This window comes from Tiliqua scincoides, chromosome 1 (genome assembly GCF_035046505.1).
Source record: "Tiliqua scincoides isolate rTilSci1 chromosome 1, rTilSci1.hap2, whole genome shotgun sequence".
Classification (NCBI taxonomy): domain Eukaryota; kingdom Metazoa; phylum Chordata; class Lepidosauria; order Squamata; family Scincidae; genus Tiliqua; species Tiliqua scincoides.
The window spans coordinates 46209753-46497498 of NC_089821.1; the positions used below are offsets into that span (position 1 = coordinate 46209753).

The 287746-nt window shown below is 42.8% G+C and overlaps 3 protein-coding genes and 1 pseudogene across 11 annotated transcripts; 3 read left to right on the plus strand and 1 right to left on the minus strand.

The window, feature by feature from the left end:
• The first annotated feature begins 71661 nt into the window (after positions 1-71661).
• On the plus strand, positions 71662-110534 carry DKK3 (dickkopf WNT signaling pathway inhibitor 3). Of its 5 annotated transcripts, none has more exons than XM_066639273.1 (8): positions 71662-71859; positions 73965-74195; positions 84015-84149; positions 85135-85218; positions 101392-101484; positions 104856-105000; positions 106161-106317; positions 106685-110534. In XM_066639273.1, the coding sequence occupies exons 1-8, from the start codon at positions 71677-71679 to the stop codon at positions 106914-106916; spliced, it is 1260 nt and encodes a 419-aa protein (XP_066495370.1). In that variant the 5' UTR covers positions 71662-71676; the 3' UTR covers positions 106917-110534. The 5 variants fall into 5 exon arrangements, with proteins under 5 accessions (XP_066495370.1, XP_066495388.1, XP_066495405.1 ...); XM_066639298.1 differs by lacking the exon at positions 71662-71859 and adding an exon at positions 71925-72043; XM_066639281.1 differs by lacking the exon at positions 71662-71859 and adding an exon at positions 73063-73124.
• Positions 109849-193122, minus strand: USP47 (ubiquitin specific peptidase 47). Of its 3 annotated transcripts, none has more exons than XM_066639250.1 (29): positions 192806-193122; positions 174811-174870; positions 168039-168242; positions 165111-165224; positions 161543-161681; positions 159544-159640; positions 155446-155591; positions 152697-152776; positions 150044-150193; positions 138725-138820; positions 138482-138634; positions 136736-136900; positions 134235-134366; positions 133286-133362; positions 132489-132544; positions 127086-127198; positions 125475-125579; positions 124516-124723; positions 124153-124268; positions 123849-123968; positions 122725-123505; positions 120625-120800; positions 117604-117684; positions 116060-116175; positions 115157-115275; positions 114161-114291; positions 113717-113764; positions 112810-112940; positions 109849-111296 (listed from the first exon to the last, which is right to left on the minus strand). In XM_066639250.1, the coding sequence occupies exons 1-29, from the start codon at positions 192842-192844 to the stop codon at positions 111122-111124; spliced, it is 4128 nt and encodes a 1375-aa protein (XP_066495347.1). In that variant the 5' UTR covers positions 192845-193122; the 3' UTR covers positions 109849-111121. The 3 variants fall into 3 exon arrangements, with proteins under 3 accessions (XP_066495347.1, XP_066495336.1, XP_066495358.1); XM_066639239.1 differs by having other exon boundaries at positions 136736-136903; XM_066639261.1 differs by lacking the exon at positions 174811-174870 and having other exon boundaries at positions 136736-136903; positions 192806-193120.
• Positions 193123-203650: 10528 nt separating this feature from the next.
• LOC136638128 (5S ribosomal RNA) lies at positions 203651-203769 on the plus strand (annotated as a pseudogene).
• Positions 203770-214371: 10602 nt separating this feature from the next.
• Positions 214372-219604, plus strand: LOC136660612 (uncharacterized). Of its 3 annotated transcripts, none has more exons than XM_066637918.1 (4): positions 214372-214457; positions 215103-215195; positions 216358-216477; positions 217947-219604. In XM_066637918.1, exons 3-4 carry the CDS (start codon positions 216376-216378, stop codon positions 219477-219479), a joined length of 1635 nt encoding a protein of 544 aa, XP_066494015.1. In that variant the 5' UTR covers positions 214372-214457; positions 215103-215195; positions 216358-216375; the 3' UTR covers positions 219480-219604. The 3 variants fall into 3 exon arrangements, with proteins under 3 accessions (XP_066494015.1, XP_066494023.1, XP_066494031.1); XM_066637926.1 differs by lacking the exon at positions 214372-214457 and adding an exon at positions 214538-214608; XM_066637934.1 differs by lacking the exons at positions 214372-214457; positions 215103-215195 and having other exon boundaries at positions 216272-216477.
• The last annotated feature ends 68142 nt before the right edge of the window (positions 219605-287746 follow it).

Here is a 287746-nt window from a genome sequence, read left to right on the forward strand (position 1 = left end):
TGATTCCCTGAATGCAAATTCTGTAATCATGTGGAAGGGAAAAGAGAGATAACAAACTCTTGCTCAGAATTTTCCTGTTCTTAACCCTGTTTGGTTATTGGTCTAACTGTGGACAGTGTCCATCGTTAGAAGGGGTAAGCCCTGCCCCCCAGAACCATCATGCTTTGTAACACCACCCCCACTGGATGTTCAAAATTACAAGGAGGATCACAGTCCTCTGCAGACAAACACAGTACTCAAGGAGAATGGGGTAGCAGGGTTATGGAGTTACTCTCATCTTCCAGTAACCATGGACTACTCTCTGCAGTTACAATAATATCTGCACAAGGCTCACATGTTCCAGTGATTTATATGTTCCCTGAACTAGTAACATCTGCTTTCTTGCTTTGGACTAATTTAGTTTTGTAAACAGCAATGACATTTAAGGACAATGTTTCCACTTAGTAACTTTAGCTGGATTCTGAAACAAGGTTGTTAGTTGTAATAATCTATATCTCTCTTTCATTGCAAACAATGCTGAGAAACAGGTGATAAAACTACCAACTATTCCTGGAATGTTTCATATTATCTTCCTAGAAATAGATTAGAGGCATTTGTACTCAATATCACTTTCAGTCACAAATATCTATTTTGTGAACACAAGAATCAAGGTTGTTCTGCCAAGACTGGTTGCATTAAACAACTCCCAGTGTCCAATATTAATTTTATCTCCACAAATGTACAAAGTAGCATCCAAAATACAGTCACATTTCCTATATAGCAGCCAGAAAACCAAATCAATACTGCTTCTGTCCTTAAGATTTTGTTAAACAGACCTAGACTATATCACCAGCAACAGAAAAATTAAAGACACAAAATGGATTCGTGTACACACTTGTCATGTTAAGCTGCATCTTTTCACTATACACATGAGAGCAATTTCTGCCCATACTATGAACCGATCCACATATCTACATATGTTTCTGGGTTTCCATTTATTTTGAACTTCTGAACGAAAGGCAGCTTGGGAGTGCAATGTTGAGGTGGAAAACTGGCAGACAGGAAAGGGTTAAGATGCACACATGCGTGTGCACATCAGTCTTCTGGCAGAGACTGAAGTCTGGGCAGCAGCTATAGATAATAAAATAATAGAGCATCTGGGGCAGGAGACTACACCTAATTAAGAGCATGTGGAATATGAGCCAGAAAGTGACTGAAAAGCACTGGGGGTAGTCTCAAACCAGGACTTCCAACAGTCAGTCTTCACATCTTACTTCCTGTACTAACCACAACCAAGCTCTTCAGGAAGCCAAGCAGAGTAAACATCCAAAAAGTAAGAACTTCCTGTAGGCTGCAATGCTGGGTGACCATTGTCAGCCTTTGGCTTGGCCAACTGGGGATGCATCGGGCCTTTTGTCTCCAAGTTCACTGGGCAGTTTGGGCAATAACACAGATTCCCTTGTCCAGTCTTTCCTCACCAACTTGAGTGCCCAATCCCCAGCTTGCCTCTGACTCATCTTCTGCCTCTGTTCTTCATTGGCATGATCTGGTACCCGTCCTTGACCTTCTTTCCTACATCTGGCCCTCCAATCCTTGCTGACCTACACAAATCAGACCACTCTATTGTGGCCTCTCTTAGTGGTTGGTCAAGTTATCTCAGTGACATATCAAAGGCATGTTTCTGCCTAAAGGAGCTTCCAGAGGGGGGGAGGGCAAGCTCTAGACCTCCTGACCTTGGAATTGATTTCAGGTGCTGTAACCTAACCTGATTTTTATCCCTTGTGGTGTGCATAGCATGCCACACTCACTCCCCCATTCACCAATAGAGCATCATTTTAAAAAATGGGTCCTGGTGCAAAAAGTTTGGGAACCTACTGGTCTAGGTGTTAAATTTTTCACCGTATGGGACATTTTCTATTGGCTTTGGTAGATTTTTTTTGTTCCTGATCCAAAGGAACTCACAACTTGGACTGTAAAACTGTAGTGACTGTAGACAATTATACTGTCTGAAACCATACTGACTTTTAACAAGCCTCCAAAGATTCCTTTTGCAGCACACACCCACAAAGACAAATGAAATATATAACTGAAAAGAGACTTAGAAAAAGGGCCAAGATTGGGAATTAACTGGTGACTGTTTACTACAAAGCTTCTGCTTGCCATATTGCATGAAGGAAAATATGACACAACCATGTCAAAAAGCAGGTATCTTGCCTAGCCACACTGTGAAGCGATATCGAACCATGTGGCCACATTTATAAACCACTGGGTTTTCATCCGGTTGTGTTTCCTGAGGTAAAATAAGTAATTGCCACCCAGTAGAATTGCTTCAAATAATCTTTCTCATTCTTGCCTGCAAATGCAGTAAGGAATTTAGTTTAGGAATTACAAAAACAAAGTTGTTTCTAAGAATAAATTGTTTTAAAATTCTGCCTGCTATCTGTCTAGCAGTTCTAGATAAAGACGCATTCATATATATGTGAAATGATTCACAAACAGGCTACGGAAATTTTTTATTTGTGTAAATTCTTCATCAGGCATCTGCAACCACAGATTGGGAGACACATGATGCTTCCTAGTAGTCTAAATATGTCACTCTGGCATACTAACCAAGTAGTCCTCCTTTAATGTGGCTTGGTCATAACAATGGGCACAGATAGATTGGTTTTTCTACAACTCACCTTGAAAAATGCTTTCAGTCATATCTATGTGCCATGATAGAGAAGCCTGTGTACTTGCTGTTGCCCTACTAAAAGATCTGTTCATACTTTACATCTGAAAATAAACAAACCATTACAGTAACTCCATGTGTCTCCACTTCCCTCTCCTCCCCAAAAGAAACTAGGGGCAGAATCCTAACCAGGTCTATGCAGAAGTAAGTCCTATTTTGTTCAATAGGGCTTACTCTCAGGAAAGTGTGGTTAGGATTGCAGCCTAGGTTTGTAAAGGTTTCCCTAAAAGTCTTACTTGGTGAAGGGTGAACACAAAATACTGTCATTAATAAAACCCTCACTGGTGTCATTACAGCTCTATAAACATGACAAATTCAACAACATTTGGATTAATGCCATCTAATTACCACTGGCAGTCTTTGCTGTAATTTATGATTACTAAAAATCTATCTGCAGCCACACTTGCAGGGCACTTTGCTCAAGCAGTTCTTAGCTCTCCTTTTCACAGGAAAGCAGGGCCGGCCCATCCATGACTGAGGCTGCAATCCTGTATACACTTTCCTGGGAGTAAACCTCATTGACTACAATGAAACTTGCTTCTGAGTAGACAGGCATAGGATTGGGCTCTGAGGTAGTCACCTCAGGCAGGTGATAGGCAGAAGAGTGGTGGGGGATACCCACCTCTGCCCATTCATTTGATGCCACTGCTCCTCCTCCTTCTGTTCCAAGACTGGAAAAGGAAGAAGGGGGAGGAGTGAAAGTGGAAGCCTGGAGAGGTGGGCTAGACCACCACTCTCCTATCTTTCACACCACTATCTTTCTTTTCCAATCCAGGAAGTGGGAACAGCAGAGGCTTGCATATTCCTAAGGAAGGAAGGAGTAGCATTTGGCATACTGCCCAAGACACCAGGAAGTCTTGGGTCAGCCCTGCCAGATGGGCCATACTCTTTTAAACATAAGAAAAAGTTTGTTAAAAGAAAAATACGCAATGTGCAAAACAGGAAAGAGAAGCTACCTGTGGTCAGAGGCAAAGCCAAAAGAAATCGAAAGCAATTTCTGACACATTCTTCGCACTATGAAATTCACTTACACAGGAAGAAGAAGCAGAATCTCTTCCACCACCAGGCAAAGGGATTGGCTCTGATCTCAAAAACAGGCATAGATCCTTCAAACCATCTTGACTTTTAAAGCTGGACCTGGACCTGCTACAACTTGGAACAATGAAAGTAGTTCCAGCCATTTTCATTAGCTGGTTCTTGGGGGAGGTCAGATGGAAGAGCTCAGCCACTAGGCAGGTGCAATTTGAATCCAGCAGAGTGCCAAAAAGGTAACTTGTTACCTATTGCTCTGAAGGGTAGAGGTGCTAGACATGATGACATGTTCTTATCTACCTTCTCGAGAAGCCATCTATAGGTGTTATCAGGCCCTCTGGTCTTGGCAGGGAGATGCGAGGTGTAATTAGTTCATTCAGGCCTGAGCCAGGCTGGTTCCATTTTAAACCCAGGTGATGGCTTTGACAAAGTGTGAAGGTTTCCCTTTCATGACAGCCTGCAATACTGAATTAAAGCACTATTACTGCCATTAATAGTGCACTTGGATTTAATGAATGTACAAATGATTTCAAGTAATCATCCTTTATTGCATTCTCATTTCAGGTCACAGAAATTAGCAAGGCCTCAAGTGCTTGCTTCTTGCAATTGTACCAGTCTCTGTTTTCCCCTGGATTATCCAGAGACTTTGCAACAAATAAATAGCTCTTAGTTAAACCCAGGAACGTCTCCTAATCCCACATTATAATATCAAGTATATCGCATAACCCCTTAATAGGCTAAGATAGCTGAACACTGCTCTTTTCATAGTCCTGCATTGCATCTTGCCTCTGTAAATATGTCAACAGAGTGACTGGCATACCTCTTTAATACTTGTGCTTACTAAGTTGCTATCTCATATTTCAGCATGGAATGAACAAGGATCCCACTCCATTAAAAAAGTTGTCCTGCAAAAGATAACCAAGTTTTTTGGAAATTGTGAGAGTAGCACAATTGCATTGTGTAACAGCATTCTATGCTAAAAACCAAGAATGGGAGCAAGTGTTTTCAGGGGGGAGGGGCAGGTTTTGTTGGTGTGGTGTTTTTTTTGTAACAGCTGAAATTAAGTTCTCTGGCAACTACCATATGGCTACATTCCCAGAGGAAGTTCTCTTGAGTAGGAATTTAGGATATTAGTTTGCTGAATTATCACTGTATTATTTACACTTCTGGAATCTATTAAAATATCCTTCAGGGGTTATTTCAAACTTAGCTCTAAGCCCAACTTGTTAAACTTTATGCTCTTAATGACCTGAACTTACTCCTTTCCTCATCTGTAGTTTAACTTCTGTAAACAAAGGATAATTCTTAGCCTATGTGTAGTATTACAACCGAGTTACAGCTGAAACCATTGTAAGGTTCCCATCAAGGAAAATACTGTTCAGTGGGCCCTAGGTAACTACAGGGGATCCGTTCTAGGACCCCCTGTGGATACCCAATTCCATAGATAATGAAAGCCATGGGAGGGCATCATAGCGCTGCAATTACTTACCTGGGGGCTGCATCCAGCCCTCTGGAGGTCACATGGAGGGCCTCCCATCCTCCTTAGAAAGTCTCCAAGATGCAGCCAAAAAGCACTTCTGGTTCATGCCAGTGACTTCCTGTCTCTTACAGGAGGTGAAGCCCTCCAGCTGTGGGTTTGACATCTGCTGATACTCAAATCTGCAGATGCTGAATCCACAGATAAGGAGGGCCAGCTGCACAACCAAAGTGTTGTTAAGAGCACAGTTCTCCTAAGCATGCTTGGAAGTACAACAAAGAGTCTTGTAGCATCGTGAAAAATCAATCAATTGAATTGAATCAATCAATTGAATTGAAATAATTGAATCAATTATTTCAACCTAAGCTTTTGTGGACTACCATCCACTTTATCAGTTCCGTGATATGAAATCCTTAGTGAGGAGGCATGTGCAAATATGAAGTAAACCTAATTAAGATAGGACTATTTGCCTTATTTTGGATAGAAAAGAGCCAAGTTCCACCTGATGCTGAAAGCTATTTGAGACAGAGCTCTTAGATGGTGAAAGAAACCATGCAACATTCCAATGACCACTCTAAAAGCATCTTGATCGTTGTTGAGTGAATTGCTGGGGAGCCATGGCAGAAAGAGGGTGAAGTATTCTATAGAAGCAAGTGGGTCAACTCCATCCACTTTGCCTCTGGATCATCCAAAGCTCTCACTAATGACTGAAGAGATTATATATAAGTTGGCCAACTACTGACCCGGCAAGCATGGATGTTCTTTTCCTGCTTCAAAGCAGCAGTCCAGGATGCAGTCATTCTTAGCACGTTTGCTCACTCAGCCTGCTATGGTAAACAACTAAGTCCTGCTTACAAGAGCAATGTGGGAGGTGAGTGGGTAGGCAAAGTAGTTAATAAAGACACAGGTTTAGCAGATACATATGTTCTTGGTGTCCTGGGGCATTTAAAAAGGTAGGCAGTATCTCTGGGATAACAGATGGCAATTGAGTTGTAGGTTTAAGAGCACACTGTTTTTATGTGGGATTACCACTGCCTAGATCAATGGTCACTTCTTCTCTATTTCACCTCAACTTTTCACTACATAAATAACTTCTGATGAATACTTGAGACATGCTTTTTCTGTCTTTGTGTCTTCCAAGAAGTCACAGAAAAATTATGGTGAAAATCATCTCATGGTCAAATGTACCATATTTGTACCTTTACTTGGGAACGAATTGGGTGTTAAGTGTTCTTCTCGATCACCTCTTTGCAACATGGAAGCCAGCAGTGTGGTGCAATCTGCCACTGCACACTGGATGTATGAATACTATGGCTTCATGCAGGGCCTTTCCACTGAATTGGCACAATCCTTTTCCAGTGGGATGCTGGAAACACATCCAAATCCAGTGGGATCCATGGGAAACACAAACAGCTAGGCACAAGCGGTCACACTATTCACAGTCCTAAAAAGGGTTAGCGCTGGTGCAGTGACTGCTGCTCTGATGCTAGCCATAGCAAATGTGCCATAAAGCACATTTGTGACAACTCAAGAGTAAGGGGCACTGGAAAGAAGATCCCACCAAAGCTGGACCTGCAGCTGTAGGTGCAGGTAAGTTCTGCACCAGGCAGTGCAGGGGTAGGTAGAGGGTAGAATGGAGGTTGTGAGGGGGTGTTTCAGGGTAGGGAGATGGTGGAGAGCAATGCAGGCCCAGAAGGGGGCAGGGATCGTGGAGGATGCATTTGCCATATCCTAACCTCTCTCCCTGAAAGTTCTACACAGGGCTACTTGGTCCAGCAATTTAGTTGGCATAGATCTGAGTGTCAGGCTGGGGGTCCCTTCAGCTCAATTTCCAGTACTGAATACAATATGGGCTCTGCAGCCCCACTTCACCAGCACTGAATAGGTTGTCTGCCTGGAAGTGAACTCTGATGACACTGCTCTTGGACTTCATGTGTTTCACCAAGGAAATCTGACAATGATTTCTTAAAGATGAAAATCTGTTATCTAATATGATGGTGTCTAATTGCCTAATTACCCTGATGGCCCAAAGTTGCCATGGGGTGAACTTTAAAAACACACACACACAAATGTCAGGAAAACTAAATATTTAATCAGAACTACTGTCCAGTTTTCAAAACACAGGTTCATTCATCTTACAAAATTGTTAAATTTCATCTGAACTTCTTTATCAAACATTAAATAAGGTTGTGCTTTTCTTTTATGATTACTAGAGTTACTTTTCCATTTACACTGCATGCTAAAGCAAACTTGGAATTTACCCAATGTAAGTAATAAATACTTTGATTCAATATGTACATTTCATTCTGAACTTAGGCAGATAACATTCACAGATTCTGTAAGCCAATTTATTAATTGGATGCCAATACATGTTGGCAACCTTCAGTCTCGAAAGACTATGGTATCGCACTCTGAATGGTGGTTCTGGAACAGCGTCTAGTGTGGCTGAAAAAGCCGATTCGGAAGTGACAATCCCTTCCACACTGGGAGCAAGTGCAGTCTGTCCCTGGTCTGTCTCCCTGGCTATGGTGTTCCTTCTTTGCCTCTTTGCCTCAGACTGTTGGCCAAGTGTCTCTTCAAACTGGGAAAGGCCATGCTGCACAGCCTGCCTCCAAGCGGGCCGCTCAGAGGCCAGGGTTTCCCACTTGTTGAGGTCCACTCCTAAGGCCTTCAGATCCCTCTTGCAGATGTCCTTGTATCGCAGCTGTGGTCTATCTGTAGGGCGCTTTCCTTGCATGAGTTCTCCATAGAGGAGATCCTTTGCGATCCAGCCATCATCCATTCTCACAACATGACCGAGCCAACGCAGGCGTCTCTGTTTCAGCAGTGCATACATGCTAGGGATTCCAGCTCATTCCAGGACTGTGTTGTTTGGAACTTTGTCCTGCCAGGTGATGCCGAGGATGCGTCAGAGGCAGCGCATGTGGAAAGCGCTCAGTTTCCTCTCCTGTTGTGAGCGAAGAGTCCATGACTCGCTGCAGTACAGAAGTGTACTCAGGACGCAAGCTCTGTAGACCTGGATCTTGGTATGTTCCGTCAGCTTCTTGTTGGACCAGACTCTCTTTGTGATTTATATAACATTCAAGACATTTGCCGTAACAAAATAGTTGTTTCTGAGTCATAAACATCATAAACAGGCAGGGATGTGTATATTATGAATCTATGACCATGCAATGCAGGCACAGAACTGGACAATGGGCACAGAATCTAAAGCATTCATTTTATTTTATTTTAAGCCTGTGTTTAGCCCTTCCATGCCTAGGCTTCTTGTTTGTTGTTTAAGTAAATAGCAGCTGCAAGAGACCTGCTTTAGATCAGGATGGTGATCTGAAGAGCCTTTAACACTTTACTTCCACCACAGCCCTTGTCTGGGTTGAAGCAGGCAGGTATCCACTATTGGAAAGTATCCAGGTTTCCTACACCTTTTACCCATCTATAGCCCAAAGCAAAAGGGATGGATCATGAAGATGAGACCCAGCTCACTTTATAATCTCATCAGAAATAGCCTGATTTGGTATAGGTCTAATGTCATTTGTAGACCTTTGGAATTCCTTGAACAAAGAAGTTGGTGTAATAAAAATGTACACAGTATATTCAGGAATAAATCTTGCCTGTAGGGAGCCAGATTAGAAAAGCTCAAGAAATATTTCTAAGCCAGCCAACACAAAAGTTTGACCCGTGCACAAGATTCCTGAAAAGCAGAACATTCCATAGGGATTTCTTCCACTACTGCAAGCATGTGAGAGTAGTGGCATCACTAGGGTTGTGTCACCCGGTGCAGGAGGCCAGCGCGTTACCCCCATGATGGACCTCCTCCCATGCAGTGGGCTGGGCAATATCCTGGGTGGTGGGCGTGGTGATGTTCCATTGCCCCACCCAGCTGGTTTTTTGGCTACATCTTTTGGTAGAACACAGATATTTTAACATGATTTTTTTCATTGCATTCTGCTGTAAATTATGCATCAAATGGTATATAACATGATAGTATTATTCCTATAAATTGCAATTTTAGTGATTTTGTCACTAGTGGTGTTACAACCCCCCTGAGTGTCACCTTATTAACAACTTATTGGTTCCATGCTGTACCATAATAACATCTCATTGACTCTTCAAACAATCAATCTCACTGATCCATTAAAGAAATGTACTTTTTTGTTACATAAGACAAGTTGCATCTTTGTTTTCGGTTTTTTTGGCCATAACTTTGGAGAGAATTGAGATATTTCACTCTGGTTTTTTTATTGCATTCTGCTGTAAATTACACATCAAATAGTATATAACATGATGGTATTATTCCTACAAACTGCAGCTCTAGCGATTTTGATCACTAGTGCACATCACCTCCCCTATGTGTGTAACCCAGTGCGGCCCACAACCCCCTAGCAATGTAACCCTAGCAACCCCCTAGCAATTGTGTGAGAGATTGACTTCAGGGCTCCTTAAGAAAGCCTGGATGGAAACAGGTGGAAATCTTCAGAGGACAGGGAAACATTTATATTTTATTGGTAAATCATTATTCAGAAAAATAAGAAATGGTGTTGAGCTTTTTCGAGTACTGCAGTGATTTTCAACCTTTTTCATCTCGCGGCACACTGGGAAAGCACTAAAATGGTCAAGGCACACAGCTTTTTGACAATTGACAAGGCACACTGTGCTGTCAATGGGGGCTCACATCCCCTAATGGTCCTATGGATAAATGACCCTCTCCCAAATTCCCGCGGCACACTTGGGGACCATTCGTGGCACACCAGTGTGCCATGGCACAGTGGTTGAAAATCACTGGAGTACTGGGACACACTACAATGAAGGTTTATGATGATATCAGTGTAGGACATTCCCAGAGAATGATGGCAAAGAATGATGGTTGTTAGCCTTTCATATATTTTTTTCCTTGTGACTCATGAACTGAACTCGAAACACTGGTAAACATCATTCTTCAACAGCACCACTGGATAAACAACTCCTTGATGTTGTCAGTTGGTGATACGGGCAGGGCAGACACTGCAGAAATGCAGTAATACTGCTGAAGCATAATGCCATAATATATGCCTGCTATTGAGTGAAGCAATTTCCTAAACTTCATATAGATTTAAGTACCTTACTGTATTTAGGCCATAAACAAGGACACACAGCTACATCATCCAAGCTACTATCACCCAGCTGTCTTCCACCAATCCAGATTCTACCTCACCCACCAGTGTGTCTGCAGACAGCTTGGTCTGGGAAGTGGCCCCAAGAAGGGTGGTTGCCACTTATTAGATAGTGGTTCACATTCATGAACAGGAGTGGCATCCTGTCAACCCACTGAAGGTTGCAGCCTTGCCTAAGCTTATGCTTGAATGGGAAACAGGAGGCTACTGTACTTGGATATAGTACCACTAACAAACTCAAGTGGTTGAGCACTTTAAGAGGGCCACCATAAAATAGATGATGGGTTCTATATACTGAAGGGGCTCTCTAGCCATGCAGAAGTTTGTGAATTGAAAGAAAATAAAAGTATTGCTCCTTAATTACCTGAGAGGACTAAGCAGAGTCAATGGCCCCAAAATGTTGAAGGTTTCAGTTGGAAAAACCATAGCAGAACAGGATGGAGTGGGGAGGAGGAAAAGGAATTGGCTTGTTTGAACCTTTAACAGCTTATAGTTTTTGGAAAGTAGGCATAAGGATTGGGAAAATGTAACATATTGTTGCATGTCTTACAGCCCAGTCCTATCCCTACTTAACTGGGAGTAAGCCTCATTGACACTAATGGGACTTCTGACTAGACATGCATAGGACTGGGCTGTCACTTGCCTATTTATAAAAACCAGTTCACAACAGTTAGCAAATGTACACACAAAGAAAGAATGGATCCTTTCAAATTCTGTGACTGAAAAATAGTGAGAGCTTCAATCTCACTTGAGAAACTAGAATTCGTTTTCTAACTTTGTTATCAGTTTCAAATTGAAACAGTCTTGAAAATCCAGATGTGTGTCTGTTTAGGAACAACGTGAGGAATTCAGATATGGTGGCCTTCCTAATGTTATTCTCCTATTGCAACAACAGCGTAGGAAAGAAGAGGTAGTCTTTTCAGATAAGAGCTATCTGGTAATCCCAGCTGTCTTCTGCTAATGATGTCATACCACCATGGAAATTTGTCAAGTCCTTGCGTTTCTTGGAAGATAAAGTCTCAGGGCTGGGTTTTTATGGGCATATCTTTCTGGGTGGAGTATTCTGTCTCCCACTTACTCCAATGTTGTTATATTTGGCTACACTGGAACAAGTCACAGGACATCCAAAACCCTATTGTTGATTTAGTCTTACTGCCAGTCCCATCTAAAGTTGACTTTAATTTTTTGCTAGTTCATATTCACAGATCAAGGGTCAATTGTCCAGACATGTTAATACATTTGTAGAGGGAAATGTAAGAAAAATTTCTCTTTAGTTTCATCATCTTGACAACTAGGAAACACCACCCTTTTGTGCATGCTAGTCTCTTCTAGACATACCCTCTGGTACAATTTCCACACATGGTCAAATAATATAATGATGGGTCCCCTTATGAGAAGAAAAGCAGGATAAAAAATCCAGTAAATAAAATCTCTCCCGCTTACTTCATCATTCTACTGTTCATTAATAATTATATGAAGGTTCCTCAGGCCATTCCAAATGGACAAAAAGGTCCAGCACCCTTTTGGCATTGTCACTAGGTAGGAAGCAGTAGTTGATATTTCAATTGGCTGGATTTTGACAGCCCACAAAAAAATGGATGGTAAGGCCTACCGGTCTCTCTTTATCCACCAATGCTTAATAATTTCCCAGAAGATAAGTGTTCAAGTTAAAGTAGTATTTGTTTTTTTGGCCCAATCCTAATGATGCACATTCCACCAACGTAAACTCCTTGATAACTGTCGCAAATGTGGCTAGGTCAGAGTGTGGGGTCCGGTCACCACCACAAACGGACAACCGATGAACTGGGAACTCCTGTCAGAAGAAGTAAGGTCGCTTGAGGGCGGGGCGGGGTGGGCAGAACAGGGTAGTGAGGAGAGCAGAGCAGATCCAGGAGGGGTGCGGGTTCGGAGACAGTGGCTCAAGCAGAATCCTAACCCCCTTCCCAGGACAAGTTGGCCCATTGCAGCTGCTGGGGGTTACCCCAGGAAAGGGAACTAATGTTCCTCTACCCCAAAGAGGCCTCTAGGAGCCAAAATTCCTCCACAGGATATAGTGGAAGCAATGTCGCATGGGGATTAGTTAGAATTGGGCAGTTAGACATGTATATAAATCAACAGATGGTTCATGTGGATTGCACAATATATCTTATGTAGTATGGCTGAGCCCTGACATTTTAGGTGGTGAGCACATATATCCTGGTACTGAGCCTTGGTTCAAATGAAGACCCTATCTACAGGGCAGCCAGCAGCTGATATTCTTGCTACAGCACAGGCTCACATGGTAGGCACACAAGACAGCTAGCTGTTAATGTTGTTATTGTCAGGGAAAGAGAAGGACAGGACATGCTTGATAATCCAGCAATAGATGCCAAGGCCTGCCTGCTCAACTATCAGTTTCCACTTGCCCCACCAACACTGCAGTGATTTGGGCATCAGATGGAAATGAGCTCAGGTCTCCTCAATCACGGCACAAAAGATAAAATTTTGACAAGTTCAGTTGGTTTTCACCCCTGCATGACAAGCTGGCAGGCTGAAATTTCCTCTTCCTAAAGGCATAGGAGTCCTTTTTGTACTGATCCTGTCACTCAAAAAGCAGCTAATTGGTGTTGCAGCTTACATAAGCCTTGTGTAAGAAAAAGTAAGGCACAGCCAATATTATTACTCTGAAGTGTCCAGATTTTGCTGCTATAGTCCATTTACGTGGTTAAAAAAAAGAGAGGAAAAGAGAGCTTATATGAGCCAATTTATAATGGAATGCGTATTGAAACAGGACTTTGGATCTTATGTAACACAACAAGGATGGGCTTCAAAAAACATCTTCCAGGAATCCTTAATGTAAGCCCAGAAAAGAAAAAGATCAGCTGCCAAAATAAATTAAAAGCCAGCACTCATTACAGTGTTCCTGGAAGTTTATATTTATACCTGTATGAATCAAAAGGAAAATCATGCTTCCCCCCCCCCAATGGACTTACTTTGCCAGCCATGACCTATTTTTTGTAACAGTTCTTGCCGAAAGCCCATAAAACGTATTGTCCTAAAAAAAAAAAAAGCCATCATCAAAACATGTGCTATTTATAGTGCCCATTCCTTAAGCTTTTTGCAATGTGTTTCCTGTTCAGACAGACCACTAGTCATCAGAAAGCATCACAAGCGGTACCCAGTCATTTCCTGATCTCTGACAGGCTGGATCTGATACCAATTATGCAGAGATGATTGCATTCAGAGGGTCACCTTTACAAACGGGTCTTAGCCTTCAAACATACTTCCTATCAGACCATTTGGGCAATTAGTTGTTGAGCTCAAGCCGTGGCTTTCCAAGTTACAAGAAAAGCATATTTCCTTTTAAACTTAAAAAGCAGTTTACAGTTTTTTCCTGCTTACATTCACTGGGTAGATGTATTTTGTTTGTTTGTTTAGTGTCACAGAAGAATACTTTAGCTCATCACATTTTGGCTCAGGCATACAAGGATTTTCCTTTTGGGAGCAATTCCTCCAGATAAATGAGATGTATTGTGGTTATGAATCATGGGAATCCAGACAGCCACTGAACATGTGACCCAGTGCTGTTACTGACTGGCCTCAATTGCACTTTGCTCATAGTGTGGATTTCACCATGGACCCAGATCACGGCTGGGTGTGCTGCTCTGCTACTACTACTAAGCTTCCAAAAGTGAGTTGGGCCAAAAGAGCAGCCAATCACAATGTAGGCCTGTGATGGAGTTTTCACATAATCTGTTCAATCCAAGTAGATACAACCCAGACAATATAACGGACCAGATACTTAGTACTTGTGAAAATTGGATGTGTTATTGTATAAAACAGACCTGTACAGTATTGATGACTAAAGAATGGGTTGTAGCAACATTTTTCAATTTAGTCAAACAATACTTTACCATATTTTTCACATTATTACAGTGAACCCTCGATTTAACAGACCAATAAGGAGAAAGTCTGTCAAAGCTGAATGCATTCCAGTCGATGGACAGCACATGCACGAAAGCAGAAATTGTCCATTGTTTCCAAAGTCCGTTAAATCAAGGTCCACTAAATCGATGGTTCACTGTATGTTTGCTCTGATTCACAGTCGGAAATGTTAAATAGAAAATGTGTAAATAGCCTGAGAAAGGCCCATGTGATGAAATTCTGGGTGAACTGTGAAAGTATCTCAAATAAACTGAAACTAATTTTGATCTCCAGTTCTGACAGTCACCCTGTATCCTGCCGTGGATGAATCTTCCTCCATCATGAGATGCAATTCATGATGAGGGGGAGGTGAAAGAAAGCATGTGAAATGTTATCTTGTTAAGGTGTTATATTTAAAACCTCTCTCAGAGCTATTGCTTTCTTTGTGGGTTTGCACATTCCTCTCCATAAGCAGAAATGAATAAATCATCAATGCTATAATCATTTACAACTTGCAGACTAAGGTCCTGCTCAGCAGAGAATATTTTAGTGTTGCAGCATTTAGATCAGCTTCCATCTATTTATACGTCCCACCTTTTTCAATCAGAGAACATACATCCCATGTAGAAGGATTGAGGTCCACCATGAATTGAATCTTCTAGTTTAAACTAATAGAAAAGATGTGTGCACTCTGTTCCATATATCAGCTCCCATATTACAAATAAAGTATATGGTTGAAGAAAACTGATGGCAATTCATATGGCATTCCTATGGTGTGTTCCCTTGCCATCAGGTATACTAAGCCAACAGCCACATCATGACAGTCTCAAAAACTTCTGTAAAAATTATCTTCTGTAAAAGCCTATTTTTAATGTTCCACATGCCAAAAAGTGGGGGGAAAGCTAACAGGACTTGGTCTGGGACAACACTTTCACCTCAAACTCTTGGCAGGTTCAGCTTCAGTTCCAGTGGTGTCCCTGAATCTCATGCCACTCACTTGGAGCAGGGGATTATATGACCACAATAGGCATGCAATTTGATACTGCACTCACAGATCGCTGGATTGGGGGACTGCCAACCATGTTGGGTTAGTCAAATTCTTAAAATACACTTGTTTCATTCAGAATATCTCTTACTAAGGGTGCAATCCTAACCCCTTATGTCAGTGCTGGAAAGCACTGACATAAGGGCAATGCAGCTCTGAGGTAAGGGAACAAACATTCCCTTACTTTGAGGAGTTCTCCGTGAGTGCCACCCAACTGCAGGATGCTGCACCGCTATGTCAGGGCTGGAAAGCACTGACATAAGGGGTTAGGATTGTTCCCTAAATTAGTGCCCATGGATATTACTCACACAAAAGCATACTTTAAATTGTATTAGAATCAGTGGAAAATTATTGAGACTTAAGACTGTATGTTTATACTTCGGGTGAGGGTGGGAAGGACTATTGAAATTCAACCACAGAAAACAAGCACGCATTATTCAGGATGTCTGCCAGTGCATGCAGTATTGACCAAATCTTGAACATGCTTAATAAAGGGTCACTCTGGTCATAAGCATTTAAAATGGAAATGAGGTATCTGATTTACTTCATAATCATGAAAGTAGTACAAGGGTGTAAAAGAGGCCTTTAGGATTTTCAGAGTAGTCACATTAACTAAGAAAAATATGCAGTCACAGAAATACTTTAAGGAACCTAGAAAATGACTGTTAGAAGCAGATAATTAGATTTAATAGGCATTTGTTAGACCTCAGGGTCCAACCAGGACAACGTGGGGCCTATTTTTTTCTCACACACACCCGCAAAAAAATACCAGCTTTATTGCTCACTGTCCATTATTCAAAAGCATAAGAAACAGAGACTCCAGTATCTACCAAACTGAGCAACAACTATTTCTCCTAGTCAAAAACAAACAAAATAAATCCTCTTCAGTCTTTAAAACGATCATAACAAAATACCTAAAACTTAAAAATGCTACTAAAATGATTATCAAGAATAAAGAATATGCTCGATAATCTTGTACGTGCAGAGTTCAAATTATCTTTTCTGTCAAGACAAGTTTTTCAACACTCAAAGTGAAAAGGTGACACACGTGAAAGGTGACACAGTCCACTCTTCCATTTTGAATTCCCATGCTCTGTTGCTTCAAGCACTCTTCTCCCTAACCCAGATCACTACTAGTATCAGAAACAGACTGAGGGAAGACAAAGTGCTTCAAGTGTTGGAGTGCAATGAGGAAAGGTGAGGGAAGGGTAGCAGTACACTATGGTCTACTGTGCCATGCAAATCGAACCACACTCCACCCAATTTTAGGTGTAAATGAGGCAGATATGCAAGGAACAAGCATGGCTGCCCTTCCATCATGTCTAATCCTTTGCCCAGGATCAGACTCAAATCTAAGCCAAACATTAGTCAATAAATTCACTGACCATATTCCTCTTGAAGGCACTTACAAAAGGGCAATCCCCTTGTTGTCAGTGAGCTGTACCAAAAGAGAACATAGCAACAGCACATAGATTCTAAACGGCAGCCAGAATGTGATGGAGGATATCAGACTGGAAAATGTTTGTCCTAGATTATCACTGGACTAACTTTTTGCCCACAACAGCAGTTCTCAATCTCCCCGCAAAACCCACCTTTTCCGTATAGTCATAGGCTTAGCCCTTTAATCCTCTCATTCTTATCATCATCACATTTTTAATATGTGTAACTACATTTTTCCATAATCATCCCTCCTTTGTTTTTACCATTCCGCCCTGATTTCCTCATTGTTTGAGAGTAAGCTCCTTGAGGGCGGGGACCTATCTGTTTTTGCATATGAAACTCTGTAAGATGCCATTGCACATAGATGGTGAAATAACAACAATAATAGTATGATGCAGACTGTAAAGCCAGCTGATTCAGGAAGATGCTTCCCATGAAAAACACACATGGGAATAATAGATTAGTATTCACCATAAATATAGGTTTTATTCACTGGTTATGTCACTTCTCATCACTGAGCTACCTCCTTCCAGCTTTCACTCGAAATTGCAATTGGACTCAGTAGCATCCATGGGACTGCCAACATTTTTCCAGGTCCTGCTCCTGTGCTTTTAAGAGCAGCCTGAAAGGCAACAATTAAACAGGTAATGTTTTTCCAAATTGTACCAGGAAAAACCTCACATGCTAATTTTCTGATGTTAAAAGTACAGAAGTGTCAGAAAACTAATTTTCAGTTCTGTGTACCCATCATAAGGACCAGAGATGCAAACATTAAGTTTCTTGTCAGGAGTTCTAAGTAGGTTCAGAATGCCATTCTGTTACAGTACTGAAGGATTCACACAATGACAAAATGTTCCCTCTTCCTTTGATCCTTTAAAAAGAAAGCACTCTTTGACTCCATTAGGGCAAGACAAGCACTGTTCCATGCCTGGGTTTCAGTTATACACAGAGCTGTATAAGGTTCAATCTTTTCTAAACTTTCCCTAAAAGAAATTTGGTGCTACACAGCAGCTGTTTACAGAGAAGGCTAATTCCCACTGATACCCACCTCCAGAGAAATTCTTCTGGGTGTGTTGCTATTACAGGCACAGAAACCACTTTCAAAGCTCCACACTACATTGCACCAGGGCCAAGTTTCAGAACTAGCAGCACTTGCTCTGGAAACTGTGAGGTAAGAAAGGGAGAAAAAAGGAAGCGCTGTGGCATTGTGTCTTGTTCTGGCCACTGAAACCATCAGCAGTTCCTATGCCTTAGGGAGAAAGGGGAAGAGTGCTCAAGGCAGACAGAAGAACCTCCAGGCAGGCATGTCTCATTTTGCAATTAAGCACTGTACAAGGGATGATTTCATCACTCAATTTGCCAGCTCCTGAGAGACATGCTTGTTGCTTTAACGGCACCATGCAGCAGGGTATTGTTAAGGAGGCATGATTCCTACTCTGGTACTGCAAGAAGGACACCTCTTCCTCTTTTTTTTCAAAACTCCCACACAAGGCCAGAAGTTATAGCAAAGCAAGAGCTGCAGACAACAGTTGTGGGAGGCCTGACACCATCTGTTTCCCCCTTCCTTCTCCTGGGGTGTGCCTCTTCTCCCTATCTCTCTTGCCCAGACCATGCCCTGATCTACCTATTTGCATGCCATACAGGTACTGCCCATCCAATGCTGCGGAGACTTCTCATCTCTATTTTCCTCCTCCTTTAGAGGAGGAGAGTGGTGGGGAGATGCTTTTGTAGACCATGTTTCCACCATTCTCTTACTACATTTGTTAAGCCAAAGCAGTGGTTTCCTAACTTACCATGTTCCCTGTGACCTTCTTTTGCAGTGGCCTTCCCAGCTCTCCCAGGTGCCATCATCTTGGATTGTGCAAGATGTCTTGCAATCCAAGGTGGTGGCACCTGGGACAGCTGAGAAAAAGACGCTGCCAGGGACATCCTGCAGTGCTCCTGTGAGTTTGCCACAGTGCTCTCAGGTTCCACAGTGTACAGTTTGGGAACCACTCAGCTAGAGCAGTGGTTCCCAAACAGTGGGTCCGTGGCCCACCAGTGGTTCCTGACCCAATTTTTGGTGGATCAAAAAACTGATAATTAGACTAGACTATGACTACAGACTGTGCATCAAGGTTAAACAATCTGTTACTTGGTGGAGGGGAGCACTATGGCCAAAGAACCTTTACAGCCACTGAGGCTTAATTGATTGGTAAAGCTTTTTGTTTTTTTAAAGTGGGTCCCAATGCTAAAAAGTTTAGGAATCACTGAGCTACAGTATATTTCCACACTTTTCTCCTCTAAAAGGAGGAAGAAAGTGGAGATGAAGGACTGAAGCCAGCTGCAGTGGTGGCAGGCAGGCAGTGCACACTGTGCAGGAGAAAGAATGAATAAACACCTTACAAGAGAAGTGGTGACTTGGGTGGTCACAAGCCTTGGTGCACAAGCCTTTGGCCACCCCTGTTCCCTTGTAAGCAGTATGACTTCCTGCTTTGCAAATGCTTTTCTGAATCACCTGTAGGTGCACAATGAAAGAATGGGAAAACGTAACTTTTGCTACTCAATAACTACTATTGCCATTATGAGAAGCATGTGAGCAAAGGCTCATTCATATACAGTGGGCTCTTGGTACCTGTCGGGGATCAGTTCCAGGACCCTCCTTGGATGCCAATTTCTGTGGATAATGAAATTCACGGAAAGCCCTCGAAGGATCTCCTGGAAGCTACTGGAAGGCACTTCTGGTTGCATGTGGAAGGTCATGTGAGGTTCTCCAGTGGGGGTCAGCACCCACATTGAGTCAAATCCACTGGTGCTGAACTTGCAGCTAAGGAGCGTCTTCTGTAATGCCATACTATAGCTTGGCATGGCTGGCTCATAGCAAACTGTAGTTTGCTGTTACATCTGGACAAGGGTGTAATGGTTAATTTAGAAGTGCAGAAAAATCTCATGGCAGCCCCCCACCCCCATAGTCACACTCCACTATGCAACAAAACTTCAAAATTTCTTTATAGGAGCATTTTCTTCTCGTGTCACATATCCCTGCATTGAAACTTATCCTTCATTTAAAGATCTCGCTCACTTCATTCCAAACTCTTGGAGGAGGATGCAGCAGTTTCAAGCAAAGGTATAAAAGCTGAAAAATGGAATTAAAAAATCAGATACATATTAAAAGGTATATTCCAGTGCCAGGCTCTGCATGTTTACTCAGAACAAATTTCCAGATTGTTGTAGAACTTATTCCCAGATAAATTTGCAAAGGATTGTAGTCTTAATGTAACATGAGCTACACAATGTTTCTCAGGCAGGCTTTGTGGAAAGTGATGGCCCAGTCTTTAAACACATGCCCCTAGGCAAATTTTTCAGTTTTTATCCTGCTGAGACTGATGCTTCTCAGCTAAAGTCCTTTGAAAAAAATTTCAAAAAAGGCAACTGAGGGCACCTGCTGATGATATCATTCTGCTGTAGCAGAAGTCCTGGAGCTCCACCTCGCCTCAGCTACACCTGTGAATCTGAACAAGCAAAGTACAATTTCAGCTTGCCCTGCAAATCAGAATTGCAAGACAGACTTGATCCTTATTTGCGGGGCAAGTGGACCCTATAGTTTGCTAGTATGAGTGGAATGGCAAGCTGTGGTTTGGTACAAACCAGACAAAGTGGACATTGTAAGCACAGGTCTTGCAACCCAGTTTTTGGTGAGTTGCAAAATTGACAAGCTGAAGGCACACAAGGAAAATGCATTGGGTCCAATGGAAACTGAAACAGAGCAGCACGTGCAGATTTACTCATGAGTAGGCAACTGTGCCACCATCCACTTTGGAGGGCATTATGAAGGGAACACAACATTACCAGAATGGTCCTGATCTGATGAATTCAGGCCCCAACCAACTACTGAGAATTTCCCCTCCCCCCCAAGCTGACAAGGAAAATGTATTGAGCCTTATGGAAAGCAAAACTGAGCCACACATGTGCATTTACTCATGAGTAGGTGAACACACCAAACCCTAACCCCCTTCCTGAGCCTGATTTGCTATAGAGCTGATGCAGGTTCAAGTTGACCCATGTTGATTTCTGGGGCTTACCCTGGGGCAAGGGAACAAATTTTTCTTTACCCCAAGGAGGCTTCAACATGCTAAGATTGTATATCTGTATATACATGCCTGTATATCCCCAGGGTATACAGCTGAGACCAAATTAGTTAGGATTGGGTTACCCATCGTGGATTGCTTTATTAGGATATGTGCTCTCCCTCCCCAGACTGCTAGGTGTGATATTCACATAGTTAGTTGGATGACAACTAATGCAAAGGAAATCTGAGGCTACTACTTCGAGAAAAGGGAATTTCAGGAGGTGCTTCAGTTCTGCAAATGAATTGTAGCTGCCAACATTTCTGCTTCAACACAATCCTTAGATGAATGGAGTGAAGGCCTGACTTCATTTGCATCTGGGCATCCCAAGAGTCAGAGAAGTCTGTCCAGATTTGCTGTACAGGTCAATGATCCTTTGCATGCCATGGATTCTGCTAATGTATCTAGTGCAACTTGGTAGGTAGGTAGTCAGTAGTGCAGTCATTAGAATAATTCATGTCTTCTCCATCTACAACACATGCTAAGACAAGACTGTTGGGACAGGCTGTCCTCCAAGATATGCGAGTAGGAAAGAGAACACTGAAGGTGCCAATCCACTCTGGGACTCGCTTGTAAAATAAAAGATTCTCATTTCTTACTCCTGTTCGAGTCTTCCATGGAATGGAAAACGTTTGACAAACACTCCTATTCCATTATCTTATTGATGTTGGATAAATAGTGGCTACAACTCTGCAGCTCAAGACGTTTGTATTTAAAACATTATTTTCTATTAGGTTTGGAAAACTGCCAAACTACAAGTGCCTCAGGTGGTCTTATGCTGGAAACAAAAAGGAGACTGGACATTTAAAACACACACACACACACAAAACCAACCCAAGTACTAATAAACACAAGATGAAATAATCGAAAGAGTTCTGCAAATCCTGGCTTATATTAACTGAGTTAGAAAGTGAGGCTTTGGATTGGTATGTGAGCTAATCATGTTGTAATTAAAGTATTCAACAATGCACCTTTTTGTTCAGTGTGCCAGCCCAAAGCCAAGATGTTGGCCTGGGAGAGGACAGACTACGTGGCCAGGGGAGACCTACATTTAGATATTAATGTACTTTGTTTCAGCTTTAAAGCTTAACCCTGCAACACAAAGAAAACAGTGAAAGGATCCTTTTAGACAATACTTCACATTTACATAGCACTTTCTGAGTATGCACATGTATTATCTTGATACATTATCCTTACTACAGCTACTACCCCTTAAGGAGAGTAAATATTATCTGTACTGCAATGGAGACTGATTATATCCAACTGATCCTATCCAACATTCCAACACCGGTGCAGTCACAATGCAGCCCCGAGGTAAGGGAACAAATACTCCCTTATCTTGAGGAGGCCTCTGTGACTGCCTCCCCACTACAGAATGCAGCGCATACCCCATTGGCATGGCTGCACTGCCACTGGAAAATTGGATAGGATTTGGCTCTGAGAGGGCAATGGCTTGCCAAAGGCCACTCACTGGGTTCAAGGCAGAGATGAGATTCGAATCAGGGAAATCCTGATTCAGCAGGCAGTCTTTTGTCACCTTCCTACACCAGCTCATGAATGACCCTCGACAAGACCTGGTTAGTACTTGGATGGGAGACTGCATGGGAATACCAGGTGCTGTAGGCTTATACCATAGTCTTTCGAGACTGAAGGTTGCCAACCAAGATAGGGTTGAATTTTTGCAATGTGTATTGCACGTGTTTTGCAACATTTTGCAATACTGCAACATTTTCCATTCCATGGAAGACTCGCACAGGAGTAAAAAATGAGAATCTTTCATTTTACAAGAGAGTTCCAGAGTGGATTGGCACATATTGGCATGTATTGCAATGTGTATTGCATATAGATTTGAATCAATTCACAAACCCAAATAGCTGATAAAACCTGGCAATTGTCTTTTAAATATTATAAGTGGGATATAAATTATAAAACAAATAAAGACTGTGGATGTGCAGCCATTTAGGAAGGAACTGCAGTGAACCAGCTTGGTGACAATAAAGATGTCTAGTATAAAAATATCCAGTGACGTGAGCAAAGTCCAGCATTATTCCACAAATGGAAAAAAAATGCTGAAATATTTGAAGTATGGTTCTCAAGTGGAATCCAATATAAGAGCCATGTTCTGGATGAGACAGAGTATAAGTAGCTTTAAGAGTAATTCCAAATAAAGGAAGTACAAGATCAGTAAATTTAGCAAGCTTATATTTAGCACCTCTTAGCGCAGCCAGGACTTCCCCTCCCCCACACTGAGTAAAAGCCACATCTCCTCTACCCAGAGCATCAAAACAGACTTTCATTTGTGGCTAATAAAAAACCATCACAAGAGAATTTCCTACTTTCTATGAAGGCATGTATTGTCATGAGCTTTAATGGAATATATTCACAGTCTGCATCCATGTACAGCTCTCTTGGTGGACATTAGGCATGATGTCTTAATGGAACTTCCCTGAGCAGGGACAGAGCACCAGATCCTGGCGATGAACTTTGTACCCTGCTTGAAGGCCACCAGGGGCATCTATCCTGACAGGCAACAGCCAGCATCATCTTTAGAGTTCCAGAGCCCTGCACTAGCCCACCCGAGGTTTACTGGCGGGGGGGGGGGGGTGTCACAGCTTCTGGGACAAAGTTCATCAGTACAGAAGAGAAGCTGCCATGCAAGTTCCTTTTCCCATCCAATTTCCAATCAAGATTTGTCCTAGTGTTCTTGTGACCATGCAGGGGCTTTCAGGGGTGGTGGTGCTGGTAGGTGGTGGTGGTGGTGGTGGTGGTCCCATTTGTAGAGAGGTATCCCAGATGTGTGACTCTCTTGCTATCTTAATGTGACTCTCTTGCTCAACTCATGCAACTGGAGAGAATGAATTCTGGCTTTCTATTCTCCAGATAAGCCAACTGGAAAGCTCTCTTTGACCAGACTGACAAGTAGCACTGACAAGTAGAATCACTGATACAAAGCAAGAACAGGCATAGGAATGGAGGTTTCACAGGACGGCCTTTAGAGAATGTGTGAGCCAGGGTGAGCCATTTGCATTTCGAGTATCAGTTGTGACAAGCAAATGAATCATGGCATACAAAGTCACTGAGCCAATCAAATAAAGAAAACCTGAGCCTTTCAACTTGAAGATTATGGGCAGCTATTACTAGATTTTTGCTCTGACAAAATCATTATTAGTAAAAGAAACAAAAGGAACCAGCAAAGTTATTGGCAGAAATAAGCACTGTAACATGAGGACAAACCAGTAGCGTTCCTATGTAACTAGGCCTGGAGGCAACTGCTGAAGGCATTTCAGTACTAGCAGCAACTTCTCTACACTAACACAGGTGGGTTCTAGCAACCCATTGACATCTGGCTAACAGCAACAGATATTTTAACGAAGTAGGTAAGACATTGAAGCTTACAGTCATCTGGGATTGGGTCACACAAACAGGATCCAAAAGTCTTTAACTGGGCTTCTGTGGCTGCCAGTACAACAGTAGGCTTCACGGGTCAACAGTGCAACCTGAAATTACCTGAGTTTCTCCTCTGAACCTTCCACGTCAGCTCTTCGCAGGGCCTTCATCATTCCTCCCAAGCTGTAACTTTGTCTTGGTTCTTCTGATTCTCTTCTTTTTACAACCTCTCTTCCATCCAGCAAGGCCTTTCCAGGTCAGAGTCACAGCAGGGGCCACTGGGAAATACAGTTCCTAGGCTCAGCAGGTAGAGCAGCCATTTTCAACCCCTGTGCCATGACACATTGGTGTGCCATGAGTGGACCACAGATGTGCCACAGGAATTTGGGAGGTTATTTATTAGTAGGGCCAATGGCATGTGTGAACCCCTTACCAGCAGCATAGTCTGCCTTGTCAATTGTCAAAAACCTAACCTGATGATGTGCCTTGACAATTTTAGTGCCTTGTCAATGTTCCTGAGATGAAAAAGGTTGAAAATCGCTATATTAGAATATCCCTTGATTGATTTATGATATAAAGCAACTATATAGAAGCAATTCCATTGGCCAGAATGCTGTTACTGGATTAATGTGAGCACCACTGCTGCTGGTTGAGAAGTTCTAGCCTTTTGTTTCGCCATCAGCAAGTTCTGATGGGATTTTCAACAGCAAGGCAGAAACAAGAAGGTGTTTGGCCACCGCATGTTTGAAAGATAGAATGGAAGCCGTAGTCTTCAACCTTTCCTAGTTGATACCACCGAGCAGTAGTTAGAGATGAATGGAAGACCCTGGTATCTAGCAACTATCTTCTTCTAAAGCTATGGGATAGGTGGGTGGATCAGGGCTGGCCCATCCGTGAGGCCAACTAAAGTTGTTGTCTCAGACAGCAAATTGGGAGGAGGGGTTCCCATCTATGTCCACTTACTTGCCTCCACTGCTCCTACTCCCTGGATTGGCAAAGGAAAAGTAGGACAGAGAGGAAGAGGAAGTGTGGAAGGGAGGAGAGTGCTGAGCTAGAACATTGGACAGTGGGAGGAGCAGAAGCAAGCCAGCTCACACTTCAGTAACTCTTGGGCTAGGCCTGAAGTAGATTGATGGTAGTGCAGATATATCATATAGCCAGTGGTATGAATAAATGATGTCACTGAAAGGTGTCCTAGCTAAGCAGGCAGGAAATCACTGTGCTTAACCATGTGATCAACTACTGTGAGCTCTGCATGCTGGGTGATAATGACTGGATGTCATACCTTAGATATGGCCAAAGCAGGCTGCAGAGGAATAATTGCAGAGCACAAGGTCAGAAGCAGAAGGCATAGCTGGAGCCTCAGAATGCCAGATGTGAGGGAGGGCACCAGAATGCAGGTCTCTTGTTGTCTTGTGTGCTCCCTAAGGCATCTAGTGGGCCAGTGTGAGATACTGGAGGCTGAACTAAAGGGGTTTTTGGTCTGATCCAGATGGACTTTTCTTATGAGACAGGCCAGGTTGAAGACTGGGTAAGTCAGGCAGGCTGAAGACCACTACAGAAGATTTAGTCAGGACTGAGGAAAGCAGGCCAGGAGCAGGGGAGGGGAGTCTGTTCTTACTTCCAGGGGCTGCTCAGGCCACTGGGGTGGCTTGGCAGCATGTTGTAATGCATAGGAATCAGCAGACTGCATTCAGGCTGCCTCAGCCTTTCAACCCTTGACAAAACCCTTTCTCCAGGATGCCATTGGGTCTAGAGGGGCCAGGGCATAGGATGGTGATGCAGGAACTAAGGCATCGGAGGCCTGGTTCAGCTCTTACACTGGCTATCAAGAATAGCAGTGATCACTTCCTATCAGAGCTGTTCTACAGAGCTGAATCCAGGATATCCTGACTCCTCTGACTAAGAGGGGTTCAATATGTGAGTGCATGTTGGTGTGTATGTGTGCTGCTGAGGTCATAGTGGAATAAAGCTGGCTGTGTGGGGATTTTTATCATGACATCGAAACCTTATGAGTTATAGTTTGACTACTTACGGTATAGTCATTTGAAACAGATGCCAATAAAAATTTTACAGGGTCCCACACTCCACAGCATTGTGTGATGACTAAAACCCTGTGTGCGTTTATTGCTAAAAATACTTTATTAACATATAAACTCAGAGGCAGCTACTGGAGCCTTTGTAAACCATCAGAGTTGTGTTTGTGCAAAGAGTAGGTAAGTAATAACACATGCTGCCTCACTTGCCCCGTTTGCTTGAGCAGCTCTCTGCGCTTGAAAGAAACAGTTTATTTAAGTCGCTTATAAAACAGCAACTTCCTTTGCTGTTAAAGACTTATCCAATAATTCCTTTGACTTAAAGAGATTTCCGATCAAGCCTTGATAGTCACTTAAGGCTTGTATATGCAACCAGTTCTCCACTTTTCTTAATCCTTACAATTGTACAACTTTGTTTTCATCTCTCATCAAGTATGTTTGAAGTTTGATTAAAGAGGAATTCTGTATCATTTAAAGTTGTAGGCTGGTATTTCACACATTTGTTTGCTGCCAGAGAACTGCTACTACTGTATCACAAGCCCAAGTAGCCCCCTAGCAAGGAGACTGATAGTTGGTTCTTGCACAAGTTGTTGATTTGTCCTTGACTCTTTCCACTCAGTCTTGAATGCAGGTGGGGAGTTCCGTTATGCCTCTGCGTCATCTGATCATTATCAATACAGAGATACCTCAGACTTATCTCACTTTAGAGAGGATGATGATTACTGCAGATCTATGCCTGAGGTCCTTTGAGTCTTTGGTCTTCTAACACTGTCTTATGTAAGAGTAAAGAGTAAAGGCTACTCTTGGGAAAGCTATTTTTGAAGAGAAACAATAACTTTGAGCACCTATGCTTGCAGAACAGGCCAGGTTGTATCTCTGGCATATCCAGGTGAGCTAGAAAAAGGCTTCTGTCTTGTCCTTAGGTGGCCCCTGCCAGTCAGTGTAGACAAAATTGACCTAGGTCAGCAATTTTCAACCTTTTTCATCTCTAGGTACACTTGACAAGACACTAAAATTGTCAAGGTACACCATCATTTTTTATTTTACAATTGACAAGCATACCACATCCCAGGAGGGGGGGGGGAGCTCTACAAATAAATTACCCCCTCTCCCCCCAAAAAATCCTGCAACACACCTGCAAATCATTCACAGCACACCAATGTGTCATGGCACACTTATTGAAAATCACTGACTTAGATAGATCAATGGTTTGATAGATCTATCTATCTAGAACCAGGTTGGCAACCTTCAGTCTCGAAAGACTATGGTATCGCGCTCTGAAAGGTGGTTCTGGAACAGCGTCTAGTGTGGCTGAAAAGGCCAATTCGGGAGTGACAATCCCTTCCACACTGGGAGCAAGTGCAGTCTGTCCCTGGTCTGTCTCCCTGGCTATGGGCCTTTCCTTTTTTGCCTCTTAGCCTCAGACTGTTGGCCAAGTGTCTCTTCAAACTGGGAAAGGCCATGCTGCACAGCCTGCCTCCAAGCGGACACACTTTTTAATTGTATAAGAATGGAGAACGTGCCATGTGGAAAGTTTTAAGTGTTTATAGCATAAAAGAAAGATGCGTCCTCAACATTTATTCAAAAATGCTTCCCACAGTACTAAAGAGAATATTTGATATTCCAACAATTTTTGACTGACTTTCAGCACAGTCCTAGGCATCTCACCTCAGAAGTAAGTTCCCTTGAATTCAGTGGGACTTACTGCCAGGTAAGTGTATATAGGTTTGCAACCTAAAGTTACCAGCTCTTGGTATGAAGGAGGCTGTTGTACCTGACAGGAAATCTTCTGAAAAGACTGAAGTAAAAACAGAGGATAGCATTTGATAAAGGAGTAGCAAGATTGGAGGAAATGACAGTTCACTGGTAACGATTACAGGGTCCTGGGACACACACCATGTCCTCCAGGAAAGGCTTGGCAGAAGGCATTACTGGTGATGAATTTTTAGAGCAGAATATTAAATAGGCTTGATAGATAAGAAAGGAAAGGCCCATTCCAGGTATAGGAAACAGACTGACAGGAAGCTTAAAGGTGAAGCTGGAAAAAAGCAGTAGAGGAGGTGAAGAGTGATATCTCCCTGTCACACGCACACTCTTCCATTGAATATACACAGTGAGAATGGAAATATAGGGTGTAATTGCCTTGTTTTTTGCAGAGGTCTGATCTGAGAGTGCATCCTGAGGCAAATTCAGCAAATTTGATGAACTAGTTTTGCTGAACTGTTGGAAGAATGAGCTGTGTGATGAATGGGTTGTTTCCATAATGTTCACCATGTGCAATACTTCTGTTATCTGGTATGCAGTGGGAAGTAGAACAAGGAGAGATTATTTCTATAGAAGCCTTTTGAGTGACAAGAGACAAAGATAGATAATATCCTTTAACAGTAGTGTAGAAGAGAAAATGTCAGTAGGGGCAACTTTTTACTTTGCATAACAAACTGCATAATAAACTGACATTCTACACAATATTTAAATTCTGCTCAGAATGCCCCCCAAGGTATATAATAATGGGAAAAAGCACAGTTACAGGAAGGTAACCTCTAACCTCTCTGACATAGAGTATTGCTCTGGGGTAGCATATCTCTCTCCCACAACCCGAGTTTCAATTAGATTAAAGTGCCTGTTTGTATACCCTTTCATCCCTCTGCAGTCTTCTGGCAATTGAGGACCCAATCCTATGCTTACCAGAGCCCAGGGCTGCAGTGGTGCCCAAATAGCTACCACTGCATCCAAAGGGAAAGCAGTGCAGGGTCTACTCAGGGTAAGGGAGCTTACATAAGGGAGCTTACGTCCCTTACCCAGTGTAAACCCCAGGTAGCCCTGATAAGAACATAAGAAGAGTCCCTCTGGATCAGGCCAAAGGTCCATCTAGTCCATTCCTGTATCTCACAGTGGCCTACCAGGTGTCTCAGGGAGCACACAAGACAATAGGAGACTTGCATCCTGGTGCCCTCCCATGCATCTGGCATTCTGGTATATAATGTTGCTAGGGAGCAACTACCTTTGATTTATAGTTTTGCCTGTGAATTGTAAATTTATTCAAAGAAATATTGTCAAATAATTCCAATTAACATTTAAGTAGCTGAGATTACAAATTGATTTTTTTTCTTTTGCAATATGATATTCAATAGCCTTGAATAATGCTAAGGAGATAATTAACTATATTACCTTCTATGGCCTAAAGGCCTGCTCCTTAGAAAACAAAAATGCAAAATTAGTTATACTTGTAGTGAATAGTGTTTTGTTGTTTTTTTTAAAGCATGCATCTATAATGTTTTTACATGCTGTGGCATATACCCCACCTTCCCCTAGTCCCAACGGGACAAATGAGTTGCAGAAGGACATCCTGGAATAAATGTAGGCATTGATTCAGCCACTGAGTTGCTTCTTTAATTGAAATAAGGATAAAGCCCACCCGGGCTACATCTAGGTCGCAGTCCTAACCCCTTATGTCAATACTTTCCAGCACTGGCATAGCGGTGCCAATGGACGTGTGCTACATCCTGCAGTTGGATGTCACTCACCGAGTCCCCCTCAAAGTAAGGGAATGTTTGTTCCCTTACCTCGGAGCTGCATTGCCCTTATGTCAGTGCTTGAAAGCACCAACATAAGGCATTAGGATTGCGCCCCTAAACATGCAGGTTCTGTCACCTTAGCTTGAATGCCCCAATGCTACAGAACTCAGGATTGCGAGTACTTGCTGAGGTTTGATGTCTTTCCATGCCCGTCAGGGTCCAGTTGGCCAAGTGGATCAAGAGGAAGGGGCTATTCTCCCCCTGCTTTGTGTCCAACCCCCAGGATCTCATCTCCTGGTTATCCTTCCGTTCTCTGCCCCCACCCACCTGCATGTCTCCTGCTTCCTCCCTTTCCTTCTCTGTTCACTTTCTCTTTCTTCCTCATTGATTCAGCCTTTCCCTTATTGCCTTCTCATTCTCTCACCCCTTTCCTGCCCTCCTGTCTCACTTGTTCCTCATGGAGATGTTCCCTCTTCTTTCTTCTTTTTCATTCTTTCTGTCACTGCTTTCCCTCACCCATTTGCCTCTTCTGCAGCTGCTTTTGAGGGCTTGTATCAGTTTCCAACTGCCATCATTTGCTATCGCAGCCGATGAGTGCCACAGAGGCTCGCAACAAGCCTCAAGCAGTGACAGCTTATCCCACACCACAGGGAGCCACGGTGTGTCACACATGCACAGAGGCAATTCAGATGTTATACCAGCAGAGCAAAGGCACCTTGTGATATATAAGGAAAATGTCTGTTTTATTTTATCTCTCAAATTACCAGATTTAGTAAACTCCATAGACGACTCTTAACAGTTTAGAACTTTTTGAGAGGCCGCAGCGTGATAGTGCTTGTAAATCGTACATTATGAAATGCAAGCTATTTCACAACAACATGTGCCTGCTAGAGGAAAGTCGCTTCAGCAGCAAATTCACATCTAAAAATGTATTCTGAATGTGTATATATTGATTTCACTGCTGTTGCAGAAGCAAGCTTCTATTGCATGTTACAGAGGTTCTGCTAAGGTTGAAGCCAGGCTTGGCCTTATGCTGTCCTTCCCAAAATCCTCCTGATATTAATCAACTCATGTTGAGAACATGAACTCATGTTGAGAACATGTTAGACAACTGCAGGAGAAATGCAGGGAACAACGACAGCCACTCTTTATAGCCTTCATAGATCTCACAAAGGCTTTCGACCTGGTCAGCAGAGACGGCCTCTTCAAGATTCTCCCCAAGATTGGATGTCCACCCAGGCTCCTCAGCATCATCAGATCTTTCCACAAGGACATGAAGGGCACTGTTGTCTTCGATGGCTCCACATCAGACCCTTTTGACATCCGAAGCGGAGTGAAGCAGGGCTGTGTTCTTGCACCAACCTTGTTTGGGATTTTCTTCGCTGTCCTGCTGAAGCAGGCCTTTGGAACTGCAACAGAAGGCATCTATCTCCGGACCAGATCAGACGGAAAGCTCTTCAACCTCTCCAGACTGAGAGCAAAATCCAAAGTCCAGCTGAAATGTCTGCGTGACTTCCTCTTTGCCGACGATGCAGCTGTCACTACCCACTCTGCCAAAGATCTCCAGCAGCTCATGGATCGTTTTAGCAAGGCCTGCCAAGATTTTGGACTGACAATCAGCCTGAAGAAAACACAGGTCATGGTTCAGGATGTGGACTCACCTCCCTGCATTACAATCTCTGAGCATGAACTGGAGGTTGTCCATGACTTTGTGTACCTTGGCTCAACGATCTCCGACACACATTCTCTCGATACCGAGCTAAACAAGCGCATCGGTAAAGCAGCTACCACGTTTTCCAGACTCACAAAGAGAGTCTGGTCCAACAAGAAGCTGACGGAACATACCAAGATCCAGGTCTACAGAGCTTGCGTCCTGAGTACACTTCTGTACTGCAGCGAGTCATGGACTCTTCGCTCACAACAGGAGAGGAAACTGAGCGCTTTCCACATGCGCTGCCTCCGACGCATCCTCGGCATCACCTGGCAGGACAAAGTTCCAAACAACACAGTCCTGGAACGTGCTGGAATCCCTAGCATGTATTCACTGCTGAAACAGAGACGCCTGCGTTGGCTTGGTCATGTCGTGAGAATGGATGATGGCCGGATCCCAAAGGATCTCCTCTATGGAGAACTCGTGCAAGGAAAGCGCCCTACAGGTAGACCACAGCTGCGATACAAGGACATCTGCAAGAGGGATCTGAAGGCCTTAGGGATGGACCTCAACAAGTGGGAAACCCTGGCCTCTGAGCGGCCCGCTTGGAGGCAGGCTGTGCAGCATGGCCTTTCCCAGTTTGAAGAGACACTTTGCCAACAGTCTGAGGCTAAGAGGCAAAGAAGGAAGGCCCATAGCCAGGGAGACAGACCAGGGACAGACTGCACTTGCTCCCGGTGTGGAAGGGATTGTCACTCCTGGATTGGCCTTTTCAGCCACACTAGACGCTGTGCCAGAACCACCTTTCAGAGCGCGATACCATAGTCTTTCGAGACTGAAGGTTGCCAATACAATACATGTTGAGAAATATGATGCAATTTTTTTTTCCAAAATAAGCAAAGAGTGCTAGATTGTAACAGGAAAATCATTTTTATGAAGAGGGTATGTAACTTTGGTCTTGATTCCCTCAGCTCCAATACAATTTATTCATTTATTACACACATAAGAACAGCTGCTTAGACCAAATAAAAAATGGTAACAGTTTGCCACAGAGATCAATGACAAATAAGTGACTGCAGCTGTCCTGAACACTTACCTGGGATTAAGCTCCACTGAATACAGTGGGATTTGCTTCTGAGTAGACTTGTCTAGAATTGCAGTGTGTGTCAACTCTTGGTTGACTGTTTATGGACCACACAGTTTTAACCTTTTTGTTTGTTTATTTTTCCATGTTTTTCATGTGTAATGCAAAAATCTATGATTAGCCACTTCACTGGTAAGTATTGCTTAAAATGTTATATTTCTTTGGCCTGATTTAAACTGTTTGGAAAGTACACTTCTCCATGTGGGCTTGTGTATGATCAACACCCTAGTGAAATCATGTTAGTACACCAGGCTGATATGCTCCTAAGGCTGTATTCCTGCTAATACGACATACATCAGGATATGCAACCCAGTTTGAACAAGGCACCCACCACATGTAACCTTGCACTGTTGAGTTTCTTTTATATTGATCAATGCTGTTTTGTATCCAAGGTTCAAACTTGGAATTGGAAATGGATCGCATAGCACAATATGAATATGACAATATAAATAGCACAATATGAATATGAACTTCACCAGCACAATATGAAACTAGCCAATGAAAGGTTTTATTGCCCGTCAAGCTTGTTGAAGGAAGACTTGTTCCTCCCTGTTTTGTGTTCACAGTAACCAGCCTTGGCTCAGTTACCAAACAAGTCCAACTAGCTAGTCTCTCTGAGTACTCATGAATAACCTGCCTGCTGTGTTTGTACTCTACATGCCTGGTGTTTTCCTCCAATGGTCCATTGGTTTGATTGAGAAACATCCAGGAGACAGCCAGAGTCTGCAACTCATCCTTAAACATGAGTGTGACAATCCTTGGGGCTTCCATATATAACTTTGAAAAAGTTAAGCATGCTTTCATGTATTTTCACTTACATAAATCCGAGGCTGTGTCTGAGTCAAACAGTATATTCTAAACTTTATAAGACTACTCTTGTGTAATGTTTCAAAACTGTGATGCTAAACAACATGACCACTTGTTTCTAGTAAGAAGTGGGCCACCTGGGAAGGGCTGAAGTTCAGGGTATGTGCTTTCTGGGTAGCAGGTCTCAGGCTCAGCCCTTCAGATCTCCAGGTGAGGCTGGAAAAGCTGCCTGTCTGAAGCCTTAGAGGGTCATTAGCATAGACAATCTTGAGCTAGCTGAACCAGTGGCCTGAGTCGTATAAAGACCGCTTCATGTGTTCAACTAGTCTGGATCACACATATCCTCCAGTAATGTGGTCACAACTGCTCCAGTTTCTCTGGTTTGGTCTCCTGTCTGATGGGGGAAATGGCAGAAGCTAGTGAGAAGCTGGAACAGTGGTGACCAGTTAGGTCATTCATGTTCAACCAAACTGTTGCAGAGCTCTTCAGTGAACACAAAGCAGGGTGTGAGGCTTATCTCTGTGGAGTTGAAGAAGCCAATGCAGGTGTCTCTTGAATGGGTTTGTCCAAAGTATGCGCCTGCCAGTGTATAAAGCCAACAATGGGTAAAATGAAGTTTATGTAAAATACCTATCAATAGGAATTGATAGGCAAATGACCAAAGGGTGCGTACAGATATGTGTTGGCCAAGTGATAGCTTAGTGTGGTGGATCACAGGAAGCTGCTTTCTTCTGTGTCAGACCACTGGTCAATGTAGCTCAGTATTGTCAATACTGAAAAGTAGTTGCAGTTGTATACAAGGTTGCAGATAGGATGCTTTCCCAGCCCTTCCTGGAAATGCCTATTCATGAGGTTGATGAGGCAGTCACCAGTCAGCAGAGTGGCAGGGGGTGCCTACTCTGCTGCTTTTCCTCTTCCCATTCCTCCTTACAAGGGTAATAGGGAACAGAATGGAAGCATGAAAGAGAGGAGAGTGGTAGGCTAGAGTATCTATGATGTTCTATCCCCACCACTTTTTGCACCTCCACACTTCCTTTTCCATTCCATTTCCATCTTTCTTTTTGAAGGCAACTGCTGGTGCACTCCCAGATAAGGGGAATGGCATTTGGTGTGCCACCTCAGATACCATGAGGTTTTGAATTGGCTCTGATGGCTGCAATTAATCTGGCACTGAGCTGTAGTCTCCCCCCACTTGGAGATATATGCATGTATCCATTTGCTAAAGTGATTGTTTTTGTCTTTTCAAAATGATGAGGAAAACCTTACTACCTTTCCACTCCTGATCAGAAAGCTGAGAATGTAGGGGGGGAAATGTCCCCACTCTGTGGAGCAAAACTGGTGCCCAGTTTCTCAAGCTGTTGTATGAACATCATGATAAGAACCACCTCGTAAATGTTTGTGTATATTCACCTTACAAATGGTAAAAATACGGAGACCAGTACAGTATTGCTTTCTGTGTTGTTGGTTTTTTCTGAGTGTTTTTCACTCATGTTGCTCTCAAGCAAGATACAGCCAAGCAGAAGCAAACAGCATGAGGCAATATAGGGAAGGAATATGATCAGGTGCCACTTTTATTGATAAAAATTACTGTGGACCACAGTCACTTGGTATGTCTCAAGTGATCTAAATAAACCAGCTTCATCAGATGGCAAGCATCCAGTAGTTAGTGCTTGTGCCAGTACTCTCCCACAGCCAAGGCTGGAATGAAGAGAAGAAACATGTCCATCTGGGGCTAGGGAAAAGAGTAGTTGGACCCCAAGTAAATGCCCTGGGGTCTCTTTCCCCCACCTTCTCCTTGGAGAGAACAAAAAAATCAGTTAATTGCTGCAACAAAGCTGCTAGCAAGAGATTTTGGGATGGTGAAATGATTAAGGGCACAATACTATCTGGCCCTAGCACTGGCGCTGAGCTCCAGCTCCAGTCGGCACAAGTATTGGGTGTTGTAAATGTGCCATAAAGCACTTCACAGCTCCCTCAGAGTAGGAAGTGCCAGCGCCAGACCAGCACCAGTTGACACTAGGCCCAGCACTGTGTGGAGGACACTGTGGGAGTACCTGAAGGAAGGTTGAACGATGGTGCAGGTTTTTGGGGTAGGAGGGGGTGGAACCAGTGTAGTGGAACCAGTGGACCCATTGCAGGGTCTGGGGCTTTCATCAGGGGAAGGGGACAAAAGTCCTGTTCCCCCAAGGAGAACTTCAGCGGCTTTCCAGTGCCTGTGGGATACAGGTACCACTGTTCCCCTGGGTGACAGGACCATAGTATTGGGCTGCCCATCTCAATATGGGTTGTCCCCATGGAGATAACAGATACCGTCACCTTTGGAGTGACTACAAAATGCTCAAGACTCCAGGATAAGCAGAGGAGGTGGCAGAAACCGTTTTAGTCCCTCTGCAAATTGCATCCATGTAGTGGGCTTGAACGTGCCTAGGGAAGGGGAAAGTGGAAAGCAAAAAGACAGTATAAAGAATCACCTGCCTCATTCTGCTATAGATGGAAGGTAAAGTATATTTTTTTACTACGAGGTGATTTTTTTCCTGTGAATTCCTCCTTCCTTCTGCAGCTTGCATAGGGATGTCGAGGTGGAATGCAGCACAAGGACTTTTCCTTCAGCATAAGCACTAATGTCTCAAGAGGAGCTCAGTTATGCTTAAGGGTTTTTCAAAGGCCCTGATCTGAGAAGAAGTATCAGGCTCAACAGGAGGCAAACTAAGAAATTAGCCTAGGAAATTAGCCTGAGAAATGTTAATGTCGTGGCCATTGTTTTTACCAAAAACAAAGAGAAAGTTTGCAGCTCATCATGCTATATTAAGACTACACTCCTATGCAAAATTATTTGGGAGTACGTCCTATTGAACACGATAAGAACATAAGAATAGCGCTGCTGGATCAGGCCAAAGGCCCATCTAGTCCAGCTTCCTGTATCTCTCAGTGGCCCACCAGATGCCTCTGGGAGCAGACAACAACAAGATACAGTACCTGCATCCTGTTGCCACTCCCTTGCAGCTGGCATTCTGAAGTGGCCTACTACTAAAACTAGGATTACTTAAGAATGGTAGTACAATGGCTTACTTCTGAGGAAATATGCCTCAGTTAGCACTCTAATATAGCTTTTAGCTATATATAGCTCTCTGACACTGTGTCGGGGGCCAGGGGAAAAAAGAATTAATTTACATTTCAAATTTGAATAAATTTACATAAATGAATATTTTTGCGATGGAACTTATATGAATGAATGACGGTCTTGCAATAACTCAAGGCCTATAAAAGGCCTTGCACAAAGCAAGGCTGGCCTTTCCTTTGCTGCCGCTACTGCATCACAGAGGTGAAACAGCAAGCAGTGTAGGTAGCCTTCATCCCATAGCTCACGTGAGAGGTCAAACAGTCACCCTCACACTGAGATCAGTTGCCTCGGGCCAGAGCGGGCTCCAACAAATCTTCAGAGGGCCAGAAGCTCATTGGAGACTGGGGGTTCCCTGAGGGCCGCATTGAAAGACCTCGAGGGCCGCAAGTGGCCCCAGGGCCGGGGTTTGGGCACCCCTGCTTTATACCATTGAAACTCACTCCAAAAGGCTGGGATGAAATGAGCTGTATTTTTAAATGAAGTACAGTATAAGAAGTTTCAAAGTTGAATAAGTGGCAAGAAAACACTCTGATAAAGAGTCATGTAAAGTTGATTTTTGTTGTTAGATAACGACTTAATGTGGTGTAGCTGTGGGAGATGTCATGATTAGCTCCAGCACTTCAAAATTTACCACTATACCACTGCTTCTGTGTCCTCCAAAATCAGCTCCTGAGAGTTGGGGGACCTTTCAGACCAGGATGGCATGTTACACAAGGGCTACAGAGGAAAGGGAGAGATCCCTCTCTTGTGCAAGTGGAAGTGCCTGGCATTTGTGGAAGAAGTGAGGCTACAGCCCATGTTCTTTATCCACTGTAAATAAACTGATTGTAATTTCCTGGTCTGCTAAGGGTTAAAACATGCTGGAGTTCAGCAGAAATACATAAAGACTAAGTTTCTTGTAAAAGGCACCCACCCATTATTTAATGGGTTGCATTTGCCAGAACTCTGATCAAAGTTGCTATTTTGACAAGCACAAATGTATTTCAGGGAAGCATAATCCCTGTATCTGCCTTCTGTTTACAGTGCAGGCTCTACTTGATATTTGCTTGTTTAGCCTGCGCAGCCAATGATACATCCTATGAAGCACTTGAATCTAACTTAGGAAAGTGTCAGTCATTGTGCACCGGTGTGAATCCATTAGTCACTGCCTGTGTGCATGGCTCAAGTTCCAAAAGTCAAAAGAAATCACACAGTGCATTGACAGTCCACCCTGGATTCTGTCTTGGGCTGATTCTTTGCCTTTCCTGCAAACAGGTAATCTCTCTGTTCCATCTGACCTGTTTTTATGGCAGCAAAGGGCAATCATTGCACGATATACACCATGACGTGATCGGACTGTGGAAAACATGAAATCAAGTGGCAAGCCACTCACCAGGAGACGGGACTGGAGTGACCTTTATAAAATTATCACACCTGTGATCAAACATCATATGAAAGATGGACTCATTTAAGGAGCCAAAGTTGATCCCCTACAGAGACAGACAGTTCTTGTCACCAGCAAGGAGCTTAGGCACTCCAAATCCCATATAACTTTGCTGGAAACAAGCCTCTAAAAAAAAAGAAAAAAAGGAAATGCTTTCTCCTTTGCTCTAACCTTTATAATAAAATCTAAAAGAATAAATACAGTTTAAAACAATGCAGTCAGGTTGTCAGCACTAAATGTAATGTGCATGGAACATGAGCTGGAGGACATGGAATGCCACACCTTCCTCCTCCCCTTTTATTTTTCTCATTTGAAGAATGGAGATGCCTTCTTGCAAAACAGACAGCAGAAATGAAGGCAATAGGCCGACTCATCACCAGCCATGATAAATACATGCAGTCTCCTGGGCAGTTCATCTGATAGTGGAGTATCTGATATGGGACAAGAAACACCCAAGAATGCAAAGTATGTGCACACATACTGTATTTTCACTGTTCCTTAAAGCCCTATCCAGCAACAACAAATCTTAAGCACATTTTAAAAAATTGTCTTTCTGAATCAGGTCAATCAGTTTCCAACAGTATCTGACTAAATGCCTTCCAGGTGCTCACAAACAGAGGCTGAAGGCACAGCATTCCCCTCTTATTCATCTTCAGATCTTGGTATTTGGAGGTATATTAGCTCTGAACATGGAGGTTCCAGTTAGCTGTCATGGCTAAAAACCATTTTTAGCTCTATCTTACATATGGGGGTGGCATCAGGTTGGCGAGATTGTCAGCCTCTATCTATACATTCATTGCCAAACATAGGGCTTTCCCAAGACCTCCTGATGCCTGAGATGGCAAGCTAAACGCTGCCCCTTACCCAGTGATGAGCCAGGCTCTGCTCTTTCCTCTCTCCAAAATTCCAGGTCAGTTCTCCCCTCCACAGTCCCTCTTCTTCTCTGTCTCCCTCATCCTTTTTCAATTCAGGGAGTGAATATTATACAAGAGGGAAAAAAATGCTTTATTCTTTTCACATGTTAACCATGTTATAAAACTGAGGTCCCAATCCTATCCAATTTTTCAGCACCAGTGCAGCCGCATTGCAGCCCTAAGGTAAGGGAACAAATGTTCCCATACCTTGAGGAGGCCTCCATGACTCCCTCTCCACCACAGGATACAGTGCACTCCTCATTGGCATGACTGCCCTGGAGTGGAAAATTGGATAGGATTGGGCCCTCAACATATCTCCTTTTAATGCTTTCCCCACTCAAATGAAAAAAAAAACAACTCAATGTGATCACTGTCTTTCAAACTCAATTACGGGTATGTGTAATAGTAAAAACTGGAATAATCTCTTAGGATTTTTCCTGAGGACCAGGAGTATGACAACTGTACAATTCTTATTCAGCAAGATAAAGGTCCCAATAAAGAACTATTTTTAAATTTCACTTTGTATAAAAAGCACTGCTCCACAATATGCCTGATCAGAAGAAGAATAGTACTTTGGCTGTTTTTTTACACACACTATACTATTTCCATAAAACAAAATGCAATGCGGAACCTAATAACCCCTAAGAGATCCGTCAACTAAAAATGGGCAAAAATGATTGCAATGTTCTGAGGGGGAGAAACTGACATGCAAAGTGTTACAAAAAAGAATACAGAATGGGACACATTTTAAGGATTCAAAAATGCATCTTTCCAGTTACTATTTGGCACCACCCACTGGATACTCTGCAGAATTAATAGTCTCCAGAATTTGACTATTTAAAACTTGGAATGTGAGCAAAGGGTCCTTCTCATGTTTTACAGAGCTATATGTCGGTATCCTATGGTGTTAGTGTTGAAGTGTCAGCTGTAAACACCAACAGAGCACTTTCTAAAGTCAGATTACTGGACCACATGTCATTCATTGTGCTGAATTCTATAGTTGATTGAACGCCTGGAAATCTTTAAGAGGATTGCTCTATCTATAGCTTTTATGTGTCAGATGGGATCTCATGTTTCACAACAAGATCTGGTGACATGGGGATTATTTCCTCCATTTCTTGACTACACAAATTGTGTATGTGAGCATACTCAGTGGTCCCACAGAAGGTGAATGCTAATGCAAACTGGCTACTTATGTTATTTGCTCATTTTCTTCCTTCTTGCTATTGTTCTATAAATCCAAATTTTGCTCTGTAAAGACCTTGGGCTTTTGCAGCTCCTGTTGGAGATAATGTGTTCTGCTTCAACAGTTGCTGGAAGCATGCACCTGCTGCACGCCCGACCATATTTTGTCAGTAGTTGAAGTATTTTTGGAATGCTGTTGGTGTTGTTTATGGAGTGTTTCCATGGTCAATGTTGTCCCATTACCATCAGTGTGTCAAGGAACTGCTAAGCACTGAAGCAGTCAAGGCTCTTTTCCAGTAGCCAGACTATCCCCCCTTTCCTGTCATAAAGTGGGAGTGGGGGTAGAGCTGTAGATGTATAGCACTATCTAGCTGTAGTTTTATAACCATTGAAGGAAACGCCTGCACAGAAATTGCTTGGAGGACAGGATAGATGGATGGCACTTAAGGGAGCCTTGAAAAACAGCCTCCCTGAATCACTGGGCCAGCTCTTAGGCAGGAGGAGTTAATAGTGGTACCCTTGGTGTGCTCCAGCACCAGAGAGAGTGCTGCTGCCCAGCCAGACCAGATGATCTGGAGAATCAATAAAGACTTGGCTGGTCCTTGGTTTCTCAGTCTGGGCAATCTATTGCTATGAGTAACCACAGCAGGGTCTTGGTGCTTTGCCTGCACTGGAGATAGTCTGACACTGGCTATGCAATGTCTCTTGACACTTGGATCCTGATCTGCTCACTCTGGCCTTGACCTGATCTGTTTAGACCAAGTTCTAGTCTCAGCAGTGAAAAATGGGAGCAGATCCCTGCCAGAAGCTTATAAGCAGAATCATTGGTCTCGGTAAGGTATCTACATTGACTTTCCTACTGATTAGCTTGTGTGTATAGAACGTACTGCACACAACTAGTATTGGAAGCCTAAATACAGCCAAAAAACCATTGTTGTTCTATATGTCAGTGCCTGCCTTCAGAAGGACAGGATGTCAACATCTGTCCATTTATGGTTGTTCAGTTTCTGCTGAATACATTTTCCCTACATGTTGATTTTAGAAATGTAACCATGACATTACTTTACCTAACATTACTTTTGGGATATGATTATTGAGTGTTTAACTGGCAAGTCCAGGTGATTGTCCAGGAGCTCCAAATGACCTGGACAACATTAGGTCCTAGATTCACACTGGTTTAAGCTTTTGACCTGCGTATAGCACAGAGACAACACTGGGTCATGATTGACAACCTACGCTTGATGATTGACAGAGAGAAACTATACCCTGTTGATCTTATTACATCCATCAGCTGCATTTGATACCGTTTGATCATGAGGTGTTTATGACGCATTTGGGATCCAACAGGTGTTGATGGAACTGCCATGGAAAGAACTGCTCATATCTGGCAGAAAGATGCCAAAAAGCAATAATGGGTAAATGGGGGTTGGTCTGATCATCTTTGAGGTATGTCTCTTGTTGGGTGGGTCACAGGAGTCTCTCATGCTCCCTTTCTGTTACTCATGTATATGTAGCTGGGGAATGAAAGCATCTCTCTAACATTTACATCTAACCTTGGTCTTGCACCTTTTAGTTTAGCGAACCTTTCACTTTCATTTAGTGATTCAATTCCTAATATATACTGTGGTGAGCAAACACTTACAGCCCAAACCTAACTTGCACTGGATCAGGCAGGCCAACTGGCCTGCCCCATATTCAGCACGGGTTGGGGCTGGCTGCAGCTCAGCCCGAGGCAAGGGGAATTAATTCCCCTTACACTTAAAGAGGTGGAGCAGATCTGAGCAGCTTGGAGCTGCGCCGGGTCTCCCAGGAGGGGGGTTAGGATCTGACCCAAGTGCTGGGTCTTGGCTCCACCTGCCTCCCAGGCCTGGCTAACTCATAACTTCTGAAAACACCAAAATCTGTGAAAAAATAAAATCATTTTCTTCCACCTCTACTGATTAGGTATGGTTGCCAGTGTCTAAAATCTTGTTCCCAAAACTCAAAGCAAAACTAGGACATGAAAAAGTGCTTTGACTTAAATGAGTTACAGGCAGTTCCTGACTTGTGAAAGCATTCTGTCCCATGCCACCCTTATGAAAGTTGATTTTTGTGTAAGTTCAATCTCGTACTGCACATGTGCAGCTCCACAGAACACATTAGAATGAGGGAGGATGAGCTGTGCAAAGAGAAGATGGGCAGCCACATGTTACTGCTATAGCTGATAGAATGCTTTGCATCAGTTTGAAATTCTGTAAATGTAGGCTTACCTAAGATGAGGACCTACTCTACAAGTCCAGATCTGAAAAAATAAAAGTGTTGCAAGTATAACTAGAGGCTGGTTGGAAGCTGGAATAACCATATGTCCCTTCAGCTCTACTGAAAGGCCAGTTAACACTCAACCTTGTGAGCATCACTCAACAATATCCATAATGTGGACCCACCGCAAACAGAGCCTCCTTCCTTTATAAGATCATAAGATCCTTGCACATCAACCAACAGTTATCAGATATTGATCAGCTTTGCAACAAGCCGCTGCTGATGGTGCCATTCCATAGTTATTTGTGATCTGACCGCATTGGAAGAAATGCCATTTGGCATGGAAGGGGTTCAGGAGAGACACAACTGCAGGAATGTCACAGTTCGAGGGTAATGTGCTTTGGCAGAACTTAAGGAGCAAAGCTTGCAAAGCACCTGCCTTGATCTGTTGAATGTAAATCTGTCAAGTTCATCCTCTTGAAATTCCCAGCTAAGATTCTAGAACAGCCACTCAAATATGATATTTGAGCTGCTGCAAGTAAACTTGCTGGAGTGCCTGTCTTGTCTTCTCATATATTTTTATTTCTTTAAAAAATGTATATCCCACCTTTCTCAATAGAATCAAGGCAGCTAACAACCAAGAAAACTTAAAAAACAATCCATCCTAAGACCAAAACACAACTTATCACATAACAGTATGGCCACCCAAAGCAATTGACTACTGATATAATACAGCATGAAAAGAAGTGGGATAAAATACAGCATCAAGAACTCATATGCTTGGATAATTACAGAACATTAATTGTTCCTCCTCTACAGAAGATGTTCCTCCTCTACTACTCATATAATCAACAACCACTGTTCTTACTTGGTACAATCTCCTGCTGGCACTGACTGTTAGTCTGTAGAATAGTCTAAAATCATTAGGATGCGGAATTTTCTATTATCAAGAGAGGTGTTCAATATACTCTAGCATTAAAAAATTTTTTTAACAGCGACTGCTGCTGAAAATGAAACGGAATATGTCATATAGATCTAATAAACACAGAAGATTTTTTGTTTTGGTTGCAGATAGTTTTACAGTACAGTCCTATGCTTGTCTATTAAACCATTTCTGCCAACGTTGCATATACACAACACGGACCAAATGTGTACACCTGAGGGTCCGGTAAAAATGAGTTAAGAAGTATACCCCATTGAGTTCAATGGAGCTTGCTCCCAGGTAAGTGTGTATAGGCCTGCAATCTTAGAGTCCAGTACTATGAGTGTCTACTCAAAAGTAAGTCCCATTGTAGTCAATGGGGCTTACTCCCAGGAAAGTATGGGTAGGACTGTAGCCTTAAGTTAACATTATGAATGGAATATTACTGAATACAGCAGTGGTTCTCTCACATTTAGCACCGGGACCCACTTTTTAGAATGAGAATCTGTCAGGGCCCGCCAGGAGTGATGTCATGACCAGAAGTGACATCATTAAGCAGGAAAATTTTTAACAATCCTAGGCTGCAAATCCTACCCACACTTACCCAGGAGTAAGTCCCATTGACTATCATTGTTAAAAGATTATACATAGTAGCTTGTTAAAAGTACAGGTCTGTAACATTTCACCAAATGCAATCACATTCCATGATAGCATCAAGTCTAATATATTAAAAATAAAATATTGAAATGAATTGGGACCCACCTGAAATTGGCTTGTGACCCAGCTAGTGGGTCCCAACCCACAGTTTGAGAAACACTGGAATACAGTAAACACCTTGGAACTTCCACTTAATTTTCTCCATTGCTACTACCGCTAAGAGGCTTTTAAATCACTTACATGCAGAGTCCGCCAGATGGCACTGCAGTCATAGTGCATTCCGAAAATGGAAAAAAAACACCTTATTTCTTAGTATTATAGTGTTCATTAGTAGTGCCTTCATGTTAGCATAGGGTTGTTCAGTTCCAGCAAGCGGTGGTGGTGGTGGTGGTAGTGAAGGGTAGGAATGACTTTTCTCCTTTACTGTATATTTGTTCATCTTTGCTTGTTTCTAAAGGGCAAAACTTCAAGTGCATTTGTTTCCTGAGTTACAGAATTTGCATGCCATTCAAAACGAATGGACCAGTCAATGTGGACCAGTCTTTGTATACTGAATCTGACAGCAGGTGGCCTCTCCCTCGGGCATGCTGCCATTCTTCCCTAACCAAGGTCAGGACACATTTGGCACAATTCCTCGCTCTGAGATTTTCAAATGACAGAAGTAGGTTCAACTACGTTGTTTTAGGGTCTGTAAAAATGAGTTTATCTTGAACAAAATCTGCAGTCAAATATTAGAATAACTATAGATAAACCCGCAATTAAGACTGCAATCCTATGCACACTTTTGTGCAAGTAAGCCCTACTGAATGCAATGAGACTTAATTCTGAGTAGATATGTATAGGATTGTGCCCTAACAGCTCAATCCTATCAGAATTTCTGCCCGTGCTCTAGCCTCACCGCCAGCTTCAGGTGTTGGAAAAAGTGCCGTAAGACATTCCAGTGATAAGCTGCAGCGCCTGCACTGAGGCGAGCACAAGTAAGACACGTCCTGGGAGTGCCAGGTGATGGGTATCGCCACCAGTTGGTGGCAAGGCTTTTCAGGGTGGGGGAAGGCAGGCTTAGGGTGGACCTGGGCAGAAGGAGAGCAGACCGGAAGTAGGATCAGGCCCAGGAGATGGCGGCAGAGGCGACCGCTGAATTCTAAATTCCCTCCCAAGCCCTGGAGACCAAGATGGGTCTCCTCAGTTTTGTGCCCGCTTAATAGCAGGCGCAGATCCGAGTAGACCCATCAGGGCTGCCTGGACTCAGCTTGGGGCAAGGGAACTGAGGTTCCCTTCCCCTGAGAAGACCTTGGGCAGCTTCCCTGGCCTCACATAATACAGCAGTGGCCATTTCAGCACCATTGCTCCTCATTGCTACTAGGGAAGGATAGGATTGGGCCATAAACAGACTTCCTCAGTGTCTCAAGTTCTGACATGCTGTGGTATTTTCCATTTCCATCCTTAGGCAACAGAGTGAACAGCTAATGAGAGAGAGAGAGAGAGAGAGAGAGAGAGAGAGAGAATTTACATGCCAATTCTAAGCATATTCAGATGCATTGCCTTCTAGCAGAAATATGTTGATTTCCATGAACTTCATCTCATCTGTGTTCTTATTTTTTGTGTGGCATTTTTTTGTTTGTAATTTTTAGGAAATTTAAGTGTTTGACAGACATTGTCATGGTAAGAAATTACACCTAGGGAGAAAAAAAAGAAAGGATTGGTGGGATGAAATAGCCACAACGAACTCTGCTGATAGAATGAATGGCTTCTGAAACGTCATCAGATTTGATTCCCATATTCTCAACCTGCTCTCCACAAGGGTTACTAGACATGAAGAAGCAGGAGTCAGGGTAACTTTATAAACAGACCTTCCAGTTAAAGCTGCATTAATGGAGTTTGTGGAAAAAAATGAATACATTGTATGGGCCTTACTGCAGACAGATTATGCTGATACAGAGGGGATTTGTCCTAATGTAGGAATGGTGACATTATCAAAGGGAAGCCTGTATCTTCCCACAGAGAGCTTCAGTTACAATGAAGGGAAAATTTCACTAGATATACCTTTTCCCCTTTGAGCACTGCATCACCATCCAATAGAATTTCTCTCTGTGATACAAACTCTTCAAGGTTCAACACCGTCAGGGTTTAGACTTCGCAGCCACATACCCCAGAACTACAAGGAGTAGAAATTTCCCTGGAAGTTGAAAATGTTCACAATTCTATGAAAGCCACAAATTGTTCTCTTTATAAGCCAAATTCCATAAGCCATGTCTAAACCTTCCAATACAGCCATGGGATAAGTAACTAACCGTGCAAGCCTAAATGTGTCTATTCAAAAGTAAGTCCCATTGAATTCAATGGAACAGGCTCCCAGGCTGCTGTGCATAAGATGGCATCTTAACTTTAAGAACGATCTTTCACATATAGCAGCCCAGTGAACCTTTCAAAAACACTATCTTTTCGCACATAAATCTTAGTACAGTCCTCATATTCAGAATCTAATGGTCACATCCTCAGTCTGTGTACCAAAGACCTGTTTATCTACTTGTAATTCACTAATTGCAACTTGATACTCTTTCTGTAAAATCTTTCTCTATGCAGTCAGTCGCAGAAGCACACATTAAGATCTCCTGTTCTATACTTGTAACTCCAACACTTACTGACCGCACAGTCCTGACCGCTGCTTGAGCTGGTGCAGCTCCTGATTGTCACAAATGTGCTGAAAGCATATTTGCACTGACTTTGCAAATTGGCTGGGCCAGTATGGCAGTCCATGCTGGCCTGGGAGGGCCAGATTCAGACCCTGCATCCTCCCAACAAGTTTGAGCCAGGCAGTACAGCAGGTGAGAGAGGGTGGCAGAAGGGCATGGGGAGGGGGCATTTTTGGGCAGAGGGAGGGGAGAACGGGAGATGTATTAGGCCTGGGAGTGGGTGGGATTGGTGGCATGCACCCCCAAATCCTAACCTCCATCCCAGGCAGCCTTACACAGGCTACTCAGATTTGTGCCAGCTAAATAGCTGGTGCAGATCCGAGTAGCCCCATGGGGTGGATGGGGTACGACAAGTGGTAAGGGGAAAAATATCCTCATACGCTGAGGTGACCTCCAGCCTGCACCTAACCTGTGCTGGATACAGTGCAGGCCACTGTAGCCTTTCTGTTCCAACACAGGTTAGGACTGGGCTGCCCATGTGTTTTTTCACATCTGTCAGAAAGATCCACTGCATTTGTGACAGGAACATTGTGACCTCTGTTTAATCTGTTTAATTGGCCTCTGGGACCCCAAGTGCCAGGTAAACTGAGAGTTTAGCATCTGGGCCAGGAGAAGGCAAGTGGACCTCTGAGTTTTGGAGAAGGAGATGACGAGAGGGTAAGTGTACTCTTTCTCTTTGTCTTTCTAACTCCCTGTCTTCTAACCTTAACTTTAACTTTAAATCAACCTTAAAGCAAAATTGAAAGTTAGCACCGAAGGGAGGTACGTAGGTCTACTCTGAGCAGGAGCAGAGTCCTACTCATGAGTAAGAGCCCAAGGGTCAGGCACTTAAATCAAAGTTGAAAGTTAGCTGCACCTAAAGTAGCACCTAATCGAAGGAAGGGAGGAGGATAAAGTGGAAAGCAGGTTTTTCTACTTTGTTGTAAATTAACCCTATACTTAACCCAAGTTAAACTTAATCTAAGTTAGAACATAGCCTAAACAGTTCAGTAAATTGGGACACAGGATCTAGACAGCAATAAATAATTAAACAAACTCAAATAAAAACTAGCTTGAGGTTAAAAAACAGTCCAGCCTAAGAGAACAGAACTAGGAGGGAAAGAACCTAGTAAGGGGCAATTCCCATTCAGGAGCCTGCAGAGTAGGTTACGCCCATCAGCAGCCTTTTGTCTTCCTGAGCTTTTGTAAACTCACCTGGGCAGACCAGCCCCCCTTTCAATCAGGAAGGAAGGAGGGAGGAAGAGCCAGCCAGGAGCATAAAGCTAGGCCTGCCATCGCGTGAGGCTCTCTCCAGACGCGTGAGGCCTCTGGGACCCCAAGTGCCAGGTAAACTGAGAGTTTAGCATCTGGGCGAGTTCAGCAGCAGGGCGAGGAGGCCAGGGCCCCATACACTGCCCTTCCTCTTCCCTTGAGAAGAGGGCTGCTAACCAGTGTAGGGTTTATAAAAGTACCCCTAAATAAAACAACAATAACAAAAAAGCTATGCAGTCAGGCAGCCAGCAGCAGGGAGGGGGCTATCCAGTGTTCTGCATTGAGTGCCACATGTATGATTATATGCCTCTGGGGCATAAGTCATGGGTGTGTCCTCGGTGCAAGGAGCTCCAGGGTCTCAGGGAACGCGTCCGCTCCCTTGAAGCCTTGGTGGCCAACCTGGAGAAGCGCAGGCAGGCAGAGGAGGATGTGGAGAGACTTCTGGGGACGATCAGGCTTCGTCCCAACCTCAGGCGTGCAGCTCCTCAGCTGCCCAAGTGGGAAGTCTCGGGACTGGAGGACGTCATCCTGGAGAGGAGGGAAACAATCCCCTAGGGAGGACCCCTTCTCCAGGGGATGGGCCTGTATCCGAGTGCACTTGGGATACTCCTCAGCGGGAGGGAGGTCGGGGGCTTCTTGTAGTGGGGGATTCGATTATTAGAAACATAGAGAGGGGGGTTTGTGACAGATGTGAGGACCGCATGGTGACTTGCCTGCCTGGTGCGAAGGTTGCGGACATCACTTCTCGTCTAGACAGGCTAGTAGACAGTGCTGGGGGAGAGGTAGCGGCTGTGGTGCATGTCGGCACCAATGACGTGGGCAAGTGTAGCTGGGAGGTCCTGGAGGCCAAATTTAGGCTTTTAGGCAGGAAGCTGAAAGCCAGGACCTCAAAGGTAGCGTTCTCTAAAGTGCTACCTGTTCCACGCGCAGGGCCAGCTAGGCAGGCAGAGATCAGGGGTCTCAATGCGTGGCTGAAACGGTGGTGTAGGGAGGAGGGGTTTAGATTCGTTAGGCACTGGGGAACGTTTTGGGACAAGCGGGGCCTGTACAAGAGGGATGGGCTCCACTTGAACCAGAATGGAACCAGACTGCTGGCGCATAACATTAAAAAGGTGGCAGAGCAGCTTTTAAACTGATCCCTGGGGGAAGGCTGACAGGAGCCGAGGGGCATCCGGTTCAGGACTCCTCATCCCTATGGGATGAGGATGGGGAGGTTAGAGAACAACAAGACAAAGGCAGAGTAGGAGAAGAAATTGGGAAAGGTCGTGTGATGGTATGTGATAGACGGTCTGGCACACTGAGAGGATGCAGGGACAAAGGAGCGAATAAGCAGCCCATCCTAGGGCATTCCGTGTACAAATTTATGCGAATGCCCGAAGTCTACGAGCAAAGGTGGGAGAACTGGAATGTCTGGTGACAAGGAAAAACATTGACATAGTGGGCATAACGGAAACCTGGTGGAATGCGGAGAATCAGTGGGATACCGCAATCCCGGGCTATAAACTCTACAGGAGGGACAGGCAGGGGCGTGTTGGAGGTGGGGTGGCCCTTTATGTTAAGGAAGGGATAGAATCCAGCAAAGTAGAGATTGAAGGTGGGTCCGACTCCACTGTAGAATCTCTGTGGGTTAAATTACCAGGCTTGTGCAGCGATGTAATACTGGGGGCGTGCTATCGTCCTCCAGACCAGAAATCGAATGGGGACCTTGAAATGAGGAAACAGATCAGGGAGGTGACAAGGAGGGACAGGGTTGTAATCATGGGGGACTTCAATTATCCTCATATTGACTGGGTCAATTTGTGTTCTGGTCACGATAAGGAAACCGGATTTCTTGACGTGCTAAATGACTGTGGCTTAGAGCAGCTAGTCACGGAGTCCACCAGAGGACAGGTGACTCTGGATTTAATATTGTGCAGTATGCAGGACCTGGTCAGAGATGTAAACGTTACTGAGCCATTGGGGAACAGTGATCATGCTGCGATCTGTTTTGATGTGCACGTTGGGGGAAGAATATCAGGCAAATCTCTAACAAAAACCCTTGACTTCCGATGGGCGGACTTTCCCCAAATGAGGAGGCTGGTTAGAAGGAGGTTGAAAGGGAGGGTAAAAAGAGTCCAATCTCTCCAGAGTGCATGGAGGCTGCTTAAAACAGCAGTAATAGAGGCCCAGCAGAGGTGTATACCGCAAAGAAAGAAGGGTTCCACTAAATCCAGGAGAGTGCCCGCATGGCTAACCAGCCAAGTTAGAGAGGCTGTGAAGGGCAAGGAAGCTTCCTTCCATAAATGGAAGTCTTGCCCTAATGAGGAGAATAAAAAGGAACATAAACTGTGGCAAAAGAAATGTAAGAAGGTGATACGGGAGGCCAAGCGAGACTATGAGGAACGCATGGCCAGCAACATTAAGGGGAATAATAAAAGCTTCCTCAAATATGTTAGAAGCAGGAAACCCGCCAGAGAAGCGGTTGGCCCTCTGGATGGTGAGGGAGGGAAAGGGGAGATAAAAGGAGATTTAGAGATGGCAGAGAAATTAAATGAGTTCTTTGCATCTGTCTTCACGGCAGAAGACCTCGGGCAGATACCGCTGCCCGAACGGCCCCTCCTGACTGAGGAGTTAAGTCAGATAGAGGTTAAAAGAGAAGATGTTTCAGACCTCATTGATAAATTAAAGATCAATAAGTCACTGGGCCCTGATGGCATCCACCCAAGAGTTATGAAGGAATTGAAGAATGAAGTTGCAGATCTCTTGACTAAGGTATGCAACTTGTCCCTCAAAACGGCCGCGGTGCCAGAAGATTGGAGGATAGCAAATGTCACACCTATTTTTAAAAAGGGAAAGAGGGGGGACCCGGGAAACTATAGGCCGGTCAGCCTAACATCCATACCGGGTAAGATGGTGGAATGCTTCATCAAAGATAGGATCTCAAAACACATAGATGAACAGGCCTTGCTGAGGGAGAGTCAGCATGGCTTCTGTAAGGGTAAGTCTTGCCTCACGAACCTTATAGAATTATTTGAAAAGATCAATAGGCATGTGGATTTGGGAGAACCCGTGGACATTATATATCTGGACTTTCAGAAGGCGTTTGACACGGTCCCTCACCAAAGGCTACTGAAAAAACTCCACAGTCAGGGAATTAGAGGACAGGTCCTCTCATGGATTGAGAACTGGTTGGAGGCCAGGAAGCAGGGAGTGGGTGTCAATGGGCAATTTTCACAATGGAGAGAGATGAAAAGCAGTGTGCCCCAAGGATCTGTCCTGGGACCGGTGCTTTTCAACCTCTTCATAAATGACCTGGAGACAGGGTTGAGCAGTGAAGTGGCTAAGTTTGCAGACAACACCAAACTTTTCCGAGGGGTGAAGACCAGAAGTGATTGTGAGGAGCTCCAGAAGGATCTCTCCAGACTGGAAGAATGGGAAGCAAAATGGCAGATGCGCTTCAATGTCAGTAAGTGTAAAGTCATGCACATTGCGGCAAAAAATCAAAACTTTAGATATAGGCTTATGGGTTCTGAGCTGTCTGTGACAGATCAGGAGAGAGATCTTGGGGTGGTGGTGGACAGGTCGATGAAAGTGTCGACCCAATGTGCGGCGGCAGTGAAGAAGGCCAATTCTATGCTTGGGATCATTAGGAAGGGTATTGAGAACAAAACGGCTAGTATTATAATGCCGTTGTACAAATCTATGGTAAGGCCACACCTGGAGTATTGTGTCCAGTTCTGGTCGCCGCATCTCAAAAAAGACATAGTGGAAATGGAAAAGGTGCAAAAGAGAGCGACTAAGATGATTACGGGGCTGGGGCACCTTCCTTATGAGGAAAGGCTACGGCGTTTGGGCCTCTTCAGCCTAGAAAAGAGACGCCTGAGGGGGGACATGATTGAGACATACAAAATTATGCAGGGAATGGACAGAGTGGATAGGGAGATGCTCTTTACACTCTCACATAATACCAGAACCAGGGGACATCCACTAAAATTGAGTGTTGGGCGGGTTAGGACAGACAAAAGAAAATATTTCTTTACTCAGTGTGTGGTTGGTCTGTGGAACTCCTTGCCACAGGATGTGGTGCTGGCATCTAGCCTAGATGCCTTTAAAAGGGGATTGGACAAGTTTCTGGAGGAAAAATCCATTATGGGGTACAAGCCATGATGCGTATGCGCAACCTCCTGATTTTAGAAATGGGCTATGTCAGAATGCCAGATGCAAGGGAGGGCACCAGGATGAGGTCTCTTGTTATCTGGTGTGCTCCCTGGGGCATTTGGTGGGCCGCTGTGAGATGCAGGAAGCTGGACTAGATGGGCCTATGGCCTGATCCAGTGGGGCTGTTCTTATGTTCTTATGTTCTTAATTGGTCATCAAGATTGGTCATCAAGTTACTAAATAGTAAACAGACACAGTGATGTGTGGTGTACTATTTCTAATTTTTTTTTTAAACAAAAGATTTGTAATGAGACATGAAAGAATGACGCATGTGTATTAATATGCCTGTCTTTAAATTGCAGCTTCTCTTAGGAATGAAATTTACTAGACCACCTTCATCAGGTTCAGTCAACTTCTCATCTCTTTTGAATTCTATGGGAGTGACTAGTACTAGATGTAAGACCAAATAAACTTTTAACTTCAGAAGTGAGACTTACCCCACTCAACATAATCCTATGCACGTCTACTCAGAAGTAAGCCCCACTGAATTCAAGCAAGGATTTGACTTCCTGGTGTATATGATTGCAGCCTAACTCTATTCTCCTTCTTCTCTGTGTTCCCGCTTCAGTAACTTTTGTACATTAAACTGGCAGTGTTGGAGCAGGGTGAGTGCCTCAAGAGCAGTAAGGGAGAGATTTCACCTATTTCCCCAGAGAAATGATAGAGTGTATACAGACGTTTGTCATACATTGAGTGATCCAACTGAAAGCACGAGAGTCCATAAACTTCTGTACATTAATACTGTTGTGCTTTCACTTTCTTTTGCTCCATTAATTGTCTAGTACCTTTCAGAATGTTTCCTGGCTAGCCAGAAACAGTTCTCAGTTGGTGTATCAGAAATATCATCTCCTATGATGGGATGTCTCAATGAAGCTATTAGTAAATATTTAACAGGAAGTGTTAGCTTCTTGGACACTGACATTTTTGTTATTTGAAAAACAAAACACTGATTTAAGCTTTACTGACTCAACAAAAGCTAAACTCTTGAGGTGCTTTTAAAATGACAGATCAAAAGAACAGAATCCATGAAAAAGTTGCATGTGCTTAAAACTGACTTTAAAGCAAAGGGACAAAGCATGTGCCTGACACTTATAGCACAATTAATTCCAAAAGCACAGAACCATGTTTCACATTCTTGAACTCAGTCTGCTACATTATTTTATGAAGGCCTGAGGGATCTCAGGCCATGAATCACCTTGTTGTTAAAATATCCAGAAGGATAGTCATATTAATCTGTTGCAGCCAAAACAAGAGTTTTGTAGCACCTTAATAGCTAACACATTTATTTCAGCACAAGGTTTTGTGGACTACAGTCCACTTAATTGGATGCTTGAAGGGTTAGCTTCAATACATAAGGCTGTGTACGCACACACGTATACAGTGGTCCCTCCTTATCCATGGGCTTGGCATTCACAGATTTGAAGATGTCAAGCCCACAGCTGGAAGGCCTTAAAGGATCTCCCAGATGCAACAGGAAGTGGTTTCTGGTTGCATTCAGGAGATGTTCTGAGGCATTGAGGAGGCTGCTGACAAGCACTTGCATAGCTATTATTTATTTGTATGTATATACCTATTTTAAACAAAAGGTCCTCCAAACAGTTTACATAACAACAGAACAACTAGTAGGTTTGCTGTCCCAAAGGGCCACACAGTGGGGAAAAAGACAAAGGGCAACAACAGACAAAGGGGAGGAAAGGATGCAAGGACAAAATGTGGGACAAATATGTAGGTGGTTACTTCATATTCACTTACTTAGGCTTGGTTACAGTCTGATGCAAGGACTTCATGAATGCAAGGACTTCTTCCTTCCAGGAGAAAGGTTAATGGAGTTCCCCTCCTCCCTGGCTGATGTCAAAGGATACTGCTTTGGCCACCCCATTCTCCAACAGACAGTTTTGGCACAGTGGCAGCTGCAGTTCTCCAAGGAGGGGGATTAATGGCATATACTGTGCTTATGATACTTCCTCCTGGATTAGGAGGAACTACATTCTGTATCCACAGGGAGACTACATCCACAGGAACTACAGTTGCAGGGAGATCATTATCATTCATATTTTAATGTATATTTAATTGGTTTAAAGCACAGTACTTTCTGGAAGGGTCTTAATATCTTTTGAAACATCTTGAGGGCTCTATTTGAGCCATAAGTGGGAGAGGCATGCATTTTTAGAATGACTACAATAAACAGGGGTCTGTAGGCTTCACTGCAGTCTGATTGCGGACAATGTCTATCTGTTGTTGTTGTTTTTGTTCTTGGTCACAAAAGTTAGACTAAGGATTACATTTGTTTTTAATAGGAAAGAGCAACTTGAGCTATATTAGGCAACAGTGATTCAGACTATGTGAGACACACAGTTTAATTGAGGGTACCAAATCTCAATACATTCCAAGCCAAACAGTTCTTCCTCAAGGGACTTAAAAAACAAGTCTTGCTATCAACTTCTGTGGAATAGTTCATGTCTGTCCTCGATAAGGAGCTTGCAGGAACATTCTATTGCAGTGAAGTAGGAGATGGCAAGGGATATTTCTGCATCCCAGTGGAAGAGCAATTTCACTTGAAACATACCATGACTTGAAACCTTCAATTAACGTTTATGATACCCACTATTTGGATCAGTGATATTGCCATTTTTTTAGAGGATGAAATGTAAACTTAGCTAGTGGTTTTCCCAAATTGCCCTATATGCAAATTTCACTGCCAGTTTTTATATCCTAATATTTTAAAATATACAGCCCAGCAGAATGAAGATGTATCTTGTTAGTTAACAGTCTTATCTCATGATTCCTATCTTGGCCAGATAGGGTGTACCAATACCTACACACCAGCCCATTATAACACATGATATTCTTCAACCATTATGATACTGGTACAGATAGTCCCCAAGATATATACCTGTTCCATTCTGGAGAATTGTCTCAAAGTTTAAATTGAAACAGCCAGCTCTTGCCAGCCCATCTGTGCAAAAGCACCAGAATGGATGGACTGCATCTGTGTGAAAGTGCTGACATGGCCATCCATAACTTGGATGTCTGTAACTTGAGGTCCCAGTGTATTTTATGTTGCTGTGTTACAGTGGCGGTATGGGCAGAACATGGGTCAAACATGAAAGTTTATGGTTTCCAAATAAATTAATTGTTCAACAGAAACTGTCATGCTGAAGAATTAATATCCTTAAACAAATGAAGATTGTGGAAGATCTGCAAACTGATACATTTGACAATGGCAATGTTGTAAGAGAAGTGCAGACATCCTGCTTCATATGCACACTTGCACAAATTCAACTATGTGTGTTCAGCAGAGAGAGAGAGAGAGAGAGAGAGAGAGAGAGACAACAGTTTAAATAATGCGGGCAATTCTGCCTGCTGTTCAACTTTCTAACTGAAAGCCACAAACTGAGAGTGAGATGGGAGAGTGAATCTTCTGTTCTCTCAGTCATCGCAGTTCCCGCATGTCTCCTTAAGAACTTAAAGACTGTATTTCAGATTTAAGACAGTTTTGACTACATGCAATTTTCCCTTTATGCATTGACTTCTGAACCCAACCCTTGCGTAAAATGCAGGTTGTCTGTACATTGATTTGTACACTTCCATTTTCCTTTATTCTTCTGCTTGTGAATTGTGACAATGACAACATTACTTTGTAATTAATTTTCTGACATCAGTGTTTGTGGGTAAAACAGGTTGCAATCCTAGCCAAATGTTCCTGGGTGTTGCACAACGGAAAGTAAGACATGCAGAAGCTCGGGCTGCTGATCTCTGACTATTTTCACATGCAATGACAAAAAGTATCTTTCAGTCTTTCGGGTACAATGTGCGCCATGCGGGAAGCTCATTAAATCAGGTCAGACTATAGAAAAGAAATAAAACATGCATTACAATTCAAGCCTCACATAAAAAAAACACCCTTAGTATGCATACAGGTGTGGTAAGGCTGCTGTGGTCTCTCACTGCACTCACTGTATTGGGGGTATATGCACCACATTCTCTACCACACCGACCTGAGGAAAATCCTATTTAGTTTGAGCAGAATCCAGTTCTATACAGAGCTGATTGCCTGGTTCCTGTGTCAGTCACAAACCTGCCCCCCCCCCACATACCTTGGCAGAGGATTTAAAAAGTAAATATACTTTTTAAAGTATAAGGTACTTTTTAAAAAGTGCTGACCAAATGTTTGAGCAAAAAACATGCAAGACACTTGAGGGAAAGAAAGAACAAAGCAGATCAGGGGGGTGCAGTATTCAATCTGGGAATGGTATCTGGGAATGGTTAATAATAATAATAATAATAATAATAATAATAATAATAATAATAATAATAATAATAATAATAATAATAATAATAATATGCATGCAGGAGTGAAGGGGAAGGGCAGTACATGCAGGAAAACAAACCCACTACTGTTTGAAAGTGCGTAGGTACATAGTGAAGTATTGCACGGGTTCCACTGAAAGCCAGAGCACTTTCAGATTAATGAGTGTTTGAGCATAACTTTTCAACACATCAGTACTGAGAGGAATGTTCATTACTATTACTAACAGATAGCCACAGATGTACACAGTATAAAGCACACAATGAATGAGGGAGGGAGCCTTGCTAAATGCTTCCAGGCTAGAAAGTAAACAAAGGAAGTAACAAGAAACCAAGGCAGTCTCTAAAATGGCTTTATGGGAAATGTTCTGTAAACACTTAATGCAAACAATAAGTCCTTTGGGAAGTGCATTGTTGGAGTTCAGATGGCCACAAAAGGGAGCAGCGTGTGTATGCAAGTGCAACACACACAGTCTTGTCCAGATGAAGTTGTTCCAACAGAAGTGTTCTGGGCCCAAGACTGAACCAGCCAGATAGCACTATGTTACCACTGGTACTCATTGATTTGGGGAATTAATTAAAGAGCATGGAATTGGCTTCAGGAGGATTGGGATAGCTAAGTCTTCTCTGGCCTTTACCTTCCCTGAAGGAGCAGCCAGGGAAACCTGGGATCTTTTGGGCTGGATGCAAGGACTAGTGTCAGTGAGAATCAATTCAAGTGAGAGACAGGCAAGAGAGTGTCCTTGAAGTTACCAAAGACTAATTAAAGAAAAATATAATTGCAAAGGGACAGGTTTAATAAAACAGTCTATGAACGCTATCAGGTTTGTTTGTGTGGAATGTTCCTAGGTTGTGGTGCGAGCATTTGTGTGCCTTTATTTGGTGCATTGGTAGAAAGGAAAATAGGATATGATTTTCAGGGAAGGAGGGCTAGGAAAGCTCTGTACTTGTGTCCCACCAGTATGCTGGAGGCAGGAAAAAGTGGGAGAGGTGAAAAGCTGCACAAGGGAATGTTTCATAGCATGGTAATAGCTGCCTGATTCTCGAGAACTTTGCCCATGTTCAGAGGGTTCCAAGCAGCTTGTGGAAGCTCTGACCTGATGTAAAACAAACAGGGGTTGCTGTTATCTGATAGAGAGACAGTTTGCTGGTCAATTCCCCCCCCCCTCCCAGTATTTATTTAGCAGTTACAGCCATGTGCAGCTCTAGGGGTGGGCAGATTAATCTTGTTAGGGTGAGAAAGGGGTTCTGGTGTTTTCTGAATTAGTGTGTAAATGTGCAACTTTGTGGGTGAATGGACAGAACAGGTACTGATGAGCCAGTTCCTGGCACACAATCAAATAAATCAAAATGTAGTTAGACAGGCGATGTTGCTGAAAGGGTTAATGGCAACAACTAAAATTCAGAAGCATAAGGAGCACCTCACAAGGAAGAAGCAAATGAAGATTCACGATGTAGATGTGCCAGGGAGATGCCACATTGGAATGGAGCTACATCATCAAAAAGGCTATGTGTGAACTGGTACAAGGATGACATAGTGACACTTAGAATGCAGGTGTCTTGGTACAGAGTTGCAGGGAAGAAACAGATATTATAGGCATGTAGAAAAGCTGCACTTAGTAGGGGCAAAATGTACAATTGACACAATATACAAAATGTATTCAGGTCCAACTTTGTTAGACAGGGTTTTTTATACATGGATTTGACTCAACACAAATGGCCACTGCAAATGAGAAGGAATGTGCTGATCCCTAGAGAAGGGGGAAAAAATCAAACCCTTTAAAATAAGTTTTAAAAAACTTATTTTCTTATTGTTGTAGAGAGACAGTCATGCAAGCGATCATTCCATTCTTCAGCTGAGCCAGGCAAAGGCAGGGGGTCCTTTGCATTTCTAAATGCTGACTGGGAACCTAATCCCATCCAATTTTCCAGCACCACTGCAGTCACAATGCAGCCTGAAGGTAAAGGAACAAATGTTCCCATACATTCAGAATGCCTGTTACTGCCTCCTCACCTCAAGATGCAGTGCCTGCCCCATTGGTACAGCTGCACCGGCACTGGAAAATTGGATAGGATTGGGCCCTAGCTCTCTACAGCACAAAAAGCTGTTTTTAAACCACAGTTGTAAAGAGACACACTTAAGAAATTTTTTAAAACTGCTTTTATTTAACACATTTTAAGATATCAGCAGGGAATCCCAGAATCAAACCGCTGTGGATGTCAAGGCACGACCTTATTCTATTAAGACCAACGGAGGGGCAAGAAACCTGGAAGAGGGTCTTTAAATCTATTTTCCCACTGTTTTTTAATCCAGATTTTTTTAATCCACTAGGGGTTCCAGAACGGAACCCCAGAGGATAATGAGGGGCAGCCTGTATACAGTACAAAACAGAAGGTGTACTAAACGTAACACTGGAAGCAGGAGAGTGCATAATGAAATTATCTTTCTTCCCCAGAATATCTGGTCTGAGCAGGCAAACAGAATTATTGGGCTTGACTTGACTTTCCAGGAAAGCAGTGTCCAATGTTCATCACATTATGGATATGATAGCCCAGAATAGACCATGCTGGCAGTGCTGGATGGCAAATAGTTGGCATGGGCAGGCAGGTTTGGGGATGTTGTGTTACAAGCATGTTCCTATTTTCATCTACAAAATGCTTTCGAGTGGGGGGACACACAACTGTCACTCTTATGCTACAAGCTTCGATTAGACGCTGCAAGTGAAGCATAATAAGTGTCTCTTCCATGCCATTATGGCCAACTCCCTCCTTGCACCCATGACAAAATTCCATTTTCATTTTCTTCCAATTTCTCTCTCTCTATCCCCCTTCCATGTTTGCTGTGTGCTCACTCTGCAGTACTTCAAGCCATACCTCTCACAACTGATTTTTTCAAAGGCTATGTCCTCACCCCAGTAGGGCTCTGGCCACACCGGCTTTCATAACACAGCAATATAGACAGTAGTGCAGATGATCAGCACAATGAGCTGAACTAAAGGAGGAAAACCTAATTATTAACAGTTATTATTAACAGTATTTATATACCGCTTTTCAACTAAAAGTTCACAAAGCGGTTTACAGAGAAAAATCAAATAACTAAATGGCTCCCTGTCCCAAAAGGGCTCACAATCTAAAAAGATGCAAATGAATACCAGCAGACAGCCACTAGAACAGACAGTGCTGGGGTGAGGTGGGCCAATTACCCTCCCCCTACTAAAAAAAGGAGCACCCACTTGAAAAAGTGCCTCTTACCCAATTAGCAGGGGTAGATGATATCTACCCCCATTGAGGGGTAGCAATGATATCAACATTACATTCATTTGGTCTTTTTTCTCCCTCTGTGTGTGGTTTCATTTATGAATCCCATACAAATGTACAAATGCACAACCAGGGTCAGCCCAAGACCTCCAGGCACTTGGCAGCATGCCAAATGCTGCCCCCCTTACACAATGATGTGTCACCTTCTGGTCCTCCTGCTCTCCAATGTACTAGTTCAGGACCTCCTCCCCCCACATTTCTTCTTCTTTTCTGTCAACCTCTTCTTTATCCAAACCAGGGAACAGAAGGAGGTGCAGTGGAAAGAAGTAGGCAGACAGAGTTTACCCCCCTCCCCAATTTGCTACCTGAGGTGACTGCTTCTGTTGGTCTCATGGATAGAATGGCAAGTTGCAATTGAACACCACAGGATATCACCAATACCAGCTATGATCAGGTGAGATCAAGGAAGGCATCTACATTATTTTGAAAATAAATCAAAACACTAAAGATGTTGGCAATACATCAAAACACTGAATGTGTGATAAAAATGGCTATTAAAAATGGAATTTTTGGAATTCCATTTTTGAAATGGAAAATGGGCAGGAGGTCTGGTCTAGACGGTAGAGCCTCCGTTAGCCCGAAGATAACATTAGAAGGTCGCCAGTTCGAGGACACCGGCAGCACCCTGAACGGCTGAGAATGGCGAGACCTTGAAGCAGCTGACAAGCCCAGCTGAGTGATTCCACCTGCTCTTGGTGTGAGCAAGAAGCATCTTGGCTGCCCTCCATGTGAGAGATGGAGCTGCTTGTCAGCCTGCGTGGGAGAACTGGAGGCCAGAAGTGAGACCAAACCAGGAAGATCCATTCTGAAATGTTGGTTCTTGAAAGAGAGAACCTCTATGATTGTAAAAATCCCCTTGAGGGATTTAGAAACACCTGCCTATGTAAACCGCCTTGAATAAAGTCAGAGGAGTAATCCGATGACCAGAAAGGTGGTATATAAATACCTAGTTATTATATTATTATATTATTATTAATTATAAGTAAGAGAACAATTTATCATTTTGCTTATACTATCTATGAGGGTTATCCTTATTAGGCCTACATTATGGCAGTGTCCATTCTGGGTTATGGTGTAATCTCTGAACAATGTTTCTCCCTATTTTTTACTTCAAAGATGAGGTGCCTGCCTGGTATTGCCCTACTTTCTCTGACTCTACAATGAGAGAGATGTTAACAATGCTGCTGTCATCAGTGAAATCTTGGCTGACCTACTGAGTCATATTCTGCATTTGAAGCCAGTGATATTGCTTGGATGTCATATAATTTAAGCCTTCAGTTAGAAATAGTGCTATGACTCTGTAGGGATCATTTGTCACTCTTAAATTATCCAGAATTTCATTGGTTTCATTCATATATCTTATTACCTTTTACAAGAGATACAGTCCTGAGACCATAGTCATATTTGAAAATAGTGAATACTCACGTTATTATCTGCTTATTCTTCAAGACTATAATACACAGAGACGAAGAAGACCTCTTATCCATCACAATTTGCTTTCTACCTGCCCTCAGTCAGATGTTACCAGTGAACTTTGCCATTTGGGTTATTTTCAACATTTTTAGAAGAAATTTGTGAGTTTCTGCCTTTTACCGGCAATTCTATTTTTGCTATGCAGTATATATAATCCGTAGATCCAGTATTAACTTGGCATTCTTCTCCTTTGCATTCCCATTGGGGGGAAAAAAAGATTAACAACTTTTTACAAGATCAAAGCTATATATAGAATTTTTCATAGATATAATAATGTGAAGTACTTTGGTCCAAAAATGTATTAAGAAGCATTTCCATCACACATAAGAATGAGCAACACTGAATGTTATGAAAGAAAGATGACTGCACTTTTAATATTTTTCTGCTCTTTTCAGCTGATATGATGTACTAGCAATATGCACGTAGATGACATTCCCTTTTGCATTTCATGTTTCATTAGGTATTTTAATAGCCAATAACTTTATCTGAGATGAGCATTTTAATATTCAATGGGGTTTTTCCTTCCTGTGGGATATCCCCCTAACTTCTTAGTTCAGTTTATTTATTTCCTCCACCTTTTGGGAATATGTTAACAAAGTAACCAAATACATATAGACATGCGATTCTCACTAAGGGCCCAATCCTATCCAACTTTCCAGCTCTGGTGCAGCTCCAATGTAAGGGAACAAATGTTCCCATACCGTGAGGAGGCCTCTGTGACTTCCTCTCCACCACAGGATGCAATGGATACCCCATAGGCACGGCTGCAAGAGCACTACAAAATTGGATAGGATTGGGTCCTAAGGCTGCAATTCTACACACTTTCCTGGGAGTAAGCCTCACTGAACACATTGGGACTTCTGAGTAGACATGCATAGAATTGTGCTGGAAATCCTTTATTAAGACAATATTATTAGTCTATATTTATCTGACAAGAACAATACCCAGAGGCAGGGCTGACCTACATGCCTTCATTGCCCCCCTTCTCTTTCCACTCTCCAGATTGGAAAAAGAAGAGGGGGATAGGACAGAAAGAGGAAACATGGAAGGGAAGATAGTGCTGAGTTAGGACACTGGGGACATATGGGAAGCAGAGACTGACACTTCATCAGGTATAAGAGGAGTAGCATTTAGCATGCCACCTCAAGCATTAGGAGGTCTTAGGCTAGCCTGCCCAGAGCACTGTACATCACCAAGTACTTCACCTACTTAATTCATACAACCCAAATGCTATTATTATCTAGACCTAACATGAATCAGAAAATTCTGTGTGAACAGACAATATGTAAAGTTTGTGTCCTTACAAATAAATACCGTTTCAGTAGTTGGCAACCTTCAGTCTCGAAAGACTATGGTATCGCGCTCTGAAAGGTGGTTCTGGAACAGCGTCTAGTGTGACGCTTAATTAATTAAATACCGTTTAATAATTTCACAAAATAGATGCATGGAGTATATAAATTCAAAGTCAGACACAGCACTAGATAGTTCATCTCAGGTTGCAAATTTGTAGTAGTTATTAAAGGCCACCAAATTGTCACTTATTTCATGTACTGAAATAATTTTATTATCATTTGGATTTATAAATCCCCCCGCCCTCTCCCTACCTCACGCCCCTCCGTCACACCATTTCCCCACCCACCACTCGGCCTCCCCCTCCCCGGAACGCCTTCTCCTTGCCCCTGCGCTCCTCTCTGCTGCTTGGCGGCTCACGAGTGGCAGAGGCCAGGTGCCTGCCTGGCGCTAGCCCAACACCGGCCAGAGCTGGGCTGGCATGGGCGCTCACCCAATGTTAGAGCTTGCAAACATGCCTTGCGGCATGTGTGCAACAGTGCACGCCAGCAGTAAGCCAGTGGTAAGCCGGTGGTAAGCTGGTGGTAAGCCAGTGTGGTCTTGCTCAGGATTGGCCTCTTAGTTTGTTGGCTATTTACTGTTTACACTATAATGTTTTCACTGTTAAGATAAACTGCTGCTCAGTCTGACCCCTACTAAAATATTTTTTATCTATCTAAACCCACCTGGGGCACTAGACTAACATGCTCTACATCCCATCCACACTCTGTAAAATGGAACTATTAATGGCCTACCTCACAGAGGGCCAGAAGATGAACAATGAGATAATTACTGCAAAGCCCTATGCATGCTAAAAACATTGATAATAGTAATAATCAGTCTTAATGTTACACATGGGGTTTTGTCTGCATGGGCTGATGTAAAATAAAGTGATCTTTCATTAAAATCTATATAAAAATACTGTTTTATAGCTCTTTTGGCGTCTTAAAGCCAGACAGTGTCAAATTTCTCCATATTTAAAAATCACATTAAGAGAGAAACGTTTTCTTATGTCCAAGTTTGAAGTGCCAGGTTTCCATGGTCTGGCAGACAGAAAATGATTCAGAGGTTTAATGTTTCCTTGCAGTTAGCTACATAGCTCTTGCAGTGCATAATGGGTGACTCACTACTTTGTCTCCCCATTTTGCTTTTATGTCCACCAGAAAACACACACAAACACACAAGCATGTGATTTAGGAAATTCCAGGAAACCCTGCAGAAAACTACACAGCTAAGGAAGAGAGAATGTGACTCTTCCAGTTAAAATGTAACATCTACTTTTTGAATACATAACAGATACTGTTTACTAAATCTTTTGCAAACACTAGATGAGTCTTTGAAATTCTGTATACTATTTATATGTGATTAAGGTTGCATATTACATTATTTATTACTGGGTAAATTTGTCACTTTACGGATGCAACCCCTGGTTAACCAGTTCTGTATGAACAGCTTCCAGAAGCATAGCCATGTTCATCTGTTGCAGCAAAAACAGCAAACAGGACAATCCTGAGCACTGGTTCCGCAGGCACAAAAGCCACTGCAACAGCCTAGAAAGTTGCAGAGGTGCCATAAAACATGTTTGCAATTTCTTGTGAGTCAGCAAAGCTGGTGGAAAGACCTGCACTGACCTGTTGTTGCTGAATCTGAGCCCTTGGCCACTGATGCAGGTGAGTAAAGTGCAGAGCAGTGCAGGGGATGCGACAAGGTGGCAGGAGGATGTTCCAGAGGTGGGGAGAGAGTGTAACTAGGGAATTAGAGGACAGGTCCTCTCATGGATTGAGAACTGGTTGGAGGCCAGGAAGCAGAGAGTGGGTGTCAATGGGCAATTTTCACAATGGAGAGAGGTGAAAAGCGGTGTGCCCCAAGGATCTGTCCTGGGACCGGTGCTTTTCAACCTCTTCATAAATGACCTGGAGACAGGGTTGAGCAGTGAAGTGGCAAAGTTTGCAGACGACACCAAACTTTTCCGAGTGGTGAAGACCAGAAATGATTGTGAGGAGCTCCAGAAGGATCTCTCCAGACTGGCAGAATGGGCAGCAAAATGGCAGATGCGCTTCAATGTCAGTAAGTGTAAAGTCATGCACATTGGGGCAAAAAATCAAAACTTTAGATATAGGCTGATGGGTTCTGAGCTGTCTGTGACAGATCAGGAGAGAGATCTTGGGGTGGTGGTGGACAGGTCGATGAAAGTGTCGACCCAATGTGCGGCGGCAGTGAAGAAGGCCAATTCTATGCTTGGGATCATTAGGAAGGGTATTGAGAACAAAACAGCTAGTATTATAATGCCGTTGTACAGATCTATGGTAAGGCCACACCTGGAGTATTGTGTCCAGTTCTGGTCGCCGCATCTCAAAAAAGACATAGTGGAAATGGAAAAGGTGCAAAAGAGAGCGACTAAGATGATTACGGGGCTGGGGCACCTTCCTTATGAGGAAAGGCTACGGTGTTTGGGCCTCTTCAGCCTAGAAAAGAGACGCCTGAGGGGGGACATGATTGAGACATACAAAATTATGCAGGGGATGGACAGAGTGGATAGGGAAATGCTCTTTACACTCTCACATAATACCAGAACCAGGGGACATCCACTAAAATTGAGTGTTGGGCGGGTTAGGACAGACAAAAGAAAATATTTCTTTACTTAGCGTGTGGTTGGTCTGTGGAACTCCTTGCCACAGGATGTGGTGCTGGCATCTAGCCTAGATGCCTTTAAAAGGGGATTGGACAAGTTTCTGGAGGAAAAATCCATTATGGGGTACAAGCCATGATGTGTATGCGCAACCTCCTGATTTTAGAAATGGGATATCAACAGCAGTCAGATATCCTCCCCTTCTGTTGAGACAGGGGAGAGAGGAGCAACCATGTCTTACAGCAGAGGATCCACCTGCAGGCCAGTCTCAGAAGGTGAGCCTCGCCACATGTCTGTTTTCTTGGGAGGGAGCTCAGGGGAAGGGAAGGGTGCCACTATCAAGAGAGTGATGGGCCAGGGGAGATATGGCGGTGGGGGTCGGACAGGCCGTTACAGGAGAAGGAGAGTTTATCGTAGGCAGATCATCTCCCTTTCTGGTCCCTCCCCCAGTTCTCGGATGCCTGGGGGTCTTGGCGGTGAGTCCCTGGATCTGAAGCTGCTGCTTTGAATGCCAGGTCGGTGAATAATAAGACCTGTATCATCTGGGATTTGATCCTGGATGAGAAAGCCGACCTGGCATGCATTACGGAGACCTGGCTGGACGTGGAGGGAGGCGTTAGTCTCTCTGAACTTTGTCCACCAGGCTTCCAGGTGTTGCAGCAGCCAAGATTGCAGGGATGGGGAGTTGCAATGGTCTATCGTGAGTCCATCTCCCTTACCAGGTGCCCTGTCCAGCAGTCTCCTGGGTTCGAGTGCCTGCATGTTGTGTTGAGAGGGCCGGACAGGATTGGGATTCTGTTGGTGTACCGCCCGCCCTGCTGCCCAACAGTCTCCCTGCCTGAGCTGACTGGGGTGATCTCGGGGGTGGCATTGAAGGCCCCCCGCTTGTTAATGCTGGGGGACTTCTATGTTCATGCCGAGGCCCCTGCAGCAGGTGCAGCTAGGGATTTCATGGCCGCCATGACAACCATGGGTCTGTCCCAGAAGATCTTGGCCCCGACACATACTGCAGGACACGTATTGGACCTGGTGTTCACAGCTGGGCATGGGGGTGGTGATCTGGATGTAGAAGAGATCAAGATCACTCCATTGTCATGGACAGATCACTTCCTGGTAAGGTTTAGGCTGGTTGCAACTTCCTACCTCCGCAGAGGCGGGGGACCGTTTTCTATGGTCCGCCCCCGGAGGCTAACCTGAGGGTTTCCTGAGGGCTCTGGGGGATTTTCCCACTGCCAAGACTGGTGCCTCATCTGAGGCCCTGGTTGACCTCTGGAATGGGGAAATGGCCAGGGCAGTGGATGAGATTGCTCCGGAGCGACCTCTGCCACGTCGCAGACTCGGAGCGGCTCCTTGGTTTACTGAGGAGCTGCGAATGATGAAGCGGCAGGGCAGACGTCTAGAGCGACGGTGGCAGAAAACTCGTGATGAATCCGATCGGACACGGAGTAGAGCTCATTACAGAGCCTACTCCGTGGCGGTGGTAGCAGCGAAGAGGTCATTCTTCTCTGCTACCATTGCGTCTGCTGATAGCCGTCCAGCAGAGCTGTTCCGTGTGGTGCACGGCCTCCTCCATCAGGCCCCTCCAGTAGATCAGGAGGAATACACGGGCAGCTGCTGTGACGTGTTTGCGCAACATTTCGCAGATAAAATTGATCGTATTCATCACGACTTGGATGCCACATTGACAATGTCTGATGATGTCCCCTTGGCAACTGCTTGTCCAGTGTTGTGGGATTCTTTTCAGCTTTTGCAGCCTGAGGATGTGGACAGACTCCTTTGGAGTGTGAGGCCGTCTGCCTGCCTGTTTGACCCTTGCCCGGCTTGGCTAATAAGAGCGGCCCAGGGTGGACTGGCTGAGTGGACAGGGAGGGTGGTCAACTCTTCCTTGGTGGAGGGGACATTGCCGCTCACTTTGAAGCGGGCGGTGGTTCGCCCCCTCCTGAAGAAGCCCTCCCTGGATTCTACTGTGCTGAATAACTACCGGCCAGTCTCCAACATCCCGTTTCTGGGCAAGGTAATTGAGCGGGTGGTGGCGGCCCAACTCCAGAGGGCCTTGGATGAAGCGGATTATCTGGATCCTTTTCAATCTGGTTTCAGGGCGGGCTTTGGGACAGAAACTGCCTTGGTCGCCTTGGTGGATGACCTACGCCGGGGACTGGACAGGGGGAGTGCGTCCCTGTTGGTCTTGCTGGACCTCTCGGCAGCTTTCGATACCATCGACCATGGTATCCTTCTGGGCCGATTGGCCGAGTTGGGAGTTGGAGGCACTGTTTTGCGGTGGTTCCGCTCCTACTTGGAGGGTCGGTCCCAGATGGTGGTGCTGGGGGATGCCTGTTCGACACCCTGGCCCTTGAAGTGCGGGGTGCCGCAGGGTTCAATTCTGTCCCCCATGCTATTTAATATCTACATGAAACCGCTGGGAGAGGTCATCCGGGGGTTTGGAGTGGGGTGTCATCAATATGCTGATGACACCCAGCTCAATCTCTCCTTTCCTCCAGACTCCAGGGTGGCGGTTGAGGGCCTGGAGCGCTGTCTGGAAGCAGTGAGGATCTGGATGGGGGCTAACAAGCTGAAATTAAATCCAGATAAGACAGAGGCTCTCCTGGTTTGGAAATCCTCGATGCAGATGCTGGATTATCGGCTTGCTCTGAATGGGGTTGCACTCCCTCTGAAGGAGCAGGTCCGCAGCTTGGGGGTCCACCTGGACTCACAGCTGCTCCTGGACTCCCAGGTGGCGGCTGTGGCCAGGGGGGCCTTCGCGCAGCTTCGGCTGGTGCGCCAGCTGCGGCCGTACTTGGACCGTGCAGACCTGGCCACGGTGATCCATGCTACGGTGACATCGAGGTTAGATTATTGTAACGCGCTTTATGTGGGGCTGCCCCTGAAGACAGTTCGGAAACTGCAATTAGTGCAGAATGCGGCGGCCCGTGTGGTCACTGGAGCTAGGTGGTTTGACTCTGTCAGTCCGCTTCTCCGGGGGCTACATTGGCTGCCCATTCATTTCCGGGCCCAATTCAAGGTGCTGGTCTTGACCTTTAAAGCCCTATACTGCTCTGGGCCAGGCTATCTTAGAGATCGCCTACTCCCATACAATCCGGCTCATCTTCTCAGGTCATCAGAGAAGGCCTTTTTGCATGTGCCGCCGCCTAAGGAGGTACGTGGGGCGGCGGCAAGAAATAGGGCCTTCTCAGTAGTGGCACCAACGTTATGGAACTCCCTTCCCCTTGACTTGAGAATGGCTCCCTCCCTCAAGACCTTTCGGCGAGGCCTGAAGACCTTGTTGTTTACACAAGCCTTCTGACTCTATGGCCTTTTTAACATCTTTTATACATCTTTTAGTTTCTTACAGGCGTGGTGATTCCTCCTTGAACTGCTGTTTTATGCTCTTTTTATTCTGACTTTTATCTGATTACTGTTTTTATGGTTTCTCTTAATGTGTTTTTAATGTTTTTATCTGTTAAATTATGTTTTAATCTGTTGTTTTTTGTTTTTTAATATGTTGTAAGCCGCCCTGGGTCCCTTTGGGGAGAAGGGCGGGATAAAAATAAAGTTTTATTATTATTATTATTATTATTATTATTATGTCAGAATGCCAGATGCAAGGGAGGGCACCAGGATGAGGTCTCTTGTTATCTGGGGTGCTCCCTGGGGCATTTGGTGGGCCGCTGTGAGATACAGGAAGCTGGACTAGATGGGCCTATGGCCTGATCCAGTGGGGCTGTTCTTATGTTCTTATGTAACAGGGTGGGGGAGAGTGGAATGGAAGGAGTAGGATTAGGACACGCCTGGGCCAGGGGCATGATTGGCTGAGGAGGCCTCTGCTGTATCCTAACCTCCTTCCTGGACCTACTGGCATTACTTGGGCTTTCCCAAACTGAATTTGCACCAGCTATGTTGCTGAGAACCCACATTAGGCAGGCTTGGGCTTTACCTGGCATAAGGAATAAAATGTCCCCTTACCCTAAGTAGACCCCCAGGCTCCTCCTAACCTGCACTGAATACAGCACAGATCATGCAGACCAGCTTCACCAGGGCAGGTTAGAATTAAGCCGAGAATCTTGTAGCACCTTAACCCATTTTTGCCCAGCCCACAGGTATACACATTTGGTCCCTGTTGCATATATGCAGTGTCGGGCAGAAATGGCTTAAAGTCTGACCAAATTATTTCAACACAAGCATTTGTGCGGACGACAGTGCACTTCACACATAGGGATAAAGAGCAAAAAATGGTAAAAGGTGAGATCAAGGGGCTATTAGACATATTATTGCTAAAAAAAAAATCCTGTTGTATCTGGAATGCTGACCAACTTACAGATATTATTTTGCTATTTGTATACTATGCCCTGATTCATATATCTCTGTACACAGTGCTGTTGTCTGTATGGCGGAGGCACAGGTGAGTCCACTATGTATAGCAGTACCTAAAAAGAATGCATGATGCAGGTATGGTGTGCAGAAGCCTGTATGTGAAATATCATGATTTGACCCATCTTTCTATTCAACAAAGGTATCTTTATACACATTCAAGGGCAATGCATGCATGCCTCCACATGGAATATCCCTACCAGATTTAGGGCCCAATCGAATCAAACTTTCCAGCACTGATGCAGTCATGCCAATGGGGGTTGTGCTGTATCCTGTGGGGGGGGGGCAGTCACAGAGGCCTCCTCAAGGTAAGGGAATGTTTGTTTCCTTACTTCAGGGTTGTATTGTGGCTGCACTCATGCTATAAACTTGGATAGGATTGGGCCCTCAGATGCATGGGAGGAATTCTGCTGCATTATTATGCAAGATGCAGCAGCACCACCACCAGTAATGCATGAACCAGGAATAACGGCTCACATTTAAACTACCTGAACTAACACCCTAAAGTTAAATCCAAATCCTCAGTGGTGAAGTTACCCTACAAGTTCAGAGACATTTTCAGCATATTTCACATATCCCAGGCTTGAACCCTGACCTTGTAAAGAGGTTCTTGATTTCTGATTCTCTCTCTCTCTCTCTCTCTCTCTCTCTCTCTCACTCAAATGAAGTTCTTTCAGCCCAGCTTTACATACTCTTTTAAATGTGCAGTCCTGGGCATGCTTACCTGGAATAAGGCTGCCATCCTATCCACCCTTTCCAGGGAGGAAATCTCATTGAACACAATGGAACTTACTTCTGAGTAGACATGCATGGGACTGGGCTGAAAGGGTCCAATCTCACCCAACTTTCCAGCACCAGTGCAGCCATAATGCCGCCTTGAGGCAAGGCAGGGCTTTTCAAACTGGGGCATCATGACGCCCTAGCCTGTGGGCCTTGGCCACTTCCACCTTCCACCTTAAGAGGCAGGGGCAGCCTGGAGGCCGGGAGGGGGCAGGGAGGGGGCTGTAGGGGCTTGGCTGAACATACCTGAGCCTCCTACAGCCTCCCAGGGGTGCTGGGAGCCCTGCAGGGAGCCTTCCACTAAAGTGGAAGTGGAGCGGAATTGCACCACTTTCACTTCTGAAGCTGCGGGGAGCCCTGCAGAAGGTTGTAGGAAGCTCAGGTACGTGCAACTAAGCCCCTGAGCAGTGCAATCCTGGGATCGTGCCGCTGCCTTCCCCGGCCCCTGCAAGAACTTACAGCAGCTCAAACTCTCCAAAGAGTTTGAAAACCGCTGAGGTAAGGGAACAAATGTTTCCGTACCTTGAGGAGGCTTCTGCGACTGCTTCACCATCACAGGATGCAGTGCACACCCCATTGGCACAGCTGTACTGGCACTGGAAAATTGGATAAGAACATAAGAACAGCCCCACTGGATCAGGCCATAGGCCCATCCAGTCCAGCTTCCTGTATCACACAGTGGCCCACCAAATGCCCCAGGGAGCACACAAGACAACAAGGGACCCCCATCCCAGTGCCATCCCTTGCATCTAGCATTCTGAGGCAACCCACTTCTAAAATCAAGAGGTTGCACATACACATCATGGCTTGTAACCCGTGATGGACTTTTCTTCCAGAAATTTGTCCAATCCCCTTTTAAAGGTATCTACGCCAGGTGCCATCACCACATCCTGTAGCAAGGAGTTCCACAGACTAAGTACATGCTGAGTAAAGACATATTTTGTCTGTCCTAACTCTCCGTTTTAGCAGAGGTCCCCTGGTTCTGGGGTGGTGTGAGAGGGAAAAGAGCATCTCTCTATCCACTAGGATAGACATCCAATTTTCCAGTGCCAGTGCAATGGGGTGTAGTCTGCATGCTGCGGGGGGGGGGCAGTTACAAAGGCCTCTTTCAGGTATGGGACCATTTGTTCCCTTATCCTGGGGCTGCATTGCAGCTGTACTGGTGCTGGAAAGCTGGATAGGCTTGAACCCTCCATCTCACTGTAACCAGGGCAGCTTATTTCTGAGGAAAGCCAGCCCAAACAGGGCTGTGCTCCAGACTCCAACCTTCCTCTGCCTGTGCCATCAAATTTTTCCCCTTGGGTGGGGGGACACCTTCCTGCGCCCCCTTGGGAGCAGGCCCCATTGACCGTCCCGTGAGGGGAGCTGCCCTCTGGGCTTGGCCTGCTTTTCTGCAGGCAGCGAGGAGCTCCTCCAAGCTGCCCCGCGGAGCTCCCTTCAGCAGCGAGGCAGCGGCCAGCAGGCCCGCTAATGAGCCCATTACCTGGCCCCTCCTCCTCCTCCATTCAGCTCCTGCGGGCTCCTGGCGCATGTTTGGGCTTCCGCGCCTCCAGCCAATGGCAGGGAAAGTTGCGCAGCGGCAGGCTGGGGCGAAAGCGCGCTGGAGTGAGGAGGCAGCGGCAGCGTCAGCAGCAGAGCATCTCTCTGCGCCAGGTAGGAGCCCGCCAGGGGCTTCCGCGGAACGGGGCGGGGACCTCCACTAGGAGGTCTGGAGGGGGCGGCCAGAGGCTGCAACCTTGGGCTGCTGAGGCGGAAGGGTCAGCTGGGGGGCTTGCTCCCGGCTAAAGGAGACTGCGCAGGAGCCCCTCGGCCTGGAGGGGACGGAGTGGGAGCTCTGGTTTGTGGTGGGAAGAGGGGAAGATGTGCCCCCCCACCTCAGGGGGGTGGGAAGCCTGGCTCCCCCTCTGCTGGACGCGTGCGGCCGGGGTAGAGAGGGGCTTTGGGGTGCCAGAGTGCCCCTTTTCTGGGGATGCAACGCACGGGCACGGGGGCTTATGGCCCAAGCCTAAGCAGGTCTACTCAGAAGTAAGTCCTGTTTTGTTCAGTGGGGCTTACTCTCAGGAAAGCGTGGTTCGGATTGCAGCCTTACTTTGTGATTGTGAACACTTTCCTGGGAGTGAACCCCTTTGACTCTAGTGGGACTTACTTCTGAGTAGACATGCTTAGGATTGGGCTGTTAGAGTCGTGGGGAGCGAGGGCTGCCTGGAGACCCCGCACCTCCCACCCTGCAAGTTGTCCTTTTTCCTCATCCACCAGGGAGAGGGGGCATCCCTCCCTTCCTCCCTTGGGTTGCTCAGTGGTCAGGAAAATGCTCTCTGAGCCTGTTGAGGGGCACTTTAAACTGTAGGAAAGAAGATCGGAATTAATGCCCTCTGAAAAGGGGGGGGCAAGGGCTCAGTGCTGGCATAAATTAAGTTCTAGGCTTCCTTCCAAGCAAATGTGTTTGGGATTGGGGTGTGACTTGGGGTTGGTTCACACAAGTGACAGCAGCAAGCTTTCTAGATGCAGGGTAACCAGATGTCCTCTTTTTTCCAGGACATGTCCTATTTTTTAGCTCCATGTCCTGGAAAAGAATTTAAATCTCCTCCTTTTCCCTGTGAGCAGACTCCTGCAGGCAGCACATAGCCTTCTTGTCATCAATAAGTTATATGTAATAAATTATATATAACATAGTTTTAAATTTAATAAGTAATATAGTGTTTAAATTAATCCCATGAAATCAATGCATGAGTGTTTTAAGCTTTTATTTTGTGGTCTCCTACATTTTTCTTGCACATCCTGCAGTTTGGGGTGCCCTGTCCTCTTTTGCAGCTGTGACATCTGACCACCCTTCCTAGATGCAAATGAGGTTGTGTTTGCCTGCATTCTTGTGGAAGAAGTGGCGTATGAAGTCCTGTTGGTATACAGCTGCTGCTGTTGTAAGCTGTCTTTGAGGTCACTGTGGTTGGAAAAATCATGACAATTGTGTGCAGCCTTATATATGTGCGTTTCTGAGTTTCATGTTGCTGCTTTCAGGCTAATGGGCAAGCAAGCAGTCAGAGGACATCTAGGAAGAACTGATGTAGGAGCTACAATCCAGGGTTTTCCCAGTTTGAAACTCACTTTTGCCATGGCCTCCCTAGGTGGCCCTGAGCAAGCTGTTCCCATTCAGCCACAGCTGCAATATGTGGATAATAATACTTTGTTTGCTAATCTGTCAGGGTTGTTATATTATTTTGACAAAATTCTTACATGTAGAATAATTGCACACTTGAAAGTGCTATACAAATGTGAATAAGATTCAGGTTCATATCCCCACTCAGCCATGAAGCTTCCTGGGTAATGTTAGGCTGAAAGATGGTGACTGGCCCAACTTACCTCACAGGGTTGTGGTGAGGACAAAAGGAGGCAAAGAACTGTATACACCACCTGAGGCTTCTTGGAGAAAGGTAGTAGAAAAATGTGAAATGTAATTAGCTTTTAGATTTAAGCCCACTGGATAGGAACTCTGCCATTTCATTACAGCATCTAGCATGCTGGAGCTAAACTTGAAATACAATAGTGGGTTAGTGGATTCTACTTTTGCATAAGGGATGGACTGGAATACATCAAGGGACGCTATGGCCCTACATTACAAAACTGTAATCTTTCTGCTTTCACATCAGCAACATTTTAATACTTTTAATGAGGATGTTGCTGTTCTTTTAATGAAGGGAGGGCACATGCTCCGGTTCTTTCTGAAAGGAGACTCAATACTTGATGTTGGCATTTGTTTCTAGGGGTGTTGTGAGGCAGACCTGAGGATGTCCCTTCTTGGTTCAAGACTCCTGTTCCTGTCTGTCCTCCTGGGGTTGGTGTATGCAGCCCCTACCTCTGATGGTGATGAAGAACAGCCTAAGGAAACAGTTCTGAGCTTTCCCAGAGATGAAGCTAGTCTGAATGAAATGTTCCGTGAAGTAGAAGAGCTGATGGAAGATACTCAGTACAAGCTGCGCAATGCAGTTAAAGAGGTGAGACTCTCTATCCAAATCAGTTTGCCTTCAGGTTTAATTTAGGACTAGGGTTTGTCTTTTACCTCAGTGCTTAAGCTTCAGTCATGTGGTTTTTTTCCCCATAAACTGTATAAATTTTGCTAAACTTTGCTAGTCCGGAGGGGTCATGTTGCAATTGACTAGGTATACGAGGGGGAAGTTAAAACAAGTCAGAAGCAGCATTGTTGGGGTATCCTAAATGGGGTTATTGGTGAAGGTTTTGTCAGAAAAGACCCAACTTGTTCATTCTAGAAGCACTTTGGTATGCTTTATTCATGATGATGAAGAATACTTATATACCACTTCTCAACAAAAAAAGTTTACGCAGCAAACAAAAACAGCTCCTTCTCCCAAAAGGGCTCAGACTCTAAAGGTTAACAAGTTAGATTCTGTTGAGCTACATGTCTGGATCATGAGTGTTCTCCAGGTGAACCATCTGAGGTGAACCATCTGAGAAACTGGGATGAGTTTTGCTGTGGGATGCGTTTTGCTGTGTGATTACTTGTGCTCTGTGTTTGTACTACCTCCACTTTTTAATATCATCCCCATAAACAATTATTTTATGCTCCTTGACATTCATTTTATTTCATTTCATAATTGAAAAAGGAGTTTCTGTGGAAGGCAGACTTTCTATTTGCACTGTGATTTCTCCCTCCCCAGCAGCATAATTTAAATAAACTAATGGGGTCTCCTAATCTACCATTTGTTGATGGTGGTCTTACTTGTCAGAGCAATGAAAAAAAAAAGTGAACTGGTAAGAATAAAACAGCGGCTGTAATTCTAAGATGCCTACACCATGAGAATGCCAAGTCTCTCTTACAAAGAAGGTATTCATTGTTGTTCTCATGAACTCAGGTGCAGGCCTCCAAGACAGCATGCTTTAGCTCTGTTTCTGTCACCTACAAATCACTTTGCACAAAGAAGGTACATTCTGCTGCTGCTTCTGTTCCACTTTCTTTTCCCTGAACTTGCCGTTGCATTTGAGCTTTTTGGCCAGTAATAGTGAGTTGGGTGTAACTTGAACTTACTTCCTAGTGTCATTCCACATCTTGATAATTATTGTACTTCTCATATTGAAAAATTAGTTCCTGGTCAGCTGGGCTGTGTTTACTCACTGCTGTTTAAAATAATTGAATGTGGAAAGATGGTGTTCAGCTTCTTAAAATATCGGCAGTCTTGATGCGCAGCCTGCATTTTATATAAGCTTCTGAACTACCATTCAATTGTGGATATTCTAAGTGGTTTTCCTTCTGCTGCTATAGAGAAAAAAAAATCTTAGGAAACTTCTCTTTCTTCTCTTGAATTTATCTTCCACCAGTGTCACTGATACATTATCACACTAGGAAATGGTCATGGATGTCTTTTATCTGCTACGTAGGATGCTTGGGGTCAGACTAGATAAGTGGTACAGGAGAGACGTGAATGGCTGTGTGTGTTTTAAAGATTAAACCATCTGTGGAAGCCCCCCAAAATCAGATTGAGGCTGGAGAGAAGGGGATTTATCTTTCCATTCTTGCTGTTTTCTAGATCTGAATGGCCCTTCTGGTATTGCTCTTTCCCATCCAGGGAAAACATAAGTGCGTGCATGGCTTTTCCCTGCTAAGTTAGGCAGACAGTCGGAAGGAAGGGCTAGCATGTTGGGCCCTACCCAGTGAGCTCTCCAACTGCTTCAGTTTAAGAAAAAGATCCAGCTACTGGATAACATGTTCATATATCTTTTAGTGTTATTGTGGCTTAAAATATGGTGGGTGGAGTTCAGAGCTAGTGTGCACCTACTGATATAGGGAAACCTTGGGGAGATGTTGCATAGTCATGTTGAAAGTTCTCATTATTTCCAATGAAGCAGTCAAGCTCTTGCATTTCCTGTCTATGGTGTGTGTTGTACTGGAGATAAGAGAATGAATGATCATGAAAAATGTAGCATGTGATCTAACTTTTATAGGTGTAGCTTCCCTGGGCTTCAGGTCCTGTAGGCTCATTCTGGCCCTAATTAGCACAAATAGCACTTTATCTCAAAAAAAAACAAAACAAATAGTGGATCTTCCCTATAATTATACTTGCACAACTGTATTTTACATGCAATAATTGGGGAGCAGTGACAATGTGTGGTTTGGGCAGTGGCAAAACTTAGTTATCCTGCAACAGAAATACTTCTGTCATGAAAGAAATTGCTAGGTGAGTTACAAGCCAGTTTCAGGTGGGTCCCCATTCATTTCAATATTTTATTTTTAATATATTAGAATTCATGCTACCATGGTATGTGGCTGCATTTGGGGAAATGTTACAGATCTGTACTTTTAACAGGCTACCATGTATATACTTTTACCAATGATAGTAAATGGGACATACTCCTGGGTAAGTGTGGGTAGGATTGCAGCCTAGGATTGTTAAAAACGGCTAGTATTATAATGCCGTTGTACAAATCTATGGTAAGGCCACACCTGGAGTATTGTGTCCAGTTCTGGTCGCCGCATCTCAAAAAAGACATAGTGGAAATGGAAAAGGTGCAAAAGAGAGCGACTAAAATGATTACGGGGCTGGGGCACCTTCCTTATGAGGAAAGGCTATGGCGTTTGGGCCTTTTCAGCCTAGAAAAGAGACGCCTGAGGGGGGACATGATTGAGACATACAAAATTATGCAGGGGATGGACAGAGTGGATAGGGAGATGCTCTTTACACTCTCACATAATACCAGAACCAGGGGACATCCACTAAAATTGAGTGTTGGGCGGGTTAGGACAGACAAAAGAAAATATTTCTTTACTCAGCATGTGGTCGGTCTGTGGAACTCCTTGCCACAGGATGTGGTGCTGGCATCTAGCCTAGACGCCTTTAAAAGGGGATTGGACAAGTTTCTGGAGGATAAATCCATTATGGGGTACAAGCCATGATGTGTATGCGCAACCTCCTGATTTTAGAAATGGGTTATGTCAGAATGCCAGATGCAAGGGAGAGCACCAGGATGAGGTCTCTTGTTATCTGGTGTGCTCCCTGGGGCATTTGGTGGGCCGCTGTGAGATACAGGAAGCTGGACTAGATGGGCCTATGGCCTGATCCAGTGGGGCTGTTCTTATGTTCTTACGTAAAAATTTTTTTCCTGCTAGATGATGTCACTTCCGATCATGAACTTCCGACCTACTTCTGGTAGGTCTTGAAAGATTCTCATTCTAAAAAGTGGGTCCCGGTAGTAAAAGTTTTAGAACCACTGGTATAGAGCATTGCGTTTGCAAAAGTATCATATCTATTGCATCTTTTTTTTGTTGCTTCCCCTCCATGGCCACCCATCTTTTCCCCTTCTGCTTAATTGCTGGTTTCTTTGATGATTGTGTGATCCATAACAACAAGTTTGACTGTTCAAAATTGGACTTAAAAAGTAATGTTTGTTTCCCTGAAACAAGCACCCAAGCCTATTTTGGTTGCTAAAAACTTTAAACTTAAGTAAAAAGATTCAATATGTGTGCATTTTTGTTTCACATTGACCTTTATCCAGAGAGGCATCAGGGGAATGCTGTCCATGAGTTTTAAAAGCAGTTTGTGGGATGGAGGGAGAGAGAAAAAATTTATTATGCTGACCTAAAGGAGTGGAGTTGATTTTTACAAACATGACTTTATCAGTTTGTTATAAGCATGTGATCTCTGTGTGACAGGTTTGTGGAGCTCAGTTGTTTGAATCTCTATATTAGTGATGGGGGTGGAAAACAAGGTTTTTGTTTGTATAGTTAAGAGTAAACCAGCTGTTTCAAATTGTTGTCCTGGGAGACTGGACAGAGAGCAGTTGCATTTTCTTTGTGCTGGCTTTATGCTTGGATAGTTGCATTTTGCTTCTCTGAACTCCAATTGGAAGGTAGTCTTGTCCATAGTACCTCAAATCAGTGGCATCACTAGGGAGCTGAGGGGGTATGGGCCTCACCGGGTGATGTGCACAGGTGAGATGATACCACTACTTGCCAAAATTTTTAAAATGTTGATTTTTTAGAATAATGCCATCAGGTTATATAGCAATCAATGCATAATTTCATGCAGAATGCAATAAAACTGCATTGAAATATCTCTATTCGATCAAAATTTATAGCCAGAAAAAACAGTGGGGGTAGGGTGATGGTACATCACCACAGCCCAGACCACTTGCCACCCCCTTGCATGGGAGGAGGTCCATCATAGGGGTGACATGCTGGTTTCCTGCACTGGGTGATGCAAATCCTGGTGACGCCACTGCCTCAAATCCTGCTTTCCTTTAAAATACAGTATATGTCTTTGCACATACAGTACGTGCATTGTTAACTTGAATCCAGGTTTGGCTTGGAGTCTGTTTTCAGTGCTAAAATGCAGGTCTGGAATATGATGCAGGCAGGCCATATGCAGGCTGGAGATGAGCTGTTTACAGCCCATGTTGGGTATTTAGCAAAAGCAGATCCCTCTCCAAAGTCAGGTTTGAACCTTGGCACATCATTCCAGACTTTAAGCACAGACATTAAGCATTGTGTGCCAGAAGCACCAGATCACCAGACCGGGCAGGAGGTCTGGTCTAGAGGGTAGAGCCTCCGTCTGCCTGAAGATAACATCCACAAGGTCGCCAGTTCGAGGCCACCGGCACCGTGCGACCTTGAAGCAGTTGACAAGCTGAAGCCGAGCCATTCCATCTGCTCTGAGCGTGGAGGATGGAGGCCAGAATGTGAAGCCAGATCGGAACGAAACACCTTGAATGTAGTGGTTCTTGAAAGAAAGAACCTTCTTTCAAAATTGTAAAAATCCCTATTTAATAAGGGATTTAAATAAAAGCCTGCCTATGTAAACCACCTTGAATAAAGTCTTGAATAAAGACCAAGAAAGGCGGTATATAAATACCTGTTGTTGTTGTTATCATCATCATCATCACCATTTGGTGCAAAGCTTTCTACCTGTAAACAGCCTCTCTGTGGCTCTGCTTCTGACTCTCTTACAGCATTCTTAACTGACACTGTGGTGACAGGTCCTTGCCCTGTTGCTTTCTGTTGTTGGCACCCTGATGCTAAATATACTGCTTGGAAGTAAATGCCGAGGGAATCAGTGAACTTGTGTTCTAGCAATGTATTCAGAATTGGAGTGATGGCTTCTGCTAGCTAGGGTCTTTCATTTTGTTTTAGGAATGTAGAATTTAATCACTCTCTCTCCTCCTCCACTATTTTCTATATCAAGGAGAACAACCATTCTTTGCATCTGGTAAAGAATAACTTTCTTACTTGCGTACAGTTGTAAGGGCTCTTGTTAATGTGGTGTAGATTAAGTCATATTGACTTAAACTTTAAAGTAGAACATTCTGAATTTTGATTCATGTTTTCTTACACCTGATTTCTTCATTTTATCACTTCTTACTATTATATCCTGACTTGAAAGTTCTATATATAACCTTCAATTTGATACCTATTTCAGGTTACTATGACTTCTCTCTAGTGCTTGTGAAGCACCAGATGATTTGGAGCCCATTGCCTTCCTTCCTTGCATCTTCTGTTTCCAGTGAACAGAAGCAAGGCCGGCCTGACTAAGTAGCCATTAGAGGCAGGCTGCACCAACAGCAGATTGTGAGCAGTGTTCCCTCTGGGCAATGTGGAGCTCACTGACTTTGAAGTTTGGTGATTACATAATGGCATCATCACTGCCTGTCCATTGTGACGAGTCATGACACCATGGACCCCTCGGAGGGAATGCTGCTTGTGAGGGGACCAATTGGGCAGCAGACTTGAGGTTCCTGTCAGCCCAAGTCTGCCTTCCTCCAACCACCACCTCCTTCCTTGAATGATTGACTTCCTAATGGAGCGAGTGTTGTTCTTGTAACTAGGAATAAACAATTGAGTTGTTGTGGAAGCAGCTTCTGCAGTGTTCTATTGGGTCAGATTGTAAAGGCAGGAGGATTGTAAAGGGCAGGAGGTCTGGTCTAGAGGGTAGAGCCTCCGTCTGCCTGAAGATAACATCCACAAGGTCGCCAGTTCGAGGCCACCGGCACCGTGCGACCTTGAAGCAGCTGACAAGCTGAAACCAAGCTATTCCATCTGCTCTGAGCGTGGGAGGATGGAGGCCAGAATGTGAAGCCAGATCGGAATGAAACGCCTTGAATGTAGTGGTTCTTGAAAGAAAGAACCTTCTTTCAAATTGTAAAAATCCCTATTTAATAAGGGATTTAAATAAAGCCTGCCTATGTAAACCGCCTTGAATAAAGTCTTGAATAAAGACCAAGAAAGGCGGTATATAAATATCTGTTGTTGTTGTTGTTGTTATTATTATTATATTTGTTCTTAATATATGCCATGATACAGGCATCCAGATTGATTAGGCTCCACATAAATTACTTTTCTTTATAATCTGCAAGTTCATTTTCTTTGTAAAACAAACATCTCTAAGTTCCTTGTAAGGTGAAAACAGTTCAGTATCATTAGGTATATGCTTAAACCTCAGCAATTGTGTTTACATTGTAAGAACACTTCCTTTAAAAAAAGAAGAAACAATTGAGACTTTAATTTGGATGTTTCAGTTCAAAAGGATGTACAGGCAGTGGGCAGGAGAAAGGGGTGGAAAATCTTGGACTGATTATCTGCAATTTTCAGTAGCAGTGAGGCGTCCAAGAACAGATCCCTCGAGGATACTAAGAGGCCCCACCTATATGTTATACCAGCAAGCAGTGAGGGGAGGATATACCCTTACTCGTTTTGTATCTTTCGTGAGCTGAAGGCAGCATAGATTGTTTGTGCCTTGTGGATTTTTTTAAATGGAGAGGCAGGATAAACATTTTTAATAAGTGAGGGACCGAGAGGTAGTCCGCTGGCTAATGATTTCTCATTGAACCTCATTATTGATCAGGAATTTCAACTCAGTCCAAGTCCAACACTACACCCACTATATTGCATTAGCCCATTCATAAATGTCAATGTGAGCATTAAATCCTTAATGGCCACTTCTGATAGACAGATGTGTGTGGGATGGATTGCATCCTTAAAGAAGCCATTTTGTTCACAAAGTACTTGTGCATAAGTACTGTTCCCACTCATAGGATACATTGTTCTCACCCACGCATACATTGTTCCCACCATGGGAAAAAATGTGGCTCTTTTATCTGGCCAGTAATATTCTTGGCAGCCAATAGGATCTTCTGGGTGGCTGCACTATTTATATTTGAGTCCTGATCCCTGGCTGTGAGAGATCTCCTTGGACTTGACTCCACCCTGAGCAAATGTGTTTGATTGCACTCTTATCTCTAGTTGGGAGAAGGGGAGTAAAGCAAATCTGCTCCTTTATTAATGAATTTGGAGTGAATTATTAAACTTTACTTTTAATAAAGTTCTTGTTCACGTCCCAAATTCTGCTCTGAATTAGTGAGAAGTGAGACCAATTTGTGACACGTGGCTATAAAGAATTGGCAAGGCATCTGTTAGTGAGTAGGTAGTTGACAGTGGAATTCATTTAAACAGCTGCTTTGACCAGATTAAGGGCGTGCCCTGTGAATGTCAAAAGCAAATAAGACACTGTTTCAATTCTCCCTTGTTAAGACCATCTAGGTCAGTGGTTCTCACACATTTAGCACCAGGACCCACTTTTAGAATCTGTCAGGATCCACCAGAAGTGATGTCATGACAGGAAATGACATCACCAAGCAGGAAAATTCTTAACAATCCTAGTCTGCAATCCTACCCACACTTACCCAGGAGTAAGTCCCATTTACTATCATTGTTAAAAGAACATACTTAGTAGCTTGTTAAAAGTACAGGTCTGTAACATTTCCCCAAATTCAGCCACATACCATGAGAGATCAAGTCTAATACATTAAAAATAAGATGTTGAAATGAATGGGAACCCACTTGAAATTGACTCACGACCCACCTAGTGGGCCCTGGAGAAACACTGATCTAGGTATCCATCTTTGGTAGAGGAATAAACAAGAACTTGAAGACAGACTGGATTATTCTCTCTGTAGCAAATGAATACTAATCATAACGTAACAAACAGATTCTTCTAGCTTTGAACATAATGGCATAGAATTCACATTTTGAATGTGCAATCCTTTTATCAGTGATTTCATTCCTATCCTTGTTTTCCCATAATAACCATTGTGAATGGGTGTGTATTTCCACTTGACTGCATGTCAAACATATTTTCCTGGAAATAAAATTATTCCAGTGAGCTTTTCACTTACTTTAGGTTTTGCAGTTTCTGAGGTTCAGATGGGCAGCAGAAGTATTATGTCAGAGTATATTTGTGCTCTATAGTCTTAATTAAATTTAACACTAAAACGGAGCAAGAAAATGTCTGATAATAATTAACTTACACTGTTTCTACTTTTACAAAACCTGGCTACAGAGTAACTTTCCTTCTGTTTCTGTTGTATTAGTATGAAAAACCCTATGCTGTGACTCTGTAAGTCATCAGGAAATAGATTTACTCTGATCAGGTGAACATTATGTCAGTTCTCATAGTTGGGAATGAAATAGAATCTTCCACAATGGAAGTTGTAATTACAGTGAAAGTATCTTCATTTTAATTATTGAGGTATTTGCTCATTTTGCCTTGGAAAAAGAGAATAATCCACTGGAAGTGGAATCTCAGGTAGGGTCACTTCAAGAAATGAGAAAAATATTTGGTCAGATGCATCTTAAGGATCCTTGCTTAGCTAACCTGCCCTATTTGGATGCAACAGCAGCATAGCATGTAGAGGAAAAAGAAGAGTAGCAGCCTCGAAATGGAAGCTGCAGTAGGCAGGACTAGAACACTTACAGAAGTTTGGTTTGAGGTTATAATTTGAATTTACTGCCAACCATCTTCTCTGCAAAACTGACATTTCAAGAAAATCTTTATCCCAGCAATGTATGACTGTCCATAACTTATTATGTTGTATTTGTATTGTAAAAATCCCTATTTAGAACAGGGATTTAGAACAGGGGGGTTTAGAACAGCCTGTCTATGTAAACCGCCTTGGATTAAAGTCTGAAGAGAAATCTGACGACCAAAGAAAGGTGGTATATAAATACCTGTATAAATAAATAAATTACTGATTATGAATATTGATGTCTTATGGTTAAGGGCTATGGATCAATAGTGTTACTGTAATGTCTTTACAAGGGGCCGATTGACAGGGCAGTGCTGCAAGTACAGGTCCAACCTTGTTATACATGGATTTTTTATACACTGATTTGACTCAACATGAATGGCCACTGCAAATGGGAAAAAATGTGCTGATCCCTGGAGAAGGGGAAAAATGCACCCCTTTAAAATCACAGTTTTAAAAAAACTGATTTACTTACTATTGTAGAGAGAGACAGTCATGTAAGCCATTACAGGTATAACCTAATCTTCCATAGATTTTTCTCTGTCAATGCATTGAGAAGCACCTTTTAAATTAAAGGAAAACAGTGGTTTAACAAAGGTCGGAGTGAAGCCCTTGAAAGCACCTTGAGAGAGACTGATTGTTGGGTTGTCTTAATGACTTAATGTCTTAATGACTCTGTCTTAACATCACAAAAGTCAGCAAGGCTGTTCTTAAATCACCAGAGCAAAGAAACTTTGTTTTTTAAATTGATTTGCTATAGTGCATTTTTTGCCATCCAGGTGAGTTCTGGGGACAGGACCCTTGCGAATAATGAGACTCAACCTGTAAATATTTTAATGTATATGTTGCTTTCTTGATGTCTTGGTGCAAGACCAGTCTCTGGTCCCAGTGTACTTTTTAAAATAAGGTATTTATAGTGTATGTGACTAGCTGAGTGTTATCTGAAACAAGATTGCAATAGGTTTATATATATAATATGATTATAACTTGTTTTAATGCTTTTCTAGATGGAGGCAGAAGAAGGTTTCAAAAGAGTAGGTGGCATTGACTTTGAGAAACTGCCACCAGACTATCACAATAAATCCCATACAGATAGAAAAGTTGGAAATAAAACTATACATACTTACCAAGAAATTAATAAAGTAAGAGCTGCCTTTTATATGTAATTTTTCAGAATATAAGAGTGTGTGTTAATAATCGGATTGTTGAAATTTCTTTTTTGTAGAATTGTCACAGAAGACAGTTTGGAAGTTTAGAAGGCCAGAGTTCCTTCCTGTGTGTGTTAGAAACATTGTCAGTACATAAATATAAGAGCAATATAGCAGGTAGAAACTGAGTGTCAGCTCACACTGAGTCTGTGCAATTGCTTTGAAAAAAGCAAAGTTCACAGCCTTAGTTTGTCACAGTATTGCCCCCCACCCTGGTTTAACTATTTTAGTTGTTGTATTACTTGCTTCTTGGATAGAGTTTCACCATGCATTCTAAGTCACCATGCACCAGGTGGAGAATGGTTGCACCACCTAGAATTGGCAAGTCTCTGTGCCATGGCTTGTTCTGAGTTGTGTATGTGCTGAACTTCCTGACCCATCTCAAAGCTTCCAGAAATTGAGGCTGGGGAGAGGCACTATTTTGAAGTACATGTTTTTTTCCCCCTAAACAATCAGTGTTACTGTCCTTGAAAATTTAAAAAAAACAAAACAGAAAACATAGGATTAACACTAGAGCAGTGTTTCTCAACTGGTGGTATGAGAGGTGTTTGGTGGTAAGTGCATTACCTCCAGATACCCGCCATCCGGTAGACCCGAACAAGATGTAGCAAACAACGGTAGGAGGCTTGGCTTGGCAGGCAGCGCTCTAGCACACAGTTTTTGCACACATGAGAAAGCCTTCCCACCTGCTCTGAGCCTCTTACTGGTGTTGCATCATGGGAGGCTTCCAACTGGATGATGTCATTGCCATTCTGGTGATGTCATTGCCAGTTACTTCTGGTGTTATGCAAGGTAGGAGGACACATGCGAAGTGGTACGTCATCTCAGTGTCGAAAAACACTGCACTAGAGTACTGTTGGACTAAAATGAATTAAACATACGAAAAACTTTGATTTAATGTACTTCTCCTCAATATTAGGCAGTGGATAACCAAACTGGATCTACTAGCTATTCTGAAACAGTTATTACATCAGTACAAGAAGGAGAAGTCAAGAGAAATAATGTAAGTATTTTCTTCTTGTGTTGAAAAATAAAAAAACAACTAGCAACTTGCTAGAAGAGAAGATGTGAAACTGTACCTGGTATGACTAATGTTAGGGTTGTTTGAGAACCATTTGTGACAGTGATTAATGCTTACAAATTATTCTGTGCCATATGCAGACAATTTGAATGTGTGCGCTTGATCCTGGAGGTCCGGTTCAGACTTTTGTTCCTACAGTAATGTTTCCCTTGCAGTGGCTTCCAGAAATAGGGCCTTGTAAGTGTGTGTGTGTCTAGCACCATCCAAACAATGTGTGAACTGGGCAGTCATGAGTACAAAAATATGGTTTCTCCAGCCCATGTAATTCATTCATCCCTTTTGGAAGGGGAAGATATGTACATTTGGGAAATCGTGCATATTTTGTAGATTGATTTGTCCAACTTGTGCAAGTGTCTGTTTGCATGGCAATAGGCTTGCATGCTTACAAGGCCCAATCTTGGTCCTTGATACAGGAAAGGTGCTATTGTGGGCTCCTGTGTTCAACTAGGTCTTGGTTGAAAGCATCCAGAAAGTTCAAGTACATGAACCAAGTCACGAAGTGCTAAGAGAGGCAAATTTTTTATGTCTTAATTTTTTCATCCTTTCTGTAGCTATTCTGATCAGTCAGAAGATTTCTTAAGGCTCCAAACTATGTATGTAGTTTTAAAGAACCTATATGCAAGTTTTGATGCAAGTTCTCAAAGCAGCTTACCCCACAAAACTATATAATCACAGTACTATAAAAAGAGCAACAGTTTAAAAATACTGTGGTCTAACTAGTAAATGAGAATAGATTCAAAGTATAATTCTAGCTCTGCAGTACAGAAGAGCATACTTCACAATGCAGTATTGGTGACAGCTCAGCTGATGTCCTTCTGGCCTCCAAGTGAAAAATGTTTCAAGTCCTTAGAGAAGGAACTGGGCTTTTTGCCAGTACTGGCACCAAAGTCCAATTCTTGGAAGGTGCTGTGTTGTTGAGAGGCGCCATTTACATACTCAGACTAACTTTTCCTTTCTCATATTTCAGCCAGGATTGATAGGCACTAACATAGACATAAGGCTGTCATCCAAATGTCATCCAAACATCATTTCACAGCTCATGTTCAGAACAGAGATAAATGATGCCCGTCTGCTTAAGTGGACCTTGCTTTTTCCTCCCTCAATTTCTGACACTCAAATTCTACATGTTATGTTTTCTGTATTGCAATTAAAGATCTGTAACCAATGAATAACATGCAGGGGGAAAAAATCTTACAATCAAGTGCTGACATAGTGTACAGTAATATTAAAGTACCTATAATGTCATCTTTGCATTTCTGATGAATACTCAAGGGATTCTGTTATACCTTACATTATCATCATAATTTGCAAAAGTTCTGTATAGCATTAAGATGGCCAGACTATGCACTTTAGTCTTGTGATTGGAATTCACTTCTTTAAATTAGCATAGCTAGGATGCCAAAGTAGAAGCAATATGAACATTTTTAATCTGTTTTCAGTTGCCTTAAAATGATTTTTTTCCTCTTTGACTTTCCAGCCAGAACCAATTAAGTTCATTTGATGAGTTCATCATTAAGAAGCCAATAAGTCACTCCATCTCTCTAGAGAGGTTAAAGCAAACCTCTCTAATGATTTTGTATATGACAGCTTCACTTTCTATCCCTGAATCGACAGGGTAACCCCTGCCATGTCATCCTGGCTGTCCTTCAGCTATGCATTTCCTAAGTATTCCTTTTTTATGGATTATTTGATAACTAAGCTAACTTTTCCAATTCTCCTACTGCAAGTAGAATAAACTGAATAAAGAGGATCAAAACTGATGGAGTGATGGTGGATGGATAGATCCATGGATGGATGGTGGATGGATGATGGAAAAAGAACACATCCCACCCTCTCCTCATGCACCTGACCTGTCACACCTTGATGCTCCATCTGGGGTGACTGTAATAGATACAGTATCTTGAGACAGACAAATCCAGAAAGGGTAGTCATTGCAGGAGAAACAAAACAATTAAAAAGGCCATTGACCTTCCTCCTATCTGGTGAGCATCCACTTAGCTCAGCAGCTGGTTGCTACAGAAGTGTTTGGGGAGCCAACTGACCTGACCAAACCCAATTTCCTCTGCACCTATGCATATACACAAGATTTCATCTTTCCTGTTGGCTGCTCCAATGGTGAGAAGCCTTAACATGGTTGCCTGGACGTCTCCTCATTTACTATCAGGTGAATGGGCTTGACCAATGTACACAAGTGAGCAAAACCCAGTGAGGTGCTGATGTTTAGGGCCTGATTTGTGGATTTTGTTTAAATAGTTTAGTCTCTTTCAGACTAGGGAGAGATTGCTAGCAGCTACTGGTTATGATGCAGTACGAATGAAGATATAAAACTCTGTTGCAATGTTCTAGTGACTAGCTCGGCCAGGAAAATGTCACTGATTTATATTTCTACAGCTGCTACACAAGAGAACTGTTGAACAGTTCAGTATCGAAGATCAAAAATATACTGCTGAAATTTCTAAGTTGCCTATGCTGGCATGCTTATGTTTTCAAAATTTAGTTTTTTCAATTATGTGCAAGTCAATATGCACAGTGAAATCTCACAAGTATCTATCGAAGTATGTGCTTCTATTGGTATCAAGGGAAAAGTTAACTGTGATTCACAAGCATTAGTGGACAAACAAGGTATTGTACATTAGTAGCCCACCCCCCCACCAGCAGTAGCTTCTTACAGCAAAGATTTATTTTATTACTGCATTTCTATCCTGCCTTTCCCTGTGAGGGGTCCCAAAGAGGGTCTCCAAGGAGATGTGACCATCTCATCTTGAAAAATCTACACAAGATATCAAGCAGGCCCCATGCCAGAAAAGATGCTCAATTTTAGATCTACAGCTGCTTTACATTTCATTTAAACAAAGCATGCAGAGTACTTTGCTTCCCCCCCCCCGAAATTTATTTAAAATATTTTTTACCCCGTCTTTCCTCTGCCAGAGCAGCTGCTCAAGGTGGCTTACAATATAAACACCATAAATAAACAAAACCATTTGGGGGGGGGGGAGGCAAACAAGGTACAACCAAGTTACTGCTAACAGGCAAAGGAGGCAGACAACCTATCCCCCAAATGCAAGATGGAACAAAAATGTTTTGAGCACTTGCCAGAACGCCATGAGAAAGGGCATAGCTCTTAATTCTCTTGGTAGAGTTCCATAATTGTGGCACCACTACCCAGAAGGCTTGGCTCCATGTCACCATCCCCCTAAATTGGGAGAAAGGTGGCACTTGCAGGAAAGTCCCCTTAGCTGACCTAAGAGGGCAGGCTGGGCTATGGGAGAAGGCAACCCCTCAGATAATCTGACCCAAACTGTGAAGGGCTTTGAAGGTTGGTACCAGCACCTTGAATTGGGCACAGAAATGAATGGTAGCCAGTGCAATCACTGATACAGAGGTTGGACAGAACCAAACCACCTAGCTCCAGTAATCACCCGGCTTGCTGCATTCTGCACTAATTGCAGCTTCCAAACCATCTTCAAGGGCAGCTCCACACACCAGAGCATATTACAGTAATCCAGTCTTGAAATCACTAGAGCATGGACCACTATGGTCAGGTCCAATTGACTCAAGTATTGCCTTAGCTGGCGCAGCAGTCAGAGTTGGACAAACACACTCCTGGCCACCACTGCCACTTGACTCTCCAGGGAGAACTGAGAGTCTAGGAGCACTCGCAAACTGCACAACTGCTCCTGCAAGGGAGTGCAGTCCCATTCTGTATTGGTTGATATACAGGTCCAACCTTGTTATACACTGATTTTTTAATATATGGATTTTACTCAACATGAATGGCCACTGCAAATGAGAAGGAATGTGGTGATCCTTGGAGAAGGGAAAAAATGCATCCCTTTAAAACCACAGTTTAAAAAACTTTTCTTAGTGTTGTAGAGAGACAGTCATGCAAGCAGTAGTTCCATTCGTCAGATGAGCCAGGCAAAGGCAGGAGATCCTTTGCATTTCTGATCTCTCTACAACAGTAAGAAAAGCTGTTTTAGAACCACAATTGTAAAGGGACGCACTTTTTAATTTTTTAACTGCTTTTATTTAGCGTATTTTATGGTGTTAGCAGGAAGTCCCAGAATCAAACCCCTGTGAATGTTAAGGTTTAGTGAATGTGGAGCACAATCATTCCACTTTCACTTCTAAAGAGTTGGGGAGCCCTGCAGACACTTGCGCAGGGCTCCCTGCAACCCCAGGAGGCTACAGGAGGCTCTGGTAAGTGCACCCAAGCCCCTGAGTGGCACAATCCTGGGGATCATGCAGCTGCCTTCCCCCCAACTCCTACTGCCTCTCCCCCACCCCCACAAGGATTTACAGAGGTTTTCAAACTCACTGAGAGTTTGAAAGCTGCTACCTTATTCCATTAGGTGCAACAGAAGGGCAAGAAACATGGAAGTGGAACTTTAAATCTATTTTCCAGTTTTTTTATCCACTTAAATTGGGAAGAACTGAGTGCCAGATTGGCTGTGAGGATGTTAAAATTATCATTTGAGTAGTTGGTGATGGGAGTTAATGCTGTCCCGGTAGTTTTACATAAGAACGTAAGAACAGCCCCACTGGATCAGGCCATAGGCCCATCTAGTCCAGCTTCCTGTATCTCACAGCGGCCCACCAAATGCCCCAGGGAGCACACCAGATAACAAGAGACCTCATCCTGGTGCCATCCCCTGCATCTGGCATTCTGACATAACCCATTTCTAAAATCAGGAGGTTGCACATACACATCATGGCTTGTACCCCATAATGGATTTTTCCTCCAGAAACTTGTCTAATCCCCTTTTAAAGGTGTCTAGGCTAGATGCCAGCACCACATCCTGTGGCAAGGAGTTCCACAGACCGACCACACGCTGAGTAAAGAAATATTTTCTTTTGTCTGTCCTAACCCGCCCAACCCTCAATTTTAGTGGATGTCCCCTGGTTCTGGTATTATGTGAGAGTGTAAAGAGCATCTCCCTATCCACTCTGTCCATTCCCTGCATAATTTTGTATGTCTCAATCATGTCCCCCCTCAAGCGTCTCTTTTCTAGGCTGAAGAGGCCCAAACGCCGTAGCCTTTCCTCATAAGGAAGGTGCTCCAGCCCCGTAATCATCTTAGTTGCTCTCTTTTGCACCTTTTCCATTTCCACTATGTCTTTTTTGAGATGCGGCGACCAGAACTGGACACAAATACTCCAGGTGTGGCCTTACCATAGATTTGTACAACGGCATTATAATACTAGCCGTTTTGTTCTCAATACCCTTCCTAATGATCCCAAGCATAGAATTGGCCTTCTTCACTGCCGCCGCACATTGGGTCGACACTTTCATCGACCTGTCCACCACCACCCCAAGATCTCTCTCCTGATCTGTCACAGACAGCTCAGAACCCATCAGCCTATATCTAAAGTTTTGATTTTTTGCCCCAATGTGCATGACTTTACACTTACTGACATTGAAGCTCATCTGCCATTTTGCTGCCCATTCTGCCAGTCTGGAGAGATCCTTCTGGAGCTCCTCACAATCACTTCTGGTCTTTACCACTCGGAAAAGTTTGGTGTCGTCTGCAAACTTAGCCACTTCACTGCTCAACCCTGTCTTCAGGTCATTTATGAAGAGGTTGAAAAGCACCAGTCCCAGGACAGATCCTTGTGGCACACCACTTTTCACCTCTCTCTATTGTGAAAATTGCCCATTGATACCCACTCTCTGCTTCCTGGCCTCCAACCAGTTCTCAATCCATGAGAGAACCTGTCCTCTAATTCCCTGACTGTGGAGTTTTTTCAGTAGTCTTTGGTGAGGGACTGTGTCAAACGCCTTCTGAAAATCCAGATATATAATGTCCACGGGTTCTCCCGCATCCACATGCCTGTTGACCTTTTCAAAGAATTCTATAAGGTTCGTGAGGCAAGACTTACCCTTACAGAAGCCATGCTGACTCTCCCTCAGCAAGGCCTATTCGTCTATGTGTTTTGAGATCCTATCTTTGATGAGGCATTCCACCATCTTACCCGGTATGGATGTTAGGCTGACCGGCCTATAGTTTCCCGGGTCCCCCCTCTTTCTCTTTTTAAAAATAGGCGTGACATTTGCTATCCTCCAATCTTCTGGCACCATGGCCGTTTTGGGGGACAAGTTGCATACCTTAGTCAAGAGATCTGCAACTTCATTCTTCAATTCCTTAATAACCCTTGGGGGGATGCCATCAGGGCCCGGTGACTTATTGATCTTTAATTTATCAATGAAGTCTGAAACATCTTCTCTTTTAACCTCTATCTGACTTAACTCCTCGGTCAGGAGGGGCCGTTCGGGCAGCGGTATCTGCCCGAGGTCTTCTGCCGTGAAGACAGATGCAAAGAACTCATTTTCTTTTGAGATGCAGCTAATTTTAGTGGCTTAAGTAGGTTTACCATTGAAGAGTGAGAATCCTTCAGTTGTATCTTAAACTTATTCATGTACAGTGATGCCTCGCAAGACGAATGCCTCGCACAACGATAAACTCGCAAGACGAAAGTGTTTTGTGATTTTTTTGGTGACTCGCAAGATGAATTTTTCTATGGCCGTGCTTCACAAGACGAATTTTTTTTTTGGTTTGTTTTAAATCACGATTTGCAAGACGAAAATTTCACAATACGAAACGACTCTCTGAACGAATTAATTTCGTCTTGCGAGGCACCACTGTACTTATAAAAATGTTTGTCATTTCCCACTGGCTTATCAAATCCAAAAATACATCAGCAACTTTGAAACCTATTGAAATTTAGCTCTGATCTGTCATCAGTAAGATATGAGAACTACTATTGAAGAAATTACTCATCAAGAATCAAAGTCATAACCACTGTCTTTGTAGGCATATCCTCTAAGTGTTGTTTAATTCAGTGATTCTACCATTTGGTGTAGCATTAGGAAAAGTGAAAATGTCACTTGCTTTTGAGAATTGGAGATAGTTGGAATATCAAAAGTGGGACAATGTATGCAAGTCCTGGGAACTCTTGGCTTGAGCACTGTATTAATGGTGTGATGGAAATGGATGTGGGAAAGTGAGACTTCAAGTTTCCATATACTCATCACTAACTTACTGCCTGACCCCATATCAAATCGACAGGTGTAAACAATATTTGAAACTAGCAGCTGTTGGAGCCTGTCAAAAAGAATGTTGGGACACTAGAATGTCTCAAGATGTATTTTACTTACAAAAGTAACTTGAACACGTATCTAGGGCTATAGTTTGGAAATGGGAAACAAAGGTAGGTAAGAAAAATAGAGTAAAATATTTCTAGCATTGCAACAAATCAGTATATTGTGAATAGGAACTGCAGATTAATGCAAAATCCTTCCAGTGACTTTTTCATTTCATTGGCATACAATCTTATAGAATAAAAAAGGGATATGATGCTTTTTCTTAAATAAGTAGTATTATGATTAGGAGGACATGTACATTTCTCCCCAAATAGTTGTGTGGGTCTGTATTTTTAACCTTTTCCCACAATGGTTGGAGATCCAGGTTCTGATGAATATTTTCCAGATTTTTATACTGCCCTTCTTTCAGGATGATGTAAGTGGTTCCTTCCCTCCTTTTGTTCCCCCAGCCAGGGTCTCTAAGAGGAATTTTATCAGGGGGTACAAAGTTTCTTTTGGGCTTCTTTGCAAAGGGGGAGGGGTGAAACAAAGCAGAGGAGGGCAAGCAAAATGGGGGTAGTTGGAAAAATAGGGTGGGGGGAAGGGTGCAGACAACTGGCAAACTTTTTGGAGCCCAGGTCTACCCACCCATGTGGCATCAGCAATTAGATACAGTAATACAGAAAACCAAACACATTCCTGAATCTCTCTATATCTTTCAATATAGAAAATGATGCAGAAAATTAGCATCATCATATTTAGGTTCACACTAGAATGGAAAATGTTCTCTGTGCACCAAAACCTTCTGTAGTCCCACAGCTGTATCCCTGCACTCTTACATGCTCCTTCATGCTAAACAGATCCACAAACCAAAGAGCTACATAGCAGGCCAGTTGCCTTCCAGAATTGACACTGTTAAGGAGTATCATGTATGCATTCCTCAGCCCAGCATATATGGCTTGCCAGTGGGTACAGTAGCTGCAGCCGCACACTTCTGGTAGTTTCCCCAGCATCCCGTGCGGACAACAAGTCTTAGTAGATAGGAAAATGTAAGTTCCGAGGAAAATCCTTTGGCTCCTGGGCTCCCTTTTTGATCCTGGGCCCGGGTACAAATTACCCCCTTTAACCCCCTCTCCTAGGCCCTGCCCCAGCAACTCTGTGAGGTAGGCTAGTATAGGAAACAACACAACATAGGTCCAAGCACATATGTAAGAGTGGCTTACAGCAAACCATGATCTGCCAATTTTATCAGTTATAAATGTGTTCTCCCTTTCCAGACTGATTACCCATCTTCCTTTCTGGGTATTGGTTGTAGTTTTGTGTTACCCATGTACTGATGCAAGCCATGGTTCTTTGTTAACCACAGATTGATACCATGCTTGCAGGATACAAATTTCAATTATACCATCGTGCATGGTTGATCTGTACATAGAGGAATAACGTTGCTGTGGGGGTGGGGAGCAGGAGCACACATTCACAAACCTTGTTAGAGTTGCATTATGTCTGCCCTACACAAGCTGATTGGTTGCTTGAGATAACTCTGATTGGTGATGTCACTGGTGCTTGATAGGTTAAAGGAGCCATTTTCAACCACTGTGCCGCAGTACACTGTTGTGCCATGATTAGTCTGCAGGTGTGCCATGGGAATTTGAGGGAGGGTCATTTATTAGTAAGGGTCATTTATTAGTAAGGCCAGGGCTTTTCAAACTGGGGTGTCGCGATGCCCCAGCCTGTGGGTCCTGGCCTCTGCCCCCTTAAGGGGCTGGGCAGCCTTGAGGCAGGGAGGAGGCAGTGGCGCAATCCCCAGGATCGTATTGCTCAGGGCGCTGCAGGGGCTTGGGTGCACTTACCCAAGCCTCCTGCAGTCTCCCCAGGGTGCAAGGAGCCTGGTGCGACCTTTGATAGGGCTCGCTGCAGCAGTGAAAGTGAAAGCGGAGTGATCGGGCTCCACTTCCGCTTTAGCGGAGGTAGGGCGCAATCCTTTGGCTGCAGGAGGCTTGGGTAAGTGCACTCAAGTCCCTGCAGCCCCCTGAGCGGTGCGATCCTAGGGATCGCACTGCTGCCTTCCACCTACCCCTGCTGCCTCCCCCCCCCCGCCCTTGCAAGCACTTCCAGCGGCTCAAACTCTCCATGAGAGTTTGAAAACCGCTGAGTAAGGCCATTGGATGATGTGAGCCCCCCAACAGCAGCATGGTGTGCCTTCTTAACCATAAAAAACTGATGGTGTGCCTTGACAGTTTTAGTATCTTGTCAGTGAGCTGTGAGATGAAAAAGGTTGAAAAACACTGGGTTAGAACAACAAACCCAAATTCTTGCCTGGTTAAAATTCCCAGACTTTGTGCCTGTCTGTCATTTCTCAGTTTTAATGGGCTGGTTAAATGTACATGAAAATGTCTAGACTTTAATGGGAACTTATCTTGCCTTCCTTCCTTCTCTTCCCACCTGCTTCCCGGCTTTGTCCTTTTTCAGTTTTAATTCAGAAAATAAGTGTGGTTCAGGTATCAAAAATGTAAGAAATGCTGTTTGAAGGGCAGCTCACAAAGAATTTTCTGTTTTGGAAATTCAGTCCTTGAAGAAGTCACTTGCTGACAGAGAATTGTGTTTGTTGGTAGAGGTGATAAGTGCTGATGTATCTATAATGAAGGAAGTACATGCAGCAGTGAGCATAGCTGATAGTCCTATTTTGTGATTTGTGCATTTGTTATCTTGGATATATGTAGACCATGCTTTGAAAATTTTTGGCAGCTGCAGATAACCTTGCCGTAGGTGCTTGTGATTCCATTATGTTAATCAGATTTGAAACAGGCAGGGGAAATGGAGAAGACTTCTCAAAACAGAATATTATATCTAGTGTCTGACCTTCCTTCTGTTTAAGCTAGGGACAGGCAATCATTTGTCAACTAGAATGAGGCATGCTAGAAGCATAATTACCTATGATGTTGTCATCCTTTTTTTCCCCCACACCACTTTGTTTTGCAGCACTTTAAGATGTAACTGGGCTGAATGTGCACACCACAGGAATGGTTTCCTTCTCTCATGCCACCCTCAACACTCTTGGATGACAATTTTTGAGAACATTGAGAAGATTGTACTGGCCCAGTAATTAGGCAGGGCATAGTGTCCTTTGTATTTAAATTCCTCTGATTTCCTCTCCAACAAATCTTGTGATTTGTGACATTCAAGTCCTTTAGAAATGTTGCATGGAGGAAAGCATGAACTTTGTATGGTGAGAGCAGCCACATAAATGACCACTTCATCTAATGGTTCACTAGTCTGCCTGCCCGCACATAGGAACAGAGGAAGCTACTTTATAGGGAGTCTAACCATTGGTCCACCAAGCTTGGTGTTGTCTACACTGACTGGCAGCAGCCCTCTAGCATTTCAGATGGCTGTTTCAACTCCTACCTGGAGAGGCCTGAGATAGAATTTGCAACTTTCCAAATGAAAAGCATGAGCTCCATCACTCAGCTATGACTCCCCTTAAACACATGTGGATAAAAACATGCTTTAAGGTTCCTTTTAGTCTCATGCCCTTAAAAGGAACGTGGGAACCCTGACATTCTTAATTGGAAACATGCCCTATTGAGGATTTCTTTTGAGCAAAAATGCATAGGATTGGGCTGTAACCTAGACTTACCTACAGCAAGTTCTGCAGTCAAAGGTGGGTTTCCCTGTCTTCTGCTTTCCCTCCCTCCTTGTGGGCCAGCTTCTACAATTTTTTTCAGTTTATTATGGGGGTGGTAGAAATGTCCCACCTTAGCTTTAAATGTAGTATAATATGTAATATAGAAATGAAAAATATAGTACTTTCATTTCTTACTGTGGCTTTCTGATTATTGTAACTCAAGTATTCCTGAGGCTGCAATCCAATCCACACTTGCCTGGGAGAAAGCCCCACTGACTACAATGGGACATCTCTGAGTAAGTCTGCATAGGATTAGGCTCCTTGTCTCTGAGAAAAACCCTATTGCTTAACCACTGAAACTTGTGAACTGCTTCTCATAGCATTTTTTCACCAGTGTTCCACAAGACTACTGTGGAATTTCTTGTTTTTTAAAGTTTCCTGATCATCCCAGTTTGGTGGTGAATCATGGAAAGTTCCTATGCCATTTCTAATGAGAAAATGTAAGCCAGGCCTTGAAGTCTGTTTATAATATAAACTTGTTACATAAAGGTGGTAATGCATGGATAGTTCATGAAAATGCTAACCTGAAGCTTTATGAGTTAGTTTTTAAAAAATATTTTTTATAAGTAGAATATCTTTGTTAAAAAAAACAACTCGTGTAGCTTTTTCAGTCACATTCAAAAGTGTGGTTCACTTAAGAACGTAACTCGCACACTAATCTTCAGTCACCACACTAGTATCCCACCCTTCTCCAAGGAGCCTAGGGCAGCACATAAAGGCTTGTCCTGCTCTATCATGGCTTGCAACAGTACTTTGACATAGGTGTGGTTAGATCTGACCACAAGTCTTTCTAGTCCAAGTCTGATGTCTTCCCATCTGGACCACATTGACTCTTTTGTTGTTGTTTAAAGTATTTGGTCAAAATTTATATTATTAAACAGGTGTTTCTTTCTAGAAGCCCATAGAAAGTTATTCCAGGCTGTGAAATTGACTCTCTACCTAGCCCCCCAACTGCCTGCCTTAGAAGGTTATTGAAAACTGTATTGTTGAGGTGAGCTTTCTAGATTCTTTAATTGTGCTGCTGCAATTTGTTCTGTGGTATGTCCAGAGGCGTATCTGAGGGGCATGTGCCTCAGGTGCCACACTAGGAGGGCACATGACTAACCCCAGGCTCCACGAACTCACCTTAGTGCACTGCAGGCTTTGCAGAACAGCTTTCCTTGGCATTTCCCGATGCTGGAAGAAGGTGCACAAAGCCCGCCTTTGGGGAGAACTTTGTGACATTCTCCCTGTGGGTGAGGCACTGCAGTCTGTGCTGCACCTTCTCCTGGCTTCAGGGAGGGCTTGGAGCTGGAAGGAGGTATGTGAAGCCCAACCCCAAGGAAAAGCTGGGGCAGTGATGTTATGTTGTGTGACATTGACATCATTGCCCCACGCATTAGGGAGAGGTTTTTTTTTTTGCCTCTGGTTGTGTGTGTGCACATGCAGTCAGTGTTTATATCAAGGTACTGTTGCTGTAGTTGCATGTAAGCCACTTTCAGTGCACTTCTATACAGAAAGGCAGGGTTTAAACCAATCATGTAATCTATATTTGTAAATACTCTTAGGATAAAAACAGAACTATCCACTCAATCTGATAAATTTTGAATTCTGGGTTCTTATGTGCAAAGGTTCTGTGGCATGATTCTGTTGCCCTTCTTGGGGCTTGAGACTCAGATGAATGTTCTCAGGCTGTTCTGAGTTTCCAAAGCTGTCCTTTGTTCTATTTTTCCCACACTTTGTTTGTTGAAATTAAATTCATTCATCTGTGCCGAGTACAAGAACTAGCAGATGTCAAGGAGAATGCTTTGCAAACAAAGAGACTCTATCTTGAGCTAACTGACATTTGCACAAGGGTTGTTTGAATAGCAACTGCTTAACTGGAATGAAAAAATCATGGTTTGAAGAACTCCTCATGATTAAAACAAGACTTTGAAACAGATTAAGAAATTGCAAAGTGCAGACTTGCCAAGCCAAAGTTGTCGTCCTATCATTTGTGTCCTGACAGTCCCTCTACGATATATATGTGTAGAGAACATGGTGTGAGACTTGACCCATCTATAAATACAGCTGCATTGAGTCAGTAGTGATTCCTTTGAGTATAACGATGTTAACAAAGGCTTATTACTATGGCTGAATCCATGAATGGGCCAGGTGTGAGTGTATGTGTGCACACACATGGTTTTTTATATGACCCCCCTGTATTAATGAGCATGTGACTGGGAGCAGTTCAAGCTGCAGCACATGGTAGCATTGTTGATGATGTTCGGAGCTGACCCTATTGTAACCTCTGCATTCAGCCTGCTCTTTTTTTTAAACTAGTTTTTGCACCAAGTCAACACAGACCCGGTGATAAGGCATATTGCCCTCTTGGAAACATGTGAAACCTGAAAAACTAGACAGGTTTTAATTGGGCAGCTGTTACCTATCCTGAATGCACTCTACGGCCAAATGAAATAAAAGTAAAGTGTCATAAAAAGAGCATCCACAATTCCATCATGAAGGATTCGGTCCAAAGTGTTTGAGACAACGCCTAAAGAATTGAGAAGGGCAAGGAGAAAGACTTTAAACAATGAAGAGCAGAAAATATCCAGCTGTCCAAACAAGTTCTGAAACAGGGTGGGTGTAAAACTCCATGCTAGCAACAGGATGCTCTTGAGCTCAGGCAGAAGTGCTGCTGAAAGTTTACCAATGTGATAGGACTGTCCTGTGTGAAGAGACAGTTGGAAAGACCGACAGCATGAAACTTGGCAATAGGCTGAGAGCACATGGAATAAAAATAAATTGGTGCCTTTGCCACAGGCTCATTAGGGAAGGAAGTTGAGAATGTGCATATTTGCTGCTGCTTTATGACAGCAGAGCTAGAGAAGCCACAGAAACTCAGGCACTTCTCAATAATAGTCATTGATATCTCAGAGGACAGAAAGCAAAACTGCAGGAGTAGCACACAGGCCCACGCACAGAGGATTTAAGTCTTGAAGAGAATATGAAAGATCCATAATACATTTGGCTATATAGGTGGGGCCTCAGTATCCATAGGGGATCCATTTTTGGTCCTCCTGCGAATGCTGAAATTCATGGATAATCAAATCCACAATTGGTCCCTTAAGCCCTTGGAAGGGGACCCTCTGATCCTCTCTGGAAGGCTTCCTGAAGCCCGCAGATGCAGCAGGCAGATGTGTGCTGTCTCTGTGGGGTTCAGAAAGCCCTCTGGAAGGGACCGGAGCTCAGTTCTGGTCCCTTTTGGAAGGTTTAGGTGGGGCCCGAGTCTGCCCTAACGTGGGTCTGGGGGATCCTCACTGAGCCAGACCTGTGGATGTAAAATCTGCTGATAAACAGGCTCCATCTGTATTGTTAAGCTTTAAGTTCTCCATTGTCTGAAAACTGCTTCTATGTTTAAATTTCTTCCAAGATGTTTAGGCACAACCAATCTACTGGTATCTAATGTGAGAAAGCTTTATGGCTTCTCCAGTAGGTTCAAATGAATTTTTAACTAGTGTTGCTCATGTAGGATTGAGCAACTTGGTTCTATTTAACCTAAATATTGAACCAAGGGAATTCATTGATATAGTTCTGTCTGTTATTGGTATATAATTGCCACTTGTCTGTTACCTGCCTTGCGAGGTGTTTGTAAACTAGAGATGGATCCTTACCGCCTGAAATTGCCCTCCTATTTGGCATTAGCAGCCGAAACACTTCACTTTAATATTGTTGGAGCGCACACAGGGAGTGCCATGTATCCCGAGACTGTTTTGCTGCTTCTGTGATGAAAAACTGTACCTGCAACAGGATTGTCTGTTCATCAGAGAGGCAGATAAAGGGGTGAGGCTAAGAATCCCTCATGTAAGTATTGTGTAAAGCAGTTTTTGCCACCATAGGAGGCTACTAGGTTGTTACAACTCTGTGTTAAGTAACTGTAAAAAAACAATTTTCAACGAGATAACTGTGTAGCATACTGTTTTCTCAAACTGTCGGTTGGGACCCACTTGGTGGGTCGCGAGCCAATTTCAGGTGGGTCCCTGTGGTAAATAAGATGCACAGGTGCTGGGCTTAGTCTTAGTATGTGGCAAACAACAATAGTCACGCCTGCGCAGAGAGCAAACTCTCAGCCTTGGAACATGCTGAGTGTCTGAAGCCCAGTGAAGTAAACAACGGGAGGTTTTTATCTCAAGAATGTTTTGTGGTTAGCTAGAGTCAGTCAGGACCAGCTAAGAGTTGTTAGTGTAACTTGTATTGCACGGTATTGCGACACATGTTTAAGAATGAATAAAGCTTGCAGGAGGCGGGGCGAGGAAGTCAGATCTGTTCCAGCTTCAAGCCTCGCTGATGCATCTCTACATTCAAACCTGTCTGCCGGCTCTCATTCATTTGCGCTGATTCCATGCTCCTTTAGCCTCAGTTTCCTTACTTAACCCTTCAGTGCTCTGCACTCATCAAGCCACAAGGCCATAACAAGCCTTGTGGGCATCCCAAGCAGTGTCAAACTGCTACAGGTCTCCATTCATTTCAATATTTCATTTTTAATATATTGGACTTGATGCTATCATGGTATGTGACTGCATTTGGGGAAATGTTACAGACCTGTACTTTTAACAAGCTACTATATATATTCTTTTAACAATGACAGTAAATGGGACTTACTGTTAAGTGCAGGTAGGATTGCAGCCTAGGATTGTTAAAAAATTTCCTACTTCTGGATGTCACTTCTGGTCTTGACATGACTTCCAGTGGGTCCTGAAAGAATCTCATTCTAAAAAGTGGATCCCAGTGCTAAATGTGTGAGAAACACTGGTGTAGCACGCAGTGTAAACAGCAATATGCACTGTTTTGTTTATGCATATCTATAGAATTGTGATGCCCAATATTTATATTAGTAAATGTCTAAAAGGTTTCCGTCAAATGAACTCTTGGGTCCAGGCTACACATTTACTGTGTACATTTTTACTTAGTTACGTTTGTCCTAAGTTTTTCGTTTTTCAGTTGGGGTGAGAGAGTGAGAGAGTTGATTGGGACCTTTCATGCTGCACTGCCATCTTGACAGAACTTGTGTCCCCAAATTTGCAGTTGTTAACCCTACAAGTAAAGCTTCCTTTGTGGGACTAAAAACAACTTCACGGGTTGATTTGTTGGATGGCAGGGTTAAATGTCTCTTCCCCACATGCCACAGTCCTCAGCAATTTTCCCCCATTCCTCACCCGTCAGTGCCGCTGATAGTGAACTTTAAAAACTGGGGGGGGGGGGCAGTCCAAACCATACATTTAATGTAATGGTACTTTGCTCCTTGGTTCCATACAACCTAACTGTATACATTTACTAAAATATATTAAGATATGTTAATTTTTTCCCCTCAGGAATGCATTATTGATGAGGACTGTGAGACTGGAAAATATTGTGAATTCTCAGGTTTGGAGTACAAGTGTCATGTTTGCAAAACCCAGCACACTGTGAGTATTGCATATTTTGTCACTCACTTCACCATGTAACAATCCATGATTAATTCCTACCTAGAGGTGCTTTGGACGACTTTCCTCATACCATTTTTCCATGTTTCTTCTATTGTACCTGTATGATGGAGTGTTGGTAATAATTCCTGGCTTGGGACTGTAGACTCCAAACCCCACTTGAGTTAAGTACAAGAAGATTGGGGTGAAGTAGGGAAAGTGTTGATAAAATGTCTGCTAAACATTTTGCTGGAACTGGAAAAATCCAAACCACTTGTTTATAAGCCTTAAATGTATTAATAAAGAATTTCCTGGTCAACACATGAGAAAGTTTAACTTTCCTGCAGGTATTCACTGAATCAAAACTATGCATCTTCATCCAACACCGGAAAAAAATAGATAACAGCAATTTCTTCAGATTCCTCTAAGCTAGAGGTTTTCAAACTGGTAGTTCGCGACCCACCAGTTTGTGTAACACTTCCCCCATCCCTTTAAGGGGTGGGGAAAGGGGGGAGGTGGCAATGCAAACCCCAGGATTGTGTCGCTAAGGGGGGGCAAAGGGGGTGCTTTGTACTTAGTTTTAACTAGATAGGGCTGCTGGAGGATGCAGGAATTGTGGGAAGCCTTGCACAACCTTCTGCAGTCTCCCTGAGGCTTGGAATGTTTGGAAAAAGCAGGCACAAAGCACCTCCTGCAAAACAGAAATGCTTTGCACCTGCTTTTACTGAAGATTCCAAGCTTAGGGAGTGCTGCACAGGGCTCCCTGCACCTCCAGCAGCCCTATCTAGTTATCTTTGTACTAAGTACAAAGCAACCCCCCCCCCTTAGTGATGAGATCCTGGGGATTTTGTTATTGCCCTAGCCCCTCCCCACAAACTGATGGAGTAAAGCTCCCTCAAAGTTTGAGAAACACTGCTCTAAACACTTATGGAGCATGAGACATGTTATCCTTAGAAATTAGACAGGTATACCCTTACTATTTGGTGACTGATCTTCCTGTTTGGTGCCATTAAACAGCAGGTGGATATTATGAGGTATTAATATTAATGTGCACATGAATATAACTACTTTGACATTGGGTACCCAACCTTTGATTTTTTTCCATCCTGATTCTTTGATCTTCTCAGGGTTGCCGTTCTTAACCATTTGAAGAACTGTTTATAAAGTTAGCTGCAACAAGACAGAGGCTAGGCTAGGGAAGGTTTCCCTGCCTGATCAGCTAATCATTTTCAATTCCAGGAAGTCTCAACTCTTGCTAAATATTGAGGCCATTTCAGTTCTAGAAACTCCAGAGATGCAGGCAACGTTCTTGCATTGCTAAAGTCTCTGCTGAGATCTTTAACAGTGAGATTGTGGGGAACAGTGACCTCAAAATGAGCATCATCCTTAGATGTATTTTAAATCAATTTCTAGCCTTTAAACTTAGTTTGACTAGTCAATATCTTTAGGACATTTTTTATGGAAACCTAGGTGTCAGGGTGTTTATGGTATATTATGGGGATATTTCATATTATTAGATATTGTTTGGCAGTAAGATTGCAGAGTGGCATGTTATAGCAGGGATGTTGGGTAATAACAATGGTTTGACCCTACAACAATGAAAGGTTAAACTGGATCTGAGAAACACCAAGGACATTTGGGAAACTGGCAATGCAGTGGTTCTCAAACTTTGAGGGAGCTTTACCCCTCAGTAAGTTCTTTCGGAGAGGGACTAGGGCAGCAATGCGATCCCCAAGATCCCATTGCTAAGGGAGGGTGAGGGGGGTGCTTTGCTCTTACTTTCAGAAGGCAGGGCTGCAGCAGGCTACAAGAGGTACGGAGAGCCCTGCACAGCCCTGCACTCTCTGAGGCTTGGAATGTTAGCTAAAAGCGGGCGCAAAGTACCTCCTGCAAAAAGGAAGTGCTTTGTGCCTGCTTTTAGTGAAAGTTCCAAGTCTTGGGGAGCGCTGTGCGGGGCTGCACAGGGCTCCTTGCACTTCCTGTAGCCTGCTGCAGCCCTGCCTTCTGAAAGTAAGTGCAAAGCACCTCCCCTCGCCCCCCCCCTTAGTGACGCGGTCCTGGGGATCCCCAGGATCGCGTCACTGCCTCCCTCCCCTTCCCCTGCTCCTTCCCCCGCTCCATGAATCATTCAAGGATTATGGAGAACAAGCTTTAAAACTCAGATGGCAAAGCAGGCAGAGCAATAAGCAGAAGGGTTAACTTTCTTTTCCAGTGCTGAGTGGCCAAGCAGGCAGAGACCCTGAAAGTTAGATAGTGGAATAGAAGGAATGCATCAGGTGTTAGAAATCAGCTAGTGGAGGAGAAGATGAGGTGGAGGTGACCTAAGTTTTGATTGAATAACAACTTGGAGTGGCATGACTCAGCATATTGAGTTGAATGGTGATTGAATGGATTGGTTCTTGATACCTTGTGGGTCCCCAGGAAATTTCCTATAACTGTAGGCTAAGAAAGTCTATTCTTTACTACTGAGCCTGGCATCTGCCACAAGAAGTGCTGCCAAAGTAAAATTGAATTGATGGTTAGTCTTAAGCATTCAAAGTCAGTGTAGATGAAGTTAGCTTCATTGTTTTCTTTGCGGAATGTGTACTGATTGCAGGAACCATTTTCCATCCCTCTCCTGCCCTAGGCAGGATGAGCTTTGGTTACCTGAGTATATGTAACTTTAACTTTAAAAAACTTTTCTGTGTGTGTGTGTGTTCAGAAGGCTAAAAGGTTGCTCCAAAGGGAAACCTTGGTGTATTAAAGTGTGAGCACTGGTAGTGGGTTATTGAGACTGAGTGTGGGTAGCCTGCCCTATAAGGGTGCAGAAGCCCTTAAGGCACAAAGAGGCACTGACACTAGGGTAAGCTTTAAAATGTGTTAAAAATCTCTAATTGAATCTGGAGACAACATTCTGGGTTACAGCAAAGATGAAAGTGGCCCCTCTGATTAACCTAGGATGAAAGCCTAGCAGTAGCAATCTACTCTACTTGGCCACCTCCAATAAAAATGCTATTCTCATACTCTTTGTTGGCTTTCTAGGCAGACTGCCATTTTTTCATTTAAGCCTTTATAGCATTCAAAGTGAAATGATCTTATAGTGTTAAACTTTTTTCCAGTTGAAATACACAGTATAGTTTGGGGTAACATAGTCGTATTTATGCAGTGTTTTGTGTATTCCTACACTATAGGCACAATCCTAACTAGGTCTACTCAGAAGTAAGTCCTATTGTGTTCAGTGGGGCTTACTCCCAGGAAAGTGAGGTTAGGATTGCAACCCAAGTCTGTTTACTGTAATAGCATTGTTCCAATTCTTTAACAATTATCCAGTTCCTCTGGTGATCAAGAGGTTAATTGTGCATGCATGCATATTTGTGTTTCATTATGTCTCCCAGCATTGTTCTCGAGATGTGGAGTGCTGTGGACACCAGCTTTGCGTCTGGGGTGAGTGTAGGAAAGCTGCCTCAAGAGGAGAAAATGGAACAATTTGTGAAAACCAGCATGACTGCAATCCTGGAATGTGCTGTGCTTTTTCAAAAGGTCAGTCCAATGTTTCCACATTTTATTTTTCTGTCTTGCCTGTTCTTTCCCATGGATGAAGGACAGCCAAGCAATGATACCAACGTGTAGGTCTGTATTTCTGCTCCATTCTAATGTGCATATTAAACTCCCTTAAGGAACCTTTTTCGATTGTGAGCCCTTTTGGGACGGAGCCATTAGTTATTTGATTTTTCTCTGTAAACTGCTTTGAAGTTTTAGTTGAAAAGCGGTATATAAATACTGTTAATAATAAAATAATAATAATATTAACAACAACAACCTGTATTATGGAACACCAGTACACGTGTACGTTTAAGTGCAGTGGATATAAAATGCACATCTCTCCCGATGCCAAAGAGCTGCACAAATGGAAAAGCACCTGCTATCAAAACAGCACATTTTACCACTTAGTAATTCCAACAAGACTTCCAAAGAGCAGCAGTTTCCTTAACCACTAACTATTTTCTGTTTCTTTGTACTGGGGCGGTTGGCAGTAGGAAAGGATGGCATGAGCTTAGAGCATCTATTTCAGAGCTTTACTATTCAGTGTTGTTGGTATCGAACACTAGTCGAGTTCATAGGAAAACCCAAGACAAATGTACAGGTAGTATAGATAATGAAAACTGGGATAACTACACTGGGAAAAATTCTTCAGTTTAACCAAAAGAAATGGTGTGGTTGTATAGCCTTCCTCATGAATCTATATCTCTACCCATGTATGATCTGAAGGGATGTATACAATGGGGGTGTATATTCAGATGCTGGTGTGTGTTAACTTGATGGTATTGAGGCTTTTATCCCATAGTGGCTATGAAACAGCAATTGTCAATGGGATTACATGTTCAGTACTATCACTATATGGTGGGTTGCTAAGATGGCTGGTAGGAACACCTGTTACCCACCCAACATGTAGATGATTTTAGACTGTTTCTACTGAGAACATTGACTTTCAATTTCAACTTTTGAGATTAGTACTTGCATCTTGTTTGGAAAAAGTTTTACTCTTAGGGTGTGAAACTTCATTGAGGAGACTTTACGAAGGAGCATTTAGACATAATACCTAAAGGATATTTATGCTCTACACACATATTCTTCATGGAAAACTGAAGGCATCAGAAGTATAATTAAGTATAATTAAGCTCTCCAACTTACACCCACAGATCTTCTATTCCCTGTGTGCACTCCGTTACCTGGAGAGGGAGAACCGTGTCATGACCCTTCAAACAGATTTCTAAATTTAATTACATGGGAGCTGGAACCAGACGGAGCCCTTGACCGCTGCCCATGTACACATGGATTGATTTGTCAGACACTTAGGTAAGAACAAGATGTATTAGGTTGTTCAGAACTGCTGAATTGATGACCAGAACAAATGAGTCAGAAGTATGAATGGATGGTTTGATTCATCTCCAATTCCAGAGATCTTTGTCTCAGAAGTACAAAGTATAGAAATCTTGTTTGTTGTATGCAAGATGCATTGTATCAACTGCAAAAGTGTAATACATCATAAGGCAGGTGTCACAATTACTTTCCCCTCCTAATAATTGCAGATATAGGTGCTCCTGTGGCATGACAGGGTCTGAAACTCCTTCATTCACATACATTTTTGCAAATGTACCTGTAGTGCACAACTGATCTAAGAAAAATGTGGTGACACTAACAAAATTTGTTACTTTCCCCACAGCCACAGCAGTGATTCTCTCTGTGAACTGTCCTCTAACAGAACCCAAAATGGGGATAATGGGAAACAGGTGGTAGCAGATGAAACATTTCTTCTGGATTTGGTAGCCGAGGACATTCTTGGTGACTATGAAGACAGATTGATAAAAAAAGCACTGGATGGCTTAGCTGATGAAGGAACTGACTCAGAAGACTTGGATTTGGGTAGTGATCTGCTATTTGGAGATGAAATGTAAATTAATGGAGTTAGTCATGCATACAATTCTAGAAATGCAATAGTACCTTGGCTTATAGCAGCCCTAAACAGTCCTTTTCCCCCAGTCTGCTGCTTAGAATTGCAATACTTGAATACATTTTCTATAGTTATCTTTTGCGCTGCATGATAATTTTTCTCTTGCAATGACTTCCTTCTATGGATCAGCAATTTGAGTTTCATGTTTTGAAATTGTTAATAGACAAATTAATTTAAGTCTATTTAAGAGTGATGATGGTTTGAGCCCTGCCTTTTCTGTATATATGGGTGTGTTAACAAATTTTGAAGAACCATGTTTTTTTGACTGGGTATTAGCTTTTATGTATGCTTCTGTTTAAAAAAATTATCACAATGAAATTTATAATCAAACTATGTACTTCAAAAACATTAGTGCCTTAGTCTTAAGATGACATAAATAGCAAGAATTCTGTGTTCTGTCCTTGGGAAACCAGTATCAGTCTGGCATGTGAGCAGTTCAACCAGACTGTGCTATGACCTTGGACAATTTTGCTTTGCTTTGGAGTTTGTATATTGTGCCTTCAGAGACTAGCATTAAAAAAGTCAGCTTCTTTAGTTGGCTGGGATAGTAGCTGTTGTCCAAAATGCAGCTATAGCCCCTGGCAGTGGCCATGTCTAATCCAATGCATATTAAAGTTTTCTCGCTGGAATTGCAACTGCTTGCAGGTGGGGTAAAAACTTTTAGATTTGCTCAGGTACCATCTGCAAACATATCCTTGAGTGGGTAACTGTTCCCAGTTGCTTCTCTAGGCAGCCCCAAATTTACTTTGGTCCTTTGAAGGGACTCTCCTGGATCTTTGCACAGTGGAGAAGAAAACTTCATAAGCATAAACTACACACAAAAAACTGCAATGCAGGTTTAAGAGACAGCCTCACACAAATGCAGAAAAAGGGAAGATGAGTTCTAGCCCTTAGTCTTCCTAAAATGCCAAGAAAGCAGAGGCTCTTCAAGTCCTATTCCTATATAGCAAAACTACTCCTGCACTGGGCAGATAAATCCACAACACAAATGGACAACATAATATTCAGGGTTTCAGGGCTACCCTCTTGCTATTGTATTCTAATTAGGACCAGCTGTTGAAGTATGCACCTCCCAAAACTAAACTTGTGCTGAAAAATAGATGTCGAACTCTCAAAGGGTAAGTAAACAGACAACCATATCACATCCCTTCAGTTTTGTACCCAGAAATACAGAGATGACTGTACTACAAGCAGCAATGACTCTGTGGACACTTGGTAGTGATGACTCATATAGGCTCTGATCCATTGTGACAGGATTCCCCCCCCCCATGAATTCAGTGAATCACATTTTACACACACACACACAGTGGTTGATTGTAAGTACATTTTTCAAACTTTGTGTAGGCTGACTGCCATACTTTGTCTCAGATAGCTGGCATACAGACAATAGCCCCAAACAGCTACTGTCTGTAGCTTCCTAGAAATGGTTTTAAGGAAAAACAGGGCCATGCAAAAGAATGATTCTGCTAGAATATAAGATGCCTTATATCAGGGGTGCTCAATAGGTGGATTGCGATCTACCGGTAGATCGCGAGACAAAATGAGTAGATCGTGGAGTGCCGCCCCCCCCTTCAGGTGCCTCTGGGAGGAAACACCAGGAGTAAGGCCCATTGTACTCAATGGGGCTTACTCCCAGGTAAGTGTGGCTAGGATTGCAGCCTCACAGCCTAATCCTAGGCATGTCTACTCAGGAGTAAGTCCTGTTATACTCAGTGGGGCTCAAGGTACACCAACATACATTGTACACATAAATGTTATATGTTACGATGGCACAAACATTGTAAAAAAAACTCTGGTAGATCTCTGGGCCTTGCTGGGTTTCAAAGTAGCTCTCGAGCCAAAAAAGTGTGAGCACCCCTGCCTTATATAATCTAAGAAGCCCTCAAATGCTCCTGCCAGAAACAGTCACTGGGAAGCAAATTTCAGAGAAGCCATATGATTTCACCAACACAATGGACAGTACAACAGCCTGGCTGAAGGGTAGTTTTATGCCTTGTTCCCCATCATTTCTACAACAAGACATCACTGATCTCTGCTGGAATAAGCCCACCCACCACCTTGCAATACCTTCAGGAAATCTTGCAGATTTGATTTGTGGGTTTGGAAGCTAGTAGGACAGTCACTATTAGAAACATGAGAATATCTTCTACCTTTAAGCTTCCAGGCAAAAAGGTGCAGCCACTCTGGATAGAGAAGTCTATCTTCATGGCACCATAGCTCCTTTCTGGGCTAAGCTCTTAGCAGAAAAACTGCATCATCAGAAGTCTCTTTGGTGCTCAGAGTGAAACCCCATCTGGTGGTGGTAGGGGAGAGAGCACATCCCTTACAGCAGCCCAATATGCTTCAGTTCTTCCTTTTGAGGAACACTGAGCCACCTTGTGCACAGAGGCAGACACTGCGAAAAAGAGTGCAGCCCTGGAGAAGGGGACAACAGAACTGGTATCTGCCCAGAAGGCTCTGCTTCATTTCCGACCTTAATGGAATACGGTAGAAAGCTAACAAAACAAACTGGTATAAAGCTGAGGACCCCTCCCCAGAAGTTAAGGGCTTAGTAACTTGAAAGGCAGAGAAGTTACCTGGGAAATTTGATGTGGCTCACTTTGAGTACTTGTCAAAGTCCATGCTGAACACAACAAATAAGCACAGGAATCTGCCCTTGTCATTCTTTCTACAGCCAGACACATAACCTCAAGTTATGTGAGTAGCCTTGCTATAGCCTCTGCACTTCAAGTAATCAGCCCAGGTTTGAAAATTAAATCCGAAAGGAAAAAACTTTACTATTGAAGCTATACCATGAGCACTAGAAATATTCTCCATTACCTTTCCAAAAACAATCTTATCCTTTTCAGTTGTAAAAGAAGTTCAGAGAATTATAATTAAAATAATAGAATGAACAAATGTTTTATTGGCATGTTCATTGTTGTAAACAGCATCTGGCATGGAAAAGTTTACCAAAACCTTTATTGATTGATATAAATTAGATGGTATTTAAAAAAGAACTATATAGAATTGTTTGTAATTGATCTTATAATGTGACAAAGCAAAATCTTACTGTGTTCTAAACTTTGCAATGAAATCCTGGTTTACTTCATCACTCTGCACCTCATCCTGAACTACTGGAGAGTCTGTAATGGGACATCTTAAAGGAGATCAACTTTTTAAAAAACTACATAAACTAAGAATCAACTGCAGGAAAAAAAAAGTATGATTTGCAATGGTACTAGGAGATGCAAACTTGCAAGAGCCCAAAAACAAAATGTACAAAAAATGTAGCTGAACAAAAACCTAAAACTTATTAACAAGGGAAAATTACAAACTTAAGTACCCAGCATTGCCAAACATACAAATTTAAATAGGCAACTATACTTTTAAATGTACACAGTGAATATTGATATGTGAAGAGAAATACCATAGTAAACAGCTGAAATGTAGTTCTGCTAACTCAGCAGGGCAGAGCTGTATTTACACACTGAATGGAGCAGTGAAGTTGATGGTGTCTATAACCTAATAAAAATCAGTCACCTTAACACACTGAAAAATAAAAAACAACACCTGCTGGTAATGGTTTTTTTCTTTTCTAAAAATACTCTCAGATGTTCTCCTTGCTGGAAGAGAAATTTATGAGATTCTGCTAAAAACATAACTTTATAAGGGTTGGGAGTGCCAAATCCACCACATTTTCAGTCCGTTGCCATTCCCGCGCTTTTCAAAAAGCAGGTACATTTACTTCTGAACTCTTCAGTGAGGTAATGTGTGTATCAGTGAAACAAACAGAAAAGGATTCATTCATGGCCTTTACACAGCTTTTATTATCAAGCTATGAATCTCCTGTTTGAGGCTAGTTTACTAGCTACTGCTCTGTGCACATTGTCCTCAATTTTTGCTCACTACCCTCCCCCACCCCACTGTTGTATTTTTATTTGCACATCCCTTTTATCTTTACAGTACATTTGACTATAGTGCACAACATGATTCCAAGTCAAACAGTGACCTAACTGGGCACTGAGCTTCTGATTGGTAAAACTGCAGCCCAATCAGTGCTGGTGTCTCCACTGTACACCTAATGTCCTGCCATAACAGCACTACATAGTAGTAGTGAACCTCTCTCACTTAACAAAAAATTCCCCAGGGAAAATGCTGAAATAAATATCAGTCTTGAGTCAAATCTTTATTTGGCGCTCCGTCCAGATATATTTTTAGTGCTTTTTCTTTACGAGGAGAGTAGGTCACACGGTGTCCAGTTTTCTGAAGTCTGCTGCTTTCTTTTTTCATTAACTCATTTCTCTGTTCTTCTGTCAATTCCACCACTTCTTCAGTCTTATCCCTGGTATACAAACAGCACAGTTAAAAATGCCATAGTAGCAACTGGAAATTTTTTTTACAGGAACTAACTTATGTATTAGCTTATTAGGACTTAAATTCCAGCTCATTTTTAATTACCAGATGTAGGCACCACAAAAGTTTTCAAGAATTCTTTTTTCTGCATAATGCTGGGCATATCGTGGGGATGAAGCTGTGTGTAGATAAGACCACAAGATCTTATCTTATAAACTAGGTAAGACCACAAGATCACTCCATGCATGTGGTTATCTAGCAGTAGGGATCAGGGAGAGTCTGATGCTAAATCCAACCCCAAAGGTGGGCTGTAATGGCTGTCTATGAATTACCAGACCTGAGTCAAAAGGGGATTCTTTTTCTGTCAGGGAAAGAATTATAGGCCCAACACTCACTTCAGTACACTTGAACATTTACAAGAAAAGTTGATGCTGGATCTACAGTATCTCCTCTAAATAACTATGCATAAAATGAGATATAAGAGGTCAGAAGCTTGTAAGTATTTAGTCAGTAAGGGTTTTGTCCTAAATTTAGGGCACTATCTTAGGCATGTCTACTCACAAGTCCCGCTATGTTCAACAGGCCTTACTCCCAAGAAAGTGTGCATTGGATTGCTGCCTAAAAATGTTAATCATGACTAATTCCCATTGACATCAGTGGAACTTAGTCATGACTCAATGCAGAAGACAATGCAAAGTCGTTGGCAATATCTGAAGTGGCACAGCCACAGCATCTGTAAGCTTAGTAACTGAAATGGCAATTACTGAAGATGTCACAATGATACAAGTCAAGGCAGTCATACATATAGGTTCCTGGAAGATGGCACTGACTCACACCAAAGGTTGTTCCATATTATCTCTGCCTAGATACAAGCCCAGTGATAGCTACGAAAGCTTCCAAGATATTTGCACAGAATTGCTGTTGAATATGAACCAATCCATACTTACACCTGTAAACAGTACATCTGGACATATTTTTACCCAAACAAGCAAGGCCACATCAAAACTAGTCAGCTTTGCTTACGATTCTACTGCAGTGTTTCCCAAACTCCTGCAAGAGTTGGGAGCACTGTAAGTGCATGCGGGGGAGGGGCTATGGTATCAACACAATCCCCAGGATCACATTGTTCGCTCTGTGGGGGGGGGGGTGTGGGGGGGTGTGCTTTCACTTACCTAAGGCCTCCAGGGGATGTTTTTGATCAAAAACCAAAGTGGTTTTCAATTGCTTTTTTTACTGCTTGGCGGCTTGGGGAGCCCTCCACAGGCATCTGCAGGGCTCCCCACACTCCCTAGAGGCTGGCATTCCCCTTAGGTAATTGGGGAAAAAACCCTTGTTCCCAGCAGCAGCAGGGATCACTTTGCTGTCTTCCCCCCTTCCCGCCACTTAAAGCTGCAGGGATAAGTACTTCCTTGGCTAGTGGCTCATGACCCACCAGTTTGGGAACCACTGTTCTACTGCATACACTTAAAAAAATAAACTATTGTAAACACAAAAAGGTATACCTATAAAATATCACTGCTCCATCATCACAAATGTAGAGAGGCCATACATTCAGTGTAGAAACCTTAGGATTCCAGTCCAAATCCTGATGTATCTCTAGAACAGAAATCTCACATGGAAATGTTCCTCTGCCCTGGAAAGAACAAAATACATTAGCAAAAAGAGTATATATGCCAAGGATGTACAGTATGGTCTAAATCCCACTGTACACAAGTATATGCAACCTTGGTAAGACCAATGATGACAACACTACCCAACAATTTTTTTTCCTGCTGCTTCAGATGTTAGATCTATTCTTGGATACATCTGGGGCACTGATTCCAAAAATGGCACCCTAGATGCTGATGTGCAGCCAACTGGTTGAATCAACATATAAGGTGGCTATGTCATATCTCCAAAACTAGAGCTGGTAGGATTATAATGCACATTATGCAGCCCCCCATAGAGATGACAGGCCTATTGCTGTTTGTTGATCAGTAACCATGCAGCATGGCCTATATACATTGATGTGTGTTCATGTATGCATAGGTTAGACCAGGGGTGTCAAACGGACCTGGAGGCTGGATGCGGCCCACCGAAGCTTTTTATCCACCCGCAAGTTCTCAGTTGCTGAGTAGTGCTGAGGTGTTACTGCTGAAAGGGCGACCCACATGATAATTGGGCCCTCCAGTATCTTGAAATATGATCAAGATTTGCATATTTTCTCTTCTGACATTTGCAACTAATGTGTTTCTAAGCGAGAAAAAGTTCTTATTTCTGGTTATGACCTGTTTAATGACATTACTTCCTGCCTAATTACATCGCTTCCAGCCCACAGCAGGTGTCATAAATGCCATTCGGCCTGTTCTACAAAATAAGTGCGACACCCCTGAGTTAGACACTGTAGTCTGAAGAGATAAACCAACTCACCTTTGCAAACTCAATGTTTTCTATAGCAATTCCACTTATTTCACTAAGCTGTCAAAACAAAAAAAGAAGACATTCAGGTTCTTTTTAAAAAATTGGGCACACACATGCTGTTATTCATGTTAATAGCATCACACTAACAAATACCTGCTGGCAGCAATACAAATAGTTTCCACTATGAATCCTAGTAGTTTGCACTATCCAAACTAAAACAGAATTTCTGTATTTAATATTTTAGTGCACAAAGCTGACTAACGTTTCTCCTACACCAATGAGAACATTAAATAAAACTGAAATTTGACAGTATCAAAAGTTAATTAGAAGCGATTGTTCGAGCCTCTGCTCATATGGGGGGGCATTAATTACTACTATGATTCTGTCCTGAAGCTTTCAGAGCTCCACTGAAGGGACAAATATGACTTCTAGAACATAAGCCTGCTAACTCACCTTTTCTTTTAACTCATCAACACTGCTGCTCTCCAAAACCACTTCCTGAAAGGGATCCAGCTTCATCTCAGATGGCCTCCACTTCCTTGACAGAACAGCAAGCTGTGACATAGATTTCATCTTTTCTGCTCCTACAAAATTTAATTTGAGTACTGTTGTGATCTAGTAAGAAGTTTCAAAGACTGAAAGATACATAATGAAATGTGTATGTATTCTAAATGAAAACTATAGGTATGTGTCACTTAACGACAAGGATAAGTTCCGTGAACCCTGTCGTTAGACACATTCATTGTTATCTGGATTTCCTCAAATGGCATTTGGACAGAAGCCCAGAATGTCTTGAGGCACAGGACCACTGCCATATATTACTTACATCTGGCCTTCCCCTCTCTCCTTCCCTCAAATACATGGAACCACAATGTTAAACATGCTGCTATTGACTGAGGGCCAAATCCTATCCAATTTTCCAGTGCTGGTGCAGTCATGCCAACAGGGCATGCATCCTGCAAAAGGGGAACAGTCATGGAGGCCTCCTCCAGGTAAGGGAACATTCATTCCTTTTCCTCAGGGCTGCACTGCAGTTGCACTGGCACTGGAAAGTTGGATAAGATTGGACCCTGAAACACTACCAAAATGTTTGCAGTTAGACAGCTTACCTATCACGAGAGTCTGGTGGAGACATTCATAAGCCCATCATACAGTGAATAACTAATTGCATAGTGAGCCTTGTTTTGTTAGAGAAAGTGCATCATAAAGTGATGTCATTGCATTGTAAACCCATTGTAAAGTGAGGACCTACTGTATTTTATCATGCATCTTGTTGTAATTTATGGCTGGTATAGAAATAAGATTAAATTTAAACACTGTTAAAGATAATGAAATGGCTAAATGATACAATTAAAAACATTTTGAAATATAAATGATTAAGCTAAAATGATTAAGCTAAAATGGCAACAATCTTAAAGCTTTAACATGTTAGCTTTGCAATGTTATTACCATCAAGTATTTCTAGGAAGACCTCCCAGTTACTTGAAATATTAATATCTTCTTCATAGACATGATAATCCAGAAACACAGTGCCAGGATTTTTCCAGGTCTTCTTTCTTAGGCGGAATCTGTAGAAAAATTAGTATCTTTCAATAAATACTAGTTTAGTCTACTGGCTATCTTAGACAAGCTATGACAAAAGCTAAATTTACAGAGAATTTGGTCTGAATCCACAGTAGCCATTTTCAGCCACTGTGCCATGGCATACTGGTGTGCTGCAGATGGTCTGCAGGTTTGGGGGAGGATCATTTATTAATAGGGCCACTGGGGGATGTGAGCCTCTGCTGTGAGTATGGTGTGCCTTGTCAATTGTCAAAAAACTGATGGTGTGCCTTGACAATTTTAGTGCCTTGTCAGTGTACCATGAGGTGAAAAAGGTTGAAAATCTTTGATCTACAGTCTTCTTTATACAGGGGAATGGGCATGTTTTCAAGTGGAGGAACTAACAAGTAAAAAGGAGGAAACACAACTTCTACTATTCATGCAAAACCATTTTTAGAACAAGTTTTAATTTTATAGAACTTTTTTCTGCAGTGCTTTCATCGCAAGATGGGAAATCCATCGTGCAAAGATGACCATTGTACGCTGCATTTAATTACAGAGGAAAAAATGCTAACTTTAGAACACTGCAATATTTCAACCACCAGAAACAAAATAAGAACCAATTATAATGCACAATAGAGCCATTTCTCATGTGAACTAGAGATTTAGTTTTACCCAGTCAAGCTAAAGGAAAACAAGTGATTGTCCCCCACTTATTTTATTGTGACCAAATCAATAGCTCTCCATCTTGTATGCACTTTGAGTTTCCAAGCTATAAACACATAGGACCCAAACTTCAATGCTCTTTACCTGTCAATAGTCAGATCTAATCCACATTGCTCCCTGAGCTGAGGAAGTAACTCCTCTTTTGACTGCCGAACAGTCATTCCTTTAGCAAAAACAGAATCAAGAAGGAACTTGCAGGGCTGTGAACACAAAAAATAAAACAACAACAATATTAGCACAAGTAACTGCTCTTTTGGATAGAACAGAACGAGAAAAGATAATACTACTCTCCATGATGGAGACTATGATAACCAAAGTGTGCTACCAAAAGGGGAGATTTGAGCTTACATGTGAATTCCCCTTCTCGGTGGCCTCCATGTCCAGGTCAGTTAGCTGCAGGTGGGTATGCTTATGATAGGGCTCTTGTTTTGTGGATGTAGAAGTTTACAGATCAATATAAACTGCCTTCCAAGGCATGCTCTGACCTCCGCAGAATGGCTTCTGCTGCTGCCTTTGTGGCAGACATCTCGGCGGACTCTATCCAACTTTCTGCAAGAGCCATGGCAGCTGCTCTTGCAGCCTTCGGCTGACTGACCCCCACCACGGAGAGCCCATCAGTGACAGTCATGTTCTTCCCTTCTATAACTTGTACTAAAAAGCACTTCATGTCCTCACCAACAACAATGAATATCATGTGGAGGATGGGGAAATGCACAGCATGACAACACCAGAACATGAGGAAGGGAAACTTTATACACGGCACTGTCATTTTCAGAGATATTTCCACATTTATCATCATATGTAGTTCTGGCTTAGTGGAACTTCACCTTCATCTCAGGAAAATCTAGCAACATGCCCCAGATTGTTCAGGACTGATCCTCCTCTATCCCATTAACAGTATTAGACCAGTTTAACCAGGTACATTACACCTGGCAATGGGGCCTACTCCCAGGTAAGTGCATGTGTGCCTTTAGCTCAAGATTTTTGGCGTATTCATCTAGCAAACAAAGTAATAATAAGAATATCATCCATTCTGCCATTTCAGTCCAATTAGCCAGTTGGGACAAGGAACAACATGGCCAGGCTGCAAGTCTGCATAGTCCTCATACAACTGCCAGATGTAGATGACATGAAATATTCGGGTGTGCATAATACACCTTACTTTTTCTACAGAGAGATCAGAGTGAGATTTACATTTGCAAAAGGAATTACTTTATAATGTATAAACTGCAGTGTAAGAATTCCACCAGGGTTATGCTGCTAATATTAACTGCCTAATGCGTTTCCCATGCTAGAAAACATATTCACAATATACTTTGTATGCCGATTACAAGTTTTCCCTGTGGATTAATGTCCATAGGGTAAGAAACAGCACTCTAATCCTAAACTGCTCTGAATACCCTTTGGAGAGATAAAGTGGGGTAGAAATTTAGTAAATAAAATAATCCTAAACATGTTTATTACTACTTGAGTTCAACAGGACCAGATAAGTGTATCTAAGATTTCAGCCTCAGTGGCCAGTAGTAGGTCCAGTAATAAAACACACTCACTGAAATAAACTGTAAGAGGTCCACCTTTTAGATGTAAAGCTAGCTAATAAATTTTAAGCAGTTAGAAGCTTTCCTTACCTCTGGATCATTTATCAACAGCTGATAAACCTTGACTCTGTATTCACCCTTCTTCAGTGCTCTCCCAAGCCTAATTGTTATCTTAAAACAGGAAAATATGTATATATATTAGAATCAAAATTAGAAGCTACCTCTCTGTCTTATCAACACAGTCCACTGTAAGTACAGCAAGAATCCAACAACCTCCAGATATTTTTGTGTCTCTGACAAACCAGAATGATATAGGATTCAGTTGTGCTACGTGTAGAGAACTAGCTTTCAGAGGGAGAAAAGACTACATGGTTGAAAGGAGAAGCTTTAAAAAGGTGTAAGTGATGTCACCCTAAAAGCCTTAAAAAAACATGTGGCAACCACAATCCTGAACATCACCCTTGTGCATCATACTAAGCTTTATAAATGAACACGAATGCTTTGCAAGACATGTTCTGCAATAACCTACATTTGCAACTGAGATACATTAGGAAGGTTTGGTAAATGTATAAAAATTGCATAATTTACTCTAGCCTTATTCTACACAGTGGTTCCCAAATTTTTTAGCACTAGGACCCATTTTTTAAAATAACAATCAGACATAGCTTTACACTAAAAAAAAATTAGCTTCACTAGCTGTTCAAGACTATATTTATCCTTTTTACTAAGGTAGAAGGGACATCTTCTGGAGCGTTTGTTGAGCTCCATGTTCATCGAATTGGGACCATTTTAGTGGCCTTTCATTCCCCTTCATCTGGCCTGTGATTGGAGCTCAGGCACCCTTGCCTGCTCATGAGCAAACACACACGTGTGGCTTTCCTTCGGACCCAATACATTTTCCTTGTCAGCAGGGGAGGGGACGACTTCCTTCTCAAGTGTTTTTTGGGGCCTGAGTTCGAGATCATTCTGATGGTGTTACATTCCTTTTGGCCTGCCCTTCGAAGTGGACCAAAGCATAGTTGCCTACTTATGAGTAAACGCACATGTGTGGCTCAGTTTCACTTTCTATAGGGCTCAATACATTTTCCTTCTCAGCTGTCAGCTTGTCAGTTTCAAAACCCACCAAAAATCAGGTTGCAACTCGCTGGTGGGTTCTGACCCACCATTTGGGAACCACTGCTCTAGCATCATTGTGAGTTGTGGAAGCTAGCAACAGCACAGGGGAGGCAGCAGATGATGCTGCAGCCGATGGCCATCACTGATTATTTCTTCACCGAGTGCCTCCAATTGAAAAGACACCGTCACTCAGCTGGTGGCACTCTCTTTGATCAGGGGCTGGCTGTCTGGTATCTGCCCACAGACTAGCCTGGGAATGAGGCCGAGGGGTGACAGAGGAGGATGCAAGAAAGGGAGAAACGGAGGAGGAGAGGCAGTGGAGAAGGTTGAGTGAAGAGAGAAATCAGAGACCAGAATGTGAGAGAAGACAGAACAAAACAGAAAAGGCTAGAAAAGAGGAGAGTGTCTTTGGAAGTGGGCAAGGGAAGACAGGCAGAGGGGAGAACTAAGGGAGCAAAATGCACGAAAAGACAGAAGTGCAAGGGAGATAAAGCAGAGGAAGGGAAGGAGACTTCCAAGGAGAAAAGAGAGACAGAAAGAGAAATCCACTGTGAATTCAACATAAGGAGAGAGGGTACTCTACTTGGCCACCAGGGCAGATCCAACACAGCTGTGCCTCCCCAAAGCATCCCCCTGTTGGCAGGAATGTTCCCAAGAATATGGGTACGGGGTTGAGATTAGCTTGGCAAATGAGCTGAGGGGCAATAGGTAGTATCTGGTAGTGAGAAACCAGACAACAGGCAGAGTAGCCTTGCTTACGTGTTGGCCCACCTAAGAACATAAGAACAGCCCTGCTGGATCAGGCCATAGGCCCATCTAGTCCAGCTTCCTGTATCTCACAGCGGCCCACCAAATGCCCCAGGGAGCACACCAGATAACAAGAGACCTCATCCTGGTGCCCTCCCTTGCATCTGGCATTCTGACATAACCCATTTCTAAAATCAGGAGGTTGCGCATACACATCATGGCTTGTAATGGATTTTTCCTCCAGAAACTTGTCCAATCCCCTTTTAAAGGCGTCTAGGCTAGACGCCAGCACCACATCCTGTGGCAAGGAGTTCCACAGACCGACCACATGCTGAGTAAAGAAATATTTCCTTTTGTCTGTCCTAACCCTAGTTATTTGATTTTTCTCTGTAAACCGCTTTGTGAACGTTCAGCTGAAAAGCGGTATATAAATACTGTTAATTAAAAAAAATTAATTAAATTAACCCGCCCAACAATCAATTTTAGTGGATGTCCCCTGGTTCTGGTATTATGTGAGAATGTAAAGAGCATCTCCCTATCCACTCTGTCCATCCCCTGCATAATTTTGTATGTTTCAATCATGTCCCCCCTCAGGCATCTCTTTTCTAGGCTGAAGAGACCCAAACGCCGTAGCCTTTCCTCATAAGGAAGGTGCCCCAGCCCCGTAATCATCTTAGTTGCTCTCTTTTGCACCTTTTCCATTTCCACTATGTCTTTTTTGAGATGCGGCGACCAGAACTGGACACAATACTCCAGGTGTGGCCTTACCATAGATTTGTACAACGGCATTATAATATTAGCCATTTTGTTCTCAATACCCTTCCTAATGATCCCAAGCATAGAATTGGCCTTCTTCACTGGCGCCGCACATTGGGTCGATACTTTCATCGACCTGTCCACCACCACCCCAAGATCTCTTTCCTGATCTGTCACAGACAGCTCAGAACCCATCAGCCTATATCTAAAGTTTTGATTTTTTGCACCTCTGTTAACTGTTCTTAAATAAACCGCAAGAGTAAAACTTTCTGCATTCTGGCCTTTACTGAAGCACCTGAACAACTTACTCCTACGTTGGAAGTCTCTTGGTGGGAGATGGAGAGAGTAGAGAACGCCACAGCTATGTACACCAATGGAGCAATTATAACACAAGTGAATATATTTAAATGCCACATACAGATAAACCTGACACACAGCATCCAAATAAATCCCTCCATTTTTGAACTTTCAGTACTTGGCATGTTTGCTAACCTTGTTATCATCTGAGAAGGATGAAAGTGTTTCATTCAGCCGAACACTCTCAAATTCTTGATTGCTGGCATATACTCGAAAAACTTTAAACTGAGACGACGGAACACCAACAAATGGTTCCAAGTGTTGTTTGAAGGCAGAGAGAGTAATTCTTTTATCAACATGAATCAACAACCCTAAGCCAAGAAGAAAGGAATTTTCAATGTGAAAATAAAATGTTCAATTCCTGTAGGTTAAATATGTAAATATTTACTGTGCCATCCTTGTAATGTAGCACTCACCTCGTCACATGTGTCACATAGCTTTTGGGCATCTTTCTGTTGCCACAAAGATAAAGATATGTATGCAGCCATCCTAGGACTGCTCTGTGTTTCCACACTACAGAGGATGTGCATGTATGTAGAACTTTGTTACTCAACAAGGAAAAACTCCAGTGGCTGGGGGAAGGGGAGGAATGGTTCAGATGAACAACCATCCTTTAGCAGTAACTTACAAGGGTAAACTACAGAAATGCCCCCTTTTTTGAAGATTAATTCTGAATGCCTTTTTATATACTGCTTTTCCAAGATCAAAGGAGCTTACATTCTAAAAAAACGTTATTTAAAATCATACAACATGCTTCTAAGTAGAAGCCAATAGTACAAGCTCCCTCACGCCTGTGCATCTCTTCTCTTGTCTTAAACTCGGGGCACACAAATCTTTAAGCACTCCATGGAAGGAGGATGAATTATCTTATGCTGTTGGTGCAGTAAATCTATAGGGGATACATATCTAGTAGACAGATACTTGATTATAATCAAGTTCACATCTGGTTTAATTCTTTCTAAATTTGCATTAAAAATGAACTACTTTCAAGAAGACAGTCTTCTACGTAAGACAACAATCTTCTGATTGACCTAGTTGACAGCCCAATTCTAACCTGCGCTGGCACAGCTGGGCCAAGTGGCCTATGCTGTATCCAGCACAGGTTAGGAGCAGGCTGGAGGTCTCCTTGGAGTAAAGAAATTTTTTTCCCCTTACACTGTGTTGAGCCCAGCCTGCTCAGTGGGGTTATTTGGACACACGTCAGTTATTTTGCTGATGTTAAGTCCAAGAAGCCCCTTCTATGGCTTCCAGACCCAGGGAGGAGGAAAGGGCATGGTGGACACTACCTCTGCTGATCCTGGCCAGTCCTGGACCTATTCCACCCCTCCCCACTGCCCAGAAACGTCCCTCCCCACCTTCATTCCACTCTCCCTCTGACCCTGAGAAACTTGGCACATCACTCACCTTCACCAGTGACCATGGGCAGGACCATGAAGGCTTTCCTACCAGAGCTGCTTACACAAGAGCCATCACAAATGCACCAGCAAAGTGGCTGCTGTGCCAGTGAGGAATAGTAGATTTACCTTATTTACATCGCAATACTGAAAACTGTAGGCATCAATTAAATTTGACTGCTTTTCTTTCTTTTTAAGAAAATCTTGCAGATGCAGAAATATTCAACACAGAACAAGATTTTGTAAACATTTGGAACCAAGAAAACACTGAAAAAACTTTGGATCTGTTGTTTTGACTTACAAGTCAATCTCCCATTTTTAAAGTATTCGCTTAAGTTAGCCATAGTTTTTTCCATATCATTGAGACTAATTTTTCCCTGCTAAACGACTCAATGTCTGTAAAGTATGAAGGTTCCTACTTCACCAAATTCCAACTCATTTAGTTTCTAAATGCCAACCATTAATCCAGACTTGTAAGCAACTCCATGATATTCAGAAAGCATAATGATCAGTCTGATGATAAAAACTACATGAGACATCAAAAAACGGCAACGCTTCTATATTAATTAGAAATAGGCACCTGCCATTCTCATACGGACCATGCAAGTACCTTAACATACCGATTCACCTTGCAACCTTCCAGTATGATCTTGGATAGTAAACACTCTCCCCTATGTCCTTTATCATTAAGATAAATACATAATTACTCAACATTTTGAAGTATTTCTCCCCGTTTAGTAACAACATTGCTTCGCTTTTGGAAAGGCAGTACACAAATGTTTCGAGAAGATTTAGCTTTCTATTTTTTGAAGTCACAAATTACACACTTCTCCATACATACATTTTTGTCCTTCTCCTGAACCTTCGTCTGCAATGTAGGGCTCTGCCTTGAAGTACATATACTGTGTTTCTCCCCTGCTCTTGCCACTTTCATCGTATTCACTGTCAGTTCCGGAATCCTCTTCAGCAGTATCCCATGTTTCCTTCTTTCCTTCATTGGCTTTGGATCTCCTACTACTTGTTATGCTGTGCGAGTCAAGTCCGTTAGCCAAAGGCATAGGAGCATTATCTACATTGCACAAGGTGTCACTACTGTGGCTGGAACTAAGAATGTCACTGTCCACTGAACTTGTACTCCTGTCATTATTTACATCAGAATCTGACCGCTCCTCTGACTGGAAATTTTCTGGATCAGAAACCTGAATTTGGTTTTCAAGTTCTCGATTTTCTGCTGATGCTGATGAATCTGCCTCATTTGAAGGCGATTCAATGGTTTCAAAGTCACTTGCCTCTGTACTCTTACTGCTGTCTCCATTATCCCCCTCTTGCCGCTGTTGCTGTAGAGACAATGTTTTAAGTTTTTCAGTGCTCTCTTCCAGGATAGCTTCTACTGATTTCATATTACCTAGAGGTCCTTTCACTCTTTCACAGATTTCATCTAAATTTCTGGAATCTCCACCAGCTTTCTGAAAAACTGTCCTTCTAAACTGTGATCCAGGAGATTGTTCTGGCAATGAAATATATAGTCTGATTGTATTTGCATGACGATCCAGGAGTTTCCATAAATGGGAATCTGTAAATGCCAACTGCCGATCCGGAGACTCTGAACTTTCTACAAATACCTAAACAGACAAAGGAGAAAGCCAACTGCACATGAAAAATCTTTCAAATTTAAGCAGTCACCTAGAGAATTCAAGGAAATTCAATGGAAATACAGATCGGAAATACAGATCGGTCAACTAAGATCTTTCAGTTTCTCTAGAGTACGATCTTATCTCTACTGCTGCTAAAATCTAAACACGCCACACTTCTGGAAACCATTTCATTATTTTAATTAGTTTTCAAATTTATTTTTTCAAAAGCAATCTGAAATAAAAAGATTTTAAATGTTCACTGTATCCAGCACATTGTAAAATCTGCAATGCAATATTAATACACAAAAACTGGAAGGGAAAAAAGTCTTACTTTATTGCTCCTAAAAAAGCCTTCTGCTTTCAGTGTTTTGTTGGCCACACTGAGAAGACGCAAATCATTGTAGCAACGTTCCAGCACAACTCTCATTGTCTCCGCAGGCAAGTGGACAGCCTAACAGGCAAAAGGAATACAAGGTATCTTGTTAGAAATTGTTTTTGAATACTAAACTGCAGGCATCCAACTTACAACATGCGCACACTCACAAAGAGGGGAGAAAATATCATGGATAGCAAGTCAGTCAAGCCACCAAGACTTAAAAGCCAAATGACTACTAGTCATGATGCTATTGATTTACCTTTGCAATGAGATACTTGAACTCTGTAACTGTCTGATTCAAATAAGCGCGGACACTAATGGAAGAGGCCACCGTTTCTTGCTTTAGGTCAACGACATGAACTTTTACCATTACTTCTGTCAGAGTAAGAAAAAAATAATCTTTTAACATACATCAAATGAAACAAAAGAAAGATGTTATCTTCTTAACAGTTGCCACAGCAGTTTAATAATAATATGCAATGACTCTGATGCCTCTTTAGAAAAACCATTATGTTTGGAAAGTGCATAAATAGCATAGCTAAACAATCTCTCAGCAAATGTCTTTAAAGAAATTTAGCCTTTCCATTTATAACATTGAACTATTTGATGAAAATATACTTACCACCAGGTTTATAACATTGGAAAACCTGGTCAGGTCGCCTTGTTTCCAAAAGGAGATCAAACATATATGTGGATTTGATACCTCCAAGAAGTATACCCATTGGCGTGTCCTCTTCTCCTTCATATGATCTCTCCAAATAATCATGGAATTCATCATACTTAACAAGGCGACAACAATCCATAGGAATCGCCTCTTCTAAATCCATTATCTAAAACCAATGCAAAAGTAAAAAAAAATTATAGAAAATACACATCTTAATCCTGACAAAATGTTCAATTCAAACATGTCAAAGGGTGCTGCCACTTCCAGCTTTGCAATCTGACTAAGCAGTTCTAGCCACCATGATCACTGAAAAATGCAGTATAAATTTAAAAATGTAAGTTATACATGCATTCTCAGTGGTCTGAAAAGAGTTGTAATTATTCCCCCTGGTCTGCCCCCAAGGAATTGAGGTATAGTTTCTAGTTTTAAGGTTGCCAGTGTTGAAATAATCCTTTAGTTATGTTATCTTCTGATTTAGAAGCAGCTGTGGCCACAGTTTCACAAAGAAGCAGCTGTGGCCACAGTTTCACAAAGATAAGCAATTGTCAAGATAGCATCTTCAAAATCAACCAGTTTTTAAAAAATACAGTATTTTTAATTGCTGCTGGTCCAATAAAATAAAAATTCAATACCATCTATTGTGCATCTTAACACAATTGTGTTAATCAACCAAAAAATACAGGGTCCCACATGCCAATGGAAAGCACTTCCAAGAGAAGGGGCCAAAGAGATAACCAGATTCCTTCTTCCTGAAGCAGACCACTTGGAAGATCCTGGTTCTGAGGAATCACTTTTGAGAGGTGCGAGGAGAGGGCAAACTAGAAAAGGTGCACTGGGCACAGAGAACGCCATTCATAGTTCTGTGGACCTTGATCAATCTATCATTTATCACTGAATATATATATATAATCCTGTACCTTATACGCTATTTCTACAGCTTCCTTCAGAGTCTTGTCCTTGTGAACCTCTAGCTTATTTTCCATCATTATTTGTTTCACAGGATGCATACAAAACAGTTTTATCTGTACAGTCAACAAAAAGGAATAAGTCAAACAGATTTAAAGTACAGTCAATAGATGTTAGCTAATAAAGTTACAGAAATACAAAACAGTACCTAATAAAGCATAGAAATATGGGCTTGGATCTGATCTTACCCCAGCCTTGTGAAGGCCAATTTCATGAGCAGAAGGAGCATTGCACTGGCAAAGAGACACACACACACTCAGGTCTCTTTAACTGCCATGCACTTTCCATTTACGGAATAAGCCTCTGTGAGTGCAGGGATACGTTTTGATTCAAGCCACTATCTGGGCAAAATCATTTTTGAAAGTATATTAGATAGCCAGAAATTTTAAAAACATAAAATGGAGGGCAGGAATTTCTGAATCCTACTAACACAGGCATCATAAATTATACCAATCAGTATTCAAAAAGTGTGATGGCAGGCCAAATTGGACTGCAGATCTAGTCTGCTCCTTCATTTGTTGTCCACAAAATGGAGCATTGTTAGAATTCACACAAACTGCACAAATGATCAAAGAATCAATATTACTTCCCTAGGCCCTCAAAATATAATTAAAATATTTTATGATTTAAAGTTTATATTAAAACCTCCAAACCTAAATTAAAACACATAGAAAAAGACTATTTTTTGAATTTTAGCTATTTTACCCTCACACACAAGTAAAGCTGAAAATTCTCCCATTAATTTTCTGCCCAACTCACAGATGTACACATTTGATCCCTGTTGTGTATATGTAACATTAGGTAGAAATGGACAGTTTTCCCACCCAACTAATATTTGTAGTGTGCACACACAAAACCTTTCATGGTCCTCCTATTCACTTCAATAGGAAAGTTGTTTCTATGCACACTGATTCTTTCCACAGATATCACACTTTCGTCCAAGAACAGAAATTCAGGCTAAACTCAAACATACACAATAATGCAAACTTTTGCACTGGGCACCTTCACTGCAAGGCAACTATTTACAGTTTCCAAGTTGGTTTACAGTTGGGTAGTCACAAATACTACATACAAGACAGTTAAGATGTTCAGAACATTTACTTGTGCAGAAAGAAATAATTGCATTATGAAATATCTGACAATAGAGTGCAGGCAGACATTCATCACGGAGGGCATACTAGCTTGAGTTTAATCAGCAGAGAATTGATCAGAAAGGAGGAAGCAACCCCCAATAAAATTAGAGAATGCCATAATGTAGTAGGAAGAACCAATGTTAAAGTATTTTCTCAAAGGAGAAAGTGAATGACATTTTGTATCTTCTGTACTTGGCAAACGTAATTCCCCCAAAACATACAGTATAATACTAACTTGTTACCACAGTGCCAAGAGAGAAAGTTTGCACACAAATGAGAAATCAGCTCGGATTGTAACGTGATGAAACAGAGGGGTATAACTTTATTACTTTTCTTTGCAGTATATCAGATCAATACTGCAGTATTGCATCTTTTTATCTTACTTTAAGCAGAAGTTATGTGGAGATTATTAAGCCTGTCAGAACAAACCTTGCAAGTATTACGCTCTATTTCACGTTGTCTCTTTTCTTGTTCTTCTAACTCTTTTTCTTTTTGTACCAATCTTTTAATATGATCTGGATATTCATTCACATCCAAGAATTCTACCAATGCAAAGAAGAAAAAATTAAATGAAATACATCTTTCCTACAACATTCAGCACTCTATAACCTTTCCTTATGTTTGTAACTTACTTTAGAGCTCAGATCACCTTATATATATAGGTTATGTATATATAAAACCTTATATATAGGTTCCATATGCTGTATGGCATAGTTGGTCATGTAGGCAGTGCTCAGCAAAATTGTATTGTAAGTCTTCAGACCACCTCTAAGCCAGAACAGAAAAATAAAAGTTCTTTTGTACTGGCCCAGAGGTTCTGAAGACTTAAAATACAATTCTACTGAGCACTACCTACATTTACTATATGGAACTATGTTTTGCTTTGTTGTATTATTATGTGCAATTTTTAGTTTACAAAAATGTTTGGGTTGTATCCTGAGTTATTGTTCCCTGAAAGTTTACAGAGCAGCCTCGTTGCTGCCACCTCCTGTGCCACACACCATCCTGAACTAGAATATCCCAGGGCTCAGGAACATAACTTCAAGGGCACAGCACAGCAGCTCCCAAACTTATCACAGTCAGGGAGTCCCAAACTCCACAGTCAGGGCAGGTCCTCTCCTGGATTGAGACCTGGTTAAAGACCAGGAAACAGAGGGTGGGTGTCAATGGGCAATTTTCACAATGGAGAGAGGTGAAAAGAGGTGTGCCCCGAGGATCAGTCCTGGGACTGGTGCTCTTCAACCTCTTCATAAATGACCTGGAGACAGGGTTGAGCAGTGAAGTGGCTAAGTTTGCAGACGACACCAAACTTTTCCAAGTGGTGAAGACCAGAAGTGATTGTGAGGAGCTCCAGAAGGATCTCTCCAAACTGGCAGAATGGGCAGCAAAATGGCAGATGTGTTTCAATGTAAGTAAGTGTAAAGTCATGCACATTGGGGCAAAAAAATCAAAACATCACATATAGGCTAATGGGTTCTGAGCTGTCTGTGACAGATCAGGAGAGAGATCTTGGGGTGGTGGTGGACAGGTCGATGAAAGTGTCAACCCGGAGGAGGAGGAGAAAACAGTGGATGAACAGACATGTCTCCAGGGGTTCCTGAGAGACAGTTTGTTTCCCCCCAAAAAACTGCAGGTCTGAAGAGGATCTGAAGATCTTTGTCAGGATAAGATCTTTCCACGGTGCAGGTACTAGAGATTTTGAAAGTCCGACCCAGCGGGGGGGGGGGGGGCTTTCTTCTCGGAAACCTAATCATCAGGGACAGTATTGGGGGAGGTGCAGTGTCTGCAATCAAGCTGCTGGCTCCGTGCTAAGATACCATATGGAAGAAAAAGCATGAAGCGTAAAGTTTAAGATGGAAATTTAAGATAAGTATGTGTTAATATTGTCCCTGGCTTTGATTGACTGATTTGGCTAAAAACCCTGGATACACTGAAGGTGTTAATGAGAAACTTTTTAAGGATGTTGAAAGTGCTCTTTATCTTTGTAGCGGAATAAATCAGTCGTGGATTATAATTATAAATATAATTTGGTGTGTGGACTAAAATCCAGAATTACTTGTGGATATAATTTTTATTAGACTTCAAAGAGTTTTGCTCCTTGAGACTGTTTCTTTTGTTTTTTTCCATTAATCACACTGTTATTTGTAAGAAAAATTCAAAAAATGCCTAACTGAAAAAACGTGGTGGAAGTAAGGAGAATAATACGCTGTGGACATCTTGTGGATTAGAGAGAAATTGCAAGATGGAGCCTGTTCCAGATATTTGGACTCAAATGATCCTCAAAAATTTGGAAAAATTGCTCACAATGAGAAGACAGCAGTTGAGTTGGTCCTTGAAGATTCAAGTCAGTTTAAAGACTCTCTCTCAACAAAGAGATGTGTGCAAGGAGCAACTGGAAGATGTGAAGAAAACAGAAGATAAACAGAAGGAGAAAGTGGAAAAGATGATGGTGAGGGAAGAAATCATCATCAGAAGAGTGGATACAGAAATTAGAAGAGTGGAAAATCAACAGGATCTAGAGGGGACACTGATGGAGATTGAAACAGAGAAGATGGACAGAGTAACATTGGTGCACAAAATACAAAATTTGTTGGAACAAGAAGAAGAAAACATATCCCAGTTAACTGGAAGAATGAACATACCTTATACAAGAAAGTGTGGGCTTATTGGATTATGTTATGGAGATTATTAAAGATATTACAGGAGAAAAAATGGAAAGAAAGAAAAAGAAACCTGAGGTTTAAAGAAAATTGGAGGATTTTATTTAGTTAATAACTTGTTTAAATTTACTTAAAAAATAAATATATATGAAATTGATATATAAGAATGAATTAGAAAAAATAGCTGGATATGTTAGCATGTGGATGAATTGTTTTATAGGTGGTTATTATGTTAAAGAAAAAAATGTAATCAGATTGGAGAATGGTAAAGAACATTATAAGAGATTGTTGGTTTTATTATAATTTGGAAATGAGATTATTATTATTTGATATTAATGAGAAATTGAACTAGTTGAGATGATAAAAAGTGAATATTTAGAAAAGATATTATAGGGAATTAAGAAAAATCTATTATATTTGATATAAGAAATATATAAATGAGTAGAAGAGTTAGAAGTAGATGGAAGCATTGTTTTATATGCTGTTATACTTTGGTAATTAGATTATTTTGTTTTAATATTAATGAGTAATTGAAGTAAGTCTATGTTTGATAGAAAGTGAAAATTTAGAAAATATAATACAGGGCATTAGGGAAAATTTAGTATATATTATATAAATAAATGGATAAATTAATAAGAGGTAGAAGTAGGTGAGTAGTAGATTAGGAGATATAGTATGATTAATGAGTAATGGTATATGGTATTTAGCACTCCTAAAGGTATGTTATATGTTTGTATATCTGTGCATGTTAATTAAAAATAAATAAATAAATAAAAGGGGGGAAAGAAAGTGTCAACCCAATGTGCGGCGGCAGTAAAGAAGGCCAATTCTATGCTTGGGATCATTAGAAAAGGTATTGAGAACAAAACAGCTAATATTATAATGTCGTTGTACAAATCAATGGTAAGGCCACAACTGGAGTATTGTGTCCAGTTCTGGTCACCACATCTCAAAAAAGTTATAGTGGAAATGGAAAAGGTGCAAAAGAGAGCAACTAAGATGATCGCTGGGCTGGAACACCTTCCTTATGAGGAAAGGCTACGGTGTTTGGGCCTCTTCAGCCTAGAAAAGAGACGCCTGAGGGGGGACATGACTGAGACATACAAAATTATGCATGGGCAGGATTAAGTGGATAGAGAGATGCTCTTTACAATCTCACATAACACCAGAACCAGGGGACATCCACTAAAATTGAGTGTTGGGAGAGTTAGGACAGACAAAAGAAAATATTTCTTTACTCAGTGTGTGGTTGGTCTGTGGAACTCTTTGCCGCAGGATGTGGTGACGGCATCTGGCCTGGATGCCTTTAAAAGGGGATTGGACAAGTTTCTGGAGGAAAAATCCATTACGGGTTACAAGCCATGATGTGTATGTGCAACCTCCTGATTTTAGAAATGGGCTATGTCAGATGCGGGGGGGGGGGCACCAGGATGCAGGTCTGTTATCAGGTGTGCTCCCTGGGGCATTTGGTGGGCTGCTGTGAGATACAGGAAGCTGGACTAGATGGGCCTATGGGCTGATCCAGTGGTGCTGTTCTTATGTTCACAGTCACAGGTACTTTCTTTCGTGGTTGCCTCCTCTTTCGACTCTCCTGGCATCTTGGCTTGAGCAAGATATTGTACAATTCATGAAAGATCTTGCAAGAATCACACAAGATCCAAGATGGCGGCATATGGGAGAGCTGGGAAGAAGATGCCACCAGGGACATTCCATAGCGCCCTGTGAGTCCACCAAGGCACCCTCAAATGCTGCAGCACACAGTTTGGAAACTACTGGGCACAGCTGAAGGAGGCAGAAGGAAATTTCCATCCCCTTTGCAAAAAAAGTTCTTAGAAACACGCAACAACAACTTTTGATACAACTGAAGATGTTTCTGTAATTTGACCAGAGCTGCATACTAAGAGTCCAAGGGAAAACACTGAAGATGCAAAAAATATATATACATATATTGTAAAACCAGTAAGTACGTAGCTCAGTGAATAACATTTATTTTTTATTTCACATTTTTATACCACCCTTCTTCCAAGGAGCTCAGTGTGGGGTACATGGTTCCTTTGTTCTTTTTTGTCCTCACAACCACCCTGTAAAATAGGTGAGGTTGAGAGACAGTGACTGGCCCAAGGTCACCCAGGAAGCTCCATGGCTGATTAGGGATTTGAATCTGGCTCTTCCAGATCCAAGTCCAACATCAGAACCATGACACATATTGGCTCACCACCACACTTGTTCTCATTTGCAAAAATCAGAGGAAAAAAAAGTATATTAAGTTATACCATCTCTCTCTCTCTCTCTCTCTTAATTAAAAAACACTCATGCATGAATACTAAGGCTTTCATGGCTGGTATTCGTGACATTGAAATGAACAATCTTCAGGCTGCGGTCAAATAAAAGCTGTTTTCACCCAAATCATGCATGAAATCCGATTATGTCTAGGAAGCCTACCACCATGGATCATAGAATAAAGGCATAGAATAAGCCAACAAAGAGGTCATCATGCCTGTGCTGGCAGGATTGCAGGTCTACTCTCTGGCCACCTTGCAAGTTCAAACCATGTGCTTCCCCATGCTGAAGACAACTACCACATTGATGTGCACACCAAAAGGTGTCCTGTGAACAGCTGCTCAGAACACTGAGTGGCCAACTCTGAAACTGAGCTTCCCTTGCATAGGTTGTGGCCCCAAGGAGCAGTATTCCATTACAATGCTAGGTGAACTATGGGAGTTGATGGGGTGGACAGGGAATCAGAATGGACTTTAGGAAGGAGTTAGGTAGAGGCAGGATGGATGGCAGGGTGGATGGCCCCTTGCCCAAGGGAAACAAACTTCCATTTGAGGCCAATGAGGTAAATGATCTCTGCTTGGAGGGGAAACAGCCTGAGGAGCTCTGTGAGAAGCCACTGGTCATTACCGTGACCAGAGGAATGCCCCCGAAAGAGGGATCAGGGTGAAACATAACCCCTTCCCCAGGACATATTCTGAGGCCTCAAAAGAAGCCTCACCCCCAGGAAAGGACCTGTACAACAACCTCATGACAGGAAGCAAGGACCTGTGGGAGATGGGCACCCTAGGGTGCAGGCAGACTGCCTTTTTGGGGGCAGAATGGACTATTTTATCTTGTATTTCAAAAGTACAGTTTGCTTAGCTGCACACTATGAAAATACTTATATACTTACTTGCATTTCTTGTTGGATCCTTCAGTCTATAAATAAGCATATATGCGTTTGTCGAGCTATTGAGAAGATTTTTATATAGTCAGTATCTGCATTTTGAATGTTAACGCACACATTTGCATAGAATAGTCAAACGAAATGCACACAGCATTACATCTCTTACAGTCCAATCCAAAATGGGCTGCCTGCCACCAAAATGCAAGTTTTGGTAAAAGAACATTAAACAGGCATTGCAGGCGTTTGTGCTGATGCCATTGTTTTCCAGGATTTTGAAGAAAACAAAAATATTGAAATTAAAGTGTTTACATGATACAAAGAAGTCTGAGGCCTGAAAAAATTATTTGCTGAATTCCCAAGACAGAGCTTAGGAACATCTATACAGGGCACACATGTGTCCATGTTACCTGAACATACTGAGAAAACTTTTAAACATGAAGAAAAACTATACTAGTTTAATGAAGGGAATTGCCTAAACCAGCTCCCTCTAAATCCCAGCCCACAGGCCAGATCTAAGGTTTGGGTGAATCCTCCTTCCCCATTCTGGAATGCTATGGCTCCCCATGTCCCCAGATCAGGATGACATGATGCTCTGTGCAGTTGTGTCTGCCTGCTGGGGCACTGCACCATAGACACCACCACCCAGAGTGTCACGTGTCCCGATCTGGGGACATGGAGAGCCACAGCGTACTAGAACGGTAAGCTCTGGTTGCGCCAGGGAAGGCATTCCCAGTGCGCAGCGGTCTCTAGTTTGGAATAGACCACTAGACTACACTAGTATCAGAATATTAAAGTTTCCTTGCCTTGCAAAAGCACTGGAATAATACCCTCTGCTTCCGGATGTTCCACCATAAGTTTTCTTAATGTCTTCATGAGTTATCTGGTTGGAAAATAAAGAGACACACAAATTTTCACGTAACATTATTATTTTAGGTCAGGGGTGTCAAACATAAGGCCCACAGGCCAAATGCAGCCTGTGGAAGCTCTTAATCTGGCCTGTGTGATAATTGGTCTCTCCCAGTTAGCTTCAGCTGCTGAGCTATGCTGAGATGTCACTGCTGAAAGGGAGGCCCATGTGATAATTGGGGTTTCCCATAACCTGAAAATATGATCAAGGTTTGCATATTCTCACTTCTGTCATTTGCAGTTAATTAGTTTCTGAATGATAATTTCTGGTCATCACCTGCTTAATGATGTCACTTTCTGCTTAATGATATCATTTCTGGACCTTCACAGGTGAATGGTATGAATGGTATGAATGGTATTCAGCCCACTGTATGTTATGAGTTTGACACCCCTGTTTTGGGTAATATACAGGCCTACACATGCTGGCCAACAGCGTATGTGAAAAGTTTCCATTTATAGACAGACACACGTGCCAGGGGACTATTTATCCTGAACCATTTAGGTACAGTGAACTCTCAATTTTAATGACTTTGGAATTTTTTTTTTTGCTTTATTAAAAACTAGTCATACATGTTTTACGTGTCACTGCTGATTTCAATGCATTCAGATTTACACTTTCGGCCCCGATACCCCTCCCTCATCACATCATTAAATTCCGACACCCCTCCCCATCACACCATTAAATTGAGGGTTCACTGTACCACTAAACAGATTATTAAAACCAGTTCCTTCTTACAGCTGTCCTTCAAAGCTCACCCAGTGGGAAATGAATGCATCCAGTTATATGGTGGACACTCTCATGTACTGTTAAGCATGAAATACTAACAAGGTATTTAAAAAACTTACCTTGCTAACATGTTGATCATTGAAGCTGTACCACTGGTCATCACTGAATGATTTTATACATGCATAATAATGGCCGCCAGCTGCACTTCCCGAATGGACCATCACAGAAAACAGTTCATATAACAGTGAATTCTGTGAGATGAAAAATAATGGATCACTAAATAGACAGCACAATGCACAGGTAAGAATCTTTTGCTTTACATAAATTGAAGTTCTGGAACTGGTTTCAAAGCATTTTCTTTACTCTCAGCTACAATTTCTCTACGCAGTCAGTCCTCCGCTGCTGCTGCTGCTGCTACTTCCTACTCTGCAGGGTTTCAAGATGTGCAATTTCTCCTCACAAACACAGACTTAAATCCTGCAGCAGGAAGTGTCTGAAGAGTGGCAGCTGATACCACAAAGTAGCAGACAGGAAAAACATTACGTACACCCCTATGCACAAGTGGCTCTGCCATTCAAAACTTCTAAAGTCATTTCATTCAAGTCTAGTGTGACTTGCTGTACAGAAGTGTACTCAGGCTCTGACTCTTCGCTCACAACAGGAGAGGAAACGGAACGCTTTCCACATGCGCTGCCTCCGACACATTCTCGGCATCACCTGGCAGGACAAAGTTCCAAACAACACAGTCCTGGAACGTGCTGGAATCCCTAGCATGTATGCACTGCTGAAACAGAGACACCTGCGTTGGCTCGGTCATGTCGTGAGAATGGATGACGGCCGGATCCCAAAGGATCTCCTCTATGGAGAACTCGTGCAAGGAAACCGCCCTACAGGTAGACCACAGCTGCAATACAAGGACATCTGCAAGAGGGATCTGAAGGCCTTAGGAGTGGACCTCAACAGGTGGGAAACCCTGGCCTCTGAGCAGCCCACTTGGAGGCAGGCTGTGCAGCATGGCCTTTCCCAGTTTGAAGAGACACTTGGCCAACAGGCTGAGGCAAACAGGCAAAAAAGGAAGGCCCATAGCCAGGGAGACAGACCAGGGACAGACTGCACTTGCTCCCAGTGTGGAAGGGATTGTCACTCCCGAATTGGCCTTTTCAGCCACACTAGACGCTGTTCCAGAACCACCTTTCAGAGCGCGATACCATAGTCTTTCGAGACTGAAGGTTGCCAACAACTTAGTGTGACTTGACATTCAAGTCTAGCTGCGGTCATACTTGGTCAGTCAGACCTAACCACAGGGATATGTGTCTTGATGAGCTTAAGACCTGAGTTTTGTAACACACTTTACATGGAACTGTTCAGAAACTGCCATCTGTATAAAACAGCCATTTTCAACCACTGTGCCGTGGCACACTGGTGTGCCGCAAGGGGTCCACAGGTGTGCCACAGGAATTTGGGGGAAGGTCATTTATTAATACGGCCAATAGGAGATGTGAGCCCCCACTGGCAGCATGGTGTGCCTTGTCAATTGTCAAATACCTGCTGGTGTGCCTTGACCCTTTTAAGTGCCTTGTCAGTGTGCCATAAGATGAAAAAGATTGAAAATCACTGGTATAGAACATAGCAGCATATACGGTGTTGACTGATATGTATACTGCATCTTTACTGAACCACTGGTGAAAGGGTATCTTTAGTGTACACTATGTTGATGTCTGTTCTTTCACAATAAATCTAATTTTTTTAATGGAGGCTCTCCTTCCCTCCCCTCCCCTCCCCCCAGAGCTACTCTGCATTCGCCTTTGCTACTTTCTCTCCTTGGGGGGTACAGGACTCATCATCCTGTGTTCTTCTCAAGATAAATCTTTATTAAATAATTCCCCATGCAACTCCCTTGATAACATGCTGGTTTGCTACTAGGCACAATATGAGGTGCTGGTTTTGACCTTTAAAGCCCTATGTGATTTGGGTTTGCGGTATCTAAAGGATCATCTTTTTCTGTAACAACTGGCTCACCATCTAGGGTCATTAGAGGGGACTCTGCTACATGTGCTGAGGCCACGCAGATGGGCACAAGAGATAGAGATTTCTCTCTAGTGCACCTTAGCTCGGTAACTCCCTCCTTTCTGAGTTAAGATCAACACTCTGTTAGTCTTCCAGCAGGGATAAAAACATTCTTCTTCCACTTGGCCTTCCCTCCCTAAGCCTCTGTTGCTGTTTTTAGCTTTAGTTATATAGTTATATAGTTTTAATTGGTTTAATTATAGTTTAGTTATATAGTTTTAATTGGTGGCTAAATTTTTTATCATTTGCTACTGATTTTTATTGCTCTTTCTGCTTTGCTATCTTTTATTGTTTTATTTTTATCAATTTTCTTTTTTTAGTCATTGGGATTTTGTATTTTCCTGAAATTTAATATTTGTTAGGTACCTTGAAATTTCCTATTTTTATGGAAAGAAAGGCAGGATATAAATATTTTAAACGTATAAATAAAACACACTTTTTATTCCCATCAGTATGGTTCACATGTTAAAACATAGTCAATAAAACTAGTAGCTCAATATATAGTTATCAAATCTAAGACACAGTGAGATGTAGAACACTTTAAAAAAAATACCTTTTCATTTCCAGCCTTAGTAATCCTTTCGACAGTACTATTATTTTCAAGACATATTCCTTCATCAACTCCATCATCATTGGAAAAATCGCTGCTCATTTGATCACTGTGACAACTGCCTTCATTCTCTGCTCCACTGTCAGTGCAACTCTCTGTTTGAGGAGACTTCTTAAAATAAGACATTAACATTAGCTTTGGAGTTATTAACAGAACCTATACATAACGAAATTCTTGAAACATTTAACATAAAACCAACCGTATGCACTAATACAGTGGTTCTCACACATTTAGCATCAGGAACCACTTTTTAGAAAAAATCTTGTCGGGACCCACCGGAAGTGATGTCATGACAGTAAGTGACATCATCGCGCAGGGAAATTTTTAACAATCCAAGGCTGCAATCCTACCTACACTTACCCAGGTGTAAGTCCTGTTTACTATCATTGTTAAAAGCATATACATAGTTGTTAAAAGTACAGGTCTGTAACATTTGCAGTCACATGCTATGGAAGCATCAAGTCTAATATATTAAAAATAAAATATTGAAATGAATGGGGACCCACCTGAAATTGGCTCACAACCCACCTAGTGGGTCCCGACCCACAGTTTGAGAAACACTGCACTAATACTATATAAGATTAAACACTTTTGTGAAAAGTGTGTTGCCCTTCAACAGTAAAAATTAATAGGCCCAGTTCAGTTCAAATACAGACAAGATCCCATAGGGTTCAATAAAGTCCTAGTTGCCCCCACCTCCACCTGTACCTATGTAGAGGGTCAAGGCAGGGAGCGGGTGGTCTGTTTGCCTCTCATACACGTACACAAGGAAATAGAGGCTTTCTTAATCCCCGTAAGAATCCTCTGTCCATGAGTGTTGCACACATGCTTGGGCTGGGTCAGATCTATGTTACATTGTAGTACATAGATTGTAGTACAGCATTTTAAATGTTTACTTGTTTAATAATTAAAACAATAAAAATTAAATTTGGCAATTAAATTCTAGCACTGAGTAGTCGCTTATCTTCAGGACTATTCCATGGTAATGACGACAGCAAAGAAACACTGTTATCACATCCTTTGTTTTAACCTTCCCCAAGCAAAAGACACAGGTGTTGGTTTTATGTAAGATGAGTAATTAAACAGTCACTGCTCATTCATATGTGCAGCTCGGACAATCTACAGAATGCTCTATTTAAGAACATAAGAAGAGTCCTGTTGGATCAGGCCAATCTAGTTCAGCTTCCTGTATTTCACAGTGGCCCATCAGGTGCCTCTGTGACACATAAAACAAGATACCTGCAACCTGTTGCCACTCCCTTGTATCTGGTATTCAGAGACAGGCTACCTCTAAAACTCAGAAGTTGTATGCAGCCATGTAAAAGATTTTAAAAGAAAAAAAGACACTGCTCAGATGGTTCATAATCTAGAACAGGGATTTTCAACCAGTGTGCCTTGGCACACTGGTGTGCCACAAGTGATCCACAAGTGTGCCATGGGAATTTGGTGAATTTATTTATTAAATAAATATCATTTATTAATAGAGCCATTGAGGGCTGTGAACCCCCCACCAGCAGCATGGTGTGCCTTGTCAATTGTCAAAAGACTGATGGTGTGCCTTGACAATTTTAGTGCCTTGTCAGTGTGCCATGAGATGAAAAAGAATGAATACAATACTCTTGCCAACAAAATTATATTGGAAAGATAAGGTTGATTCTTAAACAAAACCAGTTGAATGTTGCTCATTACCTCATCTTCAATATCAATGAATGAGCCCATGTCTAACTCTTCAGGAAATGTCATACGGTCATTAAGTTTTATCCTGTGCATAGTGGTATAATCGAAGTCAAATCTCTTCAGCTGCAAGGTTAGCAGATAAGGAAAATGCAAAAAACGCAAGCCCTGGAAAACAAAGGCAGTCAGGCAACAATGAGCTTCAGAGAAAGAGGGAGATGTAACACTGCAGACTTCAGTCAAAAGATGTGCATTTACCTTTCTGGCATCACACTTCTTTTTACACCTTTCACAGAAATACTGATTGGGGCCATCAAGAATTTCAGGTTGAATGAATGCATGCAGCGCTTCCTCCTAATTAAAAAAAAAGAAAATTTGAGCACCTGTTACATACAGGTAATCTGAAAATGCACAGCAAGCAAGTCATATGGCAGGCGATTTAAAATTCTGAAACCAAAATCCCTTGAATTCCATATACTGAAAATAAAAATGCACTGTGAATGAGTCAGGAGGAAAAAGTAAGTCGTTCGCATTGCTATAGGTAAGCAGTCAAATCATGACCAATAACACATCATCTGTTGTATGACTGATGCTTTCATCAGGTACTGAGCACAATCTAAAACAAATATGTCTGTTATCTTGCACATCACATTAAGTCACAGTGACATACTCAGTTGCTTCTGAACTGATGTCATGAAGGTAGATTCACTTCATATTCTGGCCCTCTCAGTTTAAAGGTTTAAAGATATATTTGTTTGCAAAGGAACAAAGTTAACATTACACACACTAAATAAGAGATAGGGTTTAGTCTTACTGGCGGTTCAAACCTCTGCAAAGATGACACATCTATTAGGATGGTCTGCCCTGAGGTTTATAAATTCTAATGGGTTCTTGATGGCTCTGGAGCAGGGGTTCTCACACTTTTAGCACCAGGACCCACTTTTTAGAATGAGAATCTGTCTGGACCCATCAGAAGTGATGTCATGACCAGAAGTGACATCACCAAGCAGGGAAATTTTTTAACAATCCTAGGCTGTAATCCTACCCACACTTACCCAGGAGTAAAAAGCATAAACATAGTAGCCTATTCAAAGTACAGATCTGTCACACTTCCCCAAATGCAGTCACATACCATGGTAGCATCAAGTCTAATGTATTAAAAATAAAATATTGAAAAGAATGGAGACCCACCTGAAATTGGCTCGCGACCACCTAGTGGGTCCCGACCCACAGCTTGAGAAACACTGCTCTAGAGGATTTTTCTGTTAAGATGGTTGTTGATCCTGTTAAAGCCCTGGTTTACCCCTGGAATGGGGAAATGGTCAAAGACTTTAACATGGTTGCAAATGGGGAGAGGATACTCAAGCCAAGACGGTTCCTGATTTTCCTCACAGCTGCAAGCAATGAAACATTGCTAGGCAATTAGAGTAAATGTGGGGGTAAACTTGTGATGAATCTGAACAAACATGGGCTAGCTAGAGTTTATCTTCAGGCCTATTCCATGGTAATGATGATAGCAAAGAAACCTTAATTCTCTGCCACCACTGCATCTTTGGAGAGCTGGTCAATTGGGTTACTCCAGGTTGTGCAGGGCCTGTTACTTCTTGGTCCACAAGTTGGACACCAACAGAAGACACCGCCCGCTGTGACTAGTTTGCAAAGCACTTGGCAAATAAAAGTATTTGCATCCACCATAATCTGGACTCCCATGTTAGCAGCTCCGGATGAGGTGCCTTTGGCATAACTGCTGCAGTTATGGATTCCCCCCCCCCCCCCCAATTTGTTCAGTCTGACAATATGGACAGGAACCTTGGAAGTATGAGGTCACTGACTTGCACTCTTGATCCTTGCCCAGTCTGGCTAATAAAAGCTGTGTAAGTAGCCATTGTGCACTCCTCCATGCCATGGAGAGCCAGCTCCTGGGATTTCTGGAAGAAATTCATAATCTTCCGAAAAACCTTTTCTGTCTGACTTCCTACCTGAGTTTGGAACTGAAACAGCCTCAGTTGCCTAAGAGTGCATTCCACACATGTATACTCAAAAGTCAGTCTTACTGTACTCAGTGGGACTTACATCCATGAAACTAAATTATCAGTTGATGTTCTCTGTTGGGAAATGGACAGGGGACTGAACAATCTGTTAGTTTCACTGGATCTCTCATTAGTAACCTGGACTTCCTGACCAGAATGAAGCAGGGGAACAAAGTGTTGCTATGGATGAAGTTGTTCCTGAAGACAAGACTGCCGTATCAGTCTGAAATCTTAGATTTCAAACCTGCACGGAAGTAGAGTGTAGAAGTCCTATTTGATGCAAAATGCCTCACTCTTGAACGGGGTGCCCAAATCCCGGCCCTGGGGCCACTTGCAGCCCTTGAGGACTCTCAATGCAGCTCTCAGGGAGCCCACAGTCTCCAATGAGCCTCTGGCCCTCCAGAGATTTTTTGGAGCCCGCACTGGCTCGACACAACTGCTCTCAGCATGAGGGCAACTGTTTGACCTCTCATGTGAGCTGTGGGATGAGGGCTCCCTCCAATGCTTGTTGTTTCATGTCTGTGATGCAGTAGGGGCAGCAAAGGAAAGGGCAGCCTTGCTTTGTGCAAGGCCTTTTATAGGCCTTGAGCTATTGCAAGACCTTCATTCATTCATATAAGTCCATCTTTAATATATTTATGTAAACTTATGTAAATTTATTCAAATTTAAAATGTAAATTAATTCTTTTTTCCCCCGGCCCCTGACAGTGTCAGAGAGACTATGTGGCCTTCCTGCCAAAAACTTTGGATACCCCTGCTCTTGAATTATGCCTTTCTATGACTACATAGGAGGGTTGCATTATGTGCAACACCTGACTTCACAGATATTTATACTGGCAGGTACGAAATGCAGCATAAATTATTTTGTCCTCAATCCCAAAGCCACAGACAACTTACCTAATTCTGCACCATTCAGTGCTCCTTCCATTTATTACCTGCTGCAGAAAAGTAATTCTATAGCACCTCTGCATTCTGTATGATCAAATCATTCCTTATAAAAAGGTGCAGCAGAATTATTCACACTCTGAGGAAGCTACCAACTGCATCTCTGTCTGAGTCACTGCTCGGGCTTGCTGCTTTCCAATTAGGAAAATACACCCAGAATGACGACTCATGTAGAAACATGGGGTGTGTATAAGCTCAGAGGAACAGTAACCCTTACACACACAAAAGGCTTGCATCTAAAATGGATAAAAGTGAAGTGTGCTTCCCATTAGGTTAGAAAAGAAGGGTATTTCAGCTTTCAGAATTTTGGAATACACTGCTTTGGCTCAATTCACAAGTTGGTGCTGACAAGGCACTCTTCTGAACTGTGCCTTCGGAGTACTGTAGTCTTTCACAGCTCTGGTGCATTTTTACACACTTGCTGGAGCACACATCACCCTGCCTTTTGTTTGTTTAAAATTGGAGAGGAGAGAAGAAACAGTAGAATGACAACTATGTGGAAAAAAGTTAAAGCCTGACCATGCATATGGACTGGATAACATACTATTGTCTTTGCAGTGGGACTTGCATGACCATCTCACAACAGCTAAAAAGCAGTAAGGGCATGCTTTGATGCATCACCTGGATAAGCCTTTGGAAATTTGTGGCATGTTAAAGATTTCCATCTTGCTTTTCAGTGTGGCAAGTCCCATTATTCTCTTCTTTCCAACAATATTTTCAATAATAAAAAATGGAAAGACAACAGGTGTGCAACTAACACCACTGGCATGTTATTAGATGTATAAGTTAAAAGGCAAATAAGGACAAATTAAAAAGAAAATGGCTTAAAAGTAAATGTCTCTCATGATTAACAGTTGTTCCCTGATATCTAAATAAATAAAGGGGGCTTAGTTGGGCAGATGACTCACCAATTGCAAAATGGCTGGTATACAGCTTATAAGATTACTATCTAAAGCATGTTGTTTGATGGATCCCACTTTGGGAGGAGATCAAGGATAGGGGAAGGTCTTCAAAAAGCCTCCAATTCATCCCTTCTCCCTTCATTTCTGAGAGCCCAGGGAAGCACTAAGAACAAAGAGAACAAAAGTTTTACAGCCTCTGCTTTTCCACAGAACAAAAATTCTGTCACTGTTGAAAGAGAAGAGACTCTTTACAAAAGGACTATACTCTAGAGCTCATTGTCTAGACCACAATGGCTCACCAAGAAAAAAGCTGTAGAAAATGTCAAATGGCAGAGAATAATGCATTTTCACACTGCTCTATTTTATTTTGCCAAAATGCCTTAAAAAAAAAAAAGACTCATTCCTCTAAATATTGAAGAAACAAAATAAGGTTTATTATCAGTTAAAATAAATTTGCATCAGGAGGAGAGTTATTGAAAAGTATGAAATGGATTACCAATTCAGTACTTTGACTCTATACAAAATACAAAACAATCTGAAGTATTCATGTCACCTAAAACATATAGAATTGTGGACTATCTATCACCAGTAATTATGCCCTTTCAGGGAACAAATGCTAAGTATAATTTCTTAAGTCTCCTAAACATGAGACTGTACCAAACATTTCTATGATATGCAAGTTTCCCAGTGATTTTCAAAAGCAACCACACACACACACACACACACACACACACACACACACACACAACAGAAAAATATATAGTATAACAGAAAAATGTTACATCTTTTATCGAGAAAATAAATGATATGTAGATGACTGAAAGCAGTTATGCAAAATTTATGTAGACTTCATGTGATGTGCAAGTTAACAACAATACTATTCTATATTGCTATATAAACAAAAAGAAATGATGCTCCAATGGATCTTTAAAATTCAATGGAAAACTGAATAATGTGTTATTTACTTCATTGCTTACCAGGGTGAAATTGAGGCTTAAAACAATTCCTTTAATGGAATACTGAAAGTTCACCTTTTTTGATAATATGTATGAGATGCTTGCTCTCAGTGTATTTTTCTTAACACAATAATTTTCACTTTTGCTTATTTCTACAATTTCTAACATGTTGGTCTTAGATGGCAATTTTTACATATATTAATATGAACATTTTCTTGTGGAAATAATTAACCATTTCCACCAAAGCATCTCTATAGATATAAATATGGTCAATGCCATAGGTTGATAAATCATGGTGAAATATCTGCTCTTTTAATTCAGTACAAGGAATTCATACTTTTCATGTGGTACATTACCACCAATATCTACGTACATGTGCAAGTTTAACAATATTTGCAGACACACTCTAATTATCAATACTTATCAATATGAGCTGCTGCATTTTCCAACAGATTTATTTGTAAACACATGAGGAAGCAAGCGTTGAACAATATTATTGAATAACAGCAAAACCAAATTTATCCGTAAATTTTCAGAGACACAATAAATTATCTTCCAAATATCATAAAGGCATCAAGTTTATATTTATTATTTCAGATAGGAGAGTAAGACAATTTGCGTGTCAGCAAATAACATTTTCTAGTGCCAACTACTGGACAGGGAGAAAATTAGCAGAAAACTTTTAGCAAGTTCAGTGAAGAAAGGCGTCTTATCTACAGTAAACTGCTATCAAAATTAGTTTTATTTCAGGAAACATGTGAGGACTTATTCAAAAGGTGGGATAAAAGCATAAGAAGCTAGACTTTAAAAATGTGGCACAGAGCTGTCTACAAATTTATTACCTACCAAGCCAATGAGGTCTGTCAGAATGTACAGGACCCATAAAAGACTCAAACTTGTTTTTGTAGCTTGGCACTACAAAAACAGGGATTCCAGCATGTGGCAGATAACAATATATCGATGGCTAAGTTACATTCAATTTGACTAGCTACAAATTACCCAGGTCTAAGCTGGGGTCATTTGTACTTAAGCAGTGTATTGTTCATTTTGTTTCATGTCGGGTGAAAAGGCTACCTGCACAGGGTTCTCAGGAAGCATCTCATCCAGACTAGATGGACATTTGCTTAACTGAACCAAGGCTGATGCTTTATGTTCCTTCAAGCCATGCCTTTATTTTAGAACATGACTAAAGGCAGATCTCAGTTCAAGCAGTATGAAAATACTAAAGTGTGCTAAAAAGTCACTGAGAAAGCTCATCTGGGTCAGGAAAGAAATTGCACAATAATGCCTACCGCTTCACAATAATTAGGACGAATGGTGGTATAATCAGTCTAAAACTTTCATTTTTATGGATTTCAAATGCTGTCATATGGACTCTAAGGAGGTTTGTATCTTAAAACTTCTTCCACAGATAGGATTTCTTTTTTTTTTAATACAACCTACAGCCTGCAATTTAAGCATAGTCCTTACTGAAATGGTTTAAAATGGTTTAAACTTCAGTAGAGCCATTATAAGAACAGAAACTCATAATGGGATTGCAGTGAAATAGATACAGAAATGGTAAAGGCCTAACCTAACAACATTAAGTGACACCTTTAATCAAACTAGCTATGATAAAGAAAATTTTTATCTCTTGCCTGTAGACAAGCACATATTATGACAATCTCCCTCTAATGTTTTCTTCTGGATGTACATAAGTATAAAAATCATTAGGTTAAGGACATAACTTATTCCTTCAAAATGTATGGCATCTATTTTAATAAAGCTTGCATTTATATATTCCCTTGAACAGAGTGTAAACAAGCCATTTTAATTTCAAAAAATGCTAAGGCTCTATGATGTGAAATCAATAAATCAATATGATGTGAAATCATGAGATCAAAAAATACTTCTCCAAGTTACAAACAAGAAAATATAAAAAGTTAAAACCTAATCAATTTCCTCCCGATCTGAAGAATTAATAATAAACAAGATATATCCTTAACTGCAGAAGTTTTCCCAAAACTCCCATTAAGTTTTTAAAATGTGAACACAAATATATTTGAAATTTAAAATTCTGAAGTACGTAGTGGAAAAGCAGTGGCAAACTATCTTTCTAAAAAGGTTTAACACACAATATCCATCCTCTGTCATGTTTTAAAGAAATGGGAAATCACTTACCTCTAACCAGAGTTCTTTGAAGGTAGTATCCTCCTTAGATTCCCTATCTTGGGTAATACCGCCTGTGGCAAGCCCCGACAGGAATGGACTAGCAAGATCTGAAGAGTGTTATATTCCCTTCCACAAGCCCTATTAGCGCATGTGTTGACCCCGTTATATGACTGTAACTGACCTTGAGCCCACACCTCCTTACTTTTCTCATCTGTGGATCAATGGAGGATACTACCTTCAGAGAATTCCATTTAGAAACAGGCGATTTTTCCTTTCTCCAAAAGCAAGTATCCTCCATAGTTCCCAACTGTTGAAGTCTACACAACTAAGATATTTTCTACCATCAAAAGTACCAACTTTGTAATCCAATGTAGGAAAAGGTAATAAGATAGCTCAGATGAAAGGAGCATCAACACAATTTCCAACAGAATAATTTTTTTTAAGTAACTGGGAACATCATGAACTGGATTATCATATTCAATAGAAATTCACAACACAAAATAATGTTTTTTGAACTAGAAAGAATGTTTAAGAGCTACAATATCTACATCTATGCAAATATCTATTTCCAGTAATAAAATATACACAGTGTACAAACCATGTAGTATTTGGTTGAATGCTTCTTCCTCCGACTTCAGAGGAAGTTTAAAAAAAAATTATATAGTACATTTTTTAAAAGATACAGAAAAGGCAAAGTAATTTATTCAATTATTCTCACCTAGTATCCTATATGCTCCTCCATTAAAAGTTCTGAACTTTGATGTGTTGAGTATTATTCAAAACACAAGAGGCATTTTAAACACCCCTATTCTTACCCACTCACTTCAGGTGTCATTACAGACAATGGCTGAACCATGGTTTAGCATGCTCCTTCTTCCTCTTTGCATGTAAAGGACTAGGGCAGTGGTCTCCAAACTGCAGGAATGCTACATCCAAAAAAGTCTTCCCCGCTTGGCACGGTGATTATTGTTCCACACCGCAGTTGCTTATCCTTTCAGCCACTCACCACAGAAACTCACACTGGGCAGCCACTTCCGCTGTCCGACATCCCAGCAGGTTATGAGTCTGGATTTCCAGGCAGGAGCGGCTGCCTGGCATGATTTCTGGGGTGATCAGCTGCAAAGATAAGCGGCTACAGAATGGAACAAAGGGAAGAATGATGTTTTACAGGCACCAGGGTTTGGCACAAGAAAACCTAGTGGCTAGGTTCACAGATACTGTAGGATCAATGATTCATTATTAATGGGGTTAGGTGCAAAGGATCTAGTGTGGACTCTTTTAAATGGCAAGCAGAAGCTTTTCTTGATCAAATTCAGAATTTTCCTGATTAAATTGATTTGTACTGGTTCCAAGCAATTTGAAATGCAAAGTGCCATGGGAGGGTGAAATTGACAGACTAACACATGGTGGCGGAAGAGAAAAGTTACCCAGCACACTTTGGAGAAAATCCAAACTGCGCTGACTAACTTTTCTTCCCACCCCCAAATTTAAACAATATCACCCTTCTGTGGTTAAAGGCTTTGCATTTGAAATTGCTTGCAACCAGCACAAACCCATTTAAACTCATCAGGAAAAGCTTTCCAAACTGAAAAATTTTCCAATTGCTCTGTGCTGATTGCAGCCACCCTTTTGAGGTCCCTGCTGCTCCTAGACGGTCTCTAATAGATTCCTCAATTAAGCAGAGACCTTCTGGAGGCTGCATGCACCTTCAAAATGGCACCTGCAACCAGCACAGACTCCTTTAAATTGGCTGAGGAAGGCTTCTGAAGCTTCTGCTGGCCCTTTTTAAATGGATCCTCACTGGTCACAGATGCCATACCTAAGGTCCCTGCAACCTCCGACTGGATGACGCAGGGACCATAGATAGCGAGACACTTACCTCGCAAATACCTTGCAAGTGCTGCTTGCTTGAGAATCCGCAAACTGAATATAATTCTTTCTACCACAATTGCTGGTTTAAAACAGGTCAGAAATTCTTGTAATGTCCAGACCTAGAAATTCCCAGTGTTCACAACTCAGAAGTTTGTGATCCTATAGCTAAGGCACGATTAAAATATGGTTTAGTGTTGCACATGAACCAGGTCTCCATCATTTTCATATGCCCACAAGCTATAAAAACACACTGCAGTAGAACTGCTGGGTGATTTCAATTAAGTACTTCTAAATTGCTGCTTCTTAAGTTGCAAGTTAAGATTACAAACAATACATGAAAATGGAAAAAAATCGATATGAAACAGCTTTCAACTAAAATTTGGCTTTCTATTAAAATATGGAAAATCAAAAAATAGATAATGGTCCACTGTGTATCATCTAGCGCAGGGGTGCCCAAACCCCGGTCCTGGGACCACTTGCGGCCCTCAGGGGTTTCCAAACTAGCCCATAGGGAGACTCCAATGAGCCTCTGGCCCTCTGGAGGCCAGCCCATACTGGCCCAACACAGCTGCTCTCAGTGTTAGGGTGACTGTTCAACCGCTTGCATGAGCTGTAGGATGAGGGTTCCCTCCATTCTTGCTTTGTGCAAGGACTTTTATAGGCCTTGAGCTACTGCAAGACCTTCATTCATTCATGTAAGTTCCATCTCTAATAAATTCATTTATGTAAATTTATTCAAATTTGAAATGTAAATATATTCTTTTTCTTCCTGGCCCCGGACACAGTGTCAGAGAGATGATGTGGCCTTCCTGCCAAAATGTTTGGACACCCCTGATCTAGTGCCTTCTGAAACTCATGGAAAGAATACTTAACCAATTTTTGCCCAGTCCACAGGTCTACACATTTGATTCCTGTTGCATATATGGCAACGTTGGGCAGAAATGGCTTAACTAGGTGGGCCCTGATCTGAACTTACAAGGCACTCCTTATGTTTGTAAGTATTCAAACAAACCAACAAAAAAATAAAACAAAAGCATGAATGCACATTTCAGATTACTGTACCCAAATTAGTTATGCTTTTAATACTGAAGAGATCTGAAGAATACATACATTCTTGCTTTTTAAGTTTATCTCATAATAGGGCACCATGACTATTCTACATTTGCTTTTGAAAGACTGAATTCACAGACACACATTTTCTGACATTTTCTTGTTTTGTGAAGGATGTTTGTTGACCTTTCTCCATTTTATTAGCTTCCATCATCACTATTTTATGAAAAAGAGCATCAGTAAGCTCTTCTAGGTGTTTTCAAAAAACAAATCACTCACATCTTATGACTTTATATTGTGTGGGTGCATGCACATACATGTTGAGGGGAATAAGAGAATCGGCAACAAAAAAGGGAGACACTGGAAGGACCGGCAAATCTCAAATTTGAATTACATGTCAGAACATGATATTTTGAATCTTTCTATGATGCTGTAAACTGAGGGAGCTGCTTGTCTTAATAGATAGCATAAAAGATAGGTCTTTAGAATAAGAATTTAAGAGATGGTATAAAAGATATTTCTAGCCGAGTAAAGGTAGCCCGCATTATCTGTGGGTTCGGTACCCACGGATTTCTTCATCTGTGGGTCCACAAGGACACCATGCAGGCTGACCTGGAACTCCAGAAGTGAGGGGAACAGTGCTCTCCTCACATTCGGAGGTTCTTCAGAAGCCTGTAGAGACAGTCACGTTCGCCTGCAACCTCTGCAGCTTCAGAAAGAAGCCTGGAGTCATTTAAAGGCGATTTCAGGTTTTTAACAAAAACCGGAAGCCACCTTTAAACAACTGTGGGTCAATGCATGCAGCCTATGATGGCTTCGGAAAGCCCTCTGGATGTGACTGGAGCTCAGATTTGGCTGGGTTCAGAATGGGGCTGAAAACCATGGGTATCAAATACCTGCTGTTTTTCTTATCTGCAGGGGTTCCAGGAACAGAACTCCTGCGAAAAATGAGGGCTGCCTGTATTATTTATGGAAGCAAATACAATGAATATGCTAAACTATCAGATAACCATCTTGAAAGCTAGGGGGCAACCCACCTACCATAATATATAATTATTTGGAACAAAGATTTATGTGGCTATTTATTAGTTGGCTTATCTTCCATTCTTAGGTCTTTCATTTGTTCACATTCTCTGCTTTGAATTCTCTCCTCCTTTAAAAAAAATCTTTAAGAGTTCCAATCCTAGAATTGCTTTGGGGGGAGGGTATTAGAACTGCTACTATTTCAGGGTAACTATGCCAAAAGTAAGTCAGACTTCATCTATTGTTCCGCATCTCAAAGCTTCCTTCTTATAGCAGAGGATAAAATTTCACTTTCTTAAGCAGCTGCTCTGCTTTAATGCAATTGTCAGCAAGAGTAAGACATTCGGTAGATGTTCACAGAACACACACCCATCAGCAGAAAAGTAACACACTGCAACAGTTTTATGAGGAAGCACATAATGGTATATTGTATCCATGAACTTAAACTGCATTTCTTTCCCCCTAAAAACATGCACCAGTAGGACTCATTGAAGGGTTAAGAACCTTCTAGAACTTGCCAGCTGGTTTATTGCACAAAGACGGACAACCCAAGATGGAGTATCTAAGACAATACTTGCCTTTCAAGAAAGTTATACCACTGTCGCATTTAGTATGTAATGTGTGTAAAGATGCACTAACAGTACACACCACGCTTGCAAAAGCCTGGCTGGAGCCATAAGGCCGAATGACCAATGGAATATCCAGGTATGTGTCAATTCTCCAACTCTCATAGCCACATTCCAGACATCTTACATAATCCTTCAGCTTGCCTTGATACAGTCGATTTATGAGATCAGCCTGAAATTCAGAGAGAATATTATTTTAACATAACCCAGAAGGACGCAAATAACACTGCTTCTTTATCTACTCAATGCAATATTCCTTCCAAAGGCATTTAAATGCAGCACATATATTCTGAGTTGTACAATGCAATATTTTACAGAAAGAAGGATTTTGTTCGAGGTATGTGTGCGGAATCTCTCAATAACTTTTACTTCATTAACAGTGTCTTTTACTCAGTGCTACAATAAAGCATACACATAGTTTTCCTTGCCAATCTAGCTCAACTGACTTTTGCTGCAATACAGAGCAACAATTACTGCATCCTATTAATTTTAAGAGTCACCTTCTAAACTAAAAGGGTAAACATCATGCTTCTTTACCCAATACAGTACAGTCACAGCCCACCAATGCACCTCAGATACTCGCCTATAAGTCGATCTCAGATAAGTTGAGGACAGGTTTTGAGCCCCCCCCCCCCCAAAAAAAATATCATGGAATTTTCTATGACCCTCAGATAAGTCGGGGTTAATCTTATCGGGGTGCCTGACTATACACAGATTTTAATACACGAATTTGACTCAACACGAATGGCCACTGCAAATGAGAAGGAATGGACTGATCCCTGGAGAAGCGGAAAAATGCATCTCTTTAAAATCACAGTTTTAAAAAACTGCTTTTCTTACTGCTGTAGAGAGACAGTCATGCAAGCGATATTCCATTCTTCAGGCAGGGAATTCTTTGCAATTCTAACTGCTGACTGCCTCTCTACAACAGTAAGAAGAGTTGTTTTTACACCACAATTGTGAAGGGATGCACTTTTTAAAACTGTTTTTATTTAACAGGTTTTATGGTATCTGCAGGGAGTACCATAATCAAACCCCTACAGATGTCGAGGCACAACCTTATTCCATTAGGAGTAGTGAAGGGGCAAGAAACCTGGAAGTAGGTCTTTCAATCAATTTTTTCACTTTTTTAAATCCACAGATTTTTTTTTTTAATCCACTAGGGGTTCCGGCAACTAGTGTTATCCTAGCAGATAACGAGTGACAACCTGTAGTTTTGTCTGATTTTACCTGAGGCCAGATCCTGAAAAATAACCTACCAGTAATTGTTACTTAATTACTTAAGTACTGTACTTAAGTACAGTGTCCAATATACTAAAAATTTAGTAAAAGATTGTAAAATAAATTTTTATTCATTAACTTTTTTAATTCTGGTCTTCACAACCTTTTGTAAACACCATCAGAGAAAGTGTACCATAAACTACATACCAGTAGAACCACTAATCCAGTGTTTCTCAAACTGTGGGTCAGGACCCATATTTTATTTTTAATTTATTAGACTTGATGCTATCATGGTATGTGAGACTGCATTTGGGGAAATGTTACAGACCTGTACTTTTAACAAGCTACTATGTATATTCTGTTAACAATGATAGTAAATGGGACTTACTCCTGGGTAAGTATGGGTAGAACTGCATCCTAGGATTGTTAAAATATTCCTGCTTGATAATGTCACTTCCTGTCATGACATCACTTTCAGTGGGTCCTGACAGATTCTCATTCTAAAAAGTGGGTCCCAGCGCTAAATGTGTGAGAACCACTGCATTAATCAAATCCTTCTTTAAGGTGCCTGGTATGTTAAGCCAGAGGCTCAACATATAACACGCAACACATAACTGGGACTGTGCAATTCAATTCACAGTGGAGAGACGAGCAACAAGGAATGAACGTGAGCAAGCACAGCTACACATAGTTGCAAACCTATTTACTCAGAAGTAAATGTAATGTAAATGAAATGTAGCCTTGAACTTTGTTTCAGATGGAAATAAGGATTACATCCTGGTGTTTTAAAAACCAGATCCCTAAACTTAAGGAGGTGTGAAGTTCTTTGAAAATGACCAACCAGGAATGCTCTGAGGCAGCAAGAAAAAAAAAAAGGAGGCGTTTTCCTTCTTCTCCAAACTGGAAGGTGGTTGGGGCTTGTGGGAGATGTGAGGAGGCTTTGTGAGGAGCTAAGTGCTGCACCTCCATAGCTGCAGCCCTCATACAGACTACAATTCCCATATGCGCCTTCGCTTCTCTTCCTGCTTAGAGAAGAAGCTAAAATGGCTGCTTCTGAATACCATAATTACTAGTAAAAATTCTCCTTTACCCTCTACCTCCTGTGCCCTGCTTCTCAGCCCAGTACTACCCCCCACTTCACCAGACAGCTGCTAAGCTTCCCAGAAACTCCTGCCTCACTCACTGCATTGACCCTCACTCACTGCATAAGTCGATCCAGGTTTTCAGGCTCAATCTTTAGCCATAATTTTTTTGACTTCTAGATGACTTATACAATGAATTATTATTTCCATGCTACCCAAGTCTGAAAGCATGGTTTTCCCCAGACCACCACAGCACATCTTTGGCTCAACCGGTCTTCGAACCCAGGTCTGATAACACTATCCACTGAATCATTCAAGCAATATTCATTATTCCTCTTTATCCCATTATTACAAAGAAAAAAGGCATGATACCTGTTCAGTTTGTTTCCATTTTTGTTCCAAAGCATCGAACATGACTCTACAAAGTTCTTGCACATCATGTTGCTGCCATGCTGTTGCAAAATAAAATTGATCTTATTTAGTTGTTTATATACAGCATTTTGTAGCTACAGAAACAGAATGAATGAAATTGGCGAGCATCCAGAATGTTGCCCTACAACAAGTGCAAGGCATCTCTTTCACCCCTACTGAAATCCAAATTACTCCCAAAAGCTGCTGTCAATGGTCAGGGACCTCTGGCAGTAATGTGGGATGTAGCGTGTGTGGGGGGGAGTACTCAGAAACCACAACTAACACAAGTACTACTTGCCATTTCTAAGTACTTCCCTCTTTCCTTGCAGTCTCTTCCTTCAATGTCACAATCTATATTGCTGCCAAAGGTCCCTTGATCCTAGTTTTTGGGGCTATACAAAGTCTTGTATATTCCATGCTTGACTAAAGTGTAATAATTCTTTCTAAACACATCCATGCTCTGTTTTTGAATTTTTTTTTCATAGAATCATAGAGTTAGAAGGTGCCTAACAGGTCATCTAGTCTAACCCCCTGCCTTTTAAAGTTAAGCATTAAGCATTTTCAATTATCATTCATCATTGCAGAAATTGCAATTTGGACACAGTAACAAATTTTTAAAAGCTGTACAGTCTGTTTAGCCTCAGTTTACTTTAGCTCAAGTATTTTACAAACATGAACTAAGGAAAATTAGGCTATAATACTCTAACAATGATTCTAAGGGTTCAGAAAAAAAAGATATACTGAAAACACCACAGTACAGTACAAAGTACAGTACGAAAACCGCTAGATACTGAATAACAATGACAAATCAAAGTAACAAATGGGAATTCATAATTAACAGATTTATAGTTCATTTCCAAGAAGAAGATTCTTGCCTATTCCTACACTGATAGCACAAGTGTTAGCAGAGTAAGCCATGGTGCCAGTGTCCACACACATACACAACAGCAGCTCAGCTGGCATAGCGGCTCTTCCTATGGCAGATAAGCTCTGGATGCACACACTGCGGTACTTTGGATGCAAGTGCAACTTTTGCCAGTGGGCAGGCCAAAACAGATTGGAGACAAGGGTGATACAAAGAGTTGTCAACATATGCCATATCCCAAGTACCCCCAGAAAACAAACGCTCCTGATACCAGAAAAACACTACACCAATGAAAGAACAAGAAAAGTGGAAACCAACAGACAACGACAGGCCTCTTGGATATGACTGGCACTTCCAGTTTGAGGTAGCATGCTGAGAGCCATGCCAGCAAGTGCCAGATATTGATGCAAAGAGCACAGAGCATGTGTGGGTGTGGTTGGGTGGGTGAGCCACTGCAGGAGGTGCTCTGTGTCACATACACGTCCAAAGATTAACTCATACAGTGCTTCCTCTGATAGATCCATGTGGTATAATCTACCAGCCAAGTATGTCTGTTTGCATTGATCTGGGATGATAAATATTGTAGGAAATGTAGGAAAGGTGCTCTTTGTCAGCGGTGTCTTACAGGTTAGAGAGCAACTTATGAACTGACCAATGTGGGTTGTAGATCTGACTCTACCTCTTCTTCTCTCTCTGCCATGGGTGTTTCTGGCCAGTCATACAAAAGGTAAGTGCCTTGCTAAGGAAGGCCAGGTCCTTTGTTAGATTCAAACTTGTCTCGCTGGCTTCCAGTCTGTGACCCTGTGCTGTAGACTTCCAACACCCTGTCTTATGCAAGTGCTGTTCAAGTTCCCCTTGTGACTTGTCCCAGTACCTCCCCTGCTAAGCGAGTTCCTTCCAGCCAAGGGGCTCAAGCCAATGCCATGGAGATCCCTGTATATCTACTTGCTATGGCTGCCTTCTTCCAAGAAAGCTATCTTCCCACTTTTGTCCCAATGTGGCCAACTAGGTATTTCTTGCACATGTTGGTGCAATTGGCATAAAGGGACGTGAACCTAGGGTGATGGAATTTTTAGCAGTTCTCTGTTTCTGCCCTTTGCTGCTTACACCACAGTAACTCCTGTAGGGGGTGGAGGTGCTGGGTACCCTTGCATTATGAACATGCATGTTCATAGTAGTGGATGGCAATTATGATTGTTGCGGAGGTACTCATTCTTATGGGTTGCTGGGGATGCTCGTCGTACCTGTGCCTGCCCCCATCCTCTGCTTGTTTCACCCTGAGTGAGTTACTCTAGCCACTGGCACCGAGACTGGGTAGATTCAATGATTGGTTCCTTACATGCTGACCCAATCCCATGATGACCAAGCCAGTCCATGAATGATGGGCTGTGTCAAGATTTGCAAGTAACCAACAGTGTTACTGGGATGGCTACATTAGTGTGGTTCTGCCTCGGCTCTGGTGTCCCTCCTCCTCTGAACTGGAGAGGCTTTGGATATGGCACAGTATCAGAATAAGATTGGGCTGTTACAGTACAACCCCAAGTGTCTAATTTACTCCCATGTAAGTGTGTAGAAGACTGCAGCCTAAGCAATGTATAGGTTGGCTGAAAAGCAAAAAATTTTAAAGCAACATCAACAATTCTATACCAAGGCCTGCAATTACCTATATCTTTTAGAAGTCTCTTCATTTCCTGAGAACATTGAGCAGCTTTTAAAAAACTAAAATTTAGAAAATGATGAGACATTTGGAGTTCTTGGTACAGAATATGTCTATTTAACATACAATATTGTTCAATCTCTAAGCTAACATAATAACTCAGTTAAGTTTATATTACAAATAATTACCCTCACTACTATCCCATCCGAAGCTTCGTGTAACATCCGTTGTTTCAATTGCTCTCTTTTTGCTGGTCTGTAATAAAACAAACAGCCTTTGAAGCTGGTAAGGGATGCTTGTCACCGGATCTTCTTCAGAGTCCTCAAATTCCCATCTATTAACAAAATGAGGCATTTTATTACCATCATACATACAAAGCAAATTACAATGCACTGTTTAAAAAAGAAACTCTAATGTGCACTTCTAAGTGCATCCAGGTCCTTCCTTGAATACCCCCTCTGCCAACTTACCTGCTCTGACGGGGACTGGGCACTCCACTGGCAGTGCCATCATTGTGGCTGCCACTCCAGCAGCCCGAGGCTTTTGCTGACATATCATGTTCCATCAGCACAGAACCCAGATAAAACTGGGCCATAATAGGGAAGATGCTTACTTCATCGTTTGGGACAAGCCTCAAACAGGAACCCCACCTCTTTTGGAGACAGAAGTATAAGTTCCATTTCCCTAGCTAAAGCACTAGAACCGTAGAAAGTAAGTTCAGTGGATGTACAGATTACAGACAGAAGAGTGCTTTTATAAAGTACTTATTTTTAAGGCAAACATCTGAAGGCATTTGTAACCTATACTATGTTCTAAACTGAATAAACCAGTCTGAATTTTCCCAAGACCAAAGTTTTGGGAAGACTGTCATGAGTCACACTACATTTAATAATTTACACAAAAACACTGAACTGTTTAATAGATAAAGAGAGAAAATATGGCTCTTGGTTAGTTTTTTTAATCTGTTGAAGACAATCAACTAATGTCAAGAGATCCTGGAAGCCATACAGCCTTTAACGAGACATGTGAAAGTCGGGGGGGGGGGGGGAGAGACACGGACGACTGGAAAAAACACAGGTTTTTTCCTCCCAGGACAATTTCTTCCAATGGAAAAACTAAATGCTTGGGAGGAAATTAAAGTTAGTTCTATTTAATTTGTTTTCTTTTGGAATGAGTGAAATGATTTTTAAGGTAAGTTTTTCCTCTAAATGCTAAGCATGTGATATGAAGATCTGCATGCAAGATAGTTGACAGAAGCAGAGAACAGTGCATACTGAGGACAAAATACAGGTCCAGCCTATTTATACACAGACTTTTTATACACGAATTTGACTCAACACGAATGGCCCCTGCAAATGAGAAGGAATGTGCTGAACCCTGGGGAAGGGGAAAAATGCATCCCTTTAAAATCAGTTTAAAAAACGGAACAGCCCTTTAACAATAGCCTCCTTAATGAGAGAGAGAGAGAGGGCAGCTAGCTGACAATCCATCAATCCTTCTCTCCCCAGTGGACCCCTCCCTTCCTCCTGAGCATGTGAAAGAAAGGTGATCCCTTGGCATTGGTGAAGGGCGGGGCTGAGTGTAAGCTCTCAGCTCTTTGTAAGCTCTTGAAGGAGGAAGGAGGTCTTCTTAATGACTCTTATCTTACATCACAAAGGTCAGCAAGGCTGTTTTTAAATCAACAGAGCAAAGAAACTTTGTTTTTTTAAACTGATTTGCTATAGTGCGTTTTTCGCCATCCACGTGAGTGCTTGGAACGGAACCCACGCGAATTAGTCTCAACCTGTACAACATTCAAGTTCAAGATGCATTTCTGCACCTTAAGTGTGCTGCCATCTTCCTGAGAGGAGTAGTTGTAAAATTAGGCTTATATGAAAATGACCCTTGCATATTCAACATTACCCAAAACTTTCATTTTTTTCAGGAAAAAATTCAGAAACAGTTGTTCCCATTGCTTACTTATCCAGAAATCTTACATCTCTGTGTTTAATACAGACCCTAGTAGCTTCTGGGGAACCCAAGAATTTAGCTTCTTTATAAAGAACGATAAATATTCTAGCTAACATGAACGAGAGCTAGTTTTACCGCAGACTTCTTGTACTGCAGACTTGGACTTGTACCGATTTTAAGTTCTTTTGTACAGCAGCACGAAAGTGAACATCAGACTCCTGGGTGACCCAGGAGCAATGGGACCCTGTTGAATAAGGGACAATCCAGAAAGGGCAAATTCAACAGCAACAATGGTTTTCAGAACTGTGTTCTAGAGAACCCTAAGATTCTTCAAGGATGGGGGTTCACAAATTTTAGAAATGGGTTATGTCAGAATGCCAGATGCAGGGGAGGGCACCAGGATGAGGTCTCTTGTTATCTGGTGTGCTCCCTGGGGCATTTGGTGGGCCGCTGTGAGACACAGGAAGCTGGACTAGATGGGCCTATGGCCTGATCCAGTGGGGCTGTTCTTATGTTCTTATGTAAATTTGGACTGGCTAACAATACCACTCTAAATTTGTGATCACCACCAAGCCCTTCCTCTTTGGACATTCCACTGCCTACGATGTTATACTCAGCCTTGGAGCTGTTTCAAGCATCCTGGAAGCCTCATACAACTGCAAAGGGGAAGTTCCTACCCTCTTCCCCACCTCTGCTCAGAAAGCAGTTAGAGTGAGCTGACAAGCGTATTTCTGAACTTCTGCTCAATGAGCTATTACCGTATTTATCGGCGTATAACACGCACTTTTTCCCCCTGAAAATAGGGGGCAAATGATGTATGCGTGTTATACGGCGATGTCTCTTTAAGGGATCCCGTTCCCAATAGTGCCTAGCGGCGGCACAGCATCGTGACGTGATGTCAGCGCTGCGCCCGCCGCATATTATCACAGCCGCTGGCAGCTGATGAATATGGTAAGTGGAGACCCTTTCTTTGGGGAGGGGAGGGGGAGGGATTGAGGTGAGGTGGCATAAGTAATGCTTTGGATGGTGAAGAAGATGAGCTGATTTATGAAGATAGTAGCAGTGAAAGCAGCAGTGTTCATTGCGATTTTGAAGATAGCAGTGAAGATGAAGAGTTTCTTGGTTTCCCAGATAGTGATTTCTGAGTAAACTTTTGTAAAAACAAAATATCCAAGTTTCTTTTGTTAAAACAGTTGCTTTTACTGTCCTTTTACATTATTTACCTTATATGTGGTAATAATATTAATAAAAAAAAGTTCTGAGCTACCCTTATTTTTTTCCTGAAATTTCCCTCTTAAAATGAAGATGCGTGTTATACGCCTGTGCGTGTTATACGCCGATAAATACGGTAATACAGATACAAACTTCTCTGAATGACACTCTAACTGCAAAAGTCTTTTAGGTGTTTTCTAGAGCAGTGTTCTTCAAGCTGTGGGTTATGACCCTAATAACAAAGCCTCATTTAAAGCGTCACAGCAACCTTTCAAAGACTGTGCAAGAGAGATCTTGGATCCATTCAAAAAATGATACTGCCTTATCAAAACTGAGTTCTTTATATAATCCTGCCCAGCCTCTTCTTGCCATCTTACTCCACAGCTCCTAAGGCTTGCCCTGCTCATGCTGCTACCTCACAGGGTAGTTGTAAAGACACTAGGGTGAAATGGGGTGGGCGGATTGGGTTCCCCAGTCTCATTATATATTTATTAATTGGGGACATGGCACAAAAAGGTGAAAGACCACTGTTCTAGAGCTCACGGTCAGCTAAGGGAAAGAAACGAAGGCATAGCAAGTCTGGTGCATGTTAAGTTTGGACTAGGCACAAGTGACCGTACCCCCAAATCCTTGAAAAAGTCTGAACTTCAACAATTTGGGTCTCAGCTGCCTCAAAAAAAAAGGTTCTGCTCCTTGCACAACACAATAAGAACAAGGTCATGCTACTTCCTATAATAGCTGTGCCTATTTGAACACGAATATGTTTTCGCTCAGTCATATTCACTAAGTTTCCATAGCAGTAAGAATCCACAGTTACCTTATCTAGGGGGAGATATCACATTAAGTCAGAAATAAAGCTTAAAGATTCCTTCTGACTGTTTTTTAGGCAGAATGTGCACTTTTAAAAAGAACAGACGTTCAATTCACATGCACGCAACACAGCTCTCTTGCCCTTAGCAAGTCATATTTTGCATCATTTTGTCACAACTACTGACAAGTTTTTCATGGACTTTTAAATCCATCACAAATTCATGCATACTTCCAAGATGGAAAAAACCCATCTGACATCATTTCGGAAGTGCAATGTACAACAAATACAAATGCATTTTTTCTCAAGTACTCACTTGTATAATGCATTTCTAAATTCTGGAGTCATGAAAAGGGTTTGAAGAAGGCTGTTCAAATAGCAGGTCATTGCTTGATTTACTAGGCCCACATATCCTGAAAGCAATAATTGGAGACAGGATTAATAGCAGTTTCTGCTATCTCCCAAGAGAGATTAAGTCAAAGGAAAAACAGCAACCTCTTCTGGCATGATATGTGAAATCCCAGCTCAATAGGAAATCATAATTTTTATACTGCCGAGCAAAATTTGGAATATTTACATATCTTCTGCCTCCTACTGCAAATATTAGAAATCCACAATTTACCAACATCACAGTAATTTCCACTCAGTACAAATGCAAAGATGCACAATATTATCTATATACAAGAATAATGTCCTTAAAATTTCTGAGCTGGGGAAGGTAACAACATCATGTATATGACTATTTCTGCTGATTTTCATAGTACAGGAACTTATTGAAAATTATTTCATTTCTGACTCTCATATTGGAAGTTTGTAAATTAGAAGACACTCAAAAATCCAGATAAAACAAGTATGACCCATTGAGGTAATGGGACCACTCATGAGACAATTTAAAATTTCCCTATATCACATCAAGGTAGGGAAATTCAAATATATCCTTCCAAAGCTTTAGTTTAGACAGAGTCCCTTTCCAACTCAGTGTCTGTGAAAACAAGGCTTCACTGCCATCTCCTTCAAATAAGCACAATTTGTCACTCAATTTTATCCTCACAGAGACCTGTCATGAATGAAAGAAGTTGTTTTTTGACTGGTTCTGCGGAGGGTCTCCAAATCCTCCCCCTGTGAGAAGGAAGCTGACCTTCCCTAAGGAAAAAAAAAAAACTACTGTGCAAATCAATACTTGGGATCAAACATGTATACACATTCAGTACTGGATAAAAAATTTCATATTAAACTGTATTCCATCTGGTTGTCACAGAAACAAAATGTCACAAACATGGTTACATTAAATTCTTATACTTCTTTATTCATTAAATTCTTTATTCATTAAATTCTTCTTTATTCTTATAAATTCTTGTAAGAGGTGTGAATACCAAAACTATATATGGGGAAAAAAACTTGGTCTTCAATTGCAAACAAATCAGTTTTCACTGATTGGGTTGTCTACACGTAGGCTATGCACAGGTACAGCTCCACGGGCTCCTAGCTTTAGATTATCATGCAGGGTGAAACTTGTTCGTGACTGTGCCCAACAAATTGGATTTGGAGACATCAAGATCAACAAAGTGTAAATAGTATTTCCTACCTTTGGAGAATCCCTGTATCAAATGCACCACCCTGCTCATTTATACAGGAATCTACCTTTATTTCTGTTTGCCACAGTGACTGCCGTTCCACTGTCCTCTTGTGAAGGTGATGTGAGAAATCCCAGACTCACTCTTTCCAGTTTGAAGGTAAGGAGAATTAGTTAACCCTACATTTGTGCTGATCTTCAGAAGGGACAGAGCAACTATAGGGAAAATTCCTTCTATTCCCCAAACTCCAGGAGGAAGAGGAAAACTGGAGGTGACCACTCTATTACTGGAAAGTTCACGCCTCTCAGAGTCAAACAATCTCTGGTACGCTTCCCAGCTCCAAATTCAAATTAGAGATAGGAGGTGGTTATGGTTCCCTACAGTTGCATGTGCAAAACCCACCACTACCTCACATGGAGACACAAAACAAGGTCAGTGACTAAGATTGAAATTCATGTAAAGGCGCCCGAGAGTAAGCCCCACTGAACACTCTGGGATTTCCTTCTAACGAAACATGAATATGAATTGGCTGAAGGGAAGGGACATGTTCCTCCACATTTTGTATTCATTACAACCAACTGACATTTATGTACCCTGGTGCACTAATATTCCTGGAAACAGTTGTGGCATTGCATTTCCAAAGGCTCTGGCTACACTCTGTCACTAAAGGACTAAGAGTTGAAATGTTATTACGTACCCTATTCCTTATGCCGTTGGAAAGGAAAAAATAGATCACAATACCTGTTTCTGATTTACTGAGAATTGATGAATAGGAATAGTTCTGACTGAAAGAATCACTGGAGCAACCAACTGAACCTTCTCGTGGAAGAGGGCCTATAAATCGGTCTTGATTATGGTCATCAGTTCCACCAGACTCCTCCTAAAAGATTGAATATGTCTGTTAATGCATTTCTAGCAAAGTGGAATACAAAGCATGAGAAAAATCAGAACAGACCATTCAAACAACACAACAGGAGCATCTACGAGCCCATAAGCAGTACAGAAAGCCTCAAACAAATGCTTCAAGAGACCTGCTGGGGATGAGGAGCGGGTGGGGGGGGATGACCCATGTAGATTTTTCTAACAATCAGTGAAATCCAAAGCTCAGACCACAGATCACTAGCTTGGAGAAAAGGCTCTTGTGTATTTATCACGTACCTAACTGCTAGGAGCAAGTAATCCAAACAACAGTCTTTTAGATTACCAGCTGGGGTAAACAATACACAAAGTCACCTTTCTGTGCTCGGAAGGGCATTGGCTGGATGGGAGAAGCTTTCTACCTGCAAAGTGGTACAGTATGATTCTAGGAGTACACTGTTGTGTTTTAAGTCTTAAAGTACATTTTCTCCTGAGTGTAAGTTTAAAAAAATTTAAGAGTGTATCTGATTCTTACTGAAATTGGTAGTCAGGGGAGAGAGCTGGGATTGGCTTATTTGTGTTACCAAAGGCAGGGTCAAAGATTAGCAAATCTGAAGGATGTCATAGTATCCTAACTAATGATAGGAAAAACTATCTCAACTTGCCATAACATAACTAAATTCAGATAATCTGGCACTGTCGGTACCTGGGTGGTGCCAGACAATCGGATATGTCAGACTATTTGGTGGTTCATACATTGACTAAAGAACTGAAACAGCTGGAGGGAACACAAGTACTGACCGGTGTCACACAATGCCAGTTGCAGAGTGATCCAAGAAGGCCTGACTGGATTTATGTTGTTCAGCTGCTTTTGCTGCTGCCTCACAAATTGCTATTTATGGAAGTTCAATCACTACCACGCTCATTTTTATGCCAGACTATCGAGATTGCCACAGTACTGGATGCTGAATTATCAAAATTTTACTGTAATACCAAGTGACAGCATGGCTAGTGATCTTCATAAAATATTCTGTGACAAACAAGAACCTATTCTAACTCTGGCAACAATCTGAATAAGGTAAAAGCTACAGTCCTCCATTTATTTATGCTTACTTTATGGGATGAAGATACATGAGGAGGGGAAAGAAGCTCTTTGTACTGAGTCATGCATCAACTGCAGAAGGAATTGCAGAGGATTAACATTACAATGACAATGTTTTATTAACATGCAATTCTACGCATGTCTACTCAGAAGTAAGCCTCACAGAGTTTAATGAAATTTACTCCCAGTAAGTGTGTATAGGATTATGGTCAAATTGTTCAGTTTGACTAGAAAACAAGACTGCGGAAAGAATGAATGGAACGAACCAGAGAGGTATGTTAAGATATAAAGCCTAGTGTTTTTAGAACGTATTTCAATTTTCCATGTAGACAGAGGAGGGAAGACTGCACATTGACAGTGCAACAATATTTATAACTAAGCTACATGTGGCCTGGGGCAGAGGTGGGCTTTTCTCTTTTCTGGGCTTACCACAGCTGGTGTTGCCAATGACCACCTTCAAGTTTATTTTTCAAATTTTTATATGCTCTTCCTGCAAGGAGCTCAGGGTGGTGAACACAGCTGCCTCTCTCCTTTAGTCCTCATGACAACCATATGAGGTAGGTAAGGCTGAGACAGTGACTGGCACAAAGTCATCAAGGAAGCTTCACAGCTGAGCAGGGATTTGATTTTCCAAGTCTAAGTCCAACACCAGAACCACTACACTATCCTGGCTCTCCCAGGAAAGTTGCTTCTTCCAGTGCAGAGGAGTCAGCAGAAGGAGGCTGCACTCTGCTAGAGCACCACTCTGGGTATGCAGTTGAAACAAAGGCAGGATCAGAACAATGTCACTGACCAGCACTGACAAGATATGATCTTTTCCCCATCTTCCCTTGCTCTACCTGAACAGACAATAAATAGTAGTTGTAACTTCATTGTCATTGTGCTACAGCACAACGGAATTTATGCACCTTTGAGATAAAAGCATAAATATATACAACAATTCCAACAATCACACTCTACACACTCACCCACACATTCTATACAATATGCATCATAATATACAAACAATACAACAGATCATAATGCCCAGGAGCATGGTAACAACTATATCGCCTTATTCAATGTAATTATGGCTGTGGGATAAAAAGTGTTCAGGAATCGTGTGGTGCTGCACTAATAGTTCTGTATCATCTACCCGAAGGCAACAGGTCAAAAAACTTATGAGCCAGATGGGAGGGGTCTCTCAGAATACTATATGACTTCTGCAGACAGCGAGATGTATAGATGTCCTCCAAAGCAGGTAGATGGAAGGTTGATGATGTGCTGTGCGATCTTAATTCTCTGCAGAGCTTTTTTGTCCCATGCAGAGTAATTTCCGTACCACACCAAGATAGGATACTCTCAATGGTGCAACGATAGTAAGACACAAGCAGCTGCTGCGACAAATTTAAACTTCCAAGCTTCCTCAGAAAATATAACCTCTTTTGTGCCTTTTTTATCAACATGCTGGTGTTAATAGTCCATGAGAGGTCCTCTGTGATGTAAATACCTAGGAATTTGAAACTAGCAACCCTCTCCACCTCCTCACCATTTTTGTATAATGGTGTGAGTACACCCCTCTTTTTCCGGAAGTCAATTATAAGTTCTTTAGTTTTATTGATGTTAAGTGAGAGATTATTTTCTTTGCACCACAACAACAACTCCTGTACCTCCTTCCTATAAGCAGACTCATCATTCCTGCTAACAAGCCCCATCATTGTAGTATCATCTGCAAATTTTATAATTTCATAAATTTGCATAATTTTATAAATGAAGCATGGAAAGGTTTTGTATATGCGTTGAAGGAATAGTCTTCTTTTCATATTGCTGACCACAAGCTCACTTCCACTTAGGGTGGAGCGCATAAACATTACAGTGTATACACCAGAAATCTAGCATTAACCGAAGTTCTACACTATCTATATATGTACTTACAGAAATACGGAAACAGCACTGATACCTACAATCTATTCATTTCATTTTCAGTGTAGCAAAACATTTACAGTGAAACCAATAATCTGGCATCCAATTATATGGCACACCCAACAGTCTAGCATTCAAAACGGCTCCTGGACGTCATGAGGCTGCAGAAGTTCAGGGTTAGCAGTGGTCCAGATGGCTCATCTCCAGTCATGCATCCTAGAGAAAGGCTGCTGAGGACAGAGGGTCGTCACTGATGACCAGAACCATGGAGCAGGCTTCACTAGAAGCTTTTGCACAGGGCAACAACCCACAGTTTGGGAAACACTGTATTATACCATATTCTACAATAAGGTATCTAGCCCCAAGGTTGACAATGGTGAATACAGCAAATCAACAGTATACCAAAAAGATGCAACTGAGAAGAATAAATTTGAGAAGTTTTCTTACCAAAACTATTTGAGGTTGTTCTCCATCTTTGTCTGTCAGATGCAGAAAATTCTTTTTCCCAGGCTCAAAACCAGCATCAACCACAGATTTATCACTAGACTGATCCAGTGGTATCTACAGTGACAAAACAAATGGTGATTTACCACAAATTCAGAAACACTTGTTTTGAGAATTTAAACTATGAAAAGGGGTCATTTTTCTAGCAGAAATCTCACAATGAGTTACAATATGCCTCCTCTTTAGAAAGGCATCTAGCACATTTAAGATGCATTTAAAACTCACACTTGAACCCCTTTCCTTAATAAGAAGTCTAGATTTGTCATTTCCAACAAGAGCCAACAGACACACACAATAGTTTCATATTATGCTGCTTATCCAGTCACTTCTGGAGCAGACAAGTCTATGAATACATTTCGGGCATGCTGGTCTGTTATTATTATTATTATTAACAGTATTTATATACCGCTTTTCAACTAAAAGTTCACAAAGCGGTTTACAAAGAAAAATCAAATAACTAAATGGCTTACTAAATGGATACTCGGGTATGGGGGCTAGGGTCCGGCATAACAGCCAGATCCCAGCCCCGCCTCCCAGACACAGTGGCATCACTAGGGTCCGCGTCACCTGGTGCGGGATGCCAGCGTGTCACCCCCCATGCAGTGGGTGGGGCAACACCCGAGGTGTTGGGCGTGGTGATGTACCATCACTTCGCCCCCACTGGTTTTTTGGGTGTACCTTTGATAGAACAAAGATAGAACACATTCTGCATGAAACTACGCATTGACTGATATATAACATGATGAAATTATTCCTCCAAACTGTGATTTTAGTCACTAGTGGTGTCACACACACCCCCAGGGTGTCAACTTACTAACACCTTATTGCAGCAGTTCTCAAACGTTTAGCACTGGGACCACTTTTTAGAATGACAATCTGTCCATGACCCACCAGAAGTGATGTCATGGTGGAAGTGACATCGTCAGGCAAATTAAAATTATAAATAATTAAAGTAAAACAAATAATTAAATAAGCAGAATTCATCCTTGTTCCACCAAGTGAATTTCCTCTGTAGCCTGCCTGCAATAACACCCCCCCCCTCCAAAACCAGTAAGGTTTTCAGCCCTACCCAGTTCCCAGTTCAATTTAAGAACTTCTGTTTAAACCAGATCACTGTCAGGATCCACCTGGCTTTGCAAATCTCAAAAAAGTTCACCTTACCAGCTGAAGCCTCTGTTTTGATCCTTTTTAGTGAAGGGGGGGGGGGGGAGGATGCCTTCTGGAGCACTTGTTTAGCTCCAGGTGCTTAGGATCAGGACCATTCTGGCAGCCTTGCACTCTCCTTCACCTGATCTTCCAAGGCATGTTTGCTTACTCGCAAGTAAACGCAACCGTGAGGCTTAGTTTTGCTTTCCATAGGGCTCAATACATTCATCTGCTTGGAGGGAAGGACTTCCTTCTCAGGTGTTTTTGGGGGCTGCATTCACTGGATCAGGACCATTCTGGTGTCGTTGGATTCCTCTCAGCCTGCCCTTTCCGACGTACTATGGCAAGTTTGCCTACTCGTAAGTAAACGCGCAATATGGCTCACTTTCACTTTCTATAGGGCTCCATGCATTTTTTGTCCTCCGGTTTTTTGGCCATAACTTTTGGTGGAAAGGACATATTTCACTCTGGTTTTTTGAATTGCATTCCACTCAAAATTCCACATCCAATGGTATATAATATGATGGGGTTACTCCTAACCACTGCTATTTTAGCGCGTCACCCCCCCAGTGCACGTGACCCCCCAGTGCGGCCCGCACCCCCTAGCGACACCACTGGTTAGGCAGCACTAGAAACTAAAGATTAGAGTTCTCAGATTCCAAAACTGCCATTGTCATGGTTTGCTACCTATAACATATACAGAAACAAATACTTAAAACCAATGCGTAATGGAAAAACAAAAGGGAAAACGAAGGCCAAGGAGTTCTGAACTATTGTTTTTTACAACTTATTTTAAATATGGTTTAATTTTTAGGTAAACTATTTTGAACTTTGAAAAAGTATACAAATCAAATTTTAAAAAAATCTAGAAAATCTGCCTTCCACTATCAGCAGAACAGATGATATTCCATAGACCTTCCACTATACCACAGAACAGAACCAGCTTTTTACCCATGTCCATTTTAGGATTCAGTACAACTGCTCAGCTTTAGATAAATCAGTGACATAATGACAAATCCACTTCAAGAAGTTGAAAAATGTTTTCTGTCAGCCTAACACATTAGTATACAACATAAAAGTAACATCAAATTACATGCTTTTAAACCAAATCAGCTGAAAGCTTCAGAAAAGGAAGTGAAAATGGAGAGGTATTTTATTGTTCTTCCTTTATTACTAGTATATAGCCCACATTTTTCTACTGCTCATACTCAAGGAATAGAGTTTGAAATAGAGTATGGAAGTGCAGCACTGTACTCCTCACAAAGCCTACAACTCCCATAAGCACCTTCATCTTCCTTCCTGTCAGGAGAAGAAAGTAAAATGCCTCCTTTTTTTCCCTTTTGCTGCTTCAGATAGCTCCTCGTAAGTCATTTTCAAAGAATTTCACACACCCCGAAGATTAATACCCGACTTATACAAGGGTCAAAAATGCCATGATTTTTCCCCTCAAAGCTTGCTCTCGACTTATCTGTGAGATCAACTTACAGGCGCGTCGAGCCTTATTTTAAAGGCCTTTTCTGACAGAGCACTAAGCCATGTATGTGTATACACATATATTAAACACTCCAAGCAAGATAAAAGAGAAAAAAAATCAGATATACTTTTAGTGAGTTTATGCTATTGAGAAATATGTATTTTAAAAACTAGAGAAAACAATGGCATTCAAGATGCCTACAAATAATCCCCAGACAATGCATAGATTTCTATTTGTCAAACAGCATTTACCGTATCAGCAACGCTGACTCCATTTCCCCATACTAGCTCAAATGTTCCATTAACATAGCCCACTTTCGTGGCCACATCCTCAAAAAGTCTTTTTAGTGGAGTGGAAGCTGGCAAGTTCAAAGTGATGCGTTCGTTCACTGTCTTAGAATTAGTAGTATCTTGTATTATACAAAGCACTCTAGGTTCATCAGCAGCACTTTCAATCTGTAACAAAAGAGAAAACAAGAGTGTTTATGTTGTCAAGTTTTTAAGTCTCAAGACATCAGCTTCTATTGGCAGACATTTATCCGTGTTTGCACTATGTGATATTTTTGAACGGTTTTGTTTTTTAAATAGAAGAACATCATGCACAAATAATGTTCCATTACACAGCTCAGTTTCAACCCTGTATTTTTTCACCTCCTTGTTAGAAGTTGTAACACCTGTGCTACATAATGTTTAGCAAGATCAACTGGGAGCCATCCTAAGTCCTTCACGTAATCAATGCTTTCCAATTATTCAAATATATTTGCATTGTTGCTATTTTGATAAATAAGATTGTTCTCTGGGCCTTTAATTCAGCTAACAGTGAGGGATTTGTCCCATCTGTAGGATACAATGTGTCAAACCTTTGAACAGAGTGCAAAGATTTGGCAATATAACTATCTTATAAAATCTGCCAGTGAAAATAAAGTAACAGTTTAATAATATATTTACCTTCTGGACTATGAACTTCACTGAAAATGAACAGGAGTGATACTATTCAAGTAAATTTATTTTTCTTTAACAGCACAAAAGGCATTGATCCGAAAGAGCAATTACCCCATGCACAACCACGCTCAGTTCAGAAACCTATCCTTAATTTTGTTTACAACATCTGTAAAGTACCATATACAATGACTTCGCTGTATAAATAAATGAGACTACCCTTTCACATTTACTCTTCACAGTAGTATTCCTTTTACATCTCTCAGTCATGCCCCCCACAATCTCTTTTCAAGTTAAAAACCTAAGCCCTTTTCATAAGAACAGCAACTGGTATACAAATGTAGACTACCTCTTCTACACAGTCATCATGACTCATAGCCAGTGTCAGGCCTCTCCTTCATTAATTTGTCTAATCTCCTTTAAAAGAGAACTAAGCTTAATAGTCATCACCACTTCCTACTGCAGCATATTCACAATTAACTGATAGAAGTGGAGCGTCAATTAACGTCAAGTGCAGCATGGGAGGCGAAGGGCCAGAGCGAGACCAGACCGGGAAGGAATCCAGCTGGAACGAGGAGTTCTATGAAAGACTAGAACTAGTCAATTGTAAAAATCCCCATGGGGGTTTAGAACAGCCTGCCTATGTAAACCGCCTTGGATTAAAGTCTGAGGTGAAATCTGACGACCAAAGAAAGGTGGTATATAAATACCTGTATAAATATAAATAAATAAAATAGAATATCAGAAAGAAGCACTTTCAGACAATGAGTTCTAGTATTACAAGAAAAGGGAAACTTCTATCCACTTTCTTCACACCACACAATCTTATGAATCTCCATCATGTCCCTCCTTTTACAAGAGGATCTATGCCTTTGATTCCTTTAGCTGCTCTTTCCAACATTTTGTCCAGTTGCACCACATTGTTTTGGAGGTGGATCAAGCTGCAGTATTATTTTAAAGAGATTCCACCACTGGATGATACGAGCACTTTATGATAACTTAATGTTTTATTCTTAACTGTTTTGCCAATTATTCCTATCCTCTTCAATATCAATGCATCCAAGTCAAAGCATAATATACAGGTGGGGCCTCGGTATCCATGAGGGATCTGTTCTCGGACTGCCCCCCCGCCCCCACTGATACAGAATATTGCGGATAATGAAATCCATTATATTCGTCCCTTTAAGCCCTCCAAAGGGGACCGGAGGTGCACTTGGTTTCCCTCTGAAGGGCTTTCCAAAGCCTGGAGAGGCAGTGTGTATTTGTCCACTGCCTCTGTGGGCTTCAGAATGGCCCACAGTGGTGGAAAAAAGCCACTTCTCTTTCCCCCAGGGAAACTAGAAGTGACTTTTTTTTCACCTTTTCAGGCATTCTGAGGTTTGTGAAAAACCCCAGAGGGATTCTCCAGGCCTCAGAATGCCTTAAAAGGCTAAAAAAAGTAACTTCTAGTTTCCCAAAGGAAAACGGAAGTGGTGTTTTCCCCCCACTATGGGCCATTCTGAAGCCCACAGAGGCAGCAGGTACACATGCACTGCTCTCCAGAAAGCCCTCCAAAGGGAATCAGAGCTGTGCTCGAGTGCCTTTTGGAGGGCTCAGGTACAATCAAGTCTGGCTCAACACGGGTTCGGGAGATCCACGTTGAGCCAGATCCGCAGATGAAAATTCCATGGATAAACAGGCTCCACCAGTAATGTCATTTAAAGCAAGCATTCCACTATAATCCAGATTTTGAGGATATTTTTTAACGTTACAACAGAAAGACCAGTGTAACAAACTCCACGTTACAACAGAAAGACCAGTGTAACAAACTCCAGGAAACAAAGATTATACTTATGGGATATTTCCAGTCTCTTAGCCATACTAACACAATTGGAAACAGCACAAAGGCTCATGCTCTCCCTTCTGCTTTCTTCTATGCAAATTACTGTCACCCTTCCCTTCTTAAATGTTAACTATCTGGCTGCTGAGCAAGACCCCAGCCACCATCACCTAGCTGATCAGTGGGAGCAGTTGCATCACACTCCCAGCTGGTCACTAGGACTGGTCAGGTCAACCCCCTCCCAGCTTGTGGGTGCTCCACCTCTGTGTTGGCTAGCCCTGCCTACCACTGCCCAACTGATTAGCGATGCTGTGGCTCTCCAGGCTCGTAAGCTTCCTTAGAGGAAGGGATGTAAAGCACATTGCTTTGTAGCAGAAAGGCCTAGATTCAATCCCTGGCATCTATAGGTAGGGCAAAGAAAGATTCCTATCTGAAATCCTGAAGTGCTGCCAATCAGTGCTAACAGTACTGTACTATGCTACATGGACCAATGTTCTGACTCAGCACCTTCCTACTGGAAAACAGTAGTGGCTCTCCTCGATCTTGTACCAAGCCTCAGAGAGACTGAAAAGCAAGACATTCTGCTGCTTATCAAACTTCTTCAAAACTCAGTGCAGCTGGGATGAAAAAATCTAGATCTCTGCTTGGATTAGAGAAGGTAGGCAGCATGCTTGCTATTTCTCAAAACCAATTCCTCCCCAACAGGGAACACACATGGTCAATGAGAAGTACACTTTTGGTTGACTGCTGGGCCTGTCCAAATTTGAGGACCTACCTACTCCTCAGTGTGCAAATGAGTGTGTAAAAGTCAGGAAACTGGAGCCATGGAAAACACGTTTTTCTCCAAAAGACAATACAAAAATTTGGGGAGTCGGTGGGTTGAAATGTGTAGTACTTAATCATCAGATCTTAAAAACATATTTCACTACTAAGTACATAAAATACAATTTTACATGTGGAGTTATAGGTAATTGTACTGCAGCTGTGAAATTTAAAAGTACTAAGTACTGGAGAGTTAGGAAAAGGGAAAAGGTTTCTTAAAGGGACAGCAGGCAGTATTGCCTGCCGGAAGTCTGGAGAGTTAGGGAAGAGGTAGTAAAAAAGGAAAAAGAAAATACCCTCTTAGTTTCTCCAGTGGGAGGTTTCGGTGGAGCTGAACCCAGCTCTGCCCTGCTTCCCCAAAAGGCTAGGCCAGTCTGGGGAAGTCCAGGCAGCCCCTCCCCTCAGGAAGTCCAAAAGACTCTGGCCTGCCTACCTGAGAAGGAGGAGCTACCCACTTGTAAGGACTAAGACGGACATGGAGATCCCACTGGAGAATAAGTATTTTTTCCTCTGCCACCATTGTATCTGCAGATTATCATCCAGCATAGTTATTTATGGTAGCATGAGGTCCATTATAACTGGCCCTAGAGGGTGGCCCAGAGGACTGCTCTGTACCCTGCTATGATGTGTTCGATAGACATTTTACAGATAAAATGGCTCACATCTGCCTCAACTTACATTTTACATTGACAGAGTCTGCAGAGGTACCCCTAGAGCAGTGATTTTCAACCTTTTTCATCCCATGGCACACTGACAAGGTACTAAAATGGTCAAGACACACCATCAGTTTTTGGACAATTGACAAGGCACACCTTTCTGTTGGTGGGGGGCTCATATCCCCAACAGTCCTATTAATAAATGATCCTCTACCAAATTCCCGCGGCACACCTGGGGACCATTCACGGCACACCAGTGTGCCACAGCACAGTGGTTGAAAATGGTGCCCTAGGGAGTGCTGATTCAAGAATCTGGTATTCTTTTCAGCTTAAATGTTGTGAGGATGTAGAGAGGTCTCTGAGTGCAAGACCAGCTGCCTGCCTCTACATCCTTACCCAGTATGATTCATACAATCAGCCTGGGGAGGTTTGGGCAAGTGGTTTGAGGGGGTTGTAAGTACATCGCTGAGAGAGGGGGGGTGCTGCCTAGAGCCTTAAAGGTGTCAGCAATTCACTCCCTCATAAGAAAACCCTCTCTGGATCCCACTATTTTAGACAACTTTAGGCTAATAGCTAACCTCCCCTTTTTGGGCAAAGTGACTCAGAGAGCAGTGGCATCCTAGTTTTAGGGAGTCCAGGATGAAACAAATTTTCTGGACACCTATCAATCTGGTTCAGATCAAGTTTTGGGACTGAGTTGACTTTTGTGGATGACCTACATCAAGTGCATCTTTGTTGATCTGCTGGAGCTCTTAGCAGCTTTTGACACCATTGATGGTGATGTCCTCCTGAGTTGACTGGTCGAGCTGGGGCTTGGAGGCACTATGCTGCAGTGACTCTTCTCTTTTGAGTCTGACCACGCCTATGTGGTTGTCCTGGGGAACTCAGGTTTGGCATCCTGGCCTCTAGCTTTTGGGAGTGAAAAAAGGGAACACTTCCCCAGTGTTCCATTTTGTCTCCAATGCCAGTGATTCCCAAACTTGTGGGTCACAACCCAACAATCAGAGAAGCACCGGTTTATGTCCCTTTAAGGGGGGGAGGCAGCAACATGATCCCCAGGATTGTGCTGTTGCTGGGGATGGGAGGGGGTAGCCAGTGCTGGGGATTGCATTGCTGCCACAGCCACTCTTCCTTACACACTTACAGTGCTCTTTTGTAGGAGTTTGGGAAGCACTGTCCTAACCTATTTAATTTCTACATGGAACCACTGGGAGAGGTCATCATAAAATATGGAGAAGGGTATCATCAGTATGTTGATGATACTAGGCTCTCTCGGTCTTTGTCATCATATTCCAGGGGGGCTGTTGAGGACCTGAAGACTGGAGACTACTAGGATCTGGGAAAGGGCTAACAAATTAAATCCAGACAAGACAGAGATCCTCCTGTTTCAGAAACCCGTGATACAGGTATTAGACTTTATCCTGGATGGGGCTGCACTCCCTCTGAAGGAAGTCCTTCTGGAGGTCCTTCTGGATCCACAGCGCCCTCAGGATGCCCAGGTGACAGCTGTGGCCATAGGGGCCTTTGCTCAGCTTCAGATTGTGCACCAGCTGTAGCTATACCCAAATCAGTTGGATATGGCTATGGTGGTCCATGCCTTGATTACATCTATTCAGACTACTGTAATGCGCTCTATGTGGGACTGCCCCTGAAGATAGTCCAGAAGTTGCAGTTAGTACAGAATGTGGCAGACTGTGGCCATAGGGGCTGAGTAGTTTGACTCAGGGTGCAATCCTAACCCCTTATGATAGTGCTTTCCAGCAGGGATAGGTTATTCCCAGCAGCTTCCACCTGGTCCATTTTTTATTTATTGCACATCTACCTGTCTTTTTTCTCCCAGCCTCAGAACTTTTAACTTGTTTGGTGTTGCTATTTAACATGTATTACTAACTTAAAGATCTTATTGAAATGTTGCTGCTTTGTATCATCTTTTATTTGTTGCTCTGCCTTCATAATTGTGTTTTGTATTTTAAATGTGTATGATAGTAATTTTTGAATGCATATGCTTTTAAGTTTATTTTTATCTAATTCTGTATTTTTAAGATTAATTTTATTAAGTATTGTAAGCCGCCTTGAGTTTTTGAAAAGGCATGATATAAATGCTTTAAATAAAAAAAAATGTACTGCACACATCACCCATCATTTACTACTATTGGAGAGATTATGCATCCAGTAAACCAAGACAGAGGTCATTCCTGTCTAGAAATGATGCTGCTCCACAGCCAAGAACATCTCCAAGACTACATATTGTTTATAGGAAAACATGCATCTACCGGGGGGGGGGGTATTCACTACCTACAAAGACAATCTACACAAATGCAGAAATGGTAGTGTGAACACACAAGACTGTTGAAAAAGAGTAAACTCCCTGACTGATTATTTTTTACATAAGTATTATCACCTAAAACAGTAATCCTATACACACTTACCTGAAAGTAAGTCCCATTGAACTAAATGGAACTTACTTCAGAGTAGATACACATAGGCTTGCACTGTGACAAAACTTCATATAAAAACATCAGGTAAATGATGCTATTTCAGGTTTTATGACCACCAAAGTTACACTTTTAATTCTCGTGGATGCTATGACACAAAACCAAACAAGCGAACTATTTTGTAACACATATGCAAAACTCACACATTACCATTGTTAGAACTATGCTAAGAAGTAAAACAGCAAACACATGCACAAAGCATTTACTTGCTCATGCACATGTTAGAAGTTACTAAAGTCCCATGCTGACACATTGGGGCTATTGCTTTTATCACATTTACTTCCGCTATCTACCTGTGAAAATTTCTTCTTCATTTCATCAAAGATACTTTGTCTGCACTTCCAAAGCACATCCTAAGATACATAAACACAAAATAGTAAAATTATACTACCTTGAAGCAGAGAACAATCTTCAATATTTTTTATAAAAAAGAAAATTTTTTAAGCAATACGGAGACCTTACATATGTCAAGAGCAATTTGAAATGTTTTCCTGTACAATAATATACACTGGGGAGAATGAAGACTAACAGAAAATCAAGTTCACATTCTGGTTGGTTTAGATCAGGGTGACATAACCCCAGCCGGGTGCCATCTGCGACCCTCAGGGACCCCCCAGTCTCCATTGAGCCTCTGGCCCTCTGGAGACTTGCTGGAGCCCACACTGGCCCAACGTAAATGCTCTCAGCGTAAGGGTAACTGTTCAATCTCTTCAGTGAGCTGCAGGCCGATGGCTCCCACCACTGCTTGCTGTTTCACATCTGTGAAGCAGCAGCAGCAGCAGCAGCAACAACAACAGTATTTATATACCGATTTTCAACAAAAAGGTCACAAAGCGGTTTACAGAGAAAATCAAATATCTAATGGCTCCCTGTCCCAAAAGGGCTCACAATCCAAAAAGATGCAACACCAGCAGACAGCCACTAGAAAAGACACTGCTGGGGTGAGGTGGGCCAGTTACTCTCCCCCTGCTAAATAAAAGAGGAGCACCCACTTGAAAAAGTGCCTCTTAACCAGTTAGCAGGGGTTAACCAGCAGCGAAGGAAAGGCCAGCCTTGCTTAGTGCAAGGCCTTTTATAGGTCTTGAGCTATTGCGAGACCTTTATTCATTCATATAAGTTCCATCTCTAATATATTCATTTATATAAATTTATTCAAATTCTAAATGTAAATCAACTTTTTCCCAGCCCCCGACACAGTGTCAGAGAAATGACGTGGCCCTCCTGCCAAATAGTTTGGATACCCCCGGTTTAGATGAACCAATACCAAACCTTTTGCGGCAACATTAAGCATGGATGTCTTCCACATTTCCTAGGATCATAGGAAAAGGCAGAGCAAGGAAAATCTCTTTATAAACAATATTTTCTTAGTGTAGTGGCAATCCTAAGGACTTACATTGAAGCAATATTTTGGAAAAGTATGTAAAACAGTATGAAATGTAACACAGTAAAGAGAACACTTCTCTGCTTTGTTCCTCAAGTACATAAATACTTCAAGGACTATGAACAAAGTAATCTTATGTTTATTTTGTTCAGCAGGTTATAAACAGAAATTGACTGAGAAAGTAAGGCCCTGAATGAGACAAGGAGCTTCCTTTCAGCATCAACATTTCTTCCCCCTCATCTCTAACACTTTAAGACAGCCATTTTCAACCTTTTTCAGCTCATGGCACACTGACAAGGCACTAAAATTGTCAAGGTACACTACCAGTTTTTTTCTTACATTAAATTACTACATTACAATTAATCTTTAATTAATATAATTAAATCATTACATGACATAGAAATTCACAAGAAACTTGGAGAGGGAAATATATGTGGTTTCCTCCTGAAAAGGAGGAAAAATGTTTTGAAGTAGGATGTTCAAATTCTTATCCAAAATGCTGGAAAGTGTTGGCAAAGAGAAGGCAGATTGATCACATAGTGGAGAAATGTGGGGTGAAGGGCAATGAAGAGACACGATTGAAACAAGTGCAGGATTAAACTGGGAGTGGGAGAGAGAGAGAATGTGAGGTAAGTGATTCTGGACCTTTGGAAGGCGGGGAGGGACAATAAGAGAGGTGCTAACTGCAATTATGAGTTATGGGGGGGGGGGGGAAATGTGCCTGTGGGAGGCAGTGGAGTGCCAATTGCCTGCTCCTGTATTTAAGAAAAAAAGAGTGTGACTGAAAGCCCAATCCCATACATGTCTTCTCAGAAGTAAGCCCCAGTATAGTCAATGGGGCTTACTCCCAGGTAAGTGTGGATAGGATTGTGGCCCAACGCCCTTCCTCTGAAAGGTAAAAGGCAACAAAGGGAAGGTCGCTCTGGGGAACTACAGGCAAACTACATCAAGGAAAAGGGACTTTCCAGCCAGCCGGTCCTTAGCTTGGTGTCCTCAGCAGACTCGCTCACTACATACCTGCTGGCCTGCTTCTAGCTCCCTCCTTCTTACTCACTCCGCAGCTCCCACCTCCTGGTTCCTCCAGGCTTCCCTGGCTGCCCAATCAGCACACAGGCAGGCAACAACCACCTTAGTGCCCAACCCTGAGTGTCTACTCAGAAGTAAGCCCCAAATAGTCAATGGAGCTTACTTCCAGGCAATTGAGGATAAGGTTGCAGCCTTAGTCATGCTCAACAGCAGCCGCAACCAGCCCCTTCACTGGCTGCTCCCTTGCTCGTGCTGCCTGCAGCGTGAGGCTCAAAGCAGCTGCTTCTCCCACACACGGGCGTGTGGCTGCTGCCTACCTCCTCTGATCCCGTGGCACACCTGAGGCAGCCTCACAGCATACCACTGTGCCACGGCACTGACAATGAATTAGTTAACAGTCTTTACATCACTAACAATGAATTAGCAATCCAACTACACCAAAATTTGCACTAACCACGGTAAATTTTAAATTGACCTTGCAATAATTCCACAGAAGAAAGTGCACAATCCTGCCTCTCAAATTTCTCTCTTAATCACTTGTGACCCAAATCTAAGAATAAGAAAAGTTTTGTAAAGCTTTTGTTCTTGAACACCATGAATAACTCTTACACTAAGCAACTAGGAAAGGGCTATGTATACACCTCTCAAATTTGAACCCCACTTCCAAAACCAGTTGAAAACCAATCCATCTGTGCTTATATAAAATCTAATCTACAGAATGCTATTCCACATGGGAAACTATTGCAGAAATACCACAAGTCATTGAAGCAGAAATAAATGTGTTTACACATTGCATAATCATAAGAAATGGCATCTTACCACTGCTAAAAACCAATAGCTCATTCAGGAAACATCTATGTGAATTACAAGAAATTTAACACTATCTAAAGGGCAGGAGGTCGGGTCCAGAGGGGAGAGCTTCCGTTTGCCTGAAGATAACATCCGCAGGTCACCAGTTCGAGGCCACTGGCACCGTGCGACCTTGAAGCAGCTGACAAGCTGAGCCGAGTTATTCCATCTGCTCTGAGCGTGGGTGGATGGAGGCCAGAATGTGAAACCAGATCAGAGAGAAACATCTGGAATGTTGTGGTTCTTGAAAGATAGAACCTTCTTTCAATAGTAAAAATCCCTATGGGGATTTAAATAGCCTGCCTATGTAAACCGCCTTGAATAAAGTCTGAGGAAAAATCTGACGACCAAGAAAGGCGGTATATAAATACCTGTATTATTATTATTATTATTATTTATCTAAAAGTCAGAATACTGGAGAAACTTCATTTTCTTGCTGTCAAATTAAAAATAGGTCAGATTGAAGATACCAGAAAAAATTCAAGAGCTGCAAGAGCTCAGCCCAAGCACGTCCTTCCTCTGAGTGAGGCAGAGCCAGACTGGGAGATTGGGGGCCCTCTACTGGAGGAGACCTGAATAAGTCTGACCCTACCTCATGCAGTAGTTGGGGCTACCCATGAGTAACGAATGCCCCCTCCCTCTTTCAGAGAAAAAGATATTCTAAATGTAAAGGGCAATTACTAGATCTTCTCTGACTTGCCGGAATTGTGTCAAATACATTTCACAGACAGCATAGAAACTGCACCTCATACTTCCAACTATGAACTCACTGCCAACTTTAAATAAAGCCCTCTCATACCAGATATATCTGAAACCATATTCCAGTTGTCCATTTAACAAAAACCCTTGAGAGATGCATTACAATATAGTGGAGTAATCCATTAGATATGGTTAAAAAGAACTCCCTGTACTAAATTATAAGAGAATATATTGAACAATGTGTAACTGGATATTTTTTATCTTAGAACCAAATAAGTTGTCCACCAAAAGAGCAAATTTGGCCTTTGGTTTTCTTTTACTGAGAACGGGCCAGGGAGTTATGAAAACATGGGAGGCTTAGTCATGGCAGCCCCAACTGTATTACCCACACCATTTCAAAAAAGCTTCACCTAGAAGCCAACGGAAAATTTTAGAACTGGACAGCTGGAATATGGTTTTCAGTTGTATCTGATATGCTACAGAGTGCATAGTTTGAAGAATGAGGTGCATGAAGCATGAGGTTCTATGGGTGGAGAAATGGATGGCAGTACAGTGGTGCCCCTCCCTCATGCCTCCTCCCCCCCCCACACCAGTGGCTAATAACTTTGTTGTATCAGGTGTTTAAAGAAGTAATGGAGATCAAACATATACAACTATCCATTAGAGTCAGAGCCTTTAGTAACAGTCCAGAAAAGTCTGTGAAAGTAATGCTTTGATGACTATGAGTCTCATATTTACAACTGGCCATGGTGCCAGAAGATTGGAAGATAGCAAATGTCACGCCTATTTTTAAAAAGGGAAAGAGGGGGGACCAGGGAAACTATAGGCCGGTCAGCCTAACATCCATACCGGGTAAGATGGTGGAATGCCTCATCAAAGATAGGATCTCAAAACACATAGACGAACAGGCCTTGCTGAGGGAGAGTCAGCATGGCTTCTGTAAGGGTAAGTCTTGCCTCACCAACCTTATAGAATTCTTTGAAAAGGTCAACAGGCATGTGGATGCGGGACAACCTGTGGACATTATATATTTGGACTTTCAGAAGGCGTATGACACGGTCCCTCACCAAAGGCTACTGAAAAAACTCCACAGTCAGGGAATTAGAGGACAGGTCCTCTCGTGGACTGAGAACTGGTTGGAGGCCAGGAAGCAGAGAGTGGGTGTCAATGGGCAATTTTCACAATGGAGAGAGGTGAAAAGCGGCGTGCCCCAAGGATCTGTCCTGGAAACGGTGCTTTTCAACCTCTTCATAAATGACCTGGAGACAGGGTTGAGCAGTGAAGTGGCTAAGTTTGCAGATGACACCAAACTTTTCTGAGTGGTGAAGACCAGAAGTGATTGTGAGGAGCTCCAGAAGGATCTCTCCAGACTGGCAGAATGGGCAGCAAAATGGCAGATGCGCTTCAATATCAGTAAGTGTAAAGTCATGCACATTGGGGCAAAAAATCAAAACTTCACATATAGGCTGATGGGTTCTGAGCTGTCTGTGACAGATCAGGAGAGAGATCTTGGGGTGGTGGTGGACAGGACGATGAAAGTGTCGACCCAATGTGCGGCGGCAGTGAAGAAGGCCAATTCTATGCTTGGGATCATTAGAAGGGTATTGAGAACAAAACGGCTAATATTATAATGCCGTTGTACAAATCTATAATAAGGCCACACCTGGAGTATTGTGTACAGTTCTGGTCGCCGCATCTCAAAAAAGACATAGCGGAAATGGAAAAGGTGCAAAAGAGAGCGACTAAGATGATTACGGGGCTGGGGCACCTTCCTTATGAGGAAAGGCTACAGCGTTTGGGCCTCTTCAGCCTAGAAAAGAGACGCCTGGGGGGGGACATGATTGAGATATATAAAATTATGCAGGGGATGGACAGAGTGGATAGGGAGATGCTCTTTACACTCTCACATAATACCAGAACCAGGGGACATCCACTAAAATTGAGTGTTGGGCGGGTTAGGACAGACAAAAGAAAATATTTCTTTACTCAGCGTGTGGTCGGTCTGTGGAACTCCTTGCCACAGGATGTGGTGCTGGCATCTAGCCTAGATGCCTTTAAAAGGGGATTGGACAAGTTTCTGGAGGAAAAATCCATTATGGGGTACAAGCCATGATGTGTATGCGCAACCTCCTGATTTTAGAAATGGGTTATGTCAGAATGCCAGATGCAAGGGAGGGCACCAGGATGAGGTCTCTTGTTATCTGGTGTGCTCCCTGGGGCATTTGGTGGGCCGCTGTGAGATACAGGAAGCTGGACTAGATGGGCCTATGGCCTGATCCAGTGGGGCTGTTCTTATGTTCTTATGTAACTTGGATTCCAGCCTAGAAGAATGCTAACTTTGCAAATAAGTATTTGAAATTCATAAACAATTCTATGAAGTGAAATAAAATGTTACATGCATCTATTCTTTTCCAGTGTTCATTAGTAAAGCTTGACAAGCTTTTGTAAGCATGTGTGTACAGCATGTATATCCCTGCTAACTAGGTAAGAGGCCCTTTTTCAAGTGGGTGCTCCTCTTTAATTTAGCAGGGGGAGAGTAACTGGCCCTCCTCACCACAGCAGTGTCTTTTCTAGTGGCTGTCTGCTGGTGTTCTTTTGCATCTTTTTATATTGTGAAGCCTTTTGGGACAGGGAGTCATTTAGTTATTTGACTTTGTCTGTAAACCACTTTGTGAACTTTTTGTTAAAAAGTGGTATATAAATAATAATAATAATAATAATAATAATAATAATAATAATAATACAGTTGTCCTTCATTTTGTGTGACAGTTATGTTCCAGAGTCAGTACGCAAAGCTAAAATTGAACATACAGTGGGCCCTTGGCATCTGCGGGGGACCAGTTCCCACACACCACACAGATACTGATTTCCACTTATAACTTAATCAATGGAGAGGCCCAGCCCCCAAAACCAGAAGTGCCTTAAGAAGGCTCCGGCAGGCCTTCTCAGATGCAGGGAAGACACACGCAGCCTCTCTATGCCTCAGAACGCCTCCTGGACATGACCAGAAAGTACTTCAGGTCACATTTGGGAGGTCATGTGACGCCCTCCAGTGTGGGTTGGTAGGTGACAAACCACAGGTAAGCAGATCCCACTGCACTCAAAATTGCCTTGAAAATCCCTTATATCTGGAAAATAAATACTGTCTCTTTACAAGAGACATGGAACTCAAAACAGAGGGAACAGCAGATTTAATATCTAATCCAGGGATCTCCAAACTTCTCAATATGAAGGTCACATATTTTATACATTTTCACTGACTAAAATTTAAATGAATGAAATTTAAATAAATGAATAAGTTTTACTTGGATCTTTTTCATAATCAGCATGATATGATTCAGAACAAAAGAGAAATGTGACAATTATAAAGAAACAATGCTATGCTTAAACTGAGAAATGATATATAATGAGTAAGAATGTCAAACATTAGTAAATGCTCTGTCAAAAAAACAAGTTGCTGCAGGTCAGATAAGGCTCCTGGGCGGGGTTTGGAGACCCCTGCTCTAATCTCACACTCACTCTCAGGCATGTATTTAGTAAGTTAAATGGCAGGTGGAATCCCCTGCACTATCTAAACTGCTGGCTTTTGTTTTTGTTTGCTAACAGCATGAAGTCAACCTTGTGCAACACAACTGCATCTAAGACAAGGGGCAACTGTATTTTAGTATCCAGATCACCTAATGCAAACTAAATCCCATTCAGAATGATTTTGTTCATAAAATACAGCATAGATTTGATTCCATAATACCTTACAATACTTTTAATAGATTTATGTTACTACACATTAAATGGTTTCCTGACTTTGAAAAAGGCAAGAAATTTCTAAGAGTCATAACTATGAATGTTAAAAGTCAGACAAATGACTATAGATTTTTTAATATCATCCCACTAAAAAATCAGTAACCCACAGTACATCTGAAGGTCAGAGTTTATCTGCTTGCAAGCAGCTACCCAACAGATATATAAGACAATTTTATATTCAATCCAGTGTTTGCTAGTGTGACTCATGCACTCACAGTTAGATGCCAATAGCAACATCACATCAACTCTGTGCTTCTGCCTCTGACTTAAGAGTTTATTCTTATCCTGACAAGCCTTTTACTTTGGATAGTTGAAAGTACAACACATAAAACAGAATGTCCACAACAGCACATAATAATAATATGATCATCTCAAAATCTTGCAACAAGATTCAGGTCATGTAACAAAGTTTCAGAAATACTTTTCAGGTTTTTCAACATCAGAGTCTACAGATAAGCACTTACCCAAAATTGAATTTATTAAATCTGATCTATACTGACAAACTAGAATATATTGCACAGAAGAAAACTACAAAACACTCTCTCACTCACTCTCTCTCTCTCTCTCTCTCTCTCTCTCTCTCTCTCTCCATATTACACAGTGTCCTGTGTTTGTTAGCCTCTCTTTGAGAAGCAACAAAAATAGAAAACCCAAGCACTTATTTTGATATTGTTATTTCATAAGCCACTTTTGCTCCTACATCTTGGTAGCAGTTTCAGAGAATGTTTGACCCTAAAACAGGAGTACAGATAACAAAATAAACAAATCAGTGACAAGATTTAATGAGAAGCAGAATATAGGACACTCCCACATGGCATGCAATGTTTTCGTCAGGTCATCAGCTATATTCACTTTCTTCTATGCTAGAATTTCCAAGGAAGAAAGCTTCATATTAAGGCTCAAGCGACCAACTATGTCAGATCTCAGTCTTCAAATATGTCCCTGCCTTCATCACATGTAAAATGTAAGCTGGAAGCAAAATCTAAAGCTTCACTTCTAACAAATAAACAAAACACAAACCCTCAACACTGAGTAACAAGCCTACTCAGACCAGTAAAGATCACTCCAACTTTCTCCATCACAATAGCAAAAAACTGGAAAGGGCCCACCCCCCCCCTCTCTCTCACACACACACACACAAAGGCCCCAGCTGAAACTATTTGTCATCTACCAGAATTAAATGCCTTGAAGTATTTGAACTTATCACCAAGGTACATCAAGGCCTGTGGGCCAGATCTAACCCCCAGAAGCTCTGGATCCAACCTGCGTGGCACTCGGTGAAGCTGCGGAGCTTCACATGGCCAAGTAACAAAGACCTCCAACACTGCTCCCAAGTCTCAAGGAATCTCATGAGAAGAAAAGAAGTCTAGGCTGCTTTGATGAGAGAAGGCATGACAATGAAGCAAAAAAGGAAACAAGCACTTTTATGTCAGGGCAGTCCTGCTCCTGCCTAACTTTATATTATGTGAATGCAGCAGCGAAACAGCACTGAGTATGAATGTTGAAATGAATGCGGACCCACCTGAAATTGACTCATGACCCACCTAGTGAGTTCCGACCCACAGTTTGAGAAACACTGTTTTGGAGAGTGTAACTGTGAAACAAGAGACTGACAAAACGCCTGGCAGGGGGTGTGAGACCAGCACAGATAAGCGGGCATAAGGTGGACTGAAAACAGAGGAAAAGCAAGAGGTAGCAGCAGCCTGACAGGATGGACCACAGAGCACTTCCTTTAGCCTTCTTGACAGAATTTGGCTGGTTGAGTTTCCACTCTTCACTTGCTTCATCAATTCCCCCCCCCCCACCACCACCTTTATGATCAGCTGTTGCAGTAGCTGTTAAGTGTATTGTCAGGGAAGTGTTTTCTATGTTGCTTTTTTGTTTTAAAAAACTAGGGCTGCCTGATCTAGGAGTGTTTGTGGGGGAAGACTGGAAAGTATTGGGCAAATCATAAACAGTTCCCCCAACATGCTGACCTGATGGAATATTCCAGGCAAGGTGTCTGTAGGTTGGTAGGGTAGTCAAGGAAACCTGTGCTTAGTGGTATAGGGATCCACTATCACTGTCTTAGATCTATTGGGGGGAGAGGAAAAGATGGATTTCTTTCTAATTATTTTGCTACTTGGGTTGAAGTTCCTGCAAGGGGGTAGTAAGTAGAAATTGCTATGTTGCTGTGTTTATACAAATGGCACCATGAGAGGAAGAGGGAACAAAAAGGATCTCATTTTTAGATTTCAAGGGAAAATTGAGATTGGTCTCACTATGAAGTCCTATCAGTGCTACTCTGCTTTTCTTCTCTGCTCACCTTCCTGGAAAAGTATAAAAACTGTAAAATGCCAATCATTTCTAGTCAGTAACAGTCATTTCCCCAAATTTCATATAAAATTATGCATAGGGTGGGTAGAGGGAAGTTCTTCTCACTCTCTCACAACCCCAGAACCAGGGAACATTCACTAAAATCAACAGGAGAGTAACAATAGAAGAAAATGTGTTAATTAATCTGTGGAACTCTTTGCCACAGGATGTTGTGATGGCACCTGACTTAGATGTCTTTGAAAGGGAATCAAACAGATTTATGGAGGAAAATTCCATCTTAGGTTACAAGCCATGACAACTATATGGATCATTCAGGTTTTAGCATAGATGATCTCTGGAATCCAGAGATCCAGAGTCTGGATGCCAGATACAGGTGAGTGGAAACAACATACGTGCATCTTGAGTGCTCCCACAGGCCACTGAGAGATACAGGAAGCTGGACTAGACATACCCTTGGCCCAATGAAGCAGCACTCTTAATATTCTTATGAACATGGGGGACTAAAGATAGCAGCTGCTGGAATACAGCAGAGGAAGAAGTGATGGAAGGCATAAAAGGGAGGGAAGAGAGAGGTGGGGGTTGGAGGAGGAGGAGGAGTGAGAAACGAGCAGGAAAACTTTGAGAGAGATTTGGAATATGGAGTAGGGAAAAGTGGCCAGAAGAGGAGTAAGCAATAGAATCCAGTAAAGAGAAGGAGACTGTGAGAGAAGATGATGGGGACCAAGGCAGGAAAAGAGTGTGTGCTGAATTGGGACCTTTGCTGCCTGGTTGCAGAACTTCGAGGCAACAGGGACAGCTGGACTACCTATGTCCTCTTTAGTAGAGTGGACTGTAACTGGCAGATCAGTGAGAATTATAAAGCAAGTGCCAAACAAAACAACTGATGTACACAGAGAAGTGGGCTAAATCAAGTTCAAGTTAGAATGCCTCAGAAGCCTTTATAATGTTAATCCATACAGTGAAATTCCAAACGCACAACACAGAAACATGCCTCACTGACACTTGCTACCCCCACTGGAACGCTAGTAACTCCCATTCCTGGAAGTTATATTATGCTGCCCTATTTGTGGACAAACTCTGCACTGATCAAACTTTCTGGTTAGGAACAGTTCACCAGTGGGGCAGTATGATCTGCGGTTCCCACAATATTCCACTTGCATATAGGCCTAGCGTTTGCCAAGATTTGGCTATACAGTACATGCTAGTTTCAAGGAGAAGAGGAGAACATTAGTGCAGGAGAAAATTTCCCACATCCCTAATTTCATGATTCCTAGTTATGAGGTATGTTTCTATTTAGATAACAGTACCTCCCAGAATATCCAAGTCAGAGAACCTACGAGGCAAATATAATGCTATGTTCTTCCTGGTAGCTAACATGAAACAATCTAAGAAACATATACAACCCTGTAAATGTTCAGATTGAGGGAGTGAAGCTTGAAGAAGATTGCCTTAAAACAATTCTCCAAGACATAGCTCATCAGCCATGACTAAACCACAGTCTGCTACTCACCTTAATCATGATTAGTCACTTCATTTCTGGGTCCAGTTCTAGTTCACTGCCTGTAGAAACCACCAGCTGTTAGTTTTGTTTATGTATTGTGCCATTCCCATGCCTTTTATTCAGGGGAGGGACCACAGCTGAGTGGCACAACACATGCTTAGCATGTAAGATATTACAGGTTCATTTCTTCCTGGAATCTCCAGTTAAAGAAGGAGGGAAAGCAGGACTGGAAGGGACTTCTATTTGAAACCCTGGCAATCTATTGCTAGTTAAAGCAGACCGTGCTGGCTTACATGGGTCCATGGTCCAATTCAGTATAAGGTAGGTCAATATCAGCAAATTACTTTCAGCTTTCTGCACCTTTCCAAATCCTACAGCTTCAATTTATACCCCAGGTCCTTGTCATCTCTAGTTCATTTCTCAGTATACTGGCTCTTCCATCCACTATTTGACTTGTAAGAAATTTCTTAAATTATTTGGTCTCATCTAATAAATATTAGCTGGCCTTCAATTATCTAAAATTACTCTGAAGAGTTTAAATATTACCAAATTGAAGTAGATAACCTGCAACACAGGAATTCCTAAATACAAAAACAAATCAGCTTTCATTTTTATTAACGGATGTTACAGAATTCTTAATGGAACTTCCAAGTGGATTTACTATTTCCGTATTTCAGCCGTTAGATTCAAGGACCATGGTCATGGCAGAAATGATCTTTGAATCAGAACAGCTTTGCTTACAAGACAATGCTGTAATATTTTGGCTTTATTTCCATCTTGTCATCTACCTATGTCATGTCAATGCAAACAGCACTCCTCTCCTTCCCCAACTTATGTTAATCAGTTCTCTGGTACCTCAGAGTTTCTTGAACTTTAAAAGACCCAACCATTTGTTTTAATTCACCTTCCAGAGCAGTAGCTATTCAAAGTTTAACATATACTGTACACTACAACCTACTGCTGGGGATTAACTGCAAGTGATTTATTAAATAAAAGCATTCTTGGCTGTTAGAAGCTGTTTTAATTTGCTTCCAGTAGGCTCTGACAATACAGTTCCAACTTCTACATAAACGAGAAAAAAGCTTTTTCTGCAAGAAATGTTTATATTACACAGAGGATTACGATTAAGCTTTCATAGTAAAAAGGTTTTAACTCAATGCACTTTATGAAGTGTCGCTAAAATCAACACAATTTCACGACATGGTTAGAATCTTTATAGATTTTGGAAATCACGTAATTAATCTAGTTAACCCATTTATAAAGACACACAAACTAAAGGTGTACCTCTTCCAATCATTCAAAAGAAGCAAATAGTGAACATTTCTGTATATCCAACTTAAGTACTTGATTTAGGCTTCTAAAGTTCAGAATTTTATATATATATTTATACTGTGATACAGTGGCATTGCCAGTACATCGTGCTCCTGGGGCGGGCATGACACACACACACACACACACACACACACACCGCACAGCATTCCCCCAATAATGCTGATAAGTCTTGGGCCCAGGGTCAATAGCACCTGGCATGCAGGTACAAAGTGCAACATCTGGAAGTAGGCTGGCTATGACATGATGATGTCATCATGTCACAGTCAACTGCTTCCAGAGTACCACAATTCAGCCAATCAGAGGAAGAGGTGGATGGGAGAATCCAGTGTGAAGATCCACTTGCCACTCTGTGCCTCATTGCCAGCCTGGAGAGGGCAGAAGACACAGGCAGAAACTGTGTCGCCCCCGCACTGTGTCATGTTGTGAGTGCTGCATCTGGACCAGACGGCTCCAGCCTTGCAATGCCTCTACTGTGATATCAGCCAAATGAACAGTACTGTACAGCTATGGCACAGTAGTTTGTGAGGTACAGTACTTTAAATGGGAAAGATTCCAGCAGCAGAAACTAAAAATCAGGACTGATCAGAAAATATTTTATCTGTAGCAGTTCTAGAAACATACAGCTCTCTATTTAGGAATCAGGACATTAGTTTTACCTATGGAAGTATTTATTAGCCCATAAACTATAAAAGAGATGCAAAGGGAAAACCTGTTCAAGTACAGACAAATTATAGAAGTAGTTTCTTTGACACTCTAAGTCCTGTATGCCTGTCAAATTCTGCCTGTCAAAGGCACCCTACATTATTATCAAACAAATAAGGTGTAATATGATTCTTTCTGACAAATAAAACATTAAGGTTGCAATCCTATGCACACTTGCATAGAAGTAAACATGCATAAGACTGCAACATGACTTAGATCAATTCAAGTGAACTGTAATATTACTTATTGTGATCTAGTTTGTGTTTATATTCAACTAACACAACAAGGAGGTGTGTATGTGACATTAAAAATAATGCAGTACAAAAGCAAAGCAAGGAAACAAACTTTATACTAATATGGATGAAGGTAAGAGTCTTTTGCTATACACATGATGATTTAGTAAGACAACAGAATTACCTTCTCCTCTTTTCCTAAACTGCCTTTATATCCAAAAAAAGGGAGAGGACTAGAACTCTGCACTGCTCAACCAGTTAAAAATAAGCTTCTGAATGCACTTTAATAACTAGAAGAATGACAATCAGAGCCAGACTCTTCCATTAGTCATTCCAGTCTGTGCCAGTTATCTACCATTACTGTCAAAGGCCTTCTGCTATTGGCCTCCTTTATTTATTGGATTTAATGTGACTTTACAACATTTACAACATTCATTTTGTTACAGATTTAATGTTCTTTTTCAGAAGCACACTTTCTCATTTACACATACATTAAACACACACACCCTTTTACATTTTGCATAATTATAAGATGCAACTCTGAAAAATCATTATGCACTATTAGTAAAGATCTCCAGCTTTATATGCAAGGCTACCCATTACCAATAAACATACTGTTGTCACCAACAATAACTATCCAATGTTTTGTTCTTTTCCTCTTTTATCACACAGTACAACCAACCTTGTTGCGCATTTCCTCACTGACAACAGTAAATTATGCTAAATGAAGATGTAGAAACACACCACACTGATGGCAGGACATGAAAGTTGTACTGAAAATTACAGAGAAGAGGGAAGAGCAAGAGGTGTGGATAGTGACTTTATCCAAAGCTGCTCTTGTATGTCAGTGCACACATGGAATTTCACAGAGAACACCCATGTTACCAAAACACTATTCTGAATGCTTTATTAAACACATTTAGGGACAGGATTCCAATGCAGAAATGTAGTTTACTGCATTTAATATTAACTTATTACTATGCTGCCTTATTTGCAACTACTATTTTGCCCTCCTCCCCCATTTAATACATTTAAACCCATACCCCCATTCATAACTAAAATATATATTAGAAGAGTTATTGCAAAACATCACAAAACCAGCCCTGCTGGATCAGATGAACAGTCCACCAAGCCTAGCATACTGTTTCTCAGGTCCAATCACCAGATGCCCCCAGAAGCCCACAAACAGAATACCCTGCTATTGTTCCTTGTCAACTAGTAATCAGAAGTATACAGCCTCTGAAACATGAAAGTTACACAACAATTGTGACAAATAATCAGTGACAGTGAATTCTCTTCCAAGAATTTCACTAATCCCCTTTAAAAGCCATCTAAGTTAGCAGCCATCATCACATCCCACTGCTATGAATTCTGTAAGTTAATTACTGTATGCACTGTGTGAAGAAGTATTTTCTCCTGCCTGTCCCAATTCTCTAGGACAGTGGTTCCCAAACTTTTTTGCACCAGGACCCATTTTTTAAAATGACACTCTACCGGGGCCCACTTAGTTTTACTAGACTTAAAAAAAGTTTCACTTTACCACACACTCAAGTCTCTATCCTATTTACTATGGTGGTGGCGTCAGTAGTAGCATTTATTGAGCTCCACATTCATCAGATTATGGCCCTGCGTTCCCCTTCATCTGGCTTCAATAAGAGCAGGGAACAGTCACCTACTTGCGAATAAACACACAGGTGTGGCTCCCTTTCCATAGGACTCAATACATTTTCCTTGTCAGTTATCAGTTTGTCAATTTCAGTTTCACAAGCCACCAAGGCAGCCCACTGGTGGATCCCAACCCACAGTTTGGGAAACACTACTCTAGGACTACTCACTATAAATAATAATGGGACACTCTCTGTCTTAGATTGTCTTCAAATTGTTCTTAGCTAGGCTGCTTCTTATTAACTGTATTAAACTACAAGACTGCACCCATAAATCACTCCGAAGTAAGACTTCTATAAACACTTGCCACTAGAATTGTTGTTGTTGGCATCCTTCAGTCTTGGAAGACTATGGTGTCACGCTCTGAATGGTGGTTCTGGAACAGAGTGTCCTCTCCAGTGCGCGAAGCCTGGGTAAAGTAGGTATGGAGGATAGGCTGTTACCCATGCAGCAAATCCCCCTTCTCCACGTTGCTGAAATGGTCCAATGGAAAGGCAGAGGCCAATACGGTTGGTTCCAGCGGCGTCGCAGGAGTTGCCAGAATGTGACTGTGTTCAGCCATGAACTGCCTCAGGGACTCCAGCTCCTGATTTTGCCTTGAGGTTGACTCCTGAAGCCTTTTCCATAAATGGATGTAGCCACAAGGCAGTGGAGGTTTGGGATCAGAGTTTTCCTTCTCTCAGATGAGCTGCCTTCCCAGGCTGACGAGTCCCATCTACCTGGTGGCTGTTTAGTCACCTCTTACGACAAGTACAGCCAAACTGAGGGCCTATTCTTATCCCCAGCCCCCAGGGGTACCCCCAGGGGTACCACTAGAATGTAAAGACTCCAGAAACACCTATATCTTTAATCAACAATACAGTATGTTGTATGTTCCCATTTTACAGCTTAAAACATATGAGCAATTGGAGGACACACTCCCACTAAAATTGTTTATGAAACAGTCTGTACAAAGTAAGTCCTCCAACAATCAAGGAAAACTCCTCTTACTTCTATTAAAGTATCATACAATGCTCCTTTTTTCCTTCTTAAAATTTGGGATTGAAGAAGTAACAAACTGCCAACCTTTTCCCTAGCATTCACACCACCATTTTTAACCCATTTTTGCCTGGCCCACAGGTGTACACATTTGGTCCCTGTTGTATATATGCAACATTGGGCAGAAATGACATTTTTTAATGCCGGCAGTGTCATTTCAAAATACTGGAACTGTACAGATTATTCAATGTGCGCTCACCAGAATACTCCATATTCTACTGAAGTAGGTATTACACAGAATACTCCTTATAAAACATGTCCTAGAACAGAATTCTTCAACCTTGGGGTTGGGACCTCAATGGGGTCATGAAGCCTCAGTTGCGGGGTTGTAGCAACTTATGGGAATAAAAAAGACTGAAGACTTCTGCACTAAAGAACCACCAGGTAAAGGGGAGGCATCTGGTGTACCTGTTCAAATACCAGGAGACTGTGTCCCAGTCACGTTCAGGTGATTAGCATTGTGGTAAAACAGCTTTCAATAGTGCCATGCTTCCTGGTAATTTTTTTCTGTTCTCTGATTCTGATTCTAATAAGAATCTTGTACAGCTTCTTTCAATTACTTTATATTCTGACCAGTGTCTGCTTTGAGTACATCCAGCCAAAATGTTCTTTAGTGTCCTCATCGTTTTTTGCCACCAACCATTCTGAGTATAACGTCATTCTCCAATGATGCTGACTGTATGACATGACCGAAGTAACTGAGATCCCACTCCTTTGCATACCTACTCAGAAGTAAGACCCTTTAGAGTCATGGGGCTGTGGAGAGGATTGGGTTGTCAGTCTGTTTTATTATTTTGCCTTCCAGTGACACGTGCACACACACACACACAATCTGAAGAGAAGCCAGAGTGTGTGTCTGTGCATGTGGGTTGTGACATGGAAAAGGTAGAAGACCACTGTCCTGGAACATTCTGCAGCACACAGGAGTTCTGCAGCAGACAAACCGATGTAGAAAAGGTTCCTTCAAGGTAGACAGTTTGAAACCCACTGACCTATGCAGACAAACCCCAGCGCCTACTAACCCTATTAAGCTCCCCTGTGCATCATTACTTGCTTCTTGTTCCTGCACCTGTCAAACAAATTGACAAAACCACCAATCTGGTCATGAGTCCCAGAAACCGGCACAAGGGCAATGGGTCTCCCTTGGTTGTTTCTTCTCCCCAGGTTCACCCAGGGAGGGTGGGGAGGTAGGTGAGGCAGAGCCTCCCCATGGGAGTCCTTTGAAAAGTGCCGCGTGGGTTGTGGGTGCTTGGGTGCCTCACATGGCTGCGGCACTTTTCAAATGACTCCCATGGGGAGGCTCTGCCTCACCTGCCTCCAGTACATGGGTTGCGAGTGCTTGGGTGCCTCCCACGGTGGCAGTGCTTTTCGAAGGACTCCGGTGGGGAGACTCTGCCTCCCACGGGTGGGTTGTGGGTACTTGGGTGCCTCCCATAGCGGTGGTGCTTTCCAAGGACTTTAGTGGGGAGGCTCTGCCTCACCTGCCTCCCCACTCCCCTGGGTTCCCCCACAGTGACAGCTCGGCCTGCCCACACCCCACGTGAGCGACCTCCAGTCCCCCAGCCTTCCTCCACAAGGCCCGAACGCTGCGCGAGCCGCCCCCAGACACTCCCGGCGAGAACGCGGCCCCCCCGCCTTCGCTCCGCGGGCCTCGGCCTGGCTGCGCACTGCGTGCAGCACGGTGCAGGCTCCAGGCCGCGCTTCCCCCCCCCCCCGGCACTGCCCGCGCGCCGAGGGCCGCTCACCTCTTTGGGGACCAGCCGGTTCTCCTCGCCGGGCACCATGGCCGGTGGCGCAGCCTGGGGCCGCGGCAGGCTCAGGCGGGGAGTCGTCGTCAGCAGGCGGACGGGGAGGAGGAAGGAGGGGGTCGCGGGAGGCGGCTCATGGTCGCTGCTGCGTTCTCCGGCGCTGCCCGCCTCCGTCGGCCTCGCCCCCCCGCTCAGTCAGCGCCTCCTCCACCCGCGCCAATCAATGGCAAAATGGCCGACAGGCCTCTCGCGAGACGCTTCTCGGGCTCCTCCGGCGACCTCTTCCCCTCCCCTCCTCGAGGAGGCCCGCCTCAGCAGGCCCCGGCCCGGCTTCCAGGCGGTCGCGCTGCGACGGGCTCCATGGCGGAGGCTGCCTCCCGTCGCTCTCTCCCCTGCGGAGGAGCAGCGCCACGTCTGGGCCTCGCTGCTCACCACACAAGCACCGATCCCTTGCCCGCCCCCACTGCTTGTTGTGTAGTGCGTTGTAGTAGTAGTAGTGACTGGATAGGGTCGTAGCCTCAGGGCCCTTTCCTGGGCATGCCTGCTGTCATTTACCTATGACAGTAAATGGGACTTACTCCCAGGGAAGTGTGGACAGGATTGCAGCCTGAGAGTCCGATCCTTTGCATGTCTACTACTCAGAAGTAAGATCCATTACAGTCAATAGGGCTAACTCCCAGGGAAGTGTGGATAGGGTTGTAGCCTCAGAACCCGATCCGAGGCGTGCCTCAGAAGTAAGTCCCATTATAGTTAATAGGGCTTACTCCCAGGGAAATGTGGATAGGATTGCAGCCTGAGAGTCCAATCCTATGCATGCCTACTACTCAGGAGTAAGATCCATTTGAGTCAATGGGGCATACTCCCAGGGAAATGTGGATAGGATTGCAACCTGAGAGTCCAATCCTATGCATGGCTACTCAGACCTATGACAGTCAATGGGGCTTACTCCCAGGGAAGTGTGGATAGGATTGTCACCTAAGAGCCGGATCCTATGTGTGTCTGCTCAGAAGCCCCATTACAGTCAATGGGGCTTACTCCCAGGGAAATGTGGATAGGATTGTGGCCTAAGAGCCCGATCCTATGCATGCCTACTCAGAAGTAAGACCCAGTATAGTCAGCAGAGCTTACTCCCAGGGAAGTGTGGATAGGATTGTAGCTTAAGAGCCCAAATCTATGCATGCTTACCCACAAGTAAGACCAATTATAATCAATAGAGCCTACTTCCAGGAAAGTGTGGATAGGATTGCAGCCTAAGGGCCCAATCCTATCCAACTTTCCAGTGCCAATGTAGCTGTGCATCCTGCAGTGGAGGGGCAGTCACAGAAGCCTTCTCAAGGTAAAGGAATGTTCCCCCCCCCCTTTGGGGCTGCATTGCAGTTGCATCAGTGCTGGAAAGTTGGATAGAATTGGGCCCTAATTCCACTTGAATGGAGTGAGACTTTTTGTGAGTCAACATGCACAGGACTTGCATGTTGCATGGCTAACTCAGACCAGTGGATCTGTTTGGTCACAACAATTTTAAGTCCTGCTGCTTTCAATGGGACTTGCATGCTTGCTCAGAATGGAAGTAAGTCCCAGGGAGTTCAATGGAGTTTACTCCCAAATCAAAGTGCATACATCAGATTGCAGCTTTAGTTACAGCCAACTCTCTTCAGCAAAACTCACTGTCATGCATTGGACTGAGCTGCATGTGTGGTTTTCATTCCTCTTTCTCCAATTGATTTCTATTCCACCTTTCAATGCAAGAGGATCTCGAGAAGGAAAAAAAAGTCTTCTCTTAAAACAAGTTCTTTAAATGTTCTTTTAAATACAATCATTTATTGCACATGTTTTGAAAGTGTTTAATACTTTTAAAAATACTGTATAAGACGGTGCATATCCTTATATGTTAAGGTTTGCACTGACATTGTTTGGGGTGGCCATACAGACATAATTTTGACAGGCCTATCAAAATTTGGTTTACTCTGTCTTCCATCTTTCTTTCATGGAACTCAGATTTGCCAGACATGCGCTCATGTGAACTCCCATCCAGGCACTGACCAGCTTCAGCAATCTTGCTGTGTCACTTGTCTTCAGACCATCCCTTCTTTCCAATTAGCCTGTTGCCAGAACAAGAAGATGTAAAGTCAGGCAAAACAAACTTTACTCTTGTTTTTAACTATTTGTGCATATACATGGGCTGTCAAAGTACAGTTACGTAGGCATTATGTGAGTGATGGTGGCTGTATTTATAATGTTGCAAGCCTATATATATTGTGACTGCATGTGCTATGTTGCCATGTAGAAACTTGCCTCTCAAGGGGAGGTATGTCATGTCCTTTTGTAGGTGGTTGCATAGCAAAACTACATGTATGTATTGTGCCCCAAAAAGGGCTCTTTGAAAAACTAAAGTTTGCAGAAAAACTTTGAGAGTCAGAATGGCATAGTGGTTCTGGTGTTGGACTTAGACCTGGAGGATCTAGGTTAAAATCCTTACAGTTCCATGAAGCTTCCTGGGTACCCAACCTGTATCACTCAGCCTCATTTACCTCACAGGGTTGTTGTGAAGACAAAAGGAAGGAACCATGTATACCACCTTGAGCTCCTTGAAGGAAGGGTGATATAAAAATGCAATAAATACATAAAAATAGAACTAAGGCCAAAACAGGCATCCACTGTCAATTGAAAGTCGTCCAAAGCATCACTTAACAGCCAAAACATACTCACACTGTAACATTCCTGTCTGTTTCTGTCAACAGCATTCCTGTCTTTTTTGTCAACAGCACAATGCTTTCTCTGCCATTCCATTTTTTGAGCCTTCTGCCTATTCTGCTAGCCTTTATTCAGTATCCACCTTGCCTCTTATCCTTCTTCCTCAGAGAAGGGTCGGACTACTTCAGAGTCTTCTGCATCCCTTGCTCTCGTAGCACCACTGCTTCTGTTTCCTATCCTGTCAACAACACATTGTTCTCCTGTAGCTAGGACCTGAGTAAGATTTTACCCAGTCTTATTTGCCTTTCACATCAATCAAAGACGCTGTGCTGAATGATTGATAACATTCTGTTGCTGCTTCTTTCTCTTTGAGCAGTCAGAATGGTTATAGCCATTCCATGGGGCAGCAGCAGCAGCCAACAGATGGGAGATGTCTTAGGTGACAGCCGGTTTGCAGACTGAGATACTTCTGTGTAGATATGCCTAGAACTTGATTTACAGAACAATCCTGTGCATGTCTACTCAGAAGTAAGTCCTTTTGGGTTCTATGGAATTTACTCCTTGATAAATGCATATATATTGCAGCCTCAGATATTTTCTGCATTTCTGTTCATAAGTGTTTAAAGGGCCAATTGTATCCAATTTTCCAGTGCCAGTGTAGCCGTGCCAATGGGGCATGTGCTGCATCCTGTTGTGGTGGGGCAGTCACAGAGGCCTCCTCAAGGTATGGAAACATTTGTTCCCTTACCTCAAGGCTGCATTGGGGTTGCACCGGTGCTGGAAAGTTGGATAGGATTAGACCCTAAGGCTGCAATCCTATGCACACTTATCTGAGAGTAAGCTCTATTGAATACAATGGGACTTATTTCTAAATAGACATGTATAGGATTGAACTGTAGGCAAATAGTTGTTTATAATATTTTCTCACTTCTTGAATATATACAATCAGTTCTCTTTATATGTGAAATTGCTATCTGCAAATTTGCTTATCTGTAAGGGACAGAATTGCTACCTTTTCTTGTTAACTCCACCTCTGTTCTCATTATCTGCTATGCCTTCCACAGGGACCTCAGAATGATGCCTGTGACCAGCATGGACCCCTTTAAAATGGCTGGCAGAAGCTTCCACCAGTCATTTTAAAGTGGTCTGCACTGGTTGCATTGGCAACCAGTGAACCATATTGCCAGTGAACCAATATGGCAACATGAACCATATTGGAGGTTCATGCACCCTCTGGAAGGTCTTTGCAGCATTCAGAGATATTTTGGCACTTCCTGTTGCACTGATAGCTTCCTAAGGGTCTCTGCTGGATTCTTCTGATGGTATCTTTTCCTTTCCTAGGGTATCCCTTGCAGCTAACCCCATTGATCCCATAGGATTAATGGTTCATTATCTGAGAATTCATTATCCATTAGGGTTTCCAGGAACTTAACCCTAGCAGATCACAAGAATTGACTGTACTTTTTTTTTCTTAGCATCATTTATAGTCACCTTGAAATCCACTGAGATGAAAGACAGGATATACATTTAAATAATAAATAATATTAAACATTACTACACTACTTTCCTCATTCCCAAAAACATATTTTATGACAATTTCAAATGGTGAATAAAATGATTATGAATAAAACTATTATCAGAGCATGTTTGGTTTTTTCCAGCAGACATTTGAAGTATAAAGAGAATAAAAACAGCAAACATTACTTCTGCCATTCATGTAACAGTCACATTCTGTAAACATTACTTTGCACAATCTTGACATGATTATCATGAATGAATGACAGCTACAGCTATCTTAATGAAAAAAAGTATTCTGTCAAAATAGAACCTATAAAAGAAAAACACGAGAGATTACTGATGTATATTTTTAAGTGAGGCAGGGCTCAAGGTTCAATCCTATTGAGGGTCTATGGCATCAGATCTCTTGATCTGCTGCTATAAGCCCCCAGCCAGCATCATAAAAACCACACCAGCCCGGGCCAGAGCAGGTAGGGCAGTGGTGGAGGCAGTTTGGAGGAGGATCAGGGCAGGGAGAGGGCTGAACTAGGGGGCATAAGGGGGTGGATCTCTGCAGCGGCAGTGCATTCCAAGATCCTATTCTGCTTTGTCTGGCCTGACACACCCCCTGAAGCTCCTAGGATGTTTACTGGCTAAATAGCTGGCAGAGGTCTGAGTAGACTCACTGACAGCCAGGCAGCTTACAGGGAGGTAAGTAAAAAATATTTTTCCTTCTCTTGGGCAGTTTGGTTGCCCTCCCCACCAAAGCATGCAGCATGCACTCGGGCAGCAGTACTGTGGGCTGGCGGAAGATAGGATTAGGTAGTCATTTTGGTTCCATTTCCATTTAAGAGGCTATTTCCTTATGACAGTTCAGTAACACATATGATGCCCACACATAGTGTTCATATATTGCAATGTCTGTCTCTGCTAAATAGCTCCCTGCTTCCCCATTCCACGCTGGAACTTCACCGCAGACATAGTGTGAGGATGATGCAAAAGTTCTTCTGTGCAGTTTTGCTGAAGATAATCCTGATTTGCCTCTATGATGAAATCAACACTTATAGAAGACATTGCATTTTTCTGAAATAACAAGTTAAAAAATTCCAGCAGTAGTTCAGCGTCAAACTCAGCTAACACTCATCCACAAGATGAAGTACATTTCCCTGAGTAAACAAGGCTCCTACAAGACTGTGTTTTACCAGGCATTCTGTGCCAAGAAGACAAGTCAATAATTGATTCCACGTAATGCACCCAGCAAGCCGTAACATTCTTTCCTTACAGCTGAATGACACACAGCAAAGTGTGAAATTCCTTCCTACCTTCATAAACGTCAAAGAAGGCACTTCTGAGTCTTACAACAGAAAGCTCAGCTAATTAGTGCAGGGAGGTGTGAACATAATCCCACATACAAGAGAATACACAACTATGCAAAGAAGAAGGTGAAGCAATTTCTGATTGGTATAACTGAATTTTTTCCTACAAATAGTGTGGCTGAACCCAAATTCCTCCATAATCTTTCAGCTGGAATTATGAGTCTTATGACCTAGAAGCTGTAGAGCAGGCTGTGAGTAGCAGGGTGTATAGTGATTTAAAAAAATATATATATTAATGGTTTCCTGAAGACATGAGAGAGCTGTCTAAACAAGAATTGACAGGTAAAAGTCTTCAGACTGCATTATTAAAATGAGAGAACCCCCCAAGCTATTCCAACACAATGAAATGTATGAAGAAAAAAGTATTGTTGAAATTGGCTGGGTTTTATTTTGATAAGGACAGAACGACCTTTGGGTGTTGTAGTTTGACTTGTTTGTCTTCATTTCCAGGCAGGTGCCACCCAGATACAGGGTGACCCAAAAAAAACAGAACCCATAAAAATTTTATTAAATCCTACAAAGGTCCAGTAAATTTCAAAATGTCTTTTCCTTGGTTGACCAAGACATATTGGGGAAGATTATTGTTCCAATATTTCATGCACAAAGTCGACTTGTATACCCTGAAAGAAAAAAGAAGAAAAATTAAAATTAACAGTTTTATTCAAAGATTTGTGGGTTCTCTTTTTTTTTGGGGTCACCCTGTATAAGACTGGCTGAAATGGTTGCTTCATGGGTCAGATTGAGAGAGGAAGTGATGCGGTGGTGGACGCCTGACAATCGGTACACTCCAACCATCTTCCCTGGCCCTCCTGCCTATCCTTTTCGCATATGTTCAAAGAACATGGGAGACAAGGAGGAGGTCATCTTCCAGCTCTGCCTCTGCTGCAGCAAGTTCTTTTCTGAAGAGCTTGCGAAAAGGGTTTCTGCCTTTCCGCCTACACACTTTCTTATAATGTGGCAGGGTGGGCAGCAGGGAGGAACAGGAATCTCCTGGCCGTGCACTTTACAAGAAACTGTGGGAGGGGAGGTCGTGGTGGTGGAGAAGGATCTGGATGAGGATAAGGTGGTGACTTCTGATGGTGTGTTTGCTATCTGATGCAGGGGGTGCTGATGCTGGCACTCAGCAGGGTTTGATATGTGTATTCTCAGAAAAGGGAAAGAGGCAGACCAGCCGCCTTTTCAGGTGGTGGACCAGCCTGGGCCTCTTTTGTTTTTAGGTACCTCACAATCAGCAAAACTGCCTAAAAGTCATTTGTGGTTGACCAGTATGCATATCAACACACAGTGTATAATTTAATATTGCATGGCCTGTAATACATAGACAAACACATAGACTAACAGGCCTTGCTGAGGGAGAATCAGCATGGCTTCTGTAAGGGTAAGTCTTGCCTCATGAACCTTATAGAATTCTTTGAAAAGGTCAACAGGCATGTGGATGCGGGAGAACCCATGGACATTATATATCTGGACTTTCAGAAGGCGTTTGACACAGTCCCTCACCAAAGGCTACTGAAAAAGCTCCACAGTCAGAGAATTAGAGGACAGGTCCTCTCGTGGATTGAGAACTGGTTGAAGACCAGGAAACAGAGAGTGGGTGTCAATGGGCAATTTTCACAATGGAGAGAGGTGAAAAGCGATGTGCCCCAAGGATCTATCCTGGGACCGGTGCTCTTCAACCTCTTCATAAATGACCTGGAGACAGGGTTGAGCAGTGAGGTGGCTAAGTTTGCAGACGACACCAAACTTTTCTGAGTGGTGAAGACCAGAAGTGATTGTGAGGAGCTCCAGAAGGATTCTCCACACTGGCAGAATGGGCAGCAAAATGGCAGATGCGCTTCAATGTCAGTAAGTGTAAAGTCATACACATTGGGGCAAAAAATTAAAAACTTTACATATAGGCTGATCCGTTCTGAGCTGTCTGTGACAGTCGATGAAAGTGTCGACCCAATGTGCGGCGGCGGCAGTGAAGAAGGCCAATTCTATGCTTGGGATCATTAGAAAAGGTATTGAGAACAAAACGGCTAATATTATAATGCCGTTGTACAAATCGGTAAGGCCACAACTGGATTATTGTGTCCAGTTCTGGTCGCTGCATCTCAAAAAAGACATAGTGGAAATGGAAAAGGTGCAAAAGAGAGCAACTAAGATGATTACTGGGCTGGGGCACCTTCCTTATGAGGAAAGGTTACGGCGTTTGGGCCTCTTCAGCCTAGAAAAGAGACGCCTGAGGGGGGACATGATTGAGACATACAAAATTATGCAGGGGATGGACAGAGTGGATAGGGAGATGCTCTTTACACTCCCACATAACACCAGAACCAGGGGACATCCACTAAAATTGAGTGTTGGGAGAATTAGAACAGACAAAACAAAATATTTCTTTACTCGGCGTGTGGTCGGTCTGTGGAACTCCTTGCCACAGGATGTGGTGATGGCGTCTGGCCTGGACGCCTTTAAAAGGGGATTGGACAAGTTTCTGGAGGAAAAATCCATTACGGGTTACAAGCCATGATGTGTATGTGCAACCTCCTGATTTTAGAAATGGGCTATGTCAGAATGCCAGATGCAAGGGAGGGTACCAGGATGAGGTCTCTTGTTATCTGGTGTGCTCCCTGGGGCATTGGTGGGCCGCTGTGAGATACAGGAAGCTGGACTAGATGGGCCTATGGCCTGATCCAGTGGGGCTGTTCTTATGTTCTTATGTTCTGTGACGTGAAGGAATTATTGTTGGGACTTAAAGTAAAAAGCCTGTATATCAATGGGTTCAAAATGAAGACAAGATCATTTGTTCGACAGTGATGACTGGATAATCCAGCAGACTATTTTGTGGGTATGCAGTTTCAAAATTAATAGGTAATTGGCCTAAAAAGCAAACAACAACAAAAGTATCCTTCTGGGCTGAAAATGTGAATTAGAGTGTTCAGCTACCTGATGTTCAGCTACTGGACAATTTTAGAAGCGCAGTCGTTAATATGACTTTGCAACTTTTCCTCATAAGTTTTCAGTCCGATACAGGAATAAACAAACAGGAAGATAAAAGAAACAGGCCAGTTCATTGCTTAGAAGTGACAGTGGCATGCAACATAAACTCAGAATTTATTCAAGTTCTCAGTGGTCCAATTATATTGAGACTCAGTGCCAATGGTACAGTTACACCAGTGCAATGTATCCTATGCCCGTCCAGGCAATGTCATGCCAGTGCAGACCTTCTAGTAATGCTGGTGAGGCCAGCTGACAAAAAAAAAAAACGCGGAAAAAAACTAAGGTGGAACAAAGGGACCTCTATTAGCTAGTGAGATCAAGTCAAAGTGTTGCTTGAACTGCATCAGTGATAGAGCAGCACCTAAAAGAGAAACACACAAGCGGGGTTGTCCAGCATTCTGCAGGGCTGTTGTACCATTACAATGCATTGAACAGACTGCCAAGTTAACAGGTGCCAGTGAGGTCAGGCTACACCAGTCAGTTCGCTGTCCTTCGTGCCATTTGCAAAGCCACAGGAGATGTAGGTCAGCAACTTCACTGAGCAGTAGCTGAGCTTACATTGGTCATTGCAGGCATGCAAGCTGTAAGTTTCCCTTGGGGTCTGTATGGTGTTTTTGCCTGTAGAACAGCTGCCTGTGGAGAGGAAGGAAAAGCACAGAGAGAGTAACAAGAACTTTACAACAGCATCAGTCACACATGTTCTCTAGCTTGAGCTGCATACTCTGTTTTGAGGGAGAATGGTACGACATGAAGTGTAGCACCATGAGTGTACATGAAGTTGTTCCCTCTTTGGGGCAAGAGCATGGTGGCCTGGAACATTACCTTTCTCTTTCCAGGGGAAGGGAGAGCTCCAGTGGAACTCTGTTCAAAGGACCACCTCCTGTGGCAATGGGGCAGACCTGAAAGATAAAAGATATTCAGATGAGTGTTTGGCCAGCAGTCGAAATGTTTGGAGTCCCTGGAATTCACCAAAAGAGAGGAGACACTCCCTGCCATGGTTACAGCCCAAACTGATCTGCTTTCCACCTGCTAAGAGTGGATCTGCACTGATCTGCAGTTTCTTGAAGGATGGTAGTGCAGGACTTCTATTTTGATTTATAGACACCACAGAAATGGTGGGACTCCTCAATTTGAATGGTTCCTTTAAATCAATCAGGCAAGTCCTGCACTTCCATAATTGAAGAAACTGCACAAGGAATTTGGTAAGTGGCTGCAATTTTTTTTAATTGTGAAGAGACAGTAGGCCCAAGGTGGCACTGGGCAGCATTCTGGGTTATGCTGCCGATGCTCACACATTACGCCCCAGTCTCCTCCCTCCTTTGGACTTTCCACCGATGGAGTTGTGTAGGTGTCCAAGCTATGCCAGTGTGGCATTTTTCTAGCATTGCACTAGCATCTATGGCGCATTTGTTGGTGGGCTAACTTCTACACTGATGGAGCTTTAATTGTGCCAGCATATGTGGAGGTATGTTGGCATACCTCCCATACTGATTGGGCTGTAAGGGCCCAATCCTAAATTTCCTCAATGCCAGTGCTGGGTGTCACAAACGTGCTGTAAGGCATGTCTGTGGCACCTGAAGAGGAGGGGCCACTGGCACTGCACCAGCACCAGTTGGCGCTGAGCCTCAGTACTGCTTGGAAGGCCGGCCAACACTCCAATTGTGCCTGTTGGTGGTGAGTAGATTCAGAGTGGGAGGGAGGCGGGGGAGTGGGCAGAACAGGGCGGGGGAGGGTGGTCATGGGGAGGAACTGGGGTGTGAGGGGATAGGACTGGTGAAGTCCTACTCTGCCAGATCCTATGCTCTATGTCAGGCTGAAAGGCCCGACCTGGAGCTCCTCCAGCCTGCACAAGCTATTTTGCCTGCTCAGACTGGAGAAGACCCCTTGCAGCCCTCATTACTCAGGGGGAGGAGATGAAAGTCCCCTTCCCATAGAGGCCTCCAGCAATCCCAGTGGGGGCCACTGAATACAGTGGTCACCATTCTGGCACTGCTGCACCTGGCAAAGTCACTGGCTTTAGGATTGGGCTGCCTGGCAACAATCTTACACACAATCTTAATCCCCACTGAACATAGTGGACTTACCTCTGTGTAGACATGCATAGGATTGTGCGTAAGTGACCTCACGGGGTTGATGTGAAGACAAGTAAGCCACACTGAACTCCTTGGAGGAATGGTGGGATCAACATGTAATACATGCATACGACTCTGGTAACTAATTGCACACTTGTTCTGTTTGTGGAAAATATGGAAGGGTGGTTATGGTTGGTGCCATATCAGAATTTATTCTTGCTGAAGTATTATTTAATATTACCCTGCACATGCCCGATCTCATCTGATCTCGGAAGCTAAGCAGGGTCAGGCCTGGTTAATACTTGGATGGGAGACCGCCTGGGAATACCTGGTGCTGTAGGCTTATACCATAGTCTTTCGAGACTGAAGGTTGCCAACCACTAATGGGTTCTATTCAATGACTAAGCATCATTGAAGACAACACACAAGTTAACCATTAATCTCAGTGGGACTTTAGCATGCTTAATTTTCTTTTTTTTACAACCTTGTAATTCTACGACCTGTAATTTGCAGCTCTCTGTCTCTCTCTGTCTGTGTGTGTGTGTGTTGTAGAAACATCTCCTGACATCTTTAGAAGCCAAATCGCTGCTTACTTTCATAACTCAGATCTCCTCAATAACATAATCATAACTATCATTTCACATTTTTATTCACAGAATAAACAAATTCATGAAAAGCTTATTACAGAGAGACCATAACTTTCAAAATCATATCCTTCAAAATCATATCTTTCATTGAAAAAAGTTCAGAGGGCAGAGTTCGCTACCATTGTATACTATACTGTATATATACCGAGGAGAATGGAAAGAGGCAAGAGAGGCCAACTCTCCTCAGTTAATGAAGAAAGAAATGGCAGGATAAGGATTACCAAATTAGTCCACATACACCTTGGCAGCAGTGCTAGAACTGGCTGAGCAATCTTTTGAGAAATGCTGGAGCACAGCCATGTTCAGACTCTGCCAAGGCCTGCTCCGGTGAGGAAGAACTTATATCGCCCCCTTTCCAAGGCCTAATTGGCAATTCTGTGGAAGTTCATTGCTGAAAACTTACAAAGGGGTCTCATACACCCCTTTATCCCACTGGCTACTGCCTCTGTCATGTTCATAAAGACCAAATGCAAGGAACTCCACCTGTGCAACAACTCTTGGGATTTGAACAAAAAAGCCTATTTGAATTGCTATCTTTTATCATTGATTCCTGACTTGATGGAACACTTTTGCAGTGTTAAGAGATACACCCAACTTGACCTGCAGGTAGCATATAGCCTTGTATGTATCCGGAAAGGGGATGAGTAGACAATGTAGTTTCAGATCTGATATGACCAATATGACTATATGGTGAAGCCCTTTCTGTAATGCTTCTGTTGTGTTCCAGCATTTCATGAATTATATTTTCCAAGAGTATCCTGATCATTTTGTGATAATTTACCTAGGTGACATCTTGATCTACCCATACTCATGCATGAGCACCAGGAACATGTGGTCATTGGAGGCAGGTGAGGCACCATACCCCCCCCCCCCGTCCACAGTCTTTTTAAGGCCTTCTGAGGGCCAGAGGGGTCATACATGGCCTCTCTGGCCCTCCAAAAGCCTTCTGAGACCTCCAGAAGGCTGTAGAAACTTTTGATTTTTCCAAAATCCAGAAGTACCTGTCTAAGGCCTTCCAGAGGCCTCAGAAGGTATTGAGGCTTCTCCAGCCCTCAGAAGTTCTTAGAAAGAAGGCCTAAGGTCTCCAGAAGCCTTTCTAAGGCCTTCTGGAGGCCTTTCAAGGGCTGGAGAGTCTGCACATGGCCTCTCTGGCCCTCAGAAGGCCTTAAGGCCTTATACAGGCCATCAAGGGCTGGAAAGGCTGTGTGCAGTGGCTGCCACTGGATCCTAACCCCCATCCTGGACCTGAAAACCTACACAGGGCTACTCAAATCTGTGCCAGTGATTGAGCTTGTCCAGAAGTAGACCCATAGAGGCTGATATAAAGTAAGGGAACAAATGTTCCCTTACCTTGAGAAGACTCGCAGCTGCCTCCCTGGACCCACAGGATACAGCACCACTATACTGTGGCATGGGCAGCTCCATTAGGATTGGGCTATAAGTCGTACTGATCACAATGAGCTTACTTTTGAGTAAAATAAATAAATAACACAATTTTCAACACCTCTACCCATCAGTTAAATCCACATTTGGTGCTTCTGTGCAACTCCATCCATAACATCCTACGCTCTTGTATCTAATGTCTCACAGTTTCGGTGTGCATTGCAAGATGGCTCCATAATATCACACACTGTACTTTCCCACAGCCATTATAAAACAGCCTAAAATTATTTCCCCTCCTCACCTGACATATGTAACAACAGGGGCAACCCTCCAAACATGACTTCACCCATTCTGATCAAGTTGCGACACAGCCCAACACTAAATTCACCAAATGAAAAAAAAGCTATTTCTTTTCCAGAGAATGGAGAGAGCTACAGAATGTAGCAACATGTGTGCTGTTTCCCTTTCAATGTCATCATAACTGTGATAAACATCATATCCAGGCAAGCCTTTACCTCCATGTCATATACCAGGCATTTGTGTTTGTGAGCAGCATTTTGGAGCTTGTGGCAGCTGCTACAGAATTCCCCCCTCCAAAAAAAAAGGTTACATTTCCAAACTCAGCCTTTAGTCAGCTATACTGTGTGCAGGCAAAAGGCTGGCAAGGAAGAGTCATCGTTCTCTGCATGTATTCCAAGCACATCTTCTTTTCATGAATACCAAGAGGCACCAGTTACACGTCTACGTCAAGTTCGTCTAGACAGCCCTATACCGCAGACAAACGGTGTCTTTCTATCAAGCAGACATTCTGATGTGCATGCACCTATTGTCACAGCTTGCTGGTTGGACTGTATCCTGCATTACAGCAGATGCCGTCTGCTTGCTCTTGGCCACTTGTCAGTCCCTACTGACCGGGTGAGACAAAGCCTAAGTTCAAGGCTTAGGTGTAGTTCAAGCCCAGCCATCAAAACTCATAAAAATGTCCATGTGCAGAGAATCTTGAAGTTTGTGCTGTATGTGTTTGTGGACTGTGCAGGTAGAAAAGAGGCTGGGGGCAGACATGCTCAATTTGTGGCATCAATTTTCTAAATGTGGACCTGTGGATGTGTGACAAACTCATGAACTGTGTGTATTGTAATGTTCATTTTCATGGCAAAATATGTTTTGAGCTGTAAGAACACTTACCATCTGAAATTACCACCAGTGCACTGCAGTGGATAGATTGCCAGATGAGCAAGAAGACCTGGGTTCAAATTCCAACTCAGGCATGAAGGCATGCTAGGTAGCCATGGACAAGTCACTGCCTTTCAGCATAACTTACTGCATGAGGCCATTTTGAGGAATAATGACCTAGGTGGGTGCCACCCCACACCCAGTTTCACCTTCGCCTTCCCCCATTCCAGAACACCCCTGCACTACTCATACTGCTGATGACTCCCAAGGCTTCCAGGTGCAGAGTATCAGTGTCCTCCTGTGCAGGCCTCTGTGCCGGCTCTTCTTGTGCCTGCCATGAAGTATCTTACAGCACATTTGCAATGGCCATCTTGTGGGCAACATGCAGGAGACTGGCACTGCCCTGGGATTGGATCTGGCTCTTATGCCATAATCCTATCTCACTCACTAGAAATAAACACCTCTATTGAAAGGTTTATGCTGGGGAGAGGGATGTTTGTTCTCACCTGATTTTACCTTCTTCAGCAGAGCTGGAGGTGTTGGGGAGCACTCCTTGGAATTTTCACACAGTACAAAAATTTCTCAAGTTGGCTCTGATCCCACTTCTTTCTGGCATATTGTGTGAATAATGCTATGCCACAACAGTTCTGCAGATGAGAGTCATTGGGTGCAATCCTAACCAACTTTCCAGCACTGGCATAGCTGTGCCAGTGGGGCATGTGCTTCATCCTGCAGTTGGGGGAGTCTTGGAGGCCTCCTCAAGATAAGGCAACATTTGTTCCCTTACCTCTGAGTTGCATTGTCCTTATATCAGTGCTGGAAAATTGATTAGAACTGCGGCCATTGTGAGATAACCCATTGTGAATGTACAGCACCCTTCCCTTCTTTCCTATATTCAGTACTGGCTCTCAGTAACTTTGCATCAGTCATGGATGCTTACACTAATTTGAAAAAAAAGAATTGCTTCCTACTAAACCATTCGAATGTTTCTGTTAAAATGTAACAAATGAATACTTTTTGGAATACTTGCTAAGTGCTTTCACAATTGCCAGTTATCTTATTTCAGGATGACAGACTCAAGCATTTTTCAATCAGTTAATTCCTGAGAGGAATTATTAGTTATGACTTTGGCACTTTTGCAATTCATCAGCTTTCTTAAGTTTTGCTTTCTACACTTGCTTTCTTACAGTCTTCTCAGAACAAGCTTTCTGATGTTAGCCAATGCAGTTAGCTCAGCTGTCTGTTCTAGTACAACATTAATATTACCTATCAGTTCCTTAACAGGATTAAGCTAAGCTGCAAATACTATCAGGAAATGTAAAAAAAAAAAAAAAAGTTCGTTGATTAGAATGCACTTTATTAAGGTTGTGTCCTATCAGCTTGAGTCATCTTTCCTCCTCCAACTTCATGGCATATCTTGTAGTTAAATGTACAGAACTATTACTGGTAAGGTTACTCCAAATGATACATTGTATTGGAATCATGGAAGATCTGGCAAGGAGGTAGATGTGGTGTCAGCAGTGGCCCCTTTAAGGGTAAGGCCTGGGCATCCAGCAGAGTGTGCTGTACAGCTGTAGCCACTTGAAGGCAATAGGGCTCTCAGGGGTATAAGGAGCACCTGAGGCAGGAAGGGTTGTGGAAGGAGTGCAGGTTCTGGATGGGACTTGCCTACCTTGGATTATTTACTTTGGGCTCTGCCCTGGATACGCTGACTGACTTTGTGACTAATGGACTGCTGGAGACACTGGAGTTTGGTGTGTGGCTGATGTGCCCAAGACCTGCTAAGGGTCTGCTGTAGTGGCAGGAGGCTGCTGGCAGGAGAGAGGACCTCTGCAGGTTGAACAGGTGAGCTACCCTGGAGGTGGGGTCCAGTAGGACTGCAGGGCAGAACCAAGGTAATTTGTTGAGGGAAAGAAGGGGAGCTAATTTGCTTAAAGTGGGCATAATTCTCCTGGCAGAGCTTGGTTTGGGATTTGGCAGAACATGCAGCTGAGGTTAGTGTCCTTTTGATGCATTTGTAGAAATCTTATTTATTGTTGCTATCCACAGTTACATCATGAATTTTTATTGAGTGGAAAAGTAATTGGAAATGCTCACTGTTGATATGAATCTTTTCAAACATTTCCAAAAGTATTTAATCACATCAAACACTTTCTGATATAGGATCAGGTTATATGGTAGACTCCTACCATTGTAGGAATGTGTTTTTCTAGTCTGAATCTTGCATGTAGCCTGATCCTATGCTGCTGAAAGTAAGGGCCAAATGAGACATGATATCTATGATTAGGCTCTCCTGTATTTGAAGGCAAATTAGACCAGGACTGCAGTATGAGGGCAGGTCAAAAAGTTCTTAAATTCATGTTATAGGTGTGCTAGAAATCTGTAATTTTACATAATTATAGGTGGAAACCTTCATAATATATATGCTGGTTTTTGGCATTGCAGGTCCTGTTAACCAAGTTAGAGCCACAAGAGTAGGAGAAGATGGCATGCTGGACAAAATTGAGTATCGTGATAAAGTTCCTCTATCTTCAAGGGAACTTGCAACAAAAATTATGAGATGTTATCAAGGGCACAAGGGGTGGTTTGCTGTGAAAAGGTGTGTTGCTAGCTGACAATGCACCTGCATACCAGGCTGCCAACAGTTACTTTTGTGGCAATTATGCTATGAACCCCTGCCCCATTCCCCATATTCTCCCAACCTGGCACCTTCAGACTTCTTCCTGTTTCCAAATATGAAGAAACATTTACAGGGAAGAAGTTTTCATGATGATGATGAGATGAGTACTACTGTGGAGAGCTGGTTTGCCTCCAAATCTGCAGACTTCTACAATGATGGTTTTAAAGGACTGTTCCACAGGTTTGGGGAGTGTGTGGCCCTAGAAGGTGGATATGTAGAGAAGGAAGAGTCAGTGGACCAAATTTCAGATCCCTAGCACATCCGGATCACGGTGAGGGTAAGAACTTTTTGGCTTCCCCTTGTATTGGAAGAGTTCACCATTCCCTGTGCCAAGTTCATGATTATAATTGCCCCTTGAAGTTGTTGGTTGCCATGGGGGGGGGGCTTATAGGTCCCTGTATGGTAACACAGGCCAGCACCCGTTTTGCTTCCTTAAACATTATACCAATTCCTGGGTATATTTGGGGTGCCGATTCAAAAAATGGCATCCTTTTTGCCCTATCACATCTAGTTTTAGAGACACTGCATAGCCTCTTTAGTGAATGGTTCAAGCAGCTTCCTCATGAGGAAGCCTACACCATGGCTTCCTCATGAGGAAGCTGCTTGAACCATTCACTAATGAGGCTATATCTCCAAAACTAGATGTGATAGGGCAAAAAGGATGCTATTTTTGGAATCGGCACCCCAAACTCATATCAAACCACCATAAAGTTTGGGAAAGTCTTTTCTGACCCTCAGTTTTGTAGGCCTGTGTAACCATAAATTTTCTGCCATGGAAAAACTTCAACCTCTAGCATCAGAGGAGCTTAATGGGTAAAACAGTATGGGAATAGTTAAGTTCTCCTGGTACCATGGTCCTAATCTAAATTGCTTCCACAAGCTCTCCTCCTGGCTGCTATGAGCACTTCAAGGAATCTAAGGATATTCTATTCATGTGATGCTAAATCTCTGTTCAGTGTTCACTGTGTGCGAAGGACATTTACTTAGGGACAACAAAGTAATTCCCATTAAGAGCAGTGGCATTTGCTTCTGAGAAAGCATGCAGAGCATTGAGCTACAGAGCCCAATATATCACCATAAAAGTGAAATAGTTTCATTGCTCACCATCTAAGGCCCTTTATGCTTTTTGGAGGGGCATAGCACAGTGAACCATTCTTGATTTGCTTTGGTCCAATTAAAGTACAATCTAGAAAAATTTTGAACATACTGTACACAGTTTAATAGGAGTAATGGAAAATACATATAAACACAGCATTAAAAACAGTGCGCCCCACATCTGCTAGCAAGCACTAAAAGCACCAGAGCAGACTGTTACATGGGTTGGTTTTCTTGTTCAGGAGAGAGCTGTACTAGACACAGAGCCATCCTTTGGGTAGGGCAACTGGGGTGGCTTCCCTAGGCCCAGTACTTTCATGACCATTATATGGTCATAATAGGGGGCCTCAGTTAAGTCACCCTGGGCCAGCACTCTACTAGTCATGGCTCTAACTAGAGATTTACAGTGATTTCATAAAATTGGTTTGTTTGCAAATATAAATACAGCAAGAGCAGCCAAGCACCCAGATTGGCTGCATCACCTAAAATCAATGGCAAACCCTTTGCAGATTCCCCAGTGACTGTTTCTTACCTGTATGTCTAAAATATACTCCCTGTTGAAAATAAATCCCTTGTACAGTTTAAGACAATGGAACAAGTTACAACTGCTTTTGCATTCAAACATACCTGAAAAATACAAAATAAAAATAATGAATATCATAAAGAATCCTTAACAAATAATATTTTGAATACAACATAATAGTAATTTCATGCTTGCAATCATTTATTTATTAAAAATAAAACAGCTAATATAATGCCATTATACAAATTGATGTTAAGGTCACACCTGGAGTATTGCATCTAGTTCTGGTTGCCACATTTCAAAAAGGATATTGTGGAAATGGAAAAGGTGCAAAAAAGAGTGACTAAAATGATTACTGGGCTTGGGCATCTCCCTTATGAGGAAAGGCTACAGCATTTGGGAGTCTTCAGTCTACAAAAAGGTGCCGGAGGGGGGGACATGATTGAAACATACAAAATTATGCAGGGGATGGATAGAGAGATGTGCTTTTTCCTCTCATATGACACCAGAACCAGGGGACATCTGCTAAAATTGAGTGTTGGAAGAGTTAGGACAGACAAAAGAGAAATTTCTTTACTCAGTGTCAGTGGCGTAGCTAGTGAGGGGCGGGGTGGTCCGGGGGGTGTGTGTGACACCACAAATGACACAACCTCATTAACATAGCAGAGTTTATGAATAACCCCATCATGCAATATACTGTTGGATGTGGAATTTCAGGCAGAATGCAATGCTAAAAACCTGAGTGAAATATCTCATTTCCATCAAAAGTTATGTCCAAAACACTGGAAACAAAAAAAATGCATGGAGGCCTGTGGAAAGTGAAACCGAGCCATAGCATGCATTTACTCATGAGTAGGCAAGCTTGCCTTAGTTCATTGGACAGGGCAGGCTGAGAGGAATCCAGCACCACCAGAATGGTTCCTATCCAATGAAAGCAGCCCCCCAAAAACACCCCAAAAGGAAGTCCCTTCCTCCAAGCAGACAAATTTATTGAGCCCTATGGAAAGCAAAAGTAAGCCATGTGGTTGCATTTACTCTCATGTAAGCAAACGTGCCTTGGCAAGTCAGGCAAAGGAGAAAGTAAGGCTAGCTGCATGGTCCTGAAATGATGAAAGTGGAGCTCAACAAATGCTCCAGAAGGCAGCCCCACCCCAAAGAATAAAACAGAAGCTTCAGCTGGTAAGGTCCATTTTATTTGTTTTAAGACCTGTAAAGCCAGGTGGGTCCTGATAGTGCTATGCTTGAAATATAAGAATTTACACTGAACTGGGCACTGTGGAGGGCTGACAATCTCACTGACATTTTTGTGTGTGTGTGTGTTCTTGCAGGGGGGGTGTTCTTGCAGGCAGGCTACAGAGAAAATTCACTTGGTGGAACAGGGCTGGCTTATTTAATTATCTGTTTTTCTTTAATTTAATTATAATTATTTATTTTATTGTGCTTGATCATGTCATTTCCAGCCATGACATCACTTCCGGTGGGTCCTGGACAGATTATCATTCTAAAAAGTGGGTCCCAGTGTTAAAAGTTTGAGAACCACTGCCTTAACTCAAAACAAGTCAATTAGACATTCTTGGGGAGGGGGGTGACACCCTATTGACCAAAATTCTGGAAATCATTGCTTTTAGGAATAATACCATCATGTTATATACCATTTGATGCAGAATTTCATCCATTGCTTGTGGGGAAATATTCACTGCATTTATTTTCTGGCCATCATTATTCCTTTCATGTCATGACTATTACTATCTCTCACTCACCTACCTCACAGGGTTGTTTTGAGGATAAAATAAGGAGAGGAAGCATGTATACCACCCTGAGCTGCATACAGGAAGGGTGGTATAAAAATGTGAATTAATCAATTAATTTAATTTAATTAAAGTCATATGGGGTGACAAAAATTTATGGGCCCTGGGTGTCAAATGACCTAGCTATGCCATTGCTCAGCTTGTAGTTTGTGGAATGTCTTGCCACAGAATGTAGTGATGGCCTCTGGCCTAGATACCTGAAAGAGGGTATTGGACAAATTTCTGGAGGAAAAGTCCATCATGGGTACACATAAGACCAGCCCCACTGGATCAGGCCATAGGCCCATCTAGTCCAGCTTCCTGTATCTCACAATGGCCCACCAAATGCCTCAGGGAGCACACAAGACAAGAGACCTGCATGTACCCTCCCTTGCATCTGGCATTCTGACATAACCCATTTCTAACCTGTGATGGATTTTTCCTCCAGAAATTTGTCCAATCTCCTTTTAAATGCATCTAGGCCTGATGCCATCATCACATCCTGTGGCAAAGAGTTCCACAGGTTAATTACATTCTAATTAACTTCGCGGGATTAACTACATGGGTTATAAGTATGTATGTGCAGCCTCCTGATTTTAGAAGTGGGTTACCTCAGAATGCCAGATTCAAGGGATGGCACCAGAATACTGGTCTCTTGTTTTCTTGTGTCCTCCCTGAAGCATCTGCTGGGTCACTGTGAGATACAGGAAGCTGGACCAGATATGCGTATAGCCTGATCCAGCAGGGCTGTTCTTATGTAATACATCAAATTTAATATATAGATATAAATGAAATGCTAAATAATGCATGTTAGACAAACATTAATAAACTTCTATTAACAGTAAGTCAGTGGTTCCCAAACCTTTTAGCACCAGGACCCACTTTTTTTCAAAATGATGCTCTCTCAAGACCCACCTAGGTTTACCAGACCTTAAAAAAAGATCTAGAAAGAAATAACATTTATTTATTTATAAGGATTAATAACCAGAAAAAGACCCTCAAACATTTATCCCCATATATACACAAGCTTGCCAACTTTGAGCTCAATCCTATGCATGTCTACTCAGAAGTAAGTACCATTAGAGTCAATGGGGCTTACTCCCAGGAAAGGGTGGATAGGATTGGGCTGTGCAGGAGCTCAGCTCCTTGCAGGGCAGTTTGCAGCTGATCTTGCAAACTGCAGGAGCTGAGCTTTTTGCGGGGTAACTAATTAGCAGCTGCAGTATCTGATTTTTGAACATCCTCAGGGCTCCAGACAATCACTTATCGGATCTATCACCCCTTTGGAGATGCGCCCCAAATCAGGTCGCGACCCACCAGTGGGTCTCTGGACCCACAGTTCGGGATTCACTGATAAGTACACGAATAAACTGCTCCCACTAAAACCCTGTGGCACGATGGTCCCCCTCTCGAAAGCAAGCCTACCCAGTGGGACTGGTTTCCGAAGAGACGCGCACTTTGGGGGCTCTTGCGAGATGCGCTGGAGCATCCCTGAACGATCAGAGCCTGCCCTCTACTCCTCGTGCGCTCTGGCAGCCTGTCCCGCTGCTGCCCTTTCGCTCCGGCCCCTCCCCACACGTCTCGCTTCGGCGGGCGGAAGGTGAGCGCACGCGCAGGCGGCGCCCTTTCCAAAGCCTGCAGGCGCCTGTCCGGAGCGCAGAGCGGTTGCGGGTGGTTGCGGGCGCGCGCCACCCAAGCAAGCCTTCCGAGCTGCGCAGCGTGTTGGGAGCGCCCGGTCGACAGGTCAGACCAAGGGGCCAGGCGGGCGCGGGGTTCCTGCGCTCTGTGCATGTGCCCCGGGGTACAAGCCTCTCTCTCTTCTCCGGAAAGGAAGAATGAATGGTGAAAAACCCTCCTTAGAAATGACACCCCAAAGCCTGCGTTGACATCAGGGGTGAGCAGCCAGAGCTGGCCCTAGAAGGGTGTGGGCTGGGGCAACTGAGGGCCCAATCCCATCCGTTTCTCCAGTGCCAGTGGGGCAGGCACTGCATCCTGTGGGGGGACGCAGTCACAGAGGCCTCCTCAAGGTAGGGGAACATTTCTTCCCTTACCCCAAGGCTGCATTGCAGTTGCACCGGTGCTGGAAAGTTGAATAGGATTGGGCCCTGTGGCAGCAATCCTAGGCACACTTTCCTGGGAGTAAATCCCATTGACTGTAATAGGATTTGCTTCTGATTAGGCATGCATAGATTGGGCTCTTGACCAGTACGGCCCCCATTCTGGCCATGTATTGGTCACGAAAGTGCAGGCCCCTGGGTGGCCATCCTGTTGCCGTATCCAAGAGATAGCATAACTCTGCAAGCAAGGTAGCTATGTGCATGCTTCCCTGAATGGATCTTTGCTCAAGTCGTGCTTGGACTTACAGCCCTAATTTTTTTCCTCTTGTAGCTTTGGAATACAGCAAGAAGATTGTTCCTCTTGGCGTTCAATCTAAGCCCTGAATCGCTTTGTCTGGAGGAGTTCAACAGATTATCAACCTCAGTTAAGCATTTTCCCCCTGTTGTTTAAACAGACCCCTTGTGTTCCCTATCTTGCTCTATATAACATCTATTTTGAAAATCAGCTGTATTGTGCTGTGCCGTGTGCCAAATCCCACTGATAATTACCATTAAAAAATCAAGGAATAAGCAGGAAGTGGAAAGTGTGTGTGTGTTTTTTTTGGGGGGAGGGAGAGCATGGTTATGCATTTAATCTGTATGCATACCTTTATGTTTCAATTTATATTGAGATATGTAATGGTCCCAACCCTAAGGGTAGAGACCTAAAATTCTGAAAAAAGTACTTATGATATGACTAGTAGCAAATACAAATTTGCTTGTATTGGTGTACTCCAGTTAGTGTTGTAGGCTAGATCTTATTAGGTACTTTTAAATTTGTGGGTTGGATTATTTAAACATAGTTTTCTCCCCCCTCCCCCAAACTAAAGGTGTAGAGAAGGAGGAAAGTTGGCCCATTTAAAGTTGGCACAGGGTGGAGATTTAGGCGTAAGAAAACAGGGAATTTCTAACTTGTGAAATGAAGTTATTATTATTAAGAATATTTATATAACTCTTCACAACAAGAGTAGTTCATAATGTGATTTACATAGTGAAATGGATCAATAAATGATTCTGTCGCCAAAGGACTCACAATCTTAAAAAAAATGCAGGAGAGTCACCAGCAAGATACTCCATGTGAAGAGGTACAGTTGCTCTGCTAAATATAAGTGGAGCACAATTTTAAAGATACCTTTTTGGCTAGTTAGCAGGCATTCCAATCATTTTTTTTTAAATTTGGGATCCTTTTTAAAATTAGAAACTAATTTTAGCTATGCATAACTTCCCTCATTTCCAGAAAGTTCTGCATGTGTTTATAAAAATTCAGACGAGATTCTCAAACTCTGAAGTCTCTACTTATACTAGAAGACTGTATTGTATAGCACACTGTACAGTAATTAAAATCATTCACAATACTAGATCTAATTATGACCATGTGGTACATACCAAATGGACTAAAAGCATATATATATTTCAGATTGCTAGTTTCTTTTTGTATCAAGTGGCTTTAAGTATGAAAAATGTTGCTAAGTTACAGGGCCATTTGTTGAGTTGCGAACACTGCTTCTGACTCTCAATTTTAAAAGAATTTCTTTCTGAAAATTTAGTAGAGGAACACCAGTCAGATGAATGAAATGGCTCTAAACAGTACTAAGAAGAAAAAGAAGCACCAGTACCTCCCTGATTTGCTGCCATCATCACTGCAGGAGGATGTTTCTGGAGAGCAGGTATCTTTTGTTTGTTCATTCTGGGTTGGAATTGTGTTGCTGTGTTACTTCAGCCTGGAGCCCTAAGGAAGGATGAGAATTGGCTTCTAGGGTATTGTATCTCAGCCCAGTCCTCCCTAGAAGCTGAGCTGCAATGGGAACTGCTCCTCTAAACAGCTTAAAGTACCTAGGGAGTGGCATTGATTGTCTAATAGAGTCCATTTGGTGGTCTTGCATACTAGCTCTGTAGATCCATTGGGTACAAGGTCTCTTTGACAGGGAGCAGCCATGTCCAAGTCTGCAAGGAAACAGTCCAAATTTTCTTGTGAGCTGGTTCAAGAAAACTGGCTGGCAGTCCCTGTGTTCTGGGCTTTGGGGGCGGGGTCCTCTTGCTTGTATGTCAGCCCTATGGAGCTGTGCCTGGGGAATCTCACCAGTACCTCCGCTCAAGCCAAGTGTTTTTGGATGGAAGAAGAGGGACTATTGGGTCAATTCCCAGAACCAACTTGGAAAAGCCAGGAAGCACGTCTGGGAAATGGAAAGAGAGAAGGTGAAAGGAAGAAAAGTTTCCTCTTGTTGCCTTGCTGCTCTTTTTGTCACACTCCACACCCATTTTTTTAAAGATGTACACATCTATTAATAAACCTCTTCTGCAATTTTGTAACATTTTAAAATGTAGCTTTATATTCCACCCCCTCTCTAGGTCTTGGGGAAAATGATATCATTTCCTTATTTTACTACCCAATCCTAACCAATTTTCTAGCACTGATAACAGCTGTGCCAACAGATTATGCACTACATTCCGTGGTGGTGGTGGGTAGTCATGGAGGCTACCTAAAGGTAAGGGAATGTTTGTTTTCTTACCTTGAGGCTGCACTGTGGCTCTAGCAGTGCTAGAAAATTGGGGTTAGGATTGGGCTGTGAATTACCCTCCGTACAATGTGAATACATTCCTATTGTTTTCCATTCTACAGACGGGAAAATGAGGTTGAGGGCTGTTTCAAACATGGCATTTTAAGGTGTTTAGATATATACACTATGTCTTAAAGATGTAACATTTGAACTCAATAGATGTGTGCTTGTAAATGCATATATGATGCAAGTATACCAAGGAGCTTACTGGGGCTGTATCATCACAATGAGTGTGTGCTCAGTGGCAACCATGAGGTACAGTCCAGTCACATTTAAATATTTTTGTGGTTTAAAAAAAATATTTTAGTGGCTGACATAAAATACATAGGCCTAATTCTATCAAAGTTTAGTGTTTTTATAAATTATGTTGATTTCAGTGGAAAAACTAATGGAACTTTTACTGAACTCTAGTAGGATCATGCACATGGGTTTGAGAATGTTGAGTAACATCTAGGAATATATGTACGCTTACATAATTAAATTTATATTTACTGGTATTATTTAGCATTTATTGTCAATGTTGATGGTGCTCCGTAAATGCACAAATAATACCAAAGATGATTTTTCTTTCTTTTTAGAAATCTTACTTTGATTCAAAGGAAAAGAAAGCTAGACTTTTGCACCTGTTTGACAGCTGTCTCAATTATTTGGAAACGCCTACCAAAAGTCAAGGAAAAGTGAAAGTTAAAGCCAAGAAGCACACAAAGAAATGGAAGGAATGGGAGAGAGCAAAGAAAAAGAATCCCAGTCTCTTAATGGAAAAAGAAAACATTGTCTTGTGTTCAGAAAACATGAATGATCCAGTTTACCAAAAAGATAAACATCTCAGAGAGAGTAAAAATCATTCTAGGGAACCAAATTGCTTGGACTCTAACCAAAGAGAGGTTGGCAAGATGTCAGACTCATCTTTCCTGGAACTTCTCACTAAAAAGAAAGACAAAAAAGCAAAGAGACTTCACAACTCTGAATGTGGTGATGGCACTCAAGGGGTCTTGAGAGGGACAAAAGAGAAACATTTAAAAATATTTAAAGCTACTCCAAAGAGTCAGAGCACAGAAAAGCAGTTTTGTTTCCCCTTATTCTTGGATCCCCTTGTGAATGGGAAAAGGGGACAGAAGGGATTAAGTCGGAGAAGAACTCCTAGGCTTCAGGTGCCTTGTAAACATGAAGAATTTGATGCAGTGCATTTTTTTAGAGGTAGCACCATAAAAGGCTTTCAACAGAACAGGAAGTTGTGTAAGGGAATCCTGCAGGTAGCCAACATAACTGAAAAAAGCAGCTGCGCTAGCACAGAGTCCCCTTTGTCTTCGACTCCAAAAACACTGGAGGTTAAAACTTGTGACTCTGAAGAAGAACTCGATATGGGAGACCGAGAGGACAACAGACCTTCTCAAATGAGTTCAGATGCTGAAGCAATAAGCAGTGACATTGATAGTCAAGAGCTGTTTATAACTCAGCAGCTTCACAACAGCTTCTTGCCTCTTCATCCTCCAAACAATGCTAAGGAGGCTGTTTCAGAAGGAAGCTGCAGTAACAGCAACACTTCCAGCAGTCTGCAGTTTTCCCAGGTATCAGCTGCAAAGGAAACTTTTGAGAACAGTTTTTTGCGGTCTTCCTGCAGTCTGACTCCAAGTAAGAGGCGAGAGCACTTTCCAGCGACTCAAGAATGTGGAGTTCAGACAGACGACTTCTTCAGTTCCTTGGCAGTGGCTTCTTTCTTAATTAAAAGGGAGCCTATAGATTGCCATGAGCAACCACTGGATCTTAGCTTGCCTTACAGAATCAGATCTGGTGTTACCGATGCAGAAATTTTTCATTCCTTGGAGGGAGCAGGGGATGGTATTTCTATGTCCCCTAGGTGTAAATTAGAGACAACCGTCAAAGTGCCGGATGATGAAAGTGAAAGCCTCATGTGTTCTCAGTCTCAAAAGTCAGAGGATATAAAATACATTCAAATGCACCTGAATTCATCTTACTACTTTAAACTGAAAGGAGACCCGGGTGCAACAGTATCTAGAACTCCTTTAGTGAAACTGAAAGATCCAGATGTGACAGTATTTGGAACTCCACTGGGAAAGCTGACATTGGAGAAAAGGAAAAGGAAAAAATAACGGCAGATAAGAGATGCATTCAAATGCCTGACAGGCTTTTTCCTATCTGAAGCTAGCATGGATTTGTGTATAGGTGAACATGTTGTGGAAAGATCAGTGATGTGCCAATTGACAGCCCTGCCTTCTGTTCAGAAATTCACAGGATGCAATATATGGCTTGTGCAAGGGGACAGTCTGTCCCTTTTAAAAGGCACTGAAACCCAATTGCGGCCTAAGTGTTGCTGTAGCAACAGCTATGCCATGCAGTGAGGGAATCTGGTGGAAGACAAAGAGGGTGCCCAGGACAGGCAACTTTCTTTTGTGCTTGTTGTGAATTCCTTATTAAATTCTTGCTTCCCTTATGATGTCCCATGCTGTGTCCAAATAGCTATTGTACAGAATGTTAGATTTGTTCTTGATGAATAGTTGCAGCAGATATGCTGGCCAGGGGAGGCCCTGCTATTGGAGCTCCCTGCATTCTACACATAAGTTAAGCACCCAGTCTGCAACTTAACACACTAAGGGCGCAATCCTGAGGCACCCATGGGCCAGCGCAAGTCTCTTGCACTGGCCCAGGAGGGTTGCAATTGTGCCATAAGGCACGTTTGTGCCTCCTCAGGAGGAAGCTGGGCTGGTGCTCAGAGGTGCGCCAGCCTGCGGAGGCTGACACAAGCTTCCATGCTGGTTTCCTTGGCAAGGCTTGTGTTGGCAGGAGGGAAGCATTCCTGGACAGGGGGAGGGCAGGTGGAGGGCGGTAAGGGGAAGAATTTCCCCTTATCTCTGGCCAAGCTGCCTTGGGCCCCTATCCTGCACTGGATACAGCGCAAGCCTCTTGGCTTGCCTGTTCCAGCGCAAGGTATGATTGCGCCATAAGTGGCTACTTATACAGAAGTAATTCTCTTTAATTGGAAGCTGCCAGCCCACCAAAAACAGCAGGAAAATATGTCAGGAGGAGGAGGAAAAAGGAAGGGTAGGTTGTCCTTTCAGCACTCTGTCCTGAAATCGCTTGTCCTTACTGATTAAAATAATTGACCAACTATCTTACTGATTAAGATGGCAGACAGCGTTAAACAATTTGTTTTAAAGTTTCATTGATTAACAGCCCAATCCTATCCAGCTCATAGCCTATGCTATACTCAGTGCTGAATTGAACAGGCTAGAGGTCTCCTCAGGGAACAAATGTTCCCTTACCCCTAGTTGAGTGCCAGCCTGCCTAGTGGGGTACTTGGATCTGGACCGGCAAAAACATTGGTGCAAGTCCAAGATGTCCTATGTAGGGCTTTCAGGCTTGGGACAGGGATTATGATATGATGGAGACCTCCTCCACCAACACTGCCCTTCTCCCAGGCCTAAACCACCCCTCCCCTTCTCTGAAACATCCCATCCCTGTCTTCATTTCATCCTCCCCCGCCCTGTGCGGCTTAGTGCTGAATTTACTAGTGCCGGTGGCTGTTGGTGTGGATTTGGGGACAGCGCAGGCCTTCCCACTGGCACTGCCTATTCACAAGTTGTTGCAAACATGCTTTATGGCATGTTTACAACAGCTAGCATGGCACAGCACTGCAATAGGGTTGGGCTGTCAGTTTTGTAAATTGTAATGACTACAGTGTAGATTTATAAAGTTATTTTAATTTGTCTTCACCTTCATTGCAGGGTTTGTTGTAATGTTAACCTTCATTCATATTTTCTGTACTTTTCTATTGCAACCTGTCTCAATGCCGTTTTTGGCTTTATATTTATGTTAAATACATCCTTATATCAGTGTTGTGAAAGAAGGCATCTATTTTCATAGACTTGAAAAAATGAAGTTAACTTTTAAAATGAAAAAATTAAAAGCTTGAAGTTAAAATAGTCTAATCCATACAATTATTGACATTTGACTCATATTGTTAAAGTATTCTATGTTTGGGATACAGCTATGGTCATACCTCTTAGTGTTGATGAATGCTTGAGCCCTACAAGTATGTACATATTTATAGAAACCTACATTAAACTATAACATGTTTCACATCATGTTAGTTCTGGCCCTGGTCTCCACAAGCCTTGTGCACTGGAGTTCTTTAAAAACTGAGTTGCATGTTGTTCGGAGGCCCAAGCGACACTTGAGTGGTATAGTAGCAGAATTGCATCTTAAGATGTAAACCTTGCCTCATTCATATATGGAAGTAGGAGGTGGAGTGTGATTTAAAGGGCCAAGAGGTATGCAGGCAGGGTTTGCTTAACATCACCTGCCACTTTAGCTTCCAGGTGCTTTTCTCCTAGTTGGGAACTGATGCTAGAAGCAAGTCTAGCTGAGAGAAAAATTGGAGTGATGGGGGGGGGGGGAGAGAAGCTGTTAGGAGGAAGATCCCTTTGACCTTGTAAATTACAGTGCCACTTAATATGTCAATAGAGCAGTGGTTTTCAAACTCTTCAGGAGAGTTTGAGCCATTGTAAGTTCTTGTGGGGGTGGGGGGAGGCAGCAGCATGATCCCCAGGATCACACTGCTCAGGGGGCTGCAGGAGGCTTGGGAGCACTTACCCAAGCCTCCTGCAGCCACCCTAGGGTGCGGGGAGCCCAGTACGAACCTTTGTTAGAGCTCCCTGCAGCAGTGAATGTAAAAGCAGAGTGATCGCACCCCGCCTCCGCTAAAGCTTTCACTTTCACTGCTGCGGGGAGCCCTAACAGGTTCGTACCGGGCTCCCTGCACCCTGGGGAGGCTGCAGGAGACTTGGGTAAGTGCTCCCAAGCCCCTGTGGCCCCCTGAGCAGCGCGATCCTGGGCATCGCGCCGCTGCCTCTTCCCTGCCTCCAGGCTGCCCCGGCCCCTTAAGGGGGCAGAGGCCAGGGCATCGCGATGCCCCAGTTTGAAAAGCCCTGCAATAAAGTGATTCATCTTTTGTAGTTTAGGCCTTTTATAAATTTGATTCAATTTTGGCATCCATAAGGTGTCCATAGCATTCTCATGGGAAACTAAGATCTGGTTTAAATGAAACTATAATGACAGGAATCATCCGGAGTTTACATAACCTAAAAGCTTGGATAATGAGCCTGATGACTTCAGACACAACTTGCATCATCTTTGCAGTTTCCTCACAGACATTCTTGTGACTGACCTGGCTTTGTTGAGGACTCCAACCTCAGCTCACAAAACAGTTGTGAACAACTTGCATGAATGACTCAATTTGAAGAAATATTCCTGTTTGTGTGCATGAATAAAGCACTTCAAAATTCCATCACTTGCATGCAAAACAATCATTGATACTTTCCTTTAGTGCGGAAACATTTTGTTCAAGTTATGCAAATATCAGTTACTGAATGGAGGATACATGTAACTGGTTATCAGTAACTGAATGGAAGATACATGACATGATCTCTAACACCTGGCTTAATTGCACTGTTTTCTGTCTCTTAACACCCATTGCTTTGTTCCTGTATTGCTGCAGTGTAGCCTAGTCTACCTAATGGTTATTTTTTTTTATCAACAATATATGTTCTTCTGAATAAAGACTTGAATTTGGAACAAGACAACAGATGGGGGTAGTTTTTTGGTGGAGTCATGGGTCCAAGATTAGATCTGAGTCACACCAGCTGATGCTGCACCCTTTTGACTGACTTCATAGCTGCTTTTTATGTCCCATGAATAGGGAGAAAGGCATGGTAAACACTAGTACAGCACAAATGCAAGGAAAGGGAGTGAATGTTGATGAAGCAGGCTGCAGGAAGATGGTTAAGAAAACCCACCTAAACTACCATCTCATTCATAGGTCTTTCCATCAAGGTGTATCCTTAGCTGCAGCTAAAGGTAAGGTAACTGAATAGGTAGATGGGACTTTCCCTGAAATCTTATCTTCTCAAACAGCACAATACTGTGCATGTTGATTCAGAAGCAAGCCACAGTGTTCAATTTACTCTCAAGTAAATGGGTATAGGATTGCAACCTAAAGGAGAGGGGAAAATACCCTCTCATGGTATCCAGTCATGGTATTGTCTTTGTAGCTCCTCCTCAATGGCAGCTAAAGGAGTTTTGGAGCGGCCTGTAAGTGATCTGCATCTGTCACTGGCAGAAGTATTATGGGATGGAACTAAGAATATCACACAAGGTTACACAGTAGCAGCCAAAAATAGATGATCTGGCTCCTATTCAGGTAGAAGAGCTAGCAGGCAATATTTCCTTCTTGATTAACATCTATATGAAGTAATTGCAAGCTACTTGCAAGAAGTTGAGCAAGAACTTGGGCAAATGTAACATTGGAAAGAAAGAAGGTAACCAGCTTTTCAAAGAGGAATCACTCTGGGAATTGCTTTACTGGATGATGGTCTGAACAAGGAAGGATTTTCCTCTTGCATAAAGTCTCAGGACTAGTAACAATTTAAACTATTTTTTGTGTGATTTTGTAGCTTTTGTCAGAAGGTAGAGAACTTCAGCATGAAATCTTTTACTATTTTGATTTCCATAAGGCAAGCTGATTAATGTGGGCCACTGCATTATGAAGGAGAGAGTGTGACTTGTATGTTGTATTTGTGTACCGCCTTTCTTCCTTGGCCAGGCACCCAGGGTGGTTTGCAGTTTTAAAAAAATGCAACTATTATGGAACATTAAAAACATTTTCTGTGGCCATGGATAGTCTCAGAAGCTCCCTGATTTAGGTTTCCTCTCTCTCACCTTTCTTCAGGACACAGGTCTTTCCATAGCTCTGGGAAGGTGGGCAGGGCTGTCCCAACTGATCCCTCCTTAAGCAATTTTTGCCCAATGTTGCATATATGCAAGAGGGATCAAATGTGTACACCTGTGGGCTGGGTAGAGATGGTTAACCTGAGCTGATTATGGAAACTTCCTAGCCTGAGCAACCTCTCTCTTATCCTCCTTCAGAGCATACTTATATGTTCCGTAAGTCAGTAGTGGGGCACAGAAGCATGGGAGAAATGACAGTTCTCAGTGCCCCTTGCATCTGGCAAGCAGCCATCACTGGGTGGGTGGGGGAATAGCCCTCCACTCAATTGTTGCTGCTGAAGTCATGAGACAGGGAAGTGGTGGGACGAGGCTTGAGGGGGAGAGGTGTATTGATGGAGAATTGCAGAAGGGAAAAGATCATGTTGTGCTCCCAAATGTCAGACGAGCCACAGTCTAAAAGAGTTTTGGAGTTCAAAAGAACTGTTTTCTGTGTTTTGGGGGAAGGAAATAGTTTATTTTTTTTAAAAGAACAATGCTGGGAGAAGCACACACATCACAACAATGTGGAGGTTGTCTCCCTACAACTACAATTACAACTCCCTACCCTACAACTTCTTCAGATGCTTTCCTGAATCTCCATAGGCTCACCTTTTCTAATGTTTTCTGCTTATCATAAGACCTCCCACTCAGTGCCAAAACACAGTTTGGGTGTATCACAAGTCAATGGTCAAAGATTCCTATTCTGAATTGAAGCATTTGCAAATCCACATACAAATGTCTCTGCAAAGTACTCTTAGTAACACCTTCTCCACCACAAGTTCAGGAACACACGGCCTGATAGTTTGAAAGGGTAGGGTAAGTGTGGATGCTGAACCATGGTGAAATGAAGCAGCTTGCTCACAGTCACACTGTAGACTAGTGACAGAGCAAGGGGTAGCCCTGGGAGGTCCTGTCCTTCTGCAGCCGCTGTGCCATAAAATGCCTATGGAATGCTTGTGCTGCCTTTTAGATATAGCATACTTTTAAATGAAATTCTGGCATTAAAAACCAAAGTGGGAAGCATAGTCTGACGGAAATGTTTTCAGTCCGAACACAGAGCACACAGTTAGTTCTAAAAACTGGTCAACTTTCCTTGTTAGATCACTTTTCATCACTAGGTGGCACCAATGCTGCAGGGAAAAATGTTTCACTGTGGCAGCCCTGCTGACTGTGCTGTGCAAAGAGAGGCAAGGGGATGGCATTTACAGGTCCAAGGAATGTTGCCATTCTGAAAGCACTAGCTCTTAAAGCAGCTAAGATGCTTTATAGGTTCACAATAGAGCTGTGTATATCAAGAACACTGAGATTTTAGATTCTACTGTAGATTTGTTCACCACCACCCCAATAATGCTGTGCACATACTTTTGACATACTTCTAGATAGATTTTTCATGTGTGTCCTTATTTTTCTGTCTTTTGTACTGAAACCTAAATTTTGGGGAAACTGCAATGCCTCCAGTTACAGAAGCACTGTGGAAATTCCATCACAGCTGTCAGACTCCCTAACGACTGTATATGAATGCAGTGTTGACTAGCCTGCACCCCTAATTTTAAAGGGTTAAAGCTGTGACAGAGGTGGAAGGAAATCTAGCTTAAACATTATTAGTTGAAACCAGGCCCAGCAGAATCCTGAGGGCTGCCTAGAGTGTGTGGGGGTGGGGCTGCTGTCACCACTGCCCACCAGCACAACCACCACCACCACCACCACCGCTTCAGTTGTCTGGCTTCTTGACAAAGGCGGAGCACCTGATCTCACCTCCTTACCTGTAACTCTCACATGGTCTCCCTCCACACCAGCCCTGCAGTAAGGAGTTGGGATCAAGGGTTAGCATCACTGCACTTGACCTCTCCCTGCCTACTCGGCTGTTTTGCCAAGCAGCTGGACAGCTGACATGAGGTCCTCCCCTTCTTTCTTCAGCAGCTCCGGAGAAAGCAGGGGCTGCTGCTGACCCAATCCTTTTCCAGCTTGCTTTCAGTAGTGGGATAAGATTGAAGAGCTGACTGAAGCATCTCTGTGAGCAGTGAGCCAGGGGAGAGGGCCAAGTAGGCATGGAGTGAAATTCATGTGTTTTGGCTGGCTTAATCAATGGGCTGGCTCTGGTTGAAACCTGTTCTTTTTTAAGCACACTACTTTAGGCTTAATTTTCTTCATCTTCTTGAATTCTATTTTGTTTACAGATGATGATCTATTATCTCTGCTTACAGATTATTTTATGTGAGTATTTGTTTCCTGCTGTCCTAGATATTCCTCACCTGACTCTTTCATCCACTTCTACTCTCTAACTTTATTGTGCTTTATCATAATCTCTGATTAGCTCTCCTTCAGGGTCACACAGTAAGGAATGCTGTACCCAGCAGGCTGCTTCAATAGTTTGGTTCTTTCTTCTCTAAATGAAGGATACAAAAGATGCAAACATTCATGTACAGCAATTATTTTATTTCAGTGGCAGCAGAATGTGTTCCCCCAATAAAACGACATTCTTTACGTGGTGTTGTTTATTGTTTGAACTTCTCAACTGACAGGGAAACAAATTACTTGGTTCAGTGGATAACAAACTTGATTTGCAAGAGTGGGAAATTCAGGACCTCAAATCCTGCATAGCAAGATAGCATAGCCGGTGGGGGCAGCGTTGTAAGTATTGCAGGGGCTGAAATGTGTCATGTCAGTGACCCCTCCCACTCACCATTGGAGCCATTCTGGGCAGCAGCAACAAGGCACAGGAGACACTGTTTGGTTCAGTGAGCACCTGCGCATTGCCATTGTTGCTTGGAATGGCTTTGATGGCAAGTGGGAGGGGCTGCTGATATGACACATTGTGGTGTCTGAGGTACTTACTGCACCATCATCCTCAGCTTCACTCCTGATATCAAATGATATCCCTCCCATTACCCAAACCTACAGGTGAAGCCTGAATAACATCTGAAGGGTGTAAAAAGCAAAGTCACACACACACCCCTTTGCACATTTACTCAGATTGGATGGATCTCATGCTTTCTTGAGGGCTTGCCTGTTCACCATGCTGCAGGTGTGTCTGGTGTGTTATAACTGCTGGAAGCATGTAAGGACCAGGACTCTGGGACAGTACAAGTAAGTAGAGTAGTGTAAGTAACCAGAGAAGACATGTCGGCTTTGGTTTGATTTCTTCTGCTGGCATTTTAACATTCTTGCCAGGCTGTGCTGCCCCCATTTTTCTCCTTTGATCAGTGCTTTGCTTGTACCCCATGCAACTTCCCTGCAATCTGTCAATAAATTTCTTTTACTTTTATTGATTACCTGCCTGATCTCAGTTCTCTCACAGTGCAATCCTATGCATGACTCCTCTGAAGGAAGTCCCATTGAGTTCAATGGAGCTTACTCTCAGATAAGTATGCATAGGATTGCAGTCTTACAGCCCAATCCAAACAGCTACTTAAGTTGGTGCAGCTGTCCCTGCTCAGCTGACCCTGAGCTGTCAGCTCAGAGTGTCACAATGTGCCCTAAAGCACATTGGAGGCAACTCTTGAATCAGCAGGGATAGCACAAAGGCCTGCGCTGGCTCGCTGGCACTGCATTCAAGAGTAGCACTGGACAAAGCAGGTAGGCTTGCACTGGGTGGTTCAGGGGCATGGGAGGGTGGGGGGGGTGTTGTTTCAGGGCAGTGGAGGAACAGGAGTGAATTGGGTCTGGGAGGGGGCAGGATTGCGGGAGGCCTCCTCCACTGTATCCTAACTCCCTTCATGGCCCTCCCAGCATCACACTTGGCTTCCCAAATTTGCACCAGTTAAATAATTGGCATGGATTCAATAAGGTAGGCTGGAGCTTCACATGGGGTAAAAGGAAATATATCCCCTTATCCTGAGGTGGCCTTCAGCCACCTTCTAAACTGCACTTGATACATCACAGTCCATATAGCCTGGCTATGGTGGTGCAAGTTAGGATTGGGCTGTCAGTCTACCACATGGTTTGAACCTGAAGAGTGTGAGAACAAACACACACCTGGATTTTGAGGCTTTTTCTTAATCCTGGAGGAAAGTTTTCCCATGTTTCTAGCTCTGGGTGGTGGCAATGAAAACTACTTTTCCCCAGTCCAAGCCTACTTTTCTATGTACATAAGAATGGAGTGGGGAGAAAAGAGAAGCTGTTTTGACCTCCATTTTCCCTTACAGCAATGAATTATAAATTTGGAGGTATTAAAATTAGGTATTAAAATATGTGCCGGGGGCGTTATGATTGATTGACATACTTTGGGGTGGGCTGGAGTGAGGTCTGTGCCAGAGTGACTAATCATGACAACTGGGAGAAAACTTTTAAAAATGTTTTGCACATTGTAGCATACTTTATGGACAATTCCCCTTGGAAATAAGGCCAACATATGCACAGCATACAGACATCAGAATTAGGAATTAGGCATGGTTAAAAATAAAACCAGACTTATCGCAGGGGAAGTGAAGTACAGGTTGATAAGTCAGACCCGTTTGCAATTTCCAGGTTTCAGACGATTGAAAAGGTCAACGTACAGTGGGGGGAAAAAAGGATACATGAATCCACCATGTGCCTCTCCAGGGACAAGACAGCTTAATGTCTTTCCTTATAGGATTATAATACAGAAATGGTTGGTTCCCAAGGGAACTGGCTGTGGGTTCTTTTCCGATAAGAAAATTTGAAATGATGACAAAGGTCTTAAAGGTGAATTGGAATTAAAAGCCTGAAGAGTGTGAGAAGACCCCAGTACTCTGTCATGGGTGGAATAGATCTCTCCAAAGGGAAAAGTTCACAGTATGTCTTCAAAGGGCATGGTTTCCTCCTTGGTTCTGATTTTTGCAGCAAAAATGGCAAAAATCATTAATTGCAAGCTGAAACATCAGATGCTCCACCTCCTTGAGTAGTCTGCTTTAGATTCTATGCTTGGCAACAACTCTAAGAAGAATAATGCATTATGCACTCTTTGCCCAGGACAGTGTTTTGAAAAGAGCCTGGAAAAATTATCTCTTGTCTTTTGAGATAATGGCAGGAAACTGACTATAACATCCAGAAATGCAAACGTCACAATTGTCTGGGACAAACCAAGTGACAGCCTCCCGAATTTCAATCATTGGCTAAACTGACTTGGAGACATGGTGGGAGTGTGCGTTTGACTTCGGCACTTTATGCTGCCAAAGCAAGGCCTGGTCTGAACCAGACAGCAGAAGGAGAGAGTAGATTCCTGAGGTGGTACAGTGGCGACTTAACAGCCCAATCCTATCCAGCACAGGAGTAGTGGCTCCAAATGGTTACTGCTGGATCCTGTGCTGGATCTGAGCAGGCTGGAGATCTCCTCTGGGGAAGGGGACATTTGTCCCCTTAACTTGATTAAAGCCCCAACCTGCTTAATGAAGCGTCTTGAGTCAGTGCCTTTTGCTAGCACAGACTAAGGAAACCCCATGCCAGGCTTTTGAGGAGGCGTCCACCAGTCTCATCCCCTCCCAGGGTGTTATTCCATCAATGGCTCCATCAGTGGATATTCCAGTCACGCTTCCAAGGAGAGACTGAAGCTGATCCTGCTTAGCTTTTTCAGACAAGGCAATAGCTCAACCTCCAGACCACACCTCCTGCCTATGATTGCAGCAAAAGAGAACTAATGTCCACAGAAGATATATTCATGATTCATACCTAGGAGAAATCAATGACTCCACTGCAATCTTGCTATGTTTGTAATCAAGTCATTCCCTAGGCCAGTATTTTGAATGCCCTGGGTTAACCACAGACTAGCAGTGCAAACCTAAGCATGTCTACTCAAAAATAAGTCCCATTGTTTTCCATGGGGTTTATTCACTAGTATGCATGTTTAGGATGGTAGCTGAATATTTCATTCCAGGGCCTAGTTTAGGCTGAAAGGACCAGGAGGATTCTGAAGGAATGATTAGCCATCTTCTTGTGACTATATGTTGTGCAAAGAAAGCACCTCATCCATAAACCCTGCCTCTTGTTAAGACCATTCTTGTTAAGAGCATTCTTTGACTGAGGTCCAAATCCTATCCAATTTTCCAGTGCTGGTGCAGTTGTGCCAGTGGGGTGTGCACTGCTTCCTGTGGTGGAAGGGCAGTCACTGGGGCTTTCTCAAGGTATGGGAACATGTGTTCCCTTACCACAGGGCTGCATTGTGGCTACACCGGAGCTCAAAAGTTGGATAGGATTGAGCCCTTAGGCTGCAATCTGATACTTAACTGGGAGTAAGCTGCATTAACTTCAGTGGAGGCGTACATTTGAGTAAACATGCATAAGACTGCACTGTTAGGCTGCAATCCTATATGCACCATCCTAGGAATAAACCTCATGGAACACAATGGGACCTACTTCAGAGCAGACAGGCATAGGATTGTGCTGTTATTCCTGTTGAGTTACACCAATATATTGAATAAGTCTGAATTTCAAACTTCTGGGTTTGCATGATGTTTATAATCTGCCTAGAGAGCTCTTCTGGACACTTCTAATTTCCTCTGAACTACCATATATCGCAATGTAATAGTGACTCTTGGAGCCTACAATGGCATCCTATTCCAAGGCACAAGCTGCACTTTTCACTCAGCAGAAAGCAGTATAATACAGCAAAGCTTTGCTTATACACGAAGCTTTTTGGTTAATGTGTGTTGCTTTTGTAATATAGTCTACTGAAATACATGTTCTTGGAAGAAGAATTGTACTTATGAATAGAAGAGAGTGAAGAAGTTCTATTTCATTATAATAATAAAAAGCATGTGGAAACATCACTGACGGCAGCAATGCCTTCCCCAGTTTCAGTGAATGTGTGTTACTTTATTTTTCATTCATATTTTAACCTCCCACTTAGACCACTGATCTAAGTCAATTTTAGTACCTTGTCAGTGTGCCGTTTAGTACAATTTTAGTACCTTGTCAGTGTGCCGTGAGACAAAAAGGTTGAAAATCACTGATCTAAGTCAGTGATTTTCAACCTTTTTTGTCTCATGGCACACTGACAAGGTACTAAAATTGTACTAAACGGCACACCATCAGTTTTTTGACAATTGACACCATGCTGTTGGTGGGGAGCTCACATCCCCATTGGCCCTACTAACAAATGATCCTCCCCCAAACTCTCGCGGCACACCTGCAGACCATTTGCGGCACACCAGTGTGCCACGGCACAGTGGTTGGAAATGTCTGATCTAAGTATTTAGGTTGATGCTGCTAAAGTTATTCTTCTAAGACATTCCTGCTGATATGAGCATTTAAATTTAGATTGCTTTAGTTTTCAACAGTATCTGAAAATAAGTTCTGTGAAAACCTGCATTATGGTCATAGAAGGTTACATAAGGTTAATGAAAATGTCTTGCTGGATCTTGGCATTCACCATGCTCCCGAGAAGTGGATCCATATTTGGCCTTTTAGTGCAAATAAAAATGTATGAATGGCAGCGACTTCTATTAAATGCTCCTGACCATTTTGTTATGCAAACACGTTTCTTAGGAACAAAATCAGAACATAAGGATCTTAAATGTGTTAAGGTTCTTGATTAAAACAAGAATTAGAGGGTTTTATGCTACATTTATGAGCTCTTGGACTAATGTTTTTTCATTATTCAGAGAGAGGAATGTTTTTGAAAGAAGGTAACTGGAGCAGAAATTGATTACATCCCTGCATTGTAAATCCAGCGTATTACCAAGACATTCAATAGTGAAGACCAACTGTCGCTTGATTACAATTTCTATTTAAGAATAATTGTCAAAGGCCTTTAAGAAGCAGTTTGGTTCATGTTTCTTGCTCTTCTAGTCTATCCCAAGATGTGCATGACCCAGTTGTGTAAATGATCAATGGTATATGCAGTGGCGAAGCTAGAGAGGGTGCAAAGTGCTAAATTTTGCAGGGAGCCTCATAGCAGCATGCAAGTGGTTCCTGCCCCTCCCCTTCAAAACTATTCTGGGCTGTGGGAGAAAAATGGAGGCATTCACCTCTCCTGGTTTTGGACTTCTACTCTGTATTGATCCATTCATAGGAACAAGCCAGATCTCAGTGGTAGGGTACCTGCTTTGCACGCATTTGTTTCCTGGTTCAATCCCTGGTATTGTTGGTAAAGACCGCAGTGAAACTTCCCACCATTCTGTGTATCTGTCTATCATACTGTGTAGACCATCCTGAGCTAAGCCCAATCTTATGCATGTTTAGTCAGAAATAAGTCATATTGTGGTCAACGGGGCTCATTCCCAGGAAAGTATACATAGGATTGCAGCCTGACTCAGTATAAGGCAGCTTCATATATGTATGCTCAAACCCATGCAGTCTTGGCATGTGCCTATTGAGACCCCTTCTGCATCTTTCAGCGAATCTTATCTTCAGTTTATGAACTGTGCCCTCCAGCTATGATCTGAGTACAGACTCACTGGATTCTTGGCTTAGAATAGAGCAGTTGTCTTCAACTTTTTTTGTGCCATGACCCCAATAAATAAATAAGACTGGGGACCCACTGTCAATCCTGCGCCCCTCCCTGGACCCTATCCACCCACCCTGCCCCCATTGCTGCCTGCCTCCTGCCCCTGTAATACCCTATCAGCATTGTTCACGGTAAACAAATATTCTCAGAGAAATCAGCAAAAGGTACAATGAAGCTTGGCACTAGGGAAAGTTATTTTAGAACAATTGCTAAGAATAAGAACATAAGAACAGCCCCACTGGATCAGGCCATAGGCCCATCTAGTCCAGCTTCCTGTATCTCACAGCAGCCCACCAAATGCCCCAGGGAGCACACCAGATAACAAGAGACCTCATCCTTGTGCCCTCCCTTGCATCTGGCATTCTGACATAGCCCATTTCTAAAATCAGGAGGTTGCGCATACATATCATGGCTTGTACCCCATAATGGATTTTTCCTCCAGAAACTTGTCCAATCCCCTTTTAAAGGCATCCAGGCCAGTCGCCATCACCACATCCTGTGGCAAGGAGTTCCACAGACCAACCACACGCTGAGTAAAGAAATATTTTCTCTTGTCTGTTCTAACTCTTCCAACACTCAATTTTAGTGGATGTCCCCTGGTTCTGGTGTTATGTGAGAGTGTAAAGAGCATCTCCCTATCCACTCTGTCCATCCCCTGCATAATTTTGTATGTCTCAATCATGTCCCCCCTCAGGCATCTCTTTTCTAGGCTGAAGAGGCCCAAACGCCGTAGCCTTTCCTCGTAAGGAAGGTGCCCCAGCCCCGTAATCATCTTAGTTGCTCTCTTTTGCACCTTTTCCATTTCCACTATATCCTTTTTGAGATGCGATGTCCAGAACTGGACACAATACTCCAGTTGTGGCCTTACCATTGATTTGTACAACGGCATTATAATATTAGCCGTTTTGTTCTCAATACCTTTTCTAATGATCCCAAGCATAGAATTGGCCTTCTTCACTGCCGTTGCACATTGGGTCGACACTTTCATCGACCTGTCCACCACCACCCCAAGATCTCTCTCCTGATCTGTCACAGAATCCCAGCAGCACTTAAGACACAATTTTCTGGTTCCTGAAGGAGAACACCAGATGCCTCACCTTTTGCCTGGCGGTGCTCTAGTCCAGTGTCTTCAACCTTTTTTTGTTCCTTTATGTTGCTGTGATCCCACAACTGAAGCTCCACAACCCCACTGTGATCATGACCCCAAAGTTGGAGAACACTGGAATAGTGATGCATTTTTTTAAATTATCCAAGGTTCAATCCATTGCTACATTTCTATTATTCTTTCCTTTGTCCTATCAACAGGGGCTGAATAGCTATATCCCCATCTTTATGGAACAGCTTTTTTATGCTACATTCTATCAAAAAAAAAGTCCTTGACTTTCCTCTGTTATTTTTGCCCTTCCTCAAACTAAGATGATGTTGTGACATTAGTTTTACTGTGTGCTTTTATTTCAACAATGTCACATTAAAGTTTAAATCACATTAATGTTTAATCACAACAATGTCACATTAAAGGCCCAATTCTGTGCTCCTCCACAGCATGCAGGGCTGCTGCCGGATCATGTGTTGCATGCTTTGGGGGGGGGGGGGTCAACCTGTTGGCCTGGGAGTGGTAAATAAAGATTTTCCTTATTTACTCCTTGTAGACTGCCTAACTGCCAGAGGGACTCCTTGGGTGTACATCAACTATTTAGCTAGTGTAGGTCCAAGAGTTCCAAGGGGGTGTTTCATGATGGGGAAAGTTAGATAAAATCTCAGCACGAGCAGCTGCTACCAAGATCCTCCCCCTGCCCCAAATTGCCCACAATTCTCCGGTGAACTGTTCCCACTGTTCAACTACCTGCTCCAGTGGAGCATTGTGGAGCTGCTGACATTTGCACCTGCAACCCTGACCCACATGATGGCAGCAAGTCTTTCTTGCTGCCAGTCCAGAACTTATGGTGGAGGATCACAAGATCCACTCTGCCTCTGGATCTTTCTGCTGACTGATCAAAATAAAATTCAGAAAAAAAAATATTTTTGCAGTCCCTTTCAGGGAATGTGGAGCATTCTTTCTTCTTAGAACAACCCATGCTATCAGACTAGATTTTAAATTTCTCAACCAGAAAAGTGTTTAGCCCTATTCATAATTTTAAATATATGAACAGTATATTAACTTAAATAGATCTATTCATATTTCAATATCACTTAAGCACCAATTACTTTATGAATTGAGGTCAAATATGTGCTCCTTGAGTTGGAATACAGCTGAGCTGCCTTCTTCTTCGAAACTCTTGAGGGAACATTATTGAATGTCAGAATTGTTTGCCTTTTGTAAATGAAATTTGGATGTGTGATGTTATGGCAGCAAAGGCTGGAAGGAACTGTATCATGGCAGTGGCATAGTTAGAGGGGATGCAAGGCACTAAGTTTTGCAGGGAGCCTCACCGCTGTGTGCAAACGGCCCCTCCCCCTCCCCTTCAGAGCTATTCTGGGTGGTGGAAGCAAAACCACCGGGATTGGCTTTGAAGGGAGCAAAACCACTGCCCGGATTGGCTCTGAAGGAGAGGGGGAAGGGCTGTTTGCATGCTGCGGTGAGGCTCCCTGCAAAACTTTGTACTTTGCACCCTCTCTAGCTACGCCACTGAACCATGGAACTAGAAAGCACAATATACAATAAATTTAGGAGAACAGTCAATAAATTTAGGAAAACAGTCAAAGACATTGAAGTACGAAGAAAACTACTGGAAATCCTTAATGCTGGAAAATATAAATCTAGCAAGGTTGTAGTGGTAGGTAAAGTAGAAAATGTCTTTGATGAAAATAGACATAAGAGTAGCAGAAGTGCTTTGACAGCACTTTATCAGCCCTCCACACAAAGATACACATTTTCTGTCTAAGGACGAGCTGTACAAAAGTGGTTTTGCAGCTTTTCCGCATAGTTCAGTTTGGACCAGGGAAAAGGTGGCTGTGACTAGCTATGGGTAAAGCTATGAATGATAGAGAAGTGAGTATACACACGATGCGCATAAAGACTGAAGAAGATACACTTCCTTAGCATGAAAAAGAGCATGGCATTATGCATAACATGGCATAATGTTCATCCAGCATTATGTCTGCACCATACTTTGTGAAGCTGCGCTTCTATTCCAAGGCTGCAATTCTAAATACATTGGTGTGCTCCAAGTGCATTTTGCTATGCACAATGATCATGTAAGTGCCCGTTTAAGGACAATAGCATGACATCTAGACCACACGGATGTGTCATAAGTAATGGAGCAGGAAAATCTTTGCTTTGGGTGAATTACTATCCTGGTGTTCACTCCAGTCTTAAAAAAAAAAAAAAGCATTAAGTGTTGCTAGAGAGTTGGGCCTTTAAACCCAGGGTCTCCAAACCCCGGCCCAGGGGCAAGATGCAGCCAGCAGCAAGTCTCTTTCCAGCCTGCAGCCAACCTCTTGTCCCTTGAAAGCTTCTGGCCACTCAACTGCACATGACCAGAACTGTGCTCTGATTGTGTCTGGAGGGTGTTCTGAGTGCCAGAGAGGTGGAATGAATGAGCCCATTCATTCATTTATTCACTCATCTAAGTTCTACCTCTAATTTATTTATTTAAATTTTATATTTAAGTTGTTTTTCCGGCCCTCCACACCACGCCAGATATTTGATGCGCCTCTCTGGTCAAAAAGTTTGGAGACCCCTGCTTTAAACTACTAAATAAAAGTAAATAGCATTTATAAAAACGAAAAGTTCACAAATAGCAGTGGACTGTTGTGGAAGAAGGATAACCTTGTGAATGTTTGTTACTTTTTATGTAGGGAAGTTGAGAACTCCCAGTCTGGAGTGGTACAAGGCTCAGAGTCTTAACTGGGGAATGGGGGCAACTAGTAACCTATGAGCCAGTTCAGGCCCTGGAGAAAAAAAAAAAGTATCTGTCTTCTAGCATCCCTATAACATATTGATAAGAACAAGCAAAAAGTCTCGTCACAAAAGAAAACAAGAGTTTTCTTTTTAAAGTTTTGTATGTGGGATGCAGACGGATGGTCCACTCATGAGGCTGAAGGACACAGTGATCTCAGAAAACAGATTGGGGGGCACCCACATCTCCCTGCCAGCTAGCCCCCACCACTTCTTCTCCTGCAGCCTGGATTAGAAATAAAAGAAGCCTTCTCTGCTCCACACTTCCTCTTCCACTCTGTCCCCCTCTTCTTTTTCAATCCAGGCAGTGGGAGGAGACGGTGCAGCTGGCAGATACACTGCCAAATAAAGGCTCTGCATTTGGTAGGCTGCCTCTGCTGCTGCACATGCCCAATCTTGTCTAATCTCGGAAGCTAAGCAGGGTCAGGCCTGGGTGGGAGACCGCCTGCGAATACCAGGTGCTGTAGGCTTATGCCATAGTCTTTGGGGACTGAAGGTTGCCAACCAACCATTTCTGCTGCTGGAAGGTCTTGGGTTGGTCCCCAGCATGCATGCAATGTAAGTTTGCCCATTTTCTCTAATGCTATGCTGGTTTCATGTGCACAGAGTTGAAAAATCCTTACCATGAGATACTGCCAATGTTGTTATGAAGCATGACCGCTGTGAAAGGCTGGGTGGTGATTTGGGCACCAGTATATATTTCTGGCCTCTGGGTTGCAGTCAGCGGAAAAAAGAGGACCCTCAGAATACAGAAGTCGGCTATGGCCACACTAAAGAATACAGAAATTAAATCATAAGATGGCATTAACAAAGGCACAAAATGGGACGGGTTTTGGGAAAGAAGTGGCTTACAATGAATTGCATACTATCTGATAACAGCCACCACAGGCAATGGTTTCTTTGGGGGAGGAGAGCAACTTTTTAGCTTTGATGTGATGCCAGCAACTCAGTTCAGTTTGCCCCAGCTTTAAGGCTCCATTGTGCTCACTGACAAAAGTTGAGGCATCCCTTTATCTATTTTTGTCTCTGCTATTGTTAAGCAACTTTGTCACAGAAGCCTCCTGAATTTGGTTTGTCCAGATAAAAAGAGAGTTTTGCTCTCTGTCATTGGCTCCAAGAGACATGGTGGGAGAATATATTATGCTTGATTCACAGATATCTGTGATTCATGGGCCTACTATTGTGTAATACGGCCCTTTTAGTACTGACAACAAAATCAGATTAGCTTGGAGCCACCTCTGTGAAGGCTAGCTAAGGAGGTTTGGAGAAATCTGTAGATTAGAAATAAAAAATGTGCCCAGTATTTTGTTCATGCTGACAACACAAATCACTTCATCTGTTTACATCAGAAGAATCTTGATTATAATTATCTGAAATATTTTGCATTGCATTCTTTTTCTTATCCCATTGGTGTCCCAATGCTTGAAAAAAAGGAAAGATTCTCAAAGAGGTGACATTTCTAATGATATCAAAATAATTCTGTCACCAATTGTAGTGGTAATACAGTAATTGTGTGGTAAGCCACAGTGCGAAAACTCATGAGCAATTTTAACTTTTTAAATATTCAGGCTGCAATCCTATCCATACTTACAGGGGAGTAAGCCCCATTGACTATAACAAAACAATTCTAAGTAGACATACGTAGGATTGGGTGGTCATTTATTTCACTGCTTTTTGGCTAAGCTTAAGTGTCCTAAGTTGCTTGCAACATGGAACTCAAGAAGGCATACATAATTCTTCTAGGAGGTCACCCATTCAGACATTGATTAGAGCTAGACAGGTACAAGCACTAAGACTTTCCCTAAATTTAGAGCAGAGAAGACAACTTCCAATATTGTAACAGAAAGCAGGTAACTTGGAGCCCAATCCTATCCAACTTTCCAGTGCTGATGTAACTGCAATGTAGCCCTCTAATACTTGAGGAGACTTCTGTGATTTTCCCTATCCCCACTGCAGGATGCAGCAGATGCCCTGTTAGCACAACTGCATCGCTGCTGGAAAATTGGATAGGATTGGGTCCTTTGTCACTTAAGGCAGCATAGGTCTAATTTAGTTCACTCATTCAGTTCAAGTTTCACAGTACTGTATATGAAGTTGCTGGTAGTAGCATTTGGGTAGGTTCCAGTGTAACAGTTCTGTAGGAGCTTCCTGACTCTGTAGGAATCCCAGGAGTCCTTTCAGTGAACAGTGCAAGAGCTTTTCTCTTTTGCCCTTTGAGGGCAGAAAACCGGTGTGCCCATTTCATATTATTTTCCACTCCATCTTTCACAGGGGAGTTCTTCCCCATGTTCAACTAAGGAAGCAGGGTTCTCCTAACAGGAAACGCTTTTTGATAGGATGTATTTCCCAACCTTGGTTTCTTGCAAGGATGTTTCCCAGGAACTAAGTGATGTTGGGGTCTCACTGCTGCAATTCACTGACCAATCACTGTGCACAGTGTATCAACCAGCACACAATACATGCCTCTGCTTCCCTGTGATAATACTAATACTGCATGCCAACATGTAGTATAATTTTAATGTATTCCTTACAACTATCCTGCAAGGTAAGTGTGTATTTTTATCCCTATATTGCAGCTGTGGAGTTGAGGCTAAGAGGGAGTTGCTTGTTGAAGGCCATTAGCTCTCATAACTTCGAAAATATGAATTCCTGAGCATTTAATCAATGCTTGTTTTTCTGCTTTTGCTTGGAGGTGGCGTCAGAGTCCGGCCAGGTCAGGCACTGGCCAAAGGTCATCAACAGGCCTACCTTGCCAGACTGACCTTTGGGCCCTCTGCATTGGTGGTAGTGGTTCTGTCCAGTCCAGCATGGGTGTTAAGTGCAGGACTTTGACCCCAGGTCCAGCCCATCCACACATGAGGCCAACTGCAGCAGAGGTCTAAGTCAGCAGATTGGTGGTAAGTGCCCATCTCTGTATGCCTGCTTGCCTCTACTGCTTCTCTTTCTCCTTCCACTCCTTGAATTGGAAAAGGAAGAGGGGGACAGAGAGGAAGAGGAAATGTGGAGAGGAGGTGACATTGGCATTCCTGAGGGGTTTCAGGAGGACAAAAGGCCTGGGGCACTATGCTTGTGAGGCCTGTGGGGGCAGAACTGCCACACACACCCCCTGGTGCCACAGTCCTGCTACCTGCCCTCTAGAGTCCTTCTGAGGTTCTGGGGAGGTCTCATGTGGCATACTCTGGCCCTCTGAAAGCCTTCTGAAGCCTCCGGAGTGCCATTAAACATCACTTCTGGTTTTCCGACAAAAACCAAAAGTAATGTTTAAAGGCCCTCTGGAGGCCGCAGAAGGTTTTCAGAAGGCCAAAGGATGCCACGTGACTTGAGGCTCCAGAATGAACCGTAAGTGGGGGATGGCAGTCTCCTTGGGGGAAAGGTGGCATTCTGCAGTCCTGGCCTTGGGTGGCACATGAGCCAGGATCACAGCTGGGAGAAGAGTGCTGAGCTAGAACATTGGAGAGTGGGAGGAGCAGAGGCTAGCACTTTGTTGGGGAAAGGGGGTAGCATTTGGGGGGGGGAAGCAAATTTGGTAGCATCAGGAGGACTTGGGGCAGCCCTGTTTGCTCCAGAGCTCCCAGCAATCTGAATGCTTTCTTTGATCTATTTTCATGGGGATACTATAGTTATTTGGATGAATCTGAGTAGAAAAAATGATGACAAAGATAGGGTGCAGCACCCTCCTACAATCAAACCCAGTTACTCTTCCAGTCAAACAAGCAGCTTCCAGAATGAATGTTATTCATTCCCAAAGAAACTCTCAGGGCTTTGTTATACACATTTGTGAGCCACATGTCGGTAGCCCCACAGATTTGGCTGGCAGCAATATCTGTGGTCACAACATCTGGAAAAAGGCTGCGGTGATCTCGAAATGATTGATGGCTGAACGGATGATGAAGTCTCAGAAGAAACACCATACAATGTGGTTGCAGCCATGTTCTTAGAGGTTTCAGTTATTTGCTCTGGTCTGGCATCTTGTTCTTTTAGCTTTCTATGTAAAAACTTATCTAGACTGAAATTTTAATTAATTTCCCAGAGATATTTTCAGCACTGGTAGCAGCAGCACTGCTTGGTTTAATTAACACTGGTATCTAGGGCAGAATCCTTGTTCTGCTGTAAAGGCCTGAAGGATAATTTTCTCTTTCTCTCCACATTTTCTTCTGAAAGCCCCTCTAATTTTCATAACTGTAATGTTTTCTATGTGTGTTGCATTTCTCCCCTCTCCATGAATCACAGAGTTGTTAGAAAGTGTTGAATATAAATACCTGGGCCTGTCAGGCTGGGTTGTGGATGCCATCACTGAATCTAGGCTGGAAGAGTTTATTCTATAGCTCATGATCCAAGTCAGTTGAAATAGTGGGAAAGGGGGGGCTTGAGCTGAATCTCAAGTCTAGGGGAGTTCCACCTGCATCCTAACGTGTCTGCCAATGGAGCGTGTGTTCTGTTGGCAGCCCATTCCGAATAGGATTGGGCCCTGAAGCTCACTTATGGTTACCTGTACCCAACATGGTTGGGAAGCCTGTAAGGGGTTCAGAGGTTTTGCAGCATGGAGACTCTGACTTGACACCTCAACTTTCAAAAGGTGTTTCTGCACATTTTACTGGTTTAAACATCCCTATATTTATTGGAGTTTTGGGGGAACTGCCTACGTACAGCTCTGGGGATAGGCACTTCGTAATGCCTAATTCTGTTACAAGGGACATGATTGATTTTGGGGGGTTTACATTTTGGTGTATTAATCTCTCTCTCTTGCTCGTGTGTAGGCAATATTTCTGCACACTGATAGGGATCATCCTGGTATCATCAGGAAGGGTGCCATATGGATCTAATTGCAGATGTGTAAATATTGTAATTCCAGACCTTCTCACAACTACACAATGGCATGAATTACTGGTCACAGCCACAGATTTTACAGTCTCACTCCCCCTCTCCCTCGGTCCATGTTAAGTTCAGATGGCTTGATACAGGTTGAGTTCAAGATGGAGTTTTTGGCTTCACTTGGAAATATGAGAAAGAAGTGCCCAGAGAGTTCATACTTAAGAAAAATAGATCAAAAATGTGTTGTGTGGTACAACAGTCCCGCCCAACCCTGAGACTTCATAGTTTCTGCGTGCATATCACAGGGACTGATGTTGTGCATCTCTATTCCCAAGCAAGCTCTAAGGTTTGAGTACAGTCAGTCCATCATTCCAGACTCAGACCATGAAATTCTTGCTTCAGGCCCTGATGTCCCTGCTGTATTGATTGGTAGTGGGGAGTGGACTGAACCAGCAACTCAGCTGAGACACATACACAAAAAAATTGATTTAGGCCCGAGGTAGCCAATTTGTTGTGCATTGAACAGCACACTGAAATTACATTCTTCAGTGCTGTAGAAGCAACAGAACTGGGAGATATAAGAGAAGCGTCTCTGGATCACATGTGAGAAAATACCTGGAGCACAAGACAAGTTTACAGTGGAATTACCCAGGACTGGGCAAATAACAAACTTATTTATTTTTTAATTCAATGCAAAGATTATTCTTTTTTTCCCCCCAAACATTAATGTGCAACAAAATGAATATGCATTCTTGCATGGACATGAATTATAATACCAGGTAGAAAGACAGCATAGAAAATGAAGCGCAAACATGCCAAATTCATTTTAAAATGATGAAATGTTTCATCAGCTGCTGCTGCACAGATGTAACTAAATTTGTCCTGCAAAATCTTTGTTGCTGCTGATTACGTGTGACCCAGATAGAACTTGATTTCTCATTCTGCCATCAAGCTGAGTTTGGGGTTTGGTGGGGGAAGACTTCATTTAAACTGAAGAAATGGCATGTGCTCTTATTTCAGCTGAAATGCAAATACAAAACCCAACAAGTTGGTTTCTTCAATTACTTTTCTGATGAAAGCAGCACTGAAAGTCCAATTTTTATGTGACCAGTGGAAATGTGCAATAAAAGCAGGGTATCTGTAGAGGTATATGCAAAGAGATGTACATTGTAATCATGTCTTGCATTCAAGATATACTTCAATGTATGCAATAACTTATTTAAATTGGTTGAGCAACGCTGATTATCATAGCAAAATGCAAAGGGAGCATTTTTGTAAATGCCCTTTGTTAAAATCCTGCCTATCAGAGGGTGGTATTTTGCTACTTAGAAAACATATATGGCCGACATATTTGAATGCATAATGATGAAATTGCCTTTCATTGCCTTGATGAAATTGCCTTTCGTAATGATGAATAGGGAACGGTCAACATAAAACATAGGAAGAGCCCTGCTGGATCAGGCCAAAGGCCCATCCAGTCCAGCTTCCTGTATCTCACAGTAGCCCATCAAATGCTTTAGGGAGCACAAAAGACAGCAAGACAAAACCTGTGTCCTGGTGCCCTCCCCTGCATCTGGCATTCCAAGGTAGTCTAAAATCAGGAGCTTGCACATACCTATCATGACTCACAACCCATGATGGACTTTTCCTCCAGAAATTTGTCCAATCCTCTTAAAGTAATTTAGGTAAGATGCCATCACCACTTCCTATGGCATGGAGTTCCACAGACTAATTAACATGCTGGGTAAAGAAATATTTTCTTTTATCTGTCCTAACTCTCTAAACACTCAATTTTAGTAGATGTCTCCTGGTTCTGGTGTTTATGTGACAGGGAAAAGAGTAGCTCTCTCTATCCACTCCATCCATCCGCTGCATAATTTTGTGTCTCAGTCATGTCTTCCCTCAGGCCTCTGTGGCTATTTGCTGGACTTGGAGCCCAGGTCTACCTGCTTGGGTAGACCTGGGCTCCATATAGCCTCTGTGGCTATTTGTTGGGTGGGTAGACCTGGGCTCCCATTCCGACCAATTTCCTTTGTACCCACCCAGTGGGTGTTTCCCTGACACTCGATTTTGCTCTCCATCTCAGTGGGTGCCCTTCCCTGCTGGCAGGACAGTTGGGGGGGTATGCACCCATGGCCTCCCCTGGATTAACACGCTGGGTAAAGAAATATTTTCTTTTATCTGTCCTAACTCTCTCAACACCCTGCTTAGAAACTTTTCCACACTTAAGTTCTTGGTTCTCTTTAGCTCAAATGCTTTCCATGCTTTTTCCACCAGAAAAAGGGTCTCCCCAGCCCCAAACAGCAGCCATTACTTTTAAAAATATATCTGAAAGGCAAAAACCAGGTCCCTATTGCCTATGCTAAAAAACAATAATGATAATTACATTTCTATAATTCTAATATTTAATAATCTTACTTTTCTTTTAATGGAGACAAGAATAAATGAATGTGTGCATTTAAATAATCTTGGCCACGATATCTTAATTCACTTGAAACAAATCAGCTTTTTGGACATTAGTATCAGAAAGTAATAAGAAATTAGTATAAGTTACTATAAGAGTGAGAGCCCAACCCAATCCTTCTCCTTCCCCCCCCTCCCCACTGGTGTAACTGAGCCCAAAATACGCATGTTGTATGGGGGGGGGGAGATTGGGAGGCTTCAGAAAGGAAAGGGGATTTATCCCTCTACATCTCCCTAAATCTCCTGCTCCACAGTGGGTCTTCTTGGACCTGCACTAGCTCTGTAGCTGGTGCAAGGAGAGAAAGGGGAAGGGAGGGGATAGGCTACAGCGTACACCATTACTGCCAGATCCACCCTGTCTTACAGCCTCCCACCCGAGTTTCTGCCCCCTCCACACCCAGTTTAGCTCCCTCCCTGCCCCTGTTCTGTCTTCCCCTACTCCTCCACCTCCCTGAAGTCCTACCTGCCTGGGTGGGTCCAGCGTGCTTCCTCCGTAGGTGTGGGAAGGCTCTCGCCTTCCCGCTGGTTTTCCTGCAGTACACTACTCTGTACACTGCCAGAGTGCTGTTTATGAAAGCTTTGCAGCAGTCATTGCCAGCAAAATGCATGTTCTGCTGGTAGCTGGGCCCAACAGGATTGGGCCACAAGTTTTGGGTTTGATAGTCCTGCATTATGAAGGAATATCGTCAAAAACATAAGAACAGCCTAATGATACAGACCAAGGGCCCAAGGAGTTCAGCATCTTGTTTAAAATAGCGGCAACCCAGATGCTTTGGCATGTTAAATAGTAGGTACACGCGAACAAATGAAGGCCAAGTGATAGCAACTCAACACATTTATTCCAACTTCAGAACAGAACCTGGTAATGAATACCCAAGGCAAACACCCCTTGCTTTATATCCCTGAGCTCCACCCAGATTCCCCATGATTGGTGCTGTTGAAAGAGACCACTTGATTGGCAGGCTAAACTAGAGGGCCAATTGGACTGTAGGATTTTGATCTGCCACCTGATTGGCCAGCCATAAGACTGGGCAATCCTGCATAACTTGCATATGTAACAGGAGAATTTTTATTTTTTTCCATCTCTGGTTTTATTTACCTAGACCTTTCCTATCTCTTTTATTCTAGTGTCCCAACCAGAGCCCTGACTTACCACACCGGGGGGGCCTGGGGCAGTGGGGGCGAGGGCTCAGGCAGAGGCCCGGAGAGCGCTTGTCAATCCCTCACCTGGAGGGCTAATAGAGGGGAACAGTGAGGAGGGAAAGAGAAGGCTGGCCATAGAGCTGGGCAGGGCCAGGGGATTTTCCTTTAAGCTTCACCAGACAGGAAGAGGAAGGGTTGGGGAAGTCAGAGAGGGTCTCCATAAAGAGGGAGAAGGCCAGTGATGAGCTGGCTGGCAGGAGGCCTGGCTTCTGCCCAACCTTGCCTGCAACAACCATAACAGGGATGAGGACCAGGGTGAAGTAAAATCCCTCCCTCTGTATTTCTCTGAGGTCTCTCCCCAGGGGCCATCCACCCCGCAGATCCAGACCCTCCACATCTAGACATGCTTAATGACAGAAGAGGATGATTTTCTCCTGCTCCAAGCTACACAGTTAGCATTTGGGAAGAACTGGTAGTGCTTTATGTATGCTTGCAACAGAATTTGGGTCAACCAGTTCCAGTTAGGTTGGAACTCCTAGTATATTCTGATATAGTATTGAAGTGCATGGGGGATGGAGGGCAATGTTGTAGAACCATGCTCATTAGTCTCTGGAGTCTACTGTAAACTTGGTGATGCATGAACCAGCCCCAGTGTTCTCTACTTAGCTATGCCTTGCTCTGGCTTCTTTCGATCTACGTATTCCCTTGGTCTTCAAATGCCATTGCTCCTATCCTCTCGTTCCACTGTCTCTTTTGCCTGCCCTGCCCCTCTGTGTAATTCAGACAGTCACTGCTGGAAGTATTCTGGGGAAATGGTGCTCTCCGCATGACCTTCTTCCTCAGGTACACATGCAACTCTGTTCCTGGCACTAAGTCTATGTTAGGATGGATTCTACAGAGGGTAGGTAGTAGTGAAAGAAGATGTAGGTCAGTGGAAGCAGGAGGAGGTCAAAACAAAGTAAAGAAGATTTGGACTGAGGGGAAGAAGAGAAGGTCAGAGAACCAGCTCTCCATGTGGTTACAACCAACACACAGTTGGACTTTAGGTAGAATGCACAGTGATCAGTCACTTGTTTCCATTCTAGTATAAATGCAATTTCCCCTCAAAGTGTCTGGATGAAAGAGGCCTTACTATTACAGTATTTGAATCCATCAATTGAACAAGTATATGGCTTAAAGTAAGACTCGGTTGAAAAGAACCCAGGAAATTATCGGATCAGTAATCTTAAAGCTACTTCTTAAAGAACCTTAACATCTATAAATGAGATTCTTACAATAAAAGCTGTTCAAAGAAGACACCTCTGTGAATTAAAAAAAAACACCCATTCATTAATATATGTAAGCACAGACATTTTAAGCTAATTGAATATTAATTTCTCTCTTAATGCACTGATACTGGATAGTTTAAAATTAATTTAGCATAATTAGTAATAAATGAATTATGGTCTCTTTTGAACATGTTGCAGATAACGAGCAGAGTCCCTTTCCTCCTTCTGGGAGCAAGATGGTGGTGACGGGGGAGAGAAGAGGAAAGATTTCTGGCCTCTTTGGAACTCACACAGCCTGTACTTCCTGTATCTCCTATGCAAGAACCATTTTAATATAAACCATGCTTTCCTCAGGAACCATCCTAATGTAAACCATGCTCTCTCAGGATTTTTTCCATAAGCAAGTGTACCTGGGGGGGGGGAGGATGAGAAAAAGGTGCTACTGCTCTTTTTGAGTTATATTAGCAGCAGGAATAATGGCTGAGGAATAAGCCACCCCATTGGATTGTACCTGTAAAGACTGGGGCCAGGAGCCCTGCTACAGGTCTCAATAGTGGTGGAGGAAGGCAAAGAGATTTTGGTAGGCAAGAAGTTTGGTTAATAGCAAGTAAGCTTTTCTACTGTGAAAAAATTAAATTTCAATGACAACCACCACAACAAAAAGTGGCATATTTTAACAGCATTGTGTATATGTGGGTGGTGGTGGTGACTATTTGTTGGGCTCCTGAGGAATAAACAGATGTGGTCTGAAACACACAGTGGTGAAGACAACTGCCCCATGTCACCTCCCTTCCAGCTGGCATTCCTGTTGATGGTAGCAGAGCACATCAGAAGGATATGTGCCCATATTTACTGGATATGCATATTTCTTCTGCTGGAATTGTTTGGAACATGCTTATTCTATGTGTCCTCTGGGCAGCCCTTTTGATTACTGTCATATGTACATGGTTTGCAGTGCCACACCCCTCACAAGTGCTGTATTGCCTAGAGGAGGGCTGCCCAAACCCCGGCCCTGGGGCCACTTGCTGCCCCCGAGAACTCCCAATGTGGCCCTTAGGGAGTCCCCAGTCTCCAATGAGCCTCTGGAGATTTGCTGGAGCCCTCACCAGCCCAACGCAACTGCTCTCAGTGCGAGGGTGACTGTTTGACCTCTCGTGTGAGCTGTGGGATGAGGGCTCCCTCCACTGTTTGCTGTTTCACATCTGTGATACAGTAGCAGCAGCAAAGGAAAGGCCAGCGTTGCTTTGTGCAAGGCCTTTTAGAGACCTTGAGCTATTGCAAGACCTTCATTCAAGTATATAAGTTCATCTTTAATATATTCATTTACTTATGTAAAATTTACACAAACTTATGTAAATTTATTCAAATTTTAAATGTAAATTAATTCTTTTTCCCGGCCCCTGACACAGTGTCAGAGAGATGATGTGGCCCTCTTGCCAAAAACTTTGGACACCCCTGGCCTAGAGTGTGAGCAGGTTCTTTTCTTTGGCATCATCCCCTCATTAAACTTGTGAGTATACATTATGCTGTGCATCTGTCAGCCAAATGGGGGAATCTATTGAAACAGGACATATTAGTGTGTGAAGAAGTACATGTTATGCACATGCCATTTTCTCCACTTCACATATCCTTGCTTGTTGCTTGCTTGCTTGCTTGTTGTTGTTGGCAACCTTCAGTCTCGAAAGACTATGGTATCGCGCTCTGAATGGTGGTTCTGGAACAATGTCTAGTGTGGCTAAAAAGGCCGATTCGGGAGTGACAATCCCTTCCACACCGGGAGCAAGTGCAGTCTGTCTCCGGCCTGTCTCCCTGGCTATGGGCCTTCCTTCTTTGCCTCTTAGCCTCACACTGTTGGCCAAGTGTCTCTTCAAATTGGGAAAGACCATGCTGCACAGCCTGCCTCCAAGCGGGCCGCTCAGACGCCAGGGTTTCCCACCTGTTGAGGTCCACTCCTAAGGCCTTCAGATCCCTCTTGCAGATGTCCTTGTATCGCAGCTGTGGTCTACCTGTAGGGCGCTTTCCTTGCACGAGTTCTCCACAGAGAACTTGTTATGTGTGACTTATGTGTTGACAACACATATCCTTACATTACCAAAAAGTGTATGTAAAAGGATTGTTACATACTAATTCACCTTGTGTCAAATATATAGCATATGTGCTATTACATTTAAGCAACTGAAAGTTCCACATGTGCTGAAACAATTGCACAATTTTATTTTAATTAATTTAAGATTTTTATCCCACCTATCCTCTGCAAGAGCAGATGCCCAAGGCAGCTTATAATTTTTAGATAAATTATACAACATATAAAAACAATGGATAAAATCAGAAAAAAATAAAACGAAACCAGTTGGAGGAGGGCAAAACTATTTACACTCAAGGATGTGCAATAGAGGCACAGGAGGCAGATAACCCATCACCCAGATGAAACAAAAAGGGTTTGAGCCCTTGCCAAAACACCATGAGGGAGAGGGTAGATCTTAATTCCCCTGGTATTTATTTACTATTTAAAACTCATATCCTGCTTTTCTTCAGTAAGTGTTGTTTTCAGCCCTCCAGCCAACTTCCTGTCAGCACTTCCTGTTAGCATCTGTGGACAATACAGAAACAGCCAGACACTTGAGACAGTGACAGGAGGGCTGCAGTCAAAGACCAGGTAAGTCATTTGGGATTTGTGAACTGAAACCATGGATAAGGGACCAGCAGATACAGATGGGATGCCCTTATATCTTTTTGAATAGAGTGGAGTGTGACTTCAATTTTAAACAATTGCAGCACCTCAGGTGTCAAAAGATTTGGACACACAGGTAGTAGAAGCAATTTAGTGTACCTTTTGCTTATCTATTTCTAGATAAATATTTCTGGATAAATATTTCTATTTCCATGCCTTGATAAATGTTTCTACACAAAGGTTATGATCTGTGAAATGTTTTCCTGTAATAAAACAGGAATTTTGGGTTCAAACATTAAAAGCACAAGTTGGTTAAAATACAGTCACGTGTTGCTTAGCAAAAGGGATAGCGATCAGCCCCCCCCCCCATTATCAAGCAAAGCTTGACGCAATGCGAAACGTCCGCAGGCGAGGGTTTGCTCCACTCCCCTCACCTCTGGAGGCTTGTCTAAGCTTCCCAGAGGCAGTGCACACCCGCTCACTGCCTCTGCGAAGCTCAGACTGCCAAATTGTGCGAGAGATGCAACTTCCTGTTTCATGGAGAAAACTGGAAATCAGGTCTCTCGTGCAGCCTGAGCCTTACAGAGGCAGCGAGCAGACACACAGCAAGCAGACGTGCGTGGCCTCTGGGAATTTCAGATGGACCTCCAGAGGACAGGGGAGCAGAGCTCCCCTTGCCTTTGGAGACTTGGGGCGTGCACCCTGTGATGAACACCTGACCAGCGGTGGTTGTCACATATGCGATCCGGTGTTGCTCGGAACATTGCTAAGGGATGCACACCTGTAGTGGATGTAAAGACAGTGGAAAGACACCACCAGATGACATAAAGAGGCTTATAGCAAACCTCTCTGTCTGGATGAACAAATACTATACGTATGTTTTTACACAAGGCGTAATATCCTAATTCACTTAATTGTATGTTCTGGAAGCTTAATGTGTGGGTCAGCTGACTGCTTCATCAGTCATTTGATTGCTTCATTGCACATTTGGACTGGTTTTCAGGTTGCAGTGAGGTTGGTAAGTTTTTCCATGTGCCTCATCACAAACCGAAAATTATCTGGCCATCTGACAGAGCAATCAGATGACAGCTTAGCCGAAGGGCCAGCTGCATTAAAGTTACCATGAAACCAAGGCCAGTTTTCATTTGTGTGAATTCTTGCTCATAATTGCAGAGATAGTCATGTTGTAATAGCATCACCTCCCCAAAGAACACTTTGGCCATAAATCCCAAGCCAATTTAAATGAAGCTATTAAAGTGTCATAAGTGCCTTGTATTGGTGCACTTTCCAGTTCCACTATCGGACGAGAGGGGAACACAAATCAGCCTGGTCTTAAGCTGAAAGAGTTGTACACTAATATAAAACATGAATTTCTTTGGCATATCATGAGGAGACACAATATCAATACCTCCTACAACTTCTTTGTGCCTGCTTGTATCTAATATCTCATGTGGAAAATTATCCAGCAATTTAATAGCACACATTGAATAAATCCTTTTCAAAAGCGCAATCTCAGCTATTATAAATCATATCACTACGGGTAGCAAACAAGGTGAAGGTGAAATAAATCTATGTAGCTATAATGTGCTGTTATTTTAGTACACTATATGGGCTTGATCCTCAACAGGCTAAAACAAGGAAGAAGAAACTGTCTTTGGAAAAATCAACAGGCTGTCCATTCATATCAATGGTTGATTTTCCAAAGAGAATGGAGCCTTCCTTGTTTGGGGCATGCAGTGGACATTCAGATGATATATTTTCCCACAATGTAAGGATTTTGCAGACTTGTGGGGGACTCAACATAAGAGTTTCTGTGACTGACTGATTGAAATGTTTCGTTTTCAAAAGAGGCACGGGTGAAGCCAAGCCATTTCTCTTGTAAAACTAGCAAACAGGGACTTATATAGCTAAGTATTTTAGCTCTTTTTAAAGCTGAACACCATCCTTCCCACATCCATATACATTGCCTTCCTACTTGAGCCACCCTACATGACACTGAATTTAAAAAAGTTGACCCTATATGTTTTCTTGTGGTACTGCTTCTCCATGGAAAAGGATGTTGCATGGACCTGATAGATCATTCCCAAAGAATGCACAGTTTTGCTTAACATCTGTGTCTGTGTCAGAGCCAGAGGGAAAACTGCTAGTCAGGTTCTGTTAGCATTTGTTGTTTCTTTAAAAAGAAGTAGGTTGCTGTGATTTTGAGTAATTGCTTGGTCTCATTTTCCTCTGAGCCAGGGTGGGCCCAAGACCTACCATCACCTGAGGCAGCATGTTAATGGCTGTCCCCTTTACCAAACAGTGCACAAACCATAGTCTCTACCATCACCCTCCTCCTCACCTGCCTCCTGAATTTGAAAAGAAAGGGGGGAAAAATGGGAGAGCCTCTCTTCCTGTCCTCCACAGATCCTCTGCTGCTCCATCTCTCTCTTCCTTTTGAATGAAGAAGTAGTGGAGGGACTGCCTCACTCAGCCTCGTAGATGGCCCACCTCTATTCTGCGCTGTTAGTTTTGGAGGCTTCATGTTGTTGTTTTGGCACTAACACTGCCTGAATTCCTGTGCCCCTTTGACACCTATATAACTTTTACCTTTGTAAATAAGGAAATTTTTACAGTGAGAGTATAACTCTCCAGTCCCCGAAAGAATTAATTCTCTAACCCTACTCTAAATTTCCTATCACTCAGAAAGGGAAAGCAAAACATTACTCTTCAGAGAAAATTGACTCTACCACATAAAGAGACTATTTTCACCAAAAAGTAGTTAAGTGGAGTAATGTCATGTACTGGTGATTGATGTTTGCTTAAAAACAAGCAACACCCTAGAGAGGTCAACTATTATGCGCAGTCGGAAAATAGGAAAACAGAAATGCAAGAGATAAGAGAAAATTCAACTGGAAACTGTCTTACTCTTAACAGTAAGGGACCTTACAGGTCCATAAGGGACCTGTCCAAAGATGTGTACAGCATACACTTCTCAGTAAGTACTATTCCACCAGACACTCCATTATACCACACTTTCCTACCTGTCTGGATGGAAGGAGCCTGGATTCATAAGAATGAAAAGGCAGAAGTTGACTTCTTTCTTAATAGCCCCTCTGCTAAATATCAGTAGAAGCGGCTCTGTTCAATGTTCCCTACTTATGCGAAGAGTCACTGGTGAGGATTAGGAGCAGAGCTCCTTGGCAGCACTGGACTGATGAGAACTCTCTGCTTATGGAAGCCTATGTCATGTATGTGCATCCTTGAAAGCTTGTCAGAATCTGGTGCAAATAGTGCACTCCAGGAGGGCATATGCTTTGGTCTGAGTAAACACTAAAGGCATGCTTTAAAATTATAGTAAATATATTTTTCCATAAATGTGCTTAGCACCACATCAGAAATGTTAGATCTGATTTCCACAAAACCTGGTGCTTATGGTCAAGAGTCCGCTACAATAATCAGAGGGGGCCCTCTTGTGTGTGCCTGCCCTTGACTGAGGTCAGAGGGGCAGTGGTAATGAGGGAGGGCCTTCACTGTGGTGGCACCTTGACTATGCAACCCCCCCCCCCCCGTTACGTGAAAATCTCCTTTTCCCTTCCAAGTTGTGATTTTGTATATATATTATGGACTAAGATATCATACAGGCCAAGCAAACAAGCCCAATTTCCAAAAACCTGGTAGAAGTCACAAGTTTGCAAAGCTCATGGTGATTACATCCCCTCCTCCAGTCTAGGAATGTCTCCTGATTATGCAAAACAAGCATGCACCTCAGGAGGAAGAAGTCTATTGTTCTTTTGTTGTAGCTTTAACACTCTTAAGCACCTTATGCAAATTGCCTCCCTCCCCCAGAAGGTCAGCCTGGCTGGTAAGCTGACTTCCGGTACATCATGTCTTTCTTACATATTCCACGTGTACCATTGTGTGTACTGAGCATGCGCATCTAGACCAGCACTAGGACACATCCGGGTCATTCTAGGTCAGCCACAACCCTTTAAGAGAGAGGCTCCAAGCACATGCTCTCTCTCTCTGGCTGCCCTCCCAAGGGAGTGGTCCTTCACGGGACTCTCCCCTTCTCTACTGCTCCCCAGGTAATTATCCTACATTTCTGAAATTCCTTCCCTTCTTCCCCCTCTATTCCTCCTGTCTTCCCCCATCTTTAGTTAGCAAACTGGGTTTAGCAGATTAAGGAATCCCTAAAATCCTTCCCTACAACCTATCCGTTTCTGAATTCCTTCTCGGATGCACCAAATACATCGCACATACAACCACCATAAAAGCTAGGTACATTTTTCAAGTACTAGGATTCAAGTAGACATGTACTTACCATTTTCCATGAGTATTATGTTTACCTTTGTGTGTTTTTGCAATAAAAATATAATCCTTTGATTGAAAGTTACCTTTCTCCCAGTCTCCTCTTTAACCTAAACAAGGGATTTCTTTGCTTTACGCTGTCTTGCTATCCAGCCTGTGATCCTAAAAGTTTCCAAAAGGCTAATATACTAATTCCCCTAAACAAAACAGCCCTTTTTGGTAACACCCCTTTTGATTTGATTACAGCTTCCTCCTTCAAAACTATCTGGTTTGAAGAAGCTTCTCTTCCAATTGGCCTTTTAGTGAATGCATATATGATTGTGAATGATTTTAAAAGGGTATATTTTTAGTTTGTACTACTGAGGATGATGATGATTTTTAATTTATAATGGCTTGGACTGGTTTATATATTGAGGGTTTTTACATCATGTTTATACTGTTACCACTCTTTTAGGATCTTTATTCTCCTACATAGTTTAGTCCTTGATATTGGGCTATATGCACTGCTGATTTTATTCAGAAGTGCATATCTTGGATGTTGGTTTTAATGATTTTTGTCTGCATAATACAAGTATATTTATTCTAGATTTTGTAAATCACCATGGTAGGGAGAAAGGTGATGTATCAATAACCAAATAAATATATAATAATAAATCACAGGTTTGTCCGCTTGGATACTCGCCAAGTGCAAATGCCCATCAGAGACCCTGCCTGTCTGGGCCTACTTCTGAATCCTCAGTAACAGTAGTGCCCATGCACTATCAGGGGGCTATTGGGGTGCCATGGGAGGCCTGTGCAGGGCTTTGACCCAGGACCCAGCAATCAGATACCTGCACTGATTTTTTAAAAACCTGTACTGTACTAACAGCCTATTTTAGACAATATGAGGTAGACCCCTTCCCTTTACAGAAAAGAACATTAGAGTTCTTTTTAACAACCTACAGTTTAGACAGAAGGTGGTTACTGCATTCTTGGAAATAACTATATATATACCTACTGTATGAGATGGCACAAGGGGTCAATCTCATCACAAATAACAATTCCTGTTGCAATGAGCAAAGAACACAGTTCCATTACTTTTATCCCTTTTTTCATTGCATTAAGTCTGTAATATTCCTAGCTTCAAGCACTTCCTTAGTTAGATTATTTTTGCCTCTAAGGTTTGAGAAACAGATGTTTGAATATATACAGAGACTAGGAGCACAGTGTAGCATTTATATGGTCTCTCTCCTCCAAGTATAAGTGCACTTTAATTGGGTATTACCTGCCACATTATCCTGGCTATGAGAGGAACGGAACACAGGCTGCTTGGGATTGATTTTATTCAGGCTGGTGCCTTTGTTCCTTTTCTTCCCAGAAAAAAAGGCTAATAAGTATTTCCAGACTGAAATATTTAACATATCATAAATAATTTCTTAGGGATGCATACATGTTTGCATTACAACTTAAATGTTTGAGTTATGAGTGTTGACTCTGAGCCGTAGCTGGTATGATAATGAAGCAAAGTACAGTTTAGCTAGAAATAATTTGCAGGCTGAGGCTGTTTTCTATTAAATAATGATCTCTGAGGTTGATGTCAAAAATGGGCATCTCATTCAACGGGGAAGCAAGAGAGGCACAAAGTACGTAAACTAGCATAACTGTTAAATAATGGATCTTTGCACCTATGATGAATCGTCTGTGGTAGACAGTTATTTTAAAGAGATGCCAGTAATTTTTGAGAAGGGTTAGAATTAGGAGGACCATTATAGCAGGCATTTCATAGCTGGGCAGCCCAATCCTAACTAGCACTGGTGCAATCCCAGCATGCTAGGCATTTTCTGCTTTGGTTCATGAGTCTGCACAGAAGGAGGTGCCAAGTAAGAGGGGGAGCTGGACCCACCGGAGTAGAGGCATTGCATCAGGTAGTCTAACAGCTTCAGCCAGCCCTGCATTAGTACAACCGATAAGTGCAAGAAACTTAGGGCGGCATCTAGAGCAATGCTTCTATCGATGGAAGCACACTCTGTGAATGGACATTCCCTCTGTGAACAGAAGGAGGGTTCCTCTTGTGCAAAAGGTCCTTTGTGTGATCAAAATGCCACTTCTGTTCTCAGGGGAGAGCTTCTGTTCTCTCCTTTGAATGGTTACCACTCTTGACTGATACAAACCTCTTCCTCAGCATGATAAATTTTGTTATAGCAGAATTTACATCTTTAGCATCATAATGACATTTTGAGTCTATTGCAGCTTAGAACGAACTGCTGTCAATCAGGGTGTATCACAAAGATAGTGATATTTTCTTCACTATTTCTGGGATGATGCGATAACGAATCTCTCGACATATTCTTATATTTTCATTACCATTTTCCAATGATTGCTCTTTATTAACTGACAAAAATGTCATTTGTTAATCGGCTGTTGGTAAACGGATTTTTAAAAACAATCTATAGTCACCAGAAGCGAGGAAATGAAAACAAAGTGCCCGATCCTATCTAATTTTCCAGTGCTGATATAGCCATGCTAACAGTGCATGATCTACAACCTGTGGAGGTGGTGGGGCAGTCCTGGAGGCATTCTCGAGCTAAGGGACCATTTACCTCAACATTAACAGAATTTCATTTGGTGGCAACCAGGGAAGCTGCCTCTTTTAAATAGGCAATTGTAACGGATTTCTTCAGCAAGGCTTTTAGGTACAGGTTTTACCTTTGACCTTCTAGTGGTTACGGTTTTTACTGGATTTTTGTTTTGATGGGTTTTTAAAAATTGCTTTTCTCATATTTTAATTAATTCTTGTGATTATCAGAGGAGTTCCTGTTTCCATTTGGCTATAAAACTTGAAATTATGGAGCTTATACAGTTTATGACACCAGTTTTCTTCAGGTAATGGAAAGTAATTCAATACTTTCCATTACGCAATATGGCATGTTTGTGACCCTCCTTGGCTGGTGCAAGGGACTTGCACTGGTGCAAAGTGCAGTTTGGATTGCGCCCTTTATGCCTTATAAGGCATTAGGAGGGCTTGTGAAGTTTTTTTTTTTAAACCAGAAAGGCATGGTACAAATCTTTTAAATACAGAAAGAAAATACCGACTTCAGCTGGTACAAAGACATACTGCGAATTTTCAATTGCAGAACTTTTCAGTGCTGTTAAAAACCTTTAATTGCCCAAACAATCCTGGGCACTGGCAGCTCATCAAGTCAATAGCAGATATCCGCTAGCACTTTCTAACGTATACTATATAAGTTGCAATGGCTCTTCAACTTCTCCCTCACCCGGCAATGACAAATAAGGGTGGCCTTTTCCTTTCTACTGTCCTTGAATCTGAACTCATGCTTGTAATCTTTTCTCTCTCCATTGACTTAAACAGCTGTGAACAGATGAAAGTGTTGATCTGTTCAGGTAGAGTAGCTGGTATCATTTACAACATGATGGCTGGTGAATCCTTGAATTATTTAGAGATTGGCAGGGAAGAATCCGAAAAGAAAGAGCGAGGTCAGTTTCTACATCTCTTGTGGGCATGGAGAGTAAAGGGAGAACAAGATAAAGAAGATGCGGTTATCTCTATTCATGGCTTTGAGAAGTAGCATCTGTAGTGAGTTAGGGGGGGTTGCAGTATTGTCAATCATTCCTCAGCGCTTATCGGTTCAGCTACCTGAAAGGCATCATAACCCACATCACCACCACCAGCAACAATTTCATTTCTGCACTGTTTACATCACATTGCTTCAGTGGAAACAGGAGTAAACTAGTGTACTACTCATCTCAACTCTGACCCCAAATAGTGTCCACTGTTTCTTTCAGATAGTCTATGAAGAACTTCTACAGGATCTTCCAGCAGTATTTAATTCCAAATACTGTTTGGCCTCTAGAACTAGACAGCAATAGCAGCACATCTGTCAGCAGAACTTGCAGCAAAATGACAGTGCGAAGTTACCAATTGAATTCAACAGGAGCCAAAAGAAGCCCTAGGAAGGAGAGAGTCTAAAACTCTTAAATGTCATTGGGGTCCCACCTGTATAGAGGCAATTGTCTAAGAAGGGCTTCCAGGACCACACCTACCTGGTTGTCTCCTCCAGGCTGTCTCCCTTCTTGCCCCCTGGGCCTCAGAGGCAGGGAAGGGGTTTGCAGCACCCTACTCCACTTCAGAGTCTTTTTCAGCATACCAGAGTTCTGGAGACTTTCTTCTAATCCAACCAGCACTCAGTCACCCTTTTCCAGCCTTAGTCATCTCCTTTTGTTTCCCTGGCTGGTCCCTTTCCTTTCCTTGTTCCATCCATCTGGTCTGGTTGCCCTCTAGGTCCTGTCCCCTATGTGATCCTGCAGCCATTTGCTGCTACTTGTCCACTCCATTCTCTCTTAGTCTGGGCTGTTCTCTGGGTCAGGCAATTCCAGCCCCAGATAGGAGCAAGCTGGCAATTAGTTCCTGTTTATCTCCTGTTTGGGATTTGTGTATGTGAGCAGTGTAATGTGTGGAATGGAAGGGAGAGACAATAAAATACAGCAAACATTTTCAAAGTAAATGGGGAATAACAGGCTGGCATGGAGAGGCATGTGTGCCCGTTGGGTAAAAAGGCGGGGTACAAATTAATAAATAATAATAATAATAATGTCTTAGGACAGGGCTTTTCAGACTGGGGCATTGTGACGTCCCAGCTTTTGGGCCCTGGCCTCTGTCCCCTTAAGGGGCAGGGGTAGCCAGGATGCAGGGAGGGGGAAGAGGCTTGATCTCCAGGATCACACTGCTCAGGGGGGCTGCAGGGGCTAGGGTGCACTTACCCGAGCCTCCTGCAGCCTCCCAGGAATGCGGGGAGTCCTGCGCGACCTTCTGCAGGGCTCCCCACAGCTTTGAAAGCAAATGTGGAGTGATTGCGCCCCACCCTGCTAAAGCGGAAGTGGAACGTGATAGCTCCACTTTCACTCCTGAGCTGCGGGGAGCTCTGCAGAAGGTCGCGCAGGGCACCCTGCACCCCCAGGAGGCTGCAGGAAGCTCGGGTAAGTGCACCCAAGCCCCTGCAGCTCCCCTGAGTGGCGCAATCCTGGTGATCACACCGCTGCCTTTCCTCCGCCCCCACTGCCTCTCCCCACCCCTGCAAGAACTTAGAGCAGGTCAAACTCTCCTCGAGAGTTTGGGTCCCCAGGAAGGGGAGAGTCTAAAACTCTTAAATGTCACTGGGGTCACACCTGCATAGAGGCAATACAGAGGCAAACTCCCGGAGAGTTTGAAAACCGCTGTCTTAGGAGGTTACCAGCCACGCTTCTGTAGGAAACCTGGCTACACTTTCTGAACCCTCAGCATTAAATTGGTTCTTTTTTATTGTATTTTAGACACTTGTACTGGGTTCCTCAGCCAACAAGGCTCCCAAAATGACTTGCATAAATTAAACACAATAACAATAAATAAAACAATAAAAGCAGAGTTGTTGATTACATCAAACAGCATTAAAATGATATTAATGAGACAAAGACAAAATAAGGTTGGCCTCCTTGAATAACAGAAGCATACCAAAACAACAGAGGTGTTCTTACATTTTGCTATAAAACTTGAAATTCTGGAGCTTGTACAGTATATGTTAAGAACATGACACCAATTTTCTTCAGGGAATGGAAAGTAATTCAAATCCATTGGTGCAACAACCAGATGCATTCACTGGAGTTGCACTGGGACAGATGCTAATTTTGAAGGTGCCTGGGTTAGCAGTCATCACTAGTCATCCCTTTAGCATCCCAGAGTGTTACTTTGGCTGACTTTATACAGCCACATTTATTATTCCTTTGTTTCATGCTGAAAGCACTGATGTGCTTAGATGAGTCAAGCAGTGAAGCTCCACCATTGTTTTCGTTGCCTATCCTTTTGATGTTCCTGTCACCATTGTTCTTCTGTGTCTGCTGTTTGAATAAATGTGCACTGACTCATGCCTGTCTAATGTTGTTGTAGTCAAGGGACAGTGAGGGATAGATGGAAGAGAAAATTGCAGAGATGTGCATGCTCACTCAGTCTTCTGACAATCTATTGAAAAGATAGTAATTGCAATTTCTGGATGTGCTGGAGTTTGAATTGGAAATCTCAGGGCCTGGGCCTAGGAGAAACCCAGGACTGTATGACCTTAGGCTTCAGGGTCAAGGCTGTCCTGTCCACATGTGAACCAAAACCATTTCATGGAGCAGCAATTTGTAGGGGTGGCAAACCAACAGGTTTGCAGCCTCGCTGTCAACTGCCCTTTCCAGCCTGCTGCACTGGTGGAAATTGCAATCCCCTTCCAGTTCTCTGAGACCGAACTGGATCGTTGCAATGGCAACCTGCTTCTCCCTCCAGTGCCCCTGGAAGAAGAAGGGGGAAGCAAAAAGCTGCAAGTTCCAGATTGCATCTCCCCTTACCAAGGGCCCGGGGCGGGAGGGGGGGGAGGGTTCTTCTCCATGCTGCTCCTGTTTCAAAAGAACAGGAGCAAAGCATGTTGGCAAGCCAGCATGCTTAGTTCCCAGCATGCTTTCCTCCTATTCATTTGAAACATGAGAGGTGCAAAGGAGGAAGGGTGCATCCCTTCGCCCTGGAAGGGACTGGGGGGCTTATCAATGGGGGGGGCATGTATGCTCGCTCACCCAGCTGCCCCCTTTTTTTATCCATTGATAATGGGTGAGCATGCAAAATCAACAGCCTCAGGGCTAGGTTACAATGTGTTTTCTTGGTGACATCATGGAAGTTTTAACACATGCATAATAAGCTAGTTTCTCTTGGCAGAGATGGGCTCTTGGGAAGGCAACACATTAAACCCCTGACAGACGTGTTCTACTGGGAGCATGTTACCAGCAGCGTCACCCAGTGCAGAACTTGGCAACCTAGAAGTTTGGTGGTGACATGATGATGTCATCAGATCCCATGTCGCTTCTGGGTTGCCAGGCTTTTGCTGTCAGAGGGAGGAGAAGCTGACTGTGGCGTGCTGGGTGCATGGGCAGGTGCTCAGGCTACAACTCTCCTGCCTGCTGCTCTTTGGTGACAACAGCGCCTCCTGCCAGCCAGGCTGCAGCATTTCTGAGGCTGGTGTAGCCAGGGAGAGAGCAATGCTAGCACCCTCTTAGCACTCTCTTATTGTGGGTACCAAGGGCAGACTGCACCCTCCGCACTTCCTTGCTACACTACTGCATGTTACACTAATGTTTCAATATCTGCACGGACTTCTTATTGCCTTCAAGGCTAAACCCAAAGTGCTAGGTTAGCCCTATAAATCCTTAATAACTTGAGTCTTCGATACAGAAGAAACAGTTTCCTTCCTTACATCCAGTTAAATTCCCTCTAAGACCAATCAAGATTATTTTCTTAGAAAATCGGGCTGTGCACCGACGGTAGACAAAAGGGTTCAAAGGCACTCAGAGAGGCCTCTCCATAATTCTGCAACTGTAATCCCCCAAGATTTGCTAATACCTAAGCTTGTGCATCTTCTGGAAGCACTGAAGGCTTAATTTTGCTGACTTCTGGCTGGCTGGAGCATATGGTCATGGCTGGGAGATGGTTTATGATACTTTTAACTTCCACTCAGTGCTCATTTACTAGAAAGATGCTCATATTACAGCAAACATCTGAAACGGCTTTTTGGAAGGACTCCCAAGTTTGATTTAATCTGCATTTAAAGACTATGTCTAATGTATTAACGATGAGGATTTAGTTTAGCCCTTCAAGAAAAAACAATTAATATTGGCATCATCGTAAGTTCTGCTCTGGGTTAAACTTTTGCTCTTTTATTTTTTTCCTGGCCCTTGGTTCTGTAATTTCCCACCATGTAATGGCACTCTGTTTCTGTGCCAATGCTGCAAGACACCTTCCAGGCAGCTTGTCAAAAACCCAAGGGATTTATCGCCACTGTCACGCTGATTATCTGACAGTGATGTTTGGCTATCGGATAATTGCATCTCTTAACATTTGGAAGATCAAACTGGTTTTGTCAGGCTCTTCTGTGCAGCTCTGATGGGTTGCATTATTATTTTGCATCCCAAAATAGCTTGTTACCTTGGCATTGCTTTGGAACATACGTATTTTTATTTCCTCAGATCCCCCAAAATTGGGGTCCCAGTGGGCCTGGCCTTAGGAGTTCTGGGGCCCAACGCAAAACATTTTTGTGGGGAGAGGCCCATTCATCTGGATGAGTGGCAAAGCGAGACACCCTGCAGTGGTATCACCGCCAACTGCTTTGGGGGGGGGGGGGAATTTCAAGCCAGTTGGACCTAGGGGTGGGAAGGAGGGCTGTAATGTCCCACTGTGTCAGCTACAGAGTGAGGTGCCTGCTGTGGGCACTCCACTTGCTGCTCCACTGCAGGGCCTCTCCAGATGCAGGGCCCAAAATTGGTCAATTTGCCCTAAGGCTGGCCCTAGGTCCCAGAGTGGCATCTAGTCAATAGTTTATCAAGGTTTTATTTGTTTGCTCACCTCCTAGATTTATGTGTGCTCCTCCTGGACTCACACTGACACTGTTCTTTCCCTTACTTTCCCACTTTCTTGCTTTATCCTTGGGTGGCAATGCTGTATGTGGGAGCAGTCCTTCCTGCTCTTGGCTTGGAGTCGTTTGCACTGTGGGGAGGGTGAGACAGTAGTGGGTGGATGGGAACTTTGAAAATGACAGGATTCACTGAAGCTGGACTTCTACCTGACTTCTACCTGAGAAGGCTTTTAGTTCATAGGATTATTTTAAAAAAGCAATTATATCAGAGCCAAATCCTATGCATCCTTACTCGGAAGTCCCATTATAGTCATTGGGGTTTACTCCCAGGAAAGTGTGGCTAGGATTGTAGCCTTAGAGCCCAATCCTGAGTTCCGCAGCATGGCTCCACACTGCGAACCTCAGTCGCAAACGTGCCATAAGGCACGTTTGCTGGCCTCACCACTGCGCTCCCGCTGGGCTAGCACCTAGTGATCACCCAGGTTCTGCAGCTCCGCGGTCTCCCAGACTGCCGGGCTGCAGAATGGAAGGCGGGGGCATGGCCGGGGGAGGTGTTCTGGGGAAGGGGGAGGCGTGGCCGGGGGAGGGAGAGAGGCGGATCCACAGAGCTGAGCTCTGCAGGATCCAAGGCATTCGTGCAGGGCTACTCGCCCTACACGAGCGCCTTTACTTTAGCACCAACCTTTTGGTCGCCACTAAAGTGAGTAGCCCCATTACGGGGCTGCTTCCCTTACTCAGGGGAAGGGGACGAACGTCCCCTTCTCCTGAGAAGCATCCCGCGGTAGTGCGGGAGGCGCAGGATCTGGCGGTAGCCCTCCGTGTAGCCGCAGGGTCCGGGAGCTCCAGGCAGCTCAGGATTGGGCTGTAAGGCTGCAAACCTAACCACACTTTCCTGAGAGTAAGCCCCATTGAACAAAATAGGACACTTCTCAGTAGGCCTGGTTAGAATTGTGCCATTAGGCTGCAATCCTATAGGCACTTACCTGGGAGTAAATCCCATTGAATTAAATGGGACTTACTTCTGAGTAGACATGCTTAGGCTTGTGCTGTTAGGGAGGCATCCTGTTTTAAATTAGTTTTACAAGAACACAGGTCGGCATGAGGAGGGCTCTTTGCCATCTAGCCCTGGTCAGTTCACAGGAGGAATTAATTATAAATTCTGATAAAACAAAGGTGCTGGTTTTTGCTAGATGCTATAAGGCCTTTCAATGGCTCCTAAATGGGAAACCCATTGAGCAGGTTAAAATAATAAAATACCTGGGGGTGATCTTTCATTATCAAGGAGGCCGTTTGGCCCACAAAAACTGTCGGTCAATCAGCACAGAAAACATCTGGTGCCATTTATCATTTTTATTCATCTAAAGGCGCCAAATTTCTCCCTGTGGCTTTAAGGCTGCACACTGCTAAAACTAGGGTTCAATTGCTCTATGGCTCTGAGATCGCCCCATATTTAAATACCAGGTCTTTGGAGGTGATCCAGACCAAATTTTTGCGCCAATTGATGTATGTTCCCCGATGTGTGCCGAACACTGTGGTCGGGTTGGAATCCGGTACCCCAAGTATAGAGATGTCAATATGGCTAAATGCCTTACATTATTTTTTGAAGATTCTCTCGCGACAGGATAACTTTACTTATTTGATCTTTTCGGATCCTTTTGTAGGCACCTGGGAAAAAAGGTGCTTGGATCATTTCAAACTCTGCAATCTCTCCCCAGAGTCCTCATCATCAATGATGATGAGCCCGGGAGACGCAAAAGAAATTTTGCGTCAGAGGTTGGTAGACCTCGAATTGAGATCTGCGAGAGCCAGACTTTCTGTGTATGTTTTTCTTGGGGATCAAGCTCTTGCATTTTTTCCTGCCAGATATTTTTATAATATTGTTATTCCTAAATTTAGGATTGCTTTTACTAAAGCTAGGTGTAATGCACTTTTATCAGCAGTTCTTTTGGGGCGTTATGCAAGGCGTCCCTATTCAGAGAGACTGTGCCCCTGCCCTCAAAATGTGGTGGAGACAACTGCCCACATTGTTTTGCAATGTCTATACTATGACGATTTGAGATCTAAATTTATCTCCCTGATCTTTGGTATTGAAATGGGGATGCAGGTGGAGGAGCAGCTTGCTTTTCTGCTTTCTGATGTATACTCGGATATATCACTCAGGGTTGCCCGCTTCTGTTATGCTGCACAGTTGGTAAGGAAGAAAATTGAGAGTGTAAATCTCTGATTTTATGATTTTACATATGTGTAACGGGGTGTTGGTTTTAATTCTGTGTATTTTGTTTTGTTGTTTGTGACGAGCTGGTCTGATGACCGTAAATAAAGTATCTATCTATCTATCTAAATTAGTTTTACCTTTTGTAATGTAACTATTTTAATTTCTTTATAAATTAATTGCTGATTCTTGGTCAATTTGGACTCCTTTTTGTTATTTTCTGGCTGGGTTTTGATGTTGCTAAGTAGAATCCCAGTTGAAAGGATGCAGCCAGTTCTGAGGTTTCTTCTTATGGATGTAACTTATCTCCCTGCTCTTGGATATGTTTACCTCCACAGCTTTCTCTTGGGTCTTTGAGATGCAATATTGAACATAAGTGCTGGAGAGCAAATTATACTGAAATCTATGGGACACACATTTGAGTAAACACAGGACTGAACAATTCACTCACAAAGGCAGAATTCTACAGATCCAATAACAGGTCAAGAAGAAAGAGTTGCCTTTCAAACAGGCTAAGTTTCCACAAAGTCAAAATAGACATCCACCTAACTGCAGGTGTGACCCAATGGAGGGAGGGTGTTAGTTTTATTTAGAAGCAGGTGGAGCACAAAATATGTCATAATTGTGGTGGGTATAGGAGGTTTTCTGTACTTTGCTCCTGCAGTGTTTTTGATCCCGATCTTGCTCCCTGCCCATTCTGTGCTATAATTAGTTTTTTAAAAATTGGATTCAAAGTCAATGGAAGGTTTTGTCCAACTAAAAGCTGCTTGTGGGGATCTGTGATCAGGATCAAAACCATGGCATGGGCAAAGTACTAAGGCCCCCCCTTTCCCTGCCATGGTTTTGTTGCATATGCAAATAAATAAATAAATTCAAACCCTCATTCGGCCAAGTTGCATAATTAGGCATCTGTTTAGTTTGACCATTAACTGTGTGAAAGTATTTAAGCATGGAACCCTTCCCTGCATAGTACAGTCTGGTGCAGTAGGACTCTACCATGCACTACTTCTTCCAGTGAAACTAAACCTTAGTTAAATAATTGTATATCTTTATAAACAAAATTTCTCTCTAGGTTGACATATGCTGCTTTAATTCTACAACTGAGATGACAATTCCAGTTTGACAGAAGAAAAGCATTTTATTTTACATGCGAATTTTAAGGTGTTCTATGAAAAAGCTTATGAATGTAAGTAGAGTAACAGCAATAATTTAGAGAAAAATGAAATAATTGGAATAAATTTACTAGTCACATTTTCAATATCTGACAAATAACTTGGAGAGCATCTTAAGTTCTGATGAAATATTAGTGAAGGCATTTATGCCTTATTTTATGACTGAAAAGATGGTTTTGATTTCTGAAGGTAACGGTAAGTGCAGTATAATAAAACGCTTCTTGTTGATGCATATTGATCCTGTCTGCTACATTGGGTAGACTGCTGATTGACCATTTGGCAGGCCAAATATTTACCATCCATAAGAGGACTTCTTATTGCTGGTCTTCCTTATTGCTGGTCTTTCCTTCTGTGTCTTCAGTGTTCAGAGCTTCCATGAATCATGGCCAAGTTTCTCTTTTATTGTAGAGGTGCAGGATAAGAAAGTCAAAAATGACAGGCAATGAGAATGCATGAGAAGGTAAGGACCAAGGCCCATGAAAGTCAACATCCTGTTGCCCAAACAGAGGCCTCCAGGAAGTCCACAACCAGAAAGCATATCCATCTTCTCTATTGCTCCCTTGCAACTGACTTACAGCTCAATCCTATGCATGTCTACTCAAAGGCAAGTCCCATTGCGTACAATGGAGCTTACTTACAGTAAAGTGTTGTAGGATTGAAGCCTTAGACGCATACTACCCCTGAACCTGGAGGCAGCATATAACCATAATGATCAGTGCCAACATCAGATTGCTGGGGTCTCTGGGGCAAAGCTCTGCATTGGGTTGCATGTGGCATTGTTACCCACCCTCCAGTGGCACATTGGGCTCTGCCACTGATGCTGAGGGTTCAAAGGTCACTCTGGTCAGCTGGGCCGTCTGATGTGTATGAGCCTTTGACCAGTGCCTGAGTCTGAATTGCAGCCATTGACAGACTTGACCCTTCATGAATGTGTCTAATCACCTTCGAGAGCCATCTAAGCTAGTGGCCATCATTGCATCTTGAGGTAGCAAATTCCACAGTTTAATTATGTGCTGAACATGTGGCAAAAAACAGGACATGCTATATACACAAAGAATAATGTTAATTATTTGGTTGGTTAGGTTGCAGCTTATTTTAATCTTGAAAGGGCTGCCACCTGATTAATGAAAATATCTCTGATTATATGAGCTTTAATAGATCAAATCTGTATGTGAATAAAGCAGACATTTTAAAGGAAACAGCACACTCTGTTTTGTATGGGAAGGGGAAGTGAAAATGACATTGTAGCAGCAGTCTCTTCAACCAACCTATGCAAGCTTCCTGTAATATGTGTAGGGTGCCCCAGTTCTCTATGCTTATAATGAATGCACAGGTCAAGGAAGAAGCCGGCTTCTTCAATGAGCGGTTAGGTTAGCCTCACCTGCACTTGAGGAGACAAAGGTGTTGTGTTGGGAGGCTGCAGAGGAGATAGTGCAATTTGCTTGTGCCAGAAGGCACCCCCCTTCCACCTCTGAAACACTCTGTCCCTTCCCCGATCTATCCTATTCCGCTCACCTGCTTGTTCAGACCACCCAGCTGACTTACAAGGCTTCTCCTCGCTACTACCATCCTCCTCAGTGTCTGTGGAAGTGTTCCAGAAGTGTGTAGCTATGTGCACACCTGGGCTGGTATTTGCAACTCTGTAAAGTGTGCACACTCTGTAAAGTGTGCATTTGGAATATTAGTTCTGGCAGGTAGAGCCCAAGCATAGGATTGGGCTGTTACTTTTGTTCATGTTTGCTGTGGAGACACATCTGCCCTTCCTTCACAAGGGTTTCTCAGTTACAAAGTACATGTACTTACACATGACTAGAACATTATACACCAGGTCTGAATGTGGATTGACTCTCTCTCTCTCTCTCTCTCTCTCTCTCTCTCTCAGACACTGCTTTTGAAAAGAATTTTCTTTTGGTGGCAAACTGTGAGCCACCAGTATTGCTTACATTTCCTTATGCTGTCATGAATCGTTACGTAGATTGCCTCGACAATTGTTTTGGTATCACAATAGATAAATTGTGGATTTCCAGAATTAGAGGCAGCCATTTGCAGACTCCTCTGCTTGATTCTCTTCTTGTGAATCATAGTTGGCCAGTGAATTTTTCAGCATCTGAGACACCAGTGGGTAGGATAATTCAGAACAGAGCATGTGGACATATTACATTCCCAATGACATTCTGAAATCACATTGAGCAAAGTGTTCAGTTTTGGAATGGTTCTCGCCATCAGTTTAGTGCAACTATTATGGGAGTGAGAGTTTATAAAACTCTACCTAATAGTCACTTTTATGTTTCCGTTTCAAATTGGAGAGAAAATGTTTCAACCTGGATACACCAGCCCAACATCCATTAGAGTCATGTTCTGTTCAGTGAGCAGCAAAAGATATAATAACAAGGTGGATGAAGCATTGCATAGAAGCTATGTACAGAAGAAGAAAAAAACCCAACCTAGCATAAATAGGAATGTTTCTGATTCCATTCATTTGTTCCTCTCTCCTTTGTCACAAGAATGAGATTATATCTTGTACACCTGAGCAGTCCAATTTTAAACCCATGAAATTCTGCCTGAGGCTATGGTATTGTTTTTAACAAAAGCTTTGTGAGTGTGAATTAGCATTCCTGAAACTCATGCATCACATTTAAATGCTATGAAAACAGCAATTTCTTCTTTCCCAGTGATTAGTCAGCAGATGAGGATGGGGAATTCACACAAGTAGAAATAGAAGGATGTGATCTTTTTTCCTCCTCAGATGCTTAGCATTTCAACACCAGTTAAACCAATGCTGAATTTTCTTAGTGCACAGAATCAGAGGCATTCTACTGGCTTTTATTTTTTCAATACACAGCAATCTCTCCCTGTTCCCTGGTGGCTTCTGAACCACAGGTGTCAGACTCATCAACAACCAGATCTGATCAAATGACAGACCTGAAAAGAGAACATCCACAGGTGGTGCCTCCTTATCTGCGAAGGTTCCGTTCCCAAACCCCTCAAAGATACAGAATTCTGTGTGAAACCAAATCACATGGATTTCAGGCCCCACTGAGCTCCAAACATTACAGGAGCCTTGCTCTGGTCATGCCTTGAGCCATTCTGAGGCCTGTGGAGGCCGCATGAGGTCTTTATGAACCTCAGAATGGCTTCTGGAGGTCTTAGAAGGGCACTTCTGGTTTTGGCTGTTACTGTTTGTAAAGAATAGCCAGCTGTCTACCTCCATCCAATGCTCAACCTGTACACTCTTAAATAAAACCAATTTTACAAAGATACCAGTAGGGTTCCAGTTAACCCTACTCCAAAGAAAAGCCCAAACGTAGATGTTTCTCATTGCTTGTGGAAGTGGGACCTGGGCACGTAATAAATCCTTGATGCCAGGCCCACCCCAATGGGAAATGGTGCCTGAAGACAGTCTTATTCAATTTCCCTGTAGCTGCCACGACCTATTTGCACCTTAATTTAGAAGGGTTGGAGAGGCCTCATACTGCCTACCTCTTCTTTGTGCTGATTGAGGAGGTGGTGGCGGCAGATGGGCTAAGAAGGCTGTTACCACCATCAGCACCACCTCACTCTTCCTCCCTCTCAGAGGAAGAGGAAAACAGGAAGACAGGAGGATTGCTATCACGGCTTCCACCACTGTCACTCCCTCCTTCTCCCACTCCTTGACCCAGCTTACCTGCTTCCTGTTCCTGGCTCTGCCTCACTATGTTGAGACTGTGCTTTAGAGTTTCTTTACCCAGAAGTAAGCCTCCATGGCATGGAGGGGTCTACTCAGACCTGCATCAGCTATTTTCTGTGTTTACCAGTGCCACAGGATTGGACCTAGGAAGGGGGTTAGGATATTGGCAGTGCCAGCACTGGTTCCTATTATTACGCCCCCCCTCCTGGGACCCAATCTGCCCCATCCCTATCCCCACCCCACCCTGTTTTGTCCCCAACCTGCACCTGTTCTACCCTCCTGCCTTCCCTGCCATTTTACCTCCACTGGTGAGTGGGAGAACCAATGATGGCGTGAGTGGGAAGGTGCCGCAGTGTGCCGAGTGGTGCACTGATGGAGCACCTTTTGCAGCTAACCGTGACTGCTTTATGGCAGTCAGTGCTAGTGGAAGAAGAGGACCACAGACACATGGTAGGTACAAGTTTGGGCTGTTTAATGCCTAACTATAGTTTGAGTGAAAATGTGCTAAATACGACTCTTTGGCAGAGACTCTGAATGCTTCGGTTTAGCCTGGAGCACATTTTTACAGCGGAGTTATAAACCTGTGAAAAACAATGTTTCTTGTAAAGCAAAGGCAGTGATCTACAATAGCTGAAGGGAGACTTTATAGTCTGAAACATCCTAAAATTGCTTTGAATTACTCAATGCATATTTTATGCACATAAATTTTAAAACTATGCTTAGTCTCTCTGGCTCCTGCAGGGGACTTGCTTTGGGTGATTGAAGACTATTTGTTAAACTCAGCAAAAATATATTCACCTCATAAAAATCACTTCTGGTTGAATGGATCCAAAATCATCTTGTAAAGGGCAATTTTTTTTTCTTCTAGAAAATGAATAACGTTTTAAGATTTTAAGAATCTTGCGTTGGACAAATATGGGAATATTGATTCTTGACCCAGAGTTCCTTATGTGTGTTGCAGTGTAGTATACTGGACAAGCCATTCCTTTGAAGAAAATACCCTTCCCTTATACCAAGAGTGTATGATCCCATGGCCTCCTGTGCTCATATTGGATGTTAGCTGATGCCACATGTTGGCTCAAGGTTGCCAACTCTGACTGAAGCTACTGCTGGATATTTTTTGTCCAGCAGGACATAATGTCATTAGCGGCACAATCCTATTCTGTCCTAGCACCAGCGCAGCAGTTGCTGCATCAACCTAGTGTGTCACAAATGTGCCATAAAGCATGTTTGCGGTTCCCTGCAAGTAGGGTGTGCTGGCTGGAAGGCCTGTGCCATCCCATTGGTGCAGATTCAGAGTAATGCCTAACAGAGCAGGTAGGAGCTACTCCAAGTGGCTCAGGGGTGAGGGGAGAGCAGAATGGGTTGGAGAAGCATGGAGAGGAAGAAGATCAGGCCTGGTCGGGGGTGGGATTAGTGGTGCTGGCTTACACTACATCCTGTTCCTCCTCCCTTTTCCCCTGACATGGGGCTTCTCGAACTTGCACCAGCGATTGGGCAGACTGGAGCTCTACACGGGTAAAAGAACAAACATTTCCTTACCCTTGGACCTCCCACCTGCCCCTAACCAGTGTATGAGTCATGGGCCATGTACGCCTGCTGTGCCAATTCTGGATAGGATTGGCTTGTAAGTAGTCCAGTTCCCAGCAATTTGAACATCTCCCTGTTTGTTCCAACAGTAACTGGGAGTCATCCAGGAGGACTGACCACCTTGACTTCTGAGCAGACTCTGTGTGCCCAGAAACATCCAAGGCCTGTGCAGAGCAGTGTGCATAGAAAAGCATTTTATTTAAAAACACAAGTATCCGGCTTTTCTGCTTAACAAGCATCCGAGGTAGCTTATGGCAGAAAGAAAACTCAATTAAAAACAGCCAAAATAACAATAATTAAAACAGCAGTCAGCAGAGAAAAATAACACAGCAGAAACCAGCAAACATTAGGATGCAATCAAATAGCACCCTATCTGTGCCTTGCATTGCTGGAACTCACTTTCTGGCAGCACAAGCTCCTTTGCAGTGGTGTAAAAGCTGGGGTACCATCACGCACTTCTGGGCTGCTGCCACAAATGGACAGAGGTGCAGCGCACACACCAGTGAGTCCCTGCCTGTGCTGGTAAGTTGATGGCAGGTAGCGGGAGGGGGAGGTTCAGAGGCATTCTAGGGCAGGGAATAGGGAGGGCAGGGGTGGATCCTAATGGTGGCAACTTGAACCAGGAACCTATCCCCTATTTTCCCAGGCCACTCCATCCATTTCTCTCATCAGTCTTACACCAACTACATTGCTGGGGTGGTTCCAAGGAGACCATAGGAGGCCAGAGGATCTACACAGAGTTATATAAAATAATATCCCTGGTTGCCTTTTTAGTTGCCCTCCAACATTGGATGCAGCACATGTTCCATCAGCACAGTCACATCTCAGATAATGGATGATAGAATTGGGTTGTAGGTTTGACGAATGTTCAAATGCAGGATATACCAAAATACTCCATTTTGTGCTCAGAACAGTTTGCAAGGGGATAGGATGTACTCCAGCAGCCACTGTGGAAGGATCCTTGCCCTTACCAGAAGAGACCACTTGGCAAAGCAGGGATTGGTGCAAAGTTCTGTGCTAGCAGAGCCAAGCAGAACAAAATAAGGTCCTTGACCCTTGATGGGTGCTACTTGCCCCTCTCTGGGTTCAGAGCTTGCACCATAATTCCAAACTCCCTGTTTCCACCAGCAATGCCTTTTCTTAGGCAGTGGACAGATAGGGTTTTCAACCCTTCTTCTACACCAATGCTGTATTCTATGGGTTTACTGGATGTTTATAATATCTTATTTCATGTTAGAACTTGGCAAATCACAGTGTGCAATTCAGGAAAAAGTCAATTCAAAGTCCCAAAGAAATAAAAGTGCATTACTGTCATACCCAAGTGCCAGATTGCCATTCATTTCAATGATATTTAAGTGCAGCTACCATTCTGGTCTCTGAGAGCCAATAACTAAACAAACAAACATATACTTTATTATTAAACTCAAAATATTTTATAGATGTAGGAAAACTTCCTTGTGAGTGCTGAGGGAATTTTATGGATTCAGTATAGTTCGAAGAGAGTTAGAAGTACCTCAAAGGGATTTATTACATACTGGGATGAGAATGTGCTCTCTTTTCCCTCTCTCTTTCACTGCTCTGTGGTTTAAGGGGCTCCACAAGTAGGGTGGTACTGTTTTGTGATCTTTGCGAAAGGGTTTTATTGTCCTTCTGTCCTCTTCCATGAATGGATCCATTTCACACAGCAAAAAGCAGAGCTGCAAATTCCACATAACCACAGCACTGAAGACACTTGCAACGGAGGTTTGCAATATTACGTTAAAATCAAACCTTCTTGAACAATATCTGCCAAGCAAGTTCAATTCATAGCCCGATCCCATTGAAAGGAAATGCTGGCTGAATGTGTATTTTGCTGGTGCTAGCTGCTGCAAAAGTGCCATAAAGTACCTTGCAGCGGCACAGGGAACTGGTGCAACAGGGGGAAGTCTGGAGCTTTCCTGCGTGCACCAGTGGGTGATGGAGGCCCACAGGAGCAAGTACAGCCAGCACAAGGGGTGGAACAGGGTGGGAGGAGGGCAGAATGGAGAGGAAATGGGGCAGGGGGTGGGTAGATGGGCCTGGAAGGGGAGGGTCAGTGGTGGCAGCACACAATGCATCCCAGTCCTCTTCCCAGGCCTGATTTGCCTGCATGGACCAACACAGACTTGTGCCAGCAATATCAGAGCCGAGTTGATCTGTTGCAATTGCTGGGGCTTACCCTGGGAAAAGGAGATAAGGCCCCTTATGCCAAGGAGACATCTAGCAGCCACAAATACTCTGCAGGATGTAGAAAAGCCTGAGCTGGCACCACTGCGTCACCACATGGGGATTTAGGTAGGATTGGGCCATATTTAAGTAGTAGTTTTGAGAACTTCAGCAGATAGAATGGGGCTTTGTGCACTCCAGGCAATTATCTGATGCTGCTTGAAACTACTGGCACATTAGGGAAGAAGATGAGGTTAATGGATTGAAAAGGACTTACCTGAGAAGCCTGCGTGGAAAGGGAAAGGTCAGGGTGTAGGGCAGTGGTTTTCAGACTGGGGCGTCGGGATGTGTCAGCCTAAGGGCCCTGGCCTCTTTCCCCTTAAGGGGCAGGAGCAGCCAGGAGGCAGGGAGGAAGCAGCGACGCGATCCCCAGGATTGCGCAGCTCAAGAGGGCTGCAGGGACTGGGATGCACTCACCAGTCCCTGCAGCAGCCTGTCAGGGGTGCGGGGAGCCCTGCATGAGCGTCTGCAGGGCTCCCCAGGTCATCAAAAGTGAAAGTGGAGCAACCGCGCTCCACTTCCACAAAACCGGAAGTGGAACGCGATCGCTCTACTTTCACTTATGATGACCTGGGGAGCCCTGCAGACGCTTGCACAGGGCTCCCCACACCCCTGACAGGCTGCTGCAGGGACTGGTGAGTGCATCCCAGTTCCTGTAGCCCTCCTGAATGGCGTGATCCTGGGGATCGCGTCGCTGCCTTCCCCCCACCTCCACAAGGACTTACAGCGGTGCAAACTCTCCTAGAGAGTTTGAAAACTGCTGGTGTAGGGAGATGCTAATTTTCATTTATTAATTAACAGTGCAATATTACACTTGATTACTCAGAAGCAAGTACCACTGTGTTCAATGGAGCTTATTCCCAGAAAAGTATGTATAGCTAAATCAGTTCATAGATTAGTTCCAATACAGAATAGTTAAAATTTGACAGCATTATATTTTCCTTAGGCTTTTCAGTACAGGCCTCTCCCAGTATCCCTGGGGGATGTGTTCCTGTTCCTCTGCTGGTACCAAAACCCATGGATAAAGGGTGGTTAAGCCCCCTGCACTCTCTGTGCCCCTCATGTCCCTGGGTTGCTACTGCCTGTTAATGTTCTCTGAGTTATCCCTCTAACATGCAGGCTTCCTACCTGCTTGTCTGTCTATAAGCATTCTGTTTATAGCCTCTTATAAAAGCAAGATACTGATTTCACACTGAGCATAAGCAAGAACGAAAAGGTAATGGGCACAGGTAGCTTATTTGCGGATAAGTGAAGCCGCAGAAACCAAGTCTATGGAAACCAGATCCGCAGATACAGGGGGCTGCCTGCACTGAAATGAAGAATAAACGTTAATACAGATAGTGTTTAGCAACCTCATTTTGTGCATAATTCTTGAGCGAGCAAACTAATTAATGCAGAACATTTTCAAACAGGAATATAGATATGGATTAATGAATTCATTAGCTTAATTATAACTCAAAAAGTCTCTCTACTGCATTAACAACCATCTAAGAAAAGAATGAATGCCCCATTATTACTCTTAAATATGCTGCACCAATAATGCTTCTTATGGCTGACAAAGTAATGGTTACTCTAACACAGCCATTTTCAACCACTGTGCCGTGGCACACTGATGTGCCACAAGTGGTCCACAGGTCTGCCACAGGAATTTGGGAGAAGGTCATTTATTAGTAGGGTCAATGGGGGATGTGAGCCCCCCACCAGCAGCATGGTGTGCCTTGTCAATTGCCAAAAACCTGATGGTGTGCCTTGACAATTTTCGTGCTTTGTCAGCGTGCCATGAGATGAAAAAGGTTGAAAATCACTGCTCTAACATCAGACACACATCTAAGCACAAAGAAAATGTGAGGATCTTATTTGCATTTGCTATTATTCGCATAAGCATATCATGCACATACTTCTGATCCTTTAATCAATGACAATAAAAGTTCAATGGCAGATTAATTTCTTTTTAATCTGGGTCTGTATACTGCTAGAAATATTATATGTTCACTGCCAAGAGACCTTAGCCTACAACTCAGTCCTAGTTCATGAAAGAAACAAAATTGTTTATCAGTGAAGAAATCAGGTCTCTAGTTTAAGAATGAGAGACCATTAAGCCAGAATTTCTCAATAAATTGATAAACCTACTGAATGATATAACTCTCAAATGAGTATACATTAAGATATAGCTGTTTCTATCGATTAGGAATCTGTAACTAAGACCCAAATCCTAACCAACTTTCTAGCACTGGCATAGCTGTGCCAATGGGACATGTGCTGCATCCTGCAGTTGGGTGGCACTCACAGAGGCCTCCTCAAAGTAAGGAAATGCTTGTTCCCTTACCACAGAGCTGCATTGCCCTTATGTTTGTGCTGGAAAGTGGGTTAGGACTGTGCCCTAAATGCCCTTGTGGGCCATCAGTTAGATATTACTGGATACACAATTAGTTTTCTGTTGCATTTGCAAGCATTTGACCTTGTGACAGCAAAGGTCAGGATTTTGCCCTTTCCTTTTAGGCAAAGCAGAAGTTAAGGACAAGGTCAGTTAAGGGGCAGCAGGGAGGGGAAAGCAAGGTTCCAGGACTTCTGGTACAGCAGGATCAGCTAAAGTGCTCAGGTGCTGCCCTTTTTAATTGATTTTTGGACCTTTGCTGAGAAAAAGCATCAGGCTTGGCAGGAAACAAACTGTGAAATTTGCCTGGGGGTGCATGTTAATATCTTGACCAGTAGTTGTCAAATGTTTTGGTCTCCCCTTTATACTCCTCAGTGGAGTCTCAAGGAGCCCAGCTAGTGCATGCATGGAGTCTTGGGGAGGCCCCAAATACTGCAAGACCTTCATTCATTCATATAAGTTCCACTGCTAATATATTCATTTATGTAAATTTATTCAAATTTGAAATGTAAATTTATTCTTTTTTTTTTCCCCGGTCCCCAACACAGTGTCAGAGAGATGATGTGGCCCTCCTACCAAAATGTTTGGCCACTGTCTTTCTCAAGAATTGCTTGAGAGATAATATGTAGCTCATGTTACATTACGGCTACAGTCCTATGCATATTTACCTGGGAGTAAGTTCCATTGAACCCAATGGAACTTACTTTTGAGCAAATGTGCATAGACCTGCACTCTAATGCACCTTTTTATGTTTACCTGGGAGTTTTTAAATTCTATTTTTTAATTTTTATACCTTTTTAAAAAAAAACTGTTGCAACCCACTCTGAGAGTTCACATGGGTTCACTCACCCTCTGGGTGTATATGGAGAGAGAGGAGGGAGCTGAGACCACCCCCTTTCCATCCCTTGGGCTGTTTTTGGCACAGGGAATGTTCTGCTCTTCCTATTCAATTGAAGCAGGATTGGTAAAGAGAAAGGCCATGACTGAGAGCAGCCATGGGAAGGGAAGGTTGCAGTCTTGGCTCCATCTCTCCATTCCATCTCCTGGCCCTCTTGGCTGCTTTTCTAAGCAGGTGAGTGAATGGGAAGAGTGAAAGGTGACTGCAGCAGGTTTTCCCTCCTCCTTCATTTGCTGCTGCCCCATTCCTATTCCCAGGCACTCTCAGCAAAAATGGGAAGAGGATTGGAATGCTGACTGGAGTGGCTGTGTTGGTAGCAGGATGCAGGAGGTGGCAGCATGATGTGGGATGCAGGGATCCAACCCCCACGCGATGAGGGATGCAGTAGGATCCAACTTACCACTCCACACATATATTTCTGACTGCTTCATGGATTGACTGGGCCAGTTGTATAGTCTGATGGGGCTTGCTTATGGAAGGGAGTCATGACAAGCTTCTGCATTTCAAAATTTACTGCACCTTGACTGCCCAGAAAGGGTCTTCAAGTCTTTCTCTCTGTGTCCTGTGCCTGATATGAGATTACAGCTGTGTTCCTGTCTTGGTAAGTATGGATTGCAATGCCATCCTATCCTTTCATCCCAACAGGAGGAATCTGCTCAGACCACAGTCACATAGAGATGATCTGGGCTTTATCACTGCAGCTGATGGCAGGGACTAACAAAATGGGATGTACCTCCATATGAAAAAAAAAAACCAGATGGCAAAGACAATGTTTCTAGGCTAGCCTGACTTGTTTACCAAATACTGGCAATTTTTATATGAAGTATCATTTAGCCGAGTGAGCCCCTGCCTGCAGTCTGAACAACCTGAGCACCAGTTTGTCTCATTCAGTGTGGATTACATCTCTCTCACGGCACCTAAAGTCTGGAGTTTATTACAATTATTACTTATTATTATTAGTTTGGCATGGACCCAAAGGCCATCATTTGCAGGAAGCCTTTCAAAAACTTTTTATAAAATCAAAATCATGCTTTATAAAATGCTGCTTGACTGACAACATCTTATTCCCTGATTCTAGAGTTTATCTAGATTGACTATAATCTGTAATTAAGCCTGGGTTTGCACTTGCTTATTATTGTGATAATGTTTTCCTTGTCATCAGTTTTTCCATTTTCCTAAGCCACTTAAAGCACTTTTGTGATGAAGCAGGGTAGAAATGAAAGGGGAAAAAATAGAAAAGCAAGCAAAGGCTGCAATCAAACACACAGTTACTTCTGAATTTAATATGAGCCTAGGTTGTGCTCCAAGACATGAGCATTCACCCTTGTGTTTGCATGCCACTCACTGCAAGAAGAGTTCATATTTGTGCATAGTACTGTAAGGCAGTGGTTCTCACACTTTTAGCACCAGGACCCACTTTTTAGAATGAGAATCTGTCAGGACCTGTTTTGGGGCAGAGGGAGGGCAGGCAGTGGGTATTCCTGGGGGTGGGCAGTTGGCAAGTGGGAGGCAGGGCCATGATCTGGCAGTTATGCTGAATCCTAGCCTCATTCCTGGGTGGCTCGGGGCAGTCCTGGGCTGCTTGGATTTGCGCCACCTCTTTAAGCCCATTGGGGTTGCTGTGGCTCTCCGCAGGGTAAGGAGAAAAGTTTCCCCTTGCCTCAGGCCGAGCCTCAGACAGCCAGAAACTTGTGCCTGGTACTATGCAGGCCCACCAGCCTGCCTGTTCCAGTACAAGTTAGAATTGGGCTGCTCATTCACTTTGCTAGTTTTGATTCTTATGGTTCTGTTTTACTGTGTCTGATTTTGCCAAATTATTGCTGTGTTTATTAATTGGTTGTTATAAGGTTCTGTGTTATTTTTAATTTATTCTATGCTAAACTACCTTGGGTATGGCTCCCTATAAGAACATAAGCTCTACTGGATCAGGCCATAGGCCCATCTAGTCCAGCTTCCTGTATCTCACAGCGGCCCACCAAATGCCCCAGGGAGCACACCACATAACAAGAGACCTGCATCCTGGTGCCCTCCCTTGCATCTGGCATTCTGACATAGCCCATTTCTAAAATCAGGAGGTTGCACATACACATCATGGCTTGTAACCTGTAATGGATTTTTCCTCCAGAAACTTGTCCAATCCCCTTTTAAAGGCGTCTAGGCCAGATGCCATCACCACATCCTGCGGCAATGAGTTCCACAGACCAACCAATAACAAAATATTTTCTTTTGTCTGTTCTAACTCTCCCAACACTCAATTTTAGAGCATGTCTCCTGGTTCTGGTATTATGTGAGAGTGTAAAGAGCATCTCTCTACCCACTCTATCCTTCCCGTGCTTAATTTTGTATGTCTCAATCATGTCCCCCCTCAGGCGCCTCTTTTCTAGGCTGAAGAAACCCAAATGCTGTAGCCTTTCCTCATAGGGAAGGTGCCTCAGCCCAGTCATCATCTTAGTCACTCTCTTTTACGCCTTTTCCATTTCCACTATGTCCTTTTTGGGAGTGGCGACCAGAACTGGACACAATACTCCTGGTGTGGCCTATGGGAAAGGAAATGTGGGACTGAAGTGTTCTGAAATCAGAAATACATTTCAAACATTCTAGTCTAGGGAGGAACAGAATTCCATTATTCACATCCTATGGATGCATTACCATATGTATTAAATTCTTCCATGAGTGCATTGGGAAGCATTCAAATATTGTTTGCCTTTTCAAGAAAAAGCACCATGAAGCACCATCATGTCTATAAAGCTCAGTATATTTGGCAGTAAGCTTAAGACTGAAATGGCAACTTTTCTCAGCATCATACACACACCTACCATATATGGCAATATAAATATTTTGATATGATCAACAGAAGCTTGTATATCTTTCTTAGGGCCTACCCAATTTCCCAGCACTAATTCAACCACAATGCAGCCCTGAGGAAAGTGAACAAGCATTCCCTTAACCTTAAGGAGGCCTCTGTGACTGCCCCCACCACCACAGGATGCAGCACATGGCCCATTGGCATGGCTGCATCAGCACTGGAAAACTGGATAGGACTGGACCCTTAAACTGAAAGCCGAAATTTGATAGGTACCTGAATCCAAAAACAGAACTGAAGGTCAGTCTACAGTGACCAGAATGTTGCTTACAAATTCATCCAGAGTTTCCCAAGTTTTTCCGTACAATAGCTTGTTACCTTATTTGTATTCTTGAAAGAGAGCTTATTGGATTTTTCTCACTCATCAGTCATGCCCTGAGGGTTTCTAGATCATTAATGATCAATAGATCCGTTTAGATAAGAATGATAATTCAAGCAATTGAAAAACACATAAGCTTCCCTGATGGGTCTAGGGCACCTAGAGCAAATTAATTCACTGCTTCACCCTGCTCTAGGTAATAATTTTTCTTAATGATGAAAGATCCTGTTTTAAAGAGTGCATCTCAGAATCATGGAGATTCTTAGCCTTTGTAAGCTTCTATAGCATGGCAACCAATTAGCATTTCAGATTATCTGCCTGAGAGCATTAAAAACCTCCTGTATACTTCTCCGACAAGCCATAGCGAAGCTCTTGTGAACTTTTGTTTTATGTTTGGGGTGAAGGCAGATATATATTCTAAGGGGGAACAGAGAACATGCTTTCTCTGTGGTGGAACAGGAGGACCACGAGTTCTATGGCACTTGTTTTCAGCTCAGAGACTCTGTTCAAACTATGTCTATCACCATTCTGAGCTCTGTTTCAATCAGACCATTGGTCGAATACCGAATGACAGCAGTTCTCCAGGATTTCAGGCAGGGGTCTCCCCCCTTCTTTCTGGAGATGTCAAAGATCAAATTTGATATCTGCTGCATGTAAAGTAAATGCGCTATCACCGAGCTTCAGCCTAATCCCCAGAACTTGCCTTTTGTTATAAGCAATTGATGTGCCATGTCAGTAGACTGGATACTTCCACAGCACATTGCTTGACAGTTTACAGGGAGTACCTTTGAGATCATAGTACTGACTTGCCTTGACCTGTACGTCTGGGGCCACTCTGTTTTCTCTTCAGTCTGCTTTTACATTGATCACATAGTTCAGTCAAAACAGGGACACACATTTGAAGCAAAGTTTTTCACTCAGGTTACCCTGACAAGCCAACTCAGTGAGGTTGTTAAGTGTTTTGACAAGTCAACCTTGATTCACAGTTCAAGTCCTTGAGACCTGTTTGTTTACCATGCAAGCTTCTTAGGACTGTTATTCCCTTAACAGTCATGTTAGGCTGTTATTCGCACAGCCATTGTGAGACTGGTTTGCAGGGAACTGTTGGGTGGCTGCCTTGCAGTACAGTGGCTTTTTAGGCCTTTGAGGTCTGCAAGAATCATTTCAGAGACTAAGAATTGGGATGGAGAGAATGTAAATAAAACACATATTTTTGTTATTGCCCAATATGACCAATACATTTTTCCTGACTGGCATCTCATTTGTATAATAATATTACAGATTCTGGCACAGCAGAAAGAGCTTTGATGCTTATATTTCTGGAATGAAGTTATTGTGCTTTAATATTGAACATTGCATTCAAGAATTGTCAAAGTGGATGAGATTAAACGTTTTTGGATGCTGGACTGGCCATAATCTAATAGTTATATTTGGTAATCACAGGGGGGAAAAATTGATAGTACTGTCAAGCAATTTTGAGGACTGACAACTTCAGCTGAAGCAAATATTAAATGTAAACTTGTTTTTTTTTATGGAAAGGCAACTAATAGATTTTATCAATGCATTAAATGTTCCACTGAAGTTTCATGTAGAATGGATTTTATATGCTGATTCAAGCAGTTTCCTTGTGAAGACGTTGATGCCATGAATTCCTCACGAGGAAGCTGCTTGAATCAGCATATAATTTTGCTATGATGTACTCCATAAACTAGAACCAATTGGGCAAAACCAATGCCATTTTTTGACTCAGCACCCCAAAAATACCCCAAGAATAGGCTAACTTTTAAGAAAGCAAAATGTGTATAGGCCTGTGTTATTAGTAACATTAGGTATTTAATGTTACAGTGTAGCAAACAGCACTTGAAGGATTAAATTAATATTTTAAACAACATTTTACAAAGTCTGTAATTGGCTAAGAAGACTTGAGTTCCTTAATGTGCAGTTTGGGTCCTGGCCTCCAGAAATGGAGAAGATGCAGTCAAGGAAGAGCTCTGAGAACTGTCATCCTCAATGGAAGAGTCAATTCTTTACCTCACCTTTTCACCATCAAGAAGTGGATCTATTTAATGAAGAACTCAGGTCTTCCTAGCCACTTACTAAATTTATTGCCTGTTGCCTTGATGTAAAAAAAGTGAATTAATATTGCATCTCAAATGAAATCTTTAGGTATGAACTGACCAATCCTTTTGGTCTCTACAGTTGCTGGAAGCACTCTGGCAGTGGTAGCACCTTTATGGCTGTCACAAACAGTGCTCCAGAGAGGTCCTGCACATGGTGGCAGGGTAAGGAAGGCCTGCTGACACAGGGAGATTTTCAGGGAGGGTGGAACAGGGCAGAATGGGGAAGAGGTGGATGGGAAGCACATCTGAGGCGACAGGGGGTGGCACCCAGCATGAGTAACTTGCGCAGGATGCTGTCCCCGTCCTAGCCCCCTGATATGCCTCCTGTCACCTTGGACTTGTGCCAGTGAAAGAAAAATTCTACTTGCTTTTTCAAAATTTTTTAATGCGTTGAGGTAATATGTTTCCAGGAACTCGCAAGAGAGTTGGAGCCTGAAGTTCATGTACTGGCCTGAAGGAAGTATATATTTTTGAGGGAGCAAGTAAGCTACCTTGAGGAAAAGAAACAAAAGTGACTGGGCTTGTCATTGTGCAGAAGTTGTGGAAAGGAATGGTGGGTGTTATTAGTGGATAGAGTTCTGTGCTTTCGGTCATAATCATATGTTAATGTAACTTTTAGAGTTAGGAACATTGGACACCTTGATATATAAGATCAGGTTGCTGACATGGACAACGTTTATAATGCCATTTACTTCAGTAGTACCATTTGCTCATAAGAATATAAGAACAGCCCCATTGGATCAGGCCATAGGCCCATCTAGTCCAGCTTCCTGTATCTCAACGTGGCCCACCAGATGCTTCAGGGAGCACACAAGGCAACAAGAGACCAACATCTGGGTGCCCTCCCTTGCACCTGACATTCTGAGGTAACCTACTTGTAAAATCAGGAGATTGCACATACCCATCACTGCCTGTAACCGGTGATGGACTTTTCCGCTCCAAAGCAATGGCTTTAAAAGTATTTTTTTGCAATTGTTGAATTTCACATTTCTGTTGTTGCAGCAGTGTAAATCAGTGAAGCCAATGGCACTATACTGCTCTGAGCAAGAAGTAAATCAGGTCTAATTACACCCTGAAACGCACTGGTGCAGTATTGACTGAAGAAACGAGAACACCCACACAAGAGAAATCAGAGTTGTAAGCAACAGACCTGTCAACTAAAGTTCTCAACCACCTGCATACCAGCTGATGACACAAAAGATGAAATGGGGTGCAAGTTAATGAAAAGGTAGCATACCACAATGCTAAAGTATCATTGTCATACTTTATAATTCACTCAGACAAATTTGAAACTTGTCTGGCTCCGTTTAGCTTTACTCTCACAGCAGAGTTATAATTGCGAAACGAAGATAATGCTTGCTGTTTTCTAATTAAGGCAGGCTTACTTAAAAAACAAAGATATCTTAATGGAAAATTAGTTAATTTTTGATTCCCTGCTGCTTATCTTCACCACACCTTGGGCCAAACTTGGGTAGTTCCTAACTGGCTTTCCAGAGCTATAACTTGTTGATTTCCACTCTCATTGGGTGCTTTTGGAACTCTCAAAAAGTAGTGATTTATGTTCCATTTTTCTTTTCCTACTTTCTCAACCTCCAAGAATTTTAAATTTTATGGTTTAGGATATGGATAACCTTGGGAGTGTCTTTTTTATTTTATTTTTTAGATCTCAACTCAATTCTGTAAGTGGAATCCTGGCCTCCCCCTTTTCCATCAGTGTAGGAAACAGTTTGCATGTACTGCTGTATACATACTGGATGAAATGTGTGAATGCAATCAGCAATCATGTGTATACTGTATAGTGCAGTGATTTTCATCCAATGACACATTGGTGTGCTGCAAATGGTCTGCAGGTGTGCCATGGGCATTTGAGGGAGGGTCATTTATTAGTAGAGCCATTGGGAGATGTAAGCTTTCTACCGGCAGCGTGGTGTGCCTTGTCATTTGTCCAAAAACTGATTATGTGCCTTGATAATTTTAGCACCTTGTCAGTGTGCCCCGAGTTGAACAAGATTGAAAATTGCTGGTATAGAGACTGTACGTGCAATGAGCGGAATGTGTGAGCATGATTCACATTGAGTGTAAAACATAGGACTAGTGTTTCCAACCTGTGCCTACACCAGGAGCACCATATCGGAAAGGAAATGGCCAAATAGCAGCTGTTTATAGACCTGCGCTATAACGTGTGCAAATGGGGTACAAATGAACTCGAAGAGGGAGATTAACATCCCACTTGCAGATCAGCCTTTATGTAGGAACTTGTAGATGGGGCTTACATGCATGCACCCCTGTTTGAAGTGTCTCAATGCACAAACTATAGCTATTAAATCTAGAAAACAGGCAGAAAATAACATACAATGTAAACAAAATAACAGAAGAATTTCTTGCTAAATTATGTTTTCCAATCCAGGCCATCAACAAACTAGCAGCCCAGTCCTATCAAAACCCCTCCCACCAATGTAGCCAAGTGCGTGTTACATCCTGAAGGTGTCTTCTGCGTACAGGAACATTTGCTCCCTTGCCCATGAGTAAGCCCTCACTGCCTTGACACCCTGCTGGGCCTACTCAGACCTGACACAGTTATATAGCTGGTACAAGTCCAAGTGGACCATATGGACAGACAGAGACCAGGAAGAGAGCTAGGATATCAGTGGCACTGCTACCACCAATTCCGCTCCCTTCCCAGCCTCAATCCATTCTCCTTCCTACCCTAGTCTCCTCCCCATTCCTCCTCTCCCTGCCCCTTTTTGCCCATTCTCAGCCTCCCACTTAGCCCCCCCCCCCATTTACTGGGCTAGGGTTCCTGTTCAGGTCACTGGCATGTGGCCATGGCTACTCACCATTTGATGGGGTGGTCCAGCCATGCTGAATGGCATGTTGTATTGTGCGAAAGCCATAAAGGACCTTGTGTTCCCAGAATGCTAGTTCCAGCAATGCGAAGCCTTCATAGGATTGGGCTGCAAGCCATAAGTATGGCCTGAACTCTCTGGACAATGAGCATGTAGAGACTCTCGATCAACCCATTACAAAGGCTGAAAAGGAGCAAATCAAAACAAATGTCAAATTTCACGAAGTTCCTAGGCTGGATAGATTCACAATAAACTTTACTAAAACAATAATCATAGTCATCTTGCTAGCTAAATTAACATCTCTCCTCTGATATTTTGAACAACAAACTGGTCCTGAAAACCTTTTTATAGTCAAGATTGCAGCACCTGGAAAAGATACCAAAAATGTGGACTCATGTAGGCCAATAGCCTATGAAAACAGGATGGAAAACTGTGTGCTGCTGTTCTTTCAAATTGGTTGTCTTTAATCATTTCAAATGACATAAATGTAGATCAAATGGACTTGTACCAAACAGACAATTATCACCTTGCTAGGAAGAATATTGAACACAATCTATTTTAGTAATTTTGCCAGCTTGCCTTTAGAGTGTTATCTTTTGACACCTGCAAGGTTTTTGATCATTTAGAATGAACGTTACTGATGTCCCACTTGGACAACCTGGTTGTGGGGCAGGCGTTCTCAGCCATGGTTGAACAGCTATACCAACAAGAGGCGGCAGTGGCCAAACCGAACCTTTCCAGTTTGGCATGGGGGTCTGGGGTGGCGTAGGGAGCGCGGGGAGGAGGTAGGGGTGGGTGGGTGACAGGCAGACTCATAGGCTAGCAGTGGGAGAGTGAGGGGTGGGGCCAGGATCTGGCATGTGCTCTGGGCTGCTCAGATCTGCACCACTGCTTTAGGTAATGCAGATTCGAGTAGACCATTGGCGCTTCTGCAGTTTGACCGGGGGTAAGGGGAAACAATTCTCCTTGCCCCAGGCTGAGCCAATTTCAGACCCAAACCGGTGTTGGATACGGGGCAGGACTTCTCATTCCAGCACAAGTTAGGATTGTGTTGTTAAACTGCTGGCTGGGGTGTGTTTGTTGGAATGTTTTCCTACACAACTCCCTATACATAGAGCAGAGCAGGAAGAAGGCCACACAAGACCTTTCCCTTTAATGTACTCATTTACTGTAGAAGGAGCTCTTATGCAGCAGAACATGACAAAATTCATTCCGCCTCCTCAGGCTTGCAGCCTGAAGACAAACTGGCATAATTCTCTTTCTTCATTCTGGGTATTGAATGGAAGGTCACCCAAGTTCTAAGTGTGAGGATTAGGATCAGGCTCTATAAGTGTATTCTCTTTTCTCTTGTTAACCTTAATTCATAGGTATTCAATCACACATCTCAAGTATCTAAAAATCCATTTCTTCTTCCATTGATGTTCAGGCACTATATTAAACAGTATTGGAGAAGGAGGAATTAATGAATGACACCATTGGAATGAATGTTCTCATTAAAGTTGCTTCCCTGCAGAGTCGATAGCAATACAGCAGCCAGAGAGTTTGGTTCAGCTCCCAATTTTCTGATGATACAAGAGACAAACTGGTAAGGAGGTACTTTGTTGGCCAAGCAATCAATAAGCAATTTATTCATTGTTTTAAAGCACAAGTTTAAGGTATCTCCATTGAACTAAAACACAGTAGTGAAACAGAACTAATGAAAGATAGTAAGGGCTAACCGTTCTGGATGAGGATGACTAATTCTTGGTAAAGATAGAGTGCTTCTCCAAAGTAGCACAATCACAAACATTATCCCAGTGATCCTTAGAACACTGTACAGTGTATTAATATTACCTTCCAGTACTAGAAGAGAAACATAGGCTAGTGACTGAGTTGATTTGAACTGGACACTTCCAGGTTATAACTCATTCTTTTAACCACTGTAGGGTATGGGAAGAATGCTCCTGTGTATTGCCATCGCTGCCTGGAATAGCTCCGACAGTGAGTGGGAGGCATTGCACCTGTAGTACCTACTGTGCTTCCCCCCCCCCCCAAGCTACCCTGTAGCTGGGTAAAACTACAAGCATGCCCTGAAATGTTGGTCATCTGTTGATAACTCTTTCACCATAAAATAATTAGTGGAGCCAACCTTAATTTCAGGTTTGAATGGAGGTGCTTTTATACTGGTCTGTTTTGCTTGTTTCATCTTCATTGCCATGTCTGAGAAAAGACTCAAGGGCTCTTTACAAAAACGGTCTTTACCCTACCCTCTTCTGATGTGACGTACTTTCACTTAAAACACACGAGAAAACTGGCAACAGTGGCGGTGGCAGCAGTAGTGCACGTATACATGCACATAGAATTAGCATCATTTTGACATCACTTGAGAGTTAGTTCTACAGCTCTTTTTGAAGTCTAATTAGCTTTTCTATGCAGTGTGAGAAGAGTAAAGAAAGTCTACCTTGACCGCTTTTAAAAAGCTCATCAAGACTCCATGAAATATTTTGTACAATATTTCCACAGTGTCTCACAGTAACATTTTGGAATTCTTTGGCATCATACATTTCTTTTCCTATTTAACTAGAACTCTAAGGTCTTTCTGCCAAAGTCAAAACACTGTCATGGGAACACAATGCCTCATTAGTTTTAAAACAGAACTGGATAAGTGTATGAGGGTGATTGTACTGTATATGAAGTTTTAATCTGACATCTCAGCAGGGGCCTACTGTCAGCAGGATAGGTTTTCTGCTCCAAGATTATGTGAAGGTTTTTCCTCCTCTAGGACATCAACGTTAGCCCCAACTGGGAAACAGGCAATGCACAGCAAGGTACATGCAAAAGAGATGCATGTCTTATCTAGACTTAGATCTATTAATTTTTAGTATATTATGTTGTCAAGAGCCTATGTTAGGATGCTGTGATGGGTCATATGTATGTTCAGTTGTATACTATGAATGTATTGTTATTTTTATGCTGGTTAGTGACCATAATAAAAGTGAACTGAACAGAACAAAAGAGATGCCAAGTACTGTCTTAATTTTCAGGAGTGCAATATTTGTGTAGGAATTTCCAAAAATAGTATTTGAGGATATAATTTTTTTTTTTTTGCCAAGAGCAAAACACTTCTGATTTATAGACTCTCAAAGGAGCCCCTTCATGGTTCCAGTCCAACAAACGTTAGATGCCACAAATTCCCATAGAAACTGTTGGAACAAGTTAGCTGCGTTGACCTTAAGAATGCAGGCCTTAACACCCTCACCTTGAAGTAACAGCCCGATCCTGAGTTCGTCAGCACCAGCAGTACGAGCATACTGCTGGTACTGGGTGTCACAAATGTGCCATAAGGCATGCCTGCAACACCTTCTGCCAAGTCAGTGCTGGCGCTGGCCTAGCACCAGCCGCAGGCCACCTGGAGCAAAGGAAAAGCACCAGATGGCGGTAAGGTTTGTTGGAAAAAGGGGAGAGGCGCTCCTGGGCAAGGGCAGGGTGGAGAGGATCCACTGGGCAGAGGTCCTGTGTGTAGTTTTTGCATGCTCTGAAGGATCCTCCTGCCCTCCTTGAGCCTCTTACCTGCATTTGTAGGCCTTCCACGTGCCTCCGAACCTGGAAATAACTGATGATGTTGTCATCACCTGTCAGTTTTGGGAGCCATGCGCTGCCTCTGCAGCATAGCAGACCATTGCAGGCTGGCAGACATTGGGAAGCACTGCCTTGAGAAGTAGCTTTTTCTGCATGAATCTCTGGCAGTGGTTCCAAAAGTCCTCCTTAGGAGAAGGGAACCACATAAGTATTTGCTGGAGCAGGGGGACTGCAGCAACACAATCCCCAGGATTGCACTGCAGCTGGGGACAGGAGGAAGTATTTTACTTACCTCCAGACAGCACTGGTGTCCTGGAAGGTCTGGGGAGCCCTCCATGGGCTCACCAAGCCTCTGTAATTGTGAAAAAAAGTACA

Bases quoted from the DNA above. Each gene is read 5' to 3' on its own strand.
- DKK3 (XM_066639273.1), top strand. From the start codon at position 71,677: ATGAGCCCATTACCTGGCCCCTCCTCCTCCTCCATTCAGCTCCTGCGG. The intron at 101,485-104,855 runs GTGAGTATTGCA...TATGTCTCCCAG, and splicing joins TTTGCAAAACCCAGCACACT to CATTGTTCTCGAGATGTGGA. The intron at 105,001-106,160 runs GTCAGTCCAATG...TTACACCCACAG, and splicing joins GTGCTGTGCTTTTTCAAAAG to ATCTTCTATTCCCTGTGTGC.
- USP47 (XM_066639239.1), bottom strand. From the start codon at position 192,844: ATGGTGCCCGGCGAGGAGAACCGGCTGGTCCCCAAAGAG. The intron at 113,765-114,160 runs GTGAGTTAGCAG...TTGTTTTGACAG, and splicing joins TTGATGAGTTAAAAGAAAAG to CTTAGTGAAATAAGTGGAAT. The intron at 112,941-113,716 runs GTGAGTTGGTTT...TGTTCTTTCCAG, and splicing joins AAAACATTGAGTTTGCAAAG to GGCAGAGGAACATTTCCATG.
- LOC136660612 (XM_066637918.1), top strand. From the start codon at position 216,376: ATGAATGAAATGGCTCTAAACAGTACTAAGAAGAAAAAGAAGCACCAG. The intron at 216,478-217,946 runs GTATCTTTTGTT...CTTTCTTTTTAG, and splicing joins AGGATGTTTCTGGAGAGCAG to AAATCTTACTTTGATTCAAA.